The sequence below is a fragment of the Pleurodeles waltl genome, chromosome 10 (genome assembly GCF_031143425.1).
Source record: "Pleurodeles waltl isolate 20211129_DDA chromosome 10, aPleWal1.hap1.20221129, whole genome shotgun sequence".
NCBI classification, from domain to species: Eukaryota; Metazoa; Chordata; class Amphibia; order Caudata; family Salamandridae; genus Pleurodeles; species Pleurodeles waltl.
The window spans coordinates 241,357,503-241,645,860 of record NC_090449.1 but is presented as its reverse complement, the minus strand read 5'-3'; the positions used below and the strand labels follow the sequence as shown (position 1 = coordinate 241,645,860).

Sequence of the window (288,358 nt, the reverse complement as noted above, 5' to 3'; positions counted from 1 at the left end):
GAGGGATTCATATCCTTCAGATGACAGAGAGCAGAAATCTACACAGAGTAGGAAGTCTTTTACACACGATGAAGAGTCAGATGGTGATGAGTTTATTTTGCAGTTACTAAGAAATCGTTCCCCACCATATGCAGCACAGGAGAGAGGTACAAGTATCAGTGTAGACCATGCAGCTCCAATACCAATTGACTCTACATAGAGCCAGATATAAGTTAGTCATAATTTTCCAGCCACTTCTGCAATTCAATGCCTGTGCCTCAGATGGATATTCCCAGAATTTATCCAGATGTACCCATTATAGATACTGCAACAAACTTAGTAGTGCCAACAGGACAGGTTCACCAGAAGCCGATATTGGTCCAGAAACAATCTACGCCGAATTTAATGTCCCCAATGCAGACAATCCCGAGATACACTCCCATAATAGGATCACAGACTGAAATGTCTACATTGATAAGTCAGAATACATGAGTAATGCACCTGAGAGATGCCCGACCAAGTCCTGATACAGTGTCAATACCAGTTACCATAGGTCCGGTCATCACCGTTGTTTGCCTAGGGAAACCATAAGAGCACTGAGCAGAAAATCTTGAACCCAAGAGTAGAGCGGGAGAGGTACAAAGAAAGCGCAAGAATGATGACCCCCATGAGACCGACAGTTGATGGAACAGGTCCAATAACCGATTTGGGTTCTTTTAGGATTCCTCAAAATAATCAGGTAAGATTTGAGATAGGTTTCAATCCAAGCATGGTAACGTGATACCAGAATCTCTGAGCCTAATGTTACAGCAAGAGCCCGGTGGGAGAAATAACAACATTACATTAAAAGATTTGACAGCTCAGCAGTTAACTGAAGGGTTAGAGAAGTTGGGTAGCACCCAGGGAGATTCCAGTGGAGGAAGTGAACTGAATTTGACCAGACTTAGATTATAATCAGAAGACCTAATTGAGGGAACGATGGGGTTGGACAGAATTGACTCAATCTGAGAAGACAAGTTATGTTACTTGTGCAAGCTGATTACTAACAAAGCAGGAATAGTATATCAGGAATTGGCAGACTTGGCAGAAAAAAAACAACATAAAAATTGAGAAGACAAAGGGGGTGATTCTAACCCTGACGGAGTTCCCCCCTCCAGAACACCGCTCCGCGGTCATAAGACCGCTGCGGTGATTCTGGCTTTTGCACTGGGCTGGCGCCGCCCGCCAGCCCAGTGCAAAAGAGCCTTCCCACGAGGACGCCGGCTCAGAATTGTATTGGCGGAGTGGGAAGGTGCGACGGGTGCAGTGGCACCCGTCGCGTATTTCAGTGTCTGCAATGCAGACACTGAAATACAATGTGGGGCCCTCTTACGGGGGCCCATGCAGTGCCCATGCCATTGGCATGGGCACTACAGGGGCCCCCAGGGGCCCCACGACAACCCATACTGCCATCCAGTTCCTGGCGGGAGAACCGGCAGGAACAGGATGGCGGTATGGGCTGTCAGAATCCCCCATGGCGGCGCAGCAAGCTGCGCCGCCATGGGGGATTCCCAGGGCAGCGGAAAACCGGCGGGAGACCGCCGGTTTTCCACTTCTGACCGCGGCAAAACCGCCGCGGTCAGAATGCCCTGCGGGGCACCGCCAGCCTGTTGGCGGTGCTCCCGCTGACCCTGGCCCCGGCGGTAAGGAACCGCCGGGGTCAGAATCAGGCCCAAAATATTTAAAGAGGAGTTATAGGTTAGAATTTGACTCATTACTTTGAGAACATGAGAGTACCAGGAATGAAAATGCACCTTAGAGAATTAATTCAGAGCATTCAAACATGGGGAGCATTAGACAAGTGGGATGGCAGATGTGGAAGAAAAGAAACAAGAAGAAAAGAGGCCTACTAATCTTAATGCAAATGTGCAGCAAGTTGAGGATCCAGGGAAATCTTACTAATGAGAGAGATTCCCGGAGGGAATTGTGTCCATGTCCCTTGGAGCAGAAGTGACATTTTGTCATTAACAAATGATTATCCCAGGTTGAGAGAGAAGCCTGTAGAGTGGTACCAGGAAACAGATAGGTTAGTGAAACTCTCAAAATGCCTGTGGGAGGATTTGAGCACCCTGTTAGAAATAGTAGTTCCAGCAGACCTATGGGTTGAGTGCAAAAGGAGTGTAGATTGGCCGACAAGAGAACCTCAGCGAGATCCAGCAACAGGTGCACCGTCGCTTGACGTAATGAAATATTACTATAAGGTGATCTAATTTTTTTAAATGCGAATTTCACCCAAGAACATTGACTGGCAGAGAATAGACAGGGCAGCCCAGGAAACAACAGAGTCAGTACATGCATATCATGAGAGATTGTTGCAAGCGTTCAAACATTACAGTGGCACCGAAACAATTGAGCCAAAAGACAATTTATTTTGTGTTCAGATTTGTTCAAGGATTGAGACCCAAAATTAGCCAGATGATTAAGAGTAATTTAATTTGTTGGCAAGCAAAGCCGATTGATGAAGTGTGGCAGTATGCAAAGTACTGTAGTGATGAGATTGAGTTGAAGCAGAAAGAGTTGAATGAGAAGGCAATGGTGATGCAGATTAAAGCAGCACAGAAAGGAATGCAGGGAAGTTTTCTGCAACAACAGCAACAGGGAAACATGTGGTTGCAGAACCATGCGAAAGGTAAAGGTAGAGGTGGAATTAGAAATGTGAACCGTAGTCCTGATTTGAATCTTGTGGTTGTTCAGAATAATGTGCAAGGAATGAAAAGAATGTTACTGTGTCACGCTTGCAGAGGGCTCAGATATTGGAAACGCGAGTGTCCGATGTCAAGTCAGGAAGGTGTTGTTCAGCAAACAAACAAAAATCTATTCTTTCCCAAATATGGTAGGACCGAGAATGAGAGGTTACAATCCAAATTTCCAAAGTAATATGAATCAGGTTCAAGGTTTCCAGCCCATGCAACAGATGCAAATGCCACATTTGCTGATGCCCTAGTCGCAGCAAATGCAACCTCAGGTTCAAATGGTACCTAGATGACAAATTCAAATGCCTCAAGCCCCTTTGGAGCAGCAGCAGGTGATCCTTTCTCAGCAGGTAACAGGTCAAAGGTTTAATCACAGTAATAACACAGTACACCAATTCCCACTACACAGTAAGGATAAAGCGAATTATGATTGGGTGAGTGAGAGTTTGGATGAGGAAGAATGCGTGTTAGCAGCTTCACTATAAATAGATCAGAAAGGTTCATATGTGGAGGTAAAGGTGATGGGTCACAAAGTCTCTTTTTAGTTGACACGGGAGCTACACGCTCTACAGTGAGAACTGAAGAACTTCCAAACCTGCCCCTTTAAGGGAAAGTAGTGCAGATTTTAGGGGTCGCAAACCAATATTTGACAAACCCGATTACTGAACCAGTTAAAGTTAAAATTGGCAATTTTAAAGCATTACACAAATTTGTAGTTTGTGACTCGAGTCCAGTATCCTTCCAAGGGAGAGATGCTATGTAAGACAAGATGTTCAATTACTTGCTCAAATGATGGAATTGCATTCAGACAAACATTGATGATGAAGATGACGTGTCCACAGAAACAGACTGTGACACATAAATTAGGAGTACTCTTTGATCAGTTTATTTCCAGTCTTTACAGTACGTAATTTTCCTTCTGACTTACAGGGAACAGTTAAAATGAAAGTGTGGAATTTAGCAGGAAAAGACATTGGTCTAATCAAAAGAGCTGAGCCAGTTAAGGTCCCATCCAAGAGAAATGCACTTTTCCCCCAGATTCCTTAATACCACATGACAGTAGATATGATTGCACCTATAATTACAATTGTAAACCAAGCTGTTTTAAAAGAAGTGCTGAGCAGCCCATGTAATTCACCAATAATGGTGAAAGCAATGTGGGAGATTTCAAATTGTTCAGGATTTGCAAAAAGTAAATGATATTGTAATTAAGTGTTGTCCCATCGTTTCAAATCCAGCAGTGATATTATTTCAGATGCGATGCTGAATGGTTCACCGTAGTAGACCTGTCATGAGCATTCTTTTCTATACCTCTTCATTAGGATAGTCAATTTCTCTTTTTTGGATCAAGTCTACTGTTGGTGTAGAATTCCTCAAGGGTTTTCAGAGTCACCATCCATTTTCAACCAGATCCTGAAGAAGAACCTGGAGTCATTGGAAATGCCTTTCCAATCGACGTTGGTACAGTACATTGATCATTTGTTAGTTGCTTCAAAGACAAAAGAGTCATGACAGTATGATACTATTGCCTCACTGAATCACTTAGGGAAGAATGGGCATAAAGCGAAATTACAGTACTGTCAGAAAGAAGTGAAATCTTTGGGACTCCTAACTGAGAAAGGAATTAGTCAAATGTATATAGAAAGGGTCACAGCTATATTGCAGATGAATCCCCCAGTGACACAGAGAGATGTCAGGATGTTTTGGGGAATGGTGAGCTATTGTTGTCAGTGGATTCCTAGCTTTTCAGTTATTTCAAAGCCATTGCAGAAGCCGACGCACAAAGAAGTTACTGATCTCTTAGTGTTAGATCAAGTCTGTATGAAAGCCTGTACTGATTTGAGAGAAAGTCTGTGCAAAGCCAGACTTTAGGTATTCCTGACTACACAAAACCCTTCATGTTGTTTCATCATGAGCGTGATACATGTTCTTTGTCGGTGTTGACAAAAGTCCATGGTGGTGTAAACTGCCCAGTAGCATATTTTTCAGCTACTTTGGACCCAGTTGCAGCGGCTTTACCTGCCTTTTTAAGCACAGTTGCTGCGATTGGACTGAGCCTCACTCAGAGTCAGAGCATCGTGATGGGAGATCCTTTAGCTGTTATGGTCCCTCACTCCATTGAAGTTTTACTTACCAAAACTAAGACGCAACATTTGACTAATGCTAGGTTGACCAGGTATGGAACTGTCGTCCTGGGCTTGCCTAATGTATCATTCAAAAGGTGTACAGTGCTTAACCCAGCAACCTTACTTCCAAAGGAGAACATTGAGGTTGACAAGTTGAAAGAAGTTGAACATGACTGTCTGGATGATTTCTGCACCAAACCGAGACCTGATATTCGAGATACCCAATTGGAAGGAAATGGCCAAATTATTTTTGTTGATGGTTCCTGTTTAAGAGATAACAGGGGAACATTGAGAGCAGGATATGCTGTGTGCACAATTTCTGGTATACTCAAAGGCCCTCATTACAACTTCGGTTCTCTTTTCAAAAGACCGTAGTTGCGGGCGCCAGTATACCGCCAGTGCTGGCGGTATATCTGGTTCCCTATTATGACTTTTCCGCTGGGCCAGCGGAAGGGTCACATCAACATTGCAGCCGGCTCGTAATAGAACCGGCGGCAATGTTGATGTGCAGCGGGTGCAGCAGCACCCGTCGCACATTTCACTGCCCAAAATTCGGGCAGTGAAATGCGTGATGGGGCTGTGCCTGGGGGCCCCTGCATGGGCAGTGCACAGGCCCCCAGGGGCACCCCAAGTCCCCCTTACCACCAGCCTCTCCATGGCGGTAACATGCTGGCGGTTGGGGATTATGACCGGCAGCGGAAGCCTGGCAGTATGTTGGAGGGGCCGGCGGTATGGTCGTGGTTAATGCGCTACTGTCATAATACGCTGGCGGTACACTGCCAGCCGGTTGGCGATGTTACCGCCAGCTTACCGCCGGCCGCCAGGGTCGTAATGAGGCACTAAGTGTCCTGTCTCCGAGGAGTATATTCTGCACAAGTGGTAGAATTCGTAGCCCTTACAAGAGCATGCCATATCTCTACACAGCTTAAAGTCACTATCACTAACCAGCATGGATTTGGAATAGTCCATGACTTTGGCCAGCTATGGTCACAGAGAGGTTTCCTGACCTCTTCTGGTTCACCGGTTAGAAATGATGAAATAATCCATGATCTGTTACAAGCTATTTCAATGCCTGAAAAGATTGCTGCGGTGAAATGCAGTGCTCACCTGAAATCACAAAATGTTGTCTCAATGGGAAATAGATATGTGGATCAAGTGGCAAGGTTTGTGCATTGAACTGTATATCGTTCAAAGACAAATGGGAATTGGTACCTGAAGAGGAAATGTGCCTGAATTATGCACTACATGTCATAGATACTTGGGAAGAATAGAAAGCACATCAGGATAATGTTGACCACAGAGATGAAAAGAAAAAAGCAGTTTAAATTGAAATGTGTTCAATGTGAGGATGACGTGTGGGTATCCGGGGAGGGACAAGTGGTTCTGCCAAACAGTTTGTTGACTCAAATGGCTAAGTATTATCATGGTCAAGCACATGTTGGAAGGGATGCAATGATTCAAACGGTTTTGGTTTAATCCAAAGTTTAGACAGGTTGCCAAAGCAATTTGCCATCGTTGCATCACTTGTGAGCAGATGAACTTGGGTAAAGGGACTGTGGTCAATATGAGCCAAATAGGAAGAGCAGGAGGTCCATTTAGCAGAATGCAGATGGATTTTATTGAGATGCCTGTGTGTGGAGGATTGAGATATGTGTTGGTGATTGTCTGTATCTGTAATCACTGGATTGAAGCTTACCCTACGCAGAGAAATGACAGCCTTACAGTAGCGAAGTTACTGCTTAGGGAACTGATACCTCATTTTGGTTTTCCGATCTCTTTATAATCAGATTGAGGAAGTCACTTCGACAATGGAGTCATTAAATTACTATGTTCAGCTTTAAACATTGAGCAGAAGTTGTATTGTAGCTACCACCCTAAAGCCTCAGGACTTGTTGAGCAAATTAATGGTACCTTGAAGTCAAGAATTCCAACGATGTGTGCGTCCACAAATCTGAAATGGCCAGATGCACTGACGTTAGTTCTGATGAGTATGAGAAACACACCGACAGGAAAACTGGACTGTCGCCACATGAAATCCTCATGGGCAGAGCAGTGAGGTTGCCAGCAGTTCCTGCCAATGCTCTTGTGAATGTAACAGATGATATGGTGTTGGATTACTGCAAAGGTCTGGCTGATGTGGGAGGTTGGGTTGTGATCAGAAAACACTTGAGGAAGACTGGAGCCTCGGTGGAAAGACCATTACCAAGTAGTACTGATTACTACTACAGCTGTAAAGTGTGCTAGAGTTCCGAACTGTGTTCATGCCAGCCATACGCAGAAAGTATCCTGTCTGTTGGACTATGAAGAAGAGTTGTTGAGTTTACCAACAACTTCCAGATGAAACCTAGGCTTAGAGAAAGAAACGGGAGAATCAGAGGCTGAATCTGAGCAAACAGAAACCAGTGAAAGACGAAGTGGAAGACCTACAGGAGAGTGACAGTGAACCAATCTCAAATGAGGTAGCAGGAGAGTCTTCTGTGAGGAGGGCTCCCCCAGAAGCAGACAATCTTGATAGACAAACAGAGCAAACTGCAGACCCCCCAGGAGGAGGGAGTTGAGATGGATCAAAGCCAAAGCGATCTGACTCCTCCTGATCCAGTTGCAGGTATGTCGAGAGAAAATCCTGCAGAACAAAGAGAAGTTACAAGTCCAGCACTGAAAAGAGCATTAACGAAAGGTCCACTGAAAGGAGATAAGTGGCCGAAATCGCAAGCAAAGAGGAAAGAAGCAATTACAGTGACAGCAATTGAAGAAGAAATTGACACAATAAGGAGAGAAGATTTGAGTGATGAAGAGTTGAATGGAGGTGGAAGATTAAAAAGAAAGCGAATTGCAAATCGAAGGTACGCAGGTCCTGAATCTGCGTATGCAACGACAAGTGAATCGCACAGTGAATTTATGTCTTTTTGTTTTGATCGAGAAATTCCAGGTCAATATAGAAGATCAGTGAACTGAACTTTGTAAAAATTATTAACCTGAAAAAAGTGAAAAAGAGACTATTGAAAGTAACCGGAAGACACTTTGAATAACCTGATTTGACAAACTGCTAAACTAATTTGGACAAGTTTCCGATTTTGACAAGCTACCTATTTTGACAAAAGGTCCTGGAAGGCAGACTGAAAGCTGTAAATAACTGCTAAAGAAGATTGAAGATTTTTGTTTTTTCTTTCTATGCTGCATTGTTATAACTTTTCTCTTCTACTTTCTGATTCTTTACAGATCATGAATAACCATAGCCAACAGATTAAGATTAATAGGTGCTGTAAATACATAGGTATTGGTTTGGCGATTTTACACATTATATTGTGTCGGGTGTTGATTGTGAGTATGACTCTTCTTGACATGATTGTGGCCAACCATACCTCAGCTTTAGAGACAATGACTGCAATCACTAAATTAGATAAATTTAGGATAGATGAGAAATATTTGAATGTAGACAGTACCCAAGGAGAACTTTCTTCTAATGTTTTCTATTGCTTATTGCGTGAGTATGTTGAGACGATGGATGCGGGAGATTATGTTTGTATGCAGATTCCTTCATCAGTGGAGGAAGGAGTTACTTACCATAGTTTGCCTCTTACTGATGGAATAAGTTGTAGTCTTTTACTAACAATATTTTATAACGAGGAGTACATTCAGTACTTATACTCAAACCATGATGTAGTATTTTTGTTTGTTCCTATAATTAAGTACCTGAGTAGAGTAGCTAAGGAAAACACCATAGAATTAGTGAGAGGATTCTTTGAACCTACATTGACATTTAGCACAGCTTACGCTCACAGGAATAATCTCATATGCTTGTTCACACCTTTAAAAAAGAGTTTCTTAGTTCAGACAGATGACAGGAAAAAGGCATTAAAGGAGAAGTTAGAAAAGGGCTTAGAGAAAAGGACATCTAGAAATGATCATGCATTTAGTGACATAAAGACACAAGGGAAATTAGTTTTAGATGTGCAACACGTAGGAAAACTTTGTGTATATAGGCCTAAATCTAGAACTGATATGTTATTTGTGGGAACAAGTGAATGTAGACATGTGTTTTTGTTTCAGAGTAAATGGATGTTCATGTTAAATGGACAAGATCCAGCAATTCCAGGAGTTTATTACATCTGTGGACCAAATGCGTATTACCATCTTCCTAGAGGATGGTATGGCACATGTTACTTTGGGATAGTTTTCTAAAAGATTTATCAACTTGAGAACCTGAATAAAGTACCTAAGATGACTGAATTACATCATGTTAGACAAAATCGAGAATCTTATTCTGGCATAGTTGGAAACATATTTGGAGCTAATATTCCTTCAGTGGGAGTAATTCTGAATTCTTTGAAAATTCGAAAGTTGTCTACTATTGTGGATAACATGCTGACAATTTTTATCAGGAGCAATGATCCTAATGAATACATTATGGCATTATAGCTGCGGTAAGATCTATGACTCTTCATAACCACCTTTTGTTAGACATCCTTTTAGGAAAGGAGGGCAGAGTTTGTAAAATGATGAACTCGCAACATTATTGCTCATATATACCTAACAATAGTAAAGAAATTAGAGGCCTTAATAACAATTTGACTAATGATAGCTGATTTGAAAGAGCTAAAGGAACCAGGAGTTTCGGAAAATGTTGGCAAAGGATTTGCTTCTGTGGGAAATTGGCTTGGCAGCCTAGGGAAAGGGATAATTTTGAAATGAATACAGATAATATTGATTATTGTGATTTGTATAATTGGAACATGGGGAATTTATAAATTGGATCATGTGATTAGAATGAAGAAATTGAAAAATGATCAGAGAAGAAAAGAAATGAAAATGGAAAGTATTTTAGAGAAAATTCAAGAAGGAAAGAAGAAATAAAAGTTACATGGAAAACAAATTTTAGGTGAACCAAAAGTTTGTATGGAATGATGTGAAAGGTTTGATGACATATTTAGTCGTCAAAGGAGGGACTGTGAACGCTGAATTTATTACTAATGATTTTCATGTATTTTGGATTAGGAACTTGCGTAGAATTTGACTAATATAGAAAAGAATGTGCGACTTGGAAAATGTGCCCACTTGAGTGGCCATCATTCAATACGTAATGCTTTTATTAAATGCATATTATTATTAATTGAAGTGCCTGCATTAAGAAAAAAATGTAGTAGTATGTTATATTAATGATTTCTTATTATGTTTTTGTTTATTAACTGTAGGCCTTAAGTTAGCGAGGTTCGGGCCTAGTCTGAACAGCCTCATATTAAGCTGCACTGTTTAATAAAATTGTGGGAATGTATATCCAGAGAAATAAATTCACTTATTGTTCACACTGTGTTGACTTAACATTACCAGATATATTTAACTTTCTCATGAGAACCTCTTGCTAGAATGTCTTGTATTAGAAGTCGATACATTGCATAGTTTGATGCGTGAGACAGCGATGTTCCCAGGAGTCTGACAATGGGAACAGGAGAAGAGGAGCCAATCATCGACGTGTGAAAGACAGTTTAGTTATAACTTAGATTTGGGTTTTTATTTCTATTGGACAAATTGTAAACGTACGATTTTTTGACTAATGGCAACATGAGAAGTTCTTTAGGTGATTTTAACATAGTCCGACTGCACAGAGGAGAAGGAGGCTTATCCTATTCTGTTTGAGGAGCTGAACAGTTCCTGATGATTTATTTCTATCTTTAACTCTATTGCTTACATTTCTGATGCTGAATGCTGATCCTGTAGACATTGCTTCTTAAATGGTTCAGACATTGCTTAGAGACCCCTGTGTCTGAACCATTCCCTTTTCACTGCCCATTGCTGAAGCTGACCGAACAGGTGTCCAACTGACGAAGATAATCGCATCTTGCTGAGCCATACGAGGAGAGGTATAACAAAATGCTATTTGTTCTTGTTGTAGGTTTTGTTCTTTGTTTCTAGGTACCAATCGCTATTTAATAGAGCCATAGCTAAATGTTTTTCCAAATTAATTTTGACTAAATTGTTTTGCATGAATCCTTTACGTGATATTCTAATCAGAAGGTTAGTTAGGGAGACACCACAAATGCTAATAAATTATTACTAAAAATTGTACAAGAAGGCCACTTCCTGCCTTTTCTTTCGTCGCCACACAGTTTTCTTCCTACTCCAGAATGAATCTCAGCAGAACATCTGTTGATTCTGCTGTAGGAAGTAGACCTTTTGCTCATGGAGGGTGCCATAGTGAGGGTACTGGACTTTGAATAAAGTTGAGGTTGTTAATCTCACTATTTACATGTTTCAAAAGGACAGATCCTCAGACCTATCTTGGACATGCAGCCCCTAAATGGCTTCTTGCAAAAGGACAAATTAAAAATGCTCACATTGGCTGAGATCCTATTTTTTCCGGACTGAGGAGAATGGGTGGCATCCTTGGATTTGCCGCATGTGTATTTTCATATACTCGTCATGCAGTTCCATAGGGGTTACCTGGGTTTGAAGTTTGGCCAGATCATTTTCAGTTTGGCATGTTGTTCTTCGACCTCACCAGCGCCCCTCAGTTCTTTACAAAAGTGATGACAGTGGTTGCTGCTCATTTTTGGAGGTTGGGAGTTCCTCTATTCTCATACCTTGTTGACTGGCTGCTAAAGGAGGGCTCACTACAGTCAGTACCGGACCAGCTCCAGACGACGGAGGAACTTTTAACATTGTTGGGTTTCACCAGAAACAAGCTGAAGTCTTAGCTAATTTCTTCACAGAGGCTTCCATGCATTAGGGAAATCCTGGACACAGTACATTTAAGGTCCTTTCCCCTGCAGAAAAAAGTAAAGGATGATCATGCTATGAACCTGATTTTTCGGACTTGGTCCTGAATCCATGAGAGGGTGGCACTGAGGCATCTTGGCCTTTTAGCTTCCTGCATCCTCCTCGTCAATCACACCACTTGTTGTGTGCAAGCCCTGCCATGGAGTTTAAAATCCCAGTAGGCCAAACATCAAGGCCTGTTTTCCACTCCCATCCTTTTCTTGGAGCAAACTGCTCAAGATCTGCAGTGATGGCTGACTGGTCTCACTTCGTCCTGCTACAAGGAGCTCTCCCTTTCACACCCAGAGCTGGCAGTAGTGACAGTTGGATCACTGCTTGCTTGGGGGTGTGGTTGTCACCTGAGGGAGGTAGAGATCGGAGTTCCCTGGTCTCCAGCGAAGGGCCAACGCCTCATCAACCCACTGGTGCTAAATGGCCATTCACCTCACTGGAAGGCCTTCTTGCAATTCCGCAAGGAGAGGCTAGTGCAGTCTCTCATAACAGCATGTAGTGCTGGAACAAGCAGGGCAGAGTGGGTTGCTGGATCCTGTGCTTGCACCTCTGGAGTTGGCTAGAGCTCTAGGGCAACTTACGGTTGCCAACCACCTGGGAGGGTCCCTGAATGCCAGAGCAGACAAACTGAGGAGATGGCATCAGACGGTTCACAGAAAGGGTCTGTATCACAGGTGGCACAGGGTATTTTCAACAAGAAGTTAGAAACCTGGCTAGATATTTTGCCGTCGCCAAGAAAGCAAGCACAGTGTGAATGATTTTGAATGTTGGAATTTCCACAAGAACACTTATTAGGAAACACCTTCCAGCTTGAATTGAACAAGGTACTCTTGTATGCCTAATCGCTGCTGCATTTCTTACCCTACATTCTGCAGATAAAGAATGACCTGGCCAGGAGAGTGTAGTACTTGAAGCTCCGGAGCATGAACATTGTCCTCCAATCAGGCTACCACTCTGAGGTCCCCCTGTCCAGCAGCAGGGCACTTTACACCTTCATGCGTAGAGAATCAGCAGTAGCAGTTAACTGCTTCAATCTTTGTCTGAGGTGGTAGATGTCATCTCCTCTTCAAGATGCCCTTCCACAAGACCAATCTATGCTGGGCACTGGGAGACGTTTGTGTAATGGTAGGGTGCCCAGCACAATGACCCCATGCTGATTAATCTGTTGAACATCCTTTTGTTTTGTCTTTAGTACATCAAGGTCTTGTAGTGAGCACTGTAAAAACATATTTGTTGGCCCTTTTTGCCTTTCTACATTTGCAGGACAAGCCATCTTTGTTTAAATCATCTCTTGTGTGGTTTCATAAAGGCTTTACACACTTTCCTCCCAAAATCATTTGTGAGGACCTTCATTGATCTGAACATTCCTCATGTGTATGCTTTTCAAGTCAATGTATACCTGCTTGTTGTGTCTCTTGACCATAAAGACTGTTTTTCTCATTTAATTTACATCAGCTTGTTGCATGAGTAAACTGCAGATACTAAAAGTGCAACCACCCTATTACCTATTTTGTTCTGGACAAAATAGTGCTGAGGACTAAGGAGGTCTTTTTACTGAAAGTTGTGCCTTCCTTCCCAGGCATGTAGCTTCCTAAATATTTGATTAGGAAGGCATGGCCCCCAGTAGTGACATAAAAGACATGGCATGGGTTGGATGAGCATGGCAGTGCAGTGAGTGCATGGTGCCAGAATGACCTACATTTCATTTGTTAAAAATATTTTGTTCTAAATATTATTTATGACAGTATTGCACCTTCAGATTTAATAATATGAAGAAAAAGTTGCCAGTTTAGTAGGGGCTACTAATGATCGTATAGAACATTGTGAACTGTGATAGACTGTTAGCATGTGATCAAGGATACACCATAAATGTGATAGACTGTCAGCATGTGATCAAAGATACACCACACTTCTTCTCCCTAATTCCAATGTTGACAGTTCAACAGACATAAATGCAGTGCACTGATGGAAGTAATACACTTCTTATTGTGGCCATATCATACAAAAAAGTAAAACAATCTCCCCAAACCTGACTTCAGATCATCAGTGCAGGAACTGGTCCCCTTCTACTTGGATGAAAACAAAGCCCTGTTCAGAGGCTTCTCCAATTCCATACTGTACGAAAGGCATCCTACATCCTGGGGAGCCGATCAAATTCATTCACATCACCTGCACTCTGAAGGAACTTAACTGATTCCCCATTCACGCCTGCATCTTTTTCTTGAAACTTCACCTTTCCGATTAGTACAGCAATGTGAAACACATATGGCAAGGGCTACCATTGCTCTACATACTTGGATACAGCAAAGAATGTATTGCAGTTTTTCGGGATGTACTTGGGAGGAACATGGCAGGTCTGTTAGCCAGTGAGTGACCACCTTCTTCCTAAAAAGTTGCTTTATCCTCAAGATGTGGTGTACCATCTAAACGATGACCAGAATCAGAAACCCTTAGTGTACCTAGCAGAGAAGCTAGCCATCTTGAAGGACAATGCCACAACGAGAGCAAATATATTTCCAAACTTGAAACAAGGAATTGGAAGAAAAAGGAAGGAACTGAAGATGCATCTTTTCTAAGAAATTCTACTAGGCACTTCCTTTTGTAACCCATTTCTTCATAGAAGACTGTCTCCACACTGCAGTGTACCCACCTTTTCTCTATCTCCCTGTAAGTATCTTCAATAATGCATCTTAGCTCTTGCCCTTCTCTTCAGTGCTCCATTGTTTGTGCTATGTAACCCCCACTAAATTACACTGTTATCCCAGGTGATCGTTTAAAAAAGAGAAGTTATAGAATGGACATGGAGACTGATATACTCCATCATCCAATAGAAAACTTTTTATCTAATGAAAGGCCAAGGATTAATTATTAAATAACATAAATCTTTCTTCTACCTCAAATTCTATTTTGTCAGCAAAGGATCTAAGGATTAAGTGAACCTAAACCTATATCGATACATATGTCCGTCTGTTTTATATCCATTCATTCCCTACACCCTCTTTGTATGCATACTTGTGTACTCTCACTTTTACCTATGTTGTGTGGGACAGTGTATAAGGGTCTGAATGTTTTTTTACTCCCTCTTAGCTTCGGTTGTCTTGGTTGGTGGACATGGGTACCTGGCTTGCGTTGGCATCTATCTAACAGTCTAGCATTTGTGAACACATGTTGGCCCCTGATTTTCCCACAATTAGCTAAATCTGCATTGAATTATACCTCCAACCCTATCTTACTCACTCTTTCTGTCTCATGCAGCCTATTTTCCTTGACTTTTTTCTTCCTGTTTGACAAGCTGATGCATACTGTTGTTTATCAATGACTGATTGTTTCCATTTTGGGGAAGATCATCCCATTTAATAGGCACCTTCCTCAATCCATCACTCTTCTGCCCTCCGTTTCCCCCTTCATTCACATCTAACGTTTGTAAACAGCCTTCCCACAGCACAAAGAGCTATACAAAAAACAACATAATATGTCTTGTGGTCTATGTGTATGGATAATTGCATGTCAGGTGGTTTATCTATATTAGTGCCTTTTAGGCCTGTATGCATGAGTGCATGTTCATCTGCTGATCTATGTATAGGGATGTCTTTGAGTTTTCTGTCATACCTATATATTTGCATGCATGTGCCATCTATGCACCACATACAGGTTAAACCTGTTGCTTTTGTCACTGCTTACACCCTGTAGGTAAATGCCTTTTTTGAATGATCACCCAATTTTTGCACTGTTGCCACTGATTGTTTGTGCACTGAGACTCTTCTAACCAGGCCCCAGTGTATATAGTCTAACCCCTAAGACATGAGGTTAGACTTCTAATTACCATATTTAACTTAACTAGGGTCTGTGATTTAAATTTCACTAATGGATTGCCACACACATTGTGCCACCACTAGTGTGACAGTGCAGTGACTGAATGCCTACCACTGTAGCCTGTCTGTGTAGTTCTAACACTGCAAATTCAGCTTGCCAAAATAGACCCTTTTAACAGTCCTAACCCTTCCTTTTATATATTATTTTCACCCCTAAGTAGCCTTCAAATGATCTTAGAGCAAGGAGCATGACATTTAAAAGTAGGACATAAAAAGGTTAATGTTAAACAAGTCCCTACAGTGGCAAGGCCCTTTAAGCAATTTTCATTATAGGATGGTTAACTGTTCTAAAGGAAAGCACTGTGCTACATTATTCAAATTCGTAAAGTTATTTTGACCTAGGAAACAATTACAAAATTAATTATGGGACTTTAAAAATATTTATCACAAACCTGATTCATGGCAGAATTGTACTACATAGTGAACAAAAAGATAATATTAAAAAGCCACCTTTTACCTACCTAAAGGCTATTGAAACCCACTTGCATGGGCTTTCAAATATCACACAGGAGCTGAATAGCCCCTTTGATGTGGTGTAAACTTGCTGTTAGAACTGAGACAAACCCCTTGGCTGTGTGGGGTGGTCTGTTCCTCTGACAGGATGACCACCTGGGCAGTGCCTTGGAACTTAACTAACCTTAAAGAGGTCTACCCTGTCAACATCTGGGCCTGCCCTTTCTTTTGTTCCTTGAGTCAGGCATGCGCCAACCCCAGTGGGGGAGGAGCTGCCTCCAGAGCCAGTTGTAAATGATCACAGAGGAGAGGTTGCTCCTTTCACTACATTTTTAAAGTGGACATAGGAGCTGTGCACAAGGAAAGGTAGGATCTGTCATGTTTCATAGTGAAGGGCACTCTGAGATTGTTTGTAGAAGGGCACACAGAAACTGCTGTAAAAATGGGCATAGTCCCCCTGGGAACTTTTTCCCCTATTGGTTAGATAGGATCCAGGAGTCCCCCACACCCACAGGCTAGTGCGAGGCATAAATGTGGCACTCTTGAGCACACTTCTTCAGAACACTACTGGACCTGTGGAAGACGGAACGACTGCACCTGCTGTTGAGACCTGTGAGGAGAACTCTAAGGGCTGGGCTTGCTCCCACATGTATGCAGGAAAAACAAGTGGACTCTAAGGGTCATTTGGCTTACCACCTGGTAAGCTATAGGGACACAAAAGCTGTAAGAAGCCCACTTTCCTGCAAGAGCCCAGCTGAGTAGTTTCAGATGAACCTGCACTGACCCTGCTGGGGGCTTCTGTGAAGTGAGTCCTGACCCCCAAGTGCTGTTTCTGAGGTCCTGGAGTCCTTGGCAGGTGTCAGACTGTACTCCTCCTGCTTAACACTAAAACATGATACTTGCTAACGTTTTGCCTGGAGAACCATTGAAGGACTGAGGCCAACCTGCCAGCCGATCCACCTAGGGGGCATCACCAGTAGCTCTGACTTCAGCACAGCTTCAGCTACATTCTCCTGTCAACTCCGGAATCAGTTGATGCCAATTCCTCCTTGGTTCCGAATCCCAGCTTCATCGGAGCTGCCATCAAAGGAGACCCAATTGATGTTGAAGACCTCCAGAGAGCAAACATTTTTACTTCTCCCACTAGAGATTTTCTGCATAAACCAGCGTTTTTGCTGAGGTTCCATCTCAATGCAGGAAATCGTTGAGATTGAGCCCCTTCTCTCTGCACCAGTCCACTGCCTGCTTTTACTGAAGGCTGTTGACAGCTGGAGGTAACTATTCCATAGGGGTAAACCAGGTAATTGTATCCAACCTGCACTCTATTATAGCTGGCCTAAAAATTTACTATTGTCCCTGTCTAGCACGACCAGTTGCTTGCGGTTGGCACTTTGTGCTTTTTGGTGCTATTTATATTTTAACCTTTAAAAAAATCTCCAGTTTCCCTTATTAGAAGTTTGTAATGTTTGTGTCATTTTGTTAATGACATTATGTTATATGTTTATAAATTGGATTGGGATTTTCATTAAGTTGTGTTATCAACCTTTTAACTGTTTTGGTACTTCTAAATACTTTACATATTTACCTTAAATTAAGCCTATCTCCTCTGTACCATAGTTACTACGGGTTGAGCTCATTTTTAAATTAGGCCTGGGTAGAACTTGTGGAGTTTCATTATGCAGAATTCCGTGGAGTTACATAAAATCTCACCAAGATTCTGCAGAGTTCTGCAAGGGGGCAGAATTCAGGCATGTTGCGCTGCTCAGGCTGATTTTTAGAGCATGCAGCTGTAAAATCAGCGAGAATGGGCCCATGTGTTCTACCATACGGCGCTGCTTCTTTCTGCCACTCAAGTAGATTTTCTACTCAAGAGTAGTTTTCTCATTGTGAACGGTTGCAACCTGCTGCAATAGCCCGCTTTGAGAAGTCTCACCGGGAGGCATTCTAGCACCTGAAAATCACGCTCAGGGATGCAGATTCTTCCTTGCCAATGTCACATTTGCGAGCTGCTCGCGAAAATAAACTCTGCCACACAGCGGTTGGCGGAGTTTTGCCAGAACTCCTAGTGGAGTGGGCATAACTCGGCGACCTCCGTCAGCGAAGCAGAATTGTTTTATCCACCCCTAGTTTAAATTACTGAAACCTTTACTAGGACTACCATCCTCCCCAACTAATGATCCACTTTCTTACACACTGTATAATGCTGGTTTGCGCTTTCAAATTCAAAATTTTGTATTCAGGCAGGAAAATTGATGCATTGGTGTGGCTTGCTGAAATATAGCATGAGTGATTAAAATCTCCAGGTACAGACTGTCTACTGTTACATAGGTCTACAAACATGAATTTGAACGTTTGCACCAAAACACTGTGGCCCGTATTTATACTTTTTTTGCGCCGCATTTGCGTCGTTTTTTGACGCAAAAACGGCGCAAACTTGCAAAATACCATTGTATTTTGTAGGTTTGCGCCGTTTTGCGTCAAAAAGCGGCGCAAATGCGGCGCTAAAAAAAGTATAAATACGGGCCTGTACTCCTCCAATTACTGAAGGAAGTTGTGTGTGAAGCAGATGGATTCTCATATTGCAGAGTACTGAGTCATGGTACCCATGCAGATTCGATACCACTTCAGCACCCTATCCTCACATCACCACTCACATGCACAAGGGTCTATTTCTATGGCTCACAACCTCCAAGACAAGTTACTGTAAGGGCAACACGATCATAAGGATTATCATGTTCCTAAAGACTTGGAATAATAAAAAGAAAACAGAAAAATCAGACTATGACCAAACACACAGTAATAGTCAATAAACGTGACAGAGAACACATACACGTGGACCTGGAAACTGATATAGAGAATCCCGTAGGTCAAATGATATGTCAAGAAAGCAGCAAAATATTTACAAGTTCATGAAAACAAGGAAGACTAAAGTTGAGGAAGCTGTGACAAGGCTTAACATTCCCTGCACAATAAAAATTTTTGCAGGCTAAATTAAAGAGCATAGAACCAGTAATCTCTCTTTAGTCCACTTTCTTTCTCCTATGCTGTATAAGTATTGCTTTGTTCTTCATATTCCACCAAATCATCCCATTGCCTGGGTATTCTTTGGTTACCATTTGATGATTCCCATTTGGCTCTGTTAGGGCCATGAGGGTGCTTCGGACAGAACCCACCATTCCTCAGTTACAAGCTACATCTCATTCTGAAAGAAACCTAACCTAAGAGCCCCCATTTTGATGTCTTATAGAAAAAAAAACAGTGCGGCTCCCTTAAAAGTCAATAATCTACAACAACATTTAACAAGATACAAAGCTATGCTATATATCTTTATGTTTGCTTTTTATATCTGTGTTCCATCTTCTGTCTCTTTACTTGGTTCTTTCTTTTTTCCACCTCTATTAACCTTCCTTTCCCTTTCCTTATCTTCTGTTTCTTTTGCTTCCATTTTTCTCCCTTTCCCTCTCATTTCACACTCTTGTTTGTTGTCTTGATTTATGTATCTCAAGGCCTTTTTGAGCTACTGAATTCCTTCCTCTAGTGTTGTCTGGGACTTCCCCTCTTTCTTCTGGTCTCACCCCTTTCACCTTTCTCTTTCCTACAGCTATTTGATCCTCTTCTATACAGGACTCGAGCCAAGGCATACAAGTGAGGGTGGAATGTTGAGGGCATCATCCTATGGTGCCTTCCCCATTTGGATCTGTTGGGGCCAGTGAGGGTCTGAAGCAATAACCTTTTTCTCTTCTGCTCTTCGTCTCTCCTGTCCATCCCTCAAACGCTCACCGTTTATTTGTGTCTGAGCAACATACATAATTACTTTGTTGGTTTAACAGTGCCCTCAATGTGTTGCTCCTCATTTCATCCAAGCCAGACTCCATATAATACTCTTTGGGGGGTTTAATAGTGTTTGTAATGGGTCACACGTCTGTCACTTTTGGACATTCTCCATATAAAAGTACCTCCAAAAGGTTGTTTTTCCTTTGCTTCTTTGGTGCTCCTAAGTAGACTCCCTATAACACCCCTGATGAATTAACAGTGTCTCTGACTGTTTGATTTATATGATGCTACTGGGAACTCTCATGCTCCTGGGAGAGTCCATATAATACCGCTTGGTGGCGCCAATGGTCACGTTCCTCTGGCACTACTGAGAGATCCCCACACCACAATGAAAACCCATTTATCCAATCAACACAACCACCTCAAGTTCAAAGAAACGTAAACACCTGTCCTTCGGCCATGCTGCACATCCTAAAGTTATGCTACTAAAAGTGATATTGTATTGCCTTTTGGCATACACCATTATCGTCTATGGTCAAAGTCCGAACTAGTGATAGGCAAGAATGCAAATTAACAGGGACAGGTGACCCAGAAACTTTTAACTAAGTGCTAACACACTTTTATGTTTAATTTGTTTTGTAACATATACAACAAATGTGTAAAAAGATCATGAAGTCCTAAAATTCTAAACATGGTTTTCTGAAACATTTAGAAGGGATTCAATGCGGCAGTTAGATCACATAACTGTATTCAATGACTTTTATTAAAAATGAAGGCTTCTAAATTGAAATATGTACATAGAAACGTTTATGAACCGCTCCTTCTCACCACCACCTGTTACCACTGTAAGATGATGCCACAAGCAAATGAAGATCCAACTCAGATGTTATACACTCCCCTATAAACGGCCTATATTTTCATGATGGATGAGCAACATTATAGAGATTAAACCATTCACAAAAGATAATTTTGTATGTCACATACTGAACTGAATTACTTCATGATGCTCTCAGATGTGATAGATATTCAAGGACAAAGATAAGCAGTGAAGTAAAGTGATTTGTCTAGGATCACATAACTTGGTAAAGGCGGGAAGCAGGGATTTGGACAACAGGTTTCCTGGTTACACAATGTGCTATTTAATCATTGGATTTATATCTTCTTCCATTTTGCCTTTCACATCAAAGGGCAGTAATGTTGTTTAATTCTACCAAGAGGTATGTTGTGCACTGTGTTAAATAAATACACAGATCACGCAGTAACTTGATCAAACCCAAGACGTCTTTCTTTAAAAAAAAAAAAAAAAGTATAAAGTTATTGGAAGCCAGAAGCCGATACAGACACACCTTCTGATGCCTCAAGCTAGGGAGTGATGGCACAAGCTAGGGATGCAGCAGTGGCACATGCTGCAAATTTGGGGCTCAGATGGGTGCACTAGAAGCAGGACTACCAGCATGAACATTCTGCGTTTTGACTCCTTATGAGCTGGTCAGAAATTTGACTCAGATCACACTATTTATTCAAAGTTGAAGCCAACATTTTCATCCCATGTTTTCTGGTAACATATTGAGAAACACACCAACTATCATCTTCTAAATCAGTATTTGACACCAAAGGATCATACGTCTCACAGGAGGTAAATAGTAGAACGTAGGAAAAAAAACTGTGGTTAAGTGAAACATCAGTCGGACATGTCAGCCTTCTTTAAAAAAGAAGTACAAACTTAAGAAAGGAAGTTTAGGAGTCCATACCAGTTTCAGTATCCTTTTTCTGGTGATACTTACAGCCTGGCACTGCTTTGAAGGAATGTGACTGCATGAGCTGCAAATCAGATTTGGGGCCAAGCTGCTTGCATTTGAAATAACAACATGACCACCCTACATGGTGACAATAGTAGGGACACACAGGAACAGAAGCCCCGAACCCCTAACCTAGCCCTTAGCCCACACATGATATGCTCCAGCAGGCCTGATTATGAAGAGAACTGCTTGCAGACTGTTTAGAGACGACTGCTCTCACAGCGCAGTAGTGAACATTTTTAGGGTGGGGCACAAAAAGTATTGACTGGCCTGGTCTCTCTGGACCCCCTATGGCTATGACCCTCTCCCTTCCACTTTGGATAATTCATTACCCAACTAGCATACTTTGCTCCACCTTGCACTTTTACCCTTTGAAAGAATAGGAATAGCTCCATCGGTTGGACCTCAAAACAGCTTTAAGCATTTAAATAGCTCATACTAAGGACAATCAAGCAGAGATTCAACTTTTTGTGAGGGTCTCTGGAGCGAAAAAAGGGAAAGGCTGTGCAGAAGAGGGCCTTGTTGAAGTGGATCGTCCTCTGCATTAGGATATGTTACGCGTTGGCTACGCAGTTGCCCTTGGAAGGCCTGAGATGCTATTTAACCAAGTCCAAGACCACTGCCACTGCACTGCCACAAATGGTGTCTGTCCACATCTGTCAGGCTGCAACATGAGTATTGGTGCATACATTCACAAAGTACTACTGCATTAATAACTAGGACTACCAAACCAAAAGAAAAGCTCTAACACGACTAATCCACCTCGACTTTATATTGACAGTAACACCTCAGTTGTTACTGGATGAATTTCAGCAATTTTTCATACGTTGTTGTATACCTTTCTAGATGGACATCTCCTGCTACACACCTCATATATTTACAATAGCCAGTGAAAGTGGAACAGATATATCAAAATGGATTTATTTTACAGCTTTTAAATCTAAATCTCAAAAACAATTGTTAAAGATTGTACACCATTCTTGCATTTCATACAGTTACATCAAAAGACGGGCATTAAGTGATTTCTCAGAATGAACTGTCAGGAGATAGTCCACTCAAGCTGTGGTTGGTTGAACTTATGTGAGAAGAATCTAATAGAATGTAAGCAACGGTCCACAAATGAATTGACCTTTTTATGTTTTTGCAGCAGGATCTCAAACTGTATGGTGTTGATACGTTTCGGCTGATTAATTCATGGCCTCCTCAGGACAATACCAGTGTGTGTAAAATCAGAAAGTCGCCAGTTAACAAGGAAGGCCTACCCAGGCGTGAGCCGTACCGGTCCAAGGAAACTTGCTGGGCCACATTGTCTTTAAGGCAGCAAGTTGGTCCAACTGAAGAATCCTCTATATTTCGGCCTACTAGTGCTGGGTGTAAAGGGTAATGCAGTAAAGAAAGTGCTAGACCAGGAGAGACTTAACACCAGGAACGCTAACAGCCAATGACTGTAAGGTGATTGGGTACAAAAGTGTTATTTATTACCACTTGTAGTTAGTTCATCATTAACATTAACAGCAGATTTTCAGAACTTTAAAATAAAGCTGAATTACTTTGGAATGACGGTAAACTCCTCCAGAACTAAATTCCTGGCCAAGGATTTTTCGTAGCAACATCGATGGATCCACATAGGTATTTACTACAGTCAGTAATCAACTTTAACTTCTTAGTTGCCAGCAATTATAAAAATATGTTTTTACCAAATTTCGAGCCCTTCCTTTATGGAATTTCAACCGTTTTACAATCTTGGAAGAAACACAGATTTTCAGGCGTGCATTTTCATTAAACTATTATATTTGTTCGTTTATTCACTTTACTTTCTTCCTAATTTGCGATCCAGCAAATGAAACACTACGTATTTTGCTATACATATTTTAACATTCAAGTTGGTCACAAGTTTAAGAGCACCAATTTTTAAAAAATTGTTTGAAATTTGCTGAAGTAGCTTAAGTGATTAATCGTAAGAAAATATTGGCTAATAATAGTTTGTTTTTTAAATATAGTATAAATACAGGAAGCACAGAACACGTATTGTTAGGAAGTGTAAAATATTGCTTCATATATCTAACAATCTAATTTTGTCACTGACTTGGAGAAATGGATTAATGAAAAATGCAATAGACACAGGGGGTGCCTGAGACTTCAGTTTGTGCTTACAGGAGGATCTGGAAGTGTTAGCCCCTTTTTGCTGCGGCCTGGGGAGTATCAGAACTGTTTAGACCGCTCCGACTACCACCTGCCCACTCCGGGTGTATTAATAAAGATATGTAATAGGGTGAAAGAATGAATACATTTTGAAGACTCTCATTGTTTTATCAAAGTTTCCAGTTTATTTCCAGTAATAATCCTTCCTTGTTTATAGTTGATGAATTTAGGATTCATTTATTCTTTAATTTCTGGACTTTGTTGTTCAATTCTAATTGTGTTTTGTGTGAGAAATTAATCTACAGTTACAGTTATTATAATATAAAATATTTTATACACTATCTTATAACAATCGAGTAACAGACGTTAATTGCTGTCCCTTTTATATTGTTGGAGATAAGAATAATGCACACGTTCTTAATAATAAGGTTGCCCAGGAAGAGGCCTCTCTCCTGTATTTTAGAAAACCTTTGTAACTACTTCAGTTTTGCAGCTTGGATTTGCTTGTATGTATATTACAGACTAGAGTAGTCGCACAGCTTTGAGAAACAGCGAGTTTCACACACAAACAGTATTAAACCACTCTGTGCCCTATGCATATTTAAATCATCCTTAATGTCGACACCAGGTCAGCCACATCTCAAGCTACCAAGCTTAGCCTCCTTACGTCAGTGCAAAGCTTTATGACCTATATTATATGTTTTCCACTATCTTATTCCGTTTTTTCGCCCTTGTAATGATGGCAATGCCTGAGCTTGTGTCATGCCATGCTCCATGCCAGTGTATTGGACCTTTTTTCTGGTTCTGTATTGTTATATGGTTCTCTTCTTTGCCTACAGATGTAAAGCACCACATTGTGATGTGGCTTCATGTTATATATTTGTAATCATTCTGTTTCATGGGGCACGAACCTCTGTGTTCTGTGGGATGCAGCACCATTGTGCAGTGTTGCCTTAGTATGTGCTGTGCTCACACAGGTTCCATTTTGTTACATAAGGCTCACTTTTGGTTATGTATGTGTTTTGCAACTTGTTTCTGTGTCCTTGTAGGTGTGTCGCACATCATGTGTGATACAGTGCCTTATGCTATATGTTTGTGGATAAAATGTTTTGAGTTGTGTCACCTTGTACTGTACCATCATGAGGGACATAGAGCACCAAATTGTTTCATTGACAGGAATCTAGCGTTAACTGCTCTTGCTTCCTTCACACCAAGTTCCATGTTTTGGATTAGAGATTTGCTTATGCAAGTATGTTATAGTGTTTTTTTTTAATGGAGGTGTATGGTGGCTTGTATGCATCTTAGGAATTCATACTATGGATGAATATGATTCATATGATAGACATCGTATGCCATGTAGCACTGATTTAGGGTGTTGGTGTGTTGTGGGCTTCATCCTTGATCAAGCCTTGTAGGTGTGTGTGCCCTTGTATGTAGCTCCATGTAGATGTGTAGCTGTATTCCTTAAGATAGTTGTATTGTGTCTCGTGTGTTAAATTGTGGTTTTTACTACATGTTCTCAACAATCATATTCCCTCGTAGTAAAGGACAGGCATATGCTTAGTATTTACTGAGTTGCTTGTTGGTGTCTTCTGTTTGGCTTTTGACTTCCTTGTAGGTGTATCTCATCACTTTCATGTTGTGCCAAAAATGTTTGTCACTTAATTTGCCAGGTAGTGTCCCTGCACTATCCCATCATTCACATCATATTCCATGTAACAACAATTCCTGGTGTAGGCAGTGTGTACCCTGTGGTGGTCGCCATACAAGCCTACAGCATGTGGGCTGTGTCTCCTTGTTGGTAGGCAGCAGCTTCTTTGTGGCTCCATGTAGGTGGCAATTGGGAGTATATACATGCATTGGTTAAAAGTGAGACCTTTATGGTGATATGAAGGTGTGTAATTTCTTGATTTGTTGTGAACGTAAATCTGCAAAAAGCATGTTTTTTAAATTCAGGTACCGAGTTTCTTTTTCAGACAGGAACAACGTTTCTTTAATTTTGAGAATCTAACATTTCTCAAAACATTTGCAATAATCTGGCCTATGCATATGTGCAGACCGATTTAAGGTACCAGTTGGCCCCTGGTGGAGTCCATTTTTGGTGAGTTGAGCATCATTTGTTGTATTCTACTTTACCATCTATGTATATATTTTTTATTTGTTTCAGCTGCAAGCCTTACAATAATATAGAAGCAATGCACACAAACAATAAAGCTTGATATCACATCAAACCATTAATCACAGTTTAAAAACATAATAGCAGCAATCAACTCCGCTCAAGAAAATCCATTACTCATAAGGAAATCACATACTCCTATACATAAATAAATAATAAATACAACCCCCATGCATAACTAAAAGAAGGAGTAGCTCCCTATCAGTACCAAACCTTTACTAGGGGGCCCCATGTAGAAAGTGCTTGTACTCGTAACAAGTAATGTTAGCAGCAGTAGTTTTGTTGCTGCATAACTTTAGAGGAGATAAAAAGAACCTCTTATGCAAGAGAGACATAATTCTATCTCACAGTCGACGACTAAGGCCATATAAGATCTTATAGGTCAGTCAGTTCTAATTTAGTTGGTAGCTTCCTCAGCTGGGGCCAGGTGGCCCATATACATAGGACTATCGAGTTGTGTTCACTAATAATACCCGGCCTTGTACAAAGTGCTAGTGCAGTTTTAATACAATTTGCTCCACTAGACTTGAAGAGGGGGTAGAGCCACCGGTGCCTCGCTTCATCAAATTTCTTGCAGAACAGAGTGAAATGGGCCACATTGCCTACCTCTCCAGGAGTTCAATCACGGTACTCCAACCTTGCCGCCTGCCTATGGGTGCGGACCAAATAACCTCTTAGAGGCAGCACACCCAACCTGTATTTTATGTATAGAGATCGCTTAAGTTTGGGGTACAGCATATCCAAATAAACCTGGGGGGCTAGATCATGGACAATGTTAAAATAGTAACTTGTGATTGAATCGGGCCTAAGTTCCTGACGCACCCACATCGTATTAAATTCCCAATGCCGATCTTTTACCTGGCCCACAGTATCCTGGTTAACTCTGCCCGGATCCACCCAGAGATCCTCTAGCCGAAGGTTCCCTAGAGTCTCTTTAACGTGAGCTCCCCAGGAGCGCCCCCGCAGGTCCACCACTCGCAGTGACCTCTTCAAGAGTTTCTAAATACACTGCCTCCCTGGGGTTATGGACTAGCCTCACCTAGTACAATATTGGCCTTAAAGCTGCTAATTCTGATATAGCACCAAACTTAACTCTGCAAAGAGGGCCTTCAAGGGAGTTCCCGGTCCTAGCCCCAGTTGGGTTCTCAGAAAGTTGTTCTCAGCTACCTCCAGCACACTAGTATTCACATATCCCCAAAGCTCTGCTCCGTAGAGTGCTGCAGCCACTTCTTTTCGGGCATATATTTCCAAAATGATGCTGATATTTCTAGCTCCAGCCTTATGCTTAAACTTCAGTATTGCCCCAGCTGCTTGTTTGAGGGCTATGCCTGCCTTCCCGACTTGGCAGTCCCAGCTTAAATTCTCTGAAAACCGCACACCTAAGTAATCGAAGTGCTTGGTGACCTCAATCGGTACATAATTAATCACTGATTGCATTGAAGGCTGGGAGAAGGCCGCAGAGTCTTCTCCATGGTCTTCATACAATTGATAGTTAATGATTTTTCCTCACAATATTTAAGAAAGCGGGCAAGCAGCCTGTTGGCCGCGTTTTCAGTGTGTGCCCTAAGTACTGCATTGTCCACAAATAGTAATATTGGAACCCTCCTACCAGCAACAACAGGGACATCTAGCTGTTCACCTAGGAGGTAGTGGACCACATCATAAAAAAAAAGGCTAAAGAGTATGGGTGTCAGGACGCAACCTTGCAGGACGCCCTTTTGAACCTGAGAGAGATCTGTGCACCTCCTGCCCATCCCGTATCTCAGTCTAGCCATATTGTCTGAGTGCAGTGCCGCTACAGCTTTCACTAGGGAGGCATCAACCCGTAGGTCTATCAGTGACCTCCATAATTTGCCCCTGTCCACTGAGTTAAAGGCAGCTTTCAAGTCTATGAAGACCAAATACAGCGAGGACCTCCTGATTACTGTCAATCAACCAATCAATGCATTTGCAGAGTGCTCTACTCACCCGTGAGGGTCTCAAGGCGCTTGAAGGGGGGATGGGCTGCTACTGCTCGAACAGCCAGGTCTTGAGGAGAAGGTCAGTAGGTCCTTCGCCTGCCGTAGGTGGATGGGGAGGGTTTTCCAGGTCTTGGCCGCGAGGTAGGGGAAGGATCTGCCACTGTGGAAGTGTGGGATGGTGGCGAGGTCGGCGGAGCGGAGCGGAGCTGCTGGTTCAGGGTGTAGAAGGTGAGACAATCATTGGGTATGCTGGTCCGGCATTGTGGAGTGCTTTGTGGACGTGGGTTAGGAGTTTGAAAGTGATCCTTTTGTTGACGGGAAGCCAGTGTAGGTCTCTCAGGTGGGCTGTGATGTGGCTGTGGCAGGGGATGTTGAGGATGAGGCGTGCAGAGGCGCTCTGTATCCGTTGCAGTCTTTTCTGGAGAGCTGCCGTGGTTCCCGCGTAAAGAGCGTTGTTGTAGTCCAGTCTGCTGCTGACGAGGGCCTGGGTAACCGTCCTTCTGGTTTTGGTGGGGATCCACCTGTAGATTTTGCAGAGCATGTGGAGGGTGTTGAAACAGGAAGATGAGACGGCATTGACTTGTTGGGTCATGGAGAGTGATGAGTCAAGGATGAAACCAAGGTTGCGGGCAATTTATATGAAATCAGGTAAAGGCCGATGAACTGATCAATAGTTCCCACCTGGGACCGAAAGCCAGCTTGCACTTCTGTTATCACACCCTGAGCATCGTCCCACCCCTGAAGGTGGTTGAGCAGAACTTTCCCTAGGACCTTCCCTGCTCCGTCCAGAAGGGAGATTGGCCGGTAGTTAGCAGGACAGCCTCAATCGCCCTTCTTGTAAATCAGGAAAATAATGGCAGTGTGCCAGGACTGCGGAACTGCATTCCCCTACCTTAGTAAGGATTTTAGCCCAGTAATAAGGTGCCTCGCAATAAAGTTCCACCGGCACCAAGTCAGGGCCTGGAGCCTTGTTCCTCTTCATTGCTCCCAGTGCTCTGAGTACTTCCAGGATTAAGATTCCTATTTCACTAGGAGTGGTGAAAAGGACATCTGCCTGGAAGCCAGGGAATCAGTCCTAGAGGTACTATATAGTGTACTAAAATGCTGGACCCAGACAATTGAGCCTATACAGGTTTCTACAACATTCGCTGCCCCCTTGCTCTAGAGGAAGCTCCAGAATCACAAGCCAATACAGCCACTACCCATGACAAATCCTTGCAATTGTTCCCTTTTTTCCGCTCACTGTGGCTGGGGATCCTAATTTATCTGCAGTTCTTGTGAGTAGTGATGGTCAGTGCTTCTCGCACTCTGTTGCCCTTGGCTATAGTTCCTTTCCTTTTTTACCATAATGTCAATTTGCGCCTACAAGGGCTACCAGCCCTTGACATATCTGGGCTGCTCCCACACCACTCAATGCAGCCGGTTTCCTCCTGGTTGAAGTTAGGAAATGGCTGCACATCAACCCCCATTATGTGGAAGCAGTCCACGAGATTAAGGATTAGTCTAGCTATGCCTGGTTGGGCAAATTCAACTAGAGCTGAAAGGCAGGAAAGGGCATGATCGACTTGACAGGTGGCAGAATAGGTGTACCTCCAGCCGTAATCAAAGTGCTGCTGCTTGCTTTCAAGCTTTACTAATCTCACGTTGTTGGAAGAAAGAACTCTTAGCCCTGGTACAGCATAAAAGAGACTTAATAACCGTGACCTATTTAGAGGTTGATTTGAACCAACATCAGGGAAGAGATTGAAGAACTCCAGACAGTACTTGTGGTATCTCCTTCCTGGCACAACACCAGGATGAGCAGCAGTGCTATCATAATCTAAATCGCAAACATCCAAGCTGTCCCTGCATCTAGGTCCTGAGGGCATGGTAAATGGCAAGGCGTCTGGGTTTGAGCCAGGAAGCACCCTTGGTTCTTTGGGTATGCGTAGGCCTTGCTGCTCGATTTGAGCTGCCACCATTTCCTGGGTGCAGGACGGAGGGCTGCCGGTCTTAACTATTCTCCGTGAGCCCTTCCTTGCCGCCATTCTTTTTTCCTTTGTGGAGCCTTCTGTCATGTTCCTGGGCATCCTTGCCCTCAACAGATGTTCTTGGGAGACTTCTCCTTCCACTATACCCGCCCCCACTTTGATTATCCTCACAATATTGGAGTTGGGAGGATCATGGGGGGTCTGCCTCACCCCAGCATCCAGCAGCCTCCTGGTTGGCATTATCAGGCAAGGGGGCAGCTACATTTCTGGTATCTATATTCTCCCTGCTTAGCACACCCTTAGAGCTGGCGACTGAGATTGCCCCTCTGGCTGCATGGCTCTTACGGTTAGAGAACAGCCATTTGAAAGAGTATACTGGGAATGGTGTAGCCTTCTTCCCCTTGTTTTTTGGCATTTCCCTTCTTCTGCGGCCCCAGAACTCTCCTTTTATATTCCACAGTACCAACTGGCGGTTCCTTGGATTCAATAGTTGCAGCTTTTTCTGCAGGGCTAGCCTGTTGCTCTTCTGCAGGAAGGCTGCCCCTCCCTGCTGTAATAAGCCTGATGCCCTCTCCACTGCCGGGAGCCGTCACCACGGACATTAGCCATAAATCCATTAGTGTGTAGCTGATTCCCAGTTTGAACAGGGGTAAGATCTATGGTTTGCGTCTGTGCAGTACTCCTGGTAGGATGCGGGTGGTTACTCCAGTTGTAGCTAACATACCTGGAAGACTGAGGCAGTGGATCCTGATTCTTCCCATCTGTTCTTCCACCTGGGACTAATGCCTGCAATATTATAGTTAGCAATGACTATGTGCTCAGTACACCCGAGGAATTTCTCCAATAATGCGAGAATCAAAGCTAGAACATTATTTAATACAATCATAGCCTCGCAGATTACAAAACCTTGTGAGTACTCTGGAGGTACAGGATCAATCCTTGGGTGCTGGCAAGTAGAAGTGTGCTGGCATATGGAATCAGTCAAGCAGAACCCCCCACTGGGGAAGGAGCTATTGTTCGTACATTTAAAGTCAAACGCGGCCTCTGCCGTAGGTGTAGAGCACCCGGGCAGTCTTTATAGTACCTGTTTTATGTCCAGGGGTGTAGGAGACAATAAATTTCTGGGGGGGACAGGGACAGCCTTGGGGGACTTTCAATCAACCCTATACAAATCGCTCGTTGTTTACGAACTGCAGGCTCCGATAAATATACACAATCATATATATATGTATATATATATATATATTGGAAGTGAAATATGGAGAAAGGAAGGCATGTTTTCACAGTCTGAAAGTATCTTTTATTGTTATTTACATTCACAAAGTAATTAGCTCAAATGTGAAAATAACATGTTGATTAACCTTGCATCTTCATGCACCAAGCAAATAAAGGTAGGAGGGTAAAAAGGAAGAAGATACTCTTTGCGCCCCGCACCCATCATGCCCTTCGCCTCATGCCAATTGGAACCGCACTGGAGAGATAACACTTCTGCTCCTTTGTGTGATCTTGGGAAGCTCAGCTCCACATCAATCATAACTAGGAGAATTTCAACTGAAGAAGCTCTTGGAGTTACAGGCTATATAGACATGGATTCTCTAATCTCTGTATAAACTACAGTCACTAATTTCTTTAGAAGCGGCTGTTTGTGATGCACCAAGTCACTGCGTGTAAAGAAAAGACATTCACTGATTGTAAAGAAAAGACATCAGAAAATGACTATGATAGGGTTATTACAGTCGAATTCTGACATTACATTGTCTTCTGCCAGAGCTAGCAGCCAAGGTAAAAGGCAGATCAGGTCACAGAGCATAATTAATGCAGCTGCTTAAAGCAAAAAAATTTAATGTTGCTTTTCTTTCTTCTGCTGTACTTTAATAGCTTGGAATGACAGAAGCTATGCACTAGGGTTTTAAGTGGTTTGTGGGAAAGTTGGTGGTGTGACCATGTATTATATGGGGTAAAATACCCCCTGTGTACATAAGGATATTGCAAGTCACCTTAAAGTTCATACCTTATAAACAAGCATTGGCATAGCCAATAGGTCTCGCCTATGCAAGTTATATTGCCTTTGCCAATGTGTTTTAGCCATGCTGTACACTAGTGAGACTACTATTCAGCATGGCTGAAAGTTAATGGCATAAAGGAGAATGATGTGTCACCGACTGGTGTGACGTAGTATCATGGAGTAAGTAGAGTGTCCTAGAATGGAGCAGTAAACTAACTTTAAAGGAACAGGGGTCCCTTGAATAAAATGCAACACCACTCCCATAAACAATGATATTAAAGTAGTACGCAAATGGAATGTTTTATGCATTTATTCAATCAAAATATAAAGATCAAATGTAGTGGGAAAACATCAACAGGGGAAATCGAGAAAGACTGGTATTCGGGCATTACACAAGTAATCTGGATGACCCAATGTCACCAATTACAAGAAAAATTTAAAAAGTAACCTATACAGTACAGTGGTTTGGAGGAGGCTGGCCTGGTTTGTAGTGGGTACCTATGGTACTTACACCTTATACCATGTCCATTTATCCCTTATTAGTGACATGTAGGCAGTGTCTAGACGCCAGGCTCTCTAGGGGTAGCTGTAGCCAAGGCTTATCTAGGAGACATGCAAAGCTCATGCAATACCACTGTAGTCACACAGAACTCACACACATGAAAGAAAATACTGTGTTACTTTATTTTAGTGACACAAATGCCAAAAATACCATAGAGACTATACTCCCTTAGAAGGTAAGTAATACACCAATTATATACACTAGTATGCAGCAATAGCAATAAAAACAGTTAGAAAACAGTGCAATTAGTGAAAATCACAATGGTTAGAAATGGGCCTAGGGGAAACACAAACCATATACTAAGAAAGTGGAATGCGAATGTCGGTTTCCCACCTAGGCAAGTGTGGTGTGTACAGGGGCGCTGGGAGTATTAGAAAACACCAAAGGTAAGTAATAGAACCCACCTCAGAGCCCAGGAAAGCAGAAGTAAATCAAAGTAACTTTCCTAGAACACACAAGAACATGAGAAAGAAGATAATGCAAGAACCAGAAGATACTTCAAGACACAAAGGGTGGATTCCTGGAACTAAAGACCTGTGGAAGAATGGGACTAAGTCCAAGAAGCACAGAAGAGTCCAGGGAGGACAGGAGCCCCTGCTAACCCGAATCAAGGTGCAAAAGAAGAACCACTGGTGAAGAACAACAGTCAGTACTGCACCCAGGAAGATGGATGCGGGTTTGTGGTTGGTGCAGATGATATCCCACACCGGATAGATGATTGCAGTCTGGTTTGCATCGCTGGATTCCACCAACAAGCCTTGGCACAGGCAAAGATCATGGTTAGTGGAAAATGGCCACCCAGGAGGAGGAGTCAGAGAGGGCTCTCAGCAACTCAGAGAGCCCACGGAATACCAGGCAGCGCACATAGGAGTCCCCAGCATGGGGACAAAGGAGTTGCAAAAGGAGGCCCACGCAGCACAAAAACAAAGGATCCCACGCCGCCAGACAACCACTGAGGAAGCAGTGCATCTCAGGAAGTAGTGCTGGGGGCCGAAGCTACATGGTACACAAAGAATTTCATAGAAGGATGCCAACAAGCCTTGGCAACTGAAAAACACGTGGTGCACAGGAGTACTGTCTTGCGTGGGAAGGCAAGCTGTTACCTCCACCAAAGTTGGACAGTAGGACGTCAGGACCATCAGGACCACTTCAGTCCACCACCCGTGATGCAGGATCCATGCAACTCGTCAGGAGAGGGGACCCATGCAGATGGTCATCGTTGCAGAGAGGTGCCTGCTGAAGCAGGGGAGTGACTCCTTCACTCCAAGGGAGATTCGTTCATTCTTCTGGTGCAGACTGAAGACAGGCTTTCTTCTGAAGATGCACAACCGGGAAACAGTTGCATTTGCAGGCAAGAGCTGGAGTTACAATGTTGCAGAAGTCGTCTTTGCTCCGTTGTTGCAGTTTGTGAAGTTCCTGGAGGGTCCAGATGCAGTTTCTTAGGTGAGAAAGTGAAGTAAAGGATGCAGAGTCTTGCAATCTGAATCTGAAGAACCTCTCAAAGGAGAGACCCTAAATAGCCCTGAAAGGGGGATTGGTCAGCTAAACAGGTAAGCACCTATCAGGGGACAGCTCTGACACCACCTGCTGGCACTGGCCACTCAGATGCTCCCAGAGTTTGCTGCCAACTAGGAATCCAAGATGGCAAAACCCAGGGACCCTCTGGAGGAGCTCTGAGCAGCACACCTGGGGTGGTGGTCCAGTTTCGTGCCAGAGCAGGGACTGGGGGTACCTGAACCGGTGTAGACTGGATTATGTAAGGAGGACACAAAATGTGCCCTTCAAAGCATTTTCAGTGGCCTGGGGAAGGAAGCTACCCCTTCCAAACCTATTTCCAAAGGGAGAGGGTGTAACACCCCTCTATCAAAGGAACTCCTTTATTCTGCCTTCCTGGGCTTGAGCTTCTCAACCAACAGGAGGGCAGAAACCTGTCTGAGAGGTGGCAGCAGCTGGGGCTGCCTGGAAAACCTCAGAAGGCTGGAATGGCAATACTGGGGGTCCTCTAAGGAGCCCCCAGAGTGCATGGAATCATACAACCAATGCTTGCAAAAGCCTTGGGGTATGATTCCAACATGTTTGATACCAAACATACCTATGTTCGGAGTTACCATTATGTAGCTGGGAATAGGTAGTGACCTATTTCCAGTACACGTGTAAAATGGCATCCCCACACTCCTGAAGTCTGGGAAAATGGTCCTGGAGGTCGTGGGGGGCACCTCTGCTAGTGCAGGGGTGCCCTTACACACAGGTACTCTGCACCCTGCCCTCAGGGCTGGAGGGCCTGCTATAGGGGTGACTTATAAGTGACCTGGTGCGGTGTAACTGGCAGTGAAAGGGTGCATGCACCTTTTCACGCAGGCTGCAATGGCAGTTCTGTAGAAGCCATTGCATGGGCTCCCTATGGGTGGCAAAAAAAATGCTGCAACCCCTAGGGATCTCCTGGAACCCCAATGCCCTGGGTACCTAAGTACCACATACTAGGGCTTATAAGGGGGCACCAGTATGCCAATCTTGGGTGAAATACTGGGTTACCAGTATGCAACAACCATAATTTAAGGGAGAGAGCATAACTACTGGGGTCCTGATTAGCAGGATCCCAGTAGACACACTCAAACACACTGGCAAACAGGCCAAATGTGGGGGTAACCAAGCTAGAAAGAGGCTACTTTCCTACAAGGTTAGCATCCACAATAGTGATTTACACGCTGTTATACACCCACTTTTACATGAATGACTCAAATAGTGAATCAAGAAGTCATTAGCTCATAGTACCTATGCTTATGCCAACTTATGTACAATATCACAAATTCAAGTCAAGGTACTTTGGCCGACGATATTTCGATCCCCTAGACAGGTATAAGGATCATCCTAAGCCTTCGTTAAGCTTGAGTTAAAAGGGTTACATAGTGCTTGTAACCAAAACGGCGAAGATAAATCTGACTCACGTCTCATATGAGTGACAAGGCAATCAATGGAGATCTGAATCTCTAATCAAGCGCCAATGCCATAAAGTAGTAGTAGAGTGGAGTAGTGTCACAGTGTAATAGAGTGGAGTGGCAGAGTGTCGTAGAGTGGAAAGGCATAAATAAGAGTGAACTGGAGTAGAGTGAAGTAAAGTAACATGAACTAGCATAGAGAAAGTTGGGTAGAGTGTTGTTGAGCATAGTACATTGTTGAATAGTGGAGTGGCATAGAGGGCTGTGCAGTGGCGTTGAGTAGAGTATCGTAGATTGAAGTGGCATAGAGTGGTGTGGAGTGGCATAGAGTGGAGTAAAGTGGAATCGAGTGGCGTACAGGGAGTTACAGAGTGGAGAAAGTGTTAGAGTTTAATGGAATAGAGTGTCAGAGTCTAGTATCATGGAGTGTAATGTCAGAGTGAAGTGTCATAGAGTGGAGTTGGGTGGTCTAGAGTGAAATGGCATAGAGTGGTGCAAAGTAGATTGCCGTAGAGTGTGGTGGTATAGAGTGCGTGGGTTTTGAGTAAAGTGGTGTAGAGTGCATTGACGAAGACAGCACTGGTTTAGCGTACAGTGCAGTAGCGTAGAGTGGTGAAGAGTAGAGGGGAGCAGAGTGGAGTGGCACTGCATAGATTGCAGTTGTTCAGAGTGCTGTGTCATAGAGTGATGCGGTGCATGGTAGAGTGGACTGGTGTAGAGTGCAATGGTGGGGTGCAGTGATGCAGAGTAGAGTGGCATAGTGTAGTGGCATATAGTACATTTGTGTAGAGTGCAGTAGAGTGGCATATAGTTGAGTGGTGCAGAGTAGAGTGCAGTGGTGCAGAGTAGAGAGGAGTATAGTTCAGTGGCAGAGTGCAGTGTTGCAGAGTAGAGTGTCATAAAGGGCAGTGGTGTAGAGTAGAGTGTCATAGAATGCATTGGTGTAGAGTAGAGTGGCATAGAGTGCATTGGTGTAGAGTGCAGTCATGTAGAGTGATACAGAGTAGAGAAGAGTGGCTTAGAGTACAGTGGTGCTGAGTAGAATAGAGTGGCATAGAGTGCAGTGGCATGGAGTAGATTGCTGCAGAGTACAGTATAGTGGTGAAGAGTAGATTGTTGCAGAGTGGAGCATAGTGATGTAGAGTGCAGTAGCATAGAGCGGTGCAGAGCAGATTGGAGTGGTGCAGGGTAGATTAGACTGGCATAGCATAGAGTGGAGTTGCGTAGATTGCAGTCGTATAGAGGAGATGATTTCAAAGTAGAGTGAAGGGCCTACAGTGGAGTGGTGTAGAGTAGAGTAGATTAGAGTGCAGTGGTGCAGAAAAGAGTGCAGTGGGACAGAGTACAGTGGCATTGAATGCAGTGGTGCAGAGTAGAGTGGCGTGGAGTTCAGTGGCAGAGTGCAATGTTGCAGATTAGAGGGTCGCAGAGTACAGTGGTGTATTGTAGAGTGGCATAGAGTGCAGTCGCCTAGAGTGCTGTGGCGCAGAGTACAGTGGCATTGAAAGCAGTGGAATAGAGTGCTGCGGTGCAGAGTAGATTGGCATATAGTGCATTGGATTTGAGTAAAGTGGTGAAGAGTGTAGGGGTGTATTGTGCAATGGTTAGAGTAGAATAGCATAAATTGCAGTGGCGTAGTGTAGAGTGCTGCAGAGTAGAGTGGTGTAGAGTAGGGTGGCACAGCATAGATTGCAGTGGCGTAGAGTAGCACAGAGTGGAGAAAAGTGGTGTAGGGTGTAGTGGCATAGGGTAGATTGTTTCAGAGTACAGTGAAGAAAAGATAGAGAAAAGATAATATACTTCAATATGCTGAAGTATGTAACGATAACAACATAAATAATAACGCTAGACATAACGGCCCAAAATGAAATATGGCTTCTCCCTGTTAGCCACTCTATAATCAAGCCCTTCATTACCTAGATAACAAAACATTAAACATAAATGTTAGAAAAATATACCCTTCTAATAGCTAAATTGTTGTGTGAAAAGGTAAAATCTGGGCCCAATCTCGACTTCACTGTTTCACCAACTGGTGTGATCTTGGTCAAATACAAACATTGTGTTTCACAGAGTCTCCTTTCTAGCCTGCAGGCACCAGGCTGAGTGGGACTCTGTTATCTCTTTAGATCTTGCTCAATGTCTTGCAGCTCCTCTTGAAGGCATCCTGCAGTGCTCCTGTTCAAGGCAGCAGGTGATGCAGACAGTAATCATCCAAAACTCTTTTCTCCTCCTCGTGCTCTTTGTTCTTATGAGCACCCTTAATGCCCACAGGTGTGAACAGGACAAACAAAAGAGCAGAGGGCGCAGGGGGCCTCCTGACTCACCTTCATTCTGTTACCATCAGATTGGAGGATGGTCGGTACAGGGCTGTTATAAGTAGCGCTTTTGTGCGCTAATGGCCCTCTGAATAATAGATGTGAGAGGGGAAATTATTGTGTCCCCTTGTCCCCCCCACCTTCGTCCCCCGTGTCCCCCACCCTCCAAAATCTGGGGGGGATACATCCCCCGCGTCCCCCACACTTCCTACGCCCATGTTAATGTCCCCATTGAAATGTATATAACTGCATAGCTCATAAAGTGTCTTTTGCTATATTCCTATAATATTCAATGTAGTACTGTTAGTGCCTTAGTACATTGACTATGCCCCTGTCAATCTCCATTCTTGTGGTACACTGCTTACGTATTCTCATTGTAGATCCTGGTTAGTGCCTATTGCACCTGCTTAATGTCTTTTTAGAAATGTATAGCACCTTGTTAGTTATATAGAACCTTACACTATCAATTTAACAACATCATATTCTGTGTAGTGCCAACTTGTAGCATTAGGAGTCATGAACTTCCCTGCTCCAGGCTCCATTGTAGGCATTTTACCACTTCCATTGCGTCTCAAGATTTTCGATGCTAGCATCTCAGTCTAGTTTAACTGATGCTTCTTTGATTTTCTAAAGAGTCCATATGGCTCAGCCTTTTAGAATTTAGGCCCATAATTATACTTTTTAGCGCCGCATTTGCCCCGCTTTTTGACGCAGAAACAGCGCAAACTTACGAAATACAATTGTATTTTGCAAGTTTGCGCTACTTTTGCGTCAAAAAATGTCGCAAACGCGGCTCTAAAAAAGTATAGATATGGGCCTTAGAGCGTTCAATTTCGTTTTAGAATCGTTGCCCTGTGCTCAATAGTTGATTGCAGATTTGTATAGACGACAAAACAATGATGTATTACACGAACAACCAGTGAGGGATGGCGGTGCATACCATGTGGGGATGACTGGTAATTAGAGACATAGAGGTGAAAAAAGTTAATCTCCCATATGTAGTTAGTCGGACATGGATGCCCTCAATGGTTCATTCTAAGAAAGCTATGAATGGTTACCAAACAATAAAGTGTAGCCCAGCACCATCTACAACTGTGACTTTCCAGAAATAATTATGTTTGCGATAGCTGAAAACAGATAGCCTATCTTCGCCTCCAGATTCTAACATCCTTGGAAGAAAACAAATGGACTTTTTATTGAATATTTGGGAACATTTCTCCTATGCGTTTCGACATACTCCATTGATCTTGTTGGTTCTGATACATTTGACGCAATCCAAAACCATGAAGGTCATGAATGATCTATACCTATCTCCTCTACATGTCACAGTGTTGACTCCAAATGCCACTCTGCAGGCTAAATCTCCTTTGCAAGGTCCAGGGTCAGATACCGCATCCCAACCAATATTTATTTGTATTTTGTTACTTATTGAGCAAGAAACATTTTGAAGAAGACATACTGAACATAAGAGCTATTCGGTACACAGTATTAGAGTCAGATTGGGAGAGCTATGTAAATCCGAATGGGTTACAGAGTTTTTGTACAAAGAAGGTGTTAGTGTTACAAAGACAGGAGGGAATTAACATTGGTGCACGAAGATTTGGCATTTGTACAAAACGTTTAAATGACCACCTCGGTTGGCACAACTTCCATCTTTGAGCTTAGCAGCCTGGCTCCTCAACATATCCAGCCATTGCAGTTTATAGTAAGCATCATTCACATCCCTGTTTGCACCCAGCATACAGGTTTAAAAGGTGCGCCATGGTGCAAACAAGGACAGTGCCCCCTATCTGACCCAGAGGAGATCTTTATTTTTGTTGTAGCCAGAACTAAAAATCCTAGAAATCCAAAATAGTTGTTTGCCAGCTATAGGCCTATTTGTTTATGCTTAGCCATTTAAAAACAATCCACTATAAGATTTATTTCCCTATTTATTATTCTTTGCATGTGCAATTGTCAAATCCGGAAAGTGGGGGGGGGGGGGGGAAACAGAGCTGATAGTGTCTGCTGGCAACAACTCTGGTGGATGCGGTTGTTTGCTACTGGTGCCTTGATGCCCATCCTACGATGGCTCAGCAACCTGGGTCAGGTGCACCCTCTCCGCACTTGACTCTTAGGGTAGCGAGGGCAAGCAGGCGAAGGCTTTTCAGGCAGGTATTGTGGGTCGTAGAGACTTAGAACTCAGACAGGCGAGCAACAGGCACAATAAATCATTAATCTACCTCAGTGCTTGTGTTTTTAGTCAAAGAGAGTACAGAAGAACAGAATACTACACAATTAGGTAGGAGTACAACTCTGTGCTAAATGATCTTACCCATTTACTCCTAAGGAGCACTATTCCCTGTACAGTACCATCCTCACCGCTCTATGTTGTCCCCTAGTGTGTACGGTGCCTGCCCCACAATTTAAGTTTCAGCAAGATTAGGCATAGGTGCAAGTTTATCTAAGCTGTTGCCATATCGTCAACTTGTAGGTTAGTTCGAACAGTTCTTAGCCCCAAGGCTGTTACCAGTAAAGACAATGTGCTGCTGCAGGCTTATCTTTGTGTATTATATAGTAATTCAGTCTTTGGAGACCAGATCTTCTGTTTACCTTCTCAGTGGAGATGTGGCTAGATTTGTGCAAGAGGGTGCATGTATTAGCTTATTCTGTTGCGTGGTCTTTGACATCGCTCAACCTCAGCAGTGTGCTTGTTCTGCTCTCTCTGATCGCTGAAGGCATCATTGTGGCAGGCCAGATTGGCAGATGCTTATCGGTGGCAATTGAAGCCCCCTAAGGCCTGTCTGAGAGGTGTTCAGCTTCAACAGTTATGGCCGCTGAGTCAGGCTGGCAGGTGCTTGTGTTTGGCAGCTGTGGCTTTGAGGCTGAGCTGATCTCCTGCTTTGATGACGGCTCCTCAGAGATTGCACCACCAGCAGCAGTAGTCTCCAGTCTGCACCGGAACAACTCTTGATGGCACAGGTGGGTCTTGGCAATGCTCCGACTTAGCATTTGGCTTCTTTTGGATGTTCTTCACACTGGGAACATGGCAAGGATTCTCATCTTGGACAGTCTCTCCTCCTGCAAGGCCAGGTGCTCTCCTTCCCTCAGGGCGCCACCCATTGGCAGTAGCAGCACTAGTACTTGATGCAGGGGACACGTTGTTGCTTGCACAAAGTTTCTGTACACAGTTTACCACAAGCTATACTCTGGGAGACTGAGCAACCCCTCACAACACAGGTCGGTCCCAGTGATGCTTCCCATAGCAGTTGACTTCTTCTGGTTGTTCGATATACAGGGAACATGGCTGAGCTCCTCCTCCTGGACATTCTCTCCTCCTGTGGGGCAGGTAATTTCCTTCCTTCTCTGAGCAGGTAGGCTGGCTTCTAAGCACTATGCAGACCCACAGCTCCTTCAGCAAGTTGCAAAGACTTTAGGCGATGTCCCCTCAACTCTGAAAGATGGGATGTCATGCAGCCACAAGCCCTGGTTCCACAGCAGCTCTTTGGGTACTCTGTGGAGCATGCCCATCATTAATCAAGAAGAGCTTGGAACTTGAACAAAGTGAGGTGGATTGGGTCCAACTTTTATACACATTTCCAAGACAGGGGATGTTTACTCATTGGCTATGGGCCAGGAGCAGGTGTGGGGTGGATGTCTTTTTTTGGTTATAGTGCAGACACAGCCTTTGTGCAGAGATGCTGGCTCTCACAAGAGGCAGCATGATGCTGGCACAAAACAGGAGTATCCCAAACATGGGCACAATGAAGTGTGAAATCCCTGCACCTGGATGACTTTCACGTTCCTGAAGTATCAATAAGGAATGGTTAAAAGTGTAGGCCCCACCTAGAAACTATAAAAACAGAATTTGATGACTCTCCTCCTCTCCACTACCTTCCACCAAATGGCAGCGCTCAGGAATATCCAATCAACAATCCCTTGCTAAAATGCCCTTATAACATTTCTGAAAGTATCTTAGTTGCCTTCCTCCTCCTTAACTTAAGGGTCTGATCTCGAACTTCCAACCATAAGAATGGAAGCAACAAACTTCCACTGTCTTCGAAAGCTAAAGCCATCTTTCATCTTGTGCCATGCTAATTCAGGAACCATCTGAAATGGATTCCACTTGTCCCAGCAAACACTCACATTGCATACATTTTCAATGTCATGTATGTACTACACATACATTATATACACACACTCAATGCGCATACTGAATGTCAGCACAAGAGTCTGAGTGCCACAATGTTGCAGAACATTTACCTGAGTGGTGGCGGTAGACCACACTCCTTTCAGAGACAGACCAGAGGGATGCTCAAGACTATTCATTTAGAAATATCAGTAGGCTGCCACCATCGCTTAAGGTAAACTGTTCTGGACATGGATAGTTGCCCCATGTTTACCAAAGAGTGCACGGTTGGCGCACCCATCAAGTCACAGACCTATTTCTGGACCTTGGCATTACGATGGACAGGTTGGGACCAAAACATGCAGGCTAGATCAGTTTGAGTAGCTTGTTAGCTGGGCCATAAAAGGCCAAGACGCCAGTTTCACACACAGTAGGGTCACTAAGTGCAGAGGAGACCTGCCTGTATTTTGTGCAGGGGACATTCCCACCCCAACAGGTATTGAAAATTGAACAAATCCCTCAGCAGCAGAACAGAAGCTCAGAGAAATCCTCAAGGAAGGCACTGACAGATCTATTCATAACTTCACCCAAAACTGAGAGTCAGACATCCTTGCAAACCTTTAAAATTAGCAGGCTGCCTGTATCTTATTTTTCCACAGCCTCTTCATTGGATGGGCTTGTTACTCTATTCATTGCACATGACTATCAATGAATTTTCCTTGAGGAGAAGAGAAAGTTTCACTTACCTGGAATTCTAGTTCTCTATCAGGAAATAAAAAAAATATTAATTGAATTCATAAGCAAACTTCCCTCCTTCCCAGTGAAAATATCAGAAAAATCGTTTTCTACTAGGATCCTGAGGTTCTGTGAAAACAAACTAACTGCAGGGCTTATGTTATACTAATGTGGAACACTACTCCAAGCGACCAGGGTCCATTTATAACCTCTGCAGTCTATATGGCTACATCATCCTTTGTTCATCCCTTGTTTTACTTTATTTTTTCTTGTAAAATGGTTTGTGAAATATTTTACTAGATGCTTGTTTTACAGCAGAAACCTTTACTGATTTAAATTGGCTTTGGCTTCTTTATTGAAAAACTGAACAAAACCTGACTAATATAGCCTGCAAATAGGATACCAAAACTGTTGTTCATTTGCAACTGTGTTTTCCAAAGTAAAGTTGTTATGTACACATACATTTCTAAAAGTGCTCTCGGATCCTGCACTATTTACTTTTTATTGCTTCAATAAAAAATCCCTTTAAGGAGAACTAGGATTAGAGGAAAGTAACCTTCCCTTCCCTTTAATCCAGCATGTCCATCACACAACCCACTCTCCTGGTTAATAACCACAACAGCTACAAGATTTGTTATTAAGATTGTTGACTGTCAATCAAATAACTGTCCAGGTATTTTGCTGCACTTTGGGAGATTGGAGCTTCTTTATTTTAACCTGTGTGGGGAAGAATGAAGAGTGTTTCAGTATTTAGCTTTATTGAATTGTAATTGGATTTCTTAAGAATACTAAAAAGGAATGGTGGAAGGTTGCCTTCATAATATAAATGTGTATTAAAATATATTAGAACACTCGAATGTTGGGAGCTCCACTGAAAACTAAAAAAGTGCTCTGGGCTTCTAATAGCTGGTAGAAGCCGGGAGCTCCAACATTCCAATGTTTGTGTCACAGCAACAGTTGTTTACAAAATCCTCAAGGAGCCTGGGGGGGGATTTCAATCCCCTCAGGCTCTTGTTTTATTTACTAGAGCATTCTGCCCTCTAGAATGTTCTAATAGCCTTTTAGACCGCTGTAGCTGGGATATACCAGCCATTAAAGGCCCTCTCCCTTGTTAAGGGCCCTCACTTTCGGCTCGGGCCTTTAATGATGGAGCAGGCCTTTAATGGCTGGTAAACCTGCTACGGCAGGCTATAAGGCTATATTGCTCTTTGAAAATAGTGTCTAAGGTGATGCTGAATAGTATGAAAGACTCACCTGCCTAAATCTAGTAACGATAGTAACGATATTACTTGTCCTGAAAAAGTAAGATACAGCCATGCTTTTTTTATTGCCTGAATCTTTTATTGAAAAGGGATATCTCTTGGGTATTAGCCAGAGGTTTATTGGGTTCTCACCATTGAGGGATGCTGATGACTCTTCCTCACAACCTTGTATACCCTCTTAGGGACTACTGCTCATGTAACCACCACACCCTTGCCCCATGCAGAAGCACTTTGTCAAATAAGAGTTCACTATGAAGACCTCAATAATTATTAATTTCTCACATTACAAGAATTGATCATTAATCTCTAAACCATCACAACAGAGCAGTCAAGAAAAGATCTGCACTAATCTCTCTTATGAGCAGTAAAGACCTCTATCAGGCTAGATTGACCGAAGATGGGCACGTGCATGGATGTTGACTGCACTGGTGCACAGCATTCATTGCTGTGTACTATTGAATGTTTCCCTTTCCTCTTAGTGTTCTGGAAAAGGTATTTGTAAATATGTAAGAATGTGACTATGCAAAATGAAATATGAATGGTTATGTGCTCAAATATCTTTTTCTGAAGGCGCTTAAACAGAATTGTGTTTTACTTTACTTTAATTTCAGCTGTATCAAGTTGGAAAATGTTTCGACAAGCAGTGAAGAAGAAGAAGGAGATAATGATTTCGATTTTGATACAAATTTTAGATGTGTTATGGCAGCAAAGTCCTTTTGGCACGATTCGTGTACAGAATTGCCTCCAATATCCAAGTTCTGGCATTCATTAAAAAAAAATCGCAAATTCCTTACTGTTGGTCTGGACATTGGATGTGATGTTATGGTTCATAGATCATTTGAAACAGGAGCACCATTTACTGTACAGGCTTCCAGATTTTCAGTTGGCAGCCAACATGACAATTCACCACACTGCCGCAGACTTTTTCCTGATATTAGCAGAAACTGTTCTTCACAGTATAGCGCAACGGTGGATGACAGACTCTCTTCTTCTTCTTCTCCCTCATCATCATCATCCTTGTCAGGATTAGATGTATTTTGGTTGGGAGACTGTGCCATTTCTTTAAAATAAAACCCTATTATTTCTACATTCAGAGACGCAGTCTGGTATTGCATTGACATGCAGTCGATTATGAACCATTTTCATAATCAATGGAACATGAACATATGAATTAAAATGATCTGAACCTCGTGGCACTGTCAGTAGTATTTTGTGGCTTTATCCAATTTATAATAATCCTGAACTTTCTGCAGTGTTAGCTTTTATCCCAGAAAGCAAATTCATTTGAAGAATGTCTTCTTGACATAATTGTGTTGACTTCATTTCCTGTCAGATTTTATAATCTGTTATAAGTAGTCTCTTTTTGTTTATTAATCATGGTATAATTAAAATACATTTAGACTGTATTTATCTAGATTTGATTATAACATCTTTACATAGGTCAAAAAAATCTCAGCAATGTAATTTGTGGTATCAGTGGTGTCATCATTTAGCATACCATGAGTGATGCCATGTACGTGAGGCCATGTAAGGTCAAAAGCAGTGTAAGATGAAGGCGTGAGCTAAGGTTAGGTCACCTAACCATAACTGGCAAAATCACCATCTTTTAGGTTTTTGCTTTGTTACAGTAACCTCACTTTGACTGTGTGTTTTCAGTCATTTTTTAGGTTTGTCTACTTTGTGCTATAAGCAAAACTAACTTTAACTTCACTTTAACCTTTGGTTCTTTTCAGTGTAAGTACTAAGTAGTACATTTATTCGATTATTAAATATATAATTATAACAAAAACAGACACATTTAAAAAGGACTAAAAACGCTTGCAACAGTAGTGTCATCAGCAATTTCATATAAAATACATTAAAAAGGGAAGCACGGAATGGAAAAAAATAATACACAATATTTAAAAATCATAAATACAACTACTCCTTAACAAACGTATTTCCTCCTCATCGGAGTCACATGACAATCAAAGGCAAGCAAATAGCTGCTAATAAAATACACAGAGGAGCAGGGAAATATCAGTGCATTGTAATTAGAGGGCGAGGGACTCGCACCAGTAAGATGCATTTTTCAGAAAGACAAATATAAAAAGGACTTAAAAACGTTTGCAAAAGTAACGTCATCAGCAATTTCAAATAAAATACTTTAAAAAGAAAGGACAGAATGGAAGATAATACACAATATTTGGAAAAAATACAATACAACTACACCCCCAACAAAACCATTCACTCCTCGTTGGAGTCACACGACAACCAAAGGCAAGCAAATAGCAGCCAATAAGATGCACAAAGGAGCAGGGAAACATCAGTGTTTGTAATTAGAGGGTCCTGGCCTCGGTCCAGTAAAGTGTGTTTGTCAGGAAGGCTCTCACAGAATAACGGCCATCACGGTTAGGGAGCATTCGAAGATAATAGAGGGTGGGCCTATATTGTTTAAACCCCAGCTTCTTTAAAATTGATAATAAAAACTTACAAAATGATCCAGGGTTTAAGGAGATGATTCGCTGCACAGACAGAGCAAAATTGACTTAGGGTCGAATTAACCTACAGGGAAACATAGATAGCAGCTAATTATCCCTAGTCGGAATTTTATTAACAGCACCCTTTCTCTTATGGTGTCACCATACTGGAGCCATAGCTCAACACTTTTGGCTGTTTGTAAGCCAATCAGTTCTCTCACACTGGGCTTCATGGCCTCCCTGCCCCACCCGGCCCTCCTCACAAACAAGACTTTAACATGGCCCTATGTCCCTCTTTGAGATTTTATGCGGTTTAGAAAATAGCTGTGGTATCCCAGTAGATTCTGCTGTTTTCTGTATATAAATCAAACAAGGAAGTTTTAAGCCATACTCACAAGACAGGCAGTCCTCAATGATTTTACGATTAAAAGAGGTCTCGAGGTTGCTCCAGATGGAGGCCCAGAGAAGGAGTGGGACAGGCCAATCACTCCCATGGGTCAAGCCCATTAAAGTACAAAGTACTGTGACCTTCCTGAGCCAAGTCCTAGCAGCCGTCTACAGAGCAGTTTTCTACCATCTCTGAAGCTCCATATTCCAGCACCATAAGTGAGGAGAGTTAGACACTTTCATTTGTAAATTTCCAACAAGGGTAATATAAGCTTAGTTCCCACACTGGTGACTACATTAAGGAGAGCCCCAACCCCCCGGTTGAGTATGAGCAGCGGTCGGAAAGACAAGGCAAAAAGCTATTGTTAGTATCAATGTTTACGCCAAAATAGGAGAATTCTCTCACCCTTGTTATACTACTACCCTTGCTCAAAATGGATCTGAACTTACTAAGCTGCAGGCCACACAGCATACAATGTGACTTGCCAATGTTAGTATCTAGGTCCAGGTTATCGGTGAAGGATATAAAATTGTGGCCAGCGCCTGGAACCAATTCGGAGTGTGGGACAGCAAGACCACATCATCTGCATATACTTATGCCGGCACAGAGTTGCAGTTTATCCAGGTAGGCCGTTACAGTTACTAACAAGGAAGGAGTTCAAATCGTTGATATACAGTAGTACTAGAATTGGTGCCAAGACACAACTTTGAAGGACACCTTGCTTCAGAGGAAAGAGGGGGGTGTATTCCCCGTTTATGCCAAACCTCACTTTTGCTGAGACCTCACAATGCAGTGCACGTAAAAAGTCAACCAGATCCTGTGGTATGCCACTCTGCTGAAAAATAGTCCATAGTTTGGATCGGTTGACTTTATCAAATGCACTGCTGAGGTCCATAAATGTGAGGTATAGCAAGCCTTTCTTGGCAATCATGTATGTCCCCACTGTTAAGCTGAGGTTCAAGCATTGTTCCTAGGCCACCAGGCCCTACCTAAAATCCCTTTATGCTTGACCCACTCCTCGATCCTATCTAAATTCACCACCTGCCACCCTAACCACAGAGTCCAGGATAAAATTGGCCCGTAACAGCACGGATCCTGTCTGAGTCCCTTTTCAAAATTGGTACAATAATGGCCTGCTGTCAGGAAGTTGGAATTCTGCAGGAGGCTGCAGCATTCAATGTGGTAGTAATAATAGGGGCGCACAGATCAACACTTTCTTTGTAAAGGTCCATAAGGACCCCATCTGTACCCGGGCTTTATTGGAGGGACTAGAAATAATAGCTTTAAGTATCTCTTTTACATCAAACTTGATAGATAGCGGAATAAATGGATGGGGTTCATCATGTCCAGGGGTAATTTTTCCCCAAATTAATAAATGTTGTTAAAATGATCAACCCAGTTCTGAGCGCTGATATTTGTCCCCAAACCATCACAATTACATGTAAACTGATGTTTATTGTTAGCAATAGCTCTGAAATCTGTGGAGTCCTTTTCTTTACAAGAACTGAGTCCAATCCCAGCCTCGTCTTTGCGAGCCATCTTACGCTTCTTGATAGTAAGCTTATAATGATGTCTCGCTTTGGATATGATATTCTGATCTCTAGGCCTTGAATCAAGGCCATCCCTGAGATTTCAATTTGCAGCTCTACATTCTTTGTCGAACCAGCCTGAGCCAGTAGCACATGTGCATTTGATCATAGTTGTGACAAGGGATTTGATGTAATTGTTTAAAGTTTCAAAGGAGATGATTACCTCCAAGGGTAAGTAGTCTTGAGTTAGCAAATGATACATAATCAGACCTAGATTGGCTTTAACAACATTGGTTAGTACAAGAGAAGAACCAGACCCCTTCCATCTTAGTCTAACCTTGATGGCCAAATTAATAACTCCTTTCGAGAGGACAGGTTGCTGTTCTAAGGGCAGGTTAAAAAATACTCCCATGGGGTTATGTGACTCTATCCACTAGTGACAGTGCCCCCCCCAGCTACACAATTGGCCCGATCCCTTGTTGGAAAGTCATAATCTATGATGGTACCCTGCCCCAGCCTGTAAAGGTTAGGACATGTGAATCTTGACTTCCCCCAAGTGCATCCAAGTAGCAGAGGTTATTTGCCAGCAGATGATTTAAGAGTGAGATCCCTATGGTAAACCAGACGACCAGATATTGCTGGAGGATCCTCTGCAAAGTGGTGAGACAAAGTGTCACCTAGGCTAATCTTAGCATTAAAATCCCCGCCAATTACTGCTGAAAACCCACCAAGTTTACCTTCTGCACTAACTTTCAGAGTCTCAATGACATTAAATAAGGCTTTAATTTGGCAACCTAGTTCCTCCACTGCATTATAGAAATTAATCAGAAAGAAGTTGAAGGTGCTTGGTTGTATGACCCAGAGGATCTGAATCCCCGAGTGATTGCACAATGTTAGGATAATTGTAAATAACCATAGTTTTGAAACTCGCCTCCCCCCAACTCCCCCCCCCCGCACCAGCTTCCCAGGGGTCAAACTCTTGCAGAACAAGTTGCTTGGACAACAAAGGATTAATATCTATCCGAATTGATCGCCCTCATTGCCCAAGTTTCTTGTAACATAACAACGTCATATTTGTTGATGAAACTGGACCAATTCAGGCCTTCCTGTTTATTACTTAGCCTACGAATGTTCCAACATATTAAAGTCGTCTGATCAACAGATGTTAGGCCCAGAACGACAGCCTGCACTTCCAAATTTGGGAGTATAATATTAGCAACGGCCCTGCTAATTTCCATATTGTTTGTCCTAAGTCAGTCCAGTTCACTGAGGGGCATATTTATACTCCGTTTGCGCCGAATTAGCGTCTTTTTTTTCGACGCAAATTCGGCGCAAAACTAACGCCATATTTATACTTTGGCGTTAGACGCGTCTAGCGCCAAAGTATGGGCAAATAGCTTAATTTTTTTGCGTGAACGCCTTCCTTGCGTTAATGAGATGCAAGGAAGGCGTTCCCGTCTAAAAAAATGACGGCGACGCAAATGCGTCGTATTTATACTCCCGGGCAAAAATCACGCCCGGGAGTGGTCGGGTCAAAAAACCCCGCATTTGCGCCACTTTTTAACGCCTGGGTCAGGGTAGGCGTTAAGGGGCCTGTGGGCTCAAAATGAGCCCACAGGTGCCCTCCCATGCCCCCAGGGACCCCCCCCTGCCACCCTTGCCCACCCCAGGAGGACACCCAAGTATGGAGGGACCCACCCCAGGGACATTCAGGTAAGTTCAGGTAAGTATAAAATTATTATTATTTTTTTTTTTTTGGCATAGGGGGGCCTGATTTGTGCCCCCCTACATGCCACAATGCCCAATGGCCATGCCCAGGGGACAGAAGTCCCCTGGGCATGGCCATTGGGCAAGGGGGCATGACTCCTGTCTTTATTAAGGCAGGAGTCATGTAAATGGCGTCTGGGCGTCGTTTAAAATGGCGCAAATCGGGTTAAGACGGTTTTTTAGCGTCAACCTGACTTGCGCCATTTTAAGACGCCCTAACGCCATTTTTCCCAACGCCGGCGCTGCCTGGTGTACGTGGTTTTTTTCCACACACACCAGGCAGCGCCGGTCTGCTTGCGCCGGCTAACGCCATTCAATAAATACGGCGCCCGCATGGCGCTTCAGAATGGCGTTAGCCGGCGCAAAATTTTTTGACGCTAAACTGCGTTAGCGCAGTTTAGCGTCAAAAAGTATAAATACCTGCCTGAATCTGTTGGAGGTGAGTAGTTTTGCAGGCAGCTACTTAGGCTTTTGGGACACGTGCCTAGGGGCCCAGTTCCCCCCACCCCCACCCCCTAACAGGCTGAACACCAGCAAGATGACAATTGAAGTACTATAAAGGGTAAGGCAGTGATACAATTGCACCTCAGAAGGCCCCTTGTGGGTTGGGACTGAAACAAGATTAAACACTGCCATGGCTGTGTCCCTGCAGTCGATGACCACACAATCCCCATTCAGTGACTTACATGAAGGTCTCATCGAGCCCTCCCTCCTAACAAATAAAATCTAGTTATATTCCATAATGTCAAAGCCTATGTTTTATTCAACCAGTGGCAAATTTTGTTTTTTAGATTGGCATGCGTCTCCTCCGTGGCTGAAGGCAGGCAAGGTACGTTAGCCAAAACCACAACATAGGGACTACATTCAGGACAGAGATTGAGACGGTGGTATTTTCATCCGGGCAATATAGGCTGTTGGACCTGTATCCCTCAGTGTGTGCCAAGGCCCATATGTTGTTAGCAATAGTCTGAGTAGACCGGGAACTTCGATCCTGTGCAAGTGTATTGATGACTCCTCTGCCTCCCTCAGGGTGTTGGGCTCAGAACTTACTAGGACTCTTGTTTGCAGTGGGGGCAGTAGTAGCTGTTGCACTGGATATCTTGAATGGCTCTGCTTCAGTGTTACCATGGGGTTGGAGCTTGAGAGATGTACAACAGCAAATTCAAGCCTCGCTAGTTTATCCACTAGGGTGGCTATGCTGGTTTGAATGAATTATTTGTCTGTCTAGCATCTGGTCCCACAATAAAGCCCCAGAGTTACCTGAGCATATACAAGAGCCAGGGCCATAAGAGTTGGTGTCACCTGCAACTCTACTGGACACCTTTGTTTTAACTTTTGCTTGTTTCACTGCGGGCCTGGTCTTGAGACACCCAGAAACCTTAGTCTGACATTTCCTTTTCACCAGTGGTCAACCTACTGGTGAGAGACTAGGGGGCCTGAGGGTCCATAGGTACACCTTTACAGAGTTCAGTATCCTCTTTGTCCATTTCTTCAAGCTGCTCAGGATGTTCAATCAGTAATTCGGACACTTTAACAGGACCAGTAGCCAAATCAGGGCAGGGAACAGGCAGTATGCCAGTGTAAAAAGCACCATGCTCCAGGGACAGTCGCCTTTCAGCCAAGTCGATTTCTGTAGCAATGACTCCTAGAGCCCTTGCCAAGAAAGAGCCAAGTGTGGTGCTTGGTAGTGAAGGTGCAGGTACAATTGGATTGTCTCCCTCTGGCATTTTCTGTTTCCCCATCCAGACCTCCTATTTGGAAGCAGTATTTATTATTGGGATAGAAGAAGGAAGGAAGGCAGCAAATGGAACGTCAAACTTCCAAATGCAGTGTTGCAGACTAGACTCATCAGGTAACGAGGGTGGGCCTGCCCCTTACGGGCGATGATAGGTGAAGATGGGCCCGGGCAAGCGCCTGGGTATGCCTGCACTGCAGGAAACAAAAACTGCTTAAGAGCACAAGTTTGCTGTGCCACCTCCTCCACCGGGCTTCAGGTGGGTGCTGGAGGATGTAGCTCCACCACAGCAGACTGCCAACACACCAGTGTAAAAAAACACTCACGACCGGGACACAGAAAGCGCTTAAGAGCGCAAGTTTGTTGTGTCCCCTTCTCCGGGCTCCAGATGGCTGTTGGGGGTTGCGTTCCACCCAAGCAGACTGCCAGCATACCAGCACCAGCATCAGAAAACACCCACGCGCAGGACAAGGAAAGCACTTAACAGCGCAAGTTTGATGTCTCCCCCCTCCCTTGGCTCCAGATGGCTGCTAGGACGTGTAGTCCCACCCCAGCAGACAACACCCAATTTTTTTCCATTATCTATCACATCCAACAGTTCCCTGCTCTAGAATTTCCACTACTGAAACCGATGAAGATGACTTCAAGTACCATAATACATTTTTATAGCTGGTAGAAGAAAGACTATGCACTGCACTGGAATATTATGTAATAAACACTTTTCACTGCAAGCCATTTATTTTCCTCGCTTTGCACATTGTGCACTTACTCCAATTTATAAGACCCATTCCTTACAGAAAAAGCTGAAACTGTGAAAAAGGTTGAAGAGGGACTGCACTGTGGCAGATTCATTGACGGCATAGCAAAATGTTACCAAATCTTAAGAGTGCAGCCATTTACCCTACAGCACAGCTTTGCACCTGAGAAGATGACTTCCCAGAACTTCCAGTATGGCTTTAGGCAGAGCTTTGGTCAATCGAACAGTGTTTTAATCTTCATTTACTTATTAAAAAATATATGAACATTCACAAGGGCTCTATGAACCTAGCCTTTATTGGCCACAGCTCGTCCTTTCTCAATAGACTAAATCTGTGGTCCTTATTAGAAAGTATGGGGGTCGACACAGACATTTTGAAACTTTTTTACCATCTTCATTCTGAGCAGGGATTTAGGCAAATCTTTTATATTGATCACACAGCCACAGTCCACTAAATCAGGTCTTATTTAGTTAACATCACACTCTCAGTAAAACACAAGGCTTTTGGTTGTTTTGCTAATTCTATCTGAACATCTTCTATTGAGGAGGTAGCTTTTTATACAATTCCAGGCATGCATATTGAATTTTGCTTCAGAACTTGAGAAAATATGTCTTTCGCTTATGATTGCATTTTGTGTGCTGTTTAGCTGGAGTGTGGGGTTATGCAGACTCACACTTTATCCACATTTAAGAGAATAGATTTGGTAGATGCCTTTTGGCAGTACCATTGAATTATCCAAGTGGTTATTGTGCCTTAAAGATTTTGGTTTATCCTATCTAGAAGATAGATTTAAATTATTTGCTCTCCTGCAGTATGTTTCTAGACTAACTATTCAGCTAATCGTAATAAACAGATTATTATGGATAGACTGAACTCAGACTCTTTATATAAGATCTAACTGGTTGAAATATGTGAAGGTAATATGCGTTGGAATCAGTAGACCTGATCTATCTTCTAAATTTGATTCAATTTAAAATTGATTCAATTTAAAAAAAAGAATACGACATGGGTAAGGACAGCTGTTAGACCTATCAGCGGTAGGGTGGTCTTCCCCCAAACATGTTGTCTTTACACTCCTATTTTTCTGAATTCATTTCAGCTGGCCTTTGGACTTTGTGCACTTTACCACTGCTAACCACTGCTAAAGTGCTAGTGCTCCTTTCCTAAAACATAGTAACATTGGCTCACACCTGATTGACATATTTAATCTAGTTGTGGAGCTGGGCACAGCCCCACTTGCAGACCAATAGGCTGTGCCCTACCTTCACACAAAGGACTTCAAACTAGCCCATTGCGCCTGCAGCCAGGCTGAATTCCAAGCACATTTCAAAGGGAATCTCTAGAAATGTTTACTTCAAAGAAGGCCCTCGGTATAAAAATAGGCTTTTCAACCCACTCTTCAGTTCACTTTCTGAACATGTGGACCGCCTCTTCAGTCCTGGTCTTTTAGAAGTGGTGCGAACAGTGCCCAGATAGCCAAAATCCAAAGCTTGATAGACCTAGAACACTTTTGGCTAAAGAATGCTCTGAGAACCAAAAGGAGACTGGGTTCTATGTGTTTGTCAATCCGCCCAAGGTGCATTGATGGTCTGCCTGATTTCACGGCAGGTCCTGCTTCATTCTTCTCTGTAGCAGCAAATCATGTTCAGCGGCTCGTTGCAGAGAGGTACCCAGCCTCATCAGATTCATCCTGCTGGAGGTTTTCGACTTCTGAAAAAGAGACTAAATCCAAACATAGACATTTTCACCAGGACTTTGTCCAGTGGCTCATTGACGATGATATCTCTTCCTCGAACACTGCCTGCAGCCTTGCGCCAACGAATTCAAACTTGCATTGCAGTCGGCCCTGCCTTGGTATTGTGCAACTAGTTGTCTGTGGTTAGTGCTTTGATCTTTTAGGCGCTAGTTTTCACCTTAATCTTTAAAAATTCATAACTGCAATTTCACTGATTGGATTTTTGTTGTTTTTGGTGTCAAATAATGTATTCACATTTACTCTATTTTACTAAATTGGTGTGGGATTTTTCTTGTGTTGTGTTTTCACTTTATTACTGTTGGCGTGCTGGTTAAATACTTTACACATTACCTGAGTTCTTTTATGCCATGCTACTAGAGTGTTAAGCAAAGGTTAATTTAGTGACTCTAGTTGTTCACCCTGACGGAGATTGTGGCTGTGTCCTTAGCAGGGTTTCTGTTCCATTCATCCAACAACCCAATTTTTCACAACAAAGTATTGTGGTATTGGAAATGTACAGTGAGAATCAATTTAATTATTTAAACCGTTGAACATATGGCACCCTCACTTTCTTTGTTGACTAATGCAAGGGAGCATTTCTTGTTAACTCGTTTTAGTTTAGGTTCAGCATGCCATTTTCTACCCTTCCCCAAAGGTTGTGCTGCTACTTAGACTTTGTTGTATATCCTTGCAACTCTGCCATGTTACAGATCATTATGCATTTTGTGTATGTCTTTTTTTTTTTGCAAATGTTATGTTTCCTAGAAGTGGACTTTTAGCTCCTGTTTGTACTGTCAGCTACTGTAACACATGCGCATAGATGCTAGAAGAAAGACCACAGTAAGCACAGAAGACGCAGTCTTTCGGGATATAGACTTGTATGTACCAAGCATGTTGCTTCTTGTGATTAAAATTACATTATTCTGAATAGGACTTGAAATTGACTCAGTGGCTTTAGACTAGAATTCTTCTCATTGTATACATTTAACAAACACATGTACATCATTAGCATTATATCACATGCCAGACATTTCTAATCAATCCAGCATTTCCTTTTTAATAACAATGTACAAAATAACATAAGCATTGGTGTAGTTTGTTGCAAATGTAAATTGGCAGTTCTAAAAGTATTAAATCCCACTTTCATTGAATCTCATTTCATTGTTTATATCAATGCATACTTTCTCAGACCATTTTGTAACCAGATTATCTGTGCCATCATCCATAGCATAAATAAAACATTGTACAACTGTTGGATTCTGATATTTGTTCTTCTGTTCTAACATTGGTTTCGGTTCGATTTTATTTATCTACATATCATTTAAAAAAAATTTAATTTACAAATATAATATATAGAGAAGCTAAAATTGGTAAATTATATAATAATAATATTAAATATATGTCAGAAAAGGTTGAAATAAATGTTATTGAACAGCTGGTCAGCAGTGGCCGAGCCCAGTTGTGTCCATTTATTTTTAAATATGTATTTGAATGTACTTGGAAAACATGAGTAACCCCATAGAGGAGTGAAACAGTTAATCAGTCATCTACGATTATAACCTTGAAGTGTATTCTTTTGAAATAGTTGTGTACTTGGCTCTTCTTGCTCCTTGATATCCCCAAATAGACCTACCAATCATAGAAGTCTTTGAAAAAGTATTATGAATCACTAATGAGCTTGACAAGAATAATTTAAAAAATGTAGGAAAAATATCCATTTAAATCATTTTGCAATGACCGATCAAGGTTATAGGAAGCCTATCTGAGTTTCGAAGCTGTATAATATATCTTTTAAGAAGGGTGTCAAAGTTCCTCTCAGTTATGTTTCTGACTTTACTACTTATTTTAATACTGTAGGAAAATGGCTCCCTGTTGCAGTTACCCCCCACTTTTTGCCTGATATTGATGCTGACTTGACTAAGAAGTGTGCTGGGACCCTGCTAACAAGGCCCCAGCAGCAGTGTTCTTTCACTAAAAATGTACCATTGCTTCCACAATTGGCACACCCCTGGCACACAGATAAGTCCCTTGTAAAAGGTACCAGTTGTACAAAGGGCCCTGTGACCAGGGAAGGTCCCCAAGGGCTGCAGCATGTTGTGCCACCCTAAGGGACACCTCACCTAACACATGCACACTGCCATTGCAGATTGTGTGTGTTGGTGGGGAGAAAAAGGCAAAGTCGACATGGTATCCCCCTCAGGATGCCATACACACAAACTACTGCCTGTGGCATAGGTAAGTCACCACTAGTGTCTGACCCCCTGGGGTGAGAGCCTTTGTGCAGTCTGAGGCTAGAAACAAAGCCTGCAGTAGGCGGAGGTGCTTAACACCTACCCCCTGCAGGAAATGTAAAACCTAGCAGTGAGCCTCAAAGGCTCAGGCTTCGTGTTACAATGCCCCAGGGCACTCCAGCTAGTGGAGATGCCCGCCTCCTGGACACAGCCCCCACTTTTGGCAGCAACTCTAGAGGAGATAATGGGAAAAACAAGGAGGAGTCACCTACCAGTCAGGACAGCCCCTAAGGTGCCCTGAGATGAGGTGACCCCTGCCTTTAGAAATCCTCCATCTTGGTTTTGGAGGATTCCCCCAATAGGAATAGGGATGTGCCCCCCTCCTCTCAGGGAGCCACCCTCAAAGGCAATAGCCATTGGCTACTGGCCCCCAGACCTAAACACCCACCTAAATTGAGTATTTAGGGGCGACCCTGAACCCAGGAAATCAGGTTCCTGCAACCTACAACAAGAAGAAGGACTGCTGACCTGAAAGCCCTGCAGAGAAGACGGAGATGACAATAGACTTGGCCCCAGCCCTACCGGCCTGTCTCCAGACTCAAAGAACCTGCACATCGACGCATCCAGCCGGACCAGCGACCTCTGAGGACTCAGAGGACTGCCCTGCACCTAAAGGACCAAGAACCTCCTGAGAACAGCGGTACTGTTCAGCAACAGCAACAAACTTGCAACAAAGAAGCAACTTTAAAGAGACTCTCACTTCCCGCCAGAAGCGTGAGTCTTCACAATCTGCACCCAACGCCCCCGGCTCGAGTCCAGGACAACAAACACCGCAGAGAGGACTCACAGGCGACTCCAACAACGTGGACACCCTGAGTCAACTTCCCTGCACCCCCACATCGACGCCTTCATAGAGGATCCAAAGGCTCCCCCTGACCGCAACTGCCTGGTAACAAAGGAACCCAGCGCCTGGACCGAGCACTGCACCCGCACCCCCCAGGACTGAGAGGAACCACCTACAAGTGCAGGAGTGACCAGCAGGCGACCCTCATCTTAGCCCAGTCGGTGGCTGGCCGGAGAAGCCCCCCTGTGCTCTGCCTGCATCGCCTGAGTGACCCGCCCCCCCCGGGTCCCTCCATTGCTTTCAATAGCAAACCCAATGCCTACTTTGCACACTGCACCCGGCCGCCCTTGTGCCACTGAGGGTGTGTTTTGTGTGCTTGTGTGTCCCCCCCCCAAGTGCTCTACAAACCCCCCCTGGTCTTCTCCCTGAGAATGCAGGTACTTACCTGTTAGCAGACTAGGACCAGAGCACCCCTGTTCTTCATAGGCACCTATGTGTTTTGGGCCCTCCTTTGACTTCTGCACCTGACCGGCCCTGTGTTACTGGTGCTGTGGCTTTGGGGTTGCCTTGAACCCCCAACAGTGGGCTGCCTATGCCCTGGAGACTGGCTGTGTAAGTGCTTGACTTACCTTACAAACTAACCAAAACTTACCTCCCCCAGGAACTGTTGATTTTTGCAGTGTCCACTTTTAAAATAGCTTATTGCCATTTTAACTAAAACTGTGTGTATTACTGTTTTAAATCAAAGTCCTATAGTTACCCGTGTGAAGTACCTTGCATTTGATGTACTTACCTCAAATTTGAATCTTGAGGTTCTTAAAATAAATTAAGAAAATATATTTTTTTATATAAAACCTATTGGCCTGGAGTTAAGTCTTTGAGTGTGTGTTCCTCATTTATTGCCTGTGTGTGTACAACAAATGCTTAACACTACCCTCTGATAAGCCTACTGCTCGACCACACTACCACAAAATAGAGCACTAGTATTATCTAATTGTGCCACTATCAACCTCTAAGGGGAACCCTTGGACTCTGTGCACACTATCTCTCACTTTGAGTTAGTATATACAGAGCCAACATCCTACAAATGCCAAGATAATCTGCGTCCTGGAGAACATGAGTGCCTGTTATATCTAGGTTATAATTGTAATTATTTGTGTCTTTCCAGAGTTTACTTTTTGGCCAGAAATCTTCCGAATATTTCTGGCTTTTTCTTTATCGCAAGTGGAGGATTGTTAATATTGAGAGAGTAATTTGCAATATCATAAGCATAAAAAGAAACCTTTATCATGATGTTATTGATAATGACTGGTTAGGTTTGAAAATTTTTAACAAGGAAGTTTAACTAAGCTTCTATTACAGAGCAATGAACAATGGGGAGGTTGGACAACCTTGATGCACACGGAGTAGTATATTAAAAGCGGACAGGATTTTCGCCATTATAACAACCCTCGCACTTGGATTCTGACACAATACCTGGATTTGCCATATATATCTTTTGCCATCAGGAAAATATTGATAAACAAAATGTATTATTGTTTTAATTATTGCCTCCCCAGTCGTGTGATGCGTAGTTGATTTTAACTCAGAACAAAAGACTGTCTTTTTCCATAATTACAACAGTAAGCACATTTAGGCCCATATTTATACTCTGTTTGCGCCGAATTTGTGTCATTTATTTTGGCGCAAACTTAACTCCATATTTATACTTTGGCGCTAGACCCGTCTAGTGCCAAAGTTAGGTAGTTTGAGTCATGTTTTGTACGTGAGAAACTACCTTGCGCTAATGACATGCATGGTAGGTGTTCCCGTGCTAAAAATGACTCTAAGGCATGTGTGCCTTATTTATACTCTGGTGTCAAAACGACGCACAGGAGGAGGCGGGCCTTAAAACATGGCACCCTGTCGGATTTGCATGTTTTTTAACGCCTGGGTCAGGGCAGGCGTTAGGGGACCTGTGGGCTCGATTCTATGGTGGGAGACCATGCAAGCAGTCCACAGGTGCTCTTCCCTGCACCCAGGGACACCCCCTGCCACCCTCGCCCACATCTGGAGGACACCCATGGATGGGGGGACCCATCATGGTGAGTGCAGGTAAGTGCAGGTAAGTATAATTTTATTTTCTTATTAAGTGGCATAGGGGGGCCTATCTTGGGCCCCCCTACATGCCACTGTGCCAAATGGCCATGCCCTCTGAACATAAGTCCCCTGAGCATGGCCATTGGGCAGCAGGGCATGACTCCTGTCTTTGCTAAGACAGGAGTCATTTCCATGGGGGTTTTGCATCAAAAAATGGCACTAGTCAGGTTAGAGCCAATATTTTTGACTCTAACCTGATTGCACCATTCTTTGGTGCACAACCGCCAGTCTTTCCTTCGCCTCCGCTGCCCGGTTACCATCATTTATTTTGACGCTAACCAGGCCGAAGCGCCGGCTAACTTAATTCCATAAATAAGGCGCCCAGCTGGCGCATTGGAATGGCGTTAGCCAGTGGTAAACTTTTTGACGCAAATCTGCGCTAGCTCTGATTTGCATCATAAAGTATAAATATGGGCCTTAATGCACTACATTTCACCCCATTTCCCGCAAAATTGGAATTTGTTAGAAATAATTTGAAATGGAACAATTTCATCTATTGTTCTTACAAAAATTATAGCCGCTCAAAGAATTGTCTCTGTGAACATGGAAGCATTTAATACAGTTTGTCTTCATGCTGTATCCTGCTTCGATGCCAATAATGGAGACAGTCAACAGAAGTAGCCAGCATAAGCTTTATCCAACAAAAAGGCAGGTGTGATTCCTTTTTGAGGACTTTGGGGCGTCACCCCCCTATATTTGCAGCCCTCCAGCCCCAATTTGCACCCCAATCCCTAGTATTACATTTTTAAAAAAATACTCCATCTATGATTTTTTTCCTGGCCACAGCGTCAGCTTTTTTTCACCCACGGGCCAGTTGTTAAGTGCCTGAGGAAGGTGGGAGAAGCTAAATACTAGTCTTCAGGCTTCACAGTGGCATTAGTCACTCACTCCTCAAAGTGGCTGCACGCACGTCGGGTTGGACGGCAGCCTTTCTGTGGCCAATCTGACATGCGCACTAGCCACCTCTCTCTCACATGCTCATTAGTTGGGGGGGGGGAATCACAACTGAATCCCCCCAGTCTCCTGATGAGCGCTAAATTCGCCTTCCCAGTCCAATTCCATGTCAGGAGGCTTCAGATTATGCCTTTCTCTCTCTTCACTGCAAACAAACAGCAGCCAATTAAAACACTTTAATACAAAAAACTACATTTCCCATGATCCCTGTAGTCCATAATATTCACCAATCACAGGTCTGCTCCCTGTATATCTAACTCTGCAAACACAGTCCTTCCTCTTTCTTTGCTGCTCGCAGCCTAAAGATAAGTTGTTCCTCCTTTGATTATCTATTGTGATGCAATGGTTTATATATATATATATATATATATATATATATATATATATATATATATACACACACATTTGCAGCGTGGAGCGAGAGCGGGGCTTGTAACGTGTTGTGGTGCTTCATTTCCATGTCGGCGCTGTGCTTACGATCGTTATTTCTTTTCAAAATATTTCCTTGCGATCACAGCATAGCGCTAGACAGGTGGTCCCCTTTTGAACTTTAGCGGACGCTGGGAGAAGCGTGTTATTCCCAAGGGCTTTGCCCGCCGAGATTGAAGCTTCGGAGTCCCTTCGACTCCGAGACCAAGTATATGGTAGGAGAGGACTAGTCCTCCTTCTATTTTTCCTATCGCGCATGCGCTCTTCAGATCTCCTCGTTAGCATGTAGTGGATCGCAAGAAACGCTCACCCGTTTTGGCAATTTCTGGCAGTAAAGTTTATTTTTAGCCCTGAACGCCCGATGGGGCAAATAAACGAGATTGAGGCTTTGCCTTGGGGATATTAGCAGGAGCTCCTGCCACACTTTAGCCTGCAATTTAAATCAGATATATATATTTATATATATATTTTGATTGACTCTTACGAGTCTATTCCTGCTGGGTCATTTGTCCCCCCCATTGAACTCCTTCACTCACCATCAAGAGAATCATGGTGTACTACGCCGAAGAGGATGAATATTACCAAGATCTTCCTGAGATAGCTGTAGAACAGCATATGGAGGAGAGATTAGTGGAAGCCTTGGATTACCATGTCCAGGATTCCATAAATCAGGCTCTTATAAAGGCTTTAAAGCCTTTTACTTAACCACTGACAAGATTTGGCTACCGCGAACTGCGAGAACGTTCACTACCTGACACTGGTTCCCAGCAGGGCCAGAGTATGGATGTGGGTTTTCCCAGACGAGCCTCAAAAGGACCTGCCTCATCTGCGGAGATCCTAGCGCAAATGGCTGCGTCCGTCATACAGGACCACGAATACGGTTCTTTTCCGGCCCCCGAGATTCCTGAGACCAGAATGGAATCTTCTATTCATACAGAGGGCAATCCCTCATCAAATTCACTATCCTCAGGTTCTGATCATGACCAGGCTGAACCCAAGCCTTCCGGTAAGCGCAAACGCAAGTTGCGTAATACACAAGAGAGTGACTACACTCCCCGTACTTTATCTTTTGATCCGGTGAATATAATCCATCCACGATCTACAGAATGGATACCATGTGCAGAGGTAGCACATTATGTACAAGACCGAGTCAGGAAAGGTTTTGATCAAGACGTTCGCAATACTTTGCACTCTGAATGCCCACGATCTTCGTTGCTGGGCAAGATGGAGGAGACGCCTGAACTTGATCCCAATATGGCCACCTTCATAAAGAGGTTTTCCAAGGACCCTAAGAAAGGCCTAGACTGAGCCTGGAGAGGGTGTCAGGACAAACATTTGGACATATCTGGTCCCCTAACAAAGATCTTGGAGTTAGCTGTCCAAGCTAAGGAGGCTAACACTCCTATGGACCCGCAAATCATGTTAGAATAGGCACAACAAGCCATGTGTTTGTTAGGCAATGCTAACTATGTCATGTCCATGGAGCGCAGATGCTAATTTTTTATGAGAATCGATCCCAAACGAGCGGAATTAGCCACCAATGAAGCAGGTTCTCTGGCGAATGGCTTGCTTTTTGGAGACAAATTTGTCAAGGACTTGGGGAAATATGTGGCTACCTTTTCTGCGCTGGATAAAGCCCAATCTTCTATGAAAAAGATGTTCAGCAGGGGCCTTTTTGCCAGGGCCCGACGCTATAGAGGTCGAGCGTCAGGCCGTGGATTCTACCAGACCTCTGGAGGATACAATCAACAGGGCCAATCTTCTTACTCCAGATCGGGATTCTACCCTTCTAGAACCCGGAGAGGCAGAGGTCGTGGTTTCTAGGGTAACCGAGGTGGTTTCAATTCTCCCGACGGAACAGCTGCAGGTGAGGATCATCCCATTCTCAGAAGTTTTTCTAGGGGGGAGATTGAAGGAACATGTCAAAGCTTGGGAACGCATTTCCCGAGATCCTTGGGTTCTGCAGACAGTGAGGGGGTTTCAGCTGAAGTTTTACTCTCGACCCCAACAGACATTCTTTCCTCGGCCCATTAATTTTTCCCAGGTAGAGAGTTCTTTCATAGATGCAGAGGTACAGGCCCTGCTTCACAAACGTGCCATCATCAAATTGAGTCATCACCCTTCCGGCTTTGTAAGTTCTATTTTCCTGGTGCAAAAAAAGGGAGGCGGTTCGTGTCTTGTGCTCAATCTACAGGATTTCAAATCCTGGGAGGTTTATCGTCATTTCAAAATGGAGGGTCTCCACCTGTTAAGAGATCTTCTGCAAGAAGGAGGTTATATGGTACGTCTGGATCTCAAAGACGCATACCTTACAGTCCCTGTATTCAAACCTCATCGACAATATCTTCAATTCCAATGGCAAGACCATTGGTACGAGTTTTCCGTTCTCCCGTTCAAGCTGTCTTCCGCTCCTTGGTGTTTCACCAAACTTTTAAGACCAGTGCTGCAATTTCTCAGAGAAAGGGGCGTGCGCCTCATTATATATCTAGACGACATTCTGATCATGGGCCAGACGTAAGAGTCAGTCTTGTTACATCTCTCTTGGACGATCCATCTATTGCAAGACCTAGGTTTCCTAATCAACTCAGACAAGTCATTATTGATTCCGTCCAAAGTAATAGAGTTCGTAGGTTTTCAGGTAGACTCTGTCAAAGCCCAACTGTTATTGCCTTCCACAAAAAGGAGGTCCATCAAGAAAGAGTTGAGGAGAGCCCTTGCCTATCCAACTATATCATTGAAGACCCTAGCACGCCTGGTGGTTCTGTTAGCCTCATCCATTCAGGTGATTTTCCCAGGCCCTCTTCACTACCGTGCACTGTAATGATTGAAGATTCTACATCTTTGCAGGGGGCTAGACTATGCAGGACAGATTGGCCTGTCAGAGGAAGCCAGAGCGGAAATAGTTTGGTGGCTAGCTCACATGGATGCATGGAACGGCAGAGCCATTTTTGCGTCAGTCATGAAGATGATAATAGACTCTGACGCCAGCAGGTGGGGCTGGGGGCTCATTGTGGTTCAGTTCAGATGGGAGGCCGGTGGTCGACAGATGAACTGAAACTACATATCAACTGTCTGGAACTTCTAGTGGGAGCTTTTGCAATCTGATCCCTTTCACCTCGACAAGCAAAATGTTGCATCCTTCTACGTATGGACAACATTTCAGTGGTTCAAAATATCAATTGACTGAGGGGAACCAGATCTTGTGTTCTGGTGGAAATCACGAAGGAATTCTGGCAGTTTTGCCTCCAGCATCACATTTAGGTGACGGTGGAATATTTACCGGGTCATGCCAATCTGATAGCGGATTGGAACTCTCGGTTCCTCACATAAAACTGTAAACTTTGCACTTGCATAGCACACTACTCACCTGTTAGGGTCTCAAGGCACTGTATGCATACCACTATGGAACCCCTCCTGGCTTTTCCCTGTGTGGTGCCCATTCCAGGGCACCCCCAAGGTGAAGCCAGGCATCCAAGTGCTCTTGTGGAGATTAAGCAAGCTATTGCCCAGAGTGGGACCCATTAATTAGATTAGGCACTGAGGCGAGAATTATCTGGCCCAAGGGAAATGAGCCCAAGACCTGCTGAGGTGGGACTTGAACCCTGGTCCAGATCTCTGCATCAGGATCTGCCACTCTAACCATTGTGCCACACTTCTCCACATATGGCAGCGATTGGAAGCTCAATCCTCTAGTATTCCAACTACTGAATCTTCAGTGGGGTCCTTGTTCAATGGACCTGTTTGCCTCGAGACGCAATACCCAACTGACTCGATTCTTCAGTTGGAGGCCGGATCCAGTGGCGTTGGGAACAGACACTTTTCAGTAATCATGGGAGAAAGGGATTCTTTATGCATTTCCTCCTTTTTCCATGATTCAGAGAGCACTATCTCAGGTGAAGAAACAGAAGTCAGAATTAATTATAGTGACCCCAATTTGGAAAGCTCAACCTTGGTTTCCAGTTGCAATGTCAATGTCTTGTGCAAAACCTATAGCACTCCCTAGGGATCCAAACCTATTGCTGGACCCAGAGGGATCTCAACATCTCCTAATGATTCTGGGACAGTTGTCGCTCATAGTGTGGAGAGTTTCCAGAGACAATGGCAAGTGCCAGGAGTTTCAGACAAAACTTTGTTCTTTGTATCCCAATCTTGGGCCCCTTCCACTCATAAGAGGTATGAATCTTCATGGAAAAGATGGGGTTGTTGGTGTAGTGAACAATGTGTTGATCCCCTGGGGACAGATATTAAAATAATTGTTAATTTTCTTTCTGACTTCTCAGGGTCTAGCTTACAGAACCATTAACAATTTCAGATCCGCTATTTCTGCGGGTCATCCTCACTTAGAAGGGAAACCTATAGGTGAACATCCATTAGTATGTAAATTGATGTGGGGAATTAAAATGGTAAAACCTCCTCAACCCAAATAGTCACTGTTATGGGATGTAGATGTGGTCTTACGATTTAAAAAAGAATTGGCCATGTAATGAGGATCTTTCACGTAAACAGTAATCAGCTAAACTTACTGTGTTACTTTGGTGGTCATTACAACCCTGGCGGACAGTGTTAAAGTAGCGGTAAGACCGCCAACAGGCTGGCGGTAAAAATTTTGGAATTGCGACCGTGGCGGAACCCGCCAACAAAGACAGCCACTTTAACACTCCGACTGCCACAGCGGTACAAACAAACACCGCGGCGGTCACCGCCAACAGACAGGCGGAGGACAATGTACTACCCACACTATTATGACAGGCCAATCCGCCACCTTTTCCGGGGCGGATTCACCGCGGATAAAAACACGGCGGAAACAGGAATTTCGAAGGGAAAACGCTCACCTCTACACACTCCACGAGGAAGGAGGACACCATGGACCCGGAACTCCAAATCCTACCTGCGATAGTCTTCCTGCTCCTGTAACAGGAGCACCAACGCCGGCGGCGAAGAATACGGTGAGTACTGCACCTACAACACATGGGAGGGGGGAGGGAAAAAACAGTGACATACACACACGCAGCACGCAACACCACCACCCCCACACTCACCCACTACAACAGACAGACTAATACATATCTATACATTATAGTTACACCCCCCAACCCCCCCGGAAGAATGCAAAGACAAAAGGAAATGAGTGTAACCATTGTAATATATCAAAATGCAGTACGCAAAAATATACATATATACACTATTAACAAAATATACACCAAGAATAGTAGTCCAGGTATTGCACCATTCATAGTCCGTGGACCACTGGGCCCAAAATGCATGGGCGAGGCCCACACTCGATACCAGATCAAAACAGAGAGAACACTGCAGGGGCATCAGATAGAAATGCAACAGGCACCTCAGGGGGAAGGGAAGGGGGGGGCACCTCAGCCGGATGAGTGCACAAAGCCAGTTCAACGAGGGGCTTCCATGCCCATTGATGTATCCTGGGGAGTGCAAAGCCACAGTCTCTCAAGTCTATACTGTGGGTGGTTTGCCCACTGCTGCATCCTGGGGAGTGCAACGCCACAGTCTCTCAAGTCTATACAGTGGGTGGTTTGCCCACTGCTGCATCCTGGGGAGTGCAAAGCCACAGTCTCTCAAGTAGATAACAGTCTCCACTGGTTCTGGAGTGGGACTGGTGCCCAGAGTGCTTCATCCTGTGAAGGACAGAGGTAGTGGATGCATGTCTCCACTGGTTCTGGAGGGGGACTGGTGCCCAGAGTGCTTCATCCTGTGAAGGACAGAGGTAGTGGATGCATGTCTTCACTGGTTCTGGAGGGGGACTGGTGCCCAGAGTGCATCACTCACCCTGTGACGGTCCCAGTTGCGTCAGTGCCCCTTCCGCTCATGGTGCTTGATTTGGCGATGCCCTGTTCAGCGGTGCTTGAGTTGGTGGTGCCCTGTTCAGCGGTGCTTGAGTTGGCGGTGCCCTGTTCAGCGGTGCTTGAGTTGGCGGTGCCCTGTTCAGCGGTGCTTGAGTTGGCGGTGCTCTGTTCAGCGGTGCTTGAGTTGGCGGTGCCCTGTTCAGTGGTGCTTGAGTTGGCGGTGCCCTGTTCAGTGGTGCTTGAGTTGGCGGTGCCCTGTTCAGCGGTGCTTGAGTTGGCGGTGCCCTGTTCAGCTGTGCTTGAGTTGGCGGTGCCCTGTTCAGCGGTGCTTGCCCTGTTCAGCGGTGCTTGAGTTGGAGGGCCTTCATTGCCCAGCTGGGATGGGGCTGGCGGTCCTTCATTGGTCATCTGGGCTGTGGCTGGCGGGGCCCTCCTTGGCAGCTGGGCTGTGGCTGGTGGGGCCATCCTGGGCAGCTGGGCTGTGGCTGGCGGGGCCCTCTTGGGCACTGAGGATGGGGCTGGCGGTGCCCTCCTGGGCAGCTGGGCTGTGGCTGGCGGGGCCCTCCTGGGCAGCGAGGATGGGGCTGGCGGGCCCTCCTGGGCAGCTGGGCTGTGGCTGGCGGTGGCCTCCTGGGCAGCGAGGATGGGGCTGGCGGGGCCCTCCTGGGCAGCTGGGCTGTGGCTGGCGGTGGCCTCCTGCGCAGCGAGGATGGGGCTGGCGGTGGCCTCCTGGGCAGCGAGGATGGGGCTGGCGGGGCCCTCCTAGGCAGCGGGGATGATGGCGGTCTTCTCTGCAGTGCTGCTCCTCCAGACTTGCCGGGTTTCCTTTGGCCCTTCCCCAACTTGGGAGGTGTCACAGCTGAGTCCACACTCCACCCTGGACCCCTGGGAGCGGCTTGGGTGGCTGGAGTCTTCCCACTCTCCTGCCGGGCACTGGCCAACTTCTGGTGCTTCACAGGGGTTTGGGACTGGCTGTGCTGTGGCTCCGTGACACACTGGCTGTCCTGGTGGCCGGTGCACTCCACATACCTGTGACTACAAGCACCACTGGTCCCGGAGATGTTGTGGCTGAGGTGCTAGTTCGGGACCTATGAGATGGACGGGGGGAGGTGTGGGAAAAAGGTCAAGGCTGGAGAGGAAACGTTTTTTGGACACACTGGGACGGGTAGCTGGAGGGGGTTTGGGAGTGGAGGGAGAGGTGGTGGTAGTAGGAGGTGTACGTTTGGTGACTTTGGGTGCGGGTGCATGCGCTAGAGGCTGTTGTGAGGTGGATGGCTGTTGGGTGGGTGTGTGTCTGCGTTTGTGTATCTTCGGAGGGGGCGTCACAGACACACTGGGAGAGGACACAGGGGACGTGTGAATGGTAGTGGGGGTGGTGACTGCACGTGAGCGGGGTGTGCTGGTGAGGGACGTAGTGGCTGTAGAGGTAGTGCATGCAGGTGTGTTTGTAGACGAGACTGGGAGGGAGGAGGGAGACGACGAGGAGGGGGACACAGTGGAGGCAGTGGATGTTGGTGTGTCTGCATGTGTGTGATGCTTGCGTGAGTGCCTGTGGGATGTGTGGTGCTTATGTTTGCCTGAGCTTCCCTTGTGTGGTGAGGTGTGTGCAGGCTGGTCTGAAGGTGTGCTTGGGATAGGCAGAGGTACAGGGGATTGGGTCTGGGTGGAGGAAGTTGGAGGGGGGAGGCTAGACACAGGGACAATGGCTGCCATCAGTGCTGAGGCCAGAGTTTGAAAGGCTCGGTGAAGGGCCGCCTGACCAGAATGAATGCCCTCCAGGAATGCATTTGTTTGTTGCAACTGCCTTTCTACACCCTGGATTGCATTCAAAATGGTAGACAATGAGTGACCTGAGGAGGTCAATGCACTCCTCACTGAGGGCAGCAGGGGTGACTGGGGCAGGGCATGAGGTGCCTGGGGCGAAGGTGATGCCCACCCTCCTGGGTGAGCGGGCACGGGGCGAAGGCTGAGGGGTTGCTGGGAGGGCAGTGCTGGTAGGGGGGGTGGCAGCATACCTGTAGATGCGGAGGGCACAGATGTTGCCGCCACCACAAGGGAGCTCCCATCAGAGGACAAGTCCGTGTCGCTGGTCTCAGCTCCTGTCCCCGCCGTGGAGCTCCCTCGCCCTCCTTCCCACTGGTGAATTCTGAGTCCGTAGTGTGGCCCTCCATGGCCATGTGGGATGCAGCTCCCTCGTGCTCCGGTGCCACTGCTCCTCCGCCTGATGATGCTAATGCACACAAGAACAGGGAGACCACAAAAAAGGGGGGGGAACAGAAGAAAGACATGTTGAGTGCATGGATTACCGCTACCGTTGGTAGACAAGACAGACACAGAAGCCCCCTGCACTACGCCGCGCTCCTGGGCTCTACAGTGCAATTCATCGGAAATGGACTACAAGGCTATGGACGACACCCGCACACATAGATGACACAGGGGCATGACTAGGTGTACTTGGCACTCTACAGAGGTGGGGTGGGGGGCCACAGGAGCAAGCCTTAAGAAGGGGCCTAGCCTACGGAACTCGCCCTGGCCTAGGGAAACCTACAGCCCTCCTCCCCCACCCGGACACCTCCACTGCGTGCAAAGACAGCAGAATGATAGTGTGCTCACCCCCTTGGGTCTGCTGTGATGCCCTCAAGCGCCCATCCAACTCCGGTTAGGCCACCGCCAGGATCCTGAACATCAGGGGGGTCATGGTTTGACAGGCACCCCTCCCACGTTGGGAGGCCATCCCCAGCTGAGCCTCCGCCGTCTTCTTGCTCCAGCGGTGAATGTCCTCCCATTTTTTCCGGCAGTGGGTAGACCCCCAGGATCCGGACGTCCTTGGCGATGGCACGCCAAATATCTTTCTTCTGGTGGGCGCTGACCTACATGAAATGTACAGGGGAAGAAGAGAAGTCATTACCAACTGCACCGTCAAAGTGAGTGGCCCCCATCCCCACCCTTGCCATGTGGCACATGCACCCACCGTCTTTCATGCACGCAGAACTCTGCCCCCTTCCTTCTTACAACCAGCCCTCTCCACACAGGCATAGCCCATACAACATGCTCCCTGTGTACTTACCTGTTTGTCTGGAGGACCGTAGAGTAGCGTGTAGTGGGGGAGGACCCCATCGACAAGCTTCTCTAACTCCTCCGATGTGAAGGCAGGGGCCCTTTCCCCAGACGCAAGAGCCATTCTCTATTCCAGACCGAGGTCACAGCAGCACTTGCAGTGTAGGTCCTCTCCTGTCGAAGATCAGGTATCGAGTGATTCAACAGATAGAAAATGGCGGTCACGTCCGCGGTGATGCGTACGGTCACCGCTGGCGTACATCGTCATTGGCTCCTGGGACCAATAGGGTCCAATGTTAACCAATGCAGCATTGCACCGCTTTCTCCGACCGCCTACCGCGACGGTGTAAAACGTCAGCGCAGTTACCTCACATCCCATTGTCACACTTTAGAGGTCAGGCAGCTGCCATTTCAGGGGCCCACATGGCCTAATTTCCAACTGCGTCACACATACCTAGGCCTAGTCTCAGCACACATACAGGCCACATTTTGTGTATGATTGGTATTCTGTGTAAAATGTGGGTACATACCTCTGAGTTGTTTGACTCTGTGGTCACTGTTGTCCTTCATAGGCACCGTCTGCTGGGACATGTGAGGAGATGGCGGAATCCTCTGGTGTACCGACCGCTGGTTGACCTGTCGACAATGGAGGAAAGAAATTTGATAATCACCTACAGGTTTGACCGTGCCACAATCCAGGAACTGTGTACCCAGTTGGAGACAGACCTGATGTCAGCAAACCACCATCCCACAGGAATCCCCCCTCAAGTGCAGGTGCTATCAGTGCTCCATTTCCTTGCAAGTGGGTCTTTTCAAACAACTGTGACCATGGCATCAGGGATGTCCCAGCCTTTGTTTTCCAACGTGTTGTCCAGAGTGTTGCCTGCCCTTCTGAAACACATGCGGAGCTACATCGTTTTCCCTCAGGTGGAGAACTTGCCTACAGTGAAAGGTGACTTCTATGCCCTTGGACACATCCCCAACATCATAGGTGCCATTGATGGGACCCATGTGGCTTTGGTCCCCCCCCCCCCCCACAGGAGTGAACAGGTGTACAGAAACCGGAAGAGTTATCATTCCATGAATGTACAGATGGTATGTTTGGCAGACCAGTACATCTCCCATGTGAATGCCATGTTCCCTGGCTCAGTGCATGACGCCTACATCCTGCGGAATAGCAGCATCCCTTATGTGATGGGTCAACTCCAGAGGCACCGTGTGTGGCTATTAGGTGAGCCCCTGGAAGCAAGACAGTGGGAATGGTTATCTGGGGTTATCCCTCCAGGTTAGTGTGTGTCTAACGGTTGTCCCTCGCTATTTGCTGGTGACTCTGGGTACCCCAACCTGTCATGGCTACTGACCCCAGTGAGGAATCCCAGGACCAGGGCAGAGGAACGCTACAATGAGGCCCATGGGCGAACTAGGAGGGTGATCGAGCGGACCTTCGGCCTCCTGAAGGCCAGGTTCAGGTGCCTGCATATGACAGGTGGATCCCTATTCTACTCACCAAAGAAGGTGTTCCAGATCATCGTGGCCTGCTGTATGCTTCACAACTTGGCTTTGCGACGACAGGTGCCTTTTCTGCAGGAGGATGGTCCAGATGGCAGTGTTGTGGCAGCTGTGGAGCCTGTGGACAGTGATGAGGATGAAGCAGAGGAAGAAGACATGCAGAACAGGGACTCAGTGATCCTGCAATATTTCTAGTGAAACACAGGTGAGAATACATTCCTGCCTACTACATGTGCTTTTACACTACTACCTGTCTGTCGTCTTCACCCAGTGTATGGTCACTGAGTTGTCACTTTCCCTTACGGTTTCACAGGTGTGGGTCCCAACATGTTTCATCTGCTTAGATTCCTCATGGACTAGAGCTGTGTGACATAGGTATGTTGACATTACAATTTGATGAACATTTTGTCACTGTAATTGCAAATACACTATTTCGAAATCACAGACAGACTCCAGATCTTTTTGTGCTTTAGGTGTGTTTATTTAAATGCAAAATATTGGAGGGGGAAGTTAAATGGTGAGGGGTGATGGCGGAGGATTGTCCATGGAAGAGTCCAGTCTATTAGTCTCACAGGTGCATTGCCCATATGGGCATAGGAAGTGGAGCTGGGGCAGTTTAAATATGGGCAGGGTGACAAAGTGGGACAGTGGGATGATAATCAGGGTGGTCTAATTTCTTGGCGGGGGTTTTGGCATCGTGCTCTGTTTTGTTCCTGGATCTCAGGGACTGTTTGTGGGGTGGTTCTCCCTCTTCAGGGGGTGGGGTGCTGGTGTGGTGGTCCTGTGACGGGGCGTTTTGTCCACTGGCACCGGCGGAGGTGGTGGGCAGTTCATCATCCATGCTAGTGTCAGGGGCACCTTGTAGTGCCACAGTGTCCCTCCTGGTGTTGAGTACTTCCTACAGCACCCCTACGATGGTGCCTAGGGTGGAGCTGATGGTTCTGAGTTCCTCCCTGAAGCCCAAATACTGTTCCTCCTGCAGCCGCTGGGTCTCCTGAAACTTGGCCAGGACCGTTGCCATCGTCTCCTGGGAGTGGTGGTATGCTCCCATGATGGAGGAGAGGGTCTCGTGGAAAGTGGGTTCCCTGGGCCTGTCCGCCCTCTGTTGCACAGCAGCCCTCCCTGTTCCCCTGTGTTCCTGGGCCTCTGTCTCCTGGACCGTGTGCCCACTGCCACTGCCCCCAGGTCCCTGTTTTTGTTGGGATGGTGGGTTATCCTGGGTTCCCTGTAGTGGTGGACACACAGCTGATTGACGTGTCCTGGGGACGGAGGTATGGGCCTGCTGGGTGGGTGCTGTGCTGGTGTTTCCAGAGGGGGAAGGTCTGTGGTGGCCTGTGCCAGTGTGAGGGGAACCGACTGTCCTGAGGCCCATGATGGTCCGGGCTGGTCATCTAGATCCAGTTGGACAGAGGTGCTGTCATCACTGTGGGCCTCATCTGTGGGTGGAGTGGACATGTCTGGACCCTCCTGTCTGGTGACGTTGGGTAGTTGTCCTGCAGGGGTGGAAAGGCATGATTATTGCATCTGTGTGTGTCATGGTGTGCAATGGGTGGGTGACCGTGTACCCCAGTGCTGACATTCCTGTGTGTGAGCTTGTGTGATGATGGTTTAGTGGGGTGTATGGGTATGTGGAGTGGGCATGCTTTAGTGATGGGTGTCCATGCGTTGTTGTTGCATGCAGGGCTTGGTGTTGGGATGTGTTGTTTGTGATATTGGTACATTTGTGAGGAGTTGGAGTGGTAGGGGTGAGGGCGAGGGTGGGGGTATGTGATAGCATGCAGGTAGGGTGGGAGATGTAATAGTTAAGATTTGACTTACCAGAGTCCATTCCTCCACCAACTCCTGCGAGGCCCTCAGGATGCAGAATCGCCAAGACCTGCTCCTCCCATGTTGTTAGTTGTGGGTGGGGAGGTGGGGGTCCGCCGGTAGTCCGCTGAACCGCCTGGTGTTGTCTTGAGACCACGGAACGCACCTTCCCCCGTAGGTCATTCCACCTTTTCCTGATGTCCTCCCGATTTCTTGGGTGTTGTCCCACTGCGTTGACCCTGTCGATTATTCTTCGCCATAGCTCCATCTTCCTTGCAATTGAGGTGTGCTGCACCTGTGATCCAAATAGCTGTGGCTCTTTTGACGATTTCCTCCACCTGTCACGACTCACGTGCTGCTGGCGCCTGGAAACCGCAGATCTAGTGGCGTAGGTCTTGAGGGTTCGGCTTTGGCCCAGAAAAGGGCGACTCTTTCTAGTAGCCACGGTGCTGCAGGCAGTGGAAACGCCAAGAACAGACCGTGCCCTTTAGAATTAGTGCCAGAGGGAAAAAACCCCAATAAAGGGGAAAAAACCTCCAAAAATTGGATTCCTGAAACGAAAACAAAACCAGGAATCAAACAGGAACAAAATGCAGGTAAATGCAAAATTGAAAAGATTCAGAACCGAAGGCTAAGAATCAGGAGCGAAGACACAATCTGAGCAGAAAGTGATGCAGCGCAAGGAAAGGGAGAAAACAGAGCCCTTATATACCAAGAAACAGCAAGTGACCAACAGGAAGTAAAAAGACACCATTTTAGATAGGGAAAAAGTACATAGGATAGAATAGAACAGGAACCATAGAAAATAGGGACCAAGGAATGCTGGGAAGAAAAAGGTAACATGGGAAGGGGGAAAGACATAAAGAAAGGACAGAAAATGCCTCGAAAAAGTAAAGAAGAAAAAGAAGAAGAAGAAAGAAAAAGAAACAGGTAAGGAGGGGTCAGGGGAGAACAGGGACACAACAGAAGGCAGAGCGAGGCCCAAAATAATATCTGGGGCCTCGCGCTGTACAAAGAAGACTCGGGGCGCGCCGCGTCCTGAGAACGCGCTGCGCGGCGCAACAGTAGGTCCCCCCCCGAAGGTCTAGGTTTGAAGGGAAACAAACGATGAAAACGAGAAATCAAAAGAGGGGCGTGAACAGAAGAAGCATCTTCCCAAGAGCATTCACTAAGAGGATAACCCTTCCATTGAATCAAATACTGAAGACGCCGGTGAAAAAGGCGAGAGTCACAAATTTCTTGAACCTCATATTCAGGGACATCATTCACCAACACAGGAGGAGGACAAGGAAACTGACGAGAGAAAGGATCAGAGACATAAGGTTTGAGTTGGGATACATGAAAGACCGGATGAATTTTCCAAGTATTAGGCAAGCGAAGACGAACAGTGACAGGATTGAGCAACTGAAGAATACGAAAAGGCCCATAATAGCGAGGCGTGAACTTATTCAGAGAAAGGCGAGAGGGCAAGAATTTGGAAGAAAGCCAGACTTTATCCTGAGGGTGATAATCAGGATTGGGTCCATGTTTCTTATCAGCGATCTTCTTCATATATCTCTTAGTGTGCAATAAATTAGATCTAATTAGCTTATGGAGTTGCAGGAGACGTTTGGAAAAAGATGTAATGGCAGGCAGAGGAGAGGTAGATTGAGGAGCAGTAGGAAAAGAGGTCGGATGATAGCCATAGGAACAGAAAAAGGGAGTGACCTTGGAGGCACTATGGACAGAATTGTTGTAGGAATATTCAGCAATAGGAAGATAAGTGTTCCAGTTGCTTTGGGTGGAATTACAAAAACAACAAAGGTATTGTTCTAGTCCTTGATTCAAACGCTCAGTTTGTCCATTGGTCTGAGGATGGAAACCGGATGATAGTGCTATATTGATATTCAGGGCCTGATTCTAACTTTGGAGGACGGTGTTAAACCGTCCCAAAAGTGGCGGATATACCACCTACCGTATTACGAGTCCATTATATCCTATGGAACTCGTAATACGGTAGGTGGTATATCCGCCACTTTTTGGACGGTTTAACACCGTCCTCCAAAGTTAGAATCAGGCCCTCAGTGTCTTGCAAAAATGTTTCCAAAACCGGGAAATATACTGGGGACCCCTGTCAGACACAATGGTATGTGGAAGTCCATGGAGACGGAAAACATGGTCGATAAATATCTGGCTCAATTCTTGGGATGTTGGTAATTTCTTTAGAGCAGTAAAGTGGGCCATCTTAGTGAAAGAATCAACAGTGACCATGATAACCTGGTTTCCAGCTGATGGCGGAAGTGAACACATAAAGTCAGTGGAAATAGTATGCCATGGCCTTGGTGGAACTGGCAAAGGCTGTAGTAATCCTGCAGGTCTGCTACGGGGAATCTTGACTTGGGCACATATGGGACAAGCCTGAACATATCTTTCGACATCTGATTTCCAGGTAGGCCACCAGAAAGATCGCGAAAGAAGTTCTTGTGTGGCCTTAATACCTCTATGTCCAGCAACCGGTGAATCATGGCACATCTGTAATGCTTTGTCTCGCACTCTGTTAGTAGGGAGGAATAACAGCTTCTGATGAAAAAAGAATCCTTCTTTCTTGCATAAAAAGGTTCTTAATTTCTCTATTTCGCTATTAGACAGGCTGGAATACTCCAGTTGTACCTCATCCAGAAAAGATTGAGCAACTCCAATGATCTTACTAGGCTCCAGTAGAAACTGAGATGGGGAAGGAGTACAATCTGGATAGCGTCGAGACAGAGCATCAGCCAGAATGTTTTGAGATCCAGGAATATAGGTGATGTAAAAGTCATACTGACTAAAGAAAAAGGCCCAACGCGCCTGGCGACTATTTTGGCATACAAAATTACGTAGACATTGCAGATTACGGTGATCTGTTCTCGCCTCGAAAGGCTCCTTGGATCCCATCAGAAACTGTCTCCATTCGATGCAGGCTGTCTTCAGAGCTAACAACTCTCTTTCTAGTACAGAGTAATGTTGTTCAGCTGAAGAGAGAATATGGGACAAATAGAAAACAGGATGTTCAAGACCATCATCTTCTTGAAGTTGAAGCAAGACTGCTCAAATAGCTTTTTCGGAAGCATCGGTAACTACGATAAACTGTTTATTGGTATCTGGATGTCTCAAGATGGGAGCTTGAGTGAATGCCTTCTTTAATTCTTGAAAAGCTGTTTCAGCCGCCTTGGTCCAGACAAACCCCTGTTTTAGATTTTCCTTCTTTAAGGTATGGGTTATATGGCTGGTCTGTTTAGCAAAGTCTTGAATGAACTGTCGGTAAAAATTTGCTAATCCTAGGAAACATTGTGTTTCTTTGATAGAAGAGGGAGAAGGCCACTCTAGAATTGCTTGTACCTTTTCTAGGTCCATAGCTATGCCGGTGGAACTTAAATGATAACCCAGATATTTGACTTCCGTCTTATCGAACTCACACTTTTCGGGTTTACAGAATAGTTGATGTGCTCGGAGTCTGTGAAGGACTTGTTTCACATGAGAAGAATGGAGTTCGGGGTGTCTGGAAAAAATAAGGATGTCGTCCAAGTAGATTACGAGTGTCTGGTTCAAGAGATCGGAAAATATTGAGTCCATAAACCTTTGAAATATAGCAGGAGCGTTCGTAAGACCAAAGGGCATGACTTTATATTCAAAATGACCGAACGGTGTCCTGAATGCTGTTTTCCACTCGTCTCCTTCTTTTATACGTAAAAGGTGGTAAGCTCCCCGAAGATCCAACTTGGTAAAACGTTGAGCCCCTCTGACTGCCTCTAAAATATCCTTAATGAGGGGCAAAGGATAACGATCCTTTATAGTTATCTTGTTTAGGCCTCGAAAGTCTATGCAAGGACGAAGATCTTTGGTCTTCTTAGGTACAAAAAAGAGAGGAGCACCTGCTAGAGAAGATGATGGAACAATGAGACCACCCTGTACATTTTCCTCCAGATACTCCTTAAGAACTTCCTTTTCAGGTTCCGTGAGAGAATACATCCTCCCAAAGGGAACGACTGTTCCAGGTTCCAAAGGAATAGCACAATCGTACTCTCGATGTGGAGGTAATACAGGTCTGGATGGTTTTTGAAACACGTCTTGGAACTCTAAATAATGTTCAGGAACCCCTTGGACAGTGTTGATGGAATACTCCGTAGTACTCTTCATAGGTGTTAATCTGTTTGGTGACCAATATTTATCGGAAGCAAAGCAATTTTCTTGACAAAACTGTGAGGATAAAGAAATTGTCCGGGTTACCCAGTTCACATATGGGTTATGTCTAGTAAACCATGGAATTCCGAGAATAATGGTATGGTTGGGAGATGAAATGAGATCAAAAGAGAGGTGTTCTTGATGATTACCAAACTGTAAATTTAACATCAAGGTCGTAGTATCGACTGGACCTGAGGATATTAAAGATCCATCCACGGTGTGTACTTGTTCAGGAATGTCTTTGGGTTGAGTGGGAATTTGCAGATTAGTGACCCATGTCTTATCCATGTATATACCACTAGCACCGCAATCCAATAATGCCATAGTTCTTTCTTGGCGGCCATCAGGTAGTTGTAATATGACTGGTAACACGAACAAGTAAGTTGTATTGTCGTTGAATGAGCTGATAGAAGGTATAGCCGATGATCCCGTCCCCTCCCTTCTTACAGAGGACGGGAGGTGGCGTTTCCCAAGGGTCTAGGTGGACGTACAGGACATGTACGAAGCATGTGACCAGCAGAACCACAGTAGAGGCACAATCCCTTCTTCCGTCTGTCTTCCTTCTCACTAGCAGAGAGTGGCCCTCGAGCAGTATCCACTTGCATGGGTTCCCCTTCTATATCTTTAGCAGGAGGACGAGATTCCTCAGGATGAGGTGGATACATCCGTGAAGAGCTTGGCTGAGACGCTCCTCTACTCCTTCTCTTCTCCATTCGTCGTTCTTGAAGACGATACTCGATGGAAAGTGCTTGATCCATGAGGCCACGAAGATCTTCAACTCTGGTGGAATGTACTAATTCATCCTTAATTTCTTCCTTAAGTCCTCTGCGAAACAAAGTTACCAGGGTACGCTCCACCCAAGTGGTCTCTGCCGCTAATTGACGGAAACGTGTAATATATCGGAGGACATCCTGGGAACCTTGCTGGATATCACATAATGCTTCCTCTGCCGAGGCTTCCAATCCTGGGCGACTAAACATTTGTTTGAAGCGGGTCACGAAGGCAGAATAGTCCGACAATACTGGATCGTTGGATGACACCATCGGGGTTGCCCAGGCCAAGGCAGGACCGGATAATGCACTAATAAGATATCCCACCTTTGTCCTGTCATGAGAGAATTGGGTAGGTCTGAAGGCGAAGTAAACCGTTAATGCATCCAGGAATTCACGCAGTTTAGTTGGTTCACCAGAGAAGCGAGGCGTTGAGGCGGAGATAGTCGGAACATCGCCACTGCGGAGGGCCAAAGCCTGTCGTAAGACCGCATTCTCGTTGCGCAATTGTTGCAATTCCTGAGCTTGTTGTTGAATAGTAGTCAAAAAAGATGAATCAGGATCTGCAGCCGCCGCCACTGTGTCATCCATAGTATCAGAAGATGTCGGAATGGTTTGGCGCTGCATTCTGTCACGACTCACGTGCTGCTGGCGCCTGGAAACCGCAGATCTAGTGGCGTAGGTCTTGAGGGTTCGGCTTTGGCCCAGAAAAGGGCGACTCTTTCTAGTAGCCACGGTGCTGCAGGCAGTGGAAACGCCAAGAACAGACCGTGCCCTTTAGAATTAGTGCCAGAGGGAAAAAACCCCAATAAAGGGGAAAAAACCTCCAAAAATTGGATTCCTGAAACGAAAACAAAACCAGGAATCAAACAGGAACAAAATGCAGGTAAATGCAAAATTGAAAAGATTCAGAACCGAAGGCTAAGAATCAGGAGCGAAGACACAATCTGAGCAGAAAGTGATGCAGCGCAAGGAAAGGGAGAAAACAGAGCCCTTATATACCAAGAAACAGGAAGTGACCAACAGGAAGTAAAAAGACACCATTTTAGATAGGGAAAAAGTACATAGGATAGAATAGAACAGGAACCATAGAAAATAGGGACCAAGGAATGCTGGGAAGAAAAAGGTAACATGGGAAGGGGGAAAGACATAAAGAAAGGACAGAAAATGCCTCGAAAAAGTAAAGAAGAAAAAGAAGAAGAAGAAAGAAAAAGAAACAGGTAAGGAGGGGTCAGGGGAGAACAGGGACACAACAGAAGGCAGAGCGAGGCCCAAAATAATATCTGGGGCCTCGCGCTGTACAAAGAAGACTCGGGGCGCGCCGCGTCCTGAGAACGCGCTGCGCGGCGCAACACCACCATGACCCTGAGCTCCTCCTCCGAGAACCTGGGCTGTCTTTGCCTTGCCATGGGGTGGTGTAGGTGATGTGTGGGGTGGGGTGTGGGGTGATAAGTGTGGTGATATGTAGTGGTGTGTTGTGTGAGGTGCGTGGAAGTTATGTGGGTGATGGTGTTGTGTGCCTGTGGATGCTAGTTTTGTTGATGGTGGTGTCTCTCTCTGGCCTTCAGTCATGAATTTTGGTCGTAGGGGTTTGTGGGTGATGTGGGTGTGTATTTTATATTGTATTGGGTGTGTGGGAGTGGTGTGTGTATGTGTATCAGGTGTGTGTATTTCAAATTGTCCAATGTGGCTGTGTTTTGTAGGAGTGTGTGTATTTTGAGCGCGGCAGTGTGTACCACCAATGGAATACCGCGGTTGAAAGACCGATGTGTGGATTCGTGTGTCGTGACAGTGTGGGCGTATTTCTGTTGGCGTGACGGTGGAGTTTTTGTTTCCGCCAGTTTATCACTGACCTTTGGTGTGGCGGACTTGTGTGGGTGTCTGAATTTTGGCGGATTCCGAGCAGTGGGTCATAATGACCGTGGCGGAATTCCGTGGCGGTGTGTTGGCGGTCTTCTGCACAGCGGTAAGCGGCTTTTACCGCCAATTTTGTAATGACCCCCTTTGTCTTTTATCTTGTCGACGAGTATTAGACGTTCGGGCTTTGGATTTAGCAGGTAGAGCATTTACTCCTTTCGGAGTTTAATTTACTATTTCTAACCGTATGAAAACAGCCCCTAGATGTGTATCTTATCCAGTATTTCCCCATCATCAGAAATTATGTATTATCAAATGTTTGAAGACTATGAGGAATGTACGCATATACATTGCAGAGATAAACAGGGGCAATTGCTCATTTCTTTACAGAAACCTTTTGGTCCAGTTTTGGTGGCCACTTTGGCCAGATGGGTTCGATGGATTATTGGGGAGGCTGGAATAGATGTATCCATGTTTGGGGCACACTCAGTTCGTGGTGCTATGGCTTCTTAGGCCTTTTCAGTAGGTTCTCGTTTGGATGACATAATGAGAGCGGCTGACTGGTCTTCAGATTCCACATTTAAAGTTTTTTATCACAAACCAGTTGTTGATGTTGTTTCCCCAGTGGTAGATCAGCTTTGAACTCACATAATCTGAAGCCTCCGGTCCTGACATAGAATAAATTTTTTTATAGCTTACGCATCAAGAATTTTCAATTCTATTAAGGACACGGAGGTGAGGATTATCCCACGCTGCAAATAATGATAATCTTTATCTTGTTATATTGTTTGACGATACTATGCATGTTATGTGAATTTGTATGCCCTCCCATTTTATCGGATTATTTTGTAGAAAGAATAGATGTTATTGTATGTTTCTCTTATATTTTCTTCAGGTGCAGAAAACAAAAATACCTGATTGTTATTGGGAAGTAAGAGAATAAATTTGGTTTCTTCGGACGAGAGGACTGTCGATGTTTTTCACCAGCAGAGTTGCAGTGTTACAGAGATTCCAAGTTCCTAGGAGTCAAGTATTTGTTTGGATTTTGATTGCAAAGAAAGAGGAAGGACTATGTTTGCAGAGTTAGATATACAGCGAGCAGACCTGTGATTGGTGAATATTATGGACCACAGGGGTCATGGGAAATGTAGTTTTTTGTTGTAAAGTGTTTTAATTGGCTGCTGTTTGTTTGCAGTAAAGAGAGAGAAAGGCATAATCCTCGCCTCTGTGTCCTTAATAGAATTGAAAATTCTTGACGCATAAGCTAAAAACATTTTTATCCTGACACTGCTCTCTTGCTGTGTGTTGATAACATAAAGTAAGAGAGCAGTGTTTGGATGGGCTCAGAGAGGACGCGGTTGTCAGGCCTCTGCAGGTGACATGAAGCAGCCGCTGCACGGGGTGGGAGGTTCTGTTCAGGTCCACGGAGCTCTTGCCCAAACACCGTGTAGCGAAAGTTAGGCAGTGATTGGCCCTTAGTTTCTGCTGCTGGGGCATGCTTTTGAGACTCGGCATTGTAGTTGCTGTAGTGAGTGCATAGTTCGGCATACAGGCAGTCAAGTGCCTCCAGTGGAACACACAAGGAACACGAAGAGGCAGCAAAGGACGGGAAGCAGTGTAGTCAGAGAAACCGGCAACTGCTGCATCCCACTCTCGAGCTTCTTAGTCTCACGTATCCGGGCCCGGCATCAAGGAGTGTAAAAAAATGAGGCAAAAACAAAACGCAACAAAAGTTACTATGTTGAGTGTGAGTACTAAGTTTGAGCTGTTGGCAATTACTGTATCTATGGCTTTTTTACTATAAAACTCTTTAATCCATTTACAACCACTCCCTGCCCCTTAATCTCACTCAAGCAGCATTCTGCTTTCTCCCTTTATGACACTTTTTAATCTTTCTCTATCTCCGTCTGTCACATATGTGTCTTTTGCTTGCAGTTAATGCCGAACAAAAAAATAAATGCCGGCCCCCAAAAATAAGTGCAGGTGCGCCTCCCCCGTCACGGGCGACAACTGGCTCAAATTAAGCACTGCAGTGCATGATAAGACAATGGGCAAGCCCATTGCCAAGATGTACGGCGTAGCTCTTATTCTGTATATCCGTTTTGTTTATGTTACTACTCATGTTGAAGCAACAGTGACACCATTACGCTCAACTCAAACGCTGACATATTTCAAGGCATCAAAAACGGAAATGTTCATAAGAAAAGTGGTCGACGTAGACATCTGCTGCTATGCGCCCAGCAAATGTAGAAAGTAGTTTACAGCCCATACCCATCCTGAGCCCGTGATTATGGCCTGGCAAATGTCTTTGGGGGCAACAGCCTTTTTAACCCCTCCCAAATGCAATCAATACATTCAAATAATTTGTCAGGACATGAACACGGGCCTGGTAGCAAGTACAACAGAGCAGATTTCCAATAGAAAGAAGTATGTATGTCTCAGGCTGCAGTCTGTATAGTGTAAACTGTCCGAAAGGAAAATCCCAGGAGGCCCCAGCCTTGCCTTTGATGCATACTTAGTGGCCATGCGAGGGAGTTCTCAGTTGTCATCTGTTCTGTATACTATCCTTTATACTTTACATTAGTATAGGATGCAGAACTGAAGTGGCTTTTTATTTACAAGAAGTTATAGAATATCTTCTAGAAATAGTTTTACCTTTTATTTTTGTTGGGCAGGAATGAATGGCAGTGATTGTGTTGCATGTCATCATATTTTAATAAGTACTTACTGAAATATATCTACAGTTTTAGGCTTTACGTATTGTGGTAACAGGTTTATTTTGTACTTTTATATAGAGATTTTTCAACCTACTTGCTTTCTCAAATTTGCTTGAAAATACACCATTTCCCCACTCCTGTTTTTCAAAGGGCGAACACTCCCTCCCTAAATTCCCCTTATGACGGTCTGGCTCGCTCACAATGCTCGCTACCAGCCACTCATCCCAAATTGTTATGCCCCACCACTTTCAAATGTCACCAACCACCTCTGTAAAAAGGATGTTATTTTTTTCCTCTAATCATATGACTTTGAAAAGGTCTGATTCAGAAGAACCAATGATACATTTATCCAAATTAATGATCTACAGGTGTTTCTCTTTCTTAGAAGACTCTACTCTAATGAGCCTTGAGCATAAGAAGTAATAATGACCCCAAAGATATTTCTTACCTATAAGATATTCTCTTTTTATTTTATGGCTTGTTTATAACTTTACTAACCGCACTATTTATAAGCACCTTCTTAAGATATGGCGTAAAATAAAGACACTACAGGCCTGTGGTGCAACAAGAAGCCCTATCCCAACTGCTCATGAACTTTGTTAGTCCATAAATGTTAAATTTCCCACACAAAATGTGGTCTGTTTATGAAGAAAATGGCAATGGATGGCACGCTTCTGTTCAGATCACATGGTAGGTTCAGGTGTGGATGCCATCTCACTTTCGGTCTTGAATTGCTGGTCACCTACTGGCCCTGAAATGTTTACTCTTGTAGTTAATAATTAAACCTTGTTTACTGAGAAAGACTAAAACAAATATGTAAATTCCCACATCTCAATAATGAAACAGAACCACTTAGGAAAGTTGAATGCATAACAAAAGAGGATTAAACTATCATTTTCCCGTATAAATATATATATATAAATATATACATATATATGTATATATGTTCAAATTCAACGTTAAAAAAATACGTGATTGGAAATAAAATGGTGGGGAGAGAGGGAAAGTGATTGGTCAATGCATCACTTACAACTGCTCCAGTCTATTATTGCGATAGTGTCCCTTCCCTGTCTTCCTAGATTCAATTTTTCCACTCTTCAGAATGAGTTTTATTTTCCAAAAATCTGAATTTCTGGTGTCACCTATAGACGTCCTATGTTATTGTTGCTTCATTTGGAAATCTATGGTCCGCCATTTTGGCATCCACAGCCACAAAGACTTATCCACATTTTCCCTGGTATTCTACTATTTTCTAACCTTACAAAGGCTGACTGCTGCCACTGCAAATTCTTTTTCACTAACAGTCTCTGAATGTCCTTAGCTTGAGCCTAAACAAAGGTCTCTTTTGGTCCACCTGTCACTTATCTTATGGATAGCCATTTTTTAAAAGCGCAATCAAATAGCTTAAGGTGCATCAGGTAAGCTCTTCATCACAGAGTCCAAACACTGTGCAGGATTCAGTTAGCACCATCTTGACAGCTCTCCTATGTCAGTAGCCATCAGGTTATTCACAGTATCCAAAGGAAAATATGACTTACCTTCAGTAACAATATTTCTGGTGGGTACACAATTTTCCCACAGATTCCTCACCTGGCCAATTCTCTCTAGGCTTCAGACTGGTCCAGAAAAGGTTTCACCAGCAATGACTCTCCAGTGCTGCCAAGAGGTGCTGTGCTGCTCCAGCTGCCAGTCTCCCCTTCAGACATGCACTACCAGAGTATAATAGGTTCCAATGAGTGTGCTGATGTAATTTCCTGGTCTCTGTCTGCTCCTGTGCAAGGCATGTAAAGAGGGACCTCGCAACAAAAGCAGCACATAACATGTGCCAAGATACCTTTGGACCTTATTAGTCACTAACTCCAGGGGAGGAGGACAGGCAGCGAGGAATCTGTTGGAAGATTAAGTATCCATCAGAAATATTGTTACTAAAGATAAGTAACTTTATTTATCTGATAGTTACATCTTCCTGCAGATTGCTTAGGTTATGAATGAGACCCAAAGCCAAACCTTCCTGAGCGATGAGATGGAATAGTAATGCCAGTTAACCAAGGAAGTCATGTAACCCAACTCTGGCAAAGTGCCTATCACTACATGGCTGAGACGTGAGGCAGTAGTGCTTAGAAAAAAAGTATCCGCTCTGTCTATGTTGCAAACAGGCAGATCTTGATACAGAGGATAACCCAGTGTCATACGGTGCATTTGGCCATCACATTGCTCACAAAGAGCCGATCAGCCACATCTAAGGACAACTGTGGTCTATGTATTAAGACCCACACACCTGAAATCCACTCTGAAGTCACTCCACCTCCGTGACTAGATGTGGAGGAAGTAGAATAATTGATCAAAGAGTAATTGAGTATGCCATATAAAATGCATAACCCACCTTGGGTAAGAAAGATGGGCAGTTTATACAGATAGTAAAATAGAAAACTGTTAGGACCTGAAGTTCTCTGACCCTACGCACTGAAGTTATTGCCGCAAACAAGGTAAGAAACTGAACCAGGCAATTGTGCAGTGACTCAAACAGGAATGTAATCAAGAGAGTCTAAATGAGATTCTCATACCACTGAGCAACAACAGGTTCAAGTAAACAAATCGAGCAAAGCTTTTAGAAAACTTGCTCGTAGTGTCTATCTAAGGATGGAAGAGTGCTCCAGAAAACACATGAAGGAAGTCGAGGCTACCGGTTAGCACTTGACTGTCACACCCACTACATACTGCTGTGCAAGGAATAACTCAAATTGTTTCACAAGAATCACCAATTGGAAAGATGAGACGTAAAGGGGTTGATGCCTTCTGACATGGACCGCTGGACGAACTTAAGCCCATATCTATACTTTTTTGGTACCTCATTTGTGGCATTTTTTTATGCAAAAGCGGCGCAAACTTACACAATACAATTATATTTTGTAACTTTACATCACTTTTGCGTAAAAAAATGGCGCAAATGCAGCGCAAAAAAAGTATACATTTGGGCCTTATTCCTGTGACTTGTGGTGGACTTTCTGGCTGTCAAGATGATATCCTCAACTTCATCAGAGTGCTAAAAGGACACTAAAAGGCACCACTCAATCCCCACATGTGCAGCCACTGCATTTGGGGATTAGGGTGGACGGCCTCACCATCCTGCTGCAAGAGAAGGTCTGCTCTGCATGGGAGGGGAAGAGACAGCTGAGTGCAGAGTCCAAACAGATTGGCATACCAGATCCTCTGATTGTAGTTTGGGGTTATCAGGATGATGTTTGCTCAATCCTACTATAACCAGTGCACTACTTTTGACTGAAGTCAAATTGGAAGAAAGGTGTAGAGCGACACCTGAGGCCAATGAAATCTGAAAGCATCCCCAAAAGGGCCATTTAGGAGGGAGTAGCACACAGTGGAGGACAGTTACTGTTCTGGGCCATGTCAAAAAGATCCACAAGTGAAAATTCCAATTTTGAGAAGACCTCCATTGGCACTTTTGGGATGTAGTTCCTTCTTGTGGTCCTCCAGTAAGATACAACTGAGAACATTTACTGTCACACTAAATAAGCCTACTAGATGATCCATTACCAGAAAAAAATTAACAGTCACTGAGCCCACTTCTACAGTGATTCGCCTTTCAACATAAGCAACCCCCACATCAACCTATCTGTTGATATAATAATGGACAGTGGTGTTGCCTCACAAAATCATAATGACACTTTATGAGGAGGAAAGTTGAAATGCTGTAAAGGCAAAACAGACCGCACACAGATTGAGCACAAGTAAGTGCAGGTACTTCTCCAACCCCCACCAAAGACCCTTTGATCATATAGGAACCACAGGCTAGTGAGAAGGCCTCTGTGGCCATGGGTGCCTGTAGAGGACTGAAGGGATGACCAGTCAGAAGGTTGAAGGGGGTCCATCCATCCAGCAGTGCAGATCCAGATGAATAGAGTTGTGAGACTCTCCTGATACTGGAGCACCTGAGAAATCAAACACCACTGAAGGGCCCTCATTCACTATCTGGAGTAGGCACCAAAAGGATGTTCATGGCCTGAGTATGACATCCAGCGATCATCTTGAATATCCATGGTCCTCTAAGAAAGAAAAACCTTGTTGCAGTTTGTGTCCAGTACCACCACCTATGTAGGTAGGACTATTCAAAGGAGAGAGGTGGAGATTTTGAGCATTAAAGGAAAAGCCCAAATCATTAAGGAATCTCGTTGTCTTCTGAAGGTGGAACAAGACCAATGCTAAAACTCAGCTTTCAGAGTCGTCAGTGAAATACATAGACTCCTACCCATTACAGCGAAGCTGCACAACTGCTAGCAATTTCATGAAGACATGTGGAGCAGGTTTGGACTTCAGAGGTACAACTGTGAACTCATATCTCTGAGTTCCCATTGTGAACCTCAGGTAATGTCTGTGGGTGGGAATAAGAAGAAGATGGAAATAGATGCCCTGAAGATACAGAGATGTCATTCAATCCCCTTCATTCATGACCATCAGTACTTGGCTGAGGGACAGCATTTTGAAGTTCAGAAGCCAAAGATCAAAAATGGGTCATAGTCCTCCACCCATCTTGGGGAACAAAAAGTTGTCACATGGCATTTTGTTGCACCACTATGACTGTCTTGGGCAACATGGCAAGGACGTCTGCCTCCAAAATTGAAGCATGTGACCAAGAGCACATTTTTGTGGAAGGAGGGTGGTTTAGGGGAAGGGATAGGCTTAGCGTTTTTAGATCTTGTCTGCACTCTTACTTGTGAGACTTTTGTGTTGATTAATGGGCCTGGAGCCCACCCATTGCTTATCATTTGTGGCCTTCGCTGTCACTTTCATTTGCAGCCTTCCAATGAGACAGCGCATGCCAGGCGTCACTTCCTTTTCTTTCGGTGGTGCATGGACCAGGTATTTATTGATTCATATGGATTAGAGTCCTTCCGCTGCTGGCACTGTGATTGAGGTATTATTTTTATTTATTTCTCTCTTCCCCTGACTTAATCGCAGCACCAGCAGTGGAAGGCCTGTCAGTACTGTTGTCCGTGTTGCTTCTCAATGCCACTCTGTGTTCCTTATTCCCATCCCTCACAAGTCAGTGTTGATTATTCGTTTCCCACCTGCCCTGTCTGTTTCTACTTCTTTGTCCATCCTCACCCCACCCCACCCAGTGTTGTTTCTTCTCACCCCACTCTCAAGAGACATTAGGAGGGAAAAAGTGCCATGACCCGGCCAGCGTTGGCCACGTCTTAGAGGCTTTTATGACATTGTGCTCTCACATCCCACCTACCCTCCCGTTCAGAACCCGCATCTGATTGCCAAAGCCAATAGCTTGCCTATAGGCAAGACCAATTGGCTTTGCCATTGGTTGTTTAGATTACATGTATGATTCAGCAATCCGTTGTGATTATGGTATGTGTAGAAATAGCTAGACCTTACCCTCACTACAAGATGATGGCTTAAAAAATGGCACCTACTTCATCACCTGATATTTCTGTTGGTTTAGTCTCCAGCCCCACATCTGCCTCATAATGAATTGCGTAGGTGTTGGGGTGTCCATAAAGTCTGAGAAGGGTGTCTCTACTGGCACTGAATTAACCTGGAGTAGCCACAAAACGTTCTATACTGTTGGTGGAATTGCTACAATGGGGAGGCTAGTCCCAATAAGCAAGCTGTTGCTCCACTGTTTTTGAGGCATTCCAGTGATGAGTATGTCATCAAAGGTCATATTCAATATTGTGTCTTGGAAATCTCCAAATGAACCATTGGAACCCATCCAAGTGTGCCATCACAGAATGACAGCCATGCCAATGGATCAAGCAATGGTGTCCGAAGAACACCAATGGCACTTAAAGATCTGTTTGGATGCATCTGTCATTTACAGGAAGGTTGACAATTGTTTTTTTTAGGTAGTTCCACATGCTAACCACTGTAGGTTTCTCCAATTCCTACAAGGCATGACCATATCAGCTCACGGGGCAGGTGGTGTTAGCAATGAGTAGGGCCAGGCTGTCAGAAGAAAATACCTTTTGAAGAGTAAGGGATATTCCCTTATCAAGACGTTTTAAAGCCATTCACATTTTTCAAATCCAGATACAAGCCAGATTCAGTACTATATCTAGGAAGTGGTCTATCCTTCTATAAATTATCTATATAGCCATAATCCTTAACAGAATTGTCATTTGAAGTCGGCCCCATCCTGGCAAATCTTTGAGAATTACACGGGTTTTCTGTCTAAGGAACATCATTTAAGGTTTGCCTTAAGTTTTTCCAGTGCAACTAGAATGTCTTCCAACATCAAGGGCTTTGTAGTTAGCTCTTTGGGTGGTATTGCACTGACACTGAGAGTAGATTGGAATGGATAGGGGGATGGTACTAAGACAGAGTGCATCTTCTTTAAGAACCAGTGTTGGAGCTTGTAGATGTGGCACTGGATCACCAGATTTGGCATGCCCACAGAAACACACAATTATTTAGGGGGTGACCCAGAGGGTGCATGAACCATCTTGAACAGATCCAGCATATCAAGCTTGAACCCCTCAATCTGCTTAGGGGTCAGCCAATAGGCTCGAAAATGCTGGTCTTATCTCTGGCAGTGCCAGAAGCTACTCCTATGTCAAGGAAGAGTTTGCCGTCAGGGAACGGCAACAAAGTTCTGACCAGCCCCTGTACCTGGACCACTTCCACAAGAAAGAGAACTTTTCTTTCCTATAAGGCTTCTAGTGTTTTTTGTTTTTTTTGTTGCAAGATCTTTTGTGAGGCTGGTTCCTTTTCAGGTAACCTTCTTCTGTGTGATGGATATCACTTGGTTGTCTATTTTGGGGCCTTTGCCAGAAAAAAATTGGCATCCCATTTACGGTGGACTTTAGGAGTATGGAAGCACAAGAAATGCAGGATGCAGTGTCATGGTTGAAAGGAACAACTTATGACATTTGTGACAAGGAATGAAACCTGAAAATCCTGATAGAGAGGGCCAGACTCAAACTGGTGATGCATGGAAACACAGGAAACTACAAATTAGTTTGCGTCGAACATATACTACAGTTTCTCCCTGTTAGAGACAGAGTTGCAGCTGCTGCCACATGATGTGCCGGAGAGCCATAACTGGTGAAAAGGTTTCCCTGATCCATCTGAAACCTAGAGAGAATTCATTTGGTGAGAAATATGTAGGAAGATGTATCCTTTAAATTAAAAACAAAAATCACAGTGCCAGGTTTCGTCACTCTTTTGGTGTTCTCCTGAATCTGTGACTGTATTCCCAAGCAGCCCAGGTGATGGAATTGGCTTTGTGGCAACTCCCATTCTTCTGTGTGGGGAAAGTGGTATACTATACAGTGTGGTTGTGCAATCTAACATAGAAACCCAGGAGGGATGTTATGTTATAGACTTCCTGGATTTGGAACAAGCCTTTGAATCCCTCAACTGGGAGTATTTTATGGAGCATACCAGAGAAGGTGGGCTTGCGTTCCTCATATAAAACATGGGTCATGCTGCTCTACACGCAACCTCGAGCTTGAGTCTCGACGGGCCGCTATGTCTCAGACAAATTTTATTTACACTGTGGCACTAGACAGGGATGTCCCCTGTCTCCCCTAATCTTTTCCATAGCGATAGAACTCCTGGCCTGTAGACTCTGGCAGACACTCCGAGGATGGGGTATAACAGTGCATATCACAGAGCATATATTCTCCCTATACACAGATGATGCATTGATCTAATACGACCTGACATATCGGTCCAGATTCTTCTAAATGTTATGCAAGAATACTAGGAGTTCTCAGGTCTCCCGGTAAACATATCCAAATTGGTTCTATTTCCTCTTGGGCACCTGGTGGACCTATCATCCGAACAGCTCCACCCATCCGCTCCACCTTGGAAATTAAATGAGGTCTGGTATTTAGGCATACACATAGCCCATTGGAGGGAGAAGTCCTATGACCTCAACATGGGACGGATCCTACAGGGCCTAAAAAAAACCTCTATACAGTATTCGAAAACATCCTGCCCCTGTCTTTATTGGGGAGAATCGCACTTTTAAAAATGGTGGTACTACATCGATGTTTAAATATTATGCAGGGCTCCTTCTGCAAGATTCCCCAGGCAGTTTTCATGGAGCTGGAAAAATTGAAAGTGGACCTCTTGTGGCAGGGCAAGAGATGTAGAGTGAGTTTATTCACCCTCCAATGAGAATGAGACAAGGGAGGACTAGAGGTGCTGGATTTTGAAATGTGTTATAAGGCCATACACCTACAACACTCTATCCACTGATTAGACGGGGAACACAATTGGGAGTGAGCATTGCTGGAAGGATCACATGAAGGCTGCCTTTTAGGGGAACTCCTCATGCAGGGTAACAGAATACCCCACACATATCCTCAGGTTGGCCGCCTCATAGGGAGAATATGGGAGAGGGCAGTTAGAAGAGTGCTTAAGAGAGCACCTTATGTTCCGAATATGTACATCTGGATCCTGTCCCAATTTGCCCAGATAGCACATATAATGTAAGTTGCCCTATGGCAAGAGGGAGGTTGTATTATGCTATCGACCTTTACCCAGGCAGTAGGTTTAACACCTGGCAAAGGGCACAAGAATAGTTTCGTCTAGGCTGAGGCCAATTTCTACAATACGTGAAAATTACTGCAGCTGCCAGGCAACTTTGGCCTTCATTCCTGAGGGCTCCAAAACAGTCTCATAGACTGGTCACCTTACTGGCTTTGTCTGGGGGGTCGCAAACTCATCACACACCTATATTGGGCATTACGAGCTGATTTAAAAAAAGCACCTTCTCTACCAATAGAGGGCACCTGGCAAAATCTTACTTAGGGCCCCTTAACTCCATGGTATAGGGGAAAAATACATGCAATGGTAAGGAAAATAGCTGTGAGTGCTCGCTTTAAACAAATTTGTTGCAATTTTATACACATGACATATCTCTCCCCTAAATGCCTCCATGCAGTATATTTCTCCAGAGTTCAAATTTGCCCTAGGAATTCCCTAGAACCAGCTGACTTTATTCATATGACATGGTACTGTCCTCTCATAATTAGTTACTGGGCAGAAGTTCTTGCCCAACTCCATAGTGCCACTGGATGGGAACTTCTGCGAACGATTGAGAGGTGTCTGTTGGGTCTTCTCCCAATTAATCCACAGAAAAACCTTAGCAGATGCTATGTTCTCTTAAGTCTGGTAGTAGCTAAACGGCATATAGCTATTCACTTGCACTGCAACTAGGAAAACCTGGGAAGGTGATATAGTGGAGTGGGCGGGGTGGAGGAGGTACACATGAAGCGAACGAGGACAGATAATAAAACCCACAAAGCCTTGATGCCATGGGCCAAGATGACACGCACCTTGCTGGAATTCAGAATGGGTGAGGGGGGGAGACTTTTAATGCTGATTGTTAATGGGTGTCGACTATATGGTTGCGGGATCGAACAACTCGTTCCATTGAGACTTATTGTTACAATACAGTGATAACTGTAAAAGCTTGCTGTGAGTCTGTGTATCCTTCTTTACAGTTAATACAAATCAATACAATTAAAAAAAATAAAAACTGTATTGGGTCCAGTCAGGTTCGTTTGTTAAACCTTAGCTCAACCCTGGGTAGGTGTGACACTGAACAGTCAGGTGTTCTCAAAGGAACACGTGCAAAGCACTAATAAGTACCAAAACAGTTGAATAAAAAGAAAACACAACACAATAAAAATCTAACACTAACATCAAAAATAGACTGTGGGCCTCATTATGACCCTGGCGGGCGGCGGAGGCCGCCCGCCAGGATTCCGCCCTCCATTATACCGCTCCGCGGTCAGAAGACCGCGGAGGGTATTATGAGTTTTTCCCTGGGCTGGCGGGCGGTCTCCAAAAGACCGCCCGCCAGCCCAGGGAAAAACTCCCTTCCCATGAGGATGCCGGCTCGTAATCGAGCCGGCGGAGTGGGAAGGTGCGACGGGTGCTACTGCACCCGTTGCGTATTTCACTGTCTGCTACGCAGACAGTGAAATACTAGCGGGGCCCTCTTACGGGGGCCCCTGCAGTGCCCATGCCATTGGCATGGGCACTGCAGGGGCCCCCAGGGGCCCCACGACAATCCCTACCGCCATCCTGTTCCTGGCGGGCGAGCCGCCAGGAACAGGATGGCGGTAGGGATTGTCAGAATCCCCTCGCTGCGCCGCCTTGGAGGATTCTTACGGGCAGTTGAAAACCGGCGGGAGACCGCCGGTTTTCCCGTTCTGACCGCGGCCAAAGCGCCGCGGTCAGAATGCCCAAGGGGGCACCGCCGGCCTGTCGGCGGTGCTCCCGCCCCCGTTGGCCCTGGCGGTAGAGAACCGCCAGGGTCAGAATGAGGGCCTGTATTTTTAACTTTAACCTCTTCGGTGCGTGCGTCGGCCACTGGCAGACGCATGCACACCCTCGCTGGTGCAGGTCATGACCGGTGGCCGACGACAGGTATTTTTTAAAATGTTAAAGTCCCTCTGGAGATAAAGAAAGGCTTCTGTGTCTACCCCGTGCTCCCCACCCCCATCCCTCTGTGCACGCCGACGTCACAATTTGTTTTCCCCACTGGAGAAGGAAGTGGAGGCAAGGCCCCAGCCTTCAGGAAGGCCTCATTTGAAAGGGGAGAAACCCCACTAGACACCAGGGATTACACTTGGTGGGTGGGGGTGGGGGGTTGGCCCCTTAAATATGCCCCAGAGGGTGGGGGGGGTTGTCTTGAAAAAAAAAAAAAAGTTAGTTTACCACAGGGGTTAAAAATGAATAAATAAAAAAAAGCATCATGAGCAGGGCTGTCCCCCTGGGGTGACAATAATTTTTAAATAGATGTATGGTTTCCCTGGGGGCCACAATCGACCCCCGCCCCCGCCACCCCCCCCCCGGGAAACCAAAAAGCTATTAAAAAAAAAAAAAATATATATATATATATATATATATATATATACATACATAGATCACTTTTGTCAATGCATGTGTGATTTCCCTGGGGCCTGTGGTTGGCCCCCAGGGAAACTACACATATAAAAGTGATCTCTTACACATATATATATGTTTTTTATACATATATTTATATATATGTTTGCTGCCAGTTTTAGCGCGTATCTTCATAGCAATGCACATATTCCAACTGATGCATTACAACCATAGCTTTTAGGTAGCAATACAAAAGTCAAGCTAACTCTTGTGATAATGTTTCTGCTAGGGAAGGATCGGACATTTGTCTAGTGGCAGTTTTGATGCCATAAAGTAGCGAAGAAGGTTTATATGCCTGCTGTAAATAGCTGGGTGGATTATTAAAATATATAATACAAATGAAATGTATGAGTGTGGGGGGATATGGAGAGATGAAGGGCACTTTTGCTGGGTGGTAGTGAGGGAATCCGAGGAGGACATCATGGGAGTGGGAGCACCAATAATGATTGTCGGACTGGGCGCCACAGGCGCTGAAGACTGTGACGATGGGTATGTGAGAAGGTGAAGTAATAGTGTGTCTTTTTTGTCTTGAGAGAACGTGCTGATTGAGGGAAGAAGCTAAGGTAAGGTGACTGACCTTTACTGTTGCATGCATCACACACTCACCCACCAGCAATTTTGTGACCATCTACGCAAGCTAGTGTTTTAGAGGGACAGTTTTAGCCAGTAGCAGAGATGGCGTCTCTTTGGATGACTGCTGCTCAAGCCCTAACTTGGGTTATGGAGGACAGCTCTGACGAAGGATCAGAGACCGAGACAGCATCTGAGGAATAGGACCAGATTCTGGGAGTGGTTTTTCAGTCTGAAGAGTCCCATCCTACAACTCCTCTTCTAGTGATTCTGAGGGAGTTGATGAGGACAGTTATGCTGTCCCTTCACAAGCACAGTCTGTGTGTGCAGCAGGGCAATAGCGGGTTAGACTGGCCCAGAGAGCAGGTGCATGTGGCGGCAAGCACAGAGAGAGCACTCCAATTTAGTGCAGCCCCAAATTCCACCACCCAAATCGTATAGTGGAGACATCAAAATTATCTATCCCAAAACAACCTGATTTTGTAAGGCAGGCACCTGCGTTTTTGTCCTGGGCCCGGCGGCCATGTAGGGAAACCTACCAAACCCAAACATTTCTGGAAAATAGACACACAGGGGGCCACAGAGGTGTTGCTTGTGTGGATTCCCCAAAGCTTTCTTACCCAGAATAACCTGCAAAGGTGAAATGTTGAATAAAAACTCTATTTTTTCTTGCATTTCTGTCACACACATTACAGGAGTATGCTTGGATCCACAAAATTCCTACCACCCATTGTTTCCCCACCTGTCCTGATAAAAACCCTACCCCACTTGAGTGCCTGTACCTAGTGCCTGCGTCAGGAATAGATCACCTCAGGGTCAACAGTTGCCCTCATGTAAGGAATAACATTTACCGTTGTGTGATCCATTACTGTCAGGGGCACTAGGCCTACCCACACAAGTGAGGTACCATTTTTATTGTGAGACTTGGGGAACGCTGGGTGGAAAGAAGTTTGCGACTCCCCTCAGATTCCAGAACTTTCCATCACCGGAATGTGCAGTAAAAGTGTTTTTTAGCCAAATTTTGAAGTTTATAAAGGATTCTGGATGACAGAAACCTGGCGAGAGCCCCCAAAAGCCACCCCATTCTGGATTCCCCTAGGTGTCTACTTTCCATAATGTATAGGTTTGGTAGGTTTCTCTAGGTGCCGGCTGAGCTAGAGGCCAAAATCCACAGCTAGGCACTTTGCAAAAAACACATAATTTTTCATTGAAAAAATGTGATGTGTCCACGTTGCATTTTGGGGTATTTCTTGTTGTGGGCACTAGGCCTACCCACACAAGTGAGGTACCAATTTTATCGTGAGACTTGGGGGAATGCTGGGTGGAAGGAAGTTTGTAGCTCCCACTCCGATTCCAGAATTTTGCAGCACCGAAATGTAAGGAAAGAGTGTTCTTTAGTCAAATTTTGAGGTTTGCACAGCATTCTGGGTGACAGAACCCAGTGAGAGCCCCACAAGTCACCCGATCTTGGATTCCCCTACGTGTTTACTTTCCATAAATGTATAGGTTTGATAGGTGTACTGTAATAAAGTGAATCCAGACCAGATGAAGATATATGGTAGGAGGTATTTATTACAGCCTCAACCAACAGCCAGCATATCAACTGTCATGCAGAGAACCCTGCATGACAGAACCTCAGAACAAGCTGGTTCCATGCCCAGTGTTCTGGCATGGAGCCATGTTACATCATTACACTTCTTCCTCTTTACATTAGAACAGAAATAACATGAGAACAAAAAACACATTTGAACAGAAAGAAAAAGAGGGTAGAAAGAACTACACAAAATCACGCAAATGTAAAGGAAACCTGCGTGTTCTGACACTCCTACGAGTATTATCAGACCTTAAATCAAGAGGGAAAACGATAAGAAGTATCATCTCTCCTGTCGGCCACACCACACCCCCCAAAATGTGCTACACGACTATGATTCCAGATGCGACCATCATCCGTCTTGACAGCATTTTTAAACAGCTTAATGATAGTTTTTGGAGAGGTATATTTTGACCAATTTTGACACCCAACAGGAGCTTTGACCTTTACTTTATCTCCAACCTCAAAATTTGTAACTTTCGCATTATTCCTTTTAACAACATAAATCTTCCTTTTGCTTTGCAGAGACACTTCTTTGTCTCTCCATTCCCCAATACCATTGTTTTTCAAACCCTTCCCAGCAACCATCCAGCCAGGACACAAACAAGTATTTGGAGACCTTCCCCTGAGCAGTTCAAAAGGAGTCTTCCCCGTTGATGCATGAGGAGTGTACCTGTAAGCTGTTATACGACCCTGCAGTTCTTTTCTCCAATCTAAACAGTTTACCTTTGCTAATTGTATACTCTCCTTTAAAGTCCTGTTAAATCTCTCCAAAGCACCATTCGCCTCTGGATGATATAACGCAATTTTTTTATGTACAATTCCACATTTTACAAAATACTCCTCCATCTGAGCAGAACAGAACTGCGGACCATTGTCAGAAAGAATAGAGTTAGGAAAACTCTCGCGTTTGAACACAGATTCTAAAAAACTGATCACAGATTGAGAAGTGATCTCTCTCACCAAACTCACCTCCACCCATCGTGAATACAAATCCAGCAACACCAACAGGTAAGGAGTCTGATGTTCTCCATGCAATGGCCCCACAATATCGATAGCTAATTCATCCCATGGACTTTTTGGTAAACTTCTACAAACCATAGGTGAACATCTTGGTTTGAGTACCTTATCACTAGCTTGACAAGGTGTACACTCCCTAACAGTACGTTCCACCATCAAATCTAATCCAGGCCACCAGAAATCCTGACGGATGCGCTCTTTGGTTTTAGAAATGCCCATATGCCCTTCATGAGCCATGTTCACGATGACTTCTCTCAAACTCAATGGGGGAACCATTCTTGTGCCCCTCATTAGAACACCATCAACAACGGCTAACTCATTCGCAACTAACGACCAAGGTTTAACCAGACTTCGAGACTTATGCTGATCCAAAAGAGACATCACAGAACACAATTCACTATCCTTTTGCAACTCATCCCTCAATTCATCTTCCTTTACAGCCCCCAGCGTAACATCACAAACTCTTATGCCACACTCAGCATCACATTGATCATTTTCATCCTGAGATTTATCATTCTCTACCACCTCCACCAATCTCGACAGACAGTCTGCCGTTTCATTTGTCTTTCCCGGAATGTATTCAAACATGAAGTTATACTCCTGTAAGGAAATGACCCATCTCCTGATCCTCGAGGAAATCGAGTCCAAACCCTTCTTCTCAAAAATTTCTTTCAGGGGTTTATGATCAGACCTGACTACGAAAGAAGATCCCCACACACATTTTCTTAACTTGTTTATGGCCCAGAATATTGCCAACGCTTCCTTCTCTATAACAGAATAACATATCTCTGCCCCTTTCAAGCATCTTGAAGCACAAGCTATTAGCACCTCTTGGCCCTTCCTGATCTGAAAAAGAAGAGCACCCAGCCCCTTTATACTCGCATCAGTAACAATGAAAGTGGGATTCCCAGGTACAAAAGCTTGTAAGTTTGGTGCATTCCTGAGATCATTTTTTACTTGTTTAAATTCTGTACCACACTCTTCCGTCCAAACAAACTCTGCATTCTTACACATCAACTTCCTTAGATTTACTGTCTTATCTGCAAAATTTCGTATAAATTTGTTATAAAATTCTGCCATACCTAAGAATGAAGAAACCTCATCTTTTGTACACGGTTCTTTTAACATTTCGATAGTGTCCACCAAATCCTTTTTAGGACTCACCCCCTGCCGTGAAATATGATGACCCAAATAGTCCAGTTCAGTGACTCCAAATTTACATTTGCTTCGCCTAAGAGATAACCCAGCATCAAGCATCCTTTTAAGCACAGCATGCACCCTCTCATCATGTTCTCTCACGTTTCTCCCACATATTAATACATCATCCTGGTAGCACTTTACGCCTGAAATGCCTTTAAAAAGATCTTCCATAATCCTCTGGAATACTGAGGCCGCAGAAACCAGCCCAAACGGCATACGCAAAAACTTGAAGGCCCCCATTGGCGTAATAAAAGCCGTTAATTCTTGACACTCTTTACTCAACGGAACCTGATGGTATGCTGATGCCATATCCAGAGTGGTAAAATAGCAAGCACCATCCAACGATGATACTAATTCCTCAGTATTGGGAAGTGGGAACTTGTCAACCACCACTTCTTTATTTAAGGCACGAAGATCCACACATAGACGGATTTCATTATTTGGTTTACGTGCCACAACAATGGGAGCTAACCACTCTGTTGCCTCTACAGGCTGTATAACACCAGTGAACAACAATTTATCTATCTCTTTTTGTACAGCGTCTTGGACACAAATGGGAATGCGTCTAACTTTTGCCACAACTGGTATTGCGCCCTGTTTCAACTTAATATGGTGATTGTACCCCTTTAAACACCCCAAGGTGTCACTGAACAATTCACCAAAAGCTCTCACAAACTTGTTTTCGTCACCCTCAATAGATTGTACCTGAACAGATGGATGTGCATTAGGATTGAGAATGACACCCAAGCGTGCTTGATGATTCCAGCTCAACAAATTATCACCCCTCTCAGCAACATAAATCCTAGCATCAGTGAACCTACCATTGTACATAATGCAGTCATCAAAATAACCTAATAACTTAACCCCTTCGCTGCCAGGCCTTTTCCCCCTCCTGTGCCAGGCCTTTTTTTGCCTATTTGGGGCAGTTCGCGCTTAGGCCCTCATAACTTTTTGTCCACATAAGCTAACCAAGCCAAATTTGTGTCCTTTTTTTCCAACATCCTAGGGATTCTAGAGGTACCCAGACTTTGTGGGTTCCCCTGAAGGAGGCCAAGAAATTGGCCAAAATACAGTGAAAATTTCGTTTTTTTTAAAAAAATTGGAAAAAGTGGCTGCAGAAGAAGGCTTGTGGTTTTTCCCCTGAAAATGGCATCAACAAAGGGTTTGCGGTGCTAAACTCAGCAGCTTCCCAGCTTTCAGGAACAGGCAGACTTGAATCAGAAAACCCAATTTTTCAACACAATTTTGGCATTTTACTGGGGCGTACCCCATTTGTGCAATTTTTTGTGCTTTCAGCCTCCTTCCAGTCAGTGACAGGAATGGTCATGAAACCAATGCTGGATCCCAGAAACCTAAACATTTCTGAAAAGTAGACAAAATTCTGAATTCAGCAAGGGGTCATTTGTGTAGATCCTACAAGGGTTTCCTACAGAAAATAACAGCTGAAAAAGAAAAATATTGAAATTGAGGTGAAAAAACCATAAATTTTTCTCTACGTTTTACTCTGTAACTTTTCCCTGCAATGTCAGATTATCGAAAGCAATATACCGTTACGTCTGCTGGACTCCTCTGGTTGCGGGGATATATAGGGTTTGTAGGTTCATCAAGAACCCGAGGAACCCAGAGCCAATAAATGAGCTGCACCCTGCAGTGCGTTTTCATTCTATACCGGGTATACAGCAATTCATTTGCTGAAATATAAGGAGTAAAAAATTGCTATCAAGAAAACCTTTGCATTTCCAAAAAGGGCACAAGATAAGGTGTTGAGGAGCAGTGGTTATTTGCACATCTCTGAATTCCGGGGTGACCATAGTAGCACGTGAATTACAGGGAATTTCTCAAATAGATGTCTTTTTTACACACACTCCTATATTTGGAAGGAAAAAATGTAGAGAAAGACAAGGGGCAATAGTACTTGTTTTGCTAATCTATGTTCCCCCAAGTCTCCCGATAAAAATGGTACCTCACTTGTGTGGGTAGGCCTAGCACCCGCGACAGGATATGCCCCAAAACACAACGTGGACACATCACAGAAAACAGAGCTGTTTTTAGCAAAGTGACTACCTGTAGATTTTGGCCTCTAGCTCAGCCGCCACCTAGGGAAACCTACCAAACCTGTGCATTTCTGAAAACTAGAGACCTAGGGGAATCCAAGGAGGGGTGACTTGTGTGGCTCGGACCAGGTTCTGTTACCCAGAATCCTTTGCAAACCTCAAAATTTGGCTAAAAAAACACATGTTCCTCACATTTCTGTGGCAGAAAGTTCTGGAATCTGAGAGGAGCCACAAATTTCCTTCCACCCAGCGTTCCCCCACGTCTCCTGATAAAAATGATACCTCACTTGTGTGGGTAGGCCTAGCGCCCGCGACAGGATATGCCCCAAAACACAACGTGGACACATCACAGAAAACAGAGCTGTTTTTAGCAAAGTGACTACCTGTAGATTTTGGCCTCTAGCTCAGCCGCCACCTAGGGAAACCTACCAAACCTGTGCATTTCTGAAAACTAGAGACCTAGGGGAATCCAAGGAGGGGTGACTTGTGTGGCTCCGTCCAGGTTCTGTTACCCAGAATCCTTTGCAAACCTCCAAATTTGGCTAAAAAAACACATGTTCCTCACATTTCTGTGGCAGAAAGTTCTGGAATCTGAGAGGAGCCACAAATTTCCTTCCACCCAGCGTTCCCCCACGTCTCCCGATAAAAATGATACCTCACTTGTGTGGGTAGGCCTAGCGCCCGCGACAGGATATGCCCCAAAACACAACGTGGACACATCACAGAAAACAGAGCTGTTTTTAGCAAAGTGACTACCTGTAGATTTTGGCCTCTAGCTCAGCCGCCACCTAGGGAAACCTACCAAACCTGTGCATTTCTGAAAACTAGAGACCTAGGGGAATCCAAGGAGGGGTGACTTGTGTGGCTCGGACCAGGTTCTGTTACCCAGAATCCTTTGCAAACCTCAAAATTTGGCTAAAAAAACACATGTTCCTCACATTTCTGTGGCAGAAAGTTCTGGAATCTGAGAGGAGCCACAAATTTCCTTCCACCCAGCGTTCCCCCACGTCTCCCGATAAAAATGATACCTCACTTGTGTGGGTAGGCCTAGCGCCCGCGACAGGATATGCCCCAAAACACAACGTGGACACATCACAGAAAACAGAGCTGTTTTTAGCAAAGTGACTACCTGGAGATTTTGGCCTCTAGCTCTGCCGCCACCTAGGGAAACCTAACCAAACCTGTGCATTTCTGAAAACTAGAGACCTAGGGGAATCCAAGGAGGGGTGACTTGTGTGGCTCGGACCAGGTTCTGTTACCCAGAATCCTTTGCAAACCTCAAAATTTGGCTAAAAAAACACATGTCCCTCACATTTCTGTGGCAGAAAGTTCTGGAATCTGAGAGGAGCTACAAATTTCCTTCCACCCAGCGTTCCCCCAAGTCTCCCGATAAAAATGATACCTCACTTGCGTGGGTAGGCCTAGCGCCGGCGACAGGAAACACCCCAAAGCGAAACGTGGACACATCCTAAATTTTGGAAAAAAACAGAGGTGTTTTTTGCGAAGTGCCTACCTGTAGATTTTGGCCTCTAGCTCAGCCGGCACCTAGGGAAACCTACCAAACCTGTGCATTTCTGAAAACTAGAGACCTAGGGGAATCCAAGGAGGGGTGACTTGCGGGGCTCGGACCAGGTTCTGTTACCCAGAATCCTTTGCAAACCTCAAAATTTGGCTAAAAATACACATGTTACTCACATTTCTGTGGCAGAAAGTTCTGGAATCTGAGAGGAGCCACAAATTTCCTTCTACCCAGCGTTCCCCCAAGTCTCCCGATAAAAATGATACCTCACTTGCGTGGGTAGGCCTAGCGCCGGCGACAGGAAACACCCCAAAGCGCAACGTGGACACATCCTAAATTTTGGAAAAAAACAGAGGTGTTTTTTGCGAAGTGCCTACCTGTAGATTTTGGCCTCTAGCTCAGCCGGCACCTAGGGAAACCTACCAAACCTGTGCATTTCTGAAAACTAGAGACCTAGGGGAATCCAAGGAGGGGTGACTTGCGGGGCTCGGACCAGGTTCTGTTACCGAGAATCCTTTGCAAACCTCAAAATTTGGCTAAAAAAACACATGTCCCTCACATTTCTGTGGCAGAAAGTTCTGGAATCTGAGAGGAGCTACAAATTTCCTTCCACCCAGCGTTCCCCCAAGTCTCCCGATAAAAATGATACCTCACTTGCGTGGGTAGGCCTAGCGCCGGCGACAGGAAACACCCCAAAGCGCAACGTGGACACATCCTAAATTTTGGAAAAAAACAGAGGTGTTTTTTGCGAAGTGCCTACCTGTAGATTTTGGCCTCTAGCTCAGCCGGCACCTAGGGAAACCTACCAAACCTGTGCATTTCTGAAAACTAGAGACCTAGGGGAATCCAAGGAGGGGTGACTTGCGGGGCTCGGACCAGGTTCTGTTACCCAGAATCCTTTGCAAACCTCAAAATTTGGCTAAAAAAACACATGTCCCTCACATTTCTGTGGCAGAAAGTTCTGGAATCTGAGAGGAGCTACAAATTTCCTTCCACCCAGCGTTCCCCCAAGTCTCCCGATAAAAATGATACCTCACTTGCGTGGGTAGGCCTAGCGCCGGCGACAGGAAACACCCCAAAGCGCAACGTGGACACATCCTAAATTTTGGAAAAAAACAGAGGTGTTTTTTGCGAAGTGCCTACCTGTAGATTCTGGCCTCTAGCTCAGCCGGCACCTAGGGAAACCTACCAAACCTGTGCATTTCTGAAAACTAGAGACCTAGGGGAATCCAAGGAGGGGTGACTTGCGGGGCTCGGACCAGGTTCTGTTACCCAGAATCCTTTGCAAACCTCACAATTTGGCTAAAAATACACATGTTACTCACATTTCTGTGGCAGAAAGTTCTGGAATCTGAGAGGAGCCACATATTTCCTTCTACCCAGCGTTCCCCCAAGTCTCCCGATAAAAATGATACCTCACTTGTGTGGGTAGGACTAGCGCCCACGAAAGGAAAGGGCCCAAAACACAACGTGGACACATCACATTTTTTTATAAAAAGCAGTGCCTACCTGTGGATTTTGGCCTGTAGCTCAGCCGACACCTGAGGAAACCTAGCAAACCAGTGCATTTTTGAAAACTAGAAACCCAGGGGAATCCAAGATGGGGTGACTTGCGGGGCTCTGACCAGGTTATGTTACCCAGAATCCTTTGCAAACATCAAAATTTAGCCCAAAAAACACTTTTTCCTCTCATTTCGGTGACAGAAAGTTCTGGAATCTGAGAGGAGCCACAAATTTCCTTCCACCCAGCGTTCCCCTAAGTCTCTCGATAAAAATGGTACATCACTTCTGTGGGTAGGCCTAGCGCCCACAAAAGGAAATGGCCCAAAACACAACGTGGACACAACATATTTTTTCACAGAAAACAGAGGTGTTTTTTGCAAGGTGCCTACCTGTGGTGTTTGGCCTGTAGCTCAGCCGGCCCCGGGGGGAGAGGGGGGGGGGGGGGCAGAAATGCCCTAAAATAAATTTGCCCCCCCAACCCCCACCCTCCCCCGCTGGGAGCGACCCTTGCCTACGGGGTCGCTCCCCCTGCGTGACATTGGCACCAAAAAACAAATCCCCGGTGCCTAGTGGTTTCTGCCCCCTTGGGGGCAGGTTGACCTAAACTCAGCCAATCTGCCCCCAAGGGGGGCAGAAATGGCCTAAATACAATTTGTCCCCCAGGGGAGCGACTTTTGCCTGATGGGTCGCTCCCCATCTCTAAAAAAAAAAAACAAAGAAAAAAAAGAAAAATTCCCCTGGCGCCTAGAGGTTTCTGCCCCCCCCCCCGGGGGCAGATCGGCCTAATAATAGGCCGATCTGCCCCCCGGGGGGGCAGAAATGTCCTAAAATAAATTTGCCCCCCCAACACCCACCCCCCCCCCCGGGAGCGACCCTTGCCTACGGGGTCGCTCCCCCTGCGTGACATTGGCGCCAAAAAACAAATCCCCGGTGCCTAGTGGTTTCTGCCCCCTTGGGGGCAGATTGACCTAAAATTGGCCAATCTGCCCCCAGGGGGGCAGAAATGGTCTAAATACAATTTGCCCCCCCAGGGGAGCGACCCTTGCCTGATGGGTCGCTCCCCATCTCTAAAAAAAGAAACAACAAAAAAAAAAAAACACAAAAAAAAAAATTGCCCTGGTGCCTAGAGTGTTTTGCCCCCCCCCCCCCCCCGGGGGCAGTTCGGCCTAATAATAGGCCGATCTGTCCCCCGGGGGGGCAGAAATGGCCTAAAATAAATTTGCCCCCCCAACCCCCCCCCCCCCCCCCCCCCGGGAGCGACCCTTGCCTACGGGGTCGCTCCCCCTGCGTGACATTGGCGCCAAAAAACAAATCCCCAGTGCCTAGTGGTTTCTGCCCCCTTGGGGGCAGATTGACCTAAAATTGGCCAATCTGCCCCCAGGGGGGCAGAAATGGTCTAAATACAATTTGCCCCCCCAGGGGAGCGACCCTTGCCTGATGGGTCGCTCCCCATCTCTAAAAAAAGAAACAACCAAAAAAAAAAACACACAAAAAAAATTGCCCTGGTGCCTAGAGTGTTCTGCCCCCCCCCCCCGGGGGCAGTTCGGCCTAATAATAGGCCGATCTGTCCCCCGGGGGGGCAGAAATGGCCTAAAATAAATTTGCCCCCCCAACCGCCACCCGGGAGCGACCCTTGCCTACGGGGTCGCTCCCCCTGCGTGACATTGGTGCCAAAAAACAAATCCCCGGTGCCTAGTGGTTTCTGCCCCCTTGGGGGCAGATTGACCTAAAATCGGCCAATATGCCCCCAGGGGGGCAGAAATGGTCTAAATACAATTTGCCCCCCAGGGGAGCGACCCTTGCCTGATGGGTCGCTCCCCATCTCTAAAAAAAAAAAAAAAGAACAAAAAAAAAAAAACACAAAAACAAAATTTGCCCTGGCGCCTAGAGGTTTCTTCCCCCCCTGGGGGCAGATCGGCCTAATAATAGGCCGATCTGCCCCCAGGGGGGGCAGAAATGGCCTAAAATAAATTCCCCTCCCCCCCAGGGAGCGACCCTTGCCTAAGTGGTCGCTCCCTTTGCGTGAAATTCACGCAAAGAAAAAACTCCCTGGTGTCTAGTGGTTTCTACCCCCCTTGGGGGCAGATTGGCCTCATCAAAATAGGCCAATCTGCCCCCAAGGGGGGCAGAAATGGGCAAAATATAATTTGCCTAAGGGGTCGCTCCCCACCAAAAATTCTTCAACACTCTCCTCTTTCCCTTGCTCCCGCAAACCAAAATGGTACCTTTCCATAATAGTACTAATCTTTGGCAAGTAATGTAAATCTAGTTGTCTTGCACATATTTCATATTCATTCAACCCCCTCTGATCAGCTTGCGACAATGGAGGTAGATTTTCCAACACCTCCTGTCCTTCACCCCCTAAACAATGTAACAAAAGTGCCTGCTTCCTTTCACCACTCAAATTCGTACCACACACCCTGGCATAATTCTCAAAAATCTTTTTCCATTTCTTCCACTTAATAACCGGTTCTACTGGATCTGACAAGAAAAACGGCGGCGCCGTAACATTCTGCATACTCACAAGAGGTGTAAAACACTTCTTCCCCACAATATATTCCAAACCCTACTAGTTGCTAAAAGTACTTCAAGTCCAAAAGGTGTGCCAGTCACTGTATGTCCCAGCACGATGCCACTATATCAAACACGGGTCTTCAGGTGTGTTTGTCACCGCAGAGACGACCTTTTCAGTTTAATTCATTTTACAACGCCCAATACTTGTATTCCACAAGTGCAATAAAGTTTCCAAAGAAATGTATATTCCCGTGACCACAAACCAATATAGTGATTTTTATCCAGTCTCCGTCTAAGTTTCAACTTCCAATAGACCGTCGATGTTCTTCTTCGATGTCCTCCAACAATTGCGCTGTAAATTTTTTTTTTTTTTAAAATAAAAAAATTCCTTCTTCCTCATCTAAGATGGCCGCCACGAAACATTTGGTCCGTTTTCTTCAGGCAGTTGGGCATGCTTTCTCTTTGAGCAATCTCGGATCGTTTTCCTCACTCAAAATGGCCGCAACCAAACATCCAGTCTATTTTCTTCAGTCAATCTGGCTTGTTTTTCTCCTTCCACCACACTCAAGATGGCCGCCAACAATTCCCACAGCTTTCAGTCCTTTTCCAATTGCTCACTGACCTTCTGACGTCGTGAAGCATACAGAGACCACTTTGATCCTCAGTAAATGCTCAAACAGCTTTCCACAAAGCCCCTACAACCGCAATTTCACACTTTTCTCCGCTAGATCATGCTGCAAGACGCTCGATCCTCTCCCAGCACGTCTCTGTAAGTTATCTCAGTTTTTCTCTTAAATAATCCAAGCTCTTCCTTCTTTGTTGTTGTTGAGGCTGTCCCTTCCTCTGTGTTCCTTTCTCCGCCCAAGCGTCGCCAGTGTAATAAAGTGAATCCACACCAGATGAAGATATATGGTAGGAGGTATTTATTACAGCCTCAACCAACAGCCAGCATATCAACTGTCATGCAGAGAACCCTGCATGACAGAACCTCAGAACAAGCTGGTTCCATGCCCAGTGTTCTGGCATGGAGCCATGTTACATCATTACATGTACCTAGGTGCTGGCTGAGCTACAGCCCAAAATCCACAGCTAGGCACTTTACAAAAAACACATCATTTTTCAATGGAAAAATGTGATGTGTCTATGTCGCCTTTTGGGGCGTTTCCTGTCACAGGCACTAGGCTTGTCCACATAAATGAGTTACCATTTTTATCAGGAGACTTGGGGGAACACAGAATAGAAGATCAAGTGTTATTTCCAATTGTCTTTCTCTACATTTTGCCTTCCAAATGTAAGACAGTGTGTAAGAAAGAAGTCATTTTAAGAAATGTCCTGTAATTCACATGCTAGTATGGGGAGCCCCGAATTCAGAGATGTGCAAATAACCAGTGTTTCTAAACTCCCTATGTTGTGCCCATTTTGGAACTACATAGGTTTCCTTGATACCTATTTTCTAATCTTTATATTTTATCAATGAAAACCCATTGCAAGGTGCTGCTCATTTATTGGCTCCGAGTAGCTGGGTTCTTGAAGAACCTACAAGGTCCAGCAAACATAACAGTATATTGCTTTAAAAAATCTATTGTAGTTGGAAGAAGTTAGGGAAGAAAACATAGTCAGGAAGGGCTGTTTTTCCAACTCAACTTCAATATTTGTTTATTTCAACTGTTACTTTCTGTAGGAACATCTTGAAGGATCTAAATAAATGACCCCTTACTGAATTCAGAATTTTGTATTCTTTTCAGAAATGTTTAGCTGTCCGGGATCCACCACTGGTTTCACACCTATTTCTGTCACCAACTGGAAGGAGGCTGAAAGCACAAATAATAGTAAAAATGTGGTATGCCCCAGTAAAATGCCAAAACTGTGTTGAAAATGTTGGTTTTCTGATTCAAGTCTGCCTGTTCCTGAAAGCTGTGAAGACAGTGATTTTAGCACAGCAAACCCTTTGTTGATGCTATTTGCAGGGAAAAACAGATGCTTCTGCAGCACGTTTTCCCATTTTTAGCTTTATTTTGGCTAATTTCTTAGTCTCCTCCAGGGGCACCCACAAACTCTGGGTACCTTTACAATCCCCAGAATGCTGGAAAAAATAGACGCAAATTTGGTGTGGTAGCTTATGTGGACATAAAGTTATGGGGGCAAAAGCTCTAACTACCCCCAAATAGCCAAAAAAGGGCTCAGCATTGAGGGAGGGGGAAGGCCTAGCAACTAAAGGGTTAAACAGACACCTCAACAAAAAAAAAAATCCACCGGAGGGTTCCAGAGGTATTAATTTTTAAAGAAATAATAAATTACTGCTTTTGACTCAAATGCAATAAATGATTGAAATGGGCTGGAATACGCTTTAAACTTTCCAAACTTTTATGAAGTTGCGAACTGCTATTCCGGCACGCTAGGGATTGCCAACTCCAGCAGGGAGCAGGTGTCAGGAACCAATAAGGTCCAATTATGCGGTTAATCAAAGCATTTTCCAGTACAGATCCAGGCTCTACGAGTGAACCAGCATAGTATTTAATGGAGTGGTCTTTATGCAAGATGCTTAAGGATTCTGAGAATACTGAACTGGTAACAGGTGTCCTCCTGGGGCACCCCTCGGTCTACAAACACTGTGGGGTGACTTAGGCCACTGCGGTCAATGTCCTTCGATATCTGGGTGACGCTCAGCCAAACACAAGTTGCTACTAGTCTCCAGTTACAGATAAACCAGCAGTTCCCTTTAGCTAGTGGTATCTTCCTTGCTGGGTGACCAAACTGCACTGACAACGTCTTCTGTCCCAGCAGACTCTGGTGCAACATTTGAGGGTCAGGACTCAGTCTCACAGGCTGCACTTTGGCAGGCTTCATCAGCATTTATGTTTAGCTGTAACAGGAAGTCAGCCAACTGGCTCTTGGAGTCTACTTGTCTGGGGCTCAGGAACAACTTTTTCTTGAGCAAGACACCATAGGCACAATCCTTTCCTTTGCTAGCTTAAGGTGAAGCCTCTCTTTGCTAGGTCCTAAAAACAGCAGGGCAGGCCTTCTTTTGTCTTCCCTCCAGTACAGACGTGATCTGAGGTCTGGGTGCCAGAAGTGCCACCTTTATGCCTAGGTTGTGCTTTAGAGGATGCAGCAACTACTAGCCAGTGGGCCACCAGCGTCCCTCCTGGCTAGTGACATCTTTCAAAGAATGGCAGCTTGCTAACCCAGAATGCACCATTCTGCCCACTCACAACTCCTGCAGAGCCTTTATCTTGGTGTGTGTTGCTCTCTAGCCCATCCCAGAGTTGGGGCTACACGCTCTTGCGAAAACAAGTTTGGCAGCAGAGGATTTCTAATCTAGGTTGCCGATGCCAGCCTGTCTGCAAAAACAAAAGAGCAGCAACTCTTGTAAGTGTCCACCATTTGCTCTCCAATGGTGGCTTTCCATTTTGAAGCTCACTTTTTGAGCTTACACCCTGTTTGGCCTTCCTGCCAAAGGAGAAGTTGCACCTCTTCCAATTATTGGCCCATTGTATTCTTCCCAGGATTCATTCACACCTCCTTCCAGGAGGGAAGATGGCTGTCTGCTGGCCAGCAACCATAAAGGGTCATTGGAAAACTTTGGGCAACAAAGCAGCAACTTTCTAAAGATGGCATTTGTGCAAAAGGTACATTAAATCTTACTTGAATCTCAAGTCAGGTTTAATGCAATAATGATTTTGATACATTGAAGCATCATATTTAGCAGTCCTCTTCAGAAGTTAGTACTGCTGAGTTGTCAGCATGAAACCCTGTACTCACCAATAGAGCTACTGGCCTTTCCACAGTAAATTCAACAATGTGGGATTTTTACTGCCAGGACATGTTAAAACACATGTCCTTTTTAATCTACATCAGCCTGTCTTGGGGCTCATTAGGCCTACCTTAGGGGAGACTCACATATATTAAAAGGGGAGGTTTATGCTTTGGCATTACTGTGAATTGCAAATTATATTTAGCAGTGTAAAAAGTGGTCTGCCCGCTGGCAATGGTGGGCTGAGACTCATGCCTTGATTTGTCATACTCGTGGTGGTGCAAAATTACTGCAGTCCACAAGGGACACTAACTTCCAGGCCCTGGGTACCATTTACTAGGGACTAATAAGCAAGGCGACTTATGCCTGTGGGTGAGCCAATTGGACATAAACCTTTCAAGGGTCAGCACAGCACACTCTGGCCAGTTTGGCAGGACACATCGCACCTTCAGCGTCACAAAACCAGCAGCGTTAGCAAAAAAAAGAGGCATTTGCTTACATTCTGGTGGTCTTCAAACCTCTCTGCACCTCCATTCTATTTCCGCTGTCTGCCGACATCTCTCTGGTTTACCAAGTGCCACAGCTGATGATGCAGCCTCGGGTTTAAAGTATGCAGGTGAGGGTGTGCTCCATGTTGGAAGCCTTAATGTGACTTACTTTTCAATCACTGCAAGGAGGGTTGGAACCAGAGTCAGTTTCAAGGCAGTGTGTTGGGTGCAGCCACACCTGATGCTGAGCTCAAGGAACTGTGTTTAGAAAAAAAAAATTATGGGTTTAAAAGTACTTGTGCCAGAGATCCTTGAGTCTCCAGCAGTTTTCAGTCAATAATAAAAATGTCAAGACAACTCTGGTAATTAATATTCCTGGTGTAGAGAAATCAGTTTTGTCTAGTGACATTTCTGGCTCATCATAAAGTAGCATAGAGGGTTAATATGCCTGCTGCAAAGAATGTGCACAGATGCACAGATCACTGTATTTATGTGTAGTGCAGGGGCTTACTGCTTTTGTCACAGAGATCCTTTCTTTTGTTACCTACACCTCATAAATTACAATCATAATATAGCACAGTGACCTTTGAACTGTCTGAGCTGCATGCAAATTTCATGGTATAGGTTAGAACGTTTTGTTTTTTCCACTGTCTTTCATATACTAATGTTGCTAAAAAAAAAAAAAAGGGTTTGTTTGGCTACATATGCATCATTAATAAAGCCAACTCCAACCATTATAGTAAGTTTTAAATCATGAGTTTGTGCTTCTCCAGAACAAACTCTCTTCAAATATACTACCTACTAATATGGATGACATAAGAGTCCTAAACCTTGTAATTCTCAGTCTTAAGTAACATATCCTTTAGACACACGTATGATTCCTGTCTCTGTATAATGTATGTGGTATAAAGTGTTCAGACAACCTACAGCAGTATGAGTAGCACTATGAAAGAAATGAAACACATGAGAGAGGAGCCATGGAGAGATGAGGGACGACCGTTCAAGGTTAGAAGTGAGGGAACCAGTTGAGGAGGCACCATGGGAGGGGCATCACGAAAATATTGCTGGGCCACTAGCGCTAAAGCCAGCAATGATTGGAACATGGGTAGCCTCATCTCTGTCAGTTCAATAGCATGAGCCCATCCCCTCCGGGTGCTGCCAAATCTCATCAACTGCAATCAGATGACAGTGCAGAAAGTAATGTTAATGAGTGGCCATCTGGACTACAGATCTGTTTCGCCAACTCCCCGACTCTCCTTGATAATAGGAGAAACACCTTATGCTTAATAGAATATAGGTTAGGCAGGTGTTCTGAAAAAATATCTTCCATCCCAGGAGCACTATTGCAATGTTCTACTGGCTTCTATGAACAAGCCTGATCTACATAAATTGCAAGTCATTCAAAACATGGCAGCCTGTCTTATTGACAATCTTCCAGCCAGGACGGCATCTGACCGCTTCTGCAGGCACTACATTGGCTGCTGATTCATAAAAAGGATAATTTGCAAGGGATGTCGCCTGGCACACAAGTCCTTGCATGGAAGAGGCCTGAGCTACCGTCCTGCAAAGCTTGTCCATTATCGCCCAAGCAGATCTTTCAGATCCAGTGATAAAGCCTTGCTCGCAGTACCACAGATCAGCAAGTCCCGTTCAGGAGGTAGATCATTCTCTTACCTTGCTCTCCACTGCTTTGGAATAAGCTCCCACTTCATTTACGCCAATGTGTGGACCACTACAAATTCAGAAAACCCTGCACCACTCCACTATAAATCAATCTGTTCTACACCACTGTACTCTATGCCACTCTGCACAAGCCACTCTACTATTAACCACTGCACTCTATGCTAATGCACTCTGGTACTGCACTCTACTCTGCATCACTGTACTCTATGCCACTGCTCTTTGTCACTCTACACAACTGCACTTTGACACTCTACTCTGCACTCTCCGCCACTGAACTCTACTTTGCACTACTTCCCCCCACGTTACTCCAACTGTACACCACTGCACTATACTCCACTCTGCCGCACTCTATGCAACTCAACTCTGCACTCTACACCACTGCACTCTATGCCACCCAACCCTACGCATCACTCAATTCAAAGCCACTCCACTCTATGCCACTGCATTCTACGATGCTGCATAGTACGCTGCTGAATTCAATGCCACTGCAGTCTACACCACTATACTCTGTAACACGCTACACCAGTCCACTCTACGCCACTCTGACTCCACATTATGCCACTCCACAAGACTGTACTCCACTCTTCGCCACTAACTTTTAGCCATGCTGAATAGAAGCCACATTGATATATAGCTCTTGCACACCTGTCTTTGCCAGTGCTTGTTTGCAGTCAAAGCTTGACCCTTTCAACATGTCAAACTAAAGACCCACCTCAACGGTGCTGTTACCTGAAGAACTCTTTGTAATGAGTTATTAATGTCTATCTACAGCCGATCATGAACAACACTTAAACAGCCAAAGCAGATCATGAAAGTCTTGTTCACCTCTAGTTTGATCTATGGCGATAGTGTCCTTCTTGGCTGGCTGACTTTTTTCTGACCCACTGGTGCACGACGCTAAGAATTAGTTCCCAGTCCCCTGAACCTTTGCCATCTGTTTCTCTGACATAAGTTTAAGTAAAGTTAAAAGAAAACATAAGAGCGGTTACCGATGCAGAATTGACTAGTAACAATTTTCAGGTTTACTTGTCCTTTTTTAAACTTCACTGCCTAAGAAATTCAAAATTTGGGCCATCCGTGTCAAGGGGTAGATTACTCAAACAGAATCTTCTTGGTAAACCACAAACACCGTTCTTAAAGTACACCATGAGTACACCAACTCATCTGCTAATGCACTTGACGCAGACACCATGTATTATCTGCTCAGCAAGTATTGCACCATTAGTATACCAAGGAGAGGATCGAACTGAAGGACGGATGTATCCTGCCCAGGGCTAGTCACCGTCAAGGCTCTTTCTTTATGGTAAATGGGAGCTTTATCTCGCCTCCAGGGTGGTGTGCTGGGCAGGCAGAAAAACCATCGCTTTTTTTAAAAGTGGCAATTGCGCACTCTCTCTGCTGGCTGCACGTGTTCTGCAACTTTCCCATACAAATTAGGCTACTCAGTGAATGAATGAATATAGTTATTGTTCAGTTAATTAAAACTTGCAATAATTAAGAACACAAAAATAAAATCAATATGCTAAGAATATAATCAATCGGATGTTGCATAGCAAATATTACATAGTTCTAAGAAGTGCGAAATACAATGATAATTACTTTCATCACATATGTATTATACCGAGTCCGCTAAAAAAAAGTTTTAAGAAAACGTGCCATCAAGGTGCTCATTTCCTAATTAATATACTTGACATTAAATATAACGTCATCGTACCCAGGGCCGGCTTTAGTGCTGGTGGCGCCATGTGCGAAAGACTTTTTGGCACTCTTCACCCCATGATCAACTCCTCGGATCGCCTTCATACCACCCAGCAAATGTGCTCCTCATCTCTCCATAGTCCCTCTCTCACATACATTCATTCATTCATTCAGCGCGTGTAAAGACTGTCTTTACTAATCCACTCAGATATTCACATAAAATATAGTTCTGTCCTTTGCATCACGCATGATAACCCTCTGTGCTACTTTATGGCGTGTCAAAGCTGCCGCTAGACAAAACTCATTCATTCTGTAGCAGGAACATTAATAACAAGAGGTATCTTGACATTTTAATTTCTTCCTGAAGGATGGACGCACAAGGAACTTTTCAGTAAGCGCTTTTAAATCACAACTTACCTAACTTATTGCTAAATACAGCCCCCTGAGGTCAGCACCCCCAATCCAGGCCAGCACCCGGTGCGGCCGCACCGCCCACAAGCCGGCCCTGATCGTACCCGAATATCATGTCACAAACGGCCCTTGAACATTCATAGCATTATCTCCTGCCCATACGTCAATACCAACGCATTGAACTTAAACTAATGGTAAATACTTAATTAGTAGCAGACACTGCGAAGTCATAAGATCCTTTATAATTCACTCTTTGCTAGTTTGGACTCTGTGATTTGAATAAAATTAAGAAACTTCCCAGTAAACATCATGTCTTTTTCTTGTAGACAGGCTATGACCACCTGACAACATGTACATATGCTATTATCAGTAAAGTACTGCTTTACTAAACCTTTTCGTTCCATCATGAAGGCAGGACAAATACATCCACAATACAACACACATCCTCCTTGAAGTGTTCAAAGAGCTGACGTGATCTCAGTGTAGAGCATTGCTTCAGAATCGGGGAATTAAATCTGGTTTGAAAGCCCCCCTTCCGAAGAGCTAGCAGTTTTAACATAGGTTTTAGTCAAACAGATCCCCTAAGTGTGACCAAGGCCATATGAGCCGATTACTATCCAGGCGTGCGATCTTTTAGGCAGCACTGCTTTATCTTCAAATAGCGAGATCTTTTTCACCACGGAGTTAATAAAAATGTGAAAAGGAAGTGGTGAAAGGGTTAAGGCCCACAGATCCTCTGCCTTAAAATTTCAAAAACACACCCAGGCTAGTCCCATTCTGTCTCCGGAGGCCGAACTCCAGGCGGATCTGCGTTGGAGAGCCGCTTGGTTGAACCCCAAACACACAACGAAATGTCCTCATTACCGGTTCATCAAATATTTTGTCAGCTTCACCGCTTAGCACCTCAATTCCATATATGAGAGGGGATATGTTTTGCCATCATAACTAACCGTCAGAAGAGGCTGAAAAGACAATCCTCTTAAGGTGTTCCTTAAGGAGCAGAAGACGGACTGCATTGCTTGAAGAAAAATCCTTTTGATGCAAAGAAAACACCCAAATATTTGGATTCTGGCACAGATTCTAAAGCAGAGCCATCCAGATAATACATCGGTGGTGGGCGCCTTCTCGTGGTTACTTACATTGTTTTTGTTTTAGATAAATGAACTCTTAGCTCATATTTTGCAGCGTACTGAATCATAGCTGTGATTAAACACTGAAGGGCAACCTTACTGTAACTAGTCAATACTACGTCATCAGCATACAACATATGAGATGCACTAAATGCAAACACTTTAGGAGGATGCAAGTTTGTGCTGCTAAGCAAAGTGGTCAGCTCCGACAGGTACAAGTTGAAAAGATATGGGGCCAAATCACAACCTTGTTTAAGGGCGTTATTTGTTGATATTTATTTCTACAGTGTTGAACATTTTTCCAACTTTACCCTTGTCCATGCATCAGTATACAACAGTTGTACGGCTCTTAGTGGGCAAGGGGGAATGTCCCAGGTTTGGAGCGCAGACTATAAGATGTTACGCTGCACGGTGTCAAAAGCACAACTAAAGTCAATGAAGATTAGATGTAAATGAATGAATGAGGCCTGGCTTGTTCCATTAGCAGGGCGAGCATGGAGGTGTTTGTAGTAGTTCCTGTTTTCTTTATAAACCCAGTCTGATTAACTGGCACTAAAGAGTTGGCTTCAGCCCAGACTATCAAGTCAGCAAGCAAACATTTTGTAAAATATCCATTAGAGCAATCAGCCGATAATTTGCAGGGGGACGTCGCCTTCCCTACTTTATGAATTGTGGCCAAAATTGAGCAGCGCCAGCTATGTGTAATTACTTGATTTAATAGGACATGATTGAATAAGCTGGGCAGCTGTTTAGCCAGCACTGGCAGTTCTGTTTCTACATTGTTTGCAGGATTCCGTTAGGTCCTGGGGCCCCATCCAAGCGACTAGTTGTAATGGCTTTCTCCACATCTGTGTGGACAGAGTTCTTATAGGGATAGATTTCTCCTTGATTATCAACTCTTCTTCTCAAAAACCCTGTGACACTATCAGGCCTCCTACATTTCCTGGAGTTGTGTGGACCAGGTGGCTTCCGAGATGTTTGAAGTTATGGAAGGCATCCGCACACCTTTGGAATAATTCACTAATTGCCAGAATCCTCTGGCATAATTTTTCCTAGAAACTGCAAGTAATTTACACCAATACAAGTCCTTCTCAGCCTTTAATGACTAACGTATGGCTTTTGTATAGAGTGATCTCAACCTCGAAAGAGGCACAGACCCTGGGGGCTCATTAGAGCAATTCCTCAGTAACAATGAGCTTTATTCAGTTTCTTCTTTGCAGTTATTATTAGGGCTGAGGCCTTTGCAGGTCGGGATACTGCTGAGCCTGAGGCACTAGAAACTCCTCTGAACAGTTCTTGGCCCTCCAAAAGCCAGGTTGAAAATTCTACCCACCGCTCCAGCAGGTTGCTGAACCCTTAAACAAACCCGTCTCCCATTTATACCTTGTTTTTTCTTCAAATCGTTTGATGGTTCCTATTGATCAAAAAAGCCTTCTCTAATTGATCGTGATGATTGAGCCGATCTCCGGTTGGACTTGGTCTTGAATTAGACTTCTGCATGTAACGGTATCCTATGCGGTTGATGTTCGCTTCCCAGTCTGGATACCTGTTCATAATATGTAACCATTTGAAACAGGGCTAATGACATAAAGGTGTAGTCAAGTACTGAGTTAGAGATTGCTGAGTAGTAGACAGGCTGTGCTGGAACATCCAGGCTAATGTGACAGTTAGTAGCTCTTAAGCCTAGATGCTCAACTTCAGTAAAACATTGACACACCCTTAGGTGCTTTCTCTGTGTGGATGTCTGGAATGTAGGGATGTGCCAAGTCTGATCTAAAACATCCCAATTTGATCCCTTGTAATATTCTGCATTAGGTTCATGTTGAAATCTGTCATAAGCGCAGCAGGATTTAGGGCCATATGTACGAAAGCCTTTTCCCATAGACACAGAATGGGTAAAATCCTTTGGTACATCTGGCCCTTAGAGCGGTCTGAGCAGTGATAAAGGCCAGTAAAACGTTAATTGTTTCTTGCTTTTTTTGCAGTTGAGGGTTGGATGTAAACATTTACGATCAAGAACAGTAAAGCACTGTACGTAATGACTCCCAAACGTTTTACCACTTGATAGCTAGGATGGCCTATGTTGATCTCCTCTATTTTTGGTTTAAGTTTGTCCCCAACATAGATGACTAAGTCCCCTGCAGGTCAGCCAAAAGTGTGAGTTTTAACTGCTGGCTTGTTATAACCCAAATGCAAAGTAAATTTTAATACTTCTGTGGCCCAGGTTACTTGGAAAATCACCAGATGAAATTAATGTATTTAGGCAATGAAGTGCTCATCTTCAAAGTTACCAGAAAGCCCCTTTATGTTCCATACACATATTGAGAAACTTTCCTTAAAAAGGCCATCGGCAAGAGTTTCACTTTGTCATCACTTCCTGCACCTGTGTGGATCCAACTGCAGGGCGCCTGGAATCAAAACCCAGTCCCCTTCAGAGTATTGGGGTGAACAATCTATCCCATCTACTTCTTCACCACAATGTTTTACAGCGCCTTGTCCTCTTGTCTTTGAGACTGAGAGAATCTGAGCCCCTCTTAGGACAGACTTTGGGAGTTGTTGCTCACTGATTGCTAGCCCTCTAGGTTGCTCGTTTTGTTTGGACCGTCTTCCTGGGTGATCTTCAGAAGTGCAGAATTTCCTAAAGTTTGAAGGCCATAGAAATTGTGTGTAAGCTCAGCCATCTCTCGGACGATCGCATTTCCTCATTTAGAAAATTCCTGTCTCTGCCCACACCTGCTCCACAAGCCTTTCAGTTGTCTAAGTAATTGTTGTGGCTTAGTTTCTGTAAGATTTTAGGGAGCTTAAAAAGGTTACATAATTGTTATCAGGTGATTTGCTATGCCTTAGAGCTGGCAGTTCCTCCACCATACACCCTTTGTACCTGGGTTGATTAGTTCGTGTCCTCTCTTCGATTTCTACACTGGGATGAAGGTTAGTTGACAAGATTTATTGTTGTAAACCAGCTTCAACATTGTATACTTTGTGAGATGCAAGCTACCTTTAGCAGAATGTTGATCTGTCTTAGCTTGCAGAGAAGGACTTATGTCATAATTGGTGATCACAAAAGGACCCCATGCTGGAAAAGTTGGTTCTTATCTGATGACTGAGTACTATTTGTGCTTGTATTTTTTTACATTTTTTATAACCAACTTTTTTTGGATATTTGAACAACATTCTCACGTACAGGAAGACATGCCCCAAATTCTCTCTTGTACATTCTAATACAGATGTACAAATAAACAGATCCATAACAATCCTCAAGTAAGTACTGATTACAGTCACACAAGTCCCACCCATCTATCCCATATCCTATGGTATTTGCCCTTACAGACCCTTGCCTGATAAACAGGTCTCTCCATTTGGGCACACCAGTCCACTCCCCTCTTCCACATTTTCACCGATGGAGGAGTCCTAGAGGACCACAGCCTAGCAATGTCTCTCTTTGCGATCAGTAGTGCCATACCCACCAGTGTTCCGATCGCTCTGGAGTTGCAGACCCTCTCCATTACCCCCAGCAGGGCCATCTTGGGGGAGGAGGCCAGTGAAAGGTCAAACAGTGTGGAGAGTTTGTTTAGGATTTGTGCCCAATACCGTTGGATAAGAGGGCAGGACTACACCACATGAAAGAAGTCCGCTGGTGAGTTTGTGCACCGGTTACAGCAAGGGTCCGGTTTGATACTGGCTCGGAAAAACATAGCCAGGGTCAGGTAGGTGCAGTGTAGGTAGTACATCTGCACCAAGCACAGCCTAGTCAAGATTGTAAGGACTCGCATCGCCATCAGTGCGTCCCACCAGTCATCGTTGACAAAGGGACCGATCTAGGATTCTCAGCGAGCCTGTAGGAGTCGAAGGGACAGTGAGGTATTTAACACAAGTGTGCAGTAGATTTGAGAAATTCCCCCCTGCTCCCAGGTTCCCCATTATCACTTTGGCCTCAAGTGGGCTAAATTCAGGTAGGAGGGTGCCATTGTTGATGTGGGTTCTCAAAGCGTGCCGGAGTTGCAGGAATTTATGAAATTGTGTCTGTGCCAGAGCATGTTTCTTGAAGTTGCTGGAAGGACATTATATGCATGTTTTGCCAGGTATCTCCTACCGTGTTTATGCCTATGCTATCCCATTTCGAGAACCCTTGTAAGATGGTAACCTCTCGTAGCCACTGTCCGCGCCATAGGTTATGTGATTCTGCCCCACTACCCCGTCAGTTTCTGGATGATCCTCCATCCATGGAAAACCTGGCTAGTGATTTTGGGGATGGTCGTAGGGATGGGGCTTCCATAAAACATATTCATAAGGCTTGGAAACCCCATTGTGGATAACTCAAGATGATAGGTTGCGTCATCCCTCCCCCCAGTTAGCCATTCATTGATGATGAGCAGGCAGCTAAATAGTACCAGAAGAGGTTGGACATGGCTAGACCTCCTTTATATGCATCGCGTTGACATGTGTCCCATGATAAACGCCACCAGTCCTCTTGCCACACAAAGGAGCGAGCCATGGTATCCATCTGTCGGAACCACTGGAAAGGAAGCCAGAGGGAAATGTTTTGGAGAATATAGAGGAATCGGGGTAGAATGAGCATTTTGTTGAGGGCAATGCAAACGATCACATTGATTGTCAGCCTCCACCAGCGCCCCAACTCTGCCTGCGCCCCAACTCCGCCTTCACTTTCCGGGTAAGAGGGGTGAGGTTAAGGGCCCATGTTAAGTTCAGTTCGAGCACCACTTTTAAGCCTACATACGTGAAGCTTAGGCGACGGATGGGGATGGTCTGCTGCCTATCAATCGCCACCCCTCTATGAACGGGTCTCTACAGATCATCTGTGCAAATGGCTCTATGGCGAGGGCAAAGAGGAGGGGACAGAAGACAACCTTGCCTTGTGCCCCTTCCAATGTGGAACACCTTGGAAAGTCTCCCGTTCACCGAGACAGGGGCAGATGGCGCCCGGTATAAGAGGGGGACCATGTGTTGAAAGGGGCCTTCCAAACCCACCCTTCTAAGGGGTTACCATCTAGGTAACCCCAATCCACCGTATCAAACGCCTTCCCGAAATCAATAAGGAGGAGGGCCAGTGGAGAGCGGAGCTCGTGCCTGTGTGCCAGGGCCACGTGCAGCCTCTGTAAGCAGTGTCTAGTGTTGTGGGTGCGGATAAAGCCACATTCATCGGGATGGATCACATGTCGTACGACTGTCTTTAGGCAGGCGGCCAGTGTGAAGATCTTAATTTCGCTATTTATATGTGATATTAGTTGATAATCTCCACATGATGTGGAGGGGGGTTGAGACTTGGGCAGCACCACTATCGTGGCCTAGTCCAAGTCGGGAGGAAAGGCCCCCTCTTCAATACCTCTGTATACCAGGCGTGCGGATAAGGCAGCAAAAGTTCTCGGAATTTTGTTTATTATTCTGCATGGTATCCGTCCGGATCCAGGATATTCGCGGGTCTCAGACTCATGATAGCCTCCCCAATTTCCTTTAGGGTTATGGGATCGTCCAGTCCCCCACTGACCGTAGCTGGAAGGGTCAGCATGTCTACCTCATTTAATAGAGGCATTTGCTACTCAACCTTGGGTCTGGGCACTGACGTGTAGAGTGCAGCATAGTACTGGGCAAACCTATTTGCTATGTCCTGCGGGGCCATACAGAGAGTGTATCCTGAGTGGTATACCTGTTCAAAACCATACCAGGCCAGAAACGAGCAGGTGGCTCCCATTAAGTGTCATCTCCTGGAGGAGTAGGACTGAGGGACAGAGGCATTGCGCCTGGGACAGAATAGCTGTTCGTGTAATTTTATCCAGGAGGCCATTGGCGTTCCACAACATTATATTAGTGGGAGCCATGTGGCATTAAGGAAAGTGGGAACCCCACACTCATTCGCGCCATGGAGGGTTTGCCCGAGGGATCTATATAGACAGGGATCTTGTGTGAATCTAGTGCTTGAGGTGTCTTAAGGCACCCTCCCGCCTGTGACATCAAGTGGTAGAAAACAATGAACAAACAAAAACATAGCAATACAATCGTGCAGCGGAATAACCGTCCCAACTTGAAGAAGCATCTGTCGCCCCACAATCCCCAGAGAAACCAGAAGGAAGTCAGGAGGGGGAAAAAAAAAAAAAGTGAGTCTGTTGGCATTGAGTGGTGGACCCCTCCCGTAGATTGGATCACATATATATACACTGCTGGTGGCCCCACGCAGTGACAGTTAGCCTCATGTCAGATAGGCAGGGTTTGGCTCAATCTCTCAGATTCCTCCAGAGGCTGCCACCCTGGCACTGCTGACTCCCGGGAGGTATGTCGCCGACCCAGGAGTGACAGAGAGAGAGGGCCCCCTCCAAGGGAACAGGAGGCCCTCCTGGACCTGCATCTCCTGCAATAGGAACCAGCCTGTCGGTCCCCTGAACGGCCCGGCTCCCCTGCAGCCCTCTTGAGTGCTCTAGCATTGGTATGCTTGGAGGGAGAAGGAACCCCCAACCCCCCTGCATCTCCCCGAAGCGGGTGCTCCTCTGTGGCCCATTCCCACATCTCCTCCGGGGTGTCAAGTAAATAAGTTTGACCAGCATGCACCACTAAGTCAAGCTGGGAACAAGAGCAAGTATTTCAGTTGCAGCACCCTTAGATTCTGCTTGACCTGTTCATAAGAGCGTCTTTTGGATTGGACCTCCCGGGAGTAGTCCGGAAATATCTATATCTTCGCAATTTGGCATTGGATTTCCAGTTGAGCTCTAGCCACACGAACGATGGCATCTCTGTCTCTATAGTTGAGGAAGCAAGCAATGATCGCCTGCAGTGGTGCACCAGGCGGGGGCCTGGCAGAGAGGGCCCTGTGTGCCCGTTCAATGGCAAACCAGGGGGTCAGTTTGTCCTGGGGCATCCACAATTTAAGCCAGTCTTTGAGAAAGACAGTGAGGCCAGGGCCTTTGGGAGACTCCGGGAAACCCCCCCCAAAAACTCTGGTTATTCTGACTCGTGCGGTTCTCAGCATTGTCAGCATGTTGTTGCAATTCGTGGGTGCGCGTTAGGAGGCAGGACACCTTCGTCTTAAGGTTGTGGACTTCATCTTCAATGCATTCTTAAGGTCTTGCCTCAGCAGGGACAGGTCAACCCTTACCTTCTCTATTTTATTCTAAATCACTGCCTGGGATGACTGTATGGCCTGGAGGATCTTATCATATCGCCGTTGCTGCTCTCTGCCCAGGCAGTGTCTCCAGACGCATCTCTCCCGGGACCCCTGGAGGGGCCGAAAACTTATCAATGCGGGCTGGGAGGACGATGGCTTCACCTGCTTAGCTCTCCCCATGGCGCAAGGAGACCAATAACAGGCACAGTAACCTGTTTGGTGGTTCTCTACAGTTCCTGCGAGGATCAGTCTCTTGGAGGATGTCTCCGGGGCAACACTGCTAGCACTCTCCAATAAGGGAGCCGTCAGTCAGCAGCGGTCTGTACTCCCGGCAAATGCCAATGGACATCAGTCACCCCCGCATGCGGACTGGGGAGCGTGTCCCATCTCTAGGGGCACTTCCGGTGGCCACCTATAGCTCTGACCTCTGATCGCCCTGGGAACTCAGTGTGCCACATGTCCATGGCCAGGCCGGCTCAGGGCCCCAGGTCTCGAACTTCCTCTCCTCTCCCGAATGAGGTGCAGACCAGGGCCCCATCCTCACACCCCCTGGTCCAGCGCCTGCCACTGGTGTCCGCCAGCTCCGTACCTTATGCGGTCACGGCCCGAGCCCAGCATCTCTCGGGCCTCCACTCCTTCTCTGGGCCCAAGGGGTATGGCAGTGGCCCCCCCCACACACTTCACCAGCCGGCACCTCCATTCACTCACCCCCCCCCCCCCCCCCGGGCACTACAGGGGGGAGCAGCACACAACAGCAAATGCAGCAATGCTGCACCAACTCCAGGAAGGGCAGGGGACACCACCTCGCACCCCGGCACCCCTCAGGGTCTCACAGTCTACACCTAGTTGCAGGGCCAGCGAGGGCTCCAGGGCACTGTCATGGCCCGGTATGCAAATTGCAGGAAGGAGCGGTCCACGCTTCGCGGCCTCCTCTGCCCATCTTCTCCACAGTCAGAGCAGTCCCACTGCAGCCACCGGGGCCCATCCTCCTACAAATGAGGCTCATTGTCCCCGATCCGGCCCCGAATCTCTCCTCGTCCCACAGGAGGGGGGCCGTGCCTCCAGCAGGCACCCCAGGATCGCACCAAGTTCCAAACGAGGCCAGGGGTCACACCCCAGCACCGGCACAATCTTCCCTCTTAGCCGGGCAGGGAGGGCCACTGCCCCCCATGGCCACCGGGGGCACCACTGCCGCATCAGCTCTCTGGGGCCCAGGCAATCCTGCCATCTCTCAAGTCCCACACGCAGCCACTATCTTGCCTGTGCCTGCCACCTGGGTTTCGCCATCTCTCTTCCCTATAGCAGCCAGGGAGATGCCCTCTCTCAGTTCGCCACCCGTCCCATGTCCGGGCAGGACCACCTGTCCCAATCTTGCAGGGACATACGCAGCATGGATGGTGGCGGATGACGGAGGGGTCCGGAGCACTCGAGTGCGACCGCCATCTTTATGGCCGAAGCCATGCTCCTTGTGCTTGTATTTTAGATTGTATTTGTGGCCCTTGCTGCCAACACAGTGATTGTCAGTTGATCTAATGAAGCTAGTTGCACATAATTGGCAAGAACTTTTCTTTTTGCCAGAGTATTTTCTTGGTTACAAATACTCTCTCGTTCCACCACCTCAAACTTGGCGAATCAAAAGTTGGCAAGTCAAAGGTTGGTGCCTTCCTGTGGACATTGATCCTATCATGGTCTTAGGTGGGATTTTGGAGAGTACGTCTTTATTGTCATGAACAAGCTCAGCTCCTCTTGTCACCCCTTCTTTAGTACCAAAGCCACTTTTGACTTGTTGAGTTTTACTTAATTGTATGAAGATAGAAAAAAACATGTTCAATTTGCCCCACTGCAGAGGCTTTGGCCCCTTGCTTTTCATGGGATTTCCTAAGCCTCTTACGTTGTTCTTTTTTCAGTTGCATGTTACCTGCGGCATGACCACTTATTTCTTCATGACTGGACAGTGAGTTATTCAGGGGGAAATTCTGATGAACCTGGTTAGTTGACTTGATTTTATCTTCAGTGCCTGCTTCTTGCACCTGACCAGAGGCAGTAATGTGTTGCTTTGAAAAGTGCTGAGTAAAAGAGATACAATTTATAGAGATCTTTAGATATTACATAATTGCAGGAGACGACTTTTTGTACAGCTGAAGAACCAGATTTCAAGTGAGGTTTTATTTCTAATAGCTCTGAGTTCAATGGATCTGGAAAACTTGTCAAGAATCGAGTTGCATGCACACAATGGAACTGGCTGTGCTGTGTCAGCTTGTGCATGCTGGATCAATGAATTTAAAGCTCAGATTCTTTTAGTCAATTGTTGTAACATAAATAGCCATGTTATTTAGGCGATCCACCTGCAGGTCTAACTTACTTAAGTGGTATGTTAGAGCATTTACTACAGACTGGAATGCACAGAGCAGGACGTCCCATGTATTACTTGTCTCACCTTCCTGCCAGGACACAGAACATTGGAGATCTGATGTAATACTGTGGAGGGAGAGATCAGGACTTGATGACAGATGCGAGTGACTTTAAGACATAATCTCTACTTGTGATGAAGGAAAATTCTCGTCACCTATTAGTTCTGAGCAAGGTGATCTGCTTAACTGGGCTTGAACACCCATGTTTTGGGCCGTCGACTGAACTGAGCCAGGGCACTTCCTCGAGCCAGGATTCACCAATATCATGCTTATTCAGGAATGAATTTGCAGAGCCTATGTCCTGGATTTTGCTGTTAGACTCGGAATTCAAGCTGAGCGTTGAACAATCCCCAGGTGAGTAAGCTTTGTTAACCGCTCCTGAATTCAACTCCAGGTCTGGAACAGAGACTGAGGATGGATCTGGCTCTCAGGCCAACTCTGAAGTAGAATCAGAGCTAAGACGCTGATTCGCCATATCAATAATTACAGGTGGGGAGCTGTGAGGCAGGGTAGTACTATAAGAAGAATCAGTAATTAATGCAGCAGTGGTGCTAGGAGGTGAGTCAACATTTATATGGTTGTCGGAAGGAGTAGGCCGCTTAACTTTATATTTCGTGCCATCCTAACACCTTTTGAAGCAGGGCATCCTTTTCCCTGAGACTGATGCGGGGATCGACGCATTGTGTTTTTCTTTTTTTCTTCACCCCTTCCTCTCTCCTCCACCACGTCCACCTTTTCTTCTCTTTTGGTCCTCCTGCCCAGAACACTCCAATTTCTGGGTAAGAAAATGCTTGACGTAGTCCAGGTATGCCTAAAGACAAGCTATCTTAAGCAGCCAAGTCAGTGACCTGTGGTTAATGACTTAAGAGTACAATGTCTTCTGCTTGGAAAAAGTAACTAGAGTGCCGACAGCAATATCAGTGAGTAAAGTACTCTAATCTGCACGCAGCAATTGAGAAAGGCCAAGTAAGTTCTGCCTAATTCAGATTTGCCAGATCAGTACCTCTCAGTAATTTCCAGACCAAAGATTTAGTCTTCAAAGAAGAGGGGGATGGGGAGCCACCGAATACTACGAGAATTTCCTGATTTGAAAGAAGACAGCCAAAAATATAACAAACGAGTCCCAGTGATCCCTTGCCTCACCTCCCTTCTCCTCTGCGCTGATAAAGTCTGGTCTGATCCGGCCAGGAGACAAAGTAAGATTTAAATATCGGAGGTCCTTTCTGCCTCCTCTGATCCGCCGGGTCCCAGGCTCAAGTGCTGTACATCAGGCTTGTGGGGTGGGGTGGGGAGGGTGAGGGGGAGCGACTGGCATTTAACAAAGCATTCCGTGATGAGGGTGAGAACGCCGCAGCCTAGCGTGTCCGTGCTCCCACACGAGTCCTCTCCTCCAAATCAACGGCTAGCCACGGAGCATGACGGGAGCTCCTACACACCTTCAGAGATCTGGATCATCAAAGTCAAGTCCAGGACATAGGCTCTGCATCCAAACAGTCATATCCCTTGTTTAGTGGAGGGATGGGGAGGGGCTCAAAAGAGGTAGTCTCCCTGTCAACTAACAACGCCATCGCTACCTCCCAGGTGGACAGTTCTTCCTCCAGTGTACGCTGTGGCCCTGCCTATATCGCTGGGAATAATACTGTGATGAGGTCCCTTACAAATACCAGCACAATAGAGCCCCTTCAGGAGATGAGACCAGCGGAACTTACAAGCTTGGCATTCATCTCAGGAATATCGAGACAAGACAGGCATTGGCACTTCCTCAGAAAACTTGCTCCTTCAAATTCTAGCGGAACTCGGGACTCTGAAAATCTCCCAAGAAGCAAATCAGAAAACGGAATCACAATTAAACTTAATATCTGGCAATATTCGGCAACTTAATTCATGCATTAAAGAAGTATAGGAACGAGTATCCGATTTGGAAGATTCACGCTCTTCCTTGGAACCATCAGTCGCTAAATGTCAAGCCGATCTTGTAGATTTACAGACCCAGCTAGACGATGCGGAGAACCGCTCACGTAGGTCTAATCTGAGATTTAGTTATCCCAGAAGGACGCGAAAATGGACGGACTGTCACAGATCTGCTGTGTGCAGATTTAATCTCCGATCTTGTTTTACAGCATGTCCTTTCAGAACCAAAGGATAAACATTTGGATCTCACTATTATGCGGGCCCATCAGGTCCCTGCAGTACAGCCATCCAACGCAAAGTATCCTCAACTTTGGCGATTTCCATATTAAGGAATGTATTTTACAGCAAGCAATCAAGAGTAAAATCCTTCAGATCCCCGGCGACTACACCTTTAAAATCTTTTTGGATATGTTAGTTGCTGCCGCACACCGGAGAAGAGAACTGAAGGGGATGATCCCTGCATTTCAAAAAGCCGGGGCTCCGGCTGGACTCGTGCAACAATCTAAACTACAAGTTTTTTTTCAGGGACACTCTAATTTGATCCACACGGTGGAAGCTGCTAAAACTCTTCTGCACTCAATTCAGAATTCTGATAGATCACAAGGGGCAGGGGGAGGTCAGGGAGGGGAAAACTTGAACTAAAATTCAAAATATGTATGAAAGAAGGAGCATGCATCAGGTACTAAGGGGGTTGAGACTTTTCTGGGAAGGGAAGATTTTGTTACGTTTAGCGTTATTATGGCACTTACTGTCCAGTTCTCTGTAGTCAATGGCATTAGGGTGCCATGTCAAGGTACCTGATTAGTGAAGAGGGGAGTCAGGGGTTGGGGGGTGGCCCCGGATCACCCAGACGGGAGGGTCCCAGATGTCGGCCACCAAAGGGGTGGGGCTAGGGTTACAAGATACTTTATTTTCAGAGTAAAATATAGGTATTTACAATGTAGAATTACTAAGTCTCTGGTGCGGATAATGTCATCTGATCCAGACCTTGGCTCACGCTTTCTGGTGGTTCCTCATCACTTAATATTTAGGCAATTCTTTGTAAAAAGGTAATGGCAAAGTGAAACTCTACATTAAAAATAGCTTCCTAGAATGTTAATGGGTTAAACAATCGCAGAAAAAAGGGCTGTTATCGTGGATAGGGTAAATGCTCTGTACCCCTCTGTTATCCTATTGCAAGAAACTCATATCCCTGTTAAAAAAAAAAGTAGCAGCCTTCCATATGTTTAAAAGCTCGGCTGATTTTATGGCTGTTGCCGCAACTCCAGCTGCTCATAGGTGTAGCGTTTTTTTTTAGCTAAGAATCTTGGAGCTCGGGTACTCGATTTTCTTGCGGACCCTGCTGGGCGATGGTGCTGGGAACATTGCCTAATTGCCAAAGAGAGATTTTTTTTTGTCAGTTTTTATGCACCCCTGATAGATGATCCAGGCCCTCATCTGTAACTCTTTCAATCCCTGCTGCAACTTTCAGGCAACATTATTATTGGTGGGGATTTAAATTTTTTTGCAGAATCCATTTTTGGATTCTACTGTTAGAGGTAAAAAAAACAAAAAAACAGCACAAACCTAAAGTCGCTAAGGCCCGTATTTATACTTTTTTTGCGCCGCATTGCGTCGTTTTTGGACGCAAAAACGGCTCAAACTTGCAAAATGCCATTGTATTTTGTAGGTTTGCGCCGTTTTGCGTCAAAAAGCGGCGCAAATGCAGCGCTAAAAAAAGTATAAATACAGGCCTAAGATCTTTAAAGACCACTTCAAAGTGTTGATGCTATGTGATCCTTGGAGAATAAGTGCTCCAAAGGAGAGAGAGTACACGTGCATTTCCAGCCGTTCAAAAGCGCTTCTCGCATGGACTTTTTTTAATACCGAAATTATTGCGCTTTAAGAATCAGTCAGTGAGCCATTCTGACTTATTTGACCATGCCACCCTAGAATTGAAAATATCTCTTCCTCCAGACCATTCTACGCCCCAACCTAGAAGGTGGGTGTTCAATCAGCAGCTTCTTCTTGAGACGGGTTGGGTACAGGTCTCCAAAGTCGAAATTAATAAATTCTCCAAAAGTAATCGGGGCCTTCTACTCCAGCCATGGTCTGGGACGCATTTAAGGCCTTTTTCAGGGGTTTAGTAATTGCCAAGGGGGCAGCAGATAAATCCTATCAAAGACGGCAGGCTAGGGCTTTGGAAGTAGCAGTATAGAGGAGTTTGGCTATCTATGTGCAGGCTCCCGCAGAAAAATAATAGAAACTCTTTCAAATTAGCTAAACAGGCTTTGTCTGAAAGTTTCCTCAAGAGGGTCAACATAGGATATCAGACTAATAGACAGAAAGGATATGAACAGAGTAATTTTACAGGTAAATTCTTGGACTGGCAAGCTCGAGATCAAATTGCTAATAATAGGATACACACATTGAGGTGTCCTATATCCGGGATTAGGTATACAGAACCCAGAGATGTGGAAAAAAAATTATGTTAGATCACTATAGGCGAGTTTATAGCGAAACCCAGGATATTGATCATGCGGCTATTAGGGATTTTTTGGTGACTTTGGACATCCCTACTCTTGTGGATGAAGATAGTGAGGCTCTACAGCAGCCATTTACAAAGTCGGAACTTCTTGAGGATGTTAAGAATCTACCCATGGGGAAGGCCTGTGGACCTGATGGCTTCTCAGCTGAATTTTACAAAAGCTTCATCGATATATTTATAGACGACTTTCTGTCTTTAATTAATGTTTTGCTGAAGGGTGAGCCGATCCCCCAACTCTTGGTATTCTGGGAATGTGGTCAGCTTTCCTAAAGAAAGAAAAAAAAAGACAAGGAAGATCCTAATGCATATCTTCCAATCACTTTGTTAAATACAGATTATAAAATCATCACCACACTTCTGGCCAACAGGCTCACTAGGGTTGTTACTAAACTGGTGCACCCTGATCAGAATAGGTTTATTGCTGGTCGGCAACTTGCATCTAACACGCATTATTTAGCTGAGGCTCTCGACTATTTTGCTTCTAATCAAATCTCTGCCCTCATTCTTTTATTAAACGTGGAAAAAACGTTTGATTTAGTCGTATGGGACACACGGTTTGAAATACTGTCCAGATATAAGGTGCACTCCCAGATCTCTGCACTAATTCAAAGGCTGTATCAAGGATCTCAGGCCAATATTATAATTAACTCGGCCTGTATTGGTCAACTTCAAGTTCAGCGCGGGACCCATCAAGGCTGTCCCCTATCTCCTATTCTTTTGCTCTCTTCATTGAACCTTTAGCGATTAAAATCAGACAACCAGATTCATCCCCCGCTGAAGTCAATGAGGAAGATCAAACTCTATGCTGATGATATTATGGTTATAGATGAAGACCGATACTCCCAGGAGGATGCTTTTAAAGTGTTCACCGAATTTCAGCAAATTGGGGGCTATAAGATTAATATGAGTAAAACCGATATTATTCTCTGGCTCTTCTTCTGTTGAACTGCTCCCGAACTAAAGCATTGTGTAAATAGGCCAAAGAGATATCTCGGGATTCATTTTTCATCCGAAATAGGAGATCTGTACGATCTCAATTATGTCCCTTTACTTTTGAAAACCCAGCCCATGCTGGCACGCTGGGGGTCCCTCCCCCTTTCTGTCCTTGGACGAATTGCACTGATTAAAATGTCTATATTACCATTATTTAATTTTTTGTTTTCGGCCATTCCCTATGTATTAACATCCTCATTTTTTAAGAAAAGAGAGTCTATGTTCGGCTCATTTATTTGGCAAAACCACAAGGCACGGGCTGCTTTAAGTACAGTATATGCTAATAGAGAAATAGGAGGTTTGGCATTACCAAATTTTAAAGATCACTATTTCGCTTTTTTTGCACATTATTTGACTCATTTTAAAGTTAATGAAATTACAGGTGGCCCTCTCTCCTACGCCTTCCTTGCCAGCAGAGCGTCCTGTTGCTAAGGGACAGCACACACCCACCAACTTTTCCTCGCTACAAGAGAGGCGCATTTCCCGCGGGACACGCTCTCTCCTACGCCTTCCTTGCCAGCAGAGCGTCCCGTTGCTAAGGGACAGGACACACCCACCAGCTTCTCCTCGCTACGAGAGGTGCGTTTCCCGCGGGACGCGCTCTCTCCTATGCCTTCCTTGCCAGCAGAGAGTCCCGTTGCTAAGGGACAGGACACACCCACCAGCTTCTCCTCGCTACAAGAGAGGCGCGTTTCCCACGGGTCGCACCCGGGCCAAGACGGGCCCGTCTTCGCCTGATCGAGGCCGGGACGGGACTAGTCCCTTTAAAGGAAGCCTTCAAGTAAGGTTTTTACTTTCTTTGCTGCCATTATTGTTTTTTTTTTAGAACTATGGGGAAAAGGAAAGCTGTTGGCCCGCCAGCACCACTGGATGATATTAAAAAAACAGAAAAAGCGACCTAGGAAATTAACTAATAAAATTGCTCAAGGTGAACCAAAATCACTTGATGAGATAGATCTACTATTTGAGGAGGTGGAGGCTATACTTAATAGCGAATTAGGTACTCACGGGATCTTGCCCCAGAGGAAGCCTTCACTCCAACCTAAAAAGATCCAGGAGTTTTTTTTAATAAGAAGAGGTAAGTTCGAACAGTTGACTCTGGGGAACTAATTGATAGTGTAGGGAAGTTACCCATTGTTAATGCCACCATTCCCTTAACTCAACAGGGTATTGTGGCTTGTAGTAGTACCTCTAATCTTTTACATACCCAGGGGATTTTGCATGTAGAGGAAATAGAATGTATACCCCTACCATTGAGCCCTAAGATAAGGTTGGCTCCTAACATACCATGCAAAAATCGCTTTGAGCTTTTGACTGAGGAAAGTGATCTGATTGAGTCCCATGACCCCTACACGGCTGATACAGCTACTGAGGTTGTCATTTCCCCTCCTATTATTGTTATGTGCTCTGAACCATCTGCTAGTGTAGTTAACTTGCCTCTAATTCTTCATAGCTGCAGTACTAACTTTATCTACTCTAACTAAATTTCTCCAGGGGAATATGGCTCAACAATTGAGATGTAAATGCCAAAAGCCAGAGGCAGTAGGCGAAGGTGCAATTTTGGCAGCCAAATTAGTTTCATCTAATATTAATGTATGCGAGGGGCCAACTTACCATGCCCAGAGAACTGGCTCTTATAGGAGGGCCGCAGAGGATAATTTATTTCCTCATATTACCCATTCTAAAAGCAAATACACTGGGGGCAACAGCATTCCCCTCGGTGGAGCTATGGCAATGGACAGTGTTGACACTGCTGGTAGTCTCCTTGCCCCATCGAATTGTCACTCTACTACGAGGCATGATCCTACTACCAATATTCCAAATAATAGGGGCAGTCCTTCTCTCATTACTAATAGGAAGCCTGTCAACCCTCCGACTAAGGATCGAGCTTGCATTATTTCTTTTCAAGGAATTAATAGTGCTTTAGATGTGCCTTCAAATAGTATTGGTCCTAGGCATAGAGCCAATACTCTTTTTTTCAACTAATGTTCCAAAGTTGTCATCCAGGTCTGTTGAGGATAAAGAGTCTAGGCTTAATAAGGTTATTCACTGGCTACGCCATCGACAGGAATACCTCTCAGTTATACGATCGGACATCCTAAAAACTGAAAGATGGAGCCCCTCTGGGTCAAATGTCGATGTAATTTCGATTGTGTTCTTGGACAAATTTTTGGCAGACCAACTCATCGACCTTGTTGCACGTAAGTGTCAGTACAAGGGGCTAAAAGGAGGAGGCATTATATTAGTTTCTAATCTAACTGATACAAAACAGGTTCCTGTGTCTGGTTCCACTGCCCATGTTAATAGGAGAGGCTCTAGGGAAGAAGGCGAATTTATGCACCATGGTCCTGTAAGACTGTTTTCCGCCCAGAAAGCTCTTAATAAGGACATTTTAGAGGAATCTACAATAGGTAATTTTGACAAGACCATCGCTAATGAGTCGAACTATAAGGATGCTCCACCCAAGCCCTATGAGATTGTAATGGACACTAATGGTTTATCCATCATGAATTGGAATCTTGCTGGCCTTGCTAGGAAACTGGATGACATGGATTGGGTTGCTTACATAAAGTCTCAAGATGTGTGACTTTTCCAAGAAACCTGGGTTGAGGGCCAAATTAGTATGGATGGGTTTCTTTCTTTTAATATCCCTGCACAGCCATCAGAGAAAGCACCCAGTCGCGCAAAAGGGGGACTTTTAATTCTCTTAAATTTAAAACTCCAATGTGATCATAAGGTTTTAAAATTTGATTGTCCTGACTTGATGGGTTTACAAATTTCTTTTCAACAGAATTTTAACATAACTCTTATTAATGTTTACACCCGATCTGTTTCACGTGGTTCAGAATCACACATTTTAACTTTGCTTTCTGACTTTTTAGACACTATACAAACTAATTCCTATCTAATTATTGCTGGGGATGTAAATTGTACTTTCGAACCCTCTGCGTTTCTTAGTGATTTAACTGTGGAAGAGGACAAATTATGGGGGGATTGCACAATTGGATGGTGATAGCCATTGTCCACGCTCTCGTGTTGCAGCACAGCTTGCTACATTATGTTTAAAGTTTGGCCTAAGGGTTTGTAATGGTCGAACTCCTTCTGATCTAAACCTTGCACCTACATTTCAACGAGGTTCCTTGACCAGTGTTATTGACTATTTTTTGGTGGATGCGCGTCTTTGGCCATTGTTGCTAGATATGAGGGTAGATTCAAGGTGCGAGAGCGATCATTTCCCCCTGTTGCTTACCCTTTCAGGGAATATCTTGGGTAGAACCTCGAACACACAACCAACAATGGTCCCTCCCCTTATCTTGAACAATGCTTATACAAAGGTGAGGTGGCCCAAAGTTATGTCGCACCCCTATTTGCTACGTGAGATTTACCAAGTGTTTTTAGATAATTTGTCAGCTTATGAAGATCTTGATTGAGGCCATCCCACTTCTTGGTATTCACGAAGATATGATGGGCAAATTTCAAAGTATTTTTTACAAAAAGGTGGCCACGGCAAGCCGGCGACGCGGGGTTTCGACTAACATTAGATGGTTTAATGATTTGTGTATGAGGGCTAAGTCCGGCCTAAAAAAGGCTATTAAGGCAGGGACCCCGGGGGTGATTAAACAAGCAAGATGTACGTATAAAAAGACAATTTTACAATCAAAGAAATCCTGGGAAGATTCTATTTGGCAGGAGTTGTTGGATGCTACAAAAGCAAATAATACGCTTTTCTGGGAATTGCTGACTAAGCATGAGAGAGGGGGTAGGTCAAATCTAAGGAACCATATTCAACCCGGAAGCTGGGTGGAGCACTTTACTCTTCTTTATAAGGGAACTACCTCCACTGGGGTTTCTGATTGTGATAACGTGGGATTAGACCCCCTTATCTTATTAAATGCTAACCTTGCCATTTCTTCACCTGATGGGAGTCTATATGACCCTGAGAGTCATATTTGTTTCTCCTTAGAAGAAACTGCAGATGCTATCAACTCCTTGAAGTCAGGTAAAGCCCCAGGTCCCGATAAAATCCCAGGCGATCTTTATAAATCAGAGCTATCCATATGGACCTGGTATACCAACCTTTTGTCAAATAAAATCACAAAAGGAGGACAGATTCCTGAGACGTGGAAGGGAGAAGAAATTATCCCCATCTATAAAAAGGGTAATACAAACCTCCCAACCAACTACAGACCGGTCAGTTTAATTGACAATTTGCAAAAAATCTTTGCCAAACAGCTGCTAGTTAGATTATCGAGCTGGGTTACGGAACAGCAGATTCTTTCACCGCTTCAGGCACGGTTCCGGCCTAGAATTAGTACGGTTGACCAGGCCTTTAGGCTGGCCGTGCTACACTGGTAATGTGTAGTTTTGGCAAAGCAAACTTTATATGTTGCTTTTGTTGATTTGCGTTCTGCTTTTGATTTGGTCCCAAGAGAAAAGCTTTGGGGAGTGTTATACAAAATAGGGACACCACCCAATATTATTCATCTATTGAAACGCATGCATGAAGGCACATATGCGCAAGTAAGATGGGGCAATCAAGGTGAATTGACTAACAAATTTCCCATTAAAAGAGGTGTACGTCAGGGCTGCGTGCTTGCTCCACTTCTGTTTTCTCTGTTCATTAATGAGGTGGTCCAAGAACTAATGGCATGTCAGAATGATGCTCCTACTCTAGTCAATCAGAAAATCCCTATTCTCCTTTTTGTGGATGATTCCCTATTGATTTCGAAAACCCCTATGGGTTTACAAATTCTTGTGGACAGATTTAACTCAATTCGTTGGAATTCTGGTCTAGAGCTGAACTTGAAGAAAACGAAATTGATGGTGCTCCGCTCTGGCCTCCGGAAGAAATGTACTATTAGGTTAGATGGAGTTATTTTGGACCAGGTTAGCTCCATTGATTATTTGGGTGCGAGGCTTACAGATTCACTCCTTTGGGAGGAACAGGTCGGCAAGAGTGCTGGGCTTTTGCAACATCGGGCAGCATCCATATTGCGCCTTTATAGGAATACGATTGCTAACGTTGTGTCTCCAGCAGTAAAGATTTATGTGGCTAAGGCACAGGGTGCTGCTGCCTACGGTGCAGAGATTTGGGGCATGTCAGATAGCAGCAGAATAACCAAAATTGAGAATAGCTTTGCACGGGCTCTATGCGCTTGCCCCATTAGCGCCCCATTAGCACCCCATTAACTCCCCTATTTCTAGATCTAGGGTTAAAACGAATGGCTGACCTAATTATCTTCCGCCCTCTGTTGTATTGGGTGAGGCTATGGATAGTCCCCGAATTGACCTTCTCTTTTAGAATTGTTAAAATGTCCTAACTCCATTTCCATCCCATGGATCAAACAAGTATTCAGTTGGTTTTGTATGTTGGGATTGAGAGACTTATGGGAGAATCCCCATCAACTTGTGAAGTCCCATGTAAAAGCATTGAAGGGAGCTTACTGGTCCCATATACGCAATAACTACATTTCCCAAAAATCTAATGGTCGTTTAATTAATCTGCTTATTGATTTTAAATGGTACCCAGAGTTCGAACTGTACTTAGATATAATACCGGACCTACTAGGTAAAAGTCTGTATGCTAGATTTCGATTTGGAACATTACCTTTGAAGGCCTTGACGAGCAGATGGGGATCTAATTCAAGTTCTGATATTTGTCCTGCGTGTGGCACTTCCTCTGAAACAGTAGAACACTTTTTTTTTGTCCTGCTTACTCAACCCCAAGGTTTAAATGGATCCGCAAAATTTGTAGGGAATTGAAGTTAAGGAAACATGTTTTAGCTTTGAGAATTTTAAAAAGCCATAATTTAAATGTGATAATTTATGCTGTAAGCAAGTTTTTAGTAGCGGCATGGCGTATACGTAATTTTTATTTACAATGATCTTAACTGTTTTAAGTTGGGCAAACAGGGATTTTAGTCCCTTTAAATTTGGTTATATTATCTATGATGTTTATTTATTTTGTATTGTATTGTATTGCTTTGATGGTCTGCTGGCCGAATAAAGCTTATGTGAACAACAACAACAGGTGGCCCACCCATCACAAATTTTCACTATTTAGTCTGCAAAGAACAAGATATTCCGAATCCTGCACTATTGGCAAAATCTCCCCCAAAAAAGTTCGATATAAGGTTCTTAAATGGTTATTTAAAAAGAAATCAGATTTTTTTTGTTGAAGACATTCAATCCCATATTTGCATCTTCTTACTCCCCTCACACATTTTGTGTTGCACTCAGGTCTTCAGCTCGATTCTGAGACAGTAAGGAGATGGGATTCTGCAGGATTTAGTAAAATCTGAGATTTTCGTATTAATGATTATTTGGCTACCCTTTCAAATATTATGTCGGCTGTTCAAAATGATTTTCTTCTGGGAGGCTTTTATAGTATAATGCTCCATAGTTTGAAAGATTTGGATATCGATTCAATTATTAATATGCAGGTGGTAGTTTCCGAACTGGTGACCCCCTCTGGGACAAGGCATGCGGGGGCACGGAGAAGGCTGCTTCTTGAACAGAAGAAGACTGATCTCTGGGCAAAAGTGGCGAGGAAATGGGCTAGTCAAGAGGAGCTTGACCTCTCAAGGGAGTGCTGGGAAAAGCTGAACTATTTAAATTTTTCAGTATTCATAGGTGCGAATTGGCATCGCATGATATATTTTAGTAAATGGCTATTATATCTTACCCCACAAGCCTTGTCCCGGGTTATGCCCAGTTGCCCTGATCTCTATTTTCGTTGTAAGGCAATAGGGGTGGCCGGATGGATACATGTGATTGGTACATGTTGCCTAATTCAGGATTACTGGGATGGACTGTTTAAGATATTAACAACTATTGCTTAGATGCCTATAATCCCTACGGTTTGGTTGATGGGCGTGGGCTACGACCCTGGGGCAAGGCTCCCACCTCGGTGGGAAAAGTTAGTTTTTATAGCCACTGCGGTTGCCAGATCTCTTCTATTAAGAAATTGGCTTTTCCAATCTAACTCCCACCCCTCAAGAATGGTTGAGTAAAATGCTACAGGTCAGAAATCTGGAAATGAGGTATGCCTGGAGTGGGCGGCGGCAAAACGTTTTCACGGATTTGGGGGGGATTTTGTTTCTAGATAAGGGTATAGAATGATGCGTAAAAATAAAGGGGGCTCTCTTCTTGCCCCAATTGTTTGTAGCTGGAGCATTCCTATTAGAAATTCCTGGGGGAGAATGTTTAAGAGAAATAGTATGGAATTGTAATCCTTTTTTTCTCAGTTTTTTTGGGTTGGATCTTGATAAAAAAAAAAGAAAAAGAATTATTAAATAAAAAAGTGCTCAGTAAAAATAAAATAAAATCAATATGGGTGTGAAAAAAACAACTTGTTCCAGGGCAGAACTCCTTGTAAATGTTGTCACTGGGGCCATATCAGGATATTCTTTTCTCATACAGTCTGGGTCGACAATCATGAATTATTGCCGAACTAATTACTGCATTAACAATGCTCCTTAATTTCTCTGCAGTAAAGTAATTGCGCCTCAATTAGAAAGGGAGACTACCTAAGTGAAAAGCTGAATGAACAAGTGGGCATAGATCACGTGGGAGGAAAGAGGTGCCTTTGATCCCAGTAAACATTTGTAACAGGATGTTCTCCAATCTTTAAACAGAGTATGCAACAATGCAAGTTATATATACACACATATTTACTACACTGGTGTAAGGCACTGTAGGAGGTAGCACATCTTATGGCTCTGTGAAAAGGCTGTTGCCTTAATGCAGCAAGATATTATTTATTTTATAAACATCGGAATGGTGAATGTGTGCGCTGAGCCATCAGAAGTTGCAGGGTGCCTGTAGGTATGCAATGGATGTATGAAGTCACTGAGTTTTCTAATTAGCATAAAACAGAGGTATTTGAATGTGACTATAACACCAGTGCATCTGTTTTGCAATCCTGGACCTTCTCAAAATGAATTAGTGCATTTAAGGATTTGGAGTCTAGTTGAGTGCATCTGGCATGGTTTGGTACATTGGGGATATGGAAAATGTCACTTACCCAGTGTACATCTGTTCGTGGCATTAGTCGCTGCAGATTCACATGCTGTGCATAGTCCGCCGTCTGGTGTTGGGTCGGAGTGTTACAAGTTGTTTTTCTTCGAAGAAGTCTTTTCGAGTCACGAGACCGAGGGACTCCTCCTCCTTTGTTTCCATTGCACATGGGCGTCGACTCCATCTTAGATTGTTTTCCCCGCAGAGGGTGAGGTAGGAGTTGTGTATGTTAGTAATAGTGCCCATGCAATGGAATGAATACGTTTGTACAAAATAAAGGTTAAGGTAATATATTTACAAATGTACAAATGTTGGAGATTACTTCCAAACGGCTACAGGCTCCCGGGGAGGCGGGTGGGCGCATGTGAATCTGCAGCGACTAATGCCACGAACAGATGTACACTGGGTAAGTGACATTTTCCGTTCGGTGGCATGTGTAGCTGCAGATACACATGCTGTGCATAGACTAGTAAGCAGTTATCTCCCCAAAAGCGGTGGAAGTAGTTTGAAATAAAGTTCTTAGTACAGCTTGACCTACTGTGGCTTGTTGTGCAGATAGCACATCTACACAGTAGTGCTTAGTAAATGTGTGAGGCGTAGACCATGTTGCTGCCTTACATATTTCGTTCATTGGAATATTTCCTAGGAAGGCCATGGTAGCGCCTTTCTTTCTGGTTGAATGTGCCTTTGGTGTAATAGGCAGCTCTCTCTTTGCTTTAAGGTAGCAGGTTTGGATGCACTTAACTATCCATCTGGCTATACCTTGTTTTGATATTGGGTTTCCTGTATGAGGTTTTTGAAATGCAATAAATGTTGTTTTGTTTTCCTAATTAGTTTTGTTCTGTCAATGTAGTACATTAGTGCTCTTTTGATGTCTAATGTATGTAGTGCCCTTTCAGCTATGGAGTCTGGTTGTGGAAAGAACACTGGTAGTTCTACTGTTTGATTTAAGTGGAACGGTGAGATAACTTTTGGTAAGAATTTTGGATTGGTTCTAAGAACTACCTTATTTTTGTGTATTTGAATAAATGGTTCCTGTATAGTAAACGCCTGAATTTCACTTACTCTTCTTAGAGATGTAATGGCAATGAGAAATGCAACTTTCCACGTTAGGTATTGTATTTCGCAAGAATGCATGGGTTCGAAAGGTGGACCAATGAGTCTTGTTAAGACAATGTTGAGATTCCATGAAGGAACAGGTGGTGTTCTTGGTGGTATAATTCTCTTTAGGCCTTCCATAAATGCTTTAATGACAGGTATTCTAAACAGTGAAGTTGAATGAGTAATCTGCAGGTATGCAGATATTGCTGCGAGATGTATCTTTATGGAAGAGAAGGCCAGATTTGATTTCTGCAAATGTAGTAAGTATCCTACTACATCCGTTGGAGATGCATGTAATGGTTGAACCTGATTATTATGGCAGTAGCAAACAAATCTTTTCCATTTACTTGCATAGCAGTGTCTAGTGGATGGCCTTCTAGCTTGTTTTATGACCTCCATACATTCTTGTGTGAGGTTTAAGTGTCAAAATTCTAGGATTTCAGGAGCCAAATTGCTAGATTCAGCGATGCTGGGTTTGGATGCCTGATCTGTTGTTTGTGCTGTGTTAACAGATCTGGTCTGTTGGGTAGTTTGACATGAGGCACTACTGACAGGTCTAGTAGTGTTGTATACCAAGGTTGTCTTGCCCATGTAGGTGCTATTAGTATGAGTTTGTTTTGACTCAATCTGTTTACTAGATATGGAAGAAGAGGGGGAGGGGGGAAAAGCGTACGCAAATATCCCTGACCAATTCATCCATAGAGCATTGCCTTGAGACTGCTGGTGTGGGTACCTGGATGCGAAGTTTTGGCATTTTGCGTTCTCTTTTGTTGCAAATAGGTCTATTTGAGGTGTTCCCCAAATTTGGAAGTAAGATTTTAGAATTTGGGGGTGAATCTCCCATTCGTGTACTTGTTGGTGATCCCGAGAGAGATTGTCTGCTAGCTGATTCTGGATCCCTGGAATAAACTGTGCTATTAGGCGAATGTGGTTGTGAATTGCCCACTGCCATATCCTTTGTGCTAGGAGACACAGCTGTGTAGAGTGTGTTCCCCCCTGTTTGTTTAGATAATACATTGTTGTCATGTTGTCTGTTTTGACAAGAATGTATTTGTGGATTATGATGGGTTGAAATGCTTTCAACGCTAGGAATACTGCTAACAATTCGAGGTGATTTATATGAAACCTTCTGTGATGTACGTCCCATTGTCCTTGGATGCTGTGTTGATTGAGGTGTGCTCCCCACCCGGTCATGGAAGCATCTGTAGTTATCACGTATTGTGGCACTGGGTCTTGGAAAGGCTGCCCTTTGTTTAAATGTATACTGTTCCACCATAGAAGCGAGATGTATGTTTGGCGGTCTATCAACACCAGATCTAGAAGGTGACCCTGTGCATGTGACCATTGTGATGCTAGGCACTGTTGTAAGGGCTTCATGTGCAATCTTGCGTTTGGGACAATGGCTATGCATGAGGACATCATGCCTAGGAGTTTTAACACTATCTTTGCATGTATTTTATGTGTTGGATACATGGCTTGTATGACTTTGTAAAAATTTTGAACCCTTTGTGGACTTGGAGTGGCTATCCCTTTTGTTGTGTTGATTGTCACTCCCAAGTATTGCTGTGTTTGGCACGGCAGAATGTGTGACTTTGTATAGTTGGAGAACCCTAGTTTGTAGAGGGTTTGTATGACATAATCTGTGTGTTGTGAACACTTTGTTAGGGAGTTGGTCTTGATTAGCCAATCGTCTAGGTAGGGGAACACGTGTATTTGCTGCCTTCTGATATGTGCAGCTACTACTGCTAGACATTTTTGTAAAGACTCTCGGTGCGGTTGTTATACCGAACGGCAACACTTTGAATTGGTAATGTATTCCCTTGAATACGAACCTTAGGTATTTCCTGTGCGAGGGATGTATCGGTATGTGGAAATACGCGTCTTTTAGATCTAAGGTTGTCATGTAGTCTTGCTGTCACAACAGTGGTAATACGTCCTGTAGCGTGACCATGTGAAAGTGTTCCGATTTGATGTAGGTGTTTAGTGTTCTGAGATCTAAGATTGGTCTCAGTGTTTTGTCTTTTTTTGGTATTAGAAAGTACAGTGAGTAAACTCCTGTGTTTCTTTGTGGACCTGGTACGAATTCTATTACGTCTTTTTGTAGTAATGCTTGAACTTCCAGATCTAGCAGGTCTAAATGCTGTTTTGACATATTCTGTGTTTTTGGTGGGACGTTTGGAGGGAGTTGGAGAAATTCTATGCAATAACCATGCCGGATAATTGCTAAGACCCAAGTGTCTGTTGTTATCTCCTCCCAAAATTTGTAGAACTGGCTTAGTCTTCCCCCCACTGGTGTTGTGTGAAGGGATTGAGTGACTTGTGAGTCACTGTTTGGTTGGCGGGGTCTTGGGACTCTGAAATTTTCCCCGGTTTCTAGGGAATTGTCCCCCTCTGTATTGGCCCCGAAAGCATCCCCTTTGGTACTGTACCTGGTAGGTAGACGGTGTTGTTTGTGAGGTACTAGCTTGTGTGGTTTGACCTCGAAACCCCCCTCTGAAGGTTGTTTTGCGAAACGTGCCAAAAGTGCCTCTGCCCTGCGGGGAATAGAGTGCGCCCATGGCCTTAGCTGTGTCAGTATCTTTTTTCAATTTTTCAATTGCCGTGTCCACTTCGGGTCCAAACAATTGTTGTTCATTGAACGGCATATTGAGCACTGCCTGTTGTATCTCAGGTTTGAAGCCGGATGTGCGCAACCATGCGTGCCCCCTTATGGTTACCGCAGTATTTATTGTTCTTGCAGCTGTATCCGCTGCATCCATAGAGGAACGTATTTGGTTGTTGGAGATATTTTGTCCCTCCTCAACCACTTGTTTTGCCCGTTTCTGGAATTCTTTGGGTAGATGCTCGATGAGATGCTGCATCTCGTCCCAATGGGCTCTGTCATATCGCGCTAGGAGCGCCTGCGAGTTAGCGATGCGCCACTGGTTTGCAGCTTGTACTGCAACCCTTTTCCCAGCTGCGTCGAACTTGCGTCTCTCCTTGTCTGGAGGTGGTGCGTCGCCTGATGTGTGCGAGTTGGCTCTTTTACGAGCTGCGCCTACGACAACTGAATCTGGTGGCAGTTGTGATGTGATGTGATAAAAGCAGGGTCCGTGGGCGGTGCTTTATATTTCTTCTACACCCTTGGAGTTATTGCTCTGCTTTTGACAGGGTCTTTAAAGATCTGTTTAGCGTGCCTTAGCATTCCCGGGAGCATAGGAAGGCTTTGATAATTGCTATGGGTGGAGGAAAGGGTGTTGAAAAGGAAGTCATCCTCGACAGGCTCTGAGTGTAACGACATGTTATGGAACTCTGCTGCCCTAGCTACCACCTGTGCATACGCTGTACTGTCTTCAGGTGGTGAGGGCTTAGTAGGGTACGACTCAGGGCTATTGTCTGATACTGGGGCGTCAGAGATCCCACGCATCCTGGTCATCTTGGCTCATAGTGGTATGAGCTGGTGAATGTGACGGAGTCTGTGCCGGTGATGTATGAGTTACCGGTGGTGGAGTTACCTTCTTTACCACTTTTGCTTGTGGTGTCTTTTCTTGTGGTTGGAAATCGAGTTTCCTTTTCCTCCTGATTGGGGGAAGAGTGCTGATCTTCCCTGTACCACTTTGTATGAAGATCCGCTTTTGGGTGTGGTCTACATCTGTGGTTTGTAAATCTTCCTCAAACCTGCGTTTGTGCATTTGGGAGGACAGTGAGTGTTCCTCTGAGTACAAACTGGCTGTCTGTTTCGGTTGCTGGTCGTTTAGGCACCGAAACCGTGTCTTTTGTTGTTTTTGGCTCCGACAAGATTTTTCTCTTTTTCGGTGTCAAACTTTCTCGGCGTCGACCATCTTCGGTGCCGCGGTCTCTGTGCCGAGCAGCCTCGGTGGTGCTGTCTCGGTGTCGACCCTTTTCTGCAGCACTTTCTCGGTCCTGAGATTGCTGCGTGCCTGTGTCTCGACCCGAGTCGGACGACCTCGGCACCAGTTCGCCTTTTTTCGGTGCCGATGGACGGTCACCTACTTTATGGGTTGAGCCATGGCCTGTTGGCAGTGGCGTCCCCTGGGATTTGTCTGTTTTCCCGTGTGGTGCTTGCTTCGACGTCTTACTCACGGTTTCTTTGACGTCGAATTCTTCAGAGTCCGATTCATGGATGGAGAAGGCTTCTTCTTCTTCTCCCTGTTCCTCGAACCCTCGTTGTCCTGTCGGCGTGGACGCCATCTGCAACCGTCTGGCTCTTCGGTCACGGAGCGTTTTTCTCGACCGAAACGCTCGACAGGCCTCACACGTTTCTTCCTTGTGCTCGGGTGACAGGCACAAGTTACAGACCAAATGCTGGTCTGTATAGGGATATTTACTGTGGCATTTAGGACAGAATCAGAACGGGGTGCGTTCCATCAGTGTCGATGTTGCACGCGGTCGGGCCGACCAGGCCCAGACGGGGGAATCGAAATTACCCCGAAGGGCTACCGGAGCTCTTCAGGATTCGGTGTCGATTCTAATCTAACCCGATACCGAACGAAACAATACCGACGTAGTTTTCCGAAGTTATGACTATCTTTCCGTCCCGAAACACGGAGCGAAAAGGAACACGTCCGAACCCGATGGCAGAAAAAAAACAATCTAAGATGGAGTCGATGCCCATGCGCAATGGAAACAAAGGAGGAGGAGTCCCTCGGTCTCGTGACTCGAAAAGACTTCTTCGAAGAAAAACAACTTGTAACACTCCGACCCAACACCAGACGGCGGACTATGCACAGCATGTGTATCTGCAGCTACACATGCCACCGAACATGTTTTTACTGTACATTTTAGTTCTATTTACATGCAAAGTACTTTTATGGGTTTTATAAATCGAAATAAAGTAAATAAATAATAGTGTGTATCTGAACCAACTTGAATAAGACACCTGAAAATGATGGTTTGTAAAAGTAAACCCATGACTGGATAAGTTATGTACTTCTGACCTGCATACATCTAAATAACCCCGTTTTGGTACTCTATCGCTAAAACACTGTTCCTAGTGTTGTAAGTGTAACTTTACAAATAACTTGCTCTACAGTGAATATTATGCCCCATCGCTGCAAATACACGCATTCTAACAAATAATGTGTTGTGCAAAAATAAAAATGAATTTGCCTGATCCTCAGAACGTGGTTGATGCACTTTCACATTATTCTGTGTAGTCTTCCTTATTTTTAGGTACTCATTTACTTTTACATCCATAGTGCCAACAGGGGGGTATCTTTCAGCGTTTCTCTGAATCCTTGCCCCTTGCCTCTTTACCCATTGATTCTTAAATAATAAAAAATAAAAAAGGGGGGGCGGGGGAGGGTCATAGCCACCGCATCCTTAGCTTCTGCACTTTTTTTTTTTTTGTTGAGGTCTCCCAATTAAAAGCTTAGCTTCTGTGCTTTTTATTGCCAAGGTCTCCAAATGAAAGGAAGCCTTATGTTTGGATGCAGCACAGTCATTTCTCAGCTGACGGCGTTGAACATATTGGGCATTTGGGGCTGGCTTAGCATATGTAGACCATGAACAACTTTGTTTTGTAGGAGCAATACATCTGTTTGATTTTTTTTCTCTTTTTAGAAAGGCAACTTTATTCCATGCAGCACCCTGGTTGCTTCGGTGTTTGGGGGGGGGGGGGGGGGGGGGGGGGGATTTGAAGGGGTGGATGGGTTGCCGTCATTAATGGTACGAGCTAGTCTTCCAGCCCTTTTTCAAATTCCCTGTCACCAGGCTCCTCATCGGGGATTCAGTTATGGCACTATTATTATAACTTTCATTTGGAGGCGGATTAGGCGAATTAGAACGTCTCTGCTTGTGCCTCCCATTTGCTTGAGTTACCCTTGTACTGCCGGAATGCATGGTAGTTAACCTTGATAAGTAGTAGGAACAGCAGCTGGCTTTAACTTGCAGGTGGCAGCAGCCCTTGTTCACCTCAGTGCTCCTTGGATCCAAGAGCCTTTCACCAGGACATGCAGCAGGACGAGCAGTAAGCAGTCTTTCCTTTGAAGCAAGCTGCATCGACCCAACACCGCAGCCTGGGACCTTAACTGCCTCTCACCACTGCCATCTGGACTGGCAAGCTTGCATATGTCCTCGTCGCTCGGATTCTCCGGGCCGGTCCCAGGGAGGACTGCAGTTTACAGATGAATCCTCAGGACTCCGGCCTCTCCTGAAACTTCCACTGTCTGCTACAAACCTTCAGCAGGCCTACCAAACTGTCACCCAACTGTTGTGCCACCACACCCCTTGGACCTTGCACCGCCCTACAAACCTTTTGGCCTTCGGGGGCACGAGCATGCTTAGAGTGAATATTCAAGACAAGATTGAGCAGGGTCACGGAGTAACAAAGTCAGTTGACAACCTTTTGGAGGTCTTAGCAAGAGGTCTTGGTGAGGCAGTAGGTCTCCTGATAAATTTTCCAGGGAAGGAGGTGAGTATTGTTGAAGGACTTTCAGGGCACTTGGAGGCCAGCTGTCACCCAGCTTTCTTTCTTAGTATAGCCTGAAGGAGTTAGGCTGGATGGGTGAATGAAACAAGATGGGCAAATGGGATGCTGTGCAGGGGAGGATGGCAGAGCCGGTCCAAGCCGCACCGGCCTACTGCCGGCCACTTCAGCAGGAGCAGCAGCTCTAAGCCTACTTCTACTCCCTCTCCCCCTGACTAGACCTCTCACTAATGCACCCAAAACACAAGTCAGACTCAATCTGGACACTCGAATATTGACAAATGTTAGAAAATAAAGTGCAGCGAACTTCAGTTTTACAGTTTTTCTCCCCTTAACACCCTGCCTCTCAACACTCAATTATACCACTGACATCACGATAAATGGCTGCTCAAACATGGAAGCCCCCAATAAAGTTTAAAAACTCCCCTATCTCCACCCAAGTAAAACCTGTAGTAAAAAAAAAAAAAAAAAAAAACACACACATACACACAGACACACCACAACAACAAAAAAAAAAACCATAAAATAATTAAAAATTGTAATGTCTCCGAAACACGTCACACTCAATCAGGGCACTCAACTATTGACAGAAATGTTGGAAAATGAAGTGCAGCGTACTTCAGTTTTACATTAGTGTTTGAGTAGTTGATAACTTTTTAGCTGCAAATTGTATAAGCTAACAGGAGAGTCAGCAGAAAGTACTTATTTCTCCAGAAAGTGAACAGCAGTGGGTAAGATAGATATTTGCGCACAGCCGGCAAGCTCAATAAATGTACATTAGCTGCACGTACTTCGCCCTTCCAGAGTTTCACCTGAGGCTTCAGGCATACTCCGATAACAGGATCTAGTCTCCTAACTTTTTTGTTAACTATATTCGGTGGATAGACCCTCATGGTTTTCAAATGATTTTCTCTGTCTTTGATGTAGTAAAATGCCTTGGAATGGAAGGAAACCTTGACACTAAGCTTTCACTGACGTCTTCCCTTCCATCAACATTGTGTGGGACCCTCACATCATGTGGATGCTAAAGAACAAGTAGGATGTCAGTGTACCTCTCTTCGGCAGTTGTTAACCTGTTGAAGCAGTGTTGCTGGTCCCCGTTTTATTCTTTCAGAGGTCTATCGATATAGGATTCTTGAAAGGAACAGCCTGCAGTTGGAGATGTGATCCGTCCCATACTGTCCCAACTCCCTTAAAGCCAGTGTCTCTCAAGTAAAATGGTGGAAAGGGAAGACATTAGTGTTCAGGATCTTTAGAAGGAACCAGGAAATACAACACAAGCCATCACCCTGCCAGAATAAGTCATGGAGACGTTGGAGCTACTGGTTACCTTAAAGGTTCAGTGTCAAATTCCAGCTCTGATGAGTTGCAGCCTTTCTATCTATATTTTACATTTTTCCCTTAAAAAAAGACTGAGAGCTGGGTAACCTTAGCCATCTAATTTTGCGCTTGTGGCAATGGCAATTTGAGTTTCTTATCTTTAAATAAAATAAGAAATTCAGATTATTTCTTGCAGACGATTGTAAATTTCTATTACACTGTCTTCCCCACAAAATGTTTGTTTTCTAATGTAAAATAAGGAGCATATGTATCATCTAACTTTCTTTCAATAAATAGGACAAAGAAAAGGCAACATGTACCATGGTTGTCCCATCATCCCTCATTTTCAGAGAGGATACAAATGCGGACCTCTTCAAAGAGGATCTCGTTCATCACCGACAAGTAACCACCACCAGTTACTCAGATATCAACAACCAAAGATTTTGCCTCTCAAACCTCCTCCTACTGTTGGTCTTAGTGGGAAAAAACCATACGTTGTGGGGCTTGGGATTGATCTGTCACTACACCCAAAACGGGCCCTAATTTCACCACGAATCCCAGTCAGTATAGCACAATATCATCAACAGGCTCGGCAAACAAATTCATCAGACACCTGGAATTCATGCAGAGAAAAATAGGGATGTTGCTAGTCATAGCAGGAGGCTGTTTCCTGATTGGTATAATTTCTCTGAACAGATTTAAAGTATCAAGATCTTAATGGTGAGCATATCCAGTGGAAGAAATGGGCGCTAATAAATACATTTTAATTCATCTGTACTCAGTATCTTCCATCACAGTTGTTCGCTTTCATATTCCTGAACAGCGTGTTACTGCAATGACCATTATAGAGATGGAGAAGAATGCCAGGTCGGCTGTCTGTTATATTTTGTCTGTGAAAGGTATGGATTATATGGTTTCATAATTTCCAACAGAAAAAACAGCACCGGCACTCATTATGCATTTTCTGCAAAAAGCAATCACATAGAAACGATGGAATAGAGGCATTTAATGAATATACAGATCTGCATGTGTGTGGTGTGTATCAACAATCAGAATGTATATGGCTAAAATTATGAAATATCCATATTCATAAATACTTTCAAATATACCGAGTCTGGACAACAATCGCAAATGTTCATTATAACTTTTAGTTCATAAGGTGAATTAATCAATGTGAACCCTATAAATCATCCACAAAAGGGGTGTTCATTAGATTTCCGCTTGCTGCCATAGACTTCTTCCCAGCCACAAACCTTTTTGCAACCTGAAAAGTAAAATTAGATATTGTTAAATAAAGTAAATTATTTTACGTTATAACCTTCAGTCTAATTAGAATTAAACTTGTAAAGTATAAACATTATAAACAAACACTTTCTGATCGATACTATGGGAAGCAACAAACTGATTTGCACGGCTGAATTAAAATGATTTAGCTGATCGCCCAGGCTCAGCCCCTTATTACAGTTGCACTATATTGTAGTTACTTAGCTCTGAGATGTTCTCTCTTTGCATTATTATTTTTATTATTTATTGAAACATGCAAAATTTTTGGTTAAGCTTTCTTTCACCATATGGGGGTGGGGGTGGTGGTGGGGGGGGGGGGGGGGGGGGGGGGGAGGGGGCGTCTCATACCACCGCAAAATGTAGAATGGGAATTGTACGCCTACCTGAACTTGAGAAACAGTGGGTGAAAAAAACAATTCAGCATTTTCCAAAACTTCAAATGATCTATGCCTAGTCAAAAGGAGTTGAAGACCCACAGGGCTACATAAATTGTGAAACCTTCTTCCCTATCTGGTGGGCGGCACAATCAGAAATACAGCAGAAGCAGGGTGCTTGTCCAGGGAAGATCGGGCTATAACCAAGTACATAATTAGTGATTTGAATGTAGCCGCTGCTGAATTCGAATGCAGCGAAATGGAAAAAAGTAAATAAAAAAAACAAAAACAAAAAGCATGAATTGTCCAAAACCTTCGATTTTCAACAGCTACTGAATTCTGTATACACTGCAAGTGAGGCAACAAATAGTTCATTAGGGTTTTAGAATAATGCATTCCTTTAGTCTAACTTCGATGAAACTTTAATCTACATGGTAAAACACAACTTTTAACTAACTGGCTGTATGGCAAATTTGTGCTACCGATGAGTTCAACAGTTCAGAAAGTTGAAGGGTCTATCCAGGTCTGCTTTTTCTTTTGAGACTAGAGTTCTCTCGGAAAATTGGTTTGTGAACACTGCACACACAGACGGACAGTGTGTGAGATATGCAAAAATAGGTCTGACTTTATAGTGGCAACAGATGCAAACCACTATGCTATCAGGACGTGTTGGTAAGTTAAAGCCAGGCCTTCTGGTCTTGCCAATGTTCGCTGTTCTAAAAGTGACAACCATAAGCCGTCAGTACCACAGGATGTTACTATGTGTACACAGATTAAAAACCAGAATAGACACAGTTTATTACAGTGGTACTGAGTAAGAACCACGACACCCAAAACTGACACATGGCTACAGTGACACATAAAACCAGCGACATTATACATAGGGAAAGAACACCAACTGATCAAACCTCTGGAATGACCTGGGAGCCTTATTAAAGTTAACAGCTAACCAAGAAAGGTATGGAAATACTGCCTGATATTCAGGTGAATTAAATATTTTGTAATGTAACATTTTTCATGCCAAAATTGTTTTTCTGTGGGGGAAAACATAATATAGAATATTTACACTATTAATTTTAGCTCACGGTTAGAGTAAGCATTTGCTTTAATGCAGATTGTGTTGCTTTAAGAGGGGGTAAACCTCCTGAATATGGTTTCCGCTTTCACTAAATAGTCTGAAAACAATGGAACTCATACAATGTAGGGGAACTTGCTAGCATGTGGAATGATGCATCCAACAGCCAACAGAATAAGGTGAGGGGTGTTTGCTCCTCTGAAGATCACTAAATATATTTGTTAGAAGCGTAGTGCAAAAAGTTATGGCAGTTGGTTGCACTTTTCAACCAGAGACCTAATGATCTCAAACTCTGAGGCAAACCCTTTTTCCACATCTCTACTTGTCCCTTTAGAATTAAAGTGGAAACAAAAGCAGCTAATAATAGCTAGTAGTTTTGCAACACTGCTGCCGTCCACGTACAGATCAGGTCTTATTAAACTGACAGCCCTGCGCTCCGTGTTCATTTTCAGTCTGAAATCAGAGAATGTTTCTTAGATGTCACTATTTTAGCTATATCGTTGGAGCAGATGTATGTATTCACATCAGTAGCTTTGTGGGACTACAGCAGAGAGGAACCCCCTTGGACCATGACTCACTATCTCACAATGTGTGTGTGTCCTACTTTGGGATATTTAATCCTAGGCAAAAGGAATACTGACCAGAAGGATGTTACTTACCTTCTAAGCAATTGTGCATGATGTAGTGCTGTAGACTCACATGCTCTGCATATTACTGTCCTCTAGTGTTGGGTCCGGAGTGGTGCTAGTTGGTTTTAACTTCTTCGAAGTGTTTGATAGTGTGACTCCTCCCCCCTGTGATATAGCGCATGGGCATCAATTCCTTTGTTGTTAGACTGTTTTACCGCAGACGGAAAGGGTAGTGACAAAGATGTCCATGCAACATATAAATACATATGAACTAACTATAAACAAGGATAAAGTAACTTCAACAGCCACAGGCAACTGGGGGGAGTGGGGCGGTGGGGGTCATGTGAATCTTCAGCACTACATGCCACAAACAGATGCTTACAGGGTAACAATCCATTCAATGACGTGTGGCGGGAGATACACATGCTCTGCATAGTCTGTAAAGTAGTCCCTCCATAAAGCATTGGCTAGCTTGCAAGAGTTGCAGTTGGCTGAAAAAGTGTACATAGCACTGCTTGGCCTATGTTAGCTTGTTGGCGTGCTAGGACATCCACAAAATAGTGTTTTGTGAATGTGTGATGTAGACCAATTAGCTACATTGCAGATGTCAGCTATGGGAATGTTACCCAGAAAAGACATAGTAGCACCCTTTTTTTCCTGGCAGAGTGAACACTGGAAGAAACGGGCAAAGGTATCTTGGCCTTAGCATAGCACGTCTGTATGCACTTCCCTAGCCATCTGGCTATGCCTGATTCGGATATGGGGTTGCCTTTGTGTGGTGGGGAAAAAGCCACAAAGAGTTGCTTGGTGTTTTTAAAGCCTTTGGTTCCGTCAATGTAGAACACAAGTGCACTTTTAACATGTAGCATGTGAAGGGCTCTTTCTGCAACTGTCAGGTTGCGGGAAGATGGGTAGTTTAATTGACCAGTTTATGTAAAACTGAGAAACTACTTTGGGTAGAAACTTAGGGTTAGGGCAAAGGACTACTTTACCCTATGAATCTGGGATAGAGGCTCTTCCAAGGTTAGTGCCTGGAGCTCACCAACATGCCTGGGTGAACTGATGGTGACTAAGTAAACCCCTTTCCATGGGGAAGAATTGAAGTGGACATGAATGGAGTGGTTCACAATGGGGGCCCATGGGTCTGGTGAGCACAATGTTATGGTTCTACAATGGTGCAGGTGGTACCCTTGGCGGAATTACACATTTAAGGCCTTTCATGAAAGTCTTAATGACTGGGATTCTGAAGAAGAAAATATGTTGTCAAATGAGGTGTGGGCTAAATTTGCTTTTGGAAGTGGAGCAAATAAACAAACCATCTTTTGAAGTGTAGCTTTCATGGGATCAATAGGTTTGGGTTGGCAGTAGCAAACAAAACTTTTATATTTTAGGGCATAACAGGCTCTAGTAGTGGGTCTATGGGCTTCCTTGAGAATGTCCTATATTCCGCAGGCAAGTGTAGGTACCCAAACTCTGACCTCAGGAGCCATATCACAAGGTTGAGTGACTTGGGGTCTGTTGGGAAGCTTCTCACGGGGGACTACTGAGAGATCTAGGATTATGGTGAACGAAGACTGGTGTGCCCAAGTGGGAGCCACAAGGATCACAGTGAAATATGTTCTGAGTTTTATAGAGCGCATAGCTACCCAGGACAGAGATTCCCAGCGCTAAAATGAACTCAGTTAGGACATACTTTTAGATAAACAGGTATGTTTTCAACTGTTTCCTGAAGCTTAATAGATTTTTATTTACTCTGAGATCCAGAGGGAGGCAATTCCATAATCTGGCAACCTGAAATACAAAAGAGCGGTCTCCACCTTTAGGTTTTCTGATTCTGGGAGCAGTCAGCAGAGAAAGATCATTTGATCTTAAGTCACTATCAGTTTTATAAGGGGTAGCAGATGTTTGCCTGCTCCTCCAAACCTGAAACGGAATGGGAGTCAGAGGTGGAGAAGCATAGACCAATATCTTTGACCAGTTCATCCATAGAGAATTGCCCTTGGACAGAGGGTGTGGAAACCTGGAGACAAAGCTTGGGCATTTTCTGCTGTGACGAAAAAGGCTGAAATACTTGTGGGGAGAGTTCCCACTAATAGACTTGTTGCATCCCGCTGAGCAGGTCTGCAAAGTAGTTGTCCATCACAGGCAGTGACTCCGCCACCAGGTGATTGTGGGGGGTGAAAGGCCCACTTCCATATGGTCTGAGAGAGTTGGGAGAAATGAAAAGGCCGTCCACTCCCTCACCCAGTTTCTGTAAGTGAAACATGACTCATGTTGTCCGTGCAGACTAAGACAATCTTGCGAGACATGTGAGGAAGGAAGGTCTTCAGTGCTAGGAATACCACCTGAAGCTCTAGGTAGTTAATGTGTAGTGGTTGATGTGAGCCCGTGGACTGTCAATATTTGAAGGTGAGCACCCCAACCAGTCCGTGATGTGTCTGTGGTCAGTGTGACTTGAGGCACAGGGTCTAGAAATGCCTGCCCTTTTGAAAGGTTGTTGGTGTTCCACCATTGCAGAGAACATGGATCTTCCAGGTGACGCTGCAGGGGACACATATGAAGTCTGCCATTGGAAACTATGGCAATGCAAGAGGCCATCATCCCCAACAGATCACTTTGCTCCTGACTGTGTAGGAATGTTTTTCCTGAACCTGAGGGAGAAGAGTGTGGAAATTCTAGATGTGAGCTGGTTTGGGATAAGCCAACCGTAACTGTGTTCAAAATGGCCCCTAAGTAAAATTGAACATGCAGGGGCTGAGGTGGGATTTAGGAATGTTGATTGAAACCCAGATTGTGGAGGAGATCCACTGTCAACTGAGAATGGTGTTGCCACTGTTGTAACGTGTTGGCTTTTATGACCCAGTCATCGAGCTAGGGCAAGACGTGAACGTTCTACCTTCTCAGGTGTGCTGCGACCACTGAATACCCTGGGAGCGGTAGTGACTCTGAAGTGAAGGACGTTGAACTGGTGTTTCCCAGCAATGACAAACCTTAAGCACTTTTGGTGTGAAGGGTGAATTGGTATATGGAAATAGGTGTCCTTTAGAGCTAGAGGTGTCAAAGTCGCCTTACTATAGAAGAGTGATGACACCCTGAAGGGTAACCATGTGGAAGTGTTCTGAAAGGATGTATTTATGGGAGGCCCGAGGTAGAGTATTGGCCTGAGAGAGCCGTCCTTTTTGGGAATCAGGAAATATAGGGAATATACCCTGAACCTTGATGTGGCGGTCTCAAAAGGACAATAGTGTTGATGCAGCAAGCAGCTGTGTCTGTGGCATCAAGGACACATCTAATAGGGCTGTTAGAGATAGTCTGACCCTCTGAAACAATCCGTTGACCCCTTTTTCAGTGCTCCTCTGGAGGAAATTACAAGAGCTCTTTCATTTCATCCCAATGCGCCCAGTCGTACCAGGTCAAAAGGGCCTGGGAGTTTGCTATCCGCCAATGGTTTGCAGCCTGGGCCGCAACCCTTTTCCCCAGCAGCATTGATGCGTTTACTCTACTTCTCAAGGGGAGGAGAGTCCTTCGGTGCCCGACTATTAGCCCGTTTATGGGCAGTCGTTGCCACAATGGAATTGGGTGGTACCTGTGTCCTGATGTAAAGCTGGCCAGAGGAGACCGCCCTGTATTTTTGTCCACCCATGGCGTGATAATCTGGGAGCGGACAGACTCTTTAAAGATATCCTCAGCATGGCAAAGCATGCCAGGGAGCTTGGGGAGGTACGGAGTAGCTCTGTGGGTGGCCAATAGTGTGCCAAACAGGAAATCTTGCTCCATAGGATCCTTGTGCAGTTTTACATTATGAAATGCAGATGCCCTGGCAACAACCTGCTTGCAGGAAGAAGTGTCCTTGGGTGGTGAATGACATGCAGGGTAGAGGTCAGGGTCATTGGACAGAACGGGATCAGGGTCATATGCATCCCAAGGTTCAGCATCGTCTAGAGGATACCCTGAGGGTAAGAGTGGGTGGAACCCTAAGGAGTGTAATCCCCCTGTATGGGTGAAGTGGGGGAATCTGGCGGGCAAGAGGGTGGTGGTGAAGGAGGAGGTGGTGAAAGAAGAAGAGGCGGAGGTGGTTTGGGAGAAGGGCTGCGAGGAGGGCTAGTAGCCTTGTTCTTTGTTTGGAATATCCAGAGCTTCTTGAAACAAGTTTCCTTTTAAGGAGCACAGGAGAGGAAGGAGTGGCAATAATCAGACCTGCGCTGACGAGCTTCCATTTTCTCCAGTGTGGGCTTGACTGGAGATGGCCTGGTGGAAGAATGACCGAGTATCTAGCTTCTGACTGTTTCAGCTCAGAGGCTTTTGGTGCAGAGGTTTTCGGTTTCGGGAGCTTGGTCAGCACCAAAGAAGAGGCTTGCAGCTGTTAGCTCAGTCTGGGTCGATACCGAAACAATCTCTCGGTCTGAAGCTGTAGCGGTCAATCGAGCCAGCAGGTTGGGTGGCTGAAGTAGATTTACGGTGCCAACCATGGCAGAGGCAGACTGGTGACCTCAAGGACAGACTGGAGTATCTTTTTGGAGGACTTATGTGGGACAGCAGGGGCCACGGTACTCAAACTGAGCAGAGGTCACCTCGTATCTTTCGATGTCGAAATAGACATCCGACTCAAAGCGGTCCTGGATGGCTTCCTCGTCCGGTGTCATTGTGACGTCTTCTGGGCAATTTCTGCCTACAAAGGCGTCAGTCCGAAGCTTTTTATTATTATTTTTTTTCTTTTGAGTGGAACGACTTGCAAGTGTCGGTCAGCTTTGCGATGGACGGGAGGGAGGCAAAGGGTGCAGATGAGGTGTTGGTCGGGGTGCGGGACCCTGGTGTGACACAGAGGAAAGAAACCAAATGGAGCTTGTTCCATCAAGGAACCATCCCCCTCAGTGCTGGAGCCATGTGGAAGGTAGGCCCGAGTGGGCACTGGCACCCGAAAGTGAGTCAGCCTATACCAAACCGACGGAATGATGAGATCTCTAAGATGGAAGGAGCGTGAACAATACAATACCATTGACGAAGGAAAGAAAAAGATTGGAAGTACCGAAGAGAGTCAATAGATGGAGTGGAGGCACAGACGTCCAAACAAGACAGCTGAGAGAAAATCTAACAAGAGAAGTCTATGCCCATGCACAATATCTTCGAAGAAAAACAACTTGCACCACTATGGACCGAACACTAGATGGCAGGAGTATGCAGAGCATGTATATCTACAGCCACACATGCCATCAAACTGCTTAATTTACCTTCATATTCAAGGGCAGGGGAAGTAGTCTTTTCTGGTGAAACATATCAGCTGCAGAAAAAGATGACTATCACTGACTCAAAGAACTAGTACACTGACCACTGTGCAGAAATAACATGTGCTGAGGATACATTTGGTGGCTGCAAAATTTTGCCAGATCACTATTTTGTAAAGAAGCATTTCATTCTCCTGCCAAATCAATCAGGAATCCATGAAGGTGAATACTACTAGACAAGTGCTTTTCTTGTCGTCGGAGCACTCTCAAACCCCAGCTTCATTTCCAATAAGGAAACATATCAAAGTTTCTGTCTTGAAAATACACAATGTTCAAGTGCAGGAGGTGAGAACTGATCATAAAGGAATATATTCCTTGTGTGAGTTTCATGCATAGACCAGGCTAAGAAAGCTTTGACTTCACCCTGTCATCAGTTCATCAGACAGAGTTTGGAAAACTCATAATATGATGAGTGGGAATGCATGTTACTGCTAAAGTCCCTATATGGGGAAAGGCACTGTAATAAATGTGACCCTCTGAAGTAATTCCATTTGACTATATACTTTACACACCCTCTATCTTGACAGAGGCAGAAAGGTTAAAAATTATTTTCAAAAATATCTTGCGCAAGCACCCAAACTGCCTGCTGAGGATATGAAAAAAAATCCTGACACATTACATATGTGCCCTCTCGAAGCAAGAAAAACTTGACCTGTGGCTAAATGGCTGTAACAACAACTACTTCCGGGCTTCAGAGCCGCCATCTCATCAGGGAAAGGGGTATTATTTCTCAAAAAAATATAGGCTAGTCAGATTTTTAAAATATATAAGTTGAGAAAGATAGGTTTGTTGTTTCCCTGGCTCGGCTAACCAGCTCCTTCATTACTTTGCCTACTATCCAGTCTAGATTATGGGAATCGCTTTAGTTGCCTTAGTCACAGAATAGCAAACCAAACGCAGGAAAGGGGGAAAACAAAAGCCAATTAAATGAATACCGATACACAAGGTAAAGCAATTAAGTTATCTTACACATCGACACAGGTGGTTCATCTTTTGAGTGGTGGAAGTGGAGAAGGCATTTTTCTAAATTCTTTTGGGCTATGAAGGTAGTCTGTATGTGTTGTTTGCACATCATAATTGCTATCATGGAGGGAGAGCCATAAGTCTAACTTCCTGTACAAATGGCAAGAAGAATCTATTGACATTTCCCATCAGACAAGATTCAATGTTGTCAACTTCAAGCGATATAGAGTGCACCAATAGCATCTCAGTATAAACTGTATGCCTCCTTCTGATTTTCAACATCTTGAGAAGACTTTTATACTTGAGGAGATGATTTAAGAACAATTAGAATTACTGGTAAACAGCACTGTTCTATTAAGAACATCTCAGAATATGTGATGCAGTACAAAAGAACTCTATTTTGAAAAATGTGGTTTTGCATTATACATTCATTCTGAGAAGCAGACTAATCTGAAACTCTAAGATCCCAGTTCTAGGTCTCATACGAATGTTGCATCATCAGCCAGAGTACCAGTGGTCCACACTGATAGCAATGCTGTGCCCTGCTTAAAACAGATCGTCTTAGATACTGTGCTGATCCCTTGCAAATGGAATCTTAATAAAATTTTAGTGTGTAAGTAGGACAACTTCCATCATAACATACAAATAAACATATGTATGCCTTGCTAAGTGTAGCTTCACTCAAGTATACAGTCACATATGCCAAGAGATTGGAACAAAGTAAGCAATTCTCAAAACACATTTGAACAGTCCTCTCAAAGTTGTTCAAGTGCAAATGTACAACAAATGCTGCATTTTCCTTTCCTATTCTATCAGTCGAAAAATGGAACCATGAAGAGAAATGCAAGAAAAATTGAGCGATGGGAAGAAGCTCCCTGTGAAACATTTAAGAGCACTTTTCCTTTAAATGTTGTATTTGCAATAGGTCAATTCTCCTCGTTGAAGGCAATAGATGTTATAATATTAAAAAACAAAAGTCAAAGTATTCTGACCAGATATGACATTTCTGAAATAAAAGTATCAATATCTTTGGATTAAATGTATTACTCACATTTACAATATCCGCTGTAGATACAGAGTCTATACTCTGAACTCCTGCAGTTGGGGACACATAAGTACCAGAGGCCAATGCCTGTGAGCCAATTTCGTCAAGTAGCCCATCTGTCGACTCAACTAACATCAGGTGTCGAGCTTTCAGTTGGTTTCTATAGAAAAATTAAAATGAAGTTAAAGAAATAATATGTACTAACCTGCACGATTCAGAAAAGCATATTAAAATGTTAAACCTCCTCACAAGAAAACTACAAAGCATGGCGAGTGCGTAGAGGCAGAATAGCCAAAAACAGAGGGGCACTAACTGATAGAAGAAAATAAGAATATATTTACAGAAAAGGGGGAAAATAAAGGTAGAGAAAGAAAAGAAAATGTGGTCTGTGAGTGACAGCTCATTGGGGGTAGAATTAAGCTATGGTTGCCAGTACAGGGAGTACACAACAATTAAACCTCATTAGCTTGCATTTGGTATATTTTCAATGCAGTGGGTGTTTCACAAAATAAATGCTCCTGTTTGCCTATGGGCATTTTAATAACATGTTTAAATGTCATGCTGAAAATTACCAGGACTCCCAGCCTGACGATGAAAGATTCAAGCACTTGAATCTATGAAAGATCCTATGATGGGTTGGAGATTAGAAAAAATTAGCATGCAAAGTAAGGAGTGATACCTTTTTAGTTTGGAAAGATATCCCCAAACAAATTCAGGATTGGGGAGGAAGAACAGTTCAACCCCTAAAGCCTATATTGAATCTTGGTGTCTGGCAATTTTCTTGTTTAGAAGGCACTAGATGCCTCTAAGTAATGCTAACAATCTATTTCAGAGTGCAAGCCCGCAGTGGTGGCTGGCGAGTCGGCAATGTCACTTACCCAGTGTACATCTGTTCGTGGCATTAGTCGCTGCAGATTCACATGCTGTGCACATCCCGCCATCTAGTGTTGGGCTCGGAGTGTTACAAGTTGTTTTTCTTCGAAGAAGTCTTTGAGTCACGAGATCGAGGGACTCCTCCCATTTCGGCTCCATTGCGCATGGGCGTCGACTCCATCTTAGATTGTTTTCCCCGCAGAGGGTGAGGTAGGAGTTGTGTATGCTAGTAATAGTGCCCATGCAATGGAGTGAATACGTATGTACATAATGTAGTTTAAAGTAATATATTTACAAATTTACAAATGTTCAAGATCAACTTCTAAACGGCTACAGGCTCCCGGGGAGGCAGGTGGGCGCATGTGAATCTGCAACGACTAATGCCACGAACAGATGTACACTGGGTAAGTGACATTTTCCGTTCGATGGCATGTGTAGCTGCAGATACACATGCTGTGCATAGACTAGTAAGCAGTTATCTCCCCAAAAGCGGTGGTTCAGCCTGTAGGAGTTGAAGTTGTTTGAAACAATGTTCGTAGTACTGCTTGACCTACTGTGGCTTGTTGTGCCGTTAACACATCTACACAGTAGTGTTTGATAAATGTATGAGGCGTAGACCATGTAGCTGCCTTACATATTTCTGTTATTGGAATATTTCCTAGAAAGGCCATGGTAGCACCTTTCTTTCTAGTTGAGTGTGCCTTTGGTGTAATAGGCAGTTCTCTTTTTGCTTTAAGATAACAGGTTTGAATGCACTTAACTATCCATCTAGCAATGCCTTGTTTAGAAATTGGATTTCCTGTATGAGGTTTTTGGAAAGCAATAAATAATTGTTTTTAAAATTAGTTTTGTTCTGTCAATGTAGTACATTAACGCTCTTTTGATGTCTAATGTATGTAGTGCTCTTTCAGCTACAGAATCTGGCTGTGGAAAGAACACTGGTAGTTCTACTGTTTGGTTCAAGTGGAACGGTGATATGACTTTTGGTAAGAATTTAGGATTTGTTCGTAAGACTACTTTATGCCTGTGTATCTGAATAAATGGTTCTTGTATGGTAAATGCTTGTATCTCACTTACTCTTCTTAGAGATGTGATAGCAATTAGGAATGCAACCTTCCATGTTAAGTATTGCATTTCACATGAGTGCATAGGTTCGAAGGGTGGACCCATGAGGCGAGTTAAGACAATGTTGAGGTTCCACCAAGGAACTGGTGGTGTTCTTGGTGGTATAATTCTCTTTAGGCCTTCCATAAATACTTTAATGACTGGTATCCTAAATAATGAAGTTGAGTGTGTAATTTGCAGATAAGCTGAAATTGCGGTAAGATGTATTTTAATGGATGAAAAAGCTAGCTTTGACTTTTGCAAATGTAGTAAGTAGCTTACAATGTCTTTAGCAGATGCGTGTAATGGCTGGATTTGATTATTGTGGCAATAATAAACAAATCTTTTCCACTTATTTGCATAGCAATGTCTAGTGGTTGTTTCCTAGCTTGTTTTATGACCTCCATACATTCCTGTGTAAGGTGTAAGTGTCCGAATTCCAAGATTTCAGGAGCCAAATTGCTAGATTCAGCGATGCTGGATTTGGGTGTCTGATCTGTTATTTGTGTTGGGTTAACAGATCTGGTCTGTTTGGTAGTTTGACATGAGGCACTACTGAGAAGTCTAGTAGTGTTGTATACCAGGGTTGTCTTGCCCAAGTTGGTGCTATTAGTATGAGTTTGAGTTTGTTTTGACTCAATTTGTTTACCAGATATGGAAGGAGTGGGAGAGGGGGAAAGCGTATGCAAATATCCCTGACCAACTCATCCATAACGCATTGCCCTGAGACTGATCCTGTGGGTATCTGGATGCGAAGTTTTGGCATTTTGCGTTTTCTTTTGTTGCAAATAGGTCTATTTGTGGTGTTCCTCATCTTTGAAAGTAGGTGTTTAGTATTTGGGGGTGAATCTCCCATTCGTGGATCTGCTGGTGATCCCGAGAGAGATTGTCTGCTAACTGATTTTGAATCCCTGGAATATACTGTGCTATTAGGCGAATGCGGTTGTGAATCGCCCAATGCCATATTCTTTGTGCCAGGAGACACAACTGTGTTGAGTGTGTTCCTCCTTGTTTGTTCAGATAATACATCGTTGTCATGTTGTCTGTTTTGACAAGAATGTGTTTGTGTCTTATTATAGGTTGAAATGCTTTCAACGCTAGAAACACTGCCAGTAGTTCCAAGTGATTTATGTGAAACTGTCTCTGCTGAGTGTCCCATTGTCCTTGGATGCTGTGTTGGTTGAGGTGTGCTCCCCACCCTATCATGGAGGCATCTGTCTTTATTACGTATTGAGGCACTGGGTCTTGGAAAGGCCGCCCTTGGTTTAAATTTATATTGTTCCACCATTGAAGCGAGGTGTATGTTTGGCGGTCTATCAACACTAGATCTAGAAGTTGACCCTGTGCCTGTGACCATTGTGATGCTAGGCACTGTTGTAAGGGCCGTATGTGCAATCTTGCGTTTGGGACAATGGCTATGCATGAGGACATCATGCCTAGTAGTTTCATCACCATCTTGACTTGTATCTTTTGTTTTGGATACATGGTATGTATTACATTGTGAAATGCTTGTACCCTTTGTGGACTTGGAGTGGCAATCCCTTTTGTTGTGTTGATTGTCGCCCCTAAGTATTGCTGTATTTGACACGGCTGAAGGTGTGACTGTGTAGTTGAGTGAGAAACCTAGTTTGTGTAGGGTTTCTATGACATACTTTGTGTGTTGTGAACACCGTTCTTGCGTGTTGGTTTTGATTAACCAATCGTCTAGGTACGGGAACACATGTATTTGCTGCCTTCTGATATGAGCAACTACTACTGCCAGGCATTTTGTAAAAACTCTTGCGCAGTTGTTATCCCGAATGGCAACACTTTGAATTGGTAATGTACCTCTTGGAATACAAACCTTAAGTACTTTCTGTGTGAAAGATGTATCGGTATATGGAAGTATGCATCCTTTAGGTCTAGTGTTGTCATGTAGTCTTGTTATTTGAGCAGTGGGATTACGTCCTGTAATGTCACCGTGTGGAGGTGATCTGATTTGATGTAGGTATTTAATGTTCTGAGATCTAATATGGGTCTTAGAGTCTTGTCCTTTTTGGGTATGAGAAAGTACAGAGAGTAAACTCCTGTTCTTTTCTGTTGAATTGGTACTAATTCTATTGCTCCTTTTTGTAGCAACGCTTGGACCTCTAGTCCTAGAAGATCCATGTGTTGTTTTGACATATTGTGTGTTTTCGGTGGGACGTTTGGAGGGAATTTGAGAAATTCTATGCAATAACCATGCTGGATAATTGCTAGGACCCAAGTGTCTGTAGGTATTTCCTCCCAATGTTTGTAAAACTTGGTTAGTCTTCCCCCCCACAGGTGTTAGGGATTTATGACATGGAAGTCACTGCTTGTTTTGAGGAGTTTTGGGACTTTGGAACTTCCCTCTACTCTTTTGGAATTGTCCCCCTCTATATTGTCCCCGAAAACTTCCCCGCTGATATTGGCTCTGATAAGTGGGCCTTGTTTGTGAGGTTGTGGGTTCTGTAGTTTGTCCTCGAAATCCCCCTATAAACTGCGTTTTGCGAAATGTGCCTCTGCTCTGTGGGGAGTAGAGTGCGCCCATGGCTTTGGCCGTATCAGTGTCTTTAAGTTTTGATAGCAGTGTCCACCTCCGGCCCAAACAACTGCTGTCTGTTAAAAAGCATATTAAGCACAGCTTGTTGTATTTCCGGCTTGAATCCTGACGTACGCAACCATGCGTGTCTCCTTATGGTTACTGCTGTATTTACTGTCCTAGCAGCTGTATCTGCTGCATCCATTGCTGACCGTATCTGATTATTTGAGATACTTTGTCCTTCCTCCACCACTTGTTGTGCCCTCTTCTGGAACTCCTTGGGTAAGTGTTCAATGAAATGTTGCATTTCGTCCCAATGAGCCCCATCATATCTTGCCAGCAGTGCCTGTGAGTTGGCAATATGCCATTGGTTGGCAGCTTGTGCTGCAACCCTTTTCCCGGCAGCATCGAACTTGCGACTCTCCTTGTCTGGAGGTGGTGCGCCTCCTGAGGTGTGAGAGTTTGCTCTCTTGCAAGCTGCCCCTACTACCACACAGAGTCTGGTGTTAATTGCTGCGTGATATATACAGGGTCTGTTGGCGGTGGCTTGTACTTTTTTCTACTCTTGGAGTTATGGCCCTGCCCTTCACAGGCTCCTGAAACACCTGTTTGGAGTGTTTTAGCATTCCGGGTAGCATAGGTAAGCTTTGGTATTGGCTATGAGTGGAGGATAGTGTATTAAACAAAAAGTCATCCTCAATATGTTCTGCGTGCAAGGTGACGTTATGAAATGCAGCTGCTCTTGACACCACCTGTGTATAAGCTGTACTGTCCTCAGGTGGCAACGGCCTCGCTGGGTAACAGTCTGGGCTGTTATCTGACACTGGCGCATCATAAAGATCCCATGCGTCGGGATCATCCTGACTCATTCCAGTATGAGTTGAGGATTGCATCAGTGGTGGAGTCGCTACCGGTTATGTGTGCGTTGATGGTGGTGGGGATGGTGGCGGTGTTTGTTTTGCCACCTTTGGCTGTCTGTCCTTTTCATCCTAATTGGGGGAAGAGTACTTATCTTCCCTGTGTCCTTTTGGATGTGGAGCCTTCTCTGAGTGTAATCTGGCTCCATTGACTGTAGTTCTTGTCCGAACTTATGTCCTTGCATTTGGGAGGACAGTCCCTGCTCCTCTGTGTAGGAACCTGATTTTGGTTCCGAGGCTGGATGTTTCGGAATAGAAACCTTTTCGGTAGCCTTTTTCTGCTCCGACGACACCTTTATTTTCGGCGTCCCGGTCTCTCGGTGCCGACTTGTTTCGGTGCCGCCCTCTCGGTGTCGAACTTGCTCGGACCGCTGTCTCGGTCTCGAGTTTGCTGTGTGCCGGTATCTCGACCGGAGTCGGATGACTTCGACACATGCGTGCCCTTTTTCCGTGCCGATGGTCGGTCACCTATTTTTCGGGTTAAGCCATGGCCTGCTAGCGGTGGCATCCCCTGGGCTTTTGTGGTCTTCTCGTGAGTTGTGTGTCAACGTCTTACTCACGGTTTTAGGCGTCTCTTCGGGATCGAGCTCTTCCGAGTCCGAGCCCTGGATGGAGAAGGTTTCTTCTTCCTCCTCCAAGCGTCTTTGTCCTGTCGGCGCCAACACCATTTGCAGTCTTCTTGCTCTTCGGTCTCTTAGTGTCTTCCTCGACCGAAACGCTTGACAGGCTTCACACGTATCTTCTCTGTGTTCTGGAGACAAACACAAGTTACAGACCAGGTGCTGATCTGTATACGGATAGTTGTTGTGGCATTTGGGGCAGAAGCTGAATGGGGTCCGTTGCATCAGCCTTGAAGAGACGGGCCGACCAGGCCCAGACGGGGGGGGGGGGGGGGGGGGGGGGAAATCGAAAAAACCCCAAAGGGCCTCCGGAGCTCTTCAAAAGTCAGTGTCGATCTGTTGTAACTAACCAGATACCGAACACAAACAATACCGTAGAATTTTCCGAGATTCTAACTATCTTACCGAACCGAAACACGGAGCGAAAAGAAACCCGTCCGAACCCGATGGCGGGAAAAACAAAAAAAAACTATCTATGATGGAGTTGACGCCCATGCGCAATGGAGGCGAAAGGGGAGGAGTCCCTCGATCTCGTGACTCGAAAAAGACTTCTTCGAAGAAAAACAACTTGTAACACTCCGAGCCCAACACTAGATGACGGGATGTGCAAAGCATGTGTATCTGCAACTACACATGCCATCGAACATATATATATATACAGATTCACATGCTGTGCATATCCAGCCATCTAGTGTTGGGCTCGGAGTGTTACAAGTTGTTTTTCTTCGAAGAAGTCTTTGAGTCACAAGATCGAGGGACTCCTCCCCTTTCGGCTCCATTGCGCATGGGCGTCGACTCCATCTTAGATTGTTTTCCCCGCAGAGGGTGAGGTAGGAGTTGTGTATAGAGTAATAGTGCCCATGCAATGGAGTAAGTATGTATGTGCATAATGTGATTAAAAGTGTTATATTTACAAGTTTACAAATGTACAAGTTTATTTTTATCAACTTATAACGGCTACAGGCTCCCGGGGAGGAGGGAGGGCGCATGTGAATCTTCAGAGTCTCATACCACGAACAGATGTACACTGGGTAAGTGACATTTTCCGTTCGATGGCATGTGTAGCTGCAGATACACATGCTGTGCATAGACTTGTAAGCAGTTATCTCCCCAAAAGAGGTGGTTTAGCCTGTAGGAGTTGAAGTTGTTTGAAATAATGTTCGTAATACTGCCTGTCCTACTGTGGCTTGTGGTGTTGTTAACACATCCACACAGTAATGCTTAGTGAATGTATGAGGCGTAGACCATGTGGCTGCCTTACAGATTTCGGTCATGGTTATATTTCCTAGAAAGGCCATGGTGGCACCTTTCTTCCTAGTGGAGTGTGCCTCTGGTGTGATAGGCAGTTGTCTCTTTGCTTTAACATAACAGGTTTGAATACATTTAACTATCCATCTGGCAATGCCTTGTTTGGATATTGGATTCCCTGCATGAGGTTTTTGGAAAGCTACAAACAATTGTTTTGTGAATTTGTTTGGTTCTATCAATGTAATACATTAGTGCTCTTTTTATGTCTAATGTATGTAATGTTCTTTCAGCTACAGAGTCAGGTTCTGGAAAGAACACTGGGAGTTCCACCGTTTGATTTAAGTGGAACGGTGATCTAACTTTTGGCAAAAATTTGGGATTTGTGCGTAGAACCACTTTATATTTGTGTATTTGTATAAAGGGTTCCTTTATGGTAAAGGCTTGTATTTCACTTACTCTTCTGAGAGATGTGATAGCTATTAGGAAGGCTACTTTCCAGGTTAAGTATTGAATCTCACAAGAGTGCATGGGTTCAAATGGTGGACCCATGAGTCGTGTTAATACAATATTGACGTTCCACGAAGGAACTGGTGGTGTTCTTGGTCGAATGATGCTTTTTAGACCCTCCATAAATGCTTTTATGACTGGGATTCTAAATAGTGAAGTTGAATGTGTAATTTGCAGTTAGGCAGAAATTGCTGTGAGAGATGTATTTTAATGGATGTAAGTGTAGTAAGTAGCTTACAATGTTTTTTGCGGACACGTGTAATGGTTGAATTTGATTATGACAGTAATAAACAAATCGTTTCCATTTATTTGCGTAGCAATGTCTTGTAGTAGGTTTTCTAGCCTGTTTGATAACCTCCATACATTCTTGTGTAAGGTCTAGATGTCCGAATTCTAAGACTTCAGGAGCCAGATTGCTAGATTAAGTGATGCTGGATTCGGATGTCTGATCTGTTGTTTGTGTTGAGTTAACAGATCTGGTCAGTTTGGTAGTTTGATATGAGGCACTACTGACCGGTCTAGTAGTGTTGTGTACCAAGGTTGTCGTACCCAAGTTGGTGCTATTAGTATGAGTTTGTTTTGACTCAATTTGTTTGTAAGCAAATATCCCTGACCAACTCATCCATAACGCATTGCCCTTGGAGTGAGGCTGTGGGTACCTGGATGCGAAGTTTTGGCATTTTGAGTTCTCTTTTGTTGTGAATAGGTCTATTTGCGGTGTTCCCCAGTTTTGGAAATAGGTTTGTAGAATCTGGGGATGAATTTCCCATTCGTGGATCTGTTGGTGATCGACAGATTGTCAGCTAACTGGTTTTGAATTCCTGGTATGTATTGCGCTATTAGACGAATGTGATTGTGAATCGCCCAATGCCAAATCTTCTGTGCTAAGAGACACAACTGTGTTGAGTGTGTGCCTCCCTGTTTGTTTAGGTAATACATTGCTGTCATGTTGTCTGTTTTGACAAGAATGTGTTTGTGGGTTATTAGCAGTTGAAATGCTAGAAACACTGCTAGTAGTTCTAGTTGATTTATATGAAGTTGTTTTCTCCCATTCGTGGATCTGCTGGTGATCCCGAGAGAGATTGTCTGCTAACTGATTTGGAATCCCTGGAATATACTGTGCTATTAGGCGAATGCGGTTGTGAATCGCCCAATGCCATATTCTTTGTGCCAGGAGACACAACTGTGTTGAGTGTGTTCCTCCTTGTTTGTTCAGATAATACATCGTTGTCATGTTGTCTGTTTTGACAAGAATGTGTTTGTGTCTTATTATAGGTTGAAATGCTTTCAACGCTAGAAACACTGCCAGTAGTTCCAAGTGATTTATGTGAAACTGTCTCTGCTGAGTGTCCCATTGTCCTTGGATGCTGTGTTGGTTGATGTGTGCTCCCCATCCAACCATGGAAGCATCTGTTGTGATCACGTATTGAGGCACTGGGTCTTGGAAGGGCCGCCCTTGGTTTAAATTTATATGATTCCACCATTGAAGCGAGGGGTGTGTTAGGCGGTCTATCAACACTAGATCCTGAAGTTGACCCCGTGCTTGTGTCCATTGTGTCGCTAGGCACTGTTGTAAGGGCCGCATGTGTAATCTTGCGTTTGGGACAATGGCTATGCATGAAGACATCATGCCTAGAAGTTTCATCACTAATTTTACTTCATATTGTTGGTTTGGGTGCATGCTTTGTATTACATTTTGGAATGCTTGTACCCTTTGTGGACTTGGAGTGGCAATCCCTTTTTTTGTGTTGATTGTCGCTCCTAAGTATTGTTGTATTTGACACGGTTGTAAGTGTGATTTTAGGTAGGTTTATTGAGAACCCTAATTTGTGAAGTGTTTCTAGAACGTATTTTGTGTGTTGAAGACACTGTTTCTGAGTGTTGGTTTCTTTAACCAATCGTCTAGATACGGGAATACGTGTATGTGCTGTCTTCTGATGTGCCGCTACTACTGCAAGGCATTTTGTAAATACCCTTGGTGCTGTTATCCCGAATGGTAACACTTTGAATTTGTAATGTACTCCTTGGATTACATTAAAAGGCATATTAAGCACAGCCTGTTGGATCTCTGGCTTAAATCCGGAGGTGCGGAGCCATGCGTGTCTCCAAATAGTGACCACTGTATTCACAGTCCTGGCGGCTGGGTCCGCTGCGTCCACTGCCAATCGTATCTGGTTGTTGGAGATACTTTGGCCCTCCTCCACCACTTGCTGTGCACGCTTTTGAAACTCCTTGGGAAGATGTTCAATAAAATGCTGCATTTCATCCCAATGAGCCCTGTCATATCTTGCCAATAAAGCCTGTGAATTGGCAATGCGCCATTGATTGGCTGCCTGTGCTGCAACTCTTTTCCCCGCTGCATCAAACTTTTGACTTTCTTTGTCGGGTGGTGGTGCATCCCCAGAAGTCTGAGTTTGCCCTTTTGCGTGCTGCACCTACTACCACTGAGTCAGGTGTTAGTTGTTGAGTGATGTACACAGGGTCCGTAGGGGGAGGCTTGTACTTTTTTTCCACCCTAGATGTAATAGCTCTGCATTTGACGGGGTCTTGAAACACTTGTTTCTGATGGATACAACTACCTGTGGATTCCTCACCTGATGAATACTCCCATGGCGCCAGCATTTGACGGAAATCTTCTTACTAGTCTCTGCACGTCGACGAGGACGTCACTCTAGCCCACGCGACGCCGTCTGACGTCATACAGGCAATAAGAAGTCCTCGCCGACGTGCCGATGACAGTTCCCTTTTTTCCGTGCATTCGAAACGGTTATCTTCGAGGGAGTTACTGTTACCTTCGTGGTTACAGTGTATTGTCTGCTGCGTAGTCTTCTCTGCGGTAACAATGTCTCAGAGGAAGTCGGGTTTCAAGCCCTGTCGAGAGTGTGGGGGCAAGATGTCAGTTACAGATCCTCACTCCGACTGTCTATGGTGTTTGAGCTCCGACCACGACGTCTCGACTTGCGATTCATGTCAACACATGAATCCGAAGGCCCTCAAAGAGCGCGAGGCCAAGTTATTCATGGCAAAGTCAAAGAAGAAGGAGAAACATCATAAGAAGTCTTCTTCGCCAAGGTCTCACCGGCGTCATCGAGACTCCCGGCGCCGTAGAGACTCACGACGTCACTCCAGCAAGGAGTCTCGTTCGAGGTCACCTTCGGCTCGGCGTCGGAGGACTTGGGAGGTCAGCCCCACGGTCACGCCGCATCCATCGACGCCGTTGCCCTCTCCGGCGTCACCGACTTCACCTGGTCAGGCGTCAGTGATTGAGGTGGTGCAGCCTCTTGTGTTTTCTCCGGCGTCGCAGACGTCGAGGCCGGCGTCGGGGTCGCCCTCGATCCAGGCACCCCAGTATCCGGCTTTTCCCACTCCTGGAGCCGATAGTACCGCGTTTCTTAATGCGATGTATACCATCTTTCAGCAGATGGCTCCAGGAGCTGCTCCGGCTGGTCCTTCGGGGCCCTTGGCCTTTTCGTTGGGTGATCCTGCGCCTCTTCGGCCGGCACCCTTTATGCCCTTTCTCCCTTTTGGGAATGTGGGCTCGGCGCCGGTGCCGGCGTCGGTGGCCGCTCCGGTGGCTTCGGATGTTTCGGCCCCGGAGGTTGCCCCTCCGTCGAAGTCAGGATTTTGCCCTGTGACTCCGGTTGGTCCATCGGCTCCAAGACCTCGTCCTCCGGCTCCTGCCTTGGCGCCGAAGCTGCCTGTGGCGCCGGACGCGGCGTCAGATGCTTCTGGAGATCGGCGCCGTTCTTCGACGTCGGCGGAGGCCATGTCGACTCCGCGTATCGAGGAGAGACTTCATTCGAGGAGGCGTGCTCTCCGTCTTTTAGAAGAGCAAGAGTACCAGCGAGTCCTAGAGGAGGGAGAGATTGAGGACTCTGGAGACGGACTGCATGGTCTGGATACAGCCAGTGGGCTGGACACTTCCCCTGAGTGGGACCTTTCATCTCCAGGGGAATATACGGAGGAGGCGGCTTCCTTTCATGCTGTGGTGAGGAAGGCAGCGAGCTTTTTGGACCTGCCTTTGCCGGTGGCAGAGGCAAAGCAGAATTTGCTGACAGAGGTATTGCATCCGGCCTCTGCTGCAGCTGAGCCTCTCTTGCCATTTAATGAGGCTTTGCTGGATCCGGTGTTGGAGGTGTGGAAGAAGCCGGTGTCTTCCTCGGCCGTTCATAGGGCTGTGGCCAGGAGGTATCGAGCTGCACCATCTGACCCTGGCTTTCTCTCTAGACACCCTACGCCGGAGAGCTTGGTGGTGCAAGCCTCCTGTTCCTCAAAGTCAGCGCCTGGTTCCTTCCCGACGGTGCCTGGAGACAGAGACTCCAAGAAACTGGATGCGCAGTCCAAGAAAATATTTTCGTCATGCAGTTTGGCGTTGAAGGCCACCAACGCCACGTGCATTCTGGGGAGGTACATCCATGCGCTGATGGATGATATTTCGTCTTCATTCACGGAGCTTCCCCAGGGTCTTTTGGATGTGGTCTCGGACGCCCAGGCTGCCGCGACCCAGATTATCCAGTCTGGGCTGGACACGACCGACTCGGTGGCCAGGGCGATGGGCACGGCTGTGGTGGCAAGAAGACAGGCCTGGCTCCGAAACTCAGGGTTCTCTGCGGATGTGCAGTCGACCCTGCTGGACCTCCCGTTTGATGGGGACAGACTGTTTGGAGCCAAGGCAGATTCAGCCTTGGAACGATTTAAGGAGAGCAGAGCCACAGCCAAGTCGTTAGGACTGCAAGCTCCTTCTTCCTCTGCCTCTTCTAGAATTTTCAGGAGGTTTCGGGGATTTGGGCGTGGCTCTTATTCCTCTTCCTTTCGGGGGAGGTTCCAGCAACCCGCCTCTTCCCTCCCCTATAGGTCATTTAGAGGGAGGGGGAGGGGTGGGGTCCGTACCAGAGGAGCCTCTCAACAGCACTCTGCCTCTTCCTCGTCCTCTGGAGGGGTGCAGCAGGGGAAGCAGCCTTAGGCTTCCACCGTTTCCCACTCACTCCTCTCCTGTAGGGGGAAGATTACAGCGTTTTCTCCACAAGTGGAAGTCTATCACAACGGACAATTGGGTTCTCGGCATTGTGGGAAAAGGCTACGCCCTTCCCTTTCGGGAGTTCCCGCCCCTCATCCCGCCCCGCCCATCTTATTGTTCAGAAGAACACCTCCTGTTGCTAGAACAGGAGGTTCAAGTCCTCCTTTCAAAGGGCGCGGTAGAGTTGGTCCCAGAGCAGGAAAAGGGTCGAGGTTGTTACTCAAGATACTTCCTGATTCCCAAAAAGGATGGTCAGTTGAGACCAATCCTGGATCTGAGGATCTTGAATTGGTTCCTCAAACAGGAAAAGTTCAAGATGCTGACCCTAGCACAGGTGCTTTTGGCGTTGAACAAGGAAGATTGGATGGTGTCTGTCGACTTGCAGGATGCTTACTTTCATGTCCCGATACTCAAGTCGCACAGGAAGTATCTCCGGTTTGTGGTAGGGTCGCAGCACTATCAGTTTGCGGTCCTCCCGTTTGGTCTTACTTCAGCACCTCGAGTCTTCACAAAGGTGATGTCAGTGGTTGCGGCGGAGCTCAGAAGGAAGGGGATAGCAGTATTCCCTTACTTGGACGACTGGTTGATCAAAGCCAAGTCCCCGGAGCTTGTGTCGCATCATCTGCAGTCAACAACCCAGTTGTTGTTCGACCTGGGCTTTTCGGTGAACGTGCCCAAATCTCACCTGGAGCCCTCTCAGCGCCTCCTGTTCATAGGGGCAGTACTGGATACAACATTGAGTCGAGCCTTTCCTCCGCCTCAGCGGATTCAAGATATTCAGGAATTGGTTCCAATGTTTCGAAATGGAGCGGTAGTTCCAGTCCTCAAGGTCCTTCGTCTGCTCGGTCTGTTCGCCTCCTGCATTCTGTTGGTCACGCATGCTCGCTGGCACATGAGGGCTCTTCAGTGGTGCCTCCGAAGGCAGTGGTCTCAACACAAGGGAGATTTTGAAGGTACTGTCAAGATCTCCAGAGATGCTGCTGTGGAATTGAAGTGGTGGATTGCGGGCAACAATCTTTCACAGGGGAAGCCGTTCGCGCAGTCGCCACCAGTGGCCACGGTAATAACGGATGCCTCCACCCTAGGATGGGGAGCTCATCTGGGGGATCTGGAGATCAAAGGGCTTTGGTCTCCAGAGGAACAGGTGTTTCATATCAATCTGTTGGAGTTACGGGCTGTACGTTTGGCTCTCAAGGCCTTCCTCCCATCCCTTCGTGGTCAGTCGGTACAGGTCCTGACGGACAATACTACCACGATGTGGTACATAAACAAACAGGGAGGAGTAGGGTCGTACCTTCTCTGCAGAGAAGCTCTTCGGCTATGGTCCTGGGCAAAGGACCATCAGATTTGCTTGGTGGCAAATCATCTGGCCGGAGTCTTGAATGTACGTGCGGACAGTCTCAGTCGCCAATTCTCGGCAGACCACGAGTGGCGTCTCCATCCAGATCAAGTCTGTTTAATCTTCCAGATGTGGGGGTTTCCTCGGATAGATCTGTTTGCCACTCGGGAGAACGCGCATTGCCCGTTATTCTGCAGCCTCCAGTATCCGATGCAGGGAGCGTTGGGGGACGCGTTTCAGATAACCTGGTGCGACCAGTTGCTTTACGCGTTTCCCCCCATACCCTTGATTCCTCGAGTGTTGAGGAAAATTCGCCAAGACCGGGCCCAAGTCATCTTAATAGCTCCGGATTGGCCAAGGAGGGTATGGTACTCCGACCTTCTCCAACTCTCACTGTGCCCTCCGCTCCGTCTCCCTTTCAGGGCAGACCTCCTCTCGCAGTCGCAGGGGCAGGTTCTACACCCCAACCTCCAGAGTCTGCACCTACATGCCTGGAGATTGAACGGGGCAACCTGAGTTCCTTCTCTCTCCCGCCTGAGGTAGTGGATGTTATATTAGCGGCCAGGCGACACTCCACTAAATCTATCTACGCTAATAGGTGGTCTAAATTTGTTATGTGGTGTGGAGAGAGACAGATTGATCCCTTACATGCTCATCTGTCACATGTTTTGTCTTTTGCACTGTCTCTAGCGCAGAAAGGTTGTGCAGTAGCTACCATTAAGGGTTATTTGTCGGCCTTGTCAGCCTTCATTTGTCTTCCAGACCAACCATCGTTATTTAAATCCCCTATTGTTCTCAGATTCTTGAAAGGTCTTCTGAATCAATATCCTCCAAAACCATTCGTTATGCCTCAATGGGATTTGTCCTTGGTCCTGACTTTCCTTATGGGGTCCCCTTTTGAGCCTATGCATTCTTGCCCCTTAAGATATTTGGTTATTAAAACAGTATTCCTGGTAGCTATAACATCTGCAAGGAGAGTGAGTGAGTTGCAGGCCTTATCGGTTAAACCCCCTTATATAACGTTTTATGGGGATAAGGTGGTGTTGAGGACCAAGGCTGCTTTCCTTCCGAAGGTTGTTTCACCCTTCCATTTGGCTCAGACAATCACTTTGTCCACGTTTTATCCTCCGCCTCATCCTTCAAAGGAGGAAGAAAGACTACATCGCCTGGACCCAAAAAGGGCGTTGAGCTTCTATATCGACAGAATGAAGGATATCAGGCTGGAGGATCAGCTGTTTGTCGGATACGTGGGCAAGAGGAGAGGAAAGGCAGTCCACAAGAGAACACTCTCCAGGTGGGTTGTTCTTTGCATTAAAATCTGTTACTCTTTGGCAAAGAAGGATCCGCCTGAGGGCATTAGAGCTCACTCCACCAGAGCTAAGTCGGCCTCTTCGGCCTTGGCCAGGGGTGTTCCTGTGGTTGACATCTGCAAGGCCGCAACTTGGTCGTCCCTTCACACTTTTGTGAAACATTACTGTTTGGACTCTGAGGTCAGAAGGGACGGTCATTTTGCACGGTCAGTGCTGCAGGATTTCTTGGTTTGACCATTTAGGCACCCACCGCCGGGCGTGGTACTGCTTTGGGACTCTATTCATCAGGTGAGGAATCCACAGGTAGTTGTATCCATCAGAAGAACGAGTTACTTACCTTCGGTAACGACTTTTCTGGTGGATACATTAGCTACCTGTGGATTCCTCACGGTCCCACCCGCCTCCCCGTTGCCTTTTTGGTCTCTCCAAGCAATCCTTGAGTGTGCTCCTTTTGGTCTTCAAAGTTGCAATACATTTTGCATGTATGATATTTGTATATATGTGTATATTTATATATAAATCTATATATATATTGGGTATATACATGATTCGTATGTATAAATATATTTATTTGTTTAAAAAAAAAAAAAAAAAAAAAGTTATATTAAATCTACAGCTATTTTATTGCAATGTTGTGTGATTTACAATATTAAGAGATGTTGATTTGCTCTTTCATTGCATTGGGTTATTATTATTATTCTCATGCACGTAAAAAATGTTGGTACTGTCATCGGCACGTCGGCGAGGACTTCTTATTGCCTGTATGACGTCAGACGGCGTCGCGTGGGCTAGAGTGACGTCCTCGTCGACGTGCAGAGACTAGTAAGAAGATTTCCGTCAAATGCTGGCGCCATGGGAGTATTCATCAGGTGAGGAATCCACAGGTAGCTAATGTATCCACCAGAAAAGTCGTTACCGAAGGTAAGTAACTCGTTCTTTGGGTGTTTTAACATCCCTGGTAACATCGGCAGACTCTGGTACTGGCTGTGTGTTGACGACAAAGTATTAAATAAAAAGTCATCCTCAATAGGTTCAGCATGCAGTGATACATTGTGAAAAGTAGCTGCTCTGGACACCACCTGCATGTAAGCAGTACTGTCTTCAGGTGGGGACGGTTTTGCTGGGTAGCAGTCTGGGCTATTGTCAGATACTGGTGCATCATATAGATCCCATGCATCTGGGTCATCCCTGTGTGCGTTGGAGATTACATCATAGGGGGTGTTGTAATTGGCGATAGTTGCGGTGAGTGCTGTGGCAATGGTTGGGGCGAAAAACGTGGTGGAGTTTTTTCTTTCGCCACCTTTGCTTTCGGCTGTTTCTCTGTGTCTTGGAAAGCAAGTTTCCTTTTCATTTTAATAGGGGGAAGAGTTCTTATTTTCCCTGTTTCTTTTTGAATATGGAGCCTTCTTTGTGTATAGTCTAGCTCCCCCATCTCTAATTCTTGTCTAAATTTATGGCCTTGTAGTTGTGCTGAAAGGCCTTGTTCTTCGGAATAAGAACTTTGTTTCGGCTCCGATGCTGGGTGTTTCGGCACCGAAACTTTTTCCACAGTCTTTTTCGACTCCGAAGCTACCTTTTTTGGTTTCGGGGGTGCTGATTTCTCAGTGCCGACTTTGCTCGGAGCCGGTATCTCGGTGTCGAATTTGGTCGGAGCCAGTATCTCGGTGCCGCGTATACTCTGTGCCTGTATCTCGACCGGAGTCGGATGTCTTCGACACGTGTGTGCCCTTTTTCGGTGCCGATGGTTGGTCACAGAGTTTACCGGTTAAGCCATGGCCTGCCGGCGGTGGCGTCCCCTGGGCCTTCATGATTTTGACGTGAGTTTTGGCTGGGGCAGGTTTACTCACAGGTTTTTGCCAGCTGCTCACTTTCGGCCTCGTCAGAGTCCGAATCGGCAATGGAGAAAGTCTCCTCTTCATCGACGTGTCCTGACGGCGTCGATGCCATTTGAAGCCTTCGAGCTCTCCGGTCCCGTAGCGTTTTCTTCGAACGAAATGCCCGACAGGCCTCGCAAGTATCCTCTTTGCGTTCGGGGGACAAACACAAATTACAGACCAAATGCTGATCTGTGTAAGGATACTTATTGTGGCATTCGGGGCCGAAGCGGAATGGGGTCCGTTCCATGAGCCTTGAAGACGCACGCGGTCGGGCTGACCGGGCCCCGCCGGGGGATAGAAGCCCCGAAGGGCTTCCGGAGCTCTTCTTTTATTCGGTGTTGATCTGCTATAACTAACCCGATACCGAACGTAAACAATACCGTCGAATTTTCTGAGATTTAACTAACTTTCCAAACCGAAACACAGAGCGAAGAGGAACACGTCCGAACCCGATGGCGGAAAGAAAACAATCTACGATGGAGTCGACGCCCATGCGCAATGGAGCCGAAAGGGGAGGAGTCCCTCGATCTCGTGACTCGAAAAGACTTCTTCAAAGAAAAACAACTTGTAACACTCCGAGCCCAACACTAGATGGCTGGATATGCACAGCATGTGTATCTGCAGCTACACATGCCATCGAACACATATGTACACACATACACACACAATTGGCCGCCCTATATATATATATAAAAAATATATATAAATTCTTTTTTTTTTAAAAACACCTTATGCCTCCATTTCACAGTTTTTATTAACTCTAGATACATTTCCAATCTAACCCACTTGGTTAGAGTCAAAGAGAAGGTGGACATATCAGTTGAATTACCATCTTCTAACCAAACTCATGACAAGGTTTGACCATTAATACTTTGTTTGCAAATTGCTTTGGGATTTCAACAAGAGGTAAGGAGACATTAGAAAAGAGCTGCAATACAATAAAAAGTTTAAATGAAGTGGGAATAAGGTCACTCTGGGGTGCTCCTATGTTATTCCCCTCTGGTCGCTAGATGAATATGGCACAATCGCTAAATTAACCTCAGTAATCGATACAACTGACAAGAGTGAATGGAACATCTAACACCATTTACGTTCAATGTTTGGGTATCCATCACACAAACAATATCAAATTGTATTTTGGAACAAGCCGTTTTTAATACACAAACGTTTTTTTAACTATGTACCAGATGTACATAATCTTCACTTTAGACAGTTTGATTATCATAATGATTGCCCTAAAGTCCCGAGTTGATTCAATGAGTAAACCTATTATGTGTATGTACTGTTGAAGGCGGCTGAAAGAAATTCTACTTAATAGAAGCAGCTTAAGAATAATTATACAGTTAATTTATCAGAAATATGTTTACCATTGTAACAGTTTTACATGTTGCAAGTATTAGATTATAGCTGAGTGCAACCCAATACATTTAATACATCAAAATTAACTATTTTGGTCTACTCAACTGGGATACACATTGTGACTGTTCTTTCATTAACTCCTTGAATTTCATTTTGCACTCCCCTCTACACTATTAGTTCTTATCTTCTGACCTCTGTGGACCCCCCAATAAATCACTATTGAAAGCTGGGGATTCCGACAGGGACAATTTGAACCTCCAAAAAATAAGCAAAACACACAGCAAGCATACATTAAAAGACACTAATTAGGAAACATTTGACTAAAGTCACAAATAAAAAAAAAAACTAACAAATTAAAATTCTAATGAGAATGCTGGAGCTCTTCAAAATGTGGTTTTATTTGTAAAAGAGTTATGTGGCAGAGTCAAACATTTCACTTGCCATTTTTTTTTACTCCTACTGCACGCTCTTTTTTTCTGCACCAGTGCTTCAATTGAGGCCACCAACCGTATACTCTAGCCTGTTGCGGACTGTGCCATTTTCAATGTATAATACAAAATACAAATACATTTGACACAGACTCCCAAAGTGTTGCTTTTTAAAGGGATATTGAGTTGTTTTACTTTACAATGTTGAAGAGTACTTGTAGGAAGCTGGCCTGGTGTGTGGTGGACACATATGGTGTTGGGACCTTATACCAGGTCCAGGCGACCCCTATTAGTAAATGGAGGCAGTGTCTAGGAAGGCCAGGGCTCTCTAGAGGTAGCTGTGGATGAGCAGCCAAGACTAATCTAGGAGACATGCAAAGCTTATGCAATACCACAATAGTCACACAGCAACTTTTCACACATGAAAGAACTACACTGTTACTATAATAAAGTACCTTTATCTTTGTAACACAACACTAGAATATGTATAGTAAGTACACTATATATATATATATATATATATATATATATATATATATATATATATATATATATATATATATATGGAATTGGCACAAGAAACAACAAGCATTAGCAAGAATTAGTGAAAAATAGTTAGGACCAAACCATATACTAAAATTATTGAATGCAAAGTGAAGTCCCCCACCCAAGGATATGGAGTCATTAGAGAGGCTGGAAGAACTAGGGACCCCAAGAGTGGAGTACGTTAAGTGACCCCCAGCAACCAGGAGAGCAGAGGTAAGTATCTGGTCTTACCAAGGACTAACAGGAGGACTTAGAAAAAGGATTGTGCAAGAACAGGACCAGTCTAGAAGAAACCAAAAGGTGGATTCTGGAAGAAGAGGATCTCCCAAAGAGGAGGACATAGTCCAGTCCACAATGGAGTGTCCGGTGGGGGCAGAAGCTACTACCTACCCTTCTATGGATGAAGATCTGGGTCGACGGGGGAAGGAGACCAGAGGAGTCCTTGGAGCGATGCAGGTAGTGTCCCATATCAGTGGTCAGGTAGCAGATGGTCAGTGGTGCAGGAGAACCACCAACAAGCCTTGGCAAATGCAAGAGGAGCAAAATAAAAGTTGCAAAGCTGAAGAGGAACAGCAAGGTCAAGGGGACTCAACCCTTGGAGGGGACTCCGGCCTGACCCTCCGCAGTCGGGAAATCCAAGAGAAGCAGTCCCGGCCCCCACAGGCAACCCACTGGGAGCAGGCACAGTAAGTTGCAGTGAGGCCCAGTCAGCACACCTGGAGAGGACTCCAAAGTCATGGAGCAGAAGAGGAGACTGCTTGGCAGGAGGAGGTGCTGGGGGCGAGGGGCTACTAGGAGCCTGAAGATCCCTTGGAGCAGGAGACAACAAGCTCTGGTAGCTGCAAGAGTCACGGTGCACAGGGGTACTGTCCTGCAAGCAGAGGCAAAGGCTCACAGTCTCCCAAATTGGACGGCTGGCAGAGAGGACAAAGGGGACAACTCCAGACCACCACCTGTGATGCAGGATCCATGCGGATCCAGAGAACCACGGAGCCGGACGTCATTGCTGGAGATGCCAGCAGATGCAGGGGAGTGACCAATTCTCTTCAAGGGAGATTCCTTCTTGCTGCTGGCTGAAGTCTTGCCGACCCCAGAGGTTCACAGCCGGGAAATGCTGCAGTTGCAGGAAGGAGCAGGAGAAACAGTGCTGCATGGTGGTCTCGGGAGTTGCAGTCTTGTCAGTTCCTGAAGAGTCCAGTTGCAGTTCCAGTGGCCAGACGTAGAAGTAAACTATGCAGAGGAGTCCTGCATGTCGAATCTGGGGACCAACCCGCAAGGGAGTCCCTAAATAGCCCTAAAAGGGGGGTTTGGTCAACTTACAAGGTGACCACCTATCAGGAGGGGTCTCTGACTTCACCTGCCTGACCTGGCCACTCATATGCTCCCATGGGGCCTCTGCACATTTTAGTTTCAAGATGGCAGAATCAAGTGGCCACCTGGAGGAGCTCTGGGCACCACCCCGGAGGTGGTGGTGGACAGGGGAGTTGTCACTCCCCTTTCCTTTATCCAGTTTAACACCAGAGCAGGGACTCTGGGTCCCTGTACTGGTGCAAACCAGTTTATGCAAAGAGGTCACCAAATGTGCCCTTCAAAGCAAACCGGTGGCTTGGGGAGGCTACCCCTCCGAAGCCTTGTAACACCTTTTTCCAAGGGAGAGGGTGTTGCCTCCCTCTCCCAAAGGAAATCCTTTGTTCTGACTTCCCCTGCCTGAGCTGGTCAAGCAGCGGGAGTGCAGAAACCTGTCTGAGGGGTGGCAGCAGATCGGGCTGCCCGGAAACCCCCAAAAGACTGGTGGGAGCAATATTGGGGGGTCCTCTAAAGTGCCCCCGAGTGCATGGAATCATACAACCAATACTGGCAACAGTATTGGGGTATGATTCCGACATGTTTGATACCAAACATACCCAGGTTCGGAGTTACCATGATGTACATGGACAAAGGTGTGCAGCACATGGGTAAAATGGCTTCCGTGCACTTACAAAGACCAGTGAAATGGAGCTGGAGTTCGTAGGGGCATCTCTGCTCATGCACTAAGGGCTAGGAGGGCTTACCATAGGGGTGACTTGTAGTGACCTGTGGTGAAAGGGTGCATGCACCTTTACATGCAGGCTGCAATGGCAGGCCTGCACACACATTTTGCACGGGCTCCCATTGGGGTTGGGGAACTGGTGTCCCAATGCCCTCGGTACCTAGATACCATCAATATACTAGGGACTTAAGGGGACACCAGAATGCCAATTGTGAAGTGCACAAAGGTCCTAGGCAACCACATTTAGAGGGAGATCGCACAATCACTGGGGTTCTGGTTAGCAAGATCCCAGTAAAAACAGTCTAAGCACACGGATAGCAGGCAAAATGTGGGGGTAACCATGCCAAAAAGAGGGTACTTTCCTGCAGTACCATAATAATTTGAAATATTAGTTTAAAAAGCCAAATAGAATTCTATAAATAGAATTAGTGTTTTTTTTAATTCAATCATGCAGACATCCACTTTAAAAGTAACATTAATGAAAAATTTGTAAATACACATGCAAATTCACTTGCTGGAGGGGCCTTCAGGCATCACCCTAACCCGGTACTGCCGGTCCCATTTTCCAACATTTGGTGCATGTTTTGCAAGGTTAGACTCAAATATTTCCCTTAAGAAAATAGTGGGAATCTTGTCCTAGTCGTTTCAATGATTTGAGTATTCCCACCTGTGCTACCAGTGAAATATAAAGAAATGTTAACACCTTTGATCTTATCCCATTCTAGGCAAATCAAAGCAAAACTCCTTTCCCACACATTACCTATCCCAATATTTTTTCATACTTCTGCCAAATTAGAGATTGTGTTTTATATTTAAAAGTAATATAAAAACACATACGTACATTTCGTATATTGAATTGTTCAATTATCTTACTGGACAAGATTATTTTAAATTATTCTAAAATTGTAATTCTTTTAAAATTTCTACCTGCGCTATCAATGAAATGTAAAGAAATGGTAACACTTTTTGGTCTCATGCTTCTCCCATTCTAGCAAAATAAAAGCAAAAAGCAAAACGACTTTCCGACATTACCTATCCCAATATTTTTCATACTTCTGCTCAATTAGAAATTGTGTTTTACATTTAAAAGTAATATAAAAACACATACGTACATTTCGTATATTGAATTGTTCAATTATCTTACTGGACAAGATTATTTTAAATTATTCTAAAATTTTGATTCTTTTAAAAATTCTACCTGCGCTATCAATGAAATGTAAAGAAATGGTAACACTTTTTGGTCTCATGCTTCTCCCATTCTAGCAAAATAAAAGCAAAAAACAAAACTACTTTCCGACATTACCTATCCCAATATTTTTCATACTTCTGCTCAATTAGAAATTGTGTTTTACATTTAAAAGTAATATAAAACATACATACATTTTGTATGTGTAATTGTTTTATTACCTTTCGGGGCAAGATTACATTCTATTAAGTAAAAGTTATTTATTTTGAAATAAAGTAGTGTTCAACAAAATAAATCCACAAATCAATGAATTTCCCCAGTACTATCTGTCACATCAAACGGACCGTATTTAAATTACTTGCTGACCAATTACATTTGTAACCATATACTCAACTTACTTTGCTCTTGTAACTTCAGCTTCAGTTAGTTTACCCTGGGCAACTGACTCCACTTGGCTCAATGCAGCCTTGATTACCTAAAATAGTTTGGAACACACTGTTTAGCAACATATTACATGGGTACAACAGTAGCGGGCCATAAACATGCACATTATTTTTAACTAGGTGGGTCAGTTCTTCCACCACTGGCAAACCATACTTAAAGGGAGATCAAGTTGTCTGGCCACCAGATACTACTCAAAGAAGTGTGCGATAATTCCCATAAGGCTGGCATGGCTTTCAACTTGAACACTGAGGAGGCATCTCATCTGATGTGGCTGAATGTTACTCACATGAATAACATTAAATGTGATACTTACAAGCCTTGCACAAACAGGACCATATGAACAGATGATATTCAACGTAATTATAGGGAGATCACATCATTCACAACGGTCATGTACTAGAAATGGCATATGTTAAGACACATATTTACTAATTTAAATCAAAAGGTTCAGGCTATTCGTTATGTTTATCAGTGGGCTCAAAACTCAACAACAGTGACCAAGGAAAACACAAAAGTACATGAAACACTTGCAATAAATGCAGGCAGTCTAAACAGTTTAGGATCCAACTTTTGGAGGCTTGCGCTTCATGAAGGAAATTGGAGGGATTTGTTGTGACTCCAGGTTGAAAGGTAACCAACCATGATGGGCCTCAGTCAATATAGATGCCTATCCAGGCTACTAACTGAGGAAACAGTCTGCTTAATCCACGACAGCCTGACTGAGCTTATTACTAAAACAGTGAACTGTCATGGAGAGAAGACTTTTATTGTTACATTTACTACACCAGTGGTTCCCAACCTGTGGTCCGTGGACCTCTGGGGGTCCGCCAAGCCTCCTCAGGGGGCCCGCGACTGCTTAGAAAATTAATATTAACAGATTAAATTCCCAGCTTTCAGTAATGAATCATTAGGGGGTCCCTGTAATCCAATATGATTCAGTAGGGGCCCCTGGGTTCCAGTATTGAAAAAGTGGGGGTGCACAGATGTCAAAAGTTTGGAAATCACTGAACTACACCATTTATTAACAATTAATTGTAACTGAAGGACTCCTTTTTTGAAACTACAATCAGATTTTTTATCCTGAGCCATGGTTTTGCTAGGGGTCTCCAAACACACCACTTCCTCAGTATCAATGTTTTTTCCACAATGGACCACACAAGAGAGATATCAGGAGCCTTTAAATAAGTTAGGCTGAGTGCAACTGCCTGAGTCAGATCAATAGACTTCTATGTCCGAGATAATCTACAAGACATTTTTTCTGTAGCAATGTATATTCTCAGGGAATTGCTAAATATTTCAATGTGTGCTCAGTCTATAGTATTGTGAACGAGGTATATGCCTATCCTCTAGTCTCTCATAGGCAGCCAACCTACCTAAAAACCTCCTTGCCATGAAGAATCTATTGGATACACCTTTAAAGGGACATGGCATCATGGAACATAAAGCTGTGTGTCCCTCCATGATCAGTATCAATTAATTGTTCGACAAGGACAACCAAACCTTTGCCTCATGGAGTCCGTGTAATCCTACATGAAAATATTGATTTCCAGAAGATGATAATTTAAAACGGTGGTGTTAGTAGAGACCAAAGATTAAACTCTGTGCTCCCATCTGCATAGATTTGATATTTAGGTCCTGCTAAAGTGTACTGCTTGCATACTTGATGTAATAATTCAGTATAACAATGTAGCCCTGTTTTAGGAGGACATGGAAAAAACAAAAAGGCTGCTCTCCGCTTCGAAAAGACTTCCTGTGCTACAAGTAGTTGAGGGAGCAAGACTTGCAAAATAAAATATTAAGTCTTGAATTTGAATGCAAAATTAATTTATGCTTAGCCATACCCTAAAAGGAAAACTACATCTGCGAGAAACAGGGCAAGGCAAACTACTCTTTTGTACCCCAATGAATCCATTACACACAACTTTAGTTTAATTAAAAAACAGCCATGGGGATAAAAGCTGGTAATTCTACAAACTTCTTTGGAAGCTGAAACACACATTGTCACATCAACACAGCAATGCTCAGATCAAACTGGTATCTCAGGAGCCAGGTATGCTCGACACAGGTAATATAATCAAGTTGAACAGAAAGACTGGCAAAAGCATTCACCTCAAGAACATGATATCAGAGAAGTAGGTTTTCATGGTTCACTCAGAAAGGGATCATTCTCATTAAAACAATGTCAACTTGTCTAGTACTCCCATACTCTAGAGGAAGCCATTTACTACGTCCTGATTTCAGAGGAGTTTTGTGATGCAGTAGAAGGGGGGCTCGGCTGGCCAATCACAGCTTCAAGCTTCCACCGGAGGCCAACCTTCCCAGAGGGAATTGGGAAAATGTGTGTCCGCTTTCAATTCCCTCAACAAAGCCCAATCTTCAATAAAGCACATTTTTTATCCCCGGGGTTTTCACAAGAAAGGGGTGCTCGGCTGGCCAATCACAGCTTCAAGCTTCCACCAGAGGCCAATCTTCCCAGAGGGGACAATCGCAGGATAGCTCCAGATTTGAAAACATCTACCCAACTCAAAGTAATATGTGGCACGAGGGCTCCAGAGGAGCAGCAAGAGGAGGCAACTCCTTCAGTTACCACAGTGAGTTTTCCTCTACTTTCTCACACTCGCCTGGAGTCATCGTCCAGCTCACCTAGTGCACAACTGGAGATATTTACCTTCTGATGCCTGGGTGTTACACAGTGCAGGGTTTTCACAGAATTCCATTGATCCCCAGTTCAGTCTTTTTCCCTCCCCTCATCCTTTGAGTTTCTAGGCAGTAGATGCTACCCTTATTCAGCAGCAGATCAGGAATCATCGCTCCAATGGAGTCACACTTCCATCATCCCTTCATCCCTCTTGTTTCCTCAGCAACCTCTTTCTGATGGAGAAACAGCATGGGGCAATGCCCTGTGATATATCTCAGGGAACTTTACGAGTGGTTGGTCTTTCAGCATTTCAGAATGGAGGGGATTGACGCAAGATCAAATGGTGCATCCGGACCTAAAAGAGGCCTACCTGACAAGCCTAATTTTCACTGCACCCTTGGTTCCTTCCATTTCAATGGCGGTGCCAAACCTACGAGTTCACTCTTCCTTTCAGTCTTTCCTCTGCCCCTTGGTGCTTCACCAAGGTCTTCAAAACTGTGGTGGAGACTGGAGGAGGGGAATACGCATGATCGGGTATCTGGATGACAACCTCATCCTGGATCAATGTCCCCAAATTTTGACATTCCATCTCCAGACGACTATCTTGCTTCTTTAATTCCTGGGATTCATTATCAGCCAGCTAAAGTCGGCTTCAAAACCTTCCCAATCTCTGACCTTTCTGGGGTTTGTCATCAATTCCCAGGAGTGCACGTTGAGTGTGTGGTAGTATACCCACATGGAACGGCCGAGCGATTTCAGCTCCCAACCGGACCTGGTAATAGAATGTGATGCCAGTGGCACTGGATGCAGCTCTTGCAGTGGGCAATTCATTACAGGCAGAGATTGGTCCACTGCAGAACAAACACTGCACATCAACTGCCTCAGGTTTATGGCCAGGTCCTTCACGGTGGAACGCTGGACCAAAAATAGAGCTCAATGCTGTATCCTCCTGAAGATGATCAATGTGGCAGCAGTTTGCTACATCAACCATCCAGGGGGGCGCCTCTCTGATCTGGCCAAGAGTTTCTGGGAATATGGAATCTATTGTGGCTTGGCCAACCAAGTGGCAGATTGGCTGTCTTGATATCTCAAGGACATGAGTCTGTGGCATCTACATTCTTCGATTTTCTTTCCCCTGTCGGCTCTATGGGGCCCCTTCACAGTGCATCTTTTTGCCTCGCGCCCCAACCACCAATATCCCTGGTACTTCAGCTGGAGGCTGGACCCCCAATGCAATGGCAACTGACGCTTTCCTTCAGGACTGGTCGAAAGAACAAAGGTACACCTTTTCCCCCCTTTGCCATGATCATGAGGTTTACAATGCATGTTTGCAGACAACAGGCTGACCTGGTGGTGATCACCCCAACATGGGTGCCTCAAGTGTAGTTTCCAGTTCTCATGGAACTTACCTGGGATTCTCCAATCCATCTACCATAGTGTCGCAATCTCGTCAGGAATTCTCACTATCTGGCAGCGGACGGATCTCTTCACCTCATGGCAGAGGATTACTGGTCTAGATGGCAAGCCCAGAGTCTTTGGAGAAACACTGAAGACCTCTTTTACATAGACTGGACAAATAGCACAGTCAAACTTTACTGCTCTGCTTGGCCTAGATGGTGGGGTTGGTGTTTGCAACTGGGTTTCAATCCCCGTGGGGACGGAGGTTGTGAATACCTTAAATTCCCTTGCCTCTTTAGCTGAAGCTGGTATGGTTTACAGATCGGTTAATACCTTTGGATCAGCAATTTCAAGAGGCCGTCTGGTGGGAGATCTCCTTGTCAGGAACCTCACAAGGGGCATTCACCTTTCCCTTCCTCCAGAACCACAGTACTCTTTCCTGTCTGACCTAAATAAGGTTCTACATTTGTTCTTGCCCTGAACAAGCATTATGCTCCTCTCCAGGAAGCAACTATAAATGAAATTGGCCACCCTGCTGTGTCTAATCTCTTGCAGATGGGTCTCAGATATCAGAGCACTAGATCTCTCTGGAAGAGTCTTTACTCCTGATAGGGTCACCGTTCATGTGTCCCAAAGCACAAAGTGTCATTCCCTCCTCATTTCTTACCCAGCTTTTGACAGGACGCCAAAATTGTGTACCGTGCGCTGTATCAAGACCTAAGAAGTCTTGATGGAAGAAGTACACCCCCAAAGGAAGCATCAATTACTCACTGCACTTTGGAAACCCTACAGGGCAGTATACTCCCCCACTATTGCATATTGGGTCCACTGGGCCACTCCGGTATCAATATTTCTATTTTTGGTGCGCACTTTGCAAGAGGAGCTATGGCTTCTAAAGCTTTTGCCTTGGGGGCTCGGCTTGTACAATATGCTGAATGCAGTAGACTGGCCTTCAGACTCCACCTTTAAACAGTTTTATTTTTAGCCAGACTCCTTCATTGCGGCCTTGGTGGTTGACAAGCTTTAAACTCCTAGTGTTCGCCTTCTGTTCGGACATAGAATGAAAAATGTCCTACCTATTGTAATTCCCACCTCAGCGCAACAGCAGTTTCATACTTGCCCTGGAATGGTGGATACTATTTTTTCAGTTAAAATAATCTTGATGTTTTATAAGGTTTTGCATTTTCTGATGTTGTCATTTTTGCTCACATGTTGAAGCTTGGCTTATTGATATGTCATAGCACTCATTTCAAGAGCATGTTATGTGCATCAGGATAGTTTACTTGGTGCCTCGTTGATATATGTTTTTTTTTTTTTTTAAATCACAGGATCTGAGTCTTATAAACAAGAGTGATTAATTCGACTGTAGGTTCCTGTCACGGAAGAAAGGGAGGGAGAAAGAGCGAGTACGGGCAGTTAAGCTGGATGTGGTGTTCACATTGACTGTGATAAAATGTTCACGTTCCTAGAGTTCAGGAAAAATTGACTTTCTTTTGTGGTCTTTTGAAGATGGCTGCTGGCTCAATAAAGAGAAGAAAGATCAGCATAATCATCACCTCTGTGTCCTTAACAGAAATGAAACTTTGTTACAAAAGCTAGGACATTTTTCATTACGGGCTAGTTCAATAATGTTCAAAAGGTCTCCCAGGCAGGAAGGTCTCAGACAACAACAATCAACCAGGATTTATAAAGAGCGTCTTTATGCACCCTAGCACAATTGGTGTGACACAGAAGCAGGATAAATAAGCTCTTCCGGTTTTAAAACCATGACCACAGAAATTACTGCAGAACACAATGCATCCAAAGCTGTACATAATACGTATCATGCAAGGCTACATTAGTTCTAGAAGATGTGGAAATGCTGCTGTAAGCAATAAGAAAGAATCTAAGCTGGATAACCCCATGTGAATAGTCACATGCCTGGAGTACTGCTACGAATGGGCCTGTATCAGTACTGAGACCCAGCAGTACTCATTTTACAGGAGATTGCCCACTGTGGCAGCCCTAGGCTTTGTCTCTCTGTGGTATGTAAGAGCTCCTGTTTGGCTTCTGTTTCAAAGGTTACTTCTTAAACAAGACAACCTCAAAAATGTTATTCTGTGAATGTGCCTTCCACAATGATCTTTCAGCCTCTTACTGCCTAATTCTAAAAAAGTATCAGTCTAAGGAATATTGGTAAAGTGGCATTTGTTACCCATAATACTGGTTCTTTATCCATTTTTCCTCCCCACACCCGAGAATATGTAATCCTGTTCTTACTGCAAAATGGAAAACAAGCTTATGCTGAGGTGAGCGATTCTAGAACCTGTTCCTAGTCATTCGAATCTCAAATAAAACAAATTGCTCCACCAGGGAGCCTGATTAGCTACAGAATAGACTCGAGTTTTGGGACCTACTAGAAGCTGGCAGATCATCTAAAGAGGAATAGACTAAAGCAGATTCAAAGCTGGAGAATTACATGTGATTCTGTGCAATAAAATAATGTTTCTGCACTGTAAACACTAAAGAATAACCAATGAAATTGTTAAATCGGACGGAAGCATTATGGAAGAGTTTTGATATCATTAATTATGATTACAACGCTTTTTAAACACAAGTCGAAAAGAAAACAAATATGCAAATTCCCCATGTAAAAGAACCAATTAAGATTTACAACAAGGAATCTCGATATAATAAAGTAAAGGTGAACACAAGTAACTTACATCAGCAGCAGCGGTAGCCTGAGATATGGTGTAAACTCCAAAAAGTCCAGTATCTGAGTAATTTACATTAAATCCCGAAGCCTAAAAATATAAAACAAATACTTTATTGTATAGATTTGAAAGCATACAACTAGCATTGATTTATATTTCTTTTTAGAAAACATGTAAGCGGTTAGTTTGAGTACTGGTGTTTGTCGAGGTCTACAAGCAAAGAGCAGAGTCCTCAGTTTTGTTATTATAATCATATTACATGGAAAACATGTATGAAACCAGTGGCTCTTTTAGAGGGCTTAAGAGAAAGATGTACGATTAAACAAAAAAGAATTCAATGATCAAATGTAATAGAGAAGTCAAAAGGGGCCAAGCATGGAAAAGAAAAAAAAAAAAAAATGTTTTGGTATCGAAACTGTAAAGCTTAAAATCCCTCAACTACATTTGTAAAATAAATTGTGTGTCTGTAGTTTAATTGTACTCTTTTAGATTAAAGGTTCCTTAAAGCAGTGAATCTAATACAAAGAGTAATTAAACAAGAGAAAGAAACTCACATCAAATGGCAGATTGGTTGCCTTGGATATGCTCTGTGACAATCTGCTCGTAACAGCACTACCCCTCTTGATAAAAGGCCCTGCACCCAAAACGTGTTGAAGAATACTAGAAGCATTTGCTTCCGCACTTCCAGTGGGTGCTCCTTCTGCTACGACAGCAGCATGGACAAGACTATTGCCATTTTCCTCTCTGATCTCAGCTGAAAGATAAAGTATCAGATGTCAATAATGATTCATTTTACCATCCTTGACCAAACGTAACAAGTTTATATCTTATAAAAGAAGTAAAAATACCTTTGCTAATAAAACTTCACACGAGGCAGCTTACTAGCTCTCTTGGTGAACATGGTTTAATGACTGAATAAAACTTTGGGAGAGCTTCTGCTGTGTGAACTAGTTTCTACTTCCTCAAGCAGAGACAGCTTGTACTTAAAAACACAACCTCTTAATAGCCACAAACTAACTAAACAGTAGGTCATCCAAAAAGCAGCATTGATTTCCTTAATGAAACTCTGCAAACTGAATCGGGAGGTGAACCAAACGGAGACAAGTCAGAACTCCGACCAGGGCAGATGTATTTTTAAAGTGACCCACCCGCCTTGTTTGACTGTTTTAGTCTGCTGACTGTGAAGATGCCCTGATTTTAACATGTTAAGCCCATCCGAACTAGCAATTCTCATTGTGGGGTTGTCTCTTCCCGATATCATGGCTTCACTAAGACATCAAAATGCCAAAAATAGGAATTTGAAATGGAAGAAACTCAGCTGTCACAATGACCTTGTTCTTCCTGAAACCTAATTTGTCCAACTGGTTTAACCATATTGCAGAGCAGTTTCCCGGATAACATCAACAGTAAGTAAAACAATAATGTATTATTGTGACCTCTTGCACGTCAAACTTCTTAATGCAACCCAAATGACTGCAGAAATCAAAAAACAACTTTCAAGACATACAAGAAGTGTCACTTTACAATACAAAAAATGAACTGTTTAAACTAAAAATATACTTACCACCACGATATTGAGCCTTAACACTGCTTGCACCACCTCCACTTCTGATGTTCAGAAATTGTTCACCAACTTGTTTCAGTACAGCGTGGCTTATTCCTGAAATAGGTCATACAAATATGGGTATAACTTATTATGCTTTAACGTAGACTAAAATAAACTAAAATATTCAATTATTTTAGCAGAGCTTCCATAGCGTAGTTTTCAACTGTAACCCTGCAGTCTGGTCCCGGTTTTAGCGTGACATGCACTTGCACAATTAGCTCAAATTCCCATTACAGTCAACGGCAGGCTTTAGAAAGATTAACTTTTATGCACTGCTTTTCAAAATGGACAATTAAACTTTGATGTATTCGACCCAAGTCGGTGAAACAGATGTCATAGGACTTAAGCAATGGGATCCAGAATAGATGAGCCAGCTTTAGGGCATAGCACCCTTTTTGCTCATAAACAGCATTTGAAGAGGAGGTGACTATCTGCAACAGGTTTGCTTCCAGCAGGCATTTGCTATCATTCCTTATTAACAAATTCAGACCATAACTCAGGTGGAAGTCATTTAAATTCTATTGCCAATGGCAGAACTGAAAACTCAAACATGGCTCAATGTGGTGTCTGTCTAAAAGATTAGTAGCGAAAGAAATGTGGACACATCTCAAATTGTGGCCTATATTTACAGAGCACAGCTTTGATTTTGTAATAATTTATGCAAGCGTAACATCTGGGAATCAGCCAATATAAAATGTCTTTTGGGCTCAATCAAAATATGTGATACAATTGGTCAAATATTCATACGTCATAAATACAATCATCGTAATTTCAACAATGGCCAGTGCTTTATACTCAAGTATCATAAAATGAGTTCAATGGATGGTCAAAAATAGTCAAAACAATGCAAGTAAAACTAGTTTTCAGGTGCACGGTCTCTGCCCTGTATATTCTTTCCCTTTTTCTATCTGGGGTTCAGCCTTTTCTACAGGCTCCGTGATGTTTGGAGTTTTTAACCAGCATGCTAGTTTAGTGAGCCCTCCCAAGTTTTCCTTTAAGAATCAGATTGTATTCTCCAAGATACGTCAAGATTAAGAGAACCAAACCAGATTATTTTGGTCAGGTTGCTACTTTTTTGCTGTCCTGATGAAGACCCCATGTGACTCAGTTTAAGGGGATGAAACATCGCCGTAACGGGTTCTACCCATATTATTGATCTTTTCAAACCCAAATGACTATCAATGGGTTTCTAAGAAGTCTTTTCATCCTATGGACGGGGACTTTGTACATACTGTAAATATCACCAAAGAAATTTGCATTTGTTATAGTGTGGCTCACTCATTTGCACTTACACTGTGCCGTCACGTGGAGCACCTGCATAGTTATGACTATTTTGAATATCCACTGGACTTGTGTTCTGATACCTGAATATATAATATCGACCACTATTGAGATTGTGTTGATTGCATTTATCATGTATAAATATTTAGTCAACTGAATCATGTATCAGAACAGTAAAGCAAGTAGAGATGTCAGCATTATATATTTGCCAAAAACAATTTCACAAGCAGAGGAGTCATGCGCCAATGTGTAATATGTATATAAACAAAACTCTGACTGGAGTCGAGAAACAAGACTGATTTAACTTGCCATAGAGAGCTTTAAAAAAGATTCAAATGCTCAGTCTAATTAATATTGTAATAACTGAATTAAATAAAAGAGTGTTTATAAAACCATAGAACGCTACATGGTGTCCAGGGTCATACCATTGCTATTTTGACTTGTGTCAAAACTTTAGACACCTGCTTCTCCACTTTCAGTCCAAGAACTCTGAAAACTTAAATTTTCTTCCATAAAGAGGTGACAGTAACAAAAAAAAATAATGGTATTTCACAAACTGCTTGGGGTAGAGGAGGAAAGGTTGATTGAAGGCGGAGGACATTTCGCAGATAAGTAAACAGAGGGGATTCCCATTTACATTTCCACACACTAAGTAGTCTCTTTTTTGCACGTATGCCATGGGACTATCTGCCCTGATGCAAAGCAGGTGGCTGTATCTGCAAGCCTGATTTTCATGTTATCCAAAAAGGGAATATATTTGGAGGCATCATAGTCTGTCTCATTAGTCCACAGTAAGTCTTTGTTTGGTGAAGCTGGGCAGCTTCTACTGCTGCCTCGGATTCCTAATGCAGCACTAATGCAGAACATATGTCCTAAACCTTTCGTTATCTCTGGACCTGCACTTAATCCCTACTGGAAGCTGGGGATTATCCGCCTAAGCGATTTCTATAATTTGAACCTATATGGAATACAGAAAAAACACACATTTTATGAAATATTTTCTTTAATTCAAACAAAAAAAATAGGAAAGCAACAAAACTAATTCTATTTAGAAGGTTGGAGATTTGCAAAGCTTTGATTTTTCTTTAAAAAAAAAAATAAGCGATATTTTGGAATCTCTCATTACTTAATCTATTTGGCTCCAAATGCATTTCTGTCGCTACATACTAGTGCTTCAGTTGAGGGTATCAAATCGTTCATACTACTGTTTGCCGCACTTGTCCCACAACCACAAGTCAAGCTAAGGATACCAACTTAATTTTCAGACTCAAATTTTAATTTTTCTTCACATCGGTTCATAGACTACAAATTTAGAACCACTGATGCTGAATAACCAGAATTGTGATGTGTTTGAACACACAGTGCTGGGCAGGGCCAGGGGATGTGTAGAAGCTGACTGGATCAAAGGCACCCTAGAAGTGGAGTCTGTAAAGAAGAGAGGAGAGGATCATGAGAAGGGAAGGGCTCATGGATCTGAAGCTGATGACCACAGATCTAATTATATGTAGACGATTAGGTGGAAAATAAATGATGAGGTGGGGAGGGGACGGCTAAATAATCTGGGATAGTCCAATGATATTCAGAAACTTGGGGCACAATACAATGGCTGGAAGAGGAAATGCGATTTCCGGTGCGTGATTTAGACAAGGAAAGCATGTCAGTGAACACAGGGAGAGATGAGACTTTGCTTCAGTCTAGCACTGCATAGAGAATAAAGAGCCAGGAGGGAACAGCAGCAAAAAGAAAAAGGTTGTTTATGCTGGTTAGGAAAATGTAATGGAGGAAATGACGATACAGACGAACTGCAGATGGCAGACACCAGGGGAGGAGATACAGAGGTGGGGGTAGGCAAAGGAATTGATTGCACTGAGTGCTGCAGACCTGACAATCTGTTTAGGAAGAGCATTCACCAAGTATTGAGTAAACAAAGACGACTGAGGTGGTGTTTTGTCTAGGATTGTGCTGAAGGAATGTCCACAACGTGTTCTTGGAAGACGTGCCCTAAAAGCCATTCCTGAGCTCACCAAATAAGGTGAAAAAGACAGGTGAAAGAGCTTGAGGGACCAGGAGGATGTTCATGCCTCTAACAAAGATGGTTGCTTGCCATTAAGAGCGTAGGTGTGCCTGCAAATACAGGAGACACTCTTACTATGCTGTGGACTCCTCAGCAGTGCCTTCAGGTTTCCGAGGAGGTTATGTGAAAAGTAAATGAGCATGAAACTGAAAGATGCCTATAGTAGCAAAATCATCCTTCATGGAGTATAAATGCATGCACTGTTTATCAGGTGAAAAGATACACCCAAACAGCCATAGCATGATGTGAGAGAGCTGACCAAAGTGTAATTGACAAAGTCTCAGGTCAATGGCAGAAAAAGGTAGACCAAAAGTCTACTCAAAATAAAAAGACAACTGGTCTGTTTGACAGCTGAGATGTGTAAAACTAGACCTAATAAAAAGGGCAGAGGAAAACAGTTCTTTACATCTTTCTGAACATGATATCAAAAATCCCTTCTAAGATGGGCCAAATGTTAGGTTTATGGGATGTACTGAAAGACTGTCGAATCATTAACTACTTTAAAAATTGATGTAGTGCCATATTTTGTGTTCAACCACAAAGTGAAAATAAAATATCCCGCAAAGTTATTTGCCGATTTTAAAACCAGACCTAGATTTTAAATAATAAAAAGGTTAGCTATCTACAATTTACCCTCAGACGCAGAAGACTATGATTTAGAAATGCTCATCCTAACTACCATTTCTGGATATTGTGGTATTGTATCTTTCTGATCTCCGGTATTACAGGCTATGCTATAAATACTTGGAGAATTAAAAATATACTATTTTGTGATGATTAAAGGAGAGAGGCTTAAATGTACATAAGTCACTGATCAATAAGAAAACTGTCACTGTATCAATTTAGTATGTATGTAGATTATGAAATTGTACTTTAATTATATAAATGTTCTGGTGAATGTGCTAAATGATTTGAACATTCTAAATAAACTATTGATTGAAAATAAAATCACATATGAAGATGACCATTCCGCCCAGCACTGCAGGACCCCTCAGCTGCCTTCAACATAATTGATCAGTTCACTCTCAAACACACTCTAGAATACCAAATGAGAGCACCAGCAATGTACTTCCCTGGTTCTCAACCGATCTTTCCAACAGACACCAGTTCGTTCACATGGGCACCGAAAGGTCCCGAAAGATCACTATCACCTGCTGAATCCGCCAAAGGTTCCATATTGTTCCTCATCTTCAACCTCTGAATGAAGCTACTTTGTGTTCTACTCACAAATAACAGCAACAGCATTTACTAGTATGCAGATGATACAGAACTCTACAGTCCACGGTGCTTCAGACATCCAAAACCTCACATGCTGCCTATACATCATCCAGACCTGAATGTCCAGCTCCTACATGAAGCTTAGCCCAACCAAGAGAGACTTCTTGCTAATGGCCAAGAACACCAAACAAGAAACAATTGCGTAAATATTTATTGTATGATTGATTAAAATATTTACAAAAAGCATAAAACAAAAAGTCAAAGAATTACCAAATACACAATTATACTGTGGTGTTGTAAAATCGGTGTCCTTCGCATAACATTTAAGACTCAAAGAACATGCAGAATTAAAAGCATAGGAATAAAAGTCAGCCTACACAAGCAGCACACAAATGGGACTGATGCAAATATATTTTAAAGTGCAGAGTGCTAACGAACGGAACAGTGCAGATTTTTTTATTTTTTAAGAGCAAATTAAAACAGACCTCTTTTATAAGATAAAAAGAAGACTTTTAGGCACAATTCAGACCCTAACCAAAAGACAGTTGCACATTCACAGACTTGTGGTTAATGCAACCATTCGTGGGCTTTGGTTACTCCGTATCCTTCCTACCATAGAGAAGAACTTGACAATTTGTGCAAGTTCCATAGGGACATCAGCTGAATAAATGTAGGCCACAGCTTCCTTAATGTTCTTATGCCTTGATGGAGGAACAGAGGCCTTAGTAACATTGGCCTTAGAAGTAACAACACAGAATATATGTTCTGCAGATTCCAAAGGGTAGAGACAGCCTACACCGCCTTGGCCCTGGAGGGCTCATCTTCCAGTGGTCCCTATGTTCACATTTTGGCTCTGTCAAGAGCCTAGTCAGCAATATGTTCCTCAAGGCTTGTCTTCTTATTGCAGCTCTCAAATATGGAGGAACATCCTCATAAGACTTCTCAAGCCCCTTTATGCCTGGAATATGCCTAATTTCACTGAGGGCATGTTCCTTCAACAGAAGCTTACCCTGTTTCTTTAGGGTGGATTTCAGATGCTGCAGTGTGATATCTGGATTAATAAGGCATTCTGTTTTTAGATTTAATGTGGTAATTGCGCTTTTAAGGTACTTGGCTCACTCTTTTCATCCTGGAATATTGTGCGTAATGCTCCTTTCAGGGAGTCCGTTAACTCTGGCCGCCTGGTGATATTTGAATCTATCCTTTTTGCAATCAATGTCCATATTCACCAACCCAAACTCTTGTTGGATCAATCTACGTCTAGTTTTTTTGGAGACACCAAATAGGCTCCTGTATGCTGCCATGTGGCAGTGCTTTAGTGTCTGAGCATCCCAGGATATGCGAAAGGTTATGGTAGTTATCATTTTGGCACGTGTTGCTATTCGAATCACCTCAGCTGTTGGATTCTGTAGCTTATGTTGTTTGGTGAGGGCAAACAAAGTTTTTGCGGCTTTTGCTTTGGTGACCTTTGCTTGGTGGGAGGGTTTCCCTGTGTCTGACAACCAAACGTCAATATAATTATATTTACAAGTCGTGGAAAGGTCTAAGGGGCCAAGATGCCATGTTAGCTGGTAGTTTTTGGCCCTTTGACCAAGATCAAGACTTTGGTTTTTGTGGATTTGCAAGCGCGGAATCAAAGGTATTGTAAGTGTGCAGAATCCGCAAAGCCCTCCTCATACCAATGCGAATAAGGTCCAGGATCACCAAGTCGTCCATGATAAACAAGTTACTTTCCTTCGGTAACACATTATTTGGCAGAGACTATCTAGCTGCGGATTCCTTACCTTTGAATTCTCTGGTGTCCGATTCGAATCTGGAATTTTTTGCTGAGCAATACCCTGAGCGCGCTGGTGGGTGGCGTCGCTGGGCTCCGCATGCGTAGTTTGGATCTGCGTGGCACGTTGGGGCCAGCTATGACGTCACGGTCACCTATAAAGTCACCACCCGGGCACATGTACGTCAGTTCTTTACCCACAAACTTCCACGCCAGAAGTACAGTCATGGATAGAACCAACAGTTTGTCTGTGCAAAACTAGGGCCCTGAAAGTGATAAACCCTAACCCTGCTAGACATATCCGCAGAGCGTGAGGGCATGGGTGGGTGTAAGGAATCTGCAGCTAGATAGAGTCTCTACCAGATAATGCGTTAAAGAAGGAAAAGTAACTTGTTCATCTGATAGAGACTAACTGCAGATTCCTTACCTTGAAAAGATACCCAAGCCGTAACGTCCTGGCAGTAGGCTGTGGATACCTCTACTACACTAAACAGTCCTGTAGGACTGAATGGGCAAAGTGTCTCCGTACCAGATTGTCCAGGCAGTAATGCTTTGCAAACATGTGCAAAGATGCCTAAGCTGCCGCCTGACATCTCCAGGACTGGTACGCCTTGAGCTAGCACAGTGGCAGCAGCTTTGCCCCTGGTAAAATGCTTCCTGGCCAACGTGTAGCAGATCTTGATGCAGCGAACGACCCAGCGCGAAATGGTTTGCTTCTGTACTGCCCAACCCTTCTGTGCTCCAACGTACCCCAAAAAAATGTAATCATCCACCGGGAACTCTTTTGTGCAGCCAAGGTAGAACAACAACGCTTTTGTTTGGTTCCAGTCGGTGGAGTCGCTCCTCTTCTTTAGATGGTTGCGGTGGAGCAAAGAAGGTGGTCAGGGTGATGTTTTGACCCAGAAGAAATGGAGTCCCCACCTTGGGGGAGGAAAGAGGCAAGAGTTCTGAGTGCCACCTTGTCTGGATAGATAGTGATATACAGTGGCTTTGATGAGAGCTTGCATCTCACTCACACTCCTGGCATACTTATTGCCACTAAGAAGACGGTCTTAATGGGGAGCAGCCTGAGCAGACAGTTGTGTAAAGGCTCGAAGGGGGCACACATAAATGTGAGAACCAGATTAAATCACATTGGTGTAGAACAAAGGGCCTAGGGTGAAACATGTACAAACCCTTTGAGGAATCTATGTATAGTGGGGGATTTGAAAAGTAAAGTGAAGGCTGGTCAGGCAGCCGAAGGAATGCCGATAAGGCAGAAAGATAGCCCTTGAGTATACCCAAGGCAGGACCCTGCTGGGCAAGGGAAAGTATAAAGAGAAGGAAATCAGAAAGAGAAGCAGAAAGAGGATCAACAGACCTTTCTGTAAAATGATATACAGTGTTTCCCATAGCAAGCATATACAGTCTTAGTGGAGGGACGCCTGACTGCCAAGATAACTTTACAGACTTCGGGAGGAATGTCAAAAGCCATCAACTGCTGCCACTCAATCGCCACGCAAGAAGGCGCAGAGTTGGCAGGTTTGGGTGGAGAACCCTCCCCTGCTGCGACAGAAGATCCTCCCGAAGGGGCAGCCTGATCGGAGGATTGATGCTCATTTTGAGAAGCTCGGGATACCAGGCTCTCGGTGCCCAATCCGGAGCCACTAGAATGACTTGGGCCTGGTCGTTCATGATCTTCTTGAGAACTCTGGGCAGAGGTGGTATGGGTGGAAAAGCATACAGGAGGCCTGAACTCCACTCGCGACAAAAATAGTCTCTGAGCGACTGCTGCCTTGGAAACTCAACATGCAATACTGCTGACATTGAGCGTTCTCTGCGGAGGTGAACAGATATAAACAAGGCTCTCTCCACTGCTGAAAGAGTCCTTGCACCATCTCTAGATGGGGATCCCATTCGTGATCTGCTAGGCATTGATGGCTGACTTTGTCCGCCCTGGTATTCAGAGAACCTGCCAGATGTTGAACCAACAGGCTTATGCCCTGCTGTTCCACCCATGTCCAGAGATGCAGAGCCTCTTGACAAAGGGTCCACAACTCTACCCGCCCTGCTTGTTGCACTACCACATTGCGGTGGTGTTGTCCGTGAACAACTGCAGTATCTTCCTTTCACAACAGGAAGAAATGCTTCAATGCCAGTCGGATTGTCCGGAGCTCCATCAAGTTGATATGGAGTCCAGATTCTGCTTGAGACCAGAGGCCTCTGATCTCCGCCTCTCCCAGATGGCCACCCCATCCCAGAAGTGACTCATCTGTCACTACTGTGAGATATGGCTGGTGAAGGAAGAGGAGTCTGCCTCTGACCCAATTGCAGTTCACTAACCACCAATGCAGGTCTTTTGCAGTTCCCTCTGAGATCGGAACTGTGTCCGTAAGAATTCCAAGATGCTGCGCCCACTGCGACTTCAGGTCCCATTGCAGAGCCCTCATATGCCATCTTGCATGTTTGACTAACATTATGCAGGAAGCTATGAGTCCCAACAACCTCAGTCTGTCTCACCGAAATCCAGCACAGAGGCTAAAACATATCCTTACCTGAATATCCTGGGCTCGCTGCTCGGGAGGATAAACCCAAAACTGCACTGTGTCCAGAACAGCTCTGATGAAAGGGAGCTTTTGAGAGGGTGTCAGGTGTGACCTCAGCACGTTTATAGTGAATCCCAGGGAATGCAGGAGGCCCACCGTAGTCTGAAGGTGGGTGACAAGAACCCGGGGCATAGGAGCGTTCAGCCAGTCATCGAGGTAGGGGAAGACTGAAAACCCTAACCTGCGCAGATGAGCTGCTACCACCACCAACACTTTGGCGAACACCCAAGGGTCACTGATGAGACCGAAGGGGAACACAGTAAACTGAAAGTGCTTGTGGCCCAACTTGAACCCCAAGTAACGCCTGTGGGTAGGCAGAATGGGGATGTGAAAATATGCATCCTGCAAGTCCAACACTACTATCCAGTCTCCTTGGTCTAGGGCAGATAAGACCTGAGCTAGAGTGAGCATCTTGAATTTCTCCTTCTTGAGGAAGAGATTGACGTCCCATAAAATCGTGGATAGGGCAAAGACCCTTGTTCTTTTTTGGACTCAAAGTAGCAGGCCTAAAACCACTGCCTACTTCTGACATCGGGACCCTTCCTTTAGCTCCCGAAAGCCAAAACTTCCTTGCGGAGCAAGATTAAATGATCCTCCCTCAGCCGTTCTTTCAATGGAGGGATAGAGGGAGGGAAAGACTGGAAGGATTAGGATTCATGATGTACAAGACCCATTTGTCTGATGTTATGGACAGTCAGAGGGAGATGAAATTGAATTCTACCTCCAACTGGATGAACATGGTCCTGTAGAATCATACAAGGAGAACTTGAGCGCTGTTGAAGAGGGAGGCTGGGTGGTGGCTGACCTCTGGCTAGACCCTTTGGGGCTGAACGTACCACGACCTTGTCCTCGCATTGGATGCTGTGATGGACGGTGGCTGACCAGTGGGTGGTGTGATACCCCACCCCTTCCGAAGCCTCAAAAGGGGTGAAAGGCAGACTGCTGGGAAGCAGGCTCTGTGAGCCCCAAGGACCTAGCAGTAGCTCGAGCCCTTGAACCGCTCAAGCCCCAAGGCTGCCTTTTCTTCAAAAAGACGTGAATCATCAAAGGGCATGTCCATCAGGTTTGCCTGGACATCCCCCGAAAAGCCAGTTGTACGAAGCCAGGCGTGGCGACGGAGGGCCACTATCTATGAAATCACCCTGCCCAGCGAGTCAGTCGTGTCCAAACCATACCGAATCGAAAACTTGGCAGCATCTTTCCCATTCTTGACAGCCCGAGTGTCCCGTACACCCTCCAGGACCTGGGGTAGCACCTGTGCCACCATACCCAATAAAGTATGGGGAAAACGGCCCAATAGGCATGAGGTGTTTATGGACCTCAATGCCAGGCTGGAGGAAGAAAACATCTTCCCAAGTTGGTCCAGCCACTTGGATGGCCTATCTGGGGGAGCGGAAGGGAAGGCACCATGGGAAGTGGAGGCTTGGACCACCAAGCTCTCCGGGATGGGGTGTCGGATGAGGAAACTATGGTCAGTAGGAGCTTGTCGATGGCAGCGGCATATTGTCCTATTTACAGGAGCCCCTGTGCTGGGTTTGGACCACGTCCCCAGCAGGACATCAGTAAGTGCTTTGTTGAAGGGTAACATTGGCACTGATGTAGCAACTCCAAAAAACAGGGGGTAGTTTGGGGGGGGGGGGGGGGGGGGGGGGGGGGGGGAGGCGTAGTCAGATCTGGTATCGGCTCCCGGAACCGTGCTCTGAACATTGACGTTCCTGTGACACCTCATCAGCCGATGGGCATGGTGAAGTCGAAGTCCACTTGGATGACTTCTTTTTGTGTCTCTTCGGAGTGCCCGGAGAACCTCGAATGAGAAGAGAACTTGGGGCTCCTTAAGCACTCCCGTGACCTCCTAGGAGTCACGCCTACCGACGTCAACTGTCGGGCCGCCATGAGCTTTAGAGGCCGCTGTCAAACCTTTCGGGGCCATGGACTGGAAGTCGGAGTACAACTTCAAGTTGTGGTTTTGATCGAGGCACCAGAGACATACGTGGATGGGGTCCGTCAACCGACATGGTGCGATGGCAGGTGCCACACGGCTTGAACCCAGTCTTTCTTGATGACATCTTGCACAGACGAAAAATCTTTGACAAAAGGGTTGAAAAAGTCCTTCCAAAAAAGGCAGAGGGTAGCTTGATCCCAGACCTGCTCTTAACCAGCATGAAGGAAAAGAACTGATGTACGCGTGCCAGGGTGGTGCCTTTATAGGCGACCGTGACATCACAGACAACTCCGACACTGAGGACGCCACGCGGAGCGAACACACATGGGTCCAAATAACGCCACGCAGGGTACTGCTGATGTGAAGCAGATGCCAGGGAATTCAAAGGTAAGGAATCCACAGCTAGAAGTCTCTTATCAAATAGCTTTTTTTTTTTTTTTTTAAAGTCCCAGCTTTGGTGGGAAAAGATTCCCTTTCTGCAGTTCTGAGCCAAGGTCTGCTGTAAACTGATTAAACAAAATTGGTGAAATGACATACCTGTTTCAAGCTGTTTTCAGGGTAACATGGATGAGTTATTTTAGTCTGCACCCACGTGTTTGTATACAGGGCAATAATAGCGGACAGTAGTTGCTTTGGAATTTCCCAAGCGTCTAATTTAGCCCAGAGTGTATTTTGGTTAATGCCATAGAAGGCCTTGCTATAAATCAATGAAACAAGTGTAGAGTGGGATCAATGATTTTTAGCGGTGTTGGCAGCAAACTATGACCAGGCAATCACTGTGTCCATTGTTGAGGCATTTGGGTGAAATCCCATTTGACAGAATGGAATACTACTGTTGGCCTCCGTCCAACTCTCCAGTTCGTGCAGAAAAACCTTCATGAAGACTTTACCATCTACATCTAAGAGTACAAACTATCTTTTTATGCTTCTTAACGTACTTTTAGTGAATGTGCCACTCTCTCGTCTATCTTAACTCAGCGAGGCGGCACATCCTTTTGCCAAGCTCGAAGTTCTCATTTGCAGATATATGCAGAGGAGTCTCGAAGAATGACAAGATTTTGTGTTATCAACGGTTAAAGCTGGGTGTTGTTCACTTATTGTGGCCTCTTGATGTTTCCCTGCTGTCATTTTGTAATCAAAGGTTGAATGTTGCCTTCCACTTTTGGTGTAACAGTCTGCTACTGGGACCCCATTTTAATCTTTTATGCAGTGGTCTGGTGTTAACTGGTACTAACTGATCAGCAGTGGTGAAGGCAGTATGGCACTTTGAGCTCGTGTTAACCACTGTTGCGAGTGGGTGATGGTCACTTTCCGTTCTCGTCTGAACATTGTATGTTTCACATTTGCTTAGAAGATGTTTGCTCAGAAAGATGTAGTCCAGCCTTGAGATGTTTCTAAATGCGGGTTTTGAATTTTCCTCCTGCAGATCTTTCTGATCACACAAACCTAGGACTAACTCCATAAAGCATCCCTTTAGTATAGTACGAGGCCACCCTACCAAGTTGGCACAAATTTTGTATGTTAGAAATCGCTAGCCACAATAGACTCATGCCCTGGGTGTTCGTAGAGGAGCATCTTTACCTGGTCAGAGAGGTTTGTGACCACCTTTCGTTTCTCATTCATGCAAGGGTTGATGTACAGATTTATCAACAGGATGAGAGTGACTTTACCATCCATAATCAGGCCTTGACATTCTATAGCTTGTCTATCATGCATGGAATTTTTTCGCTCCTTCCTTTTAAGTTGCAGCTCCATTTTCATGTATACGAAAAGGACCCCCCAAGGGTCTCCCAAACACGACCTTCTGGGCCGCTACGTGAATTGCATAGTACTCCAAGATGGAGATGGGTTCAATTGCCCATGTCTCTTGGAAGCATATAATGTCCTGCTACAAATTCAGCTGGCCTTTGTTCGTAAGCACTGCCAGGAGCTACCTGCAATTTATTTGTTCATTATCAAGGGTACCAGTATTTTAGAGCCAAAAGAAGAGCTGTCCCCCAGAGTGGTAGTCAGGTAAACTCTGATCTTTTTTCCCCCCATGCATGGGCAGTTGTGTGCTTTGTTCCTCTTAGTACACTGTAGGCTTCTTTTTCTTTTGAGGGGCCATTTAGTCTCTCTATCAGGATGTAAGGATATTTTTCTGTCCTTGGCTAATTAATAAGGATGGCCACATTCCTTAAATTGTCTGTTTTCCAAAAGGATGTTTTTAATGTCTGTGATGTCTATCTACTCTGTTACCATAGATTCTCTGTGGCTGGTCAAGGAGTGGGTTTCAAATTTTATTAATTTGAGATGATCGGACGTGCGATATAACAAGGGTATATGACAGACAAGTTGTAAAATGTTTCTCTTCAATGTGTCCCATCCTCCCCTTGAATTGAACTTCGGGGTGGAGTTCAGGATTGTTGATGTTGGGGCACATGCAGCTTTATCGACGTGAGTAGCCACCCCAGATTTACAAAGAACGAGCTCTTGTTGAAGCTCAGCCACCCTGATCCAGTTTGCCTCTAATTTGCTGGAGGCAGCTTAATGACCGTTCTCCATCACCCTTATTATTTTTATTGTACTTTGTGAGCCATTCCTCCTCATATTGTCAGACTACAACTTTCGGATTGTCTGAGGAGGATTTAGTTGCACAGGAGCTCTACCGCGGCTGGTGACAGCCATCACCTGTGAAAAGGACATTGGCCTTGCTGCATGCATACTCTCCATGTGTGTCTCTCCTCCCATTCTCCAGCAAACTCTGGCGTGTCACATCGAGGTTTAATAGCATGGATGGGTTTGCAATTGAATTAGTCTCCTGATCTTCTTGGTCCTCTTGTGGGGGCTGTTTAGTGGTATCCTTATGCAATGTCTTTGTATGAAAAATTGGATAAGTGGTCAGCCCCTCCGCTCTGCAGTCCTTGCCTTGCCCCCTCACATTCATAGTGGTGTTTCAGTTTTGTGACTGACAGCACATCAGTTTACAACTGTTTTGAGGTTGCCTTTTATTTCACTTGCTGTTTTTCATGGACTTTCGCAATGTTTTCTTCTCTCAACGAGAAGAGTCTTTGGGTGCTTCTAGTCACTTTAGCACGGCTGTCATTCATAATCTGTGCCCTTGCTATTTTGCTGGTTGATGGCAAGCCTGCTACATTCACAGGGAACCTTGTTCTAGCCTCTCCTAGTGTTGTGCAGCTGCCAGGTGAGCCTTGACCGCAGCTAGTAGGGAGGAATTAATAGTATTTATGTTGGTTCCAGGTACATCCTCACAGCCTGAGATGTTCTGATGAGGAATGGGGACAGCCCCCCCCTCTCCCTCCCACCCCTCCACAGGTGTTCTGCTGTGCTCAAGTGGTTCACAATACACTGTATATACGAATGGCTGCTTTGGGTCTTCTTCATTTTCCACGGCTATGACCTTTGCTGTGGGCCTTGCGTTTGGCCTAAGTGGTGCACTTTCTGGTCTCTTCTTGACTCGGCGTGAAGGCTGCGTGCCACGAATACTCTATGAGCATGCTTCCAACTTATATGGAATGCTGAGAAGGTGGCTCTGCTTGTATCCTTCCTTGCACAATAGCTGGTGTAGTCGCTGACAGTGGCAAGTAGGTGCCACAACTTCCAATGGCTGGTAAGGAGTACCGACGCTCAGGATGGGAGAGGGAGGGAGCTTACCCGAGCCAGAATCCACACCCAAACCTAGTTGGGCCGCTTTCGCAACTTGGGGCTCAACTATGCAGTGAGACATAACTTGCTGCCCCACACTTCTCTCTTCACGCTCTTCCACTTTTACTCTTTCTCCAACCTCCTTTCTCCTTCCTCTGTTGCATTACATTGCGGAGCAGTGCATACCCTAATAGGACTTGCTTTTGTAGTCGAGTGTAATTTGTTATGGGATGCTATGGGTTGCTACCTTGGGGTAACTTGATACCTGTGGCCTATTGCCTGTACCTGTGAAGTGCTAGTGGGTTCTTCAAAAGCTATGGGCCCATGGTGCAATCCTTCCCCATGCTGTATCTTGCCTAAACTCACCTCTTCTCATAGTAAGGAGTTGTAGTTGAGGTTTGGGGCAGAGAATGTGGCCTGTAGATGCAGAGGTAGCCCAAGCCACTGCGGCCCCTGGAGAATGAAACAGGCTGTGTCCCGACCACCCCCCCGACCTGACCATCTCCCCCATCATTCCCCCTCAACAATGGCTCAGGTACGTGTGGTCCGTGGTTGAAACAAGCAACCTCCATCAACTCTTCAACTGGCTGCCGGCTCATGGCTTGCATGTGGATTCGTGGTGTGCTGCCCCCACCTCACAGCGCCAAGTTAGTCAGTAGTGAGGAGCTGCTCGTGTAGGAAGCTGGTCTGGTATATAGCGGATACCTATGGAATTATCACCTTATACCATGTCCAGCCCTTATTAGTGAAGTGTAGGCAGTGTCCAGAAGCCAGGCTCTCTAGAGCAAGCTGTGGCTGAGCAGCCAAGGCTTATCTAGGAGACATGCAAAGCTCACGCAATACCACTGTGGTCACAGCACTTACACACATGGAAGGACCACACAGTGTTACAAAAATAGAGGTACTTTATTTTAGTGACACATACTAAAATACTAGATAGGCAATCCTCCAATAGGAGGTAAGTAAACATACTATATATGTACAGTAACAATCAGGAATAGGCATAAAAACCAATAGAAAACAGTGAAAAGCAAAAGGCAATACTGAAGGCCTAGTGGGAGAACAAACCACATACTAAGACGGTGGAATGCGAAGGTCGGGACCCCATCCAAGGAAGTGGAATCAGTAGAGGGCAGCTGGAGGTACTAAGAAACCCCAATCGTAAGTACTAGAGTGCTCCCCCCAGCAACCAGGAGGAAAGAGGTAAATTACTAGATCTACCAAAGCCAACGCACAGGACTTCAGAGAAGGATATTTCAAGACCCAGACAAGACTGCAAGAAACCAAAGGTGGATCCTGGAAGAGGAAGACCTGGAAAAGAAGAGGACCAAGTCCAGTTCCAGTTGAAGAGTCTGGTGGTGGCATGAGCCACTACCCACCCATCTGTGGATGCAGGAGCTGGTGGACGGTGAGACGAAGACAATCAGCAATGCAGCACTGGAGCAGATGAAGAGCTCCTGAGTGATGCAGTCAATGTCCCTCGCCGGATGAAGGATTGCAGTCACCAAAAAGCCTCTGCAAAGACAAATGTCGCAGTTGGAGGAAAAGTGGAGCTACCAGGGGCCAGCAAGGTCCAAGGGGACACTCAACCCACAAGGGCGTGTGGGAAGGGTGGGGGAGGGGGTGGGTGGTGAGAAAGTCCCAGGTGACCCTCAGCAGTGCAGACAGTCCAAAGATGAAGAGGCAGACCCCACAGAAGACGCACAGGCAAGTCGCCCTGGAGTTGCAGAGGCCCACGCAGCACACCTAAGGAGAGGTCCCACGTCGCAGGAGAAGCACGCAGAGGGCTGTGCGTAGCAGGAATGAGTGCTGGGGCTACACAGAGCCTGAAGATCCCTCGGAGAAGATGCCAAAAAGCCTTGGTAGCTGCAAGAGACACTGTGCACTGGGGTACTGTCCTGCATGGGAAAGCAAGGGCTTACCTTCACCAAAGATGCACAGCTGGCAGATAGGACCAACGGGATCACTCCAGACCACCACCCATGATGCAGGATTCACACAGCTCAGGATGAGAGGATATCCACGCAGCCGGTCATCGTTGTAGCTGGTGCCTGCGGATGCAGAGAAGTGACTCCTTCACACCAAGGGAGATTCCTTCTTGCGCAGACTGAAGACTTGCCGCCCTCAGGGAATTCAGAGAAATGTTGCAGTAAGGAGCTGGAGAAACAATGTTGCAGGGCGAGGTCGTCGCTATTGCGGTTCCAGTGGCCAGAAGTCAAAGTAAACGGTTGTGAGGAGTCCTGCTGCAGTCTTCCCTGTTGAATCTGCGTACCCCACCCAGGAGGGTGACCTAAATAGCCTTGGAAGGTGGACTGGTCACCTAGCCAGGTGACCACTTATCAGGAGGGGGCTTTGAAGTCACCTGCCTGACTTGGCCACTCAGATAGTCCCAAAGGCCTCTGTCCACCTCAGATTCAAAGTGGCAGAATCAAGGGGCCATCTGGAGGAGCTCTGGGCACCACTCATGGGGTGGTGATGGACAGGGGAGTGGTCACACCCCTTTCCATTGTCCATTTTTGTGCTAGAGCAGGGACTGGAGGTCCCTGAACTGGTGCAGACTGGTTTATGCAAGGAGGGCACTAAATGTGCCCTCCAAAGCATACCAGTGGCTTGGGGAGGCTACCCCTCCACAAGCCATGTATCACCCATGTCAAAAAGGGAGAGGGTGCTGCCTCCCTGTCCCCAAGGAAATCCTTTTGTTCTGCCTTCCTGGGCTTGAGCTGTTCAAGGAGCAGGGGGGCAGAAACCTGTCTGAAGGGTGGCAGAAGCATTGGCTGCCCAGAAAACCCCAGAAAGTAGGTAGGGGCAATGCTGGGGGTCCTCTAAAGAGCCCCCAGAGTGCATGGAATCATACAACCAATACTGGCAACAGTATTACGAGTATGATTCTGACAAGTTTGTTACCAAACATGGCAAGGTTCAGAGTTCGCATTATGTAGCTGGACATAAGTGGTGACCTATGTCCAGTACATGTAAAATGGCGTCCCCTCACTCACGAAGTCCAGGAAAACTGTGCTGGAGTTCGTGGAGGCACCTCCGTTTATGCAGGGGATCCATTACACACAGGTACCCTGCTCTCTAGGCTAGGATGGCCTACCATAGGGGTGACTTTTAGTGACCTAAAGCGAAAAGGGTGCATGCACACTTTCATGCATGCTGCAATGGCAGGCCTGCAGATACACTTTGCATGGGCTCCCCATGGATGGTATAATACATGCTGAAGCCCATGGGGGTGGCCCTAGTGCCCCAATACCCTGGGTACCATATGATAGGGACTTATAAGTTGGCACCAGAATGCCAAATGTGGGGTGTTAGTGGTCCAAGCAACCAAGTTTAAAGAGAGCACAGTCACTGGGGTAGTGGTTAGCATGATCAGAGTGAACACAGTCAAAACATACTGACAAAAGGCAAAATGTGGGGGTAACCATGCCAAAAAGAGGGTACTTTCCTACTGCTCGAAATCCCAGTGCCCAAAGAACAACAAGAAACAGTAAAACCTTGACTCAATAACATGAACCTTCAGAGCTTCAAAACCCAACTTTCAGTGAATGCCAAGTCACTTGGATTCAGACTAGACACCAACATCAACTTAACCTCAAGAAACATACTGCCACCCACTCCCGCCCCCCCCCCCCAAAAAAATGTTTAAATAACCAAAGAAGAGCTGTTAAGAGTTCTTTATTCCAAAGAAATTCAAACGGCTACTTCCAGACAGTGACTTCAGAATTGTTGTTAAAGCACTTGCATTCTTGCATCTGGATGGTGGTAGCACCCATCTTCATGGTCTCCTAGACTCCACACTGGCACCCCTGTAGAGAATTCTACATGTTTCAGCAAGTCTCAAAGGCCTGAAGAAATATGATCAATCACCCCCTTCCTCTTAGAACTCCACTGGCTCCTCTTGCCAGCCCATACAACTAGCTGCATAATTTACAAAGCTATCACAAGCAACACTCTCGCTTATCTTGAAGACATGCTCACCATTTGTGATGGTTCTTTGCACACCCTCAGCTGGGACACCCTTAAATTGAAGACTAAAAAGTGTACAAAAAATAAAGAAAGAAAGAAAAAGAAAACAAAATAATAAAAAAAAAATAATAATAATAATTTGAGGCCTTTTTCAGCTAGACACAAAGGAGTGGAACATCCCTCTATCCATCAGGACTGCGCGAACACTGTATGGATTGCAATGCATTAACGGTCCACAAACCCCTCCGATTATGCATTGACTTTTTGCTCTTCTTAGATCTTGTACAGCTCTTTGCTGACTTTTGGCTAGGTTTGCGCTATAGAAATAGCGCATACATAAACCTAAGACAAATTTCCAATAGCATCATTCACAAGTATTTTCTGCGTCTTTCTTAACAATTTCATTGTTGTGCTAAACATTCCTCGCTGCACATAATAAATGGAGCCAAGTGGATGCTAAGCATACATGTCCATTAAGGCACTAAACATTATAAATAAGCTACTTTGGAAAATCAAGCACAGACAACTGAGCTGCATGGTCACGCAGTCATTTCATGGGACAAAAAAAAAATCATCTTACAAGGTCAAAAACTTAGAATATCTATCATCCAAAATTCAGCGAACTTTTTTGGCCCAACATCTTTTACTAAGGAACCAAGATGTAGATGTAGCCAAAAGAAATGGCTCTCAAAAAGGTTGCATATTTATAAAGGCCAGAGTGAAACTGTAGAAGTTAATGTTGTGCAAGATTTGCATGGGTCAAAGCCCCCAACCATAAGAACCACTTGTGATGCAAACACCTCTTGGGGAGTCTTCACTGAATAACAGATGTGTGAAACCTAACTCACCAGTGCTCATTTTATCGACCGTGAGAGGATGGAAAGCTGTTGCTAGTTTTCTGGCCGGTGATCACAAATAATCTACAATATGTCCTTCTACACTTCCGCAAACTAGCTTTGGAGAGGTAGGGCAGGTCAAATTCAGTGTCACGGATAAAAGATCCCCTGGGGACCAAAGCAGTGGCCCATTTCTTCCTCCTCTGTGACCTGGCCAAAGAGTGTTGACTTCAGTAGAGAAGCTATGAAAATCAGAGTGCCAGAAATTCACAATCTGTAAGTATATGTCTATAATGAGATTCACACAGCTCAAGACTCAAGATCTGGATATTACAGAGGTCAGCAGACAGAAGCTGTCCAACTGCATTTACAGCATACTCCATCGCAAAAATAACATCTATGAGGAAGCTGAACAATTCACAAGAGCAGAGGAAGACATCTAATGTTGAAGACCGATTTCTAACTTTTCGGTCATTCATAACCATTTCCAAGGAGCAGTTCTAAAATCTACTAGTAGTGTAAACCAATATTAACTGATAAAGTGGTAAACACACAAACTTAAGTTGAGTGGAGATGTACTTTTGGAAATAACATTTTTTTCCCCTTTACAGCAGAATGTTGAGAAATTCTTTCTCTCCCTGACACAAAAATAGATGTCCCCTACCAGTTTCTAATGTGGCAACGTCTGCACCAAACTTTAACAGCAACTATGCAATGGCTTCCATGGTATGAATGGCCATGCAATTTGTACAACCTTCTCTCCCCAAAACATTATTTCTTATTCTAACCCAGACATATGATGGTGGAACTTCCAACTTAGTGGCAGGTTTTCCACCATCCGAATTCTATTTTAGCATTCTAAACTGGTAAATGTAGACTCTTAAATCTCTTTTTTGAAGATGCAGCTCACACACAAGCTGTGCAAACAAAATAGTGACCTGTGCATAACATAATAACTGGCTGTTGCTGCTTAAACATGAAAAATAAATGTCCAAATATGGATCAGCCACTAAAACACAAATATAAGAAACAGTTACACAAGTAATACAGCACAACTCAAGAGTTACGGCACCAAGTGAGAAATACGCATTGTGTACTTATACAGAAATGGTTCCATAATGCAGATAAAATACATACCCAGTCCAACTAGCGCCATTCTTGCACTTGTAAAATTGTTTTGCACAAACTGATGCAGCTGAATAAAAATTGACAAATAAGTTAGGATAAACAGTTTTGTTTGTGTGTGAAAGTGCTGCTTATTTGACAATAGGAAATCTGAATCAGGGTAATATCTATTGCAAGTGCAATAAGCATAATAGTATTTTAACAAGTAAAGCACAGAAAGTACCCAAAACAAGCATGTCTTCTTTCCACAACGGACAATCTAAACACATTAACCTTATCCCCTTAACCATTATTCACCCTTGCTACAATGTGTTTAAGGGTGCCTTTAGTAAGAGTCGACCAGCCCCAATGGTCTCTCTCTGGCGTGCACAGGCATTTCCCCTGAGGCTTAGAAATCGGTGTTTAACTGCTAATATGAACATGTGTTGTACAATATTATACATGGTGGGGCCTTATTCAGTGTAGCACATAAGGATAATTTGGTTACTTTTGCACCACTGGACAATCTACAAGGCAGATACAAGCTGCAGCAGTTACAACATGAGTAAGCTCAAATAACTGGTGTGTGCTCAATTTACAATATGGTATTATGTAAAAGTAGCAGTTAAGTAACATCTTTATAAGGATTGAAATATTGAATAATGTATGTTTTCTCTAATGACATTTATTTCCATGAGGTGTTTGAGGATCCCCAGCCAGTTACTACTGGTATAGGCCTCCAACATGTTTCTTGCTATCTACTTCATGTTTTCACCACATTTGTCTCGATACAGCTCAGTAATGATTTATTAGTATTTCGTATACAGTGGGCAAAGAATTCCAAGTCATTTCCTGAAAGAGAAATACTGGGCATAATGGTCTAAAGTGGCAACTCATACTGTGCAGCCATACAAGAGTGGCACAATTTCTGTCTTGGTTACTATATTTGAATTACGACAACTCCTTGTATAGATGTCATTTTAATACGATCACTTATATTTGAACTTGATCAACAAACAGATCTTTCATCTCCCTGAGCTAATTAAGCTCTTTTTTTTTTTTTTCTTTTTTTTTTTAAAGTGGCTTTTTAAAGTTACAGGCTTCGCTAGTTTTGTAGTTGAATGTTTAGTTCAGGTATCCTTTTTAAAGCTCTCTTATTATTACCAAAGAAAATGAGAGGATGATCTGTTTCTAAAACATCTAACATCCTCTGTGTATTGTTTAATTCCCTCATTATTTCAGGATATGGCTGGCCTTGCGATAAAGGCGGAAAGAGTATCCCTGGACACCAGTACCCTCTACACTGTTACAAACTATTAACAAAGTTCAATTTAATGTCAAGACTGGAGGCTTCTATTATGCTTTTTAACCTTGCCTTATTTCAAAAGCAGCAGTCAAAAAAGTAAAAACTACAACTCCCAGAGGCTCAGCACAAGCTAGCCAATGGGAAAAAACAATGAACATCATAACCAATCACAAACCAGATGAATGTTTAAGGTCATGCTCGACTGAAGAGCCCTCTTTTCTTGCTGCTCGCGGTACCTTTTTTTCAGTTTTCATACTGCTTTCTATTACTATGCTGTATTTTTACTGTTATATTACTTGTGTATGGTCATTTTCTTAATAAATAGTAGTACCGTGCTAGAGCGTCTTGCGCTCTTCATTTCCTTTGTCCTCTGCCACGTGCTGGCGGCGCTCGGTTTCTTTGCATCACCACCATAGTTACGCCGGGTTCACTGTGGCGCACATTTGTTTCTGCCTCAGCACAGCTCCATGCTAGTTTTACCTGCATTCCGCATGCCAAAACTGTGTTTGGAGCCTTTTGCTCAGCCAGTATTGCTTCCAACTACTTTGAGAGATGGGTAGAAGCTTCCGTTTGCTTCTGTGAGGCTCCACATCTTCACTCGAGGGCGCAGTCTTCTCCCCTTCTCCTCAGAGGGCGCTGCCTGTCACTCCCTCTCCTTGCCCATCTCCAGAAATAGTAAACGCCCTGTGGGCGTGTTTAATCTATACTTAACACTCCCCCCTGAGGTTCTGCTGGACATTAAAACCCTTTCCTGGCTATTTGTATTTTTTCCTTTGTATTTAACATGGAAATTGACAGCTCCCCTTTATTACAGGAAGTAAATGATGGGGAAGCTTTATAAAAAATAAAAAAAATAAAAAGTGATTTTATTTATTCTTCGGTTGAACAAGCCATTTCGTCTTTCATGGAAAACATGTCCAAAAACATTGAAAATTCTACGAAAAGCATGATATCACAGTCTTAACTGGCTAATTCAAAGGAGGGGGGGGGGGTCAGAAAACGAAAATCTATTCCTTTACCATCCAAAAAGAAACAAGTCATGACATCCATGAGTGTTTCGCCACATGTCCAGTGAGGATCCTTCACTCCAGAAAGAGGACAATGCTCCTCCCAGGCTTTCTTCTAAGGAGCCAAATTCCTTAGCTTATACTAAATGTAAATGAAAAAATAAGAACATTCATGATGGTAAAATGATCTCAACTATCTTAGACACTGAGGATGCAGATGTTGATGTTGATGCGATGCTCTGGGGTTGGATGACCCTTCTTCCCCTCCTCTGCCAAGAAAATCTAGGATTGGTCCCTTTCTAGCCAAGAAGGTTCTGGATGCGGAGGGCACTTCCATGTTTGATCCCTCCTTTAACCAGCATCCTAATTCCACAGAACGGTTTCTTGCTGCCCCATGTAGGGGATTATGTATTTCTTCAAGGCTCGGTATTTAAAAAAAAAAAGAAAAAAAAGAGAGAGTCTTTTTTTATTTCATCAATCACATCTTCTTTGAACATAAATAATTTTATTGGTTCACTTGTGAATGTCTATATACAGCTTCATGTGCGATAAAAACAATGCCATATCTAACACGTTTCAACCCTCAGGACTTCAGGGCTATGCTCCTTGTCCTCATGAAATATTTGTTTATGTTCTCACAAAGGAGCCTTGTCATAATTCACTGGCTTACACGCAGAATTAGTAAAGACGAAAGGTCACCCGACTGTAGCGGAGCAGTTCAAAAGGTCGCAGGCCAGGTCCTTAGGACTACCGACAACAATGGCACGCCCAGAGGTTTTTGCTGAACCACGGAGAAATGGCGAGTTAGTAGCACTGTTATTGTTCCAGTTCTAGCCAAGTGATCAACAATATAGCCGAGATCGACGAGTAACCCTTGCTTTACTAAGTAACCTGGATAAACAAACCTGGAGTAAATTAAGATCTGAATGTCCCAGAACTTCCCTTTCTTCAAATATTACTCCCGTCCCTACCACTGACCAGCTATTATTGATTTTCTTTTCAAAATTTGACAAGGACCCAAGAAAGGGTGTTGACAAGGCATGGTTTTCTTGTCAAGACAAGCTTCTGGATATAGTGGGCCCTCTTGCTCACATTTTTGATTTAGTGTAGTCCGCTAGATTGGACAACAGCGCCATTGACCCTCAAGATCTGTCCATGTGGATTCAGAGAACCTTCTGTTTATTTGGGTATGCCAATGCTGTTATAACACAAAAGATGGAAAGGTCTCCTCTTAAAATTGGACCCTAAATTGGCTTATCCAGCTATGCTCGATCCAGGCATAAAAAGCTAACAGTCAACTCTTCGGAGTCACCTTTATTAAAGATCTTAGCAGATATGTTTCCACTTTTTCTTTCTTCGACAAAGCTCAACAATCTTTGGGAAAAAAAAAATAATAATAGTCTTTACCCTGTGGTTTTTTTTTTTGCACGGGCCAGTAGAGGAAGGAGCCGATTTACTAGCCGGACCTACTGAAATCAGGGATCCAGAGGCTCCTTCAACGACTTAGTCTACTACCAAGATTTAAAACCGCACTTCTATTCTCAGGGAGGCAGAGGTTTCAGAGGTCGAGAACAAAGGAACTCCAGAAATCATAGTCAACAAGGTTACCACGATCTAGCCTCAGTGCAGGATTGTATACCATGGCGGAGAAAAAGAGGTCTTAATTACAACATGTGTCATGCATTCAACAGTGCCGGGCAACAGCACAGTAAATGGATAAAAGTCTCAGATTTGTAGTCACAAAGCCTGCACCTCTATGTTGGTGAGAGAGTTTCATTCCAGGTTTAACTCCTTTATCCTTAGGCCAAACAGCCTTACAAAGGCAATTTGTATAGGCTTTCCTGATGGTGCAAGTAAGGTATGGCTACGGAGCCAGATTGTGTGATGTGTATACAAGAGTGCGCCAGCCCTTCCTGTACGGGAGTGCTACTCAATTTTCCCAAGTCACTTGCTCGCAAGAGAGTTTTTATCTGTCTTCGCAGCATAGATTTGATTCAGATACGAGACTGTGTTAGTTTGATCAGTGCTGTTTGATCAATTTGAAAACCTATCAATCCCTTTTCAGCAGATATATTCTATATTGTAATTTTTTTGGCTGTGGAGGCCAGTACAGGCAAGTCTTACAGAATCATAAATCTTTACAGATAAGCTATTTTGCTGAATCATCCACACATTGACGGAAAACCAGTTGGAGAACACTCTTATTTTCAGTCTTTTAAAGGGAGTAAAATTTTCTAAACCTCCTCTTCCGAAATATACAAAATTGGGGGATGTAGATATGGTTTTAAAATTGTTTATTTCTTGGCCCGACGATACAGCTCTGTCCCTTTAAACGCTTTCTGCAAACCTTACTATGTTATGTGTAAGGAAATGCCTCCTTGGCATGGTTACCCCCTGACTTTTTGCCTTTGCTGATGCTAAGTTTTGATTTGAAAGTGTGCTGAGGCCTGCTAACCAGGCCCCAGCACCAGTGTTCTTTCCCTAACCTGTACTTTTGTTTTCACAATTGGCACACCCTGGCATCCAGGTAAGTCCCTTGTAACTGGTACCCCTGGTACCAAGGGCCCTGATGCCAGGGAAGGTCTCTAAGGGCTGCAGCATGTCTTATGCCACCCTGGGGACCCCTCACTCAGCACAGACACACTGCTTGCCAGCTTGTGTGTGCTGGTGAGGACAAAACGAGTAAGTCGACATGGCACTCCCCTCAGGGTGCCATGCCAACCTCACACTGCCTATGCAGTATAGATAAGTCACCCCTCTAGCAGGCCTTACAGCCCTAAGGCAGGGTGCACTATACCATAGGTGAGGGCACAAGTGCATGAGCACTGTGCCCCTACAGTGTCTAAGCAAAGCCTTAGACATTGTAAGTGCAGGGTAGCCATAAGAGTATATGGTCTGGGAGTCTGTCAAACACGAACTCCACAACACCATAATGGCTACACTGAAAACTGGGAAGTTTGGTATCAAACTTCTCAGCACAATAAATGCACACTGATGCCAGTGTACATTTTATTGTAACATACACCACAGAGGGCACCTTACAGGTGTCCCCTGAAACCTTAACCAACTACCTGTGTAGGCTGAATGGTTTTAGCAGCCTGCCACACTTGAGACATGTTGCTGGCCACATGGGGAGAGTGTCTTTGTCACTCTGTGGCTAGTAACAAAGCCTGTACTGGGTGGAGGTGCTTCACACCTCCCCCTGCAGGAACTGTAACACCTGTCGGTGAGCCTCAAAGGATCACCCCCTTTGTTACAGCACCACAGGGCACTCCAGCTAGTGGAGTTGCCTGCCCCCTCCGGCCACGGCCCCACTTTTGGCGGCAAGGCCGGAGGGGATAATGAGAACAAGGAGGAGTCACTGGCCAGTCAGGACAGCCCCTAAGGTGTCCTGAGCTGAGGTGACTAACTTTTAGAAATCCTCCATCTTGCAGATGGAGGATTCCCCCTGTGGGGATAGGAATGTGACCCCCCTCCCCTTGGGAGGAGGCACAAAGAGGGTGTATCCACCCTCGGGGCTAATAGCCATTGGCTACTAACCCCAACAGACCTAAACACGCCCTTAAATTTAGTATTTAAGGGCTCCCCAGAACCTAGGAACTCAGATTCCTGCAACCTAAGAAGAAGAGGACTGCTAAGCTGAAAAACCCTGCAGAGAAGATGGAGACACCAACTGCTTTGGCCCCAGCTCTACCGGCCTGCCTCACCACTTCTAAAGAAACTGCTCCAGCGACGATTTCCCCAGGACCAGCGACCTCTGAATCCTCAGAGGACTGCCCTGCTCTAGAAGGACCAAGAAACTCCTGAGGACAGCGGCTCTGTTCACCCAAGACTGCAACTTTGTTTCCAAAGGAGCAACCTCAAGAAAACTGCGTTTCCCGCCGGAAGCGTGAGACTTGCTACTCTGCACCCGCAGCCCCCAGGACCTGAAAGATCGGAACACCAGTGCAGGAGTGACCCCCAGGAGGCCCTCTCCCTTGCCCAGGTGGTGGTTACCCCGAGGAGCACCCCCCCTTGCCTGCATCGCTGAAGAGACCCCTTGGTCTCCCATTGATTTACATTGGAAACCCGACGTGTGTTTGCACACTGCACCCGGCCACCCTGTGCTGCTGTGGGTGTACTTCCTGTGCTAACTTGTGTCCCCCCCCCCGGTGCCCTACAAAACCCCCCTGGTCTGCCCTCCGAAGACACGGGTACTTACCTGCTGGCAGACTGGAACCGGGGCACCCCCTTCTCCATTGAAGCCTTTGCGTTTTGGGCACCACTTTGAACTCTGCACCTGACCGGCCCTGAGCTGCTGATGTGGTAACTTTGGGGATGCTCTGAACCCCCAACGGTGGGCTACCTTGGACCCAAACTTGAACCACATACGTGGTTTACTTACCTGCAAGAACTAACAAACTCTTACTCCCCCTAGGAACTGTGAAAATTGCACGGTCTAGTTTTAAAATAGCTATATGTGAATTATTTGAAAAGTATATATGCTTTTGTGATTATTCAAAGTTCCTAAAGTATCTACCTGCAATACCTTTCATTTGAAGTATTACATGTAAAATTTGAACCTGTGGTTCTTAAAATAAACTAAGAAAAGATTTTTCTATACAAAAACCTATTGGCCTGGAATTGTCCGAGTGTGTGTTCCTCATTTATTGCCTGTGGGTGTACAACAAATGCTTAACACTACTCCTTTGATAAGCCTACTGCTCGACCACACTACCACAAAATAGAGCTTTAGTATTATCTCTTTTTGCCACTATCGTACCTCTAAGGGGAACCCTTGGACTCTGTGCATACTATTCTTTACTTTGAAATAGTGCATACAGAGCCAACTTCCTACATTATGTTTGGTTTCCATTAAACGTTTATCTGACGTCAAAGCTTTGGATGTCACTCCCCCACTGGGGAGATGTACACAGTTAATAGACTCACAAAAACTAACCTAAATTCAGCATTTTATCCTTATTTTCCAGATCATCCCAAGCTTTGCGTTGCACTATGTCTCAAAGAGTATGAACAGCAGACTTTTGATCTCAGAACGTCCTCTCAGTCCCAACTCCTTATCTCTTTTCGCAAACCTCATCTTCCTGTGTCTTCTGCCACTCTAGCGCGTTGGGTAAGATGGCTCATGTCCTTAGCAGGTATTGATATATCCGTGTTTGGAGCCCATTTCTCTAGGGGTGCTATGGCCTCTAAAGCCTTTTTTGCAGGTTCCAGAACTGGACATTCTGAGATCATCTAATTGGTCTAATGTCAAGTGTTTTAGTGCAAACCTGTTCACACTGCAGCTTCTTTAGTAGTTACTGTGCTTTAAAAAAAAAGCATAATAAGAGCCTCCAGCCTTGACATAAAATGTAGATTTTCCTAACACATTATGACGGAAAGTCTTAATTTTATTAAAGACAGAGGTGAGTATTATCCCACCTCAACACTTGTTAATTGGTGATTTTTCTACCTTCCCAACAGTGGTTCCAGCGCTTCCATCTACTTCCGGTTAAAGCCTTGGTGGATCTTCCTTCCTTTTCTGCCACATCTTCAGCAACATCATATGGGAGAGATGTTCCAGTTTCTTCACCGACTTTTCCCTTCGTGAACTTTTGCAAGGAACTGTTTACTTTGGCTTTTTCTATAGTTGTTTCTATTTTACCTTTTTTTTTTTTTTTTTTTTTTTAATACGGTTTGATATCTTGCACAAGAAAAGAGGGCTGTTCGGTCAAGCACGACCTTCTACATTCATCGCTTTATGATTGGTTATGATGTTAATTGTTTTTTCCCCATTGGCTAGCTTGTGCTGAGCCCTTGGAGTTGTAGTTTTTACGTTCTTGACTGCTGCTATTGAGATAAAGCATAATACTTGCCTCTGTCTTTAATAAAATTTAAGACTTTGTCATAATGTATTAGGAAAATCTACATTGTTCTCAATCATGACTTCATTGCTCATTTTGTCCCTTTTTAAAAATAAAAAAAACTATGATAGCACACTGCACTTCCTTTAGGCCTCTTTCCTCACATGAGCAACACTCGTGAATGTCAAACTGTGTGAACTGACTGGCTTGGTTATCAGCAGGGACTGCAGCCGCAATCTGTAAGTTTGCAATGGGGGTCAGCAGAACTGTTTTAACCAGCATGAACATTGCTGTGATGAACTGTCTGCATACAAAACTCCAAACATTAACTCAAGGGACAGCAAGTTAACAGTCTATCAAAGACACCAACTCTCTCCCCTGCCTCCATGTACCTAAAAAATGTGTTTTCTAAACTATCCCATGCAAAATATTATTCCGTTGGATGGCCTGTGCACTTTGAGGCATCTAAGTTATATAGCGCAGTGTGCGAGCGATCTCACTCATTCACTAACCAGTGAGTGCGGTTCAGTTAAAACTGTATAAGATGCCATAATTTTCCAATTTTACTTTATGGGGGTAGAGCAAACCTAGCCTCAGAGGGTAGGAGAAATCTGTACCTTGGCAAAAGGAGGCATAGCTAACCTGAGACTGATTTACTGGAATATTTACAAAACTCAGGACAATTAGTGTAAAAATGAAGATATACAGCTGAGATTACTGAAATAGATGGGTCCAGACTGCATAACATTTGAAGTGGATTCTGACAAGCAGAGAATCAGTAAGGACTCGGAGACCAGTGCCCTGCCATTGCCGATGTGGACAATAATTGTAGTCTCCAACAGGGAGGACAAACTTTTTCTTTAAAAAAAAAAAGAAAAATTCTCTTCCACCAGACACAGAAACTTTGCACGTACTTTTGTCACTGGCATCGGACCACAAACCTTCAATTGTATAATTACACGTTTACCTTATCTTACAGGTCGTCGTTGAAAATCACTAATTCCATCCTGTAAATTCAATATTTTCAACCTAAAAGTCTACATAGTCTATATTGCTGTTGTGAAATAGGCTTGTAGCAAAATGGGTTATGCACCCTAACATTTAGAAATACATGCATGGTTCAGATAACGTGAAAACATAATACTGCATGTTAACACCACAATGAAAACAATGGTGACAACAATCATTTTCTCAGGTCCGACAGACTGCCGTTTATAATACATTACAACCACACTACGTGTTATTTATGCCTCCATTAGAAACGGTGAAACTTTTCAGTAGTTTACCTCACAACGTATTTGTAAACACTTGACCTGGATTAGAAACGGTTGCGCGGAAACTGTACAACTACTTTAAACCTTCTTGTTGAAAAGTACAATTTGAATAATTGCGCTGTTACCTGTTCAGATGTACACTTTCCAATCATGAAGTCGGGGCAATATAAGGAGTTGGAAAGGGCATTTCGGTAAGATGCTGCGTGCAAGTTTTCTAAGACACCTACGAGGAGGAAGAAAATGAAATAATTGTAAATTATTAGTAGCTGTGGACATCCTAACTAAACATACACACTCACTGAAATGTATCTGACCTTTGTGCAGATCTCACCGTCATGTACCACGTGAAGTGAATGCAATATAAGAGATCAAATTCCCTGCTCTCCCCCCCCCCCCAAAAAAAAAACTGCCCATTTCATGAACGGATTAGCAAAGGAATAAATGAGGACGCATTCTTTCCTTCTCAGATGTAATCTGTAACCATAGGGAGAAATTTTCAAAGCTTTACTGTCTACGGATATCTTTAAAAAGCCAAAGGTTTTGATGCATCGAACTTCCAGAAAACCTCATTTTTTCTAGACTAACCGGCTACCAGATCATTTTAGCTTTTTTTCGATAGATCTCGGGAATTCCAGGTGCACTGCTTTACAGAGCAGACATTTATAGTTTTACCCTTACTCTATCCCATAGTGGAAGCCAGCTGAGAGTATGCAGCACCAATCAAAAGGGCGCCGGGAGCAGAGGTGGCGAGGGAATTGGGGTTTCTGATGTACCAACATAATTCAACCTAGCCAACCTAGCCAAACCTCTTGTGGAGTCCGAATAGGACCATCGACTGATTAGTGTTTAGGTTTAATACTATGTATATACATGTTTGAAACACCAAACTTATTTTTAGGTCTGGTCTATCAGACAGCTTTTAGTTGTCCGAAGGTGAAACATTCTGTGGATCATACCAAAACTATATGGTGGGCTTAGAAATCACCCATTGATTACCACTGTGTCAGTCTCACTTACTTGCTTCTTATGGGATGATTTATTTCGCTTCAAGTATTTGCCCATCACCTGGAGCATAAACATTTTTCACTTTCCTTCTGAGAGATATCCTTCTATGGCTCACATTCAGAGAACTACTTTTAGCACACCATGTTCCCACGTTTTCTAGCTCTCTCCCTCCTGTGCTGCTTCATTTCCGATCAGTAGCTGTCTTGTGCAATCTGTGTTGCTTGCTCTCCCCCTCAAATAACACTGATTTTCTCACCCCTCTCTGCCTTTCATTTTTTAAATTAGTTTTTCCTGTGCCCACTACCAAACATATCTGTTGCTACGGCAGACCTGTCCACTCTCAGTTTCTTCCCCAGACCAGCTTTCCCACCAGTTGCCCCGAATCACTGCAGGCATTCAATCTAGATTAGTTGACTTTCTTTTGGAGGGAGCTGCTATTTGTACACTAATGACAAAAAAAAAAAAAAAAACTTTATCCAAATGGATCCCACTATCTTAGAACGGTTAATAATAAAAAAAAAAATTGTGCCGGTGTCATTCGCTTAGTGCACTGATGCGTGGTGACATGGACGCACATATGTCAAGTGCCCACGGAGTGAAGGGGGGGTAGCAGTGTCATCATGCTTATTTTTCTTTATGTCGCTGCTACATAGCACTGACAAAACCAATAGGTTAATTAGGAAAGACCTTCTCAAGCTTTGGATATGCTTTTCTTTAGCTGAAGGGCCACATTTCTTCTCAATACTTGACGAAAGCTTGATCATTGGTAAGTGATTTGAGCAGAAAGGTTAGCTCACATAAATTGAAAGGTACACAGAACCATGAAAATGCACTTCCAACAGAAGCAGGGAGAAGGATCAATGGGTTCTGTCTAGATTGCAAATGTCGAAATGCAGCAGGAGCAAGGCTCAAACTATGAGCCGTTTATGACGTGCCACTACGCGAGAGCCTTCAAAACAAGTGAAAGGCAGGGGACCATTGACGTTCGTCTATAGTTCCTGTTCGCATAAATCCTGTTTTTGCTCTACCACAAATCTAGGTCTTTAGAGTGTGAATGAAAACTGCCACTGCCTTTATGAATGGAAAGTGTAACAACAAACATCCACTGAAATAGTCAAATGATGTTGCAAATGAAACGGCCCAATGCCACAAAAAAAAAAAAAAAAAAAAGTGACAATTGCAAACATGAAAACTTAAGACCAACTCTTTCCAACACTTGCAGACTACAGAAAAAACAGGTAACGTGTCACTACACAAGTTCTCTCCTAGAACCAGTTTTTTTTTTTTTTTATGAAATTTTCATAAAGCAATGGAACAAAAACAAGGCAGTGCAGCGCTATCACATGGCCAATGAAGGGCCACACAACATTAAATCAGTCCACATGGCACACTTAAAATTTCGAATCATCAGGGCCACTGATTAATTAAGAACAATGCATTTATCAAGTTGTTGGTCTCAAGCGCATTCTCCAAGTCTCCCACGGAACTAGTCCCCCCATCCCTCCAAATGATCTCCATGGGGACCAGGTTTTTTCCCCACTTTCGTGGGCAGCCTCTACCTGTGTATATTGCTTTTTCTGCCAACATGCACAAGTCCAGGTCAACCCCCCCCCCTCCCCCAATCAGCCTCTCCGTTGTATTTAGTGCACCCAACGTGTTCTATGTTGTATTTGACCAATACCAGACCCAATGATAACTAAATGGTTACTTGTGCATTATTCCACCATCTAGTGGTTGGGTCGGTTATGGTTTCTTTTTCCTTTTCTTTTCAGGCATCGTCGACCACTATTTGGTCTGTCCCCGGCATTACGTCAGCCGGAGCCCCAGAAGTTCGTGTGCGTAGTAGCCATCTTCAATTATTTATTTCCCCCCCCCATTGTATTGTTCTTTTCTCTTTTTCCCTTCTTCTATTTTTTTTTTTTTTTTACTTTTATGTACATAAGACCTCTTCCTCACCCGTTTGTCCTGTTCTCATTTCGGGGGAGGTGAGTGGGTCATATGTTAATCCAGAAAATTCTTCAGGCTGCAAAACTACTACTACTGGTAGGTAACCATTTCGTTTTGCAGCATGAAGCCTTTTCTGGATTCACCTGCTGTGCATTACATTGTTTAATGGTTACCCCTTTATTTGGGTTGGGTGGATTTAACTGGTAATCTTGCAAACAGGTACTGTAGTAGCTTCTGTCCTACTCTGGCTTCTTTATGCATTTGGATGTCCACACAATGTTTGTGAATGTGTGTGGGGATGCCCATTTTGCTGCTGAGCAGATCGTGTCTATAGGCACATTTGCCTTGAATGCTAGTGTTACTCCTTTTTTCCTCATTGAGTGTGCTTTTGGTCGGTGGGGTAGGTGTTTGCCAGCCGATGTGTAGCATGTTTGGATTGTCTCAACGATCCAGAGTGCAATAGTTCCTTTTGTGATGGAGGGATCCCTTTTCAGATTTGGCATATGAAACAAACAGCTGGTTCCCTTTACCAAACTGCTTGGTTTCCCCCAGGTAGTATATATCCGTGCTCTCCTTACATTCAGGGTATGTAATTTTCTTTCCAATTCGGTTTGTGGATGCTTATCCCCTTCACTGCCAGGCCTCCCCCCCCCCCCCCCCCCCAGGTGGCAGGTTTATTTTTGGCTATTTGGGGCAGTTCACGCTTAGACCCTCACAACTTTTTAATCCCCATAAGCTACCCACGCCAAATTTGCATCCTTTTTTCCCCTGACATCCTAGGGATTGTAGAGATACCCAGAGTTTGGGGGTTCCCCTAGAGGAGACCGAGAAAATATCCAAAATGTAGCAAAAATGTTTAAAAAAAATAAAAACAAAATAACAAAAAAAATAAAAACAAAGGGAAAAAAGGCTGCAGAAGGCGGCTTGTTTTTTTCCCCCTGAAAATGGCATCAACAAAGGGTTTGCGGTGCTACAATCACCATCTTCCCAGCTTTCAGGAACAGGCAGTCTTGAATCAGAAAATCACATTTTTCAACACAATTTTGGCATTTTACTGGGACATACCCCATTTTTAGTATTTTTTTGCGCTTTTATCCTCCTTCCACGTAGTGACAGAAATGGGTGCGAAACCAGTGCTAGATCCCGGAAAGCTAAACATTTCAGGAAAGTAGACAAAATTCTGAATTCAGCAAGTGGTCATTTGTGTAGATTTTCCTACAGAAAACAACAGCTAAAATAAAAAATTTGAGATTGAGCTGTGAAAAAAAAAAAAAGCCTTTTCTCTCCACGATTTTCAAAAGGTAATATACTGTTACATCTGCTGGACTCTTCTGGTTGCAGGGATATATAGGGCTTGTAGGTTCATCAGGACCCCTAGGTACCCAGAGCCAATGAAGGAGCTGCACCTTGCAATGAGTTTTCGTTGTATACCAGGCCTACAGCAATTCATTTGGTGAAATAGAAAGAGTGAAAAATAGGTATCAAGGAAACCTTTGTATTTCCAATATGGGCACAAGATAAGGTGTTGAGAAGCAGTGGTTATCTGCACATCTCTGAATTCCGGGGTCCCAATACTAGCATGTGAATTACAGGGCATTTCTCAAATAGAGTTTTTTTTTTTGTTTTTTTTTTATTTATTTATTTTTTTACACACTGTTCTACATTTGGAAGAAAAAAAATGTAGAGAAAGACAAGGGGCAATAACACTTGTCCTATTTTGTGTAACCCCCCTAGTCTCCCGATAAAAAATGGTACATCACTTACGTGGGTAGGCCTAATGCCCGTGACCTATATATATATATATATAAATACATATATACACATATATATACACACACACACACACACACACACACACACATTAATTTCCCCCACATTTTTGTGTGGGATCACCACAAATTTCCTACCACCCAATGTGCCCCTCAGTCTCGTGGTAAAAATGATACATCACTTGTGTAGGTGGCCTGAGTGCCTGCGGCAGGGAAGAGCCGGGAAGAGCCAAAAACATGCCAAAAACGAGGGGGGCCCCCAAAGCAGGTCCAAAAGGACAGTTTGAAAAATAAAAATGTTTTAAGGCTGACAAGTGGGGCAGATTTTTTATCAGTATAGCTGCGAGAATGCTGGGTGGTAGGAATTTTGTGGATTCCTGCAGATTCCAGAAGGTTCCATCACAAAAATGTGGGAAAAATGTGTGATTTCCAGAGAAGTTGGAGGTTTGCAGGGCATTATGGGTAAGAAAATGGTGCAGGGTGTATTGGAAGCACACCACCCTGGACTCACCCAGATGTTTCATTTTCAGATGTGTCTAGGTCTTGTAGATTTTTCTACATGGCAGCATCCCAAAGTCCAAAAAGTGCAGTCCCCACCATTCCAAGTGGGATGATTGAGAGTTAGGCAAAGTCTCATGGCTCAAGTGTAAAACCAAAACCCAAAATAATCAAATGTCTTCTTGCTTACCATGGGATAAGATGTTTTAGTGTGCGGGGGGAGGGGTGGTCTGAAAGACTGTTACCCCCTTCAGTTGGGTTGGGGACATAACCAAGCCCATACTGGTTGGTATCCACCATACCACTATTTTTTTATTTAAATTCCCTGGCAGAACAACTTTGTCCCCATTTATTTGAGGTGGGGCCATACCCCCACTCTTGCTGGAAAAAAAAAAAAATACTTCCCTGGCTTCAGGGGGGGGGAGGGGTTCTGCCCCCCTTGGCGCCGAAGGAAGGCAGAAATGGCCAACAGTAATGTGCCCCCATGGGTAGCAACCCTTGCCCAAGTGGCTGCCCCACCAAACAGAACACACACACACACAAATCCCTGGTGCCTAAGTGGTTTCTTTTCCAGTACCTTTGGTATTAAGGGATTCAGAGGAAAGGCGTAGGCAAAGCTCCCCGACGAGTTTAGTGATGGGGCATTCCCCTTTGACCTGTGATGTGGAAACCTGGAGGCAAAGAGTTGGCATTTCTTATTTTCTGCTGATCCAAACAAGTCGATTGGTGGTGTACCCCAGATCTTGAAGATTTTTTCTAGGCTCCTTTGGTTTATCGCCCAATCATGTGTTCTGCTTTTCTGTCTGCCTCTATGTTGTCCTTCCCTGATATGTGAACTGTTAGCAAGTTAATCCCTTGTGGTATCTCCCACTTCTATATTTCTTGGGCTTCTTTGCTTTGGGCAAAATATTTTATGCCCCCTTGTTTGCTCACATAGAACATTGTTGTATTTTCTGTTTGGATTACTACGGTTTTCCCTCATACTTGTATTTGAAAGGCTTTTAGGGCTAGTATCATGGTCTTAATTTCAAGGAAATTAATGTGCTTTATTGCATCCGTCTTGTTCCATTGGCCTTGATTTCTTACGTTGTCTGTGTGTGCTCCCCATTCCTTGTGATTCACATCTGTTGTGATGTTGACAGGAGGGAGTTACTGTATTGAAAGGACTTCCCCTGGTTATGTCTTTGGATGTCCACCACTGGGTCTTTCTGTATTTTCTCTGTTACAACCACTAGATCCTCCCAACTCCCGGTGGCTTGTGACCAGTTGTTGCATAACCATTCCTGGAATGGTCGCATGTGGAGTCTCGCATGGGTTATGAGGGCAATGCATGATGCCATCATGCCCATTAGCTTCATGACTGTCCTCCCGGTCAGATATTGCCCCTTCTGATAAAGTTGAGCTTGCTCTGCAATTGCCTGTTCTCTCCTCTGGGCAGGGTATGCATGTGCTTTCCTTGCATCCAGTCTGGCTCCTAGGAAGATATTTTCCTGTAGTTTTAGGGATGATTTTGTCATTGATGCTGAACACTAGCCCCTGTAGGGTTGAGATTTCTGTTTAGGTATCCCTTTGACATTTTTCTTTTGTATGTGCCTTTATTAGCCAGTCATCCAGGTAGAGGTATAGGTGAATCCCCTCCTTCTTAGGAATGCTGTGACTGTTGCCAGGCATTTTGTGAAAACCCTTGGTGCCAACTTTATTTCAAAGGGCAAGAGTTAGAATTGGTAGTGAACCCTTTCGAGAATGAATCTGAAGTATCTTTTGTGTGTCTTGTTTACTGGTATGTGCAGATAGGCATCCTATAAGTCTATGGTTGCCATACAGTCTCCTTTTTTTCCAGGAGTGGGATTACCTCCTGTACGATTGTCATTTTGAAATGCTGTTTGCGGAAGAATTTGTTTATGACTGAGTTCCAGAACTGCCCTTAGCGTAAGGTCTTGGTTTGGTACCAAAAAGTAGGGTTAGTAGTTTCCCTTGTTTAATTCTTTCTTTGGTACTCTTTCTACTGCTTGTTTTTGCAGGGGTTCTTGGACGCCTTTCCTTAGCTGTACCACTTCTGTTTTTTTATATCTTTTCCTTTTTGCAGGGTTTGGTGGCGGCAGGGTTGAGAGTTCTATACAGTAGCCACGGCATACTACATTTAAAACCCAACTGTCTGTAGTAATTTCTTCCCATTGTTGTGGGTACTGTGCTATTCTGTCCCCCTGCTCACCACCAGTGTTGTGTGTGGGTTTGGGGGTATTTGAGTCACTTGGCCGCTCCTCCTCCTTTGGGCATTTGGCCTCTTGCTCTCCCTCGAAAGGGCTGTCTTGTCGGGTGTTGCCACTGCTGGTACCTAGTCTGTTGGCCAGTTTGCTGAGTACTCCCTTGAAAGAGCCAGGGGAAGGGAAGGGAGGGGGGGCCGGAAAGGGTGGCAGGGATGTTGCTGCCACTGCTGTCCTGATGCAAAAGGTTCCCCTTCCGGTGGGTCTTCTGATGGTGTATCCTCCCCTTCTGAAGCTGCCTCTATATTGTAGTGCCCCTATTGCTTTTGCTGTTTCGTTATCCTTTTTAAAAAAAATCTGCTGCAAGGACTCATCCACCTCCTGGCTGAATAAAATCTTTCAAGTGAAAGGCTTGTTCATGATGGAGGCTTGACCTATAGCTTGAAACCATATATTCTGAGCCAAGCGTTTCTCCTTAGGGTTGTCTCTGTGCAAATTTGTCTGCTGGCTGTGTCGGTTGCGTCCAGAGCTGATTTTAGGCAGATGCTGGAGATCGTTTAGCCTTCCTGGATAATTGCCTTTGCCCTTTTCTTGTCCTCTTCCAGAAGCTTTTTCATTAGCTCCTCGATTTTGTACCACTGCTGGTGGCCATACCTATTAAGGGTGTTAGCTATACGCCATTGTGTTGCTGCTTCCCTCGTCATCTTTCTACCCACTATGTCCAACCTTTTGCTTTCCCTTTTTGGGGGTGGGGTGGGGGGGGTGGGGTCTGTGGAGGTGTGTGTACTGCTCCTCCTTTTTGCTGTTGTGATGATGACAGTCTGCCACTGTGTTCCCTTGGATGTATTTGGGGAGGGTTTGTATTTTTCTTCATCCTTGGTGTCACCCCCTTAGCTGCAGCAGGTTCTTTGAAGGCCTCCCTGCCCTGGTCCAGAATGCTGGGTAACATGGTGAGATAAAGTTTCCTTTGCTTGACGGCATGAGGCTTTCTAATAAGAAGCAGGAGTCTCCCTTTCTTCTTCTAAGGGCACCCCATGTGTCTCCGCTGCCCTCTTCACTAGGCTGTTGTAGCATGTGATGCCATCAGGGGGCAAAGGCTTCGAGGGGTAGTTGTTGGCCTCCTCTTCTGGGTTCTGTTTCAAGATCATCCCAGTCGTCATTGAAACTCCCAGTTGCTTCCTCTCCTTCGGGGTCGTATAACTCCTCTTCTTTGTGAGGCTCAGGGGTTGCCGTGCTTTGTTTGCAGTTTCCTCCTCCTCAACCTCGAGGGTCGTTGAGGTTTTTTGGTGGCATTCGAAATTGTTTCAGTGAGTCGTCAAACTCCTTTTTTCGCTGCAGGAGCACTGCCATTTCGGCCTCTAGGCAACGCCTTTTCTTCGCCACCTCAGATGCCTTTTTGATGTCTTGTATCGCTGATGGTCGTTTTTTCAGCATTGCTTGCTTGCTCTCCCTCCAATGGCCTGTTTTTTTTTTTACCCAGTGGAGGGCTTTGCCTGTTTCGGTGCCCAGCCTTCTTTGGTATCCCTGGTCAGGATTGCATGGCGCTTTTGTTCGTGGCTGGCCTTTAATAGTCGCTTTTTTGGACGTCAAGGCTGCCTTGTGGTACTTCTTCTCTGGGATTTTCTCCTCTGAGGATTTCAGTGGTCTCTACCTTTTTTTTTTTTTTTTTTTTTTTTAACAATGTCCTTTATCGATTTATTTGGCGGACGTTTCTCCTCGGCGTCCCATTTGTGAAGTTTGATGTCCAACCGCCCATGGGTCGACTCTGCACCTCCAGCCTGTTCTTAATCGCTGGATAGGCCTAGTTCCCTTCGCGACTCCTGATATTTCTGTCCCTGCATCACTGTGTGGTGTCCCTCTCTCTGCTTTCGACGTGCCTCAAGAGTTTTGGGTACAGAAGCAGTGCTAGCCTTGCAGCCCTCGTCTCTGTGGTCTTTTGGCAGGTAGGGGTTACAGATTTCATGCAGGTCACTCTGGGCAAATTTGTGGTGGCAGTTTGGGTAGAAATTAAATGGAGTGTCCATGACCTCTACCTTGCTTAATTCTCCAACCACCTGCAGATTCTGTGGGTGTCCCCTGTCGGGGAATGCCCTCTGGTTCTCTCAGTCGCTGTTTGCTCCACTCGTTTGGTGATATATTCCTAGAAATAAAACATTGTCATCTCTTGATTTTTTTCACCGTTGCCTCAAAAAAAAAAAAAAAAAAAAAAAAAAAAAAAAAACTGGTCCTGCTTTTCCTTCCAGACCCAACAACGGGAAAAAAAAAAATGAATCTGATGATGGCTATTACATACAGGAACCTCCAGGGTCATGCCGGGGATAGACCAAACAGAGTGGGGGGAGGGTGGAGGGTTTAGGGCAGGAGAGAGAAAAAAGAAAAAAAAAAAAAAAAAAAAAAAGAGAATTCCGTACCCGACCACTAGATGGCATAATAATGCACAGCATGTGTATCCAGGGAAGGATCATGCTGCAAAACCAGAGTTTATGAAATTTTGGTGGGTGGCTTTGGGATCCCAAAAATATGTAGGACGCAGTTTTTGGATCCCTACACCCTGGACCTTCTTTTTTAGTCCCTGTAATGCCAACCAGCAGAGCCTTATTTCTGGACAAGAGAGTATGGAAGAATGTGCCTTGTTGCCCACAGAGGTAGGGATTTGTAGGATTCTTGCCCATGGCCAGTATGGCTGTGCAGAAATAACAGGATTGTTGCAGGATGCCCAGTTTAATTAGGCGGAATTCTATTTTAATAGCAACCTCCCCCCCGTCCCCCCCTCCCCCCATCCCCTCCCCTCCCCCCTCCCAAGCTGTCCATAATCACAAACCAGAGCAAGAGTTTTTGTTTCAGCGAATAATCACTATGCTGGGGTTAAATATTTCAAATTAACTTACCAACTTGAGGATTTTGATAGGCAAAAGCTTTATCAAGCTTCAGCTTCGACTGAAGGTCAGACACTTCCCAACGCCTGAATTCTGGAGCGGTGGTGACATTGATCAAGTATTCCATTACAGTATCACTGTAGAATAAGAAACTGATGTTCAAGTTGCATATAGTCATTGAAAAACAGAACTGAGTAACGATAAATCACAAACCTAATTTGTTTCACTCTGTAGAAGCACCAGCAACCTCAAGATGGATAAGTGAATTAGTTCCAGACCTATGTTACTTATGCCAACTTGCAAATACACAGCAGGAGCCTAGTATGGTGTCAAGCTATTAATGAGGTCTCCTCAGATCCTGGATGTTGCTTGCTTTTAATAAATATTGAAGATATCAACTTGAATACAATAAATATTGAATTGTTTTATGTATTCATAAAGTGTTCTGAGCACAATGTAACCAATGCACTATGTTGAGACTTCCCCCCCTGGCATCAATAATGGTTAATCCTGTACCACAAAGCTGTTGTCGATGCCTTTGAACCACACAAGTGATAGACTTGATGGTCTGTTGAGCTGACGTTTGTTCATTTTTATTCACCAGTCAACAGTACATCATTTTACATTCCTACAAGAAAATGGACTTGGCTAAAGTGTGTCTGATCAGCACTGAGTACACAGAGATTATATCCGTAGACAAGAACTTTAAAACATAGTTGCAACTGCGAAGTCTTTATTGGGATGTGATTGAGGTGCACAAGTATGACCAATCTGAGTGCCATATGAACTCAAAATTATCCCATGAATCCTCAATACAGTAGGTGCCAAAGAAGGTGACAACAATACATCACAATGAAACAGTTTGTGAGATCTGTGTAAACAGGTACAAAATCGACCATATATTTGATACTTACACATAGTCACGCAAGCATTCAACGGTGTATGCCATGTTTTCCCTTGTAGATGTGACACTGAAATCAGAAAAAATAGTTTGGGGAAAATTAATTCAATTACTCACTTCATATCACAAAAATGTGAGCAGGTTAATTTGCTGTGGAGCACCATTTGCAGCAAACATGTTAGAATTAAAAATAAAAATAGCACACACCTTAAACATTGCCACAATTTTAACTTGTGACGTTTAGCATACAAACACAAGACCTTTTATATCCAACTACCACACCATTGCATACAACCTCTGCAATCAATTTCTCCTTTGGAAGAGCCAGAATAACTAAGCTTCAAGTTTAAACCACTAACACGTAGTGGCTAACAGTACTGATACACTATGTGTATTAACTGCCTTAAGTTATCTAGCACATAGAGACTAGTTCATCTATATATTGTTCCCAGTCCTATCTAACCAAGATATTAAACTATTAAGCAGAGGAGGGAATTGTCCTGCTGCAAAAAAAAAGGCAAAATTGTTTTTGACTGGGGCTGAGCAGGGCACCCTTACCCCTTTTTAAACACACCAGCTGAGGCATAAGGCAGATACCCTGTCAAGCATCTGAGCTATAGAATGCTTCTTTTATCTTGTTTTACTAACAGCCAATTATTAATTACCTCAGAGTCCAACTGTATGGCACTCCTCACCATCACAAGCTGGTATGCATTGCATGAGTAGGAGCCTTCCCACTGAGCTCATCTTAGGCTCTCTGTGCCTTTCTTCCAATACGGAGTCAGTCAAAGACCGGCAGTTACTCCAGTGAAGAGCCAAATCCACTATTATAATAAAAAGTGAGTACCTCAGGGCCTCTATACCTCAGTGAGAACTCCTGAAAAGCCTCTCTCTGGTAGAGGCTCTCTAAAATTTTAAAGTGTTCCAGAGGAAACCTGAAGGGATATGTATTTTGTTTCAACCGGTCCCATTCATTCTTCAGCCACCTTCACATAACTCAAAGGCATCTCCCACTTTTTCTATTAATTAACAGTACTTTCGTCCAGTTCACTGTGATCCAACAAAGAAATATGAAATATTAAAGTCAAACCACATAACCTTTAATCTTTATTTACAAACCTCAGGCTTCCACCAACAGCCTCAATACCACGTGTTAATCTGAAGGAAGATGCTCCTTTGGTAGTCTGAAAGGCAAATCATGAGTTTTATTTATACAAACAGAAAAACAACTTTGCATAGTAAAACCCCAAACGAAATGTCATTTTGATTACCACCCAAAACCTAAAAACACTTAAATTTCACAGGTATAATACAAAACAATAGTCCCTCCTGGCGCACCTTTCATAGACACACATTAAGTTACAGAAGACATGACTGATGATTTGGCTAGTGACATCATAAGCATCAGCACATATCGATACAGACAACCACAACTGTGGGGGCACTAACCATTTTTATGTAAGATGCATACAGGTATATTTAATCTATGCACTGCAATTTCCATATTGAACGTTAAATCAATTTTAAAGTTTATGGATAAATTTTCATACAAATGGGAACAAAGTGGTAGTGAAATATAAATCAAGATGCATTATGACAATGCACAAGAAAATGCATTACAGGGGGGGCCCCCAAAATAAATTCTGGCCAAGGAAAATGTAACACATGAAATATAGATATCTAATTAAAAAAATTAAAAAATTAAAAATATTCCACCCAAGAACCCAATTCAAATCTAAGTGTGAAACTGCTCTCTAAACAGTTATAAAGGACTTCTTCACATAGATGAGATTTATTTTTTGATAGAAAAAATTCTTTAATAAACACACCCTCTGGTGACTGATTTGCAGGCTAAGTTATTTTATTATTTGAGAAGCTGCAAATTGTGTCAGTTACAGTACACATAAATGTAGAAAGGACCAAACTATTCAATAATAAAACACATGCTGCTTTGCTAACAGGATCAAAAGTGAATTGTTCCTATGAGATGCCTGAAAAATACTGAAGAAATGCAAACATCAAACTTATCATGGCATCCCATCAGCGTTCTTGAGAATAAGATGACAAATAGATTAACAGCTTAAGAACATGCTAACTATTGAATGAAGACGTGGCAATTTATAAAATTCATATTCGCATATTATTCACGAGTACTAAATAATTTCTAACTCCGCCTAGTTTTGGAGTTGGGTTGGGGTGGTAAAGAATTTGAACTTACTAAACTGGATGAAAGACGGAGCAGGTGATTGATTCCCAAACTGTCTGCTGTTTCATATCTGCTCCCTGCTTTAACAAATACTCCAATTTTTGAAGCTGGAGAGTAATTTTCCACTGAGGCAATCACCAAACCGTTTGGCAATTTTGTGATCTGCATTGAATAAATAAAGGAATTGATTAATATGAACAATTGCACTTGTTAAAAAGCAGATTATTCTCTTGACATACTAGAAAAGCAAAGAAAAAAATATATATTTATCTTCTTATTAAATGCATTGATTTCATTAGAATTTGCCTTTACTTAATGTAGTCCAATTTTCGACCCTTGAAATACAATCAAACAGTTAAAAATGTACTCATTAACAATTCTTTTATTAAGATTAGTAAAGCTTTTACCATATGTGCAATAAAGCGCAATATATCTGATCGAACTACTGGTCCATTAACTCTCTTGCAGCATATTCAAGCATTCTACCAGCAGATCAATCCAATCAAGCACCTGGAATGTTAGAATGGCAATTTACTTTTGACAAGAAATGGAGATTTGTTAGGAACTCTGTACCACTTTAAAGTTCTGTCTACCTCATTTTCAAAAGTTGTGTAGCATCTGTGGCTGCTAATGATCTGAATTCAGATAGTCTATTGGTGGAGGTGCCGCTTGGAGTTTCTCATAGAGCACTTTGCTTACCATACATGCCCAGCCTCAAACAAATTCTATCAGCCAATTTTGCTGCAGTAATCAGAAATTCATGTAGGAAGGTATGCCTCTTGCTCTCAGGAAATTACTACAAGCTTTCATTCCATCTTCATGTTTAAACACATGTACAGGGAGTTTGCATCCATTTGTTGCTAAGATGTACGTTGTTTCCAGACAATATCTTCTACCCATTATACAGTATATGCTGCAGAGGACCCAAGACAATGATGAGAACGTGGCACTGGAAGCCTGTGAATTCTGGCTGAGCAACCCATCTGCAAGGAGGTTTTGTCCGGGCACCTTGCTCAGTGAGTATTTGTGTTCCTACCGTCTTGACTTCTGTTTGTAAGGAAATACCTTCCTTGGCATGGTTACTCCCTAACTTTTTGCCGATGCCAGTTATGATTGAAAGTGTGCTGGGACCCTGCTAATCAGGCCCCAGCACCAGTGTTCTTTCCCTAAACTGTACCTTTGTTACCACAATTGGCACAGCCCTGGCACACAGATAAGTCCTTTGTAAATGGTACCCCTGATACCAAGGGCCCTGTGGCCAGGGAAGTTCTCTAGGGGCTTCAGCATGTATTATGCCACCCTGGGGAACCCTCACTCAGAACATGCACACTTCCTCCCCACCAGCACACACAAGCTGTGAGGCAAAGGCCAAGTCGACATGGCACTCCCCTCAGTGCCATGCCCACAACCCACCGCCTGTGGCATAGGTAAGTCACCCCTCTATCAGGCCTTACATCCCTAAGGCAGGGTGCACTATACCACAGGTGAGGGCATAGTTGCATAAGCACTATGCCCCTGCAGTGTCTAAGCCAAACCCTAGACATTGTAAGTGCAGGGTAGCCATAAAGAGTATATGGTCTGGGAGTCTGTCAATTATGAACTCCACAGTTCCATAATGGCTACACTGAAGTCTGGGGAGTTTGATATCAAACGTCTGAGCACAATAAATGCTCACTGATGCCAGTGTGGAATTTATTGTAAAATACACCTAAAGGGCATCTTAGAGATGCCCCCTGAATACCAGTCTGACTCCTAGTGCTAGGCTGACCAGTTTCTGCCAGCCTGCCACAACCAGACGACTTTCTGGCCGCATGGAGCGAGTGCCTTTCTCACTCTGTGGCCAGGAACAAAGCCTGTACTAGGTGGAGGTGCTCCCCCTGCAGCAAGTGTAACACCTGGCAGGGAGCCTCAAAGGCACCTGCCTGTTACAGCACCCCAGGACATACCCTGCCTTTAGCAATACTCCGTCTTGAGTTTGGAGAATTCCCCCAATAGGGATAGGGATGTGCCCTTCTCCCCTCACGGAGGAGGCACAAAGAGGGTGTAGCCACCCTCAAGGACTGTAGCCATTGGCTACTGCCCCCAGACCTAAACACACCCCTAAATTTAGTATTTAGGGGTGACCCTGAACCCAGGAAATCAGATCTCTGCAACCTGAAGAAAGGAGGAATGCTGACCTAAAAGCCCCGCAGAGATGACTGAGACACCAACTGACTTGGCCCCAGCCTTACCGGCCTGACTCAGGGAACCTGCACAGAGACGCATCCAGTGGGACCAGCGACCTCTGAGGACTCGGAGGACTGCCCTGCACTATAAGGACCAAGAAACTCCAGAGAACAGCGGCACTGTTCAGAAACTGCAACTTGGAAACAACTTTTAAAGAGACTAACTTCCCGCCAGAAGCATGAGTCTTCACACTGCACCCGACACCCCCGGCTCGAGTCTAGGACAACAAACACCGCAGAGAGGGCTCACAGACGACTCCGGCATTGACACCCTGAGTCGACACCCCCCCCTCCCCCCTTGCACCCCACAGAGACACCTGCAGAGAGGATTCAGAGGCTCCCCCTTACCGCAACTGCCTGGTAACAAAGGAAACTGCCACCTGGACCAAGCACTGCACCCGCAGCCCCCAGGACCGAGAGGCACCACCTACCAGTGCAGGAGTGCCCAGCAGGCAGCCCTCATCCTAGCCCAGTTGGTGTCTTGCCTGAGAAACCTACCCCCCCCCCAACCCCGCCCTGCCTGCATTGCCTAAGTGACCCCTGGTCCCTCCATTGCTTTCTATAGCAAACCTGACCCCTACTTTACCTGTGCCACTGAGGTTGATTTGTGGGCTTGTATCCCCCATACCACCCCCTCCCACCGCCCACAGTCCACAGTCCTCTACAAAACCCCCCTGGTGTTCTCACAGAGGACGCAGGGACTTACCTGTAAGCAGACTAGGACCAGAGCAGCCCTGTTCTTCATAGGTGCCTGTGTATTTTGGGTCCTCGTTTGACCTCTGCACCTGACCGGTCCTGTGTTACTGGTGGTGTGGCTTTGGGGTTGCCTTGAACCCTCAATGGTAGGCTGTCTATGCCCAGGAGACTGACTGTGTAAGTGCGTTACTTACCTGAGAAACCTAACCAAACTACCTCCCTCAGGAACTGTTGATTTGTGCACTGTCCACTTTTAAAATGGCTTGCCATTTTAACCAAAACTGTGTGTACTACAGTTTGAATCAAAGTTCTATACTTACCTTTGTGAAGTACCTTGCATTTTATGTACTTACCTCAAATCTTGAGGTTCGAAAATAAATTAAGAAAATATATTTTTTCATATAAAAATCTATTGGCCTGGAGCAAGTCGGAGTGTGTGTTCCTCATTTACTGCCTGTGTGTGTACAACAAATGCTTAACACTACCCTCTAAGCCTACTGCTCGACCACACTACCACAAAATAGAGCATTAGTATTATCTAATTTTGCCACTATCAACTTCTAAGGGGGGAACCCTTGGACTGTGTGCACACTGTCTCTCACTTTGAGATAGCATATACAGAGCCAACTTCCTACACTGTTGTATTCAGCAATGGTACAGAAGTTGTGATCCTTTTAAATCCGTGGTATGTAAACATTTTTCAAGCATAATCAGTATGCAATCAGTAGAAGCCGTAAAATTGGCCAAGCTACGTTATTTGTATTTCAAATACACCAGAAACCAAAAGGAGCTTAATTTAGATTTCCAAATCCCTGTGTACGAAAATGTACTGTTTTGAATTAAGGACGCTCTTAGGGGAACTTAGATGTGGGAGTGCTCACACTTGGCCTACAAGTGGTTAGTAGAGAAATGGTCAAAGGCAGTTGGAAGCAAGCATCAAAGAAAGCATGCAACAAACAAGGGAAGGTAATGCCGGTTGCTAAGTAGGGAATCAGGGATGTCTATAAAAAAAAAAGAAAAAGTGGACATGGCCTCTTTGACATGGTAACACCACACCCAACACCTTTTGCATGGTACACGATGCGATTTGTTGACTGAAGGTGCACTGTGTTCCTACTAAACAGGTCCCCAGTGCCAGAGCTCTTTCCCAAAACTGCAGTTAGCCCTATTGGCAAAACCTTTAGCACCCTCTGTAAGTCCCTAGTAAATGGTACCACTGCAGTCTGGGGTACTCAAGGAGGTCCCTAAGAGCTTCAGCATGAATTGTGCCGCCCTAAGGGACCTCTCAACAAGCAAATGGCAGGCTGTCATTGGAGACTGCATGTCCTTGTGCCAACAAAAGTGAACACAACATGGCTCATGGCCTGTGTGCCATGTCCCAACACTGCATGCAATATGTGGCATCCCTCTAGCAGGCATTACAGCTCTAAGGCAGGGTGCATTATTACATGTGAGCCATATAATAAAAAACGAATATGCGCCGGTCGATTCTCAGACATAGTAAAAGACCACTGAAGCAATCTTAAATCCATGTGGGCTTCACTGAAGATGTGGATTATTGGTATCAAACATCTCATTGGTGAACCCATACTGATTACACTGTTGCCCCCCTGAAACTCTACCAGCCTCAGGTGTGCTCCCTGACCAGTTAGCCTTACAAAAGTGGCAAGCCTCAAAAGGCTGCTACCTTTGAAATGCAAATCTGGCTCCCCTCACAAGAGAGGAAGGGCCACCCCAGCCAGAGCCCATTTGGTACCGGGACAGGTGGTAAAAACAGCTAGTCAGGTAGGTGTGACACCTCCAGGCTGGCACCACTCCTAAAGTGGACTAATGCAAGGTAGACTTTGTAGGAAGCTGGCCTGGTGTGTGGTGAGCACCTATGGTGTTATCACCTTATAACAGGTCCATGTATCCCCTTTTGGTGAGGTGTAAGCAGTGTCTAGAAAGCCATGGCTCTGGAGGTAGCTGTGGATGAGCAGCCAAGACTTATCAAGGAGACATGCAAAGCGTATGCAATACCACTGTAGACACACAGCACTTAAACACATGAAGCACAGTGTTACAAAAATAAAAGTACTTTATTATAGTAACACAAATACTAAAGTACTGAATAGGCAACACGCCAATAGGAGTTCAGTAAACACACCATTATGTATACATTAGAAGTCAGTGACTATCATAGGAAGCAATAGCAAATGGTAAAAACAATAGCAAATAGTGAGGGAAGCTGGAGAACCTAGGAAGCCCAAAAGGTAAGTACAAGGGTGCACCCCCCCGCCCCCCATGATGTCATCCGGCTGACCTGGCCACCCAGATGCTCCCAGGGGCCTCTGCCCACCTTGGATTAAAGATGACAGAATCAAGTGGCCACCTGGAGGAGCTCCGGGCACCACCCCTGGGGTGGTAATGGACACAGGAGTGGTCACTCCCCTCTCCTTTGTCCAGTTTTGCACCAGAGCAGGGACCGGGGACTCCTGCAGACCGGTTTATATGAGGAGGACACCAAATGTACTCTTCAAAGCATACCAGTGGCTTGGGAAGGCTACCTCCCCCCCCCCCAAGCCATGTAATGAAAATGTCACTTACCCAGTGTACATCTGTTCGTGGCATCAGTCGCTGTAGATTCGCATGTTTTGCATAGCTCGCCATCTGGTGTTGGGCCGGAGTGTTACAAGTTGTTTTTCTTCGAAGAAGTCTTTCGAGTCACGGGACCGAGTGACTCCTCCTTTTGTCTCCATTGCGCATGGGCATCGACTCCATCTTCGATTGTTTTTCCCCCGCAGAGGGTGAGGTAGGAGTTGAATTGTAGTAATAGTGCCCATGCAATGGAGTGACTAAGTATGTACTTATTTAAGGTTGAAATTATATATATACAAATAGTTGAAGGTAACTTCCGAACTGCTACAGGCTCCCGGGGAGGCGGGTGGGCACATGCGAATCTACAGCGACTGATGCCACGAACAGATGTACACTGGGTAAGTGACATTTTCAGTTCGATGGCATCTGTCGCTGTAGATACGCATGTTTTGCATAGACTATTAAGCAGTTATCTCCCCAAAAGCGGTGGCTCAGCCTGTAGGAGTGGAAGTAGTCTGAAACAATGTTCTTAATACGGCTTGACCTACTGTGGCTTGTTGTGCGGATAACACGTCTACACAGTAGTGCTTGGTGAATGTGTGAGGCGTAGACCATGTGGCTGCCTTGTATTGTAAACGCCTGAATCTCGCTTACTCTTCTTAGGGAAGTAATGGCGATGAGAAATGCAACCTTCCAGGTTAGGAACTGTATTTCGCAGGAGTGCATGGGTTCAAAAGGTGGACCCATAGGTCTAGTTAGGACAACATTTAGGTTCCATGAAGGAACAGGTGGTGTTCTTGGTGGTATAATTCTCTTAAGGCCCTCCATGAATGCTTTAATGACTGGTATCCTATATAGGGAAGTTGAATAGGTAGTCTGCAGGTATGCAGATATTGCTGCAAGGTGTATTTTAATGGAAGAGAAAGCCAGGTTAGATTTTTGTAAGTGAAGCAAGTAACCCACTACATGTTTTGGAGTCGTGTGTAATGGTTGGATTTGATTAATATGGCAGTAGCAAACAAACCTCTTCCATTTACTTGCATAGCAGTGCCTGGTGGATGGCCTTCTGGCTTGCTTTATGACTTCCATACATTCTTGGGTAAGTTGTAAGTGCCCGAATTCTAGGATTTCAGGAGCCAAATTGCTAGATTCAGCGATGCTGGATCTGGGTGTCTGATCTTTTGGTTGTGTTGTGTCAATAGATCTGGCCTGTTGGGCAATTTGATGTGGGGTACTACTGATAGGTCTAGCAGCGTTGTGTACCAGGGTTGCCTTGCCCAAGTTGGTGCTTTTAATGTGAGTTTGAGTTTGTTTTGACTGAGTTTGTTCACCAGATAAGGAAGGAGAGGGAGAGGAGGAAAAGCGTAAGCAAATATCCCTGACCAGTTCATCCATAGGGCATTGCCTTGGGACTGCTTGTGTGGGTATCTGGATGCGAAGTTTTGGCATTTTGCGTTCTCCTTCGTCGCAAACAAGTCTATTTGAGGTGTTCCCCAGAGTTTGAAATAGGTGTTCAGAATTTGGGGGTGAATTTCCCATTCGTGGACCTGTTGGTGATCGAGAGAGATTGTCTGCGAGTTGATTCTGAATCCCTGGTATAAATTGTGCTATTAGGCGATTTTGGTTGTGAATTGCCCAACGCCCAATTTTTTGTGCTAGCAGGCTTAACTGCGTGGAGTGTGTCCCCCCTTGTTTGTTTAGATAATACATTCTCGTCAAAACAGACAACATGACAACAATGTATTTGTGAACTATTATTGGTTGGAAAGCTTTTAGTGCTTGAAAAACTGCTAGCAGTTCTAGGTGATTTATATGCAGTTTTGTTTGATGTACGTTCCATTGTCCTTGTATGCTGTGTTGATCGAGGTGTGCTCCCCACCCTGTCATGGAAGCATCTGTTGTTATTACGTATTGTGGCACTGGGTCTTGGAAAGGCCGCCCTTTGTTTAAATTTATGTTGTTCCACCATAGAAGCGAGAGGTAAGTTTGGCGGTCTATTAACACCAGATCTAGAAGATGACCCTGTGCTTGTGACCACTGTGATGCTAGGCACTGTTGTAAGGGCCTCATGTGCAGTCTTGCGTTTGGGACAATGGCTATGCATGAAGACATCATGCCTAGGAGTTGTAATATCATCTTTGCTTGTATCCTTTGTGTTGGATACATGCGTTGTATGATGTTGTTGAAATTTTGAATTCTTTGGGGACTTGGAGTGGCTACTCCTTTTGTTGAGTCTATTATGGCTCCTAGGTATTGTTGTACCTTGCACGGCAGAATGTTGGATTTCGTGAAGTTGACGGTGAACCCTAGTTTGAAGAGGATTTGTATGATCTGATTTGTGTGGTTTGAGCACTCTATTAACGAATGGGCCTTGATTAGCCAGTCGTCTAGATATGGGAACACATGTATTTGCTGCCTTCTGATGTGTGCAGCGACTACTGCTAGACATTTGGTAAAGACTCTTGGTGCGGTTGTTAATCCGAAAGGCAATACCTTGAATTGGTAATGTATTCCTTTGAATACAAACCTTAGGTATTTCCTGTGCGATGGGTGTATTGGTATATGGAAATACACGACTTTGAGGTCTAAAGTTGTCATGTAGTCGTGTAGTTTTAGCAATGGTAACACTTCTTGTAGTGTGACCATGTGAAAGTGGTCTGATTTGATGAATGTGTTTACTATTCTGAGGTCTAGGATTGGTCTCAGCGTTTTGTCCTTCTTTGGTATCAGAAAGTACAGTGAGTAAACTCCTGTGTTTATTTGTGTGTTTGGTACTAATTCGATTGCATTCTTCTGCAACAGTGCCTGCACTTCTATCTCCAGGAGATTGGAATGATGTTTTGTCAAATTTTGTGCTTTTGGTGGTATGTTTGGAGGGAATTGTAGCAATTCTATGAAATAACCATGTTGGATAATTGCTAGAACCCAAGTGTCTGTAGTGATTTCCTCCCATGCTTTGTAATAATGACCTATTCTTCCCCCCACTGGTGTTGTGTGGAGGGGGTGAGTGACATGTGAGTCACTGCTTAGTAGTAGGGGTTTTGGGGCTTTGAAATTTTCCCCTATTCCTAGGGAATTGCCCTCCTCTATTGTTCCCGAAAACCTCCTCTGTACTGTCCCTGGTAACTGGACTGTGTTGCCTGTGAGGTGCTGGCTTGTGTGCCCTGACCCCGAAACCCCCCTCTAAAGGGTGTTTTACGGAATGTGCTGTAATTCCCTCTGCTCTGCGGGGAGTAGAGTGCGCCCATGGCTTTAGCAGTGTCCGTGTCCTTTTTGAGTTTCTCAATCGCTGTGTCCACTTCTGGACCGAACAGTTCTTTTTCGTTCAGGCATATTGAGAACTGCTTGCTGAATCTCTGGTTTAAATCCAGACGTTCGTAGCCATGCATGCCTTCTGATAGTTACAGATGTATTAATTGTCCGTGCAGCTGTATCTGCAGCGTCCATGGAGGAGCGTATTTGGTTGTTTGAAATGTTCTGTCCCTCCTCAACCACTTGTTTTGCCCTCTTTTGTAGGTCCTTGGGCAGATGTTCAATGAGATGTTGCATCTCATCCCAATGGGCTCTGTCATAGCGCGCAAGTAGTGCCTGAGAGTTAGCGATGCGCCACTGGTTTGCAGCTTGTGCTGCGACTCTCTTACCAGCTGCATCGAACTTGTGGCTTTCTTTATCTGGGGGTGGTGCATCTCCAGATGTGTTGGCCCTTTTCCTAGCTGCTCCTACAACGACAGAGTCTGGTGGCAGCTGTGTAGTGATGAAAACCGGGTCTGTAGGAGGCGCCTTATACTTTTTTTCCACTCTTGGTGTGATTGCCCTACTTTTGACCGGCTCCTTAAAGATTTCTTTTGCGTGCCGGAGCATACCAGGGAGCATAGGCAGGCTTTGGTAGGAGCTGTGGGTGGAGGAGAGGGTGTTGAATAGAAAGTCATCCTCGACCTGTTCTGAGTGGAGGCTTACATTGTGAAATTGTGCTGCTCTAGCCACCACTTGAGAATACGCAGTGCTGTCCTCTGGTGGAGATGGCTTCGTAGGGTATGCCTCCGGGCTGTTATCTGACACTGGGGCGTCGTATAAGTCCCATGCGTCCTGATCTTGGTCACCCTGGCTCATGGTGGTGTGAGCTGGGGAATGTGATGGAGTTTGTGCTGGTGAGACGTTAATTACAGGTGGAGGAGAGGGTGGTGGAGTAACCTTTTTCACCACCTTTGTTTGTGGTGTTTGTTCAGTTTGGAACTCCAATCTTCTCTTTCTTCTAATAGGGGGAAGGGTGCTTATTTTTCCTGTCCCCTCCTGTATGAAAATACGCTTTTGCGTATGGTCTATATCAGTTGATTGTAGCTCTTCCTCAAACCTATGCTTTCGCATTTGGGAGGTTAGCGATTGCTCTTCTGTATAAGAGCCTGAAACTGGGTCGGTTGCAGTTTGTTTTGGCACCGAAACCCTGTCTGCATCTTTTTTCGGCTCCGAGGTGACTTTTTTCTTTTTCGGGGCGGAAACCTCTCGGCGTCGATCTTCGTCGGTGCCGCTGTCTCGGCGTCGAGCCGTGTCTACACCGGTATCTCGGTGTCGATGCTTGTCTCCAGCACTTTCTCGGTCCCTAGAAGGCTGCGTGCCGGTGTCTCGACCGGAGTCGGACGATCTCGGCACTGTTTGGGCCTTTTTCGGTGCCGACGGTCGGTCACCGAATTTATGGGTCGAGCCATGGCCTGGTGGCAGTGGCGTCCCCTGGGCCTTGTAAATCTTCTTCTGAGTGGTTTTCGACGTCTTACTCACGGTTTGTGTATCGTCGAATCCTTCGGAGTCCGATTCGTGGATCGAAAAGGTTCCTTCCTCTTCTTGTTCCTCGAACTCTCGGTGGGCTGTCGGCGCGGACGCCATCTGAAGTCTTCTGGCTCGACGGTCTCGGAGTGTTTTTCGGGACCGGAACGCACGACAGGCCTCGCAGGTGTCTTCACTGTGCTCAGGTGACAGGCACAGGTTACAGACCAAGTGTTGGTCTGTATAGGGGTATTTATTGTGGCATTTGGGACAGAAGCGGAACGGGGTCCGTTCCATCGGCGTTCTTCTGCACGCGGTCGGGCCGACCAGGCCCCGACGGGGGATCGAAAAACTACCCCGAAGGGCACCGGAGCTCTTCGATCTTTCGACGCGGTGTTGAATCCAACTACGCTGATCCCGAACGCAACAATACCGATGAAAATCTTCCGAAATTAGCTATCTTTCCGTTCCGAAACTCGGAGCGACAGGAACACGTCCGAACCCGATGGCAGAAAAAAAACAATCGAAGATTGAGTCGACGCCCATGCGCAATGGAGACAAAAGGAGGAGTCACTCGGTCCCGTGACTCGAAAGACTTCTTCGAAGAAAAACAACTTGTAACACTCCGGCCCAACACCAGATGGCGAGCTATGCAAAACATGCGTATCTACAGCGACAGATGCCATCGAACCACCTATTTCCAAGGGAGTGCGTGTTACCTCCCTCTCCCACATGAAATCCTTTGTTCTGCCTTCCTCTGCCTGAGCTGATCAAGCAGCAGGAGAGCAGAAACCTGTCTGAGGGGTGGCAGCAGCGCTGGCTGCCCAGAAAACTTCAGAAGAGGAGTAGGAACAATGCTGGGGGTCCTCTAAGGAGCCCCCAGAGTGCATGGAATCATACAACTAATACTGGCAACAGTACTGGGGTATGATTCCAACATGTTTGATACCAAACATGCCAAGTTTTGGAGTTACCATTATGTAGCTGGGCACAGGATACCTGTGTCCAGTACAAGGGTAAAATGGCTTCCCGCACTTACAAGTCCAGTGTAATGGAGCTGGAGTTCGTAGGAGCATCTCTGCTCATGCAGGTACCTGCACCCGGCCATCTGGGCTAGAAGGGCCTGCCAAAGGGGTGACTTAGTGACCTGGTGCAGTGACGTTTAGTGAAATGGTGCATGCACCTTTTCACGCAGGCTGCAATGACAGGTCTGCAGACCCATTTTGGAGCCCATGCAATGTGTGGCACAATACATGCTGCAGCCCATTCTCACCCCCCCTCCGCCCCTCCACCTATCTGGTGAGAACCCCGAACCCTAAAACAACCACTCCACCCATCGCCTCCGGTACCAGTTGAAGTGGGCCCCTGGTGTCATAGTCCCCCTGCTCTGAGCTAGAGTCCACTGTGGTTTCATCCCTCCATGGCACTTTGACAACGCTTACAACCTCAGACACCAGGACCCTTCAAACGTGAGTGCTCCAGGCAAAGAAACCCGACACCAAAGGACACCTGCAGCTCATAGCCTGGTGAGAAAAGGTTTAAAGGTGCACCTATATTCCAGAGGACCCCACATTTGTAACCTAACTGTTGGTTAACCTTCAACTGGCCTCCTGGCCAGAGCCTGCAGCCTTTTTTTCCACAGGAACAGATCCTCATTGAAATACATTGGGCACCCTACGCCGTACTATGCTTCTGCACCTGGTTGCTCCAGTGCTGCCCAGCATGACCTGTTTGTGTGGTCCTGACCCTTGCCCAATGGGAGATTGGTTCATATGTCGTCAAACAGTACCCAAATGCAGAACTTGTTTTTCCTCCCATGGGATAACATTGTAGAACTCAGAAATTGCACGGTGTCCACTTCTTTAAAACGAAAAGAATTCCTCTTTAAGAAGGTACTTGATTGATTCCCCTGCCTAAACATACATAAAGATGTTTGCTATTTTTATAAATTGGTATGGATATCCTTCTTGCGTTGTCTTGTGAACTATTGTGTGTATTTGTAGATGTCTTGCACTCCTCTGTGTTACGTTTAAGGCTGCTCGACCACACTACCCCTAAATAGAGCACTTTGGGATTCCATAGCAAATCTTGTCCACTAACTGGGGAAACCCTGGACCTTCTACATGTTATTAGCATACCACATAAAAAAAATAAAAAAAAAGACTATAGGTGGTACATCCTTCTCCGTTCAAGATGCCAAACTATGGAATTCATTACCCCAACTATAAGAGCCACAGATAACTTTGTCTTCAGAAAACTACTCAAGAGTTGGCTCTTTCCTTCATAACCACCGTATTCAAACAACTATGTACTGCATATGCCTATGCTGATACATAATCAGAAAATATTTCTAGTTATGTATAGTTCTTTAGAAAATATGTATCGCTACTATGTCATAACAATAAAACACACGCACACTCTTTAAACCTGTTTGACTAAGTATATTTACCCATGGTTCTAATTAACAATTCTGGATTTCTTTCCTCCTCCACCCTTCCATTACTCCAGTCAATCTAAAAAACTCTCATAGCCGTGGCTCAAATTCACTCATAATACTAAAACTGTACTCATATTTCCCAATACTAATCCATCACTAGTTCTTGTTGGGTTCCGGAGTAGCGTGCTACTCGCCGAAAAGCACTTTGCCGCCTCGTCAGGGGTAGTAAGCGCTATATTAATACTATTACAATACAATAAACTGATGGATGCAGGAAGTGGTAGAATTCTCACAAAACGTAACGAGCATTTGCTATGCAATAGGTGTTGCATATTTCCAACAAGTTGTCATCTTTTGACAACAGCATCCACGAGCAAACTAAGTGAGAGAAAAAAAAAAAAAAAAAAAAAGAGTGGAAACAGAAAAGACATAACAAAATAAAATAAAAGTTAGCTTTAAAATATAAAACTTTGCAATTTTGTTTGTCCTGCTGGGCACGTTTTTGCCAGTCACAAGCTTTGTTTGTAGGGCACTGGAAGTTAGAACAAAATACCTCGATCACGTCAGGACCAGCGGACGGGACCTAATTATGTTGAAATCAATTTGACCTTGATCCCTGCTCTACACAGATGAATGGAAATCATGCCAGACATGCCTTGCCAAATTATGAAGCTGTAAATAAGAGTGCCACGCAAACCAGCTAATGGTGAGCAACATGCAGGCTCCAAGTTCTTTACTGATCACAACAGTGTCAAGCATGTGAGATGCATGGGCTAGCACACGCACGCTCAACCCTAAAAATTTAATATTAAAAGTATGAAAGGCATTCTAAGTTGTTCAAACATGCTCATCCTGAGGATGGTTGTGCACAGGAAATATAGAGCAAAATGGGTGCCTTGGAAGGACCAACTCTGCACAGAACTGTATACTTTTATGGTAAACAACTTTCTATATAAATGTACAATCTATAATGCATTTATTGGGCAGTGCTTCTATAGGGTAGTGCTTCACTGCAGTTTCTATTAAATGGGTTATCACTTTACCCCTCCTTATTCTAGGAGGAATTATTCAGTTTTCCTCACGAACCTTGTGTCACTGCCTTATGTTTCAGTATTTTACCAATACTCCTTTCCATAAACATCTTGTGACTTGATACTCTTGTACAAGTAAGATAGCTAGATAGCTTTTTCAGTTGCAGAAGTGCTTCATTTTTTTCCTTCAACCAGCTTACACTACTCAATATAGTATGATTTTCTTAACTACGGTAGTCGACCGGGTCAACATTTGCATCAGGTTACCTTTTTTGATACAGTGTGGTGCAATGTAGACTTTGGTGAGACAACAAACACTATTAAAAAAATAAAAGCACTTTCTTATGGACCTTACTGTAGACAGGGTTAGGAACTGCAGGAATAACATGAGTAAAGATTTCAGGTTGGGACCCCTGAATGTGTCCTTAAGGCCTTTATTTCCCCTGTGTACGTCAGCCTTCACTTCCCTAAATAAGGCCAACCAAGAGAATGTGAGAACATACTGTGCAGGAAAGGAGTATGGAAGGTTGGCTAGTGATAAGTGGCAAATCCCACAGTATAGAGGTTACCATAAAAAGTACGTAACTCCATTAAACTTAGTTTGGTCACTTCTGCTTCCAGTAAGTGGAAAGACCAAAGGAAGGAAACATCTGTACGAGTTTTCTTCAGTGCCAAATATAACATCTGATACCACAGGGTTTAAAAAAGACTAGGTGAAGGTCATGACGTCTGCCAGACTTATTTGTCATGGTGTCCACCAGATAGATAGCAACGTGGAGCTATTTTGGCTTACCACTTCGCTACACAGGTAGTAAATGGGTAGAACATGATTAACTGAGCCCCTACGTAAATACACCACCACCAGCTGAAAAGCTGCTTATGTTCTGGGTTCTTTCAAGACAGTTCATGGTTCAGGTCAAGGACCTTTCGGGTTGATTTGAAAAATGTCAGTATTAGCTAAAAATTCCAGTAAGTCAGTCAGAAAAACCAAACTGCAAGGAGCCTACTATTAGGAAAAGCATAATGCTAACATAAAACCACCCACTAGATTTGAAAGAATAATTGCAATTTGTAATTACATAAATTGGTTACAAGCTACTAAATACTTTGAAAAGCATACCCATTTCTACTGACCTGAAGATCCTCAGGGTGAAGTCTTGCAGAAGCTACCACTTGATGCTCAGACGCAGCTTTGGCAGAATAAAGCCGCCTCTGTAACAAAATAAAAAGTAATCTCGTTACTAGGGTGCACAACTCAAAAAGCACTTATAAACTTGGGAAACACCTGGATAATTTTGATTGTATCTGTTTGACACAAAGTTGCATTTCTGCTGGAAAACAGGAGGATAGCAGGCAGTACAATAAGTCCAGAAAAAGGCTGGAACAAAGTACTTGAAGGGACAAATGTTGCAGTATGCGCCATGCTGCAGTATTACAATCGCTGCTAAAAAGTTAGTGTACAAACACTGCCAGACATGTTGACGAAGTTATGCAGTGTTTGAGATATCCATCTTACAGCCAGCAGAAACTTCATGACTTTTTGTCTACATCTCAATACATTTCTATTCAGATTCACAAACAAACATCACATAGCAATTATAACGCCATACCTATCCTCCCACACCTAAACACCTTTGTATTTATAACCTATCACAGACCTTAGGCACACATTTCGGCCCATTTTTACTTTAATAGCATAGTCTGTACTTTTCAGACGTCCACTCTGAAAACCCTTGCTGGCTTTGATATTGGGAGTTCAAGTAACCTTTTAAGGCAACAGTTATTTTAAGTGTTCAGGAAGCAATAGCTATTAACAACTGACTATTGAGCAGAAATATTTTTCCATTCCCTGAGCAGGCTTCACCATTTTCCAGGATTCACCACATCCTTCCCAGTTACATGACATAATTTGGAAATTACTGTCATTTCCCACTGTACTAATATGGACTGTTTTGCCGACAGTAGCATATGTGACTATAGACAGACAGATAGATCGATCGATCGATCGATCCTCTGACAGGCTGCCCAACACAATAACTTCAGGACTCATCTAGCGGGGACACCATTACTTTTTCTAATTACTCACTTTGGCTGAATTTTAAATCTTTCATCGCTGCATCTCCCATATAGAAAAACGAGGCTGCAATCATGTGGTGTCCTGGCACCTGTGTGCATATGGAGAGCCAGACTGCACCAGGTCCTGAAGCTAGTGCTAGATCAACAGAATAATTGATTATAATCAGAAGAAGCACCAGGCACTCCAGTAATCCCAAATGCAGTTGATTGCTTCCTCCTCGACGCATTGTACTCATGTTTGCTTCTTCTGCTCTGTCAGAAAGTAAAATATATGTATCAAGAGCTACTGGATAAGTGTTCCCATTAACAAATAATTTGTTTTGCACAGAACCTGGTCCAGGACTAGTGGTACAGATATAGCAGTGCAGTGGACAGCATCACAGGTCCTTACACTTTCCAGATAGCCTGGGCTGACGTAGGCCTGAAATTATCCTGATCCTCTTTTGCAGAACATTCTGGCAAAGAGGATTCTAGTGTAGGCCAATACAGTTTCAAGTGACTGCATAACTACACATACAAAGACTGCGACATTTACTGTCCTGAGGGGGTGAAAGATTCCTTCACCACAGCCATTTCAAGCAAGCAGTAGAGGATCAGCAGGACAGCCCCAGTCAATCATCAATTTACCTAAAGGGCATCAACAACAGTGTTTGAGGCAGTGTCCTGAAAGTAACAATTTTCCTTATGAAGCAACATTGGATCATTTGTGGTAGCAGGTCCTCAATCAAACATGGATCAGGGTGGTGGGATTTAAATTTGCATCAGAATGAAACAAATCTGAATTTTATATGAAGATTTGTACTTAATTGTTGTGTGAACCAGACCTACCAAGAGACTTTGGGTATTTAACTGATTTGCAATGTCTTACTTTAGGCACAAGCAAAAAGGCCTCACAAAGTCAGATTATTCTTGCGGCATAAACACATTTTAAGTGCATATATCAAAAGCGCTCTCATATTCCCATTCTTCCTCTACTACTTGGTTTCATTAAGCAGTGGTCCCACACTCTTCCAAAACTCAGATTTCTTTAATACTGACACTTGTATGTTTCTAGACTGTCTTAAGTCTGATCTTTGTAATTATTAACTAAAAGCATTATATCAATAGTGCAAAAACGCCTGTAAGGCATTACGGTGATCTGCAATAAAAAAAAAAAAAACGTGTTACAAATTAAACTGTAAATACACAAACGAGCCCTTTGAGAGAACAAGGGGTTTTAACTAGGTCCCAAGTTTGAGCGCTGGGAGGTTCTATTTGATCCCCACAAGGGGTTTTAACTAGGTCCCAAGTTTGAGCGCTGGGAGGTTCTATTTGATCCCCACAACTGTCTCAACACCCTTAGACATAGCAATAATATGTAATTGGACCCACAGGACCACCAGAGTATTTTAAGCCATCAATAATAACAAATACAGTGGAGGAAGTTATGAGAGTCAGTACAGGATTGTACTAGGATGCCCGACTGCATACCTTTTTAGATTATACTGCATGTATCTTAATACATATGCCGCCAAGTGAAGACTTAAACATGGCTCACAAGAAGGGTGACTGACAATTGCAAGACATCGTCACAAGCAGAGATAATTCAATTCAATTCACTAAGTGGGTCTATCATCTTGTCTTGATAGCTATGGGTCATAACAAAAACTCATCACATTGGTTGCTTTGTCAGAAAGAGACTATGGAATAATTCAACATGGAAAAGGCAATCTCATTAGAAAATGGATAAATCTGCACTGCATGTGTTCTACTTTCAAATGTTTACGAGTCAAACTATTTTTCACTGTCTAAACTAAGCAACAGACTTGCAACCAAACATATTTACGAGAATTCTACAGTATTGCCATCACCGCTGTGTATCATTTTTGCCCAGGGGAATAAATGTGCAACAATTTGCATTAAAACATGCACACATCTCAGAAAACAGTCCACATACCTTTCTTTCTGGAGACACACTTACAGTACAGGAAGAGAGTAAGCTCAGGAGGAAGCAGAGGGGGTAATTGTTTTCAGCAACTTCCTGCTTATGCCCAAGGGGACTCGATCTGGAGGGCCCAAGGAGAGCTCTCAAAACACAAAAGACAGGTAGACCAAATACCCTGTTAAGAGTCAGACAGTGGTGGGATGATCTACCTGAGCCATTGTCTGACTAGGAGTGGGAGAATACAAGCGTACTGGTACAGCTCATAGAAAGTAATACAAAGTTTAAGCTCATCCCAAAGAGACTTCACAAAATGTACCCAGATCGATTACTAACTTGTACAAAATTTGCTCAATCAATTAAGTACTTGTATAGCACTGCTTACCATCCATAGGGTGGACAGGCTGATCATTCAAAGATCCAGGTCTTGAGAATCTTCATTAACTGCTTCAGCGAGGGGGCCTGTCTGAAGTTGAGTGGGAGCGTGTTCCAGGTCCGGGTTGCGAGGTAAGAGAAGGATCTGCCTCCAGCGGTGCTCTTCCTGATTCTGGGGATGGCGGCAAGGGCAAGTTGGGAGGGTCAGAGTTTATCTGGCAGGGTGTAGAAAGTCAAGTGGTGGTTGAGGTAGGCCAGTCTGATGTTGGGAAGTGCCTTGTAGGTGTAAGTCAGTAGCCTGAAGGTGATGTACTTGTTGATAGGGCGCAAGTGGAGGTATCGGAGGTGGGCAAAGATGTGGTTGGGGTGGGGGGATGCCCAGGATGAGTCTGGCTGCATCGTTCTGGATTCTCTGTAGTCTAGCTTGTAGCTTCTTTGTGATGCCTGTGTAGAGTACATTGCCGTAGTTTAGTTTGCTGCTGACAAGTGTGTGGGTGACCATCCTCCTTGTCTCAGTGGGGATCCACTTGAAGATCTTCCAAAGGAGAGAGTGTGGAAGCATGACGATGAGAAAGAGCTGACTTGACGGGTCATGGATAGCGTGGAGTCCAGGATGATGTCCAGGATCTGTCTTGTCCGAGCTGAGTTTGAGGCAGCTGGCTTTCATCCAGACAGCCACTGCTCTCATTCAGTTGCGATCAGTTCAGTATTGTCTGCATAGGAGACAATGTTGAGGCCGTGCTGTCCGATGATTTTAGAGAGCGGAGCAATGTAGATGTTGACGAAGGTCGGACTTAGTGAGGAGCCCTGGGGTATTCTGAAGCAGGTATCTTTGGGTGCCGAGGTGAACAGTGGGAGTCAGACACTGGGTTCTTTTGGTAAGGAAGGAACAGATCAAATCAAATCAAATCAAATCAAATCATTAGCATTTGTAAAGCGCGCTACTCACCCGTGCGGGTCTCAAGGCGCTAGGGGGGAAAGGGGGGGTTATCGCTGCTCGAACAGCCAAGTCTTTAGGAGATCCATTCTAGTGCCTTGCATGTCAGTGTCGTGGAGTCTGATGCATGGGGTGGAGTGGGACTGTCAAAAGCAGCTGAAAGGTCAAGGACAATGAGAGCAGCTGTGTCTACGTGGTCCAGTATCATCTGGATGTCGTCGGTGGCTGCAAGGAGGGCCGTTTTGGTGCTGTGGTTGCTCCTGAATCCAGCTGGGACGGGTCTGGGATGTGGTTTGCCTCGAGGAACTCGATTAGTTGCATGTTGTTGGCCTTTTCTGGTATCTTGCATGGGAAGAGTAGCAGAGAGATGGGTCTGTAATTTTTCATCTCCCTTGGGTCGGCTGAGTGTTTCTTTAGGAGTGGGTTATCCCTGCGTGCTTCCAGATGGATGGGAAGATGGTGGTTTCGATGGAGCGGTTGATAGTCCGGCATATCTTGGGGCGATGGTGGGGCTGGCCAGGTTGAAGATGTGATGTGGGCACGGATTCGAAGAGGGTGATATTTCTTGCCGAGAATATGAGGTTGATTTGCGAGGTTATCCAGGAGGGATGTTGTGTCTGGGTCATCGTGATTTTTTTTTTTAGGGAAAGTTGAGGTCACCAAGGAGGAATAAGTCTGTGACGGCAAGTGCATTGGGGGCAACAACGAGGTTGGCGATGGCTTGGCTGAATTGGGGCCAGGGTCCAGGAGGTCTGTAGACTAGAGTGCCGCAGAGGGAGATGTTCAGGACGGTCTCAATTTGGAGGTGGGCCGCAGAGGGAGGTGCTCAGGGGTGGTTGGCTGGCTCTGCGTCTAGATGGTGGTCGTCAGGTGGAGGATGCTCCTGTAGACTATGGCGACACCTTCTCCTGGTCAATTGACTGTCTTTGTTGATGATTTTGTAGCCGTCAGGAATGGCAGTGGCAATGCCAGGAGCTGAGGTGGTAGTGATCCAGGTCTGTGAGGAAGGAGAGTCAAGGAGGTCCCATACTTCTACTGCGTGTTTGCAGGATGATGTGGCGTGCGGAGGCAGGGGGAGGGAGCAGTTGCAGCAGGAGAATGATCCTTGAGTATTCTTCGGATTGGCTTGGTGGCAGGCTACGGATCTTCCAGGGTTGAGGGTGTGCAGGGTGTTGGTGTTGTATCAAATGGGAGGGGGGGCGCGGGAACCAGGTTCCGTGGCACTGGGCACAGACAGGCTGGCCTTTGGTGCGCCAGCAGCGCACCTGTTGCACAGCCGCCATTAAGAAAGGGAGGGGCCCGTCAGCTGGGAGGACGGGAAAGCGTGTCGCAGGGATGGTGTGGCCCCAAGGGGCAGCAGTGGCAGGGACTCAGCACGGGAACGGCACTGAACAGTACAAAAGCACAAAGAGAGGAAAAAGCGTAAAAATAGAAAAACAGAGAGAGTAAGGCAGCAGAGACAGACAGATACAGATGCCCACCAGGCCAACAGGGATGAGATGCAAGCAGGTGCCTCTGAGTGGAGGTGGGCCTCAGTCAGGCAGGCTCTCACGTGCAGCAGCAGCAACAGGTGGAGCTGCGCAGAGGGGAGCAAGCACACACTGACCAGAAGAAAAACAACGCTACATTTAAACATGGCATGGTCATACACATGGTGTCCTGTGCAGACCTACTGGAAGGAAGTAGTGACAAATCTGAGGTAGGCATCCTCCCTCATAATCGAGTCCACGAGGTACTGTTTGTTGGACGACATTCAGTATAAATTTGCTTCCCAGGGTATCCTGCTTGGCAAACCCAGATTGATGATACAATGCATGTCTTCAGAGACCTCACTTACACAGCTTGGCTGAGGGGCATGTGGAGTGGGCTTTGGCGGAGGAAAGGTGCATGAGAGATGTGTGGATGGATTACAAAGTTGTACAAGACATAGCTCAAAAGGGGGGTAGGGGGGTGCTTAACATGCTCTCTGACTCGGCTCATGTGTTCAGCAGGGCGGACTGTTCATTACAAAGGGGTCCAGACAGGAAGAATGTAAACTGGTGTGAGGGGGCAGAGTGACCAACTTGACAGGGGAAGGAGAGACGGTCTTGGATGTTACAAATCATGGAATGGACTGAAAATGCTACATTTGGCGGGGGCACATTGGTGTGGCCTCAAATGGACTATTAAAAATATTACTGATATGTGTGATCTCCTGGGTAGCAAAATGTTCTTACAAAAATCTAATTCCACTGATCCTGTGCTGCCTTGTGCAAACGGGGATGGAGGGCTGGCGTGTTACGTTACTGCTTTCAATCTTGTTGATATTGGGCTATATGTAACACAGATTATGTTATATGCAAAATGTAGTAATAAAAATATTAAAAAACAACATGCATTATATAATAACTACAGTTAACATAACACAAGGTCATCACCCTGAAGCAGAAAATCGATCTAGGGAAAACATGTTGGCTTTAAACATTGAAGAGCTTTTTTGCTTTAAATTATTTTCATGTTTACTCAAATTTTTTTTTTTCCAGGCTTAAAAAAAAAAAAAAGTTTGGGAGATTCTAAAAGGAAGAGTGGTAGGATATGAGGTGCAGGTGAGGGGCTGTGGACAGCAAGGGCCTTGCCCCCGCAGTCTGCCTAGCTATTTCTTGCTGATGAGACTGTGTGATAAGGCCCGAGGAGCTGGTGACACAGAAGCTGCCTATCTAACACCGCTGAGAATATGGCGGGGCACGCATTTTACCAGGATGACCTCTACACATCTGGCAGCACCCATGTGAAGCGCTGAGACTGGAGAAGGACTGGCGCCCCTAGTCTCCAGGAAGCACTGATGGCACACTCTCCCAGACAATGGGAGCCCAATATAGCACACAGAGTTCTATTAGCTAGGATGGGCTTATGCGGCTTCTCAGAAAACAAGAACTGTGATTCTTGTCCCCTGATGAGCACCAATGCCTTCCCAGAACACCTGAGGACTACTGCAGTCCACCCCTGGACCTGCACCATCCCACTGGTGGAGAACTGAGTGAGGTAGGCAGGTAGAGGAGCCTTGACGACAGCTTCCCCCTGAAATGCAAGAGATCAGCTGACAGAAGACAGAACAACCTAATTACTACCTGGTCACACGGGGGGGGGGACACATCTATAAAATAGTTACAGGCTTCGTTTGGGCCGCAGTAAAGTGGTACTGGCTGCGCTCTGGGAGCTAACGCCTGAGGGTGGCCTGGCTGTTTCCAACTCTGAGGCTTACTACTTAGTAGTGCAGCTACAATGGCTGACACAATGGGAGGCATATAGACTTACCGGGGAGACAGAGGAATCTCAGCTTATACTGCATATGCGCACACTGGCTAGAATATTCCTCAGACTTCCGGGTATCAGGGCAGGCGATGCCACAGAACTCCAGGTCTTTTGGGGATGCTGGAATAGGTGCCTGCAGAGGAGGCAGACACGTGTACCATATTCCCCTGACATCCCCATGATATTCTTGACGGTGCTCCCTCATGGGGGGCTACTGGCAGGGGCTGATTGATTGGGTAACGGCGGGTGCATCGACAATGGGAGCCCGCTTCGAAACAGATGGGTTTTCTCTCCGTTTTAAGAATTCAGTTGACGATATGAGTTACCTCAGGGCCAATTATTTCTATATAGGGCAGCAACAACTGCACTTCAAAAGCACTGGAGGGTAGGTATAGCGGAGCCGCTGCAGATAGCGTGTTGTCAATATCTGGTTACCTCCACTGGAACCTTCAGTGACCTTGTTGTATAGATGGCTACAAGGAGACATCCTCCTCCCCTTGACTGCCCTGAGTGCCCGATGGGAGGAGACTTGGGTATTCATATTCCTGATAGTGAGTGGTAAGACATCCTCGAACGTATCCCCAAGGTCATAAGGAATGCAAGGTTCAAACTTATCAACTTTTACACATTACACAGGGCGTACCTTATGCCAGGGAGGATCAATAGATACTTTGCACAGACTGATGCAAAATGATGCCTCAGTTGCGGAGAGGAAGGTGCTGAATTCCTTCTTATGTTTTGGAGTTATCCAGACCCAACTTGCTATTGGGAGGGCGGGGGGGGGGGTGTTTCGGGGGAATTGGTAGATGTCACCAAAAGAGAGATCACATGCTCCCCAGCCTACTGCCTCTTGAGTTGGTTCCCGCACATGGCAAAGACTAAGGTCACAAGCAAATTTCAAGATCTGGCCTTTGTCCTTGCTAAACGAGAGATAGTCTAGAGGGCTTTTCAGTTTCTGGCTGTCTCGACTGAAAACATGGAAGAGAGAAATGATTAAGTGGGCTGGATAACAGAGCGAAGCGAGACTCTGGGAGGCGAAGTGGTGACTGGGCTCTCTTGAGGCAGCTCAGGTGTGGGAGGCCTCAGTGGATGCACTGCAGCACCAGGACCCCTTGACCCCCAAGGAGCCATAACATATCCCCTGACTTTTTCAGACACATTATTAGGATAGTTCCCCACACTAGATGGCAATTCCTGGTCTTTCTTCATAATGGTAAGCGGATGCCTTTTGCACAATGATTGGAAGCTTAAACACAATGAGATGGAGATGACTTCTAAACAGAACTGTTGGAGGGGTTGTGCATGGACTCACTATAGTTATGCCTCATTTTGTTTAGCACTCTAGAAATCACGAGGTTTTTGCCTTGCATTGTTCTACATTGCACATTTTTTCTCTTGTGCCATTGTTTGAAACGCACTGTAATTTCACTTGTTGTGCTGCCACATTCTTGAGATTCTGTCTAGACATTCTACTACTGCTCAGTGGGCGCAACAAGTGGCAGGTGCTGTTTTTTGTCCGTTCACCAATCATTCTCAGGCTTCTGCAGACATAACACATTAGCTTTTCACTGTATCAAGCCAATGTTATAAATTAGGTCTTGTAGTGTTTATTTTTAGAGAGGACGATTCCAGCAGAGCTGACATATCTGAGAAAACAGATGCCCTCTGGGGCATGCAGCATGTGTAAACTGGGTTTACACTTTCCTATGAGGACCACTTGAATACGCAAACAGAGGGATGGAGTTCTCAACTCCGAGAGATCATAAATAATATTAGAACATTGGAATGTTGGCAGCTCCGTTGAAAACAATGGAGTGCTCCGGGCTTTTACTGGCCAGTAAAAGCCTGCAGCGCCAACTTTCCAATCTTCTTTGTTCACAGCAGTAGCTGTGAACAAAGCCTCACGGAGCCTGAGGAGATTTTAATCCCCTCTGGTTCCGTGAAACCTTTGTTTTATTTACAACATTCTGCCCTCTAATGGCAGAATGTTCTAATAGACTTAGAACCCGCCGTAGCAGGCTCTACCGGCTATTAAAGGACCTCGCCTTTGGCTCGGGCCTTTAATAGCCGGTAGAGCCCACTACGGCGGGTTCTAAGGATCTAATAATAAGCCTTCTCGGACATACAATTACAGGATAGGCTCAGGCCACTAGATTTGCATTATGGCAGCACTATTTGTGTTATACAGTTTTTTAAGTGCTATTCTGATTTTTGTAATTATTGGCAGTATTGTAATTGCATCTAATTTGCTTTACAATAGACTCTGTTAGTTGTAATAAATAGACAATGGAGCTGGCGCAGGGTGAGACATTAACTTCCTGAACTGGGCTGCCAACTAGCATCTACAGTCACCATCTGTGTACACGGCAGAAAGGCCACACAATGACTAATATCACAGTTTGAGTCAAAGCAACCGAGGACCACCTGCGCAGCTAATGTCACAAGGAGGGTACATGATAAGCACAGGATACCCTGGTTACAGAGAGACTCTTCCTGTGTTCTCTGTTACATTGGGAAATGGTTATTTTTTTACATCACCCCAAGGGTCTGAAGCGGAGAGCTCTGGACAAAGGCAAGCTGGGAGTAAGTATTTATGCAGCTGATAAACATGTTGCCGTTTACCTAACATTGGCAGAGCGCTCCTTATGGCCGGTTGACGGGGGATGGGGGCTCCTCGGCTCCTGCGAGCCAACTACTCCTTGGCTTATGCTGAGAACCGGCACCCACGACTGACGCAGGTTAAGGATACTCCTCAGTTGTTACTGCTAATTTGCCTGCCCACCAAGAGGTGCACCTTCGACCTGCTGCAGGAACGGGCAGAACCAGAAGAGTCCCGAGCACCCGTCTCTTTAAGTACACTTGGCCATGAAGGCGCAGAAGGGGTTTGGTTCGCTTATCTTCATTGCCGCAAGCTCTAACTACTTGCACTGAATAGCCTAGAGATACATGAACATAGAAAATAAACGGAAACCTAGAGTGTTAAAAGAAACGGGTAAAGGAGGGAAGAAATTGACATGAGGGACAGGGAATGAAATGAGGGAGGGAAAACAATGGCAGTGATGGAAAAAAAAAAAAGAAGAATATGCAACGACAAAAGTGGGAAACAAGGAGAGGTTGTGGGGGATTACAAAGACAGCAGCAGAGAAAACAAGCAGTGCCGCGTGTGATGTATGAGAGTTAGAGAAAAATGTGCTCGCACGCATGTAACAAGCTAGACAGGAGGAGGGGCCATCACATGCTGTAACAGGAGGAAGTGTGGAAACGTGAACACGTGTGAATAATCGTGAACCAACAAAAATGTTCATAGTGAAATCACGTGGCCGGGAACTAAGCACACAAAGGAGGAACATTTAGAAAAACGCAGTAATAAGCATTTCAGACAAGCACAACAAAGAAACAGCAATAGTGAGCATGGTTAAAGCCCATAGACTGAATACAGCATGTCTTGCGGACAGCACATGCGCTCTGTCAAGGCTCGACCTAAAAGCCAGCAGCAAGACAACAGCTCAGAAGATTCTAGCTTTAATAAGGAAAAGATTTAATATCCTTAAAACAAGGGCCCCTCGATTCAAGTTAAGTTTAGAGTACAAAACATTTATCGGGTGAGAAATTAGGGGTATCTTGTTGTGGGTCTGCTTCTTGAAAACCACAATGTGACTGACAGGAAAAATAAAGATTGCACCGAGCAAGAGGAAAAAGGTGCTTAAGTCTGGTGTGCCAAGTGGTGGTTTGTCAATCAGTTGCATACACTGAATTCTGGTTACCTGAACAACTGTGGAAGTCCTCCAATTATAAGACAATTTTGATGTGACTGCAAACTATTGTGTCTGTGCTGCCTGTACTGGTAGACAGCCTTTGTCTTGCAACAGATTAAGTGGTGTGACTAAAGTGGTTAGACTAAAGTATAGATTGCTTCTTGCAACACAGTGAAGGAAACAATTCTCTGGTGTCTTCTACAACCAGGAAAAACAAAGTTGAACACAATTTCCTCCCAATAGATGGCGGTCTCCACCATCCTAAGATATCAATGTTGGTAAAAAGGCAGACGTAGCAAAGATGCTTAGGGACATTGGGGTTCAGGTACAGCATCCCAACCTCCTCATGTGGTTGATATTGTCTCACCTACAACTCCAAACTAAGGAGTTAATCAGGACCACTGGTGTTATTACTCATGTCACAGTTCTACAGCAAGTTATTGCTTAAAGATAACCTACAAAAACTTTCTAGTGGCTGAAGATCACCTACATCATAATACAGGAACAGGTTCCTCTATCCCTAGCAGCCATTGTGGGGAAGCAAGCCAATAGTCCAGGTGCCACTGCTTGCTGCTCCACTTTATCTAGAGGTGGAAGCATCATATGTTTGTAGACCTAGTTCAGGCCCATCGTATCTTACAGATGATTTAATTATTTCCATGTCATTCCATTTGGGTCACTTGCCACCTCAGCCTGGAGATCAGCAAAGAAAGGGTACCAAGAGCTCCTACCACCTCGCTCACAAGCACACAATCAGGTGAAATACATCACCAGTAGTTATGCAAATCAAGTGACAGATCTAGCAACACAGGCTGAAAAATAGATGCAACGATCTAGTCTGGGCCTCACCAGTAATAATTAAATACACTTTAGATGCCCACATACCAAACCAGTGGCACCCACTGAAAAACACTAAACTGTGGCAAAACTCCTTTCAGGTAAGGGTACCTCACGCAAGGTGAATCATGACGGGAGTCAAAACTACAATAATTGGAGGCTGATGGTAGATTGGAAAGTCATAATTCAACATCACAGTCCTGACAAAGTCAGTAAAGGGAGGCAGTCTTTAACCACCGTGTTTCCTTCCCTGAATTTACAATACCCTTGTTTCTAGCTTCTGGACCTCTTGTGGTTGAAAAACAAAGTTGGCCAAAGTTTCTTCCATGTACTCCATCAATGCGGTGAGCAACTGCAAAGCTTCAGACAATGGAAGTAGAAAATGGCTGGTGATGCTCAAACATTACAGGTGCAAGCACAAGAATGCAAGGTTTAGTTTAATGTGAGGATAATTTGCAAGTGCATGACAGTACCCTTCTAGAGCATACAATTGAGCCTGGAGTACTTAAAAGTGTATTTTTTCTAAACTTCAAAATGTTAAGTGTTGAGAAGCAACACTTTCAGCTAACTAGCCATTTTTAGGGGCCTTAGCATACATAAGGTGTGAACGCTGTAACCCAAGTGCAAATTTGGGGTAAAGTAATACTATAAAGAGCAAATGTGTTCTTATGTAGGGATAGAGAATATAAAATTACTCACTGCTCTCAAAAATATTTTATGGAGTAAGGTTTGTACCAACGGTTTAATACCTTTGGTATTCGCCTTACCCTGTAGAAAACTCACAACAGGCTTGCGTGTCGACTGTTCATTGTACTTTAATCATTTTTAAATTTATCAAATATAAAAAAGTTCAACCATATTTGCTTTTCTTTCTAACAAGCCAAAAATAATAGAGTCCTTGACATTTCCCAACACAAAACACAGTTCATGCAAGTGACTATTGATGGTTACCTTAAGTGTAATTTCCCACATGGAGAACAAACTTTTTGCAAGCCCTTTACATATTACTCATATGCCACTAATTTCTCTTTTATACCGTGGTCACTACTTAACAGACATGTTGACACCTATGATAATTGCCCTGCCTTCTTGGGATAAAACGTGTACAGCACAAAATGCATCTCAGTCTTAGATGTCACCATTAGCAGGCCTCTGCAACCTATGTTGTCATTTAATTACTACAGTGTGCATAGACAGCCAGTAGCACCTCATTAAGCTGTGTGATCTACCTGGGTGTGGCTTAAGAGGGAATTTCTGGTAACAGGAGCTCAAACTAAAAAGTGCCTTTTATCATTTTAAAATAATTGGAATCTAAGAGCCCAGTTGGTCAGAAAACTGCAAGACTCTAAAATGGGGATATACTTGCCAATTTGTGACTGCAAATAGGTTGGTGCATTGACAGCTCAAGAGAGCTATCATGAACTGCTGCCTCTACCCAATTAGGATCAAGTGAAGTACTCCTCACTCCAAAGACACATAGCTCTTTTCCCAAGGCTGGAAGCAATCCTTGTGGTTGTATTCTGAGCAATAAACCAGTTTCTGCTTTCCGACATGACTCCCAAGTAGTTGAGATTTTAACAAACCAAGAGACTCTAATCACAACGACTATCACTGGCTACAGAATAAATAGACCCTACTTAAGTAAGTGTGGTTCAGAAAAACATTTAAGGAGATGATGGTGGTTTAGTAACAAAGATATAAGAGCCGCCAACAAGTCTTCCAGGGGCAAGGTAAGCCAGAGGTCATGATTACCATATTTGTTCAGTGCTCCTGAGATGGGGTTGGATACTTTACCTGCTTCTACTTCCCTGGAAACCAGAGACCATCTGAGCAGGTCCTACTGTAGGGGACCCTTGGTGGTGCAACCACCATAGGCAAAACTGAAGGCTACTCCAGCTGGCATGATTACAAAGACTGTTCGTTTCCTCCACACCAGGCCTTCTGGTAGAGGTGGGTGCTGGACACAGAGGTAGGTGCCAGCACTGGCAACCCTGTGATCGACCAACTTTAGGAGTGCTGGGGCACTAGGAAGAACTGTTGTGTGTGGAGGTATGTGGTCAGAAAGACCCTCCTCCCTGCACCTGTTTTTTGTCAGGCAGAGGGAGGACCTTTCTGAACATTTGAGCAATGCAGTATAACTGGAACCAATGTAGTTCTAATGTGGCGTCCACAGAAATGGGTGAGCAGGGGATTTAGTTGGAGGACAACTCCACAATTCCCTCTAGTCAGTGAGGGACTTGTAACCATTAGATGATATCAGCTCTAAAAAGAACCTGACTTGCACCAGACCACCCTCACGAGACAGACATCAGGGAGAGTTATTACAGGAATGCAAGGGTGCACTGGTCATGCCAGCTTCTGCAGGGCTTTGCAAACCACCTGTTGTGCATCATTGCCATGTATATTTGTGTGAGTAAAGGTAGAATTCTGAGCTGCTCTGTAGTGTGCATTATAAGAGACAAAAGGAGATGCTAAAGATGAACCAAGGCTCACACAGGTAGAATGTGCTATTCTGTATTCTATCAAAGCTTACACAAAGGCCTGGCTGAGATGCCAAATTCGACTGACAATGCAGTGAAAGCTATGGAGTCAACCTTGAAAGAACGTCAAAAAGGTTTACACTTGTGGGGCAGGAGCAAGAATAAACTGCATATAAGCTTCAGTTCTCCGAGTTCTGGCCAAAGGAGACGTGCAAGACCTACTGTTACTTAAGACCAGTGCAAAACAGGTCATCGTGCTGCTGGATGCTACACTTAAGATTCAACATGACAGATGACACTTGGCATATATTGGTCACCAAAGAAGCCCCATGTCAACACTGTAGATGAAGGCACTTTAACAGTCATACTGTTGAGTGGAGGGATAAAGTACTTGAGACTCCAATCAAAAAGTAACAGGAATGATTGACTCGTGCTCGTTTCTGATGAGTAGTGATCAGTAAGTGTATAACTTAGAAGTAGAGCTCAGACTGATAGAGAGGCCTCATGTGCGTCTTTGAATTCTTCAATGAAGCTGAATGCGTGCCTTCGAAGAAAGAAGTATTGTTCACACAAGCAGATTTGGGCAAAAACTTGCCTGGACACTTACCACCGGACACTAGGTGACAGTAAGACTAGGTGACCATGCTGATTAGGCAGGGAGGGATGTTAGGGGGAGGCTTTTTGAATTAGAGGAGAAGGAACATTAGCTAGTTTCATCTGGGTTCTTCAGGAGAGAAATGAGACAATTTCTCTAGGGAAGGTACACGTTCTTGCTTTGGCCATTCACTTGCTCCCACCTTCCTCCTCTGAGGTTTATTAAAGGCACACTGTGTAATAGTATGTGCTGGGTCTTCAGTGTTTGTTTCTATGAATTCTGACAGTGAAAAGAGTCTTCATGCCCTCGTTGGTGTTCCGACTCTTCCATGCTCTGTTTAACAAAAGGATTTATAGCCCATAGGTCTCACTTTTGTTTCTCTTTGGTTTAGATTGTGAAAGGCAGACCAAACAAGAACAGCTGGGTTATCAAACCGTATATCCTTTGTTTTGGCAGCCTAGACCTACGGATAGCTATTTTACATTTAGTCCTCAGGCTCGGCCACTCAACCTTAAGGTGCTTTGGATCTTCTGGGCTGGCAACACTCACAGAAGGACCCCCTAAACAGAATTATAGCTCCATCTGTACCACATTAGGTGCCAGAGGCAATGTACAGTTACCATTTTGGAGGGGAAAATTCTTGAAATCTAGGACCACTAAATGTACTAGAGAGCAAATAAAAGTAATTCTCTTTAGCTGGGCTGGAGAATAAAACAAATTCAGTTGAAAAGTTAGAAATGTTGAACTCCATCCTTTTGTTCTGGTTAGTAATTATGCAAGTGGAAATGTTTATTTTTTTCTAGGAAAGACAACATCAGACAGCAACCTAAGTCAGGTTCTGCCTCGGTCTTCTTGCAACATCATAATGAACTATATTAGTTTAAATAGCAACTCTGATGTACTGATTAAAGCATTGGGCAGAATCTTGGGTTTCAGTTACTTTATTAATCTGACAAAAGCAGCCAAAAAAGTTGAGCACTAATGCTATAGAAAAGAAGTTGATATACTGCTGATACGCAGTTAGGGTGAGGAACATAAACCAGAGTAAATGACTAATCTGTGATGAGTTATTGCTTTTGTTGAGAGTATTGCCCTGATTGTAAGGCGTACATAAGGTTAACGCTTTTTGGATGCTTCACTAGAAATCAGACTAACTGAAATAAGATGTAGAGAATATTCAACTAATGCTAATATGAAGTAGATCAAAGCAGAAACTGAAGATCACTTTACATATTTGTTTTAGTTAACTTAAATGAAAATGCCCAAAGGGCCACATCTAGCATAAACAAGCATTTGCAATGCAATAGGTCTCACATTTTCTTGAGTTAGAGCTACTGGCATCTTAAACTCATAATGACTTTTCTTGACACATAATCTGGTCAACCATGCCTCATAATGTCGTCTTTTCCTGTCATAATTCCAGTAGCCCAGCATTTAACTAAAGTGCTTCCATCTACCTTCTTCCTCTATCTTTAAAACATATACAACTTTCATATAAATATTTATCAGAAATAAACTTTTGGCATTAGAGTGTAATGCTCAAAACACCATAACAAAAATATTATTTGGGACGGATTGGAGGGTGAAAGGAAAGAGGGAGTCAAGATGGAGAGGACAAGTGGCATAGTAACAGTGTCATCTGGCCTGGACTAAGAAAGGAAAATGGTTGACTGGAATTTTGGGTAGGAAAATACAGCAGTAATAAGAGTTGAGTGAGGTCGGTAGGTCTCTGGGCCCCAGAGCTACTGCACCTGTTGCTCCACTGATAACTAGGCCTCCTGAGAGAAAGCAGATGGGGCAGAAAGAGAAAAGCAAAAGGAATACAACAGACAAGAAAGGAAGAAAGAGAAGGGGGTCACAAAGAAATAAAAAGAAAGAAGGAACGAGAAAATGATAACACAAGAAATAGCCCAAACGTGAGAGACAAAAGAAACAAGCATTTGCAATGCAACACATCTTGCATTTGCTTGAGTTAGAGCTATTAGCGTTGTAAACTCCTAACCAGACTTCTATTGCCACATAAATTGTAAGAAAAAAAAAAAAAACACACACACACACACAAACACAAACGAGCACGATCACAATTTAAAACCCAGCACGATCATGATGAAATTGAAAACAAAAAAAACAGCATGATCGTGCTATGTAAAATCCAGCGCGATCGCAATGCGTGGAAAATAAAAAAGATAAAGAAGTGCAGAAACCAGGCTGAAAACATGGAGCCTCGTATGTTTTCAGTAGTTGGCCGGTGCGCCCAAGGAGGGCTGAACACCAGAAAAGGCATGACATATGCATACCTTTCAATAATGAAATCAAGCGGATTTTAAAAGGCAAGCCCACAAACCAATGAAAGTGACAGGCATGACATGGGCGTGGTTAGAAGCCCAAAGAGATTACAACAGGAACGGAGTGCTTTGCGCTCAACCCTAAAAAAGTCCCCTTCAGACCATATTAACAGGACAAAAGCATAATTATACAGTAGTTGGTCCCGGCTCCCATACAGGAGGAGGGCCAAAGAGGCATCACAGACTGCTAGCAAGCAAGGATTTTTAAAGGACACTGAACCTATTAAATGAAATAGCTGGAAGCCCACAGAAGAAGTATACAAGAGGTCGTATGCTTATGCTCGACCTAAAATAAAACAGATTTTTGGTTGTTTTTTTTTTTTTTTTAAATGAGTTTTTATACTGCTTTTGAACCAGAAAGTCCTTTTGTGGGGGACATCCCATGAAGAACATGACCTAGCCATTAGCAAAGTTGTTCTAGTTTCAGTTACCTCAAAGAACCTGGTTGTTGAGCATAATAGGAGGCCGAAGTTCTTGGGAATTTAAAATCCAGACAGTCAAGGGTTATATCTCCCAGTATATATTACTCAGTCAATGCCTTTAAAGTCACAATCAGCGGCCATCCAACCAGATCAGTTTTAAAAATTCTCTTGAGGCATATGTGCTTTAGTTTTACTCTTACGCATGGAGTATAGGGATTGAACTCCAACAGACTGTTTTGTCTCATTATGGCTTGTTAGCAGAACAAGCGTAAAGTGTTAAACCAAATATGGGAAATATGTGGGCTCTTTGCTTCAATAGATCTGGTTCATGGTGCAGAGGATTTTCTTTTAATCTTTTACTCCACAGATACCTGATGATGTTCTTTCAAGAGTGGCTATTTTTCTACATTTTTAAATGCACTCTGGTGAACAGGTTTTGCAGGCACTGCAGCGATCTGGGGAGTTTCTTTTGAAGCAGGGATCTTCAACCTTCTTTGTAATAATGTCAACACCAGGGCAGTGCGCGCTCTATTGGCGACTAGAATGCAAAAACCCAGCACTCCCAAAACAACGTAATTTATGCATTGTGCTGATATGTTGTTGTTTAACCTTTTGCATTGCAGAGTTCAATCCTGAAGACTTATTTTTAATGCGCTTACAAATGCTGTTCATTTGCAATGTATTGCTGCAGGCTTTCAGAGTGTGTTAGGGTGTGGTCCCTTTCCAGGGCTTTCTAGAGACTCTCCCTGCAACATGCCTGGGTGTGGTTGTGGGCTGGGCCAAGACTCTATAAAAAGGAGCCAGCCCAGCTCCAAGTGCTCACTATTCAGAGGTCCTGGTGCAGAGCAGCAGCTACTTCCTGAGCTCCTGTCCCGTGGCCTATTTGATCTTCCAGACATCTGACTTTCATTCTTCATTTGGAGATCCTTGTTCTGGGCGGTAAGACAGTGGTTGGACAGGCCTCCTGGCGCCGTTATCGAGAACTCTCATGGTCTTGGGCCTAATTCTTTTATGATTTGACAGAGTACTTTGCGCGTGTGAAATATGCGCTTGAGTGTTTGTGACATTTGCAGGGTGACTTGCAAATCGGCAAGGCGTGCGATTCGTTTCATGATAATTTAATCTTGTTTTTTATTGCACGCTACCATTTATTGACAGTTGCATGGTAGCTTAAGAATCGGCAAGACGCGTGATTCGTTTTATGGTGTTTTAACTTTGTTGTTCATTGCGTGCTACCATTTCTTGACATTTACATGGTGGCCTAAGAATCGGCAAAAGACGCGCGATTCGTTTCATTATACTTTGATCTTGTTATTCATTGTGAGCTGTTATTTCTTGGCATTTACATTGTGGTTTACGAATCTGCAAGACGAGCAATTCGTTTAATGATGATTTGACTTTGATATTCATTGCGTAGTACCATTTCTTGGCTTTTTACATGGTGACACTCGAATCGGCAAGACGCACGACTCTCCCCTCGGGTTCAATTCATGTTGTTTATTGTATGCCACTACTCTAAGATATTTATCATGTAATATTCGAGTTGACAAGTTATGTGATTTGTTTTTCCTGAATCCATATTGTGTTATTCATGGTGCACAATCTTTTTATGGTGTTTACTATATATATATATAAAAATATAAAATCTACAATATGCGCAATTTGTGTTAAAACATTTTAAGAGTACACAGAAGATCAGTGTCTAGATGCAATATTGTATGGTCCTAGTATGCATTCTCAAAAAAGGATTTATATGACTGGTTTAAAATTGTCAGAATGTTTTTCTGATTCTCATGTAAAGGAAAGTACTTGAAGAAAGTTTTCATTTAATCCATCTTGATTCCCTTACAGGTATCCGGCCATCTTGAAACTTAGTCATTTTAAACTTAATTCTTAGATTGTTCATGTTTTCATAATGACTATGCTTAGAGTCATAGTCTAGTATTGATTTCAGGAGATATAATTTTCATAATGTGTGTTCTAACCTTTTTCTTACTACAGGTCTCCTTCCCAGCTGTTTCCCTTCCTACTCCCCTCTTGAACTCTTAGCCTCTGTGATTTATCTATGTATCAGTCTTGGAGCTGTTCAGTAGTGGACGTGTTGGGAACGTGCGCAGATCCCGAGGATCTGGGGACTCGGACAAATAAGACCTACTTGTGTTAAATAAAACTCATCGCAAGGCCCTAATTACCCAGTGGTGGTCTCTAGTTAAGATTGTGTTAGCACAGAAAATGCCTTTTTTGTGCTGCTAATAAAACTGGCGCCTGGTAAATCTACACGAAACATTCCAAAAAAGTGCTACTTATTTATTTTTTTAAGTTTGCACATGGCAAGTTTTGGGGTGATCCTGCAAGTGGGGGCTGAGAAAAAGGGTGGTCCCAAAATGCATTTCCCCCATTCATTTTTCCATATGAACTTTGGACACAACTATAGCCCAAACCACTGAACGGATTTACACCAAATTTGGCAGAAAGCTAGATCTTGGTCTATAAAAGAGTGCTTTTACTGATTAGGTGTAAATCTTTTTTTTTTTTTTTTTTTTTTTAAAGGAATTAATGCTCAAAAAACGTTATGTATCTAGGGAGGCAGAGGTTCCGCTGATCCGACAGATTTCAAGCTGGGATCTGACAGGCTTCCACCACATCAACCAGGAAGTAGTGGCATCCATCTTAGGACTCTGGACTTGAGTCCCGAGAAAAAAAAAAAAAAAAAAAAAAAAAAGAAGATATAGGGGGGTGGGTAGGGATACCCTGACCACCTAGGTCTGGTGGTGGGGTCCTGAGAGGTACCCCGCCTGGTGCCAGTAATGTTTTTTTTTTTTTCCAACTGGTTGCAAATTTGCAGAGCCCTCTTCCCCTTTTAAATAAGGTAAGGCCCTGGTGATAAATTACCTAGGGCTAATAAGGCTTCGGGAGAGGGCCACATGCCCACCCTCCCTTAATATACATATTTTGGCCCCGGGGATCGAAGGCCAACCCTACAGCGCATCACAAAAGGCTGTGCGTGGCACGAAGTTGGTTGCCTTTGGGTGGGCTAGCCACAGTGCACAGCACTCAGGCCAAGCCCTGCGCCCAACCTCCCTGCTGCGCACGGCCTTCAGGGTAGGCTGCATGCAGGGACACTGGCCACCAGCGGGGTGTGGGCCACAGGGCAGGCTGCAGGCTAGCCCCTGTGGCCAGGCTGTGCGCAGAATGAGGCTAGCTGCCGGGTGTGGGGTTGTTTCAGGCCCTGTGGCCAACCTCTTGTCATGAATGGCTAAAGGCTGTGTGCGCAGTGTGGGGGATGGCTGCCTGCCACTGACTGCTAGTAGGGAGTTGAAAGCAGCCCCCATGGCCAACCCCACTCTGGGCATCTGCAGCTGGGGAAGGAAGGGTTACGTGAGGAAACAAAATATTACTTTACATAAAAAAAAAAAAAAAAGAAACAAAAAAACACTAGTAATTCACTGAAGAAAAAAAACTATTAAAGTAATGATATAGTTAGGTGAAAGGTTCAGTAACAACCAACATTTTAAACTCTAAAAACTCACCTGTTATAGTTATCAAGTAACTCATACCCTAAGGTTGTTACTGAACATTTTATCCAACAACAACATTACTTTAATCTCTGTTTATTATTATTGTAATAGTGACCACATCAACATTACATTATTGACCACTGCGTCGAAGATTACCAGCAGTAAAATAAAAAAGGCTAAGTAAATTTGGAATGCATATACGCAGGTAATACATGCCAGCCACAGCTGCAGTGCCTCCGGGACAAAAAGTCTCCCACATAATTTATCATTCAAAAAAGACCTTTAAATTTATTTTGGAATTTCAACCATTTTTCTCCAAACATCAGCTTATGAGTTCTGAGAATACACACGGTTTCATCTTGTAATACACAATTCATAGATATGTTAATTTATACAAGGAAAAAGTTCTAATTTACAGTACTGGGATGCACACAGAATATCTACTGACATGTAGGTGAAGAGCTGACAGGAGCTCGCGGGCTACTCATTGGAGAAGCTGGTTTTGGAGAGACCAGTGCAATAAAGCCAAAGTACCCAAATGTGTTAAAATTATTCAGTGCCAAGCTCACATTCAAGAAAATTAATTTGGAGCAGTCCACAATACAGACCAAATATTTGTTTAACCCGTTAAATGCGGGCGTCGGCCACTGGCCGACGCCCACACTCCCTCCCTGGTGCGGGTCACGACCAGTGGGCGACACCAGGGAGGGGGTTAAAAATCCTCCGGTGCAATGCACCGGAGGATTTTTTTTTTTTTTTTTTTTTCACCGTAGGAGACGCGGAAGAGCTTCCGCGTCTCCATCCCACCCCCCTCCCGCCCCCTTATGACGTCAGCGCGCCGCCAGGCGCGCTGACGTCACATTTTTTCCCCACCGGAGAAGGAGAGACGGAGGTAAGCATTCTTTCCTTCTCCGGTGGGGAAAAAAAGGCCAAAACGGCCTCCCCAGATGCCAGGGAGGCATCGATGGAAAGGGGAGGCTCTCCCCTTTCCATCGATGCCTCCCTGGCACCGTTTCCTGGCCGTGGATCGCAGCGCGGCTGCGATCCACGGCCAGGAAACGCCACTAGGCACCAGGGATCTTCTTTGGGGGGGTCGGCCCCCTCGTAAAAGGGCCACCCCTCCCCGGCAATATTTTAATTATTTATACTGTTTTGGGGGGCGATCGCGCCCCCCACAAAAAAAAAGAAAAAAAAAAAATGGCGGGGTCGGCCCTTGGAACACGGGCCGACCCCAGGGGGAAAAAAAAAAAAACGTAGTTTTGCCTGGGGAGGCCGATCGCCCCCCCAGGGTAAAAAAAAACAAATTGTTGGTGGTCAGCCCTTAGGGTGACCATCAATGGGGCCATTTTTTTTTTTATACATGTGTGCTTTGCCGAGGGCAAGCACACATGTATAAAAAGAAAAAGATTTGTGACATGAGTGATAGATAGATAGATAGATAGATAGATAGATAGATAGATAGATAGATAGATAGATAGATAGATAGATAGATATATTTTTTTCAGGACAAGCATTGCAGCGTCCATGTGCTGCTTTTCTGACTTGTTGGTGTGTATCTGGGCTTCTAACAACGCCCACCTCACGCCCATCACTACCACTCCTTTGATGGCATTGGAAAATGATTTACCTTTGTCCCTCCTTGGGGAGGTTTTGCTACCGCCTTGGCCATCGCCCCTGGTACATGGCTAATTGCACTTTTGCTGTTACGTTTAACTGCGAGCGAACTTCTTTTCCTTTTGTGTAACTCTTCACATGATGCTCATGGTGGCCATGGCGCTGTGAATCGGCTCTCTTATGTGAAAGAGTTTAACTTTAAATTATCAATTTATGTGGCAAGAAAAGTTGGGTTAGGAGTTTATAACGCTAATAGCTCTAACTCGAGCAGATGCGAGACCCATTGCATTGTAAATGCTTGTTATTCTTGTGTGTGTTGTTTTATAATGGTGAACAATTTCACCGCACTCCACGAGGACCGTGATCAAGACTCCTTGGTGAGTTGAAACACGTTGGTGGTTATTGACTGCAATAAAATACACGTTTATTTGTACTTCATGGAGTGCGGTGAAATTTTTCGGCATTAGATAATTTCTAGATTGGTCTTCCCTGTCACTGGGCACCGGCAGTGAAGTGTGCCGCCCAGCAACCCTTCAACCACTTTGTTTCTAAACATATATATATATATATATATATATATATATATACACACACATACACAATATGCATGCATGCATGTCTTTTCTGTAGTGGCAGTTTTGCTGGATAGTACTGAGGGAATTAGAAGAGGAGGTAATGGGAGGCAGAGCACCAAAAATGACTGTTGCACAGGGTGTGTGGTAAGGTGAAGTAATACATTCTTTTTTTGTTTTTTTCAGTGTTTTCAGAGAATCTGCAGAATTGGAGAAGAAGCGAAGGTAAGGTGACGACATTTCCTGTTGTACACAACAAACATACCAACAAGCAATTTTGTGACTATCTGCCTTCTACGTAGGATAGTAATTTAGAGGGACAGTTTAGCCAGTTGCAGAGATGGCGTCTCGTTGGATGACTGCTGATCAAGCCCTAGCTCGGGTTATGGAGGACAGTTCTGATGTAGGCTCAGAGACTGAGACAGCAGACACTGAGACAGCATCTGAGGGAGAGGACAATGGGGCAGATTCTGGGAGTGATTTTTCAGTCGGCGGAGTCCCATCTGACGACACCTCTTCCAGTGAGTCTGAAGGAGACAATGACGACATCCGTGCTGTCCCTTCGCAAGCACATTCTGGGCAGCGGGACCACATTGGGTTAGCCGAACCCAGAGAGCACGTGCTTGCTGCCGCAAGCACAGAACGAGTGCTCTCTTGGCAGCCCCCCTGTTTGGTTCAGCCCCAAATTCCACCTTTTACTGGTGACGCTGGATGTAAAGTCGATACAGCTAACTTTTTGCCAGTCGACTACATCTATCTGTTTTTGGATGTTGACTTTCTTCAGAAAGTTGTGCAGCAAACAAATATGCGTGCAGACCAATTTCTGAGGGAGCGCGGAGGCGTTCTAGGGCCCCGTTCTAGGGCACGCCAGTGGACTCCCACTTCGCTGGCGGAGTTGAAGATATTTTTGGGCCTTACCCTCAAAATGGGGTTAGTACAGAAACCCACCTTGCAGTCCTACTGGACGACTCGCACGGTTTGGGTAACTCCCATCTTCGCACCATACATGAGCAGAGATCGTTTTTTGCTACTGCAGCGCATGCTGCATTTCAATGACAATTCTGCTGCATTGCCCCGGGACCATCCAGATCATGACAGGTTGTTCAAAATTCGGCCTGTCGTGGAACATTTGTCTGCCAGGTTTCCAGAGATCTATACTCCTGGAAAGAATATAGCAGTCGATGAGTCCTTGATCCTGTACAAAGGACGGCTGCTTTTCAGACAGTACATTGCGAGCAAAAGAGCTCGCTATGTCATAAAGCTGTACATGCTGTGTGAGAGCTCTACTGGCTATGTGTACAGCCTGAGAGTGTATACAGGGAAGGATTCTACCCTAAACCCTGTAGGTTGCCCTCCCACGTTAGGGGTCACAGGTAAGATTGTATGGGAACTTGTCCATCCACTTCTTCACAAAGGTTATAACCTTTATGTGGACAATTTCTATACAGGAGTAGAGCTGTTCAGTGAGCTCTACAAAGCTGGCACTGTGGCCTGCGGTACAGTTCGTTGTAACCGCAAAGGATTCCCGCGGGAGCTTGTTTGCAAGAAGCTCCAGAAATCACAGAGTACTGCATTGCGTTCTAACGAACTGCTCGCAGTCAGGTTCCTAGATAGACGTGATGTATACGTGCTCACTACAATTCATGATGAGAGCACTTCTCCCATCACGGTTTGGGGTCAGATGGCCGAAGTCCACAAGCCCATCTGTATACTTGATTACAATAAGTACATGGGTGGAGTGGACAAGAACGACCAGGTTCTTCAACCATACAATGCGTGTCGTAAAACTCGCACTTGGTACAAGAAACTGTTTACCCACCTGATTCAGATGGCAACATATAATGCGTATGTTGTTTACCGTCAGACAACAACAGGAAGACTCATGACTTTCCTTGACTTCCAGTTGTCTGTAATTGAAAGCCTCACTGCTGTTACTGAAGAAGCAGCAGCCTCCACCTCATATGTTCTGGAGGATGTGGCAAGGCTGCAGGAGCGACACTTTGCTGATCGCATACCTAAAACACCCAAAAAGGATCGCCCATGTCGTCGCTGTAAAGTGTGCTCAAAGCATGGAAAGCAGCAGGAGAGTCGGTATTACTGTCCCCAGTGTCCATCACAACCAGGCCTCTGTATCCCTACTTGCTTTACGTTGTATCATACTAAAGCAAAGTTCTGGGAAATCGACTGAGGTTGAGCTGCTGTTGGGTAATCCTTTCAGTGGCAGTGCATGGATACCGAACGTCCATGGGCCACTGCTTCGTTAGGCAAGGAGCCACAGAATTTTACTTCATCATGGACTTCCTTTTGGCGTGGTCGGTGTTCTGTTCAATTAACATGCATTTTCTTCCCCCTACTGCATATACTAGTAGACAGAACATATGCCACATTGCCACGGAGTACCCTTTCTTCACCTGCATGTCTTCCTTACTTTCAACGGTAGATATGCTCTCTCAGTTCGAGAAATCACTTTGTAGGGCATACTTGGAAGCCCCCAACTTGCTTCCACAAACTAGTATAGGTTCACTTGGCTATTATACAGGATTAGCCAGGACTCTGATGAGAACAGAGACATGGATGGGTAAGGAAAGCTTATGGTAGGAGTGCCTTCACAGGGTTATTGCACAGGTAGAAGGCAGATAGTAAAGGTAGTACAGATGTACATCATCTACACCTATGGATTCAAACCCATTGGTGCCATCCCAGCACTAAAGGAGAATGACTTGTATAGGTCAGTGTTTGACCTGCTTTTCATGTTCATCCTCCATCAGAACTTAGTAGATGTTCAGTTTGCTGTATAAGTGCATTATAGTCACATCACTGCACATAATGTTGGCTGGGACATATGCTACGTTCTCATGGACTCCCCTATGTACCAAACACTACCCTTTTCCATAGCCTATGACCTTCTCTTTAGGGAACATCATGAGAAATCCCCAGCATGTCTCCCTTAGTTTCAAAGGTAGATATGCTCACTCAGTTCGAGGAATCGCTTTGTACGGCATACTCGGACACCCCCAACTTGCATCCACAAACTGGAAGGAGTTGGATTTAGCACAGAGATTGCGCTAAAGGCGCATGAAAAACATGTCTTCCTGAGCCTCAGGTGGCTGTCACAGGAGTCATTAGTAAAGGTTTGTTACGCATGCATTTGGTAATGTTAAGGAAGAAGGAGGCAGGTAGCCTATGACCTTCTCTTTAGGTAACAGCATGAGAAATCCCCAGCATGTCTCCCTTAGTTTCAAAGGTAGATATGCTCACTCAGTTCGAGGAATCGCTTTGTACGGCATACTCGGACACCCCCAACTTGCATCCACAAACTGGAAGGAGTTGGATTTAGCACAGAGAGTGCGCTAAAGGCGCATGAAAAACATGTCTTCCTGAGCCTCAGGTGGCTGTCACAGGAGTCATTAGTAAAGGTTTGTTACGCATGCATTTGGTAATGTTAAGGAAGAAGGAGGCAGTTACTTGACAGGTGGTAAAATGTAGTCAAACTTAATCCGTTCTGTGGCGTGTGAATGTGATGGGCCCTTGTCTGGCAGCGGTAAGTTAATGTGAGTGGAGTGATTGATTGGATTGGGCCCGTGGCTGGCGATATGAAAGGGTTGTTTGTTGTGCGTGAATGGCGTGTGAATGGACCATAAAGAGGTTGGTGCCTGGACGCGGCTTTATGGCCCACCTTCAGAAGGCTTGGTTTCAACATTCAGATACTTTGATAAGTAATCATGCTTTAAAACCATAATTTCTGGAGGTGCTAAAACCAACCAGTGTGAGTGGTGGGTTAACTTTAACAAACTAGTACCAGGGGAGACCAAGGGTGCAGGACTTGCATGGCTTTCACCAGTTTTCCTTCACCCAGAATCCCCTTGAAATTACATTATGTGCTTAAAAAACACATTTTCCTTGCATTCCAATGAGCAGAAGTCCAGGGATCTGCAGGGATCCTCAAAATTCCTACCACCCAGTGTTTCCCCACTTGTCCTGATAAAAACACAACCCCGCTTGTGTGCCTGCGCCTAGTGCCTGCTTCAGGAATTAATCACTCCAGGGTTAACAGTAGACCTCAAGCAAGGACTACCATTGACCCTTGTGTGATCCATTCCTGTCGCGGGCGCTAGGCCTACCCACACAAGTGAGGTATCGTTTTTATCGGGAGACTTGGGGGGACGCTGGGTGGAAGGAAATTTGAGGCTCCTCTCAGATTCCAGAACTTTCTGTCATCGAAATGTGAGGAAAACTTGTTTTTTTAGCCACTTTGAGGTTTGCAAAGGATTCTGGGTAACAGAACCTGGTCAGAGCCCCGCGAGTCACCCCATCTTGGATTCCCCTAGGTCTCTAGTTTTCAAAAATGTACAGGTTTGGTAGGTTTCCCTAGGTGCCGGCTGAGCTAGAGGCCAAAATCTACAGGTAGGCACTTTGCAAAAAACAGCTCTGTTTTCTGTGATGTGTCCACGTTGTGTTTTGGGGCATTTCCTGTCGCGGGCGCTAGGCCTACCCACACAAGTGAGGTATCATTTTTATCGGGAGACTTGGGGGGACGCTGGGTGGAAGGAAATTTGAGGCTCCTCTCAGATTCCAGAACTTTCTGTCATCGAAATGTGAGGAAAACTTGTTTTTTTAGCCACTTTGAGGTTTGCAAAGGATTCTGGGTAACAGAACCTGGTCAGAGCCCCGCGAGTCACCCCATCTTGGATTCCCCATGGTCTCTAGTTTTCAAAAATGTACAGGTTTGGTAGGTTTCCCTAGGTGCCGGCTGAGCTAGAGGCCAAAATCTACAGGTAGGCACTTTGCAAAAAACAGCTCTGTTTTCTGTGATGTGTCCACGTTGTGTTTTGGGGCATTTCCTGTCGCGGGCGCTAGGCCTACCCACACAAGTGAGGTATCATTTTTATCGGGAGACTTGGGGGGACGCTGGGTGGAAGGAAATTTGAGGCTCCTCTCAGATTCCACAACTTTCTGTCATCGAAATGTGAGGAAAACTTGTTTTTTTAGCCACTTTTTGAGGTTTGCAAAGGATTCTGGGTAACAGAACCTGGTCAGAGCCCCGCGAGTCACCCCATCTTGGATTCCCCTAGGTCTCTAGTTTTCAAAAATGTACAGGTTTGGTAGGTTTCCCTATGTGCCGGCTGAGCTAGAGGCCATAATCTACAGGTAGGCACTTTGCAAAAAACAGCTCTGTATTTTGTCAAAAAATGGGATGTGTCCACGTTGTGTTTTGGGGCATTTCCTGTCGCGGGCGCTAGGCCTACCCACACAAGTGAGGTATCATTTTTATCGGGAGACTTGGGGGAACATAGAATAGCAAAACAAGTGTTATTGCCCCTTATCTTTCTCTACATTTTTTCCTTCCAAATATAAGAGAGTGTGTAAAAAAGACGTCTATTTGAGAAATGCCCTGCAATTCACATGCTAGTATGGGCACCTCGGAATTCAGAGATGTGCAAATAACCACTGCTCCTCAAAACCTTATCTTGATCCCATTTTGGAAATGCAAAGGTTTTCTTGATACCTCTTTTTCACTCTTGATATTTCAGCAAATGAATTGCTGTATACCCAGTATAGAATGAAAACCAACTGCAGGGTGCACCTCATTTATTGGCTCTGGGTACCTAGGGTTCTTGATGAACCTATAAGCCCTTTATATCCCCGCAACCAGAAGAGTCCAGCAGACAAAACGGTATATTGCTTTCAGAAATCTGACATCGCAGGAAAAAGTTACAGAGTAAAACATAAAGAAAAATGGCTGTTGTTTTCAGCTCAATTTCAATATTTTTTTATTTCAGCTGTTATTTTCTGTAGGAAAACCTTGTAGGATCTACACAAATGACCCCTTGCTGAATTCAGAATTTTGTCTAGTTTTCAGAAATGTTTAGCTTTCCGGGATCCAGCATTGGTTTCACACCCATTCCTGTCACTAACTGGAAGGAGGTTGAAAGCACCAAAAATAGTAAAAATGGGGTATGTCCCAGTAAAATGCCAAATTTGTGTTGGAAAATGTGGTTTTCCGATTCAAGTCTGCCCGTTCCTGAAAGGTGGGAAGATAGTGATTTCAGCACCAGAAACCCTTTGTTGATGGCATTTTCAGGGAAAAAACCACAAGCCTTCTTCGGCTGCCCTTTTTTCCCATTTTTTTGGAAAAAACGAAATTTTCACTGTATTTTGGCTATTTTCTTGGTCTCCTCCAGGGGAAACCACAAACTCTGGGTACCATTAGAATCCCTAGGATGTTGGAAAAAAAGGACGCAAATTTGGCGTGGTTAGCTTATGTGGACAAAAAGTTATGAAGCCCTAAGCGCGAACTACCCCAAATAGCCAAAAAAGGGCTCAGCACTGGGGGGGAAAAGGCCCAGCAGCTAAGAGGTTAAAGCACACAAGTAAAACGTAAACAATTGCAAGCAATCGAAAATATTGTAGTGTGGCTTGGGGACATTTCTTCCAAAAAATATACAGCTTTTAATTTATCACAATAAAAACAAAGTTTGAAGCAAGGTATACCTTTTAACAGGGGGCTTGGAGTGAAAAATCATAAAAGAATTGCACAGACAGAAAGCTAGGGAAAATTAGAACCACTATGTATAAGCCATCCAAAACTTTCCAGTTTGGGGGGGGGGGGGGGGGGGGGGTTGTTGGTGGTAGGTTTGATGAGCTGGCGAAGTTAGATGTTCTTTGTAACATTTCACTGTCTCAAAGTAGGATGAATCTGACTTTAATCCCTGCTAGAATCCTTAGAAATATATTAGGACTACAAATGTTAGTCCAAAACATTTTGAAAAGGAAACTGCCAAAAAGCTTTAGTTTTTTCAGAGACACTTGCAAAGTAGCTGTAATGCTATCTGTATTTAACCACCGACTCCATCGTCACTACTGACTCCATTTTGTGCTTACTTTCAGGTGCCATCACATCGGTGGTGCAGGTATTTTTCCACACCGAGCTTGTTTTCTACACTGAACGTGTTTTTGCTCTTCTCACCAGAGCAGGGAACATATCGTGGGGGATGTGGAGAAGATAAGAGTTTACCAGGATGAGAATGTTTACAGCAGAGAAAGGTACAGCTCTGTCTTGGGAATGCGCATTGGGGCCTGGCCAGTTCTTCTGTGTGTTTTTGACACAGACCAAGCACAGTCAGCGCTTGAATTTCATAACTTATTAAAAGGGAGGGGAAGGTTACCAGAGCCTCTCTCTTGGGTTTGTTTAAGGTATATGGGGAACCTTGGCACTGGGGCAGAAGGAACTCATTTTGGGGGTGGACACATTACCCAGAACCAAATCTCATTGGGGAAGGTTTCTCCTGTGTCAGCTGTCCAGGGTTCCACAGCTTGACCTTTGCAAGGATGATGCTGGATTCAGTCCCCATGGTGATGCATTTTCATTCTTAATTATCTAGCTTTGCGCATACAAAAATATATATTCATGGCATACATATTCATTGTTGATGTGCTGCACTTTTTCTGCCTATCATTGTTTACCTGCTGTGATTATTTTGGTATCTACACAGGTTTTACTGCATTCAGGTTAAATGCTCATGTTCACTTTTTTTTGTGCTTTCGTTTGAGATCTGGGAAGTGTCTTAATGAGTGAATTACTCTGACTAAGAGTGCTGCATTCTTTGGCTTCATTCCCTCTTAATTTGAAACTAAGCAGAACAGTAGCAAAGCCAATTCTAATCAATAAAAGCTTGATTTCGGCCAAATATGGCCATAAAAGAGAAGTCAACTCAGAACATTGAATATAGATAAAAAATAATAAATAAAAAAACTCATAATAAAAAAATAAAAAAAAAATATAAAAAAAAAAGTCATCAGCACCAATACTATTCCAAATGATCAAAACACACTACTATATTGCAGTTTCATTCAGCGGTATAGGACCAGAATTGGTGTAGGCTGGTAATATCGCTCGTATAAGGTAAAAACGTGCACAGTACAAGTGAAATTTGAGGTACAATATAATTAAAATAACCTAGAACACCCGAACAGTGTAAGACACACTGGATTCGTATTACAGGATTTTTAAAACAAGCATTATGATTACCCCTCCATTGTTGTTCTTGTATGTACTGCGGCCCAAAGAAAAAAGCACACACTGAAAGACATCCAGTATTCAATAATTCAAAATTAAGCAAGGCCTATGTACACCTATGGTGCCTCAGGGAAATTAAGTGGGGTTTAAGACAAAGTTGGCGTGTGAGGCTATTATGCTTGCAGAAAAGCATTTAATGTAACAATGACTGTGTAGCGGTCTCATCAAAAGTACAGGCCGAGAGTGGGTCTCCCAAACACCTAGTTGTTGCCCATGGCTCAGGAGCCACCAGACTGAGTCAGCTCTAAAGCTAAACAGGAGGGACCGCTCCAAATGTGTTAATTCCAACGAGAGATACAGAGCCAGCTCTATGTTGAAAAAAAATCTTTTAAAAGACAAAACTGTACTTTTCAACAACTCAGATTTTAAATTTCTCTCCTCACATAACTTCCCAAATATACACTTTACCCCGAGTTTCTCATCTTTATCAATTTCCTCAGGTTTTGTGAATAGGTCAGATAGTACTAATGAATGGAAATTCTAGAAATGTAACTTAACCAGGGAATATAGTGCAACCTCTTTCCAAATTCAGGCAATCCATTATAGCATCTCTGCATAACTACGCTTGGGAGTTGGTCCAGATGCTGATCCAAAGCAGAAGCGGGCCAGTTGTTTCTTATCTTCGATGTATCGCTGGGTTATCTCAGTATGGGTAATACAGCTAGAAGCTGTTGGAGGTAACTGAAGTAGCTTCCGACAAATAGTTTTTCCACAGACTGGAGGATGGTACTATTATGGTATCCCCCAGATCCCTGCCTCATACACTGAGGCCAGAACACATTGCGCATTATATATTTTAAGTGGAAGTGCTAAGGTCCCTTTTCCTCTTACCCTTCGAAGGTTAAGGAATGCTCCAGCCGATCTACTCAGCTAAAAACACGAGCTAGATAACTGGGCCTGCCAGGAGCCCGACGAATTAAAGATTACGCCCCAGTAGCTAAAATGTTTTACACTACTCGAAGACTGAACTTGAATATTAAACCTTGGAGAAAGAGTACTGCTTGGAGCACAGGCCATGATCTGTGATTTACCATAGTTTGTTGCCAAGTCTAGACTACTCGTGAACTGAACAAAATGGACCACAAACATCTGCAGAGCTTTGGGGGTCTGGGCTAACAAAACTGCATCCTCAGTGTACAATAATGCTGGTACCTGTCTGTCCACAACCCTGGGGGTGTCTACAGGACTAGCAGTTAAATAAGAGCAGACGTCATTAATGTAGAAAATGAGTAATAAACGGGCTAGGGTACAGCTTTGGCACACCCCCCGCTTAAGACAAATTTCCGACAACAATTCCATATTTGGGCTCAAGCGCACTTTGGCTACTAAATCATTGTGCAGATTAAACAACAAATTTACCAATGGGGCAAAAACACCCATATCTAGCAGCTTCAGCCACAGCTTGGACCTGCTGACTAATCAAAAGCTGTTGAAAGATCCATACAGGGAAGACACAGAGGGCCGCACCTAACCCAGGTATACTTGTCCACTTTAAGCTCAGGTTAAGACACTGCTCTACTGCACCCAGCTCGGGACGAAACCCAAATTGACATGGGGAAAGGATATGTCGCTCTTGCGCCCATTAAACCAAATGGTTGTAAATCACCCTACCGATAATTGTGACTGTGCTATTCAATAAAGAAATTGCTCTATCACAGTTAGGGGATATACAATTGCCTTTTTAAAAAAATAAGCACAATATTCGAAAGTTTCCATGAACTAAGAATTTTACGAGTTCAAGGAACTATTAAAAACGTAGGTAATCAGGGGACCCCAAACGGCAGTATTACACCTTATTAGATTGACTGGGATCCCGTCATCACCAGACACCTTTCTTCCTGTACTCTGGCTTATCGCAATTCCACTTCTGACAGGAATACAATGACTGGTTATACATTATTTAGCCTCCTATGTAAAGAGTTGACCCGCTTGGTATTCTGCTTGAGATGATAGATTCCCGAAAAAGGTGCCTCCTAGTCAGAGCCTAAGATATTACATTGAAGCAGAGAACTTTCAGAGGTGCTCCTAGCTCGAATTCTATTGATTGCGCCCCTAAATTATTTACTATTACCACTCACGGCTACAGGTTCCAGCATTTCCCAATTCAGCTTAAGTAGGAACTCTTTCCTACTTTAAAGGGCAAATGTATTTGCCTGGCAGGAGGCTCTTTTCTCTGCTTTTATCCTTGGGGAGGCAACCAATAAGTGCCTTAGACGCCAATTGGCTGCTGAACAAGCCTCAAACCACTGAGGGTCTGCCCTATTTGCCCACGCAGGGTTGAGGAGAAATTGTCTAATAACCAGACTTAACGTGTCAAAATGGGTGTACAAACATTAGCACTTGCGACAGACAAGTAATTAAGGAATAACCCCTGATGTTGTTCAGAAGCGGACTCAATGTTGCTAGAGGATTTTTAAGGAGCCAGACTAACCTTAACCCATCTGTAAAGAGTTGTGTGGGGATAATATTGGAGGTGGGTCTAATACTGCTTATAGGTAAATGCCCTATAAACAGGCAAGGCATTATGGTCCCCACACCCGGCTTGAACAACCTCCCCACTAATGAACTGCTGTATCAGGTTCCTAGTTACACAGATGTAATTGATGATGGATGGGCGACCGAGTCCCCTATACGTTGGCTGAGGATACTCTATCTCACTTTGAATTACAACTAAATTAATCATGTCATGCTCAGCCAAGTAACTCCCCAGCTCTGCTCCCCTCACATCAGTAAGACCCTCTGTGGTTTCTCGCTCCTGAGCTCATCCAACCACGCAGGAACTGGCAATTTGGTGTTCAAATCGCTACATAACACAACTGAAGCCTGCATCTAAGAACGCCCCTGCAAATAAGACAGGAAAGTAAACAACTGAACGAATACATGAAGAATTCTCAAAATCGTTATTATAAAAATGAATCAAATAAAAAGTAAAGCATGAGACTATCGTTAATTTGTAACACCTGAAAGGCTGCACACCCAGAGCAGATAGGTCAAACTTCCACACCGAAGGTAACACGGACCAAGGAAGCAAGGCCTCCCACAGCCCTTCCATGGGGAGAGGGGATTGCTTGACTGTGATAACATGCATACCCCTCAAAAGGGATGGAAGAAGTGGCACAGATCACCTAAAGAGCAATGATGTCATACTTAAAGATAAATGCCCGCCAGTCTGGATTATCTATTTTCACTTTCAGTCTTGCGACGTTCCAGCTCAGCGGGGCATAATTGCGGGCTGTGTTAGTGCCAGCGATATCACTCTCACAATAAACAGAAGTTTGCTGAGTGGTGGTACACAATTGAGGCCTTCCACTGATGAAAGTCAGGCTATATCCACGAGGGCTTCAAATCTGTTGACTGTAGGAATGGTGAAAGAGGAGGCCGACCCCTGGGAAAAAATACTGTAGGGCCATGGTGGTGACCCCTAGATGGAGCCTTTATAGGATGAAAGGCAGGGAAATGAGGCTGCACCGGACACTGGTGGCCATTACTACCTTCAGGTGAGCCAGTAGAGGCTTCACATGCACGGACACAGTTCTCCAAGAAATGATACAAAGGTTTGTGGAAATGATCCAAAGGGACCAGACTAATACCGCTTACAAGCTACTCATTGGAGAAGCTTGTATTTTGGAGAGACCAATGGAATAAAGCCAAAGCACCCAAATGTGCTAGCTAAAATTATTCAGTGCCAAACTCACATTCAAGGAAATGAAGTTGGAGCAGTCCACGATACAAACCTAATATTTGTTTAAAGCATACACGTAAAATGTAAACTATTGCAAGTAATCTATAATATTGTAGCGCGACCTAGGGACATTTCTTGCAATAACATTTTGGAAAGGAAACTGGCAAAAAGCTGTAGTTTTTCTGAGACACTTGCAAAGTAACAGTCAGCCACAGTCCCTGGCTATTCCTTCACAAGCAACCCCGCACCCCCGCACTCAAATCGCCACCCCAAGACTGAAAACCACTGCTGTAACCCAAGCTTTCATACTTTGTAAAGGTTAGCTAAGTAAAAATGGATCACAAATTACCATAAAAAGTATAAATCGCAGTTCTCTGGTGAATACTGAAATTCGCTATGTAGTATGAACTATGCAATTATAACCCCCAATGCACTGCTCATGACATCACAGGCATTGATTGAGCTCAACCTCTGGATGAACAAAGGCAGCTTTGGGCACACTCAGATTAAGCTTTAGTCTGACTCCGCCCTAAATAGGAAGGTGTCCGTCAAGTGGGAATCAAGCGTCAGTTGAACCCAGCCGCAGTCTCTGGCCTCGGTCCTGGGCTAAGAGGAACATAGACCAATCTATACTACCATGTACACAAATGGAAAATAAATTTAATTAAGAATGGTGGCCCTTTTACTTTGGTTTACAGGGATTTACGTCGAAGTCAGCGTTCTATACGGAACATTGTTTTACAGAGGGCAAAGTATTTCCAAAGTGAGATTAATATATTAGTAAATCACTGCAAGTACTTTAACAAAAATAGATACAGCTTTATGGCATCTGTCTGAAAGACTCATGATACATATGTTGGTGTTTAGTTCTCTACGAAAATAGAGGCACAGCAGTCACAGCAACCAATGCAGAAGGTGTAGAGATGGTCTCGCAGGGCTAAACACATACTACATTCCATGAAACCCAGTTTAGACGACCATCCTACGTATAAGTATTTCCATGTTCTTTCCAGGGCGTAACGATGCCCTCGGGAGGAACACACCCAACACTGTCAAAAAAGTTCCAGGAAGTTCATTTCTTCAACTATTGTAAGCTAAGTTACTCTCCAGTTTAATGTGCTAACGTTGTTGGAGGCCAAGATATTCAAAGAGCTCATGCAGATGCATTTTATGAAGAATAATCCGTATTTCAACATCTGTTCTGCTGTGTGTACATTATTTCTAAATTAACAGAATGTTCTACATCCAAGGTGCATGGAGTGAACAACATTTCAACCATTTTAATAACTGATATGCCTTGGTGGGTAATAGAGTGCCTAATCAATGCTCCTGCTTAGTTCAATTTATAGCTAGAACCATGAGTCTGATAGTTGAGAACGCAGGCATGTCCTTCCACAAATATATATGATAAAACGTATATTATCATCATTATCACCACTCTACGCCTTGCCCGAGTACTCTCCAAAACAGGATGTTGGAAAACTTTGCGCTACTCACTCCCAAGAAATGAAGTACCTTCTGTTCCCTTCCTCTCATAAGCGCAAGCTTGACTCAAATACGAGATGCCCTGCAGGTTAGAAGTTGTTTCAGTCTATCCCATTGTCCAATCCTTTGGTTTCACCCTCGAACCGATCGTTCATGTTACACAAACGATGTGATTAAATCCACCTACTTCTTCCTCCACTCACACCGTAAAGGTCTTTTGCAAGCTCCACTGGCTGATATTAAAACTAAGGCTCACTTTCAAACTCGGGTGCTTTTGATAGAAAGCAATACGGAAAAACAACTCTCCCGGCCTATCCAAAATGCCGCTAATCTCGGACAAAGTGGACTCCGAAGTTCGTATCTGCTAGATGAGGATGCCTGTCTCTGAGAAAACGTTCCTTCTCTAGTGCCACGACTACCGACTGGAACTCACTACCGCTAAATATAACTCAGTTCTTCCTCATCGCATTTCGGAAGCATCTAAACATTCATTTTTAAGTGAATTAATTTGTTTCCTAAAAAAAAAAAAAAAAAAAAAACCACCTAATATCTTAGGAATTTCGTTAGGAGGTCAAACTACTGCCTTCCTTGCTCATAATGTATTGTTGTGGAAACATGGAGGTATATTCAAAGCTCCCAAATATCTCTAAGCTCATTCACGCTTTAAAAAAAATGATAATTGTTTATTAATATTGCCAGTTATGTGTTTAAAGTTACACAACGAAGAGGAGACGTGTCACATCTCAATAATAAACATATATTTTTTAAAGACAATCGGTTGTGATTTTAGCTTTGGTATATGCACGGTGAACGCATCACCAGGGTACATTTTATTCAAGGCTATGGTGTACTTAGCCTGGAGAAACCGCCCATTCGCGATCTTCATAAAGTATTGTACTCAGAAGCTGATTTAGATGGAGGCATACTTTAACACCGAGATACAGAACACTCATCAGTTTACCAGTTGAACATGAGCGTCTGATAGCCTCTGCTTCCTGTATGAAAAGTGACGGCTTGAGGAGGCCAATGACCTGCTGTCAGTGTCATCGTATAACTAGAGTTAGCATAGTTCTCAATTTAGTCATCTAGAAAGGAGGTGGTTCAATACCACGGCAATACCGTCAAGAGCATTATCTTCCTAAAACTGTTCACCTACAACACTTCACTGTGCCACCCCTAAAATGCTGCTTCCACGTGTCTCTAAAGATAGAAATTAGATCCCACATACACCAACCGCGAGACCCTTCACTTCCAATTACTTCACCCGCATCACTCAAACATAATTCGCTTCCATTTACTTCAACGAGTTCCCTTCAAGATACGGCTTAATCCCTAAAATGGCAAGGGAGTTCTGAATTTGGTCTTCAGTGTGTCATCTGACCGATTCCGATTACTCTCTGGAAGCACCGAAAAGTACCGGGAACTGTCCAAGTCCTTGGCATGCAGGATTTGGGAAGGTGACTCCGGCGTCCGCGCCAAGACTGCAAACTGCAGACTGCGGTGACCTTCAGGGCAGTTGCAGTTGTGGAAGCAGCTACTCCGAGCTCACGAATTACACCCTAATCTATCTGCCTGAAAGCAAAAAGCAGCTCTCAAACGGGGAAAGGACCTCGGAGCTACCTGGTACAAATAGTATGGCAAGGGAGGCGCCTTGGAACAATGCAATGCGAGATTTGGGATTGAGGAATAGTATGGCTGGTCTGGGGAGGGGGGTGCGGAGAGATCTGAGAACCAGCCTTGGTGTGGGTGAATACACACAGCGTCTCACCGATAAACACCGCATCCCCGAAGGAAGCTTCATCCTGCAGCCCTGCATCTCTCCTTCAAACCGTGACCGGGAGACAAGATGGCGACAGGAAACTCCCAAGATGCACCGCCGCGCTTGACATTTAACCCGTCCATTAAAAAGACGGGGAGCGGCTAAAGACAGAACACCGGCTTGTGCCGCTGTGTGCAAGAGAGAAGTCAGCGTTATTGGCATAGCAAAGGAGACAACGACGCTGCTCTATTTCCGCCAGGGCTCTTAAACGAATAGGGCAGCCCTCTAGAAATAAAATCAGATTTATTAAAGTGACAGTATCAGCAAACAATAAGATCAATTAAAATAGAAAAATTACGAAAACCGGAGGCCATTCATAATAATTGTACAAATGTTAGTATATGAGGCACGTTTATAGAATTTTAAATATCATTCGCAGTCTTAAACGAATAAAAATCTCTAATGCAGTTCGATTGTAGAAGTGTTTATAAATTACCTTGTTGAAACTGCGACGGAATGCTGTTATTCCAACATGGCCGTCTTCTGTTGTATACAAATTACTAACGGACCAGTACGTTTGGTGTGCTGGCCTGGTACGCTTGTCTTTTCCATCATCTCACTGTCAAAAACAGAGCCTCCACGTCAAAAAGTGTAGGACAGCAGGGTGGACAAACTCGTTTGTTTATTTATTTATGGCAGCTTTACAATTACGAACAGCGTTGGAGAGTTGCAGCGTTAAAGTGTTATTATTCAAAACTGAAAAATAGGCACCAACTAAGGTCACTCTGAGTCTCACGATTTTTATTTTAATCGGCCAACTTCCATTATCACAAGCCAACTGGTATCTAAACGGATTTTTTCCCAAATAATGAGACCTTCCTCAAATATTCGCATATCTACGAACGCATGGTGTCCCACTGACTGAATTACATGGGTTACATTTTTTCACTGAACTTATGGTAGCTTTGGAAGCTGTTGGTCGCAGTAAGCCGCCAAACGTTGAGTTTCAGAGCCACGAGGTCATAAAAACAAACAGTAAAAGTGGTTGAAATTAGCCGGCGAATGAAATTAGCTGTCACCTCATACACGGATGACCTCACCATGACATCACGAATGATATGATGGCATCACCGATCCGGCAACATCTTACAAAATACATTATATGATAGTACTTTTTATTAGACCCATTGATAGTTGCATAGATGAAATTACACCTTTGCAAGGACTATAAAAGCAGCATTCCGAACATTTGTGTAATTAATTAGATACATGCAAATTTTTGAACAAGACGTTGCTTCTGTACTATTCATATCAATATCCTTCGTAATTGCGCAGAATATTTGTTTTGAAATTATGGCATTTGAATGATCTGGAACATTGCAGTTCTAATTGTAATTTAATGTCAAGACAGCAGCAGTCAACAATAAAACTACAAATCCCAAGTGGCAAAAGAAATAAGCCATTGGGAAGAAAAAGGTAGTTCATCAAATAGAACCAATCAGCAACTTGTACACCTATTATGACCTCACTTGACTGCGAACAGTCCTCTTTTATTGCTGCTCGCAGTCAAGTTAAGTACTACTTCACATGCTTATTATTTCTATAGTTATATGTATTTATCTCACTTTATTGCAATTTGCAGGCTTCGCGCTGTGCGGTGAATCGCTTGAGGCTTCGTTTAGTCTGCACATTGCCGCACTGCCTCTAGCGCATTTTCCCTCACGCCCTTTGCCATCGTTTTGACGGTTTGAAACTGTTCCTCAGACAGAGGCCACCATTTCTTGCCTCTTCTGAGGAACGTGCACACGTCTCTTACTTTGCTCCGTGGGACATTTCGGGGCCAGGTTTTTTTTTTGTTTTTAATCTGTTTTCTGGGGGCTCCTCATCAAGTCTTCAGCTTCCTTTCTGGCTGTGAGGACTCGTTATCATGCCCTGTTCCTCCTATTTCCTCCTACTTTCTCCTTAGTACACGCCCATAGGCGGGGTCTTTCAGCCAGAAACAGTCCCCTGGGTTTTTTAACCCTTTTTTCTCTGAATTGCCGGTTATTTTCAACCTTTTCATTTCAGAATGTAGATTGATAGCTCTCCATTAATTTAGGAGGCATCAGAGGAGGAAACCAACATGAAAGAGGAATTGAATAGTTTTTTTCAAGCCTCTGTACAACAGGCAGTGTCTGCCTCATTTAACAAAATTACAAAAAACGTAGAAACTTCTGTTATTAATATTATGTCTAAGACAATGTTGGCCCATTCTGCAGGGGAAAGCAGAAAGCGCCCTTCAATAAGTTCACAACCTAAAAAACATAATGTGGCGCTATTGGTTGGTGAGGTTTCCTCACGCAAGGCAGAGGACATGGCTCCTCACAGGCCTCCTTCTAAGGAGGGTAATTCTCATGAAAAACAGAAACTTTCAGCCAAATGCACATCTAAAGCCAAACATATTTCTTCCCCCATTCTGGTCTCCTCCATTCCAGATATAGATGATGATTTGGCTAGTGTGGATTCAGACAATGATGCATCTGATAAGGATAATGGTGGACTTCTATCTCCTCCTCCAGTAAAGAAATTAAAAATTGCACATCAGGATGATCCTTAACCTACTGTAATAATGGACTCCAATGGGGTTCCTATGTTCGATCCTACTCATATTCATCATCCTAATACTATAGAGTGGCTTCCTGCCGACCATGTTGGTGAATATGTTTCCTCCAGATTAAGTTTTCCCTTGGACAAACAAGCTAGATCTAAATTAAGATCTGAATGCCCCCACCCTTCTCTCAAAAAATTATGCACACTTCTTCCATCGATCCAGCACTTGTTACGTTCTTTTCCAAATTTGGCAAGGACCCTCGCAAGGGCGTAGACAAAGCTTGGTTCTCTTGTCAGGACAAACATCTGTACGTGGTTGGTCCTCTGACCCATATTTTTGATCTGGCAGAATCGGCGAGGCTGGATAATTCTACCATAGACCCTGAAGAACTGTCACTCTGGGTTCAACGTTCATTTTGTCTGCTGGGCAATGCTAATTCTGCCATCACGC

General features: G+C 44.5%; 1 protein-coding gene across 1 annotated transcript; it reads right to left on the bottom strand.

The window, feature by feature from the left end:
- Positions 1–147,242: 147,242 nt before the first annotated feature.
- Positions 147,243–285,479, bottom strand: UQCRC2 (ubiquinol-cytochrome c reductase core protein 2). The gene is made up of 14 exons (XM_069210291.1): positions 285,328–285,479; positions 246,712–246,789; positions 231,866–232,015; positions 230,767–230,831; positions 229,661–229,717; positions 228,759–228,883; positions 218,573–218,670; positions 209,051–209,108; positions 188,548–188,643; positions 187,538–187,737; positions 186,993–187,073; positions 180,209–180,285; positions 156,915–157,068; positions 147,243–147,520 (listed from the first exon to the last, which is right to left on the bottom strand). The coding sequence occupies exons 1-14, from the start codon at positions 285,373–285,375 to the stop codon at positions 147,437–147,439; spliced, it is 1,371 nt and encodes a 456-aa protein (XP_069066392.1). The 5' UTR covers positions 285,376–285,479; the 3' UTR covers positions 147,243–147,436.
- Positions 285,480–288,358: the final 2,879 nt, after the last annotated feature.

Coding starts and splice junctions, on each gene's coding strand:
- UQCRC2 (XM_069210291.1), bottom strand. CDS start 285,375: ATGCAGGGCTGCAGGATGAAGCTTCCTTCGGGGATGCGGTGTTTATCG. Junction 230,832..231,865: donor TCCGTCTTTCATCCAGTTTA/GTAAGTTCAAAT, acceptor TTTGCCTTTCAG/ACTACCAAAGGAGCATCTTC. Junction 228,884..229,660: donor GAATGCTTGCGTGACTATGT/GTAAGTATCAAA, acceptor CTTATTCTACAG/TGATACTGTAATGGAATACT.